The sequence below is a fragment of the Pieris rapae genome, chromosome 20 (assembly GCF_905147795.1).
Source record: "Pieris rapae chromosome 20, ilPieRapa1.1, whole genome shotgun sequence".
Lineage (NCBI taxonomy): Eukaryota > Metazoa > Arthropoda > Insecta > Lepidoptera > Pieridae > Pieris > Pieris rapae.
In genome coordinates this window covers 1,607,906-1,851,698 of record NC_059528.1, presented here as the reverse complement: position 1 = coordinate 1,851,698, position 243,793 = coordinate 1,607,906, and the positions used below count along the sequence as shown (strand labels likewise).

Below are 243,793 nucleotides of genomic sequence, written 5' to 3'. Positions count from 1 at the left end.
ATATATACCTTATACTACTATATAAATTTATTACTAGTCAATCAAAGTGTTGCCAAAGTAGTTTAAGTGATTCATACCAGACGTCCCGTTTTGAACTTTACTTTCCCTTTTTCCCTTTTGTCCCAAAAATGAACTAATGAATGGGGACGCAAAATTGTCCCGCTTTCAGAAACCGCGCGAAAATTTCAGCAACAGAATCAAAAAAACATGCCAAAAGCTTCATTAATATATGATATCGTCACCAGCTATAGGTATTAAAACTAAATTTGTTCGTCTAATAAACAATAAACAATTTGGGTACCTATATTTTGCGTAAGTCTAATGGGCAAGTATTTTTGACATTAACTTAATATTAAATTTTTGATAAGGTCACTTAAATAAAACATAACGACAGTTTTAATGAAATCCTACATAAATAATTATAGTTTAAAACTTGAAATATTATATAGTCAGAGTAAGAAATTTTGCATGCAAATCGTTCCAGCTAAAACTTACACATTTATAATTTTCGTAAATATTTGAATTTGAATATTGCGTCTAATAAAGAAGTAAAATATAAATATAAGCATACAGACATGTTTATGTTTTACAATTTTCATAACTTAACATTACTAAAATACATAAAGATCCATCGCCAACTCGATAATGTCACATCTCCAAATAAACCTCATTATTTAATTCGTTATAAAATAATAAACACAATTAGCTAGCAAACGTCGTTGTCAAAATAAGTTTCAATCATCGTTAGTCAATTATTTTAAATGTGGGAGTCTTTTCAATTGGATATTGAGTGCATCGTTTGTAATAAAACGTTGCAAAAGATTAATCACAAACTACCCAGTGATTACAAGATGAGAAAAATAAGCCGACGCTCGAGAACACCAAATTGGTCACCAGAAGAAAAACAGTATCTACTCGACTTAATTAAAGAGCGAAAAGAAATCGTCATTAATAAACCCAATGCACCAAACAATTACGAAGAAAAAGACGTCGCGTGGACTGAGATACTACAGGAATTAACCTCTAAATTCGGACCGAAATTTACCGAGTTCTCGATTAAAAAATTGAAAACTCAATGGCAGAATATGAAACGTGTCGCTCGGGAGGAGATATCTTTAAATGGGCCAACAGTTAATAACTTTACAAGACAATCAATTGAAGTATGTAATATTCTTGATTTAGTTAGAAATGGTGAAATAAAACAAGAAGAGAAAGCACAGTCCATTGAAACAATTTTAAAAACTGACATTGAAATTAAAACGGAATGTATTGATGAGTAAGTAATTAGTTTACTATACTGTTTTATGTTATATTTGAAGTTGACTGTTTAATAATTTTAAAATAAACCTTGAATCATGCTATTACGTAAAATCAAGACTTGAAAAAAGATTCAATAATTAATTTAAAAAATAATTCCTACATATAATTATATGTAGGAATTATTTTTTAAATTAATTATAATACATATAAATATTATTATTTTATTTTACGAGCAAAGTAAACGTAAACAATAATAATTAAGTATTGCAGAAAAAAAGTAACAGGCGTTACAATTAAATTTCAGTGATCTGAATGCACCAAGCTGTAAAACTCAGTCCAAAGTCGACACTATAATTATGGACTCATCATCATCCTTCTCGGAACCAATGGATTTAAGTGAGCCTACAATTGAGGTAGACTCTGGAAATCATAAAACTGCTGAAACTATGACAGATGCTTTCGTAGATGTAAACTTGTTCCCGAGAGTAGCAAATGACTTTTTGAGGTATTTTATTAAAACTTAGTACAATGAAAACAATACATAAAATTCGGTTATATTAAATTTAATTTTTTTTAGAAGTTTTAAATAAAAACATAAATACATTATTGTGGACTGTATCCACAAGCGGCAGTGTACCTACTCTGCTAGATTACTCAGTGGGTTCATTGCGTTCTCATTATTCTTATTATGTGTATGTCATAGGTTTTCCACAACTGAAAAAGAAATGAAAATGGAAGCGCATAAAGAAGAAATGCAAATAATACGATCAATGAGAGAAACAGCCGAGTTGAATAAAATCATAGCTGAACAAAAATTAAAACATGTCCTTTGGGTAAAGAAGCAAGAGATGGCGTAAGTATTTATTTTTATTATCAATTTCAAACGGAAATAACAGCAATGTCATTTTATAATAAACTCAGTATTTTTATACAAGATGTTGCTGTAAACCAAATTATAACTTATTGAGACTAGCCTTCAATTTAATGGAAACGTTGGAAATACATATTTTGGTTCTTAAGATATAACCAAGTATATCATATTAAATTTATTAATTTTGATTATATTCGTATAATCTGTGATCGAACCTTAACAATGAATATGAATTGTCTTCATGACTTAAACTTAACAATGTATTGACAGAATCACACATTGACATTATAACTTTAATGTCATAAGTCATTTTAGAACTTTCTAAACGACCGGCAACCGCGACGCAATCGTTATAATTTTTATAAGACATCAAGGGTTATTTTAAAATCTATTATGAATTCATTAATACGCAAAAGAGTGCTCGCCTTACGTGAACTTGCGAGTATAAGGTAAAGAAATAATTATATTTATCTTATTACGCAATCGTTCTAGATTATGTATCGCAAAAATGGGTATTCTATTTTTAAGCTTACTTATCAGGCCTCCCTGATTTCAAATTAATTTTAATCTGATAAATAATTTGATTTCAGTCCAATCTCAATCAATTGGTTCAATTTCAAGTTAAATTTAAACCAAAAATACATATTTTTTTATGATTTCTATAAAATCTAACACCGGATTTTAGAAATATCCGGGTAAATGTTTAATAATCAATATTTGTATATTGATAATAAGCTGCTTTTTAAAATGATATGATTCAAGAAGCACATTGTTCAATGTAATTTTAACATTGAGCCCATGACTCATCCTTATACAACATTTATATTATTTTATTAAATATTTTATCAAATATTTTTGATATATTTCTTCTCATAAGATTAAATAAAAAATGACATTAATACTTATAAATCTGTAATTTTTATTGTTGAAATTATAAGATTTTTGTAAAATTACTGGCTTTACCAATATTTTAACACCATATTTTGGCTATTATATCTTTGTGCATGCTTCAAAACTTTTGCTATGCTAAATGCATTTGAATTTTGAATGATATTTCAGGATGTATTCTGGTGAACCTGGATCAGGTGCTGGAAAAGGAGGTGGTGGTGGTGGAGCCATCCGTGAAGCTGGTGGTGCCTTTGGCAAGATGGAAGCCGCCAGAGAAGATGAATACTTTTATAAAAAGGTTTATTTTTCATTTATCATGTGATCTCAGCCTCTGTTGTAATAGTATAGTATAGTAGTTGTATAGGGGGCCAACTAGGGGGAAGCTCGTATTTGTAGCTCTGGCTTAGAGACATGAGCTTGTACTTGAGCCTGAACTGAATATGTTGTACTCTAAAAACCCAGCTGGTTGGAAGCAAGATTGGCTTTTCTTTCCAGATAACTGTGGAATCGGACTTCTTTTGATATGCTTAATCCAAGTATACTGAGGCTGTGTAAAGTAGAGCACCTTAAATTGAGTAGACAAGGCAAAAGATCTTTTGATTATTTGTATATTTTATGCATTTTTAAATGTTTTGTAGCAATTCTTTTCATTTGGCCAAAATCATACTGAATTCTTGGTAGAATAAATATGGCCTCATGAGAAAAAGGTTAACAAAAGTTCCTTCAAAATTTGCTCAAACTGTCACTGTTTCTTTTATAAATAAACTCAATAAAAGAATAAACTGACTAATGTATTATTAAGGTTTTGGCCTGTTTCTAATTTTTTTATTAACTCCAGAAGTTTATTTTTTCAGCAAAAAGAGCAACTATTAAACTTAAAAGGTCACATGGAAAAGGAGATTGCGTTCCATCAAGATCAAATCAAACGCCATGAAGATGCAATCAGACGCCACAAGCAAACTCTATCAACAGTTGGAGACCACAACTGAATTTCATTTAAATGTCTTATAAGTCCTGTCCTGCATATAAGGAAAGTTTTTAGTGCTTAAAAGGTATAATAACTTGAAAGAAATTTCTGTTACAATACTGGTTTTTGGCTTTTATTTTAATTAGTTTGTTGAAGGATACAAATATATAGCTTTGTATACAGGTACTTGAATTTGTTTTATTTTAATCCGGATTAAGTGCATGGAAGAGTTGTGACAATAATAATGTGAATTTGACTCGAGCAATATAATTTTAAATCAAATATTTTTTGTCATATGATTATCGTTTTTATTTCTGCCAAATAATGACTATCGTATGAATGGCCTAAGCATGAGCCAGCCAGTTTATTAAATATTGTAACAAACGCTACATCTGAGTGTCTTTCAGGCCATTTAGACGGCGCCATTTAGTTAAAAGTCTAGGCTGTTATTTGAACGGCGAATTATAGTTGGCTGCAACATAATATGTAACGAATTACGGTAAGTGGCATTTGCGCCATCTACTGAATATAATATGAACGTGGGAAACCTTGGGGCTTAGACTTTCCAAATACATGACATATTTCTTAATGATTGCACAGATGGCGTTATCAAATTAGTAATGTTTTTGAAAATGATAGGGTGCTTTTAATAGTAATATTAAGAGTTCAGTTTTAATTTACCATCTATCATTTATAGAGTCAAATTACAAACATATGTCGTAATATCATAAATAAAAGTTACAATAATAAGTTGGGAAGATTAAAAAAAACATAACACTTCACTTCCGATCTGTATAAATACAACTAATTTAAAGTAGGTATTATGAGACAATGAATATCAATTGTTACTAAAATTAAGTCTGTCTGCCCTTTAGGACGGTCGACGCCCTTTCCAAACATTTATTCTGTTTTATTTCTGGCCAGCCCTGTTCGAATTTAGATTCACTTCAAAGCTATGTAGCCACGCAAGAAGCATTGAAAATTAGCAGCAAAATGTTCATGTAAAAGATCTTTTTTCAGACGTACGAAGTAACTCGATTACCGCAGTGAGAGTGAATGTAATAAATTGGAATGCGTGACGCAAAATAGAGCTTCATCGACCATCGGGCGACGACCGAGCAAAGGGAAGGCCCATATCAATGAAGTTAGTCGTGAGTCCAATACGCTACGTCGCGAAGCCAGCTCCAAGCGGGCCTCAGTTTACGACAGACTTTTAACGAAGGTGCATGCCGCTTTTCGCCTTGTTGTGACCGAGTGCATGGTGTTGTGGGATAACATAACTAATAATTGTTTAGTGTCGTGTTTGTGTAGTGTAACGTTGGTGTAACCGGGGTTCCAAAAGTTATTGTGATGCAGTGGAGAATATACGCATGGCTGTCTTGTATAGCCCTGGTAGGATATGTTCGAGCGACAGAGGTAAGGGGATCGTCTTTAAACACGGCATTCCGGGTTTTTGTTAGTATGGCGAGGACCGGTATTGTCATTATTCTATGTAGAATCACGAGACATTCAACATACATAATTGTCTTGCATAACTTTCAATGTCAACGTGTGTGAACTCACGAGTTGAATGCGTATTTTGATTTATAAATATTGCACCTATGTTATCGTCTATATGTAAACGCGTTTTGTTAGTCGGGCAACGAGTATTATCATTACCTTGAACGTCTAATCGTCAGGTAAATAATCGTTATCTGGTCGTGTTTCCATCGATTCTTAGTTAATTTGTGGAACGTTCACTACTTGTAAGTTTTATCGTAGTAAAACAGGGTTATAGATGAATGAGAGCATAGAACCAGCCGTCTCGCCCACGTTTGAGAGAAAGCGTTCTTACTATCCTACCTAGTATCTACTTATATAAAGTAACTATAGGGCGTTAAGTAACGGTCGTTTATTTAAGCCACCCTAGTGAAATAAAAAGAAAGTTTAGGATGAAGGGAGACTGAATTTTCTGAATAGAATAAACACTTCTTTATTTATATATTCAAGGTCCGATTCGATCACTTTTAATTTGTACTATGGCTGGCTAGCTGGATACAATACTACGATAATTTCCAAGTCACTTAAACACGACTCTTATTTATTTATTTAATTATAAGTAATCTAACAGCTACTTAATACATATTATTATACAAAATACAAATACAATACACAAAGCCAAAACAGATTACACAGATTAAACAAAAAACAGAAAACAATCATTAAAAGACAAAGTTACATTTAAAAGAAAAACAAAAGAATAAAATTTAAAACTGTAAAATTAAAAAAACAACAACAAATAATACTAAGAATTTATTAATATCTACTACTTAAAAAAAATACTACTTAAAAAAATCGGAGTCTTCCCGCTTCTCCAAGTACTTCTTCACATCTCTCTTTTTCTTCTTAATAGATATAGTCATCGGAAACGTGTAACCCTTGCCCCGTTGAGGGTCATCAGTGCTCACTACTATAAAAAACCTGTAGTAATTTTATTAAACTAATTGCATAAGTGATAACGGTTATAATCTGAACAATCGTTCAAAGACTACATCATTGTATTCAGTCATCTGAATTATGTGCAGTCTATATTGTCGTTGTCTGAATTTAAGCAAATACAAACATGACAGTGACACATACACCTTTAAAAAAGGTTTTTTGAAGTAGGTACTGTTATGTTTGGTCTATAGTCTATACGTCTGCATAATTTTAACAAGGTATTTAAACTTAGAACTAATAGTAGTACTTTTAAAACGAAACTGACTCACTTTTCATTATCTTAATGCTCTATTAAGTGTAGTGGTATAAATCCCTAAGAAGATTTTAATAATTAAATGTATATTTAAAATTAAACAACCATCTTCCAAGCAAAATCTTTAAATAAAACCGTAAATTGCATTCTTATTTTAAATTGTATTAACTATTGTCTGTGGTCCTTTATTGTCTCTCAACTGCATATTACGTAATCTAGTGGGCTATTTACTTGCGTCGCCAACCGTGTGCATACGTTTAAGATGTTGTCTTGATTTATAGTGTTGAATCCTACTATTGTCGTGTTGTAATTTATGATAGCTGTTATTGAATATTATTACTGTAAAGAAACTGTGTCAAAGCACGTAACTAAAATTCTGGAATCGACTTATACTATTAATAAATATATTTTGTTGTATACGAGATCTGGAAGTATTTGGACCGTATAGAGACGTTTCAACACAATATAATGGTTCTTGTAAATCACATCTATTTAAAATGACGCCATACGGAAACTCATATTCACTTATGCCTTTGTCATTATACTATTGCGAAAGCTAATTTAGCAAAAATGTAGAACAAACATTTGAAATAAGAGCGAAATTATAATTGTTGTAAAATGACCTAGATAGTGGAATAATTTAATACAAAACCAACATCTCGTGCGATAACAAAATCCGCCTAGGCTAGGGGAAAAAGAAAGCTACGGGAATGCGAATAAAAGCTAGGAGTGCTTGATGCCATGAGGTTTTTTCGAGCCGGACGCGTAGTGGTATGTAGCTGGGTTTATTTCTCCTTTTTTTTTATAGAACAGGGGGCAAACGGGCAGGAGGCTCACCTGATGTTTAGTGATACCGCCGCCCATTTACACTCAATGCCAGAGTGCTCGCGCGTTGCCGGCCTTTTAAGAATTGGTACGCTCTTTTCTTAAAGGACCCTAAGTCGAATTGATTCGGAAATACTACAGTATTTTAGTCCTTTCTGTTTAATTTAACCTATACAATAAGCCAAGAACCGCCAGCAAAACAGAAATCATTTAACATACCTCATTCATGAACTCAAAAGCACTAGAAAATTCGTAGTCTATCAGGTGGTGAAAAGAGATTACTGTCCCTGGCAACATCCGTAAGTGTTGTTTTTTTTTCAATTTTATAAATCATATTTCAAAAGCCATCACCCAATAGGTAACCCGTAACGCCATAATATATGATATATTTATTCGCAGTTAGAACTGCCTTTTTTTCAAATTCCAATTTCAATATGTACTAAATTGCATTTGTTACTATGTGAAATGTCGGATGAAGTCTCTTCCCGGAACGACTGGTTGATCCTAGAGTGCCCTAAAGTATTTTCAGTCATATCTAGTACTTTATAACTTTTCAGTAGCTCATTGAAGTATTCCCGATTCAATTTGACTTTAGGTTCTTGAAGAAATACCTTACCCATTATTAAAAGCGACTGTTCTGCTTCCATGGGCTGCAGTATCGGTATCACTTTTATAATACTTTTGTAACGTCCTGATATAGTGCTGATATCGCAGTGATGGGATTCCACAGTACAACGCATCTGTAAGATTGGGATCGCCGTCGCTATTGGAAGTTGCAGAGCCCCCGCCCTGAATTTTAATTTATATTGTCTATTGTTTATGCAGTTACTATATAATTAAAAAAAATATTAGAAAACAAATAGAAAGTTTACAAAATAAAATATTAAGTACGTTAAAATTTTGTATCCCTAAATATTTTACAAAAGCACAAGGATTATTAACAAACATAATGCTGAAAAGAAATCGAATCGTAAAGTTAAAGATGTTATATTAAAATATATGTATTTCTATTACAGCTTGGTGTATAAAGATTTATCTTTGCGCTAGGTAACATTGAGAGCTTCTTACAGTGATGCCTCCCTCTGGGGCGACGTGTGGAAATAGGCAAGTTCTATTGTTACCACGCTTTTGTTTACTCTCTTGACCAGAGGAAGCAGGGACAAGCATGTCTAATTCTTTATTCATTAAGCCATTTTTTATGTAAAATCGCTGTACAGTAGATGGCTGGAGCATTCAGTTATTTCTGATACAAACAATACTGTTTTCTATATTTGAATTTTTATAGACCAGAAGGTAGCTCATCTGATGTTAAGTGATACGGCCGCTCATGGACACTTAATGCCTATGCTCACGAGTGCGTTGCCGGCCCTTTAAGAATTGGTGGTTCTTGAAGGACACCTTTAGTAAAGGCTAGGGTCCACAAAGGTGGTGCAACAAAATGAGTTTAGAGTCTAGCAACTTAGAGGTAAAGATGTTATTTGGCATTCTGCCCTAAAATCCGATAGTAGTAAGCACAGTCTTGTTTTATAAATGCGATTATGCCAAGAAAAGCTTTCTTGAAAAAAAGATTTATTTTAACATAACAATAATTACTATAACAACAAGTATGTACTACAGTACAAGTCCAAATTAATTAACAATTATGTATTGTAACGCTGAGTTCAGTTAACAAACATTTAAATTTGAGTAAATAATGTAATCCATTCACGTTTAATCGCTTAAAACATTTGTTGTGTTCCATTGTACTGTACATTTGTTTTAAAATATATTTTAATAATGTCCAGCACGGCTTATTAAATTGCTACGCATTTTATTGAAAAACTAGCGTTCAATTACTCAGATTATTTTAATCATTAATATAATTTTAGATGTTGGTGGCAATTTTGTTTCGTTGTGTAGTACTTTGCTGGTAAATAATAAATATAGGAATTTTATTGATTTTTTTACACCTTGGGTTTATCGTAGTTTGCATATTTTTCCTTTATATGTTTATCAGATATAGTATAGGTATATATAGCGAAATGCTGGTCCTGCTAGGACAATCATAGAGCCTTGACAAAATCAATTGGTTGCTGATCTAATTTTACATATTTTTTGTATTATAATAATTGTACTTACGCATTATTTTAAGTTAATCTCACATATTATTTTATTGTTTTTTTTTATGAATATTTAATGCTTAATATTCTATGATTTCGATATTTGTAAATAAGTGAGGAACATGCATAACAATACAATAATATACATGTAAAGTTATTTTATGCTGGTAGTGCATTGTCTTCACATATAATTATTTAAGTAATTAATGTATACAATTAATATTCTTTTTTAAAATAGTAATTGTGGAGTTTCTTGCCCATTATTCTCCACATGAAACTACCTTTTGTCAGGGGCAACTAGAATCATCTTTATATTTTATTTAACGTTCAAAAGTGCCATTGAAGTGGTGTAATTGGAATAAATGATTTGATATTTGGTATATTTTATTTGAATATTTCAAATTCCTGTAGTAGTAGCCATGTAACAATGTATGTAGTGTGGATGAAATAAACAATTATTTTTATTCGAAAAACCTTACACATTGTAAGTACGTAATTAATTCCATAACGCGACGCGGCAAGGGAGACTCGTAAAATGGAATGCTTATTGCCATTCGTAATATTGCACGTAATTCCGTACATTTCTTTCAGCTAAACGACAATTTCTCCGGTTGATATTTCTCTAATAAAGTCAAACGAACCGTATTTATGGAAAAGGCTTTTTTGAATTCATGTTAAATCATGTGAATAACTATGAAAATTTTCAGTGGCTCGAATGTGGCTTAACTGACTTCAGTTGTGTAACACACGCACATACGGTGGAGAAACCTTATGAACAAAGGTGCTTAGAGCTAAATCGGCGTGTGTCAGGTACAGATGGCTGATCACCTAATAACCTGTGAAAAATAATCAAGAAACACAGGTCAGGACTTTAGAGTTTGTAGTAACTCTCATAATAATAATAATAGTTCCATTGATTTTGAATTGAAAAAAAATACACTTTAACATTTAGTAATAATCATTGCTTGTAAGGTTTTGTCTACCGTTGGACATAGGCCTCCTCCATCCGGTTCCACTCGTATGTCGTGGGCCAGGCGCGGCCAGGTGACCACGGCGGGCGCCCCTGCGGCCGGGTTCCAGTATAGCACCATCGGTTGTCGCATTTTCTTGCTGTGTGCCCCGCCCAATGCCATTTTAGTAAATCTTAATCAACAAGATACCTACTTATAGAATACATCGTTTAAAACTCATTGTGACAGCTTGAATCATTATTCGAAAATTTAAAGACCGGCAACGCACACGCAACATAAGAGCCACCAACCTGATTGCCTGCTGTAAAAAAAATGTATTTAAAACAGCTAACGCGGTGTACACTGGAAATTCTTATGTCAACCCATACTTATAAAAACAGCTGTTAAACAGATGCTCAATTGTTAAAGTTGTATGGCATTGTTATGTTTGTCCCATAAATGCATTGTCAGTCTATTGTCGCGCTGTCTGCTTGTTAAAATGTAATTAATTTATTTTTACGTATTTTGTAAGTTAATTAATGTTTAACAATTAAAAACGTTGAAAAGTGTGAAATTACTGCATTTGTTACCTTTTTTTTATCTAATAGAAGGCAAACCGGCAGGAGGCTCATGTCGCATTAACTGATGTCGCCCATAGACAAGTTGGCAGAAGGCCTGCAAGTGCGTTGGCGGCCTTTCAAGAATTGGTACGCTCTTTTCTTGGTCCCTAAGTCGAATTGGTTCGTAAGTACTTCAGTAGCTGGTTCCATATAGTGATGGAACGCGGAAGAACTACTAGTTTTGTTGCATAGTATATTTTATTTATTATATCTCTCTCTTTTTTCATCACACGTAAACACAATTTGATAGAAAGAGATGCAAGAGTATTTAAATTAAACGAAGGCAATTTGCCAATTTATTATTTATAAGATTTATTTTGTGTGTCACAAATTTGTACGTTTTTACTAATTTTAATGCTATTTTATATAAATGTTATTTTATATTTAAACATTCCAAAAAAACTTAAATAAAACAGATGCGCATATATTTTCCTGATATTTACATTCTCTTACGTATTTTTGTACATAAAGTTTTTTTATTTGTACCTACAATTATTAATTTCCTATTATATTTAACTTAGATGCGAACAATCGAAAAGATACACCACAAAATAGACCTACGCCAAATATTTGAGAACATTGATGAAAAATAAATACACTCGGACGGCAAAGGAAGTCAACCGTTTAAATATAGAACAGTTTCAAATAATACTGTCTTGTGTTGGGAAGTCAGACTTCAATCTTAATTTAAAATATAGAAAACAGAAGGCTTAAACAAAATGGTTCGAAAATTAAATTATTACATTTGCATCCTTCATTGCATCTTTGAAGAAGTAGCCTTGGGTCTCGCAAGGAAACAGGTTCTGATATGTAGCTGCTTAATTCTCAATGAATTTAAGGAATCTTAAATAATAATTATCTTGTTAATTAACATATTAATACTAGATTTGGTGATAATGACACACCATCATCTAAGTTTTCAGTTTCTTAACATTTTCGTACGAGCTTGTTTATTGTGGATACATTGCAATAAAAATGTATTAATAAACATTTTACAGCCTTTGAGAAATATAATAACGTAGAAAACTTCATAAATTATAATTATGACATAACCATCGCGTCGTTGCCAGACAAAGGATGAAATGAAATTTGCTTTGATAACAGCAGCAGAGATGTCAGAAATTCATCTCATAGGTAAATTAACTCTGACAATATAGACTTGGAATACTATTAATGTGTTTTTTATTTACATTATAACTTGCTTTTCAGTTAGGACTAGAGTAAGTTCTGGCGTGTGGTTTTTAAGCCTTTATCCTAAGCGATTACAAATTCTCTAAGTAAGTCTACTCACGTTGTTTGAGTTTGGAGCTCGATTGTACAATTGTATACTTCTGGATTGATACTTGATTGATGCTCCTAAAATCAGACTCATCTTACTTGCCAAGAACAAGCTGAATAAATTTATGATTAATTGATAATTCATATTACATAAATCCGTTTGCGATTCTATAAAGCGCAAATTCGGCCCTTCATGAGGTACTGTTCTCACATCTGGGCGGGAGCTTCCCAGTACCAGCTCCTTTCGCTTTACCGAATTCAATGAAGAGCGATTCGAATTGTCGAAGATCAGTCACATCTCTGTGAAACCAGCTGCCCACTGAAGCATTCTCGAACCTATTCGACTTTAGGTCCTTCAAGAAAAGAGCGCACCAATTCTTCAAAGGCAACGTACTTGCGAGCCTTCTGACAATGTGAGTGTCCATGGGCGGCGGTATTAACAAACATACAAATACAAATAAATTAAATACAACACAAGTAACATCAGATGACCGTTTGGCTCCTATTACATAAAACAAAAACAAAAAATCCAGTTTTTGAGTACTTAGTATTGTCTTTTATTAACATAACTTTTACACATTTAAAGAAAAACACTTTTTTAACGGATTGAAGTCACCGTGACCACGCACGCTGTAAAGCACGCGAAACGTCGGTTAAATTTAAAATTATGTTTAAATAATTATAAGTTTACAATAATACATAACTTCAATCCGTTAAAAAAGTGTTTTTCTTTTGAGTACTTTTCAGGCAGCCGTGGTCAGACCAGACATCAAAAAGGAAGATTTATGATAAGCTTTTGTAATCATTAATTAATAAACGTTAATTGTAAGTTATAATATTTGCCGATTGCTCTATAACAATGTTTAGATGGTGTTGAAATCCGTTTGATTTATGTACATTGCGTAGGAGACAAAGAACCGTTGTTAAACTAATCGGTTATACGCCTTCATTGAGTGGGCTCTGCTATGAATCATAGTAATTGACTGGTTTTTGCTATATTAGTTGTTGATGAAAGGGAAAATGTTATAATTAAATCAGACTTGATAAAATATATTACTTATATCTTCTTCTGTTGCTTACCGTGCAATATATTAATTTATAGGTAGTAAAACTCTCTCGTTAAACTGTAAATTGAGTTGCAGAGCATGATTACTGCTCTAATCTGATTATGTCAGTAACTTTAAAAAAAATTATCTTCCGCCTTATTCTACGTTAGTAAAAAACGACACTAACTAAAAAAAATCCAATGTTAATTTTTTTGTGTTACCATTACTCCTAATAGAAATAGTTTACGACCTCTTATCTAGCCAATGAGAGAGAGATATAAACAAAAAAATCGGTCAACCCGTATCCAAGCAGTTTGGTTACAAACAAAGAATATTATATTTAAATAGATTTTAGAGACTCGTAAGCCCTTGATTTAGTTTTGATAAAAACAATTGTTTAGTGATAACGACTTGCTGAAAATGTACAAACGAATAAGATTAGATAAAATGTTAACTAGGTTTTTATGTTACCTTAGAATTAATCCAGATTCAACAAACACATCTCCATATCACTCCTCATCTACCTATGATAGGAGGTTGTTTCTTAATTAGTTTTAATTGTGTAAGTTTAATTTTGGATCAGTTTTCAGTCAGTCACTATCAGGATCGTGGGTATGAATCCGGTCTCGCAACATAGCATTCACACATGCACATCATCTTTCTTATAATGGAAAAAAAATATTAAGTAGGTGAAAATAAAATGTGGACAATAAAATTGCGCTTATTTCATTTTCATGTGTTTATTAAAATACCCCATATCAAATATAATACATTATAAGTACCTACATATATATGACGTTGTATTAAGTAATACATACAACTCAGACCTTTCATTTTGGTTAATATAACCGGTATGTTCTAAACAATGTCGTGAACGGTTTTGACTGTATATACTGATAACTAAAGAGAATAAAAAAGTCACAATCTATCTATTCTAAAAACATGACAATAACGATGAGCATAACATTACAGTAAATCATACTAAAAATAAAGAAGGAAATACTACAAATTTATAATTCACTGGAAGTTTTTCTGATTAAAGATATCGTCTGGGCATTTCTAAAGAGACCCGCACCAATTTTCCGTTCCCCAATAACATATCCGGAAAAGCAATTACTGTCTCAGGTTCAATTATAGTATGAAGTCCTTGTAAATGATCACGGATGTGACTAGTTAGGAGACGAATCAGCTTTATGGAACAATTTGCATCGACAACAGCACGACGTGATAAATAGATCGGGGGCCCGCGGTAGCTCACTCTAGGTTATATTAATACTAGTGTGTATTAGAAGGCTTCTCTGCAAGAAGATTGTTGACCTTGTGCCTTAAAGAAAACATCGTGAGGAAGCCAGCAAAGTTTAGTCTAAAAATGTTTGCGTGTACTAGTGTATACACGTAAGAAGTGAAACTTCTTTATGACCTTATTTTTCGAAAAATTATCTACTATGTAGTATGCAACTTTACAGAAATTGGTTAAGTAAATAAATTTAAATTAGATAGGGTTTAACAAAAGGCTTTTATTATAATTATAATAGAATTATTACTATTATTATTATCGTTATTATATATTTTTGTTATGAAAGGCTTCAAATCAACCGTGGTAGGAACAAGACAAACTAATACACGAGACATGACATTTAATTCAGGAATAGAAGCAATTAATATCGATAACAAAACATATGAATCACCGCATGAAATATGCAACTTTTTTAATGACTATTTTACCTCACTGCCTACTAAAAATAAAACAAACAATTTGCCAGAAGCTAAAATCCCTCTAAACCATAAAAGTATTTTTCTTTCCCCCATAAATAACACGGATATACTAAAAATTATTACATCGTTGAAAAATACAAAATCTACAGGATACGATAATTTAGATACCAAAACAATTAAATCATGCGCATTATACCTACTTGATCCACTGACATACATAATTAATCTATCGATAGTAGAAGGGATCTTTCCTGAAAAACTAAAAATATCAATTATCAAACCATTACATAAAAAAGGAGCAAAAACACAAATGACTAATTATAGACCAATAACTTTAATTCCCATATTATCTAAAATTTTCGAAAAAGTCATGTATAATTAAATAGAGAATTTCTTTTTATCATACGATATTCTAAAAAAAGAACAATTTGGCTTCAGGAAAAATCGTTCCACTACCCTTGCGTGCTTTACCCTAGTTAAACAAATTACTGAATGCTTAAATCATAAAATGCTTGTAGGTTGCATCTTTTTAGACACGACAAAGGCTTTTGACTTTGTATGCCATGAAAGACTTTTAAAAAAATTAGAATGCTACGGAATAAGAGGTAATGCCTATAACTGGGTGAAAAGTTACCTTGAAAATAGAATGCAATATGTGGAAATAACAAAGATTTGTAAACTAAAACAAAAAACCTATAGATCCAACTATAAGAAAAATGAGTACGGAACACCTCAGGGCAGTATTTTGGCCCCACTACTTTTTCTAACATACATAAATGACCTCCCAGATGCTATACACCAGAACTGTATACTATTTGCTGATGACACTACACTTATAATAAAAGGCAAAAACGACCAAGATTTAAAAAACAACTTAATTAAATCTCTAGACGACGCCATCAACTGGATGAATTCAAATAACCTACAAATAAACATGACCAAAACTAACATAATTCATTTTCAGACATATAACTCTAAAACACTAATAGACGTACAATATAAACACAATAAACTGGACATAATGAACGAGTGTGTATTTTTAGGTATAACGATAGATAAATTTTGTAATTGGAAATCACATATTGAAAAATTACAGAACAAAATAGACCGTTTTGTTTTTGTGTTAAAACGACTAAGAGAAACTGTTAACCATGCTGCGGTATTAGCTGCTTATCATGCATATATTGCATCTATAATTAGATATGGAATTATAATTTGGGGAAATTCAGTCGAAGTGAATAGGGTATTTAAGGCCCAAAAAAAATGTATTAGAGCAATTTGTGGAGCAAATTGCATCGATAGTTGCGTGCCTCTATTTAAGAGACTCAAAGTGTTATCTCTTCCATGTATTTATATATTAGAAATGTCCCTGTTCGTACACAGAAATATACATATTTTTAAATCGAATGTAGTAAGTAGTAGACATGGGGAGAAATTGGCTGTGCCAAAAATAAATTTAGAATTATTTCGGAAAAACGCCTTCTGTATGGCAATTAAAATTTACAATAGATTACCGAAAGAACTTAAAGATCTTCCGACAAGAATCTTTAAAAAGCGACTTAGTGCATTACTTTTAGAAAAAACGTACTACTCAATAAACGATTATTTGTGTGAGACATGGTAATTTATATAAATTTAATTATGTATAATAATTGACTTAATTGATATGAATCTGACTAATAATGTAAAATCTAAACTAAGATAAATTTGCGCGCCACTGTGTGTGGCAGAATATGCGAACGACTGACAATTGTACCACCTTGACATTTTATACCATATTCGTGCAATAAATAAATTATTATTATTATTAAGAAAAAGAAGACGCGTAACCGAAAAATGTGACGGTATTTTTTTTTCAACGCCGATAAAGAAGTTTCACTTCAATAATCGACGGTGTTTTTCAGAAACAGGATGCTGGCTAAGTCCTTCTCTCTCTTTCGTTATCATTTATTTTTTCAGACCAGAAGTAAAAATCTGCGGCTCAGAACCAAAAGATTGTAGCCACTGCCACTGATACTGATTTCATTCTACAAATATAATTTCTTTACGTAAACATTTCTCGTCCTTAAACACAGTAACAAGAAATTTCATTTATACAAAATGTAATTTTATCCTGTGACATCCTCGCATTCGTCAATGTCGAGCTGATGTAATGGAAATGTAGTGTCAACTGGACGAATTCGCCTTAATTATTGTCCGTTTTCATTAATTATTCTGAAAATAACCGATTTACTTCACGTTAATCGGTTACGGACGGATTAATCGTGTTTAAAAGTCAAACATTACAAATTAATTGAACTACATTGCAAATTATTTTGCTAAAGTAGATTCGCTAAATATTCTTCTTACAAAACAAGATGGCGCTGGTGTCTTTCGTAGAATATTAATTCTCTTTGAAATAAGTGTAATTTGTGAGTATTCTGGCTATGGGGTATTTGAAGTCGGATGAAATTTTGTAATTTTGTTGAAAATACTAGCAACAAATGTATGATTTCGCAAAATAAAGGCCATAATGTGAATTAACTACGCGTAAAATATAAGATGACGTCTGGAATGTCTGATAGCGTTAATTTATTGCCAGCGATGGGTAATTAAATCCGTGCACATAGTTCAAAATGCCCGCGTCACGGTGGTAATTATACGAGGGTTGCCATTAAATGGAAAACATCTGGTTTTACTATACAATCTATGGGATATCAACTACATTATCCAATTTTAAATATCATTCAAATTTAGGAACCTATGTTCAATCCAAGTTCTTTTTACACTTCAAAACATCCGAAGGAAGTTTATTTGTTACTTATAGATAGGTATATATAGTTCACTGGAATTTGAAAAAAACGAACCCTTTTGTGTGTTTTGTTTGTATTTGTCATTTTATCATAGAATATATGTAGGTTCTTATTCATGAAGACGGCACTGTTTATTATTTAATAATGTGCTTCGTAGTCTGTAGGTTCGTTTCAGTTTGTAGTTTGCATTGTTTCAAGCACATTAAACTACTGGATATTTTTTATATTTATTTATTTTACTACTTAAATAATATACTTAAATTATAATATGTTACATTAGAAAACCGCTGTAGTTTGTATAAATGTAAAACGTAACCATAGCAGTTTAAGAACGCGACAGATGCATATAAAAGTAGATTTTTAACTTACTTTTTATAATAACTTAAATTTTAACATTCGCTTGAAGTGTTAAGAAGAACATCGTATGAAAAATGACCAATGATTTTTTTTTAACTTACCTTATGAAATTAGCTTTTATTAAACATAATTTAGTTAGCTAAATACTATTTAAGTCTGGGACAAAAACATAACGAAATCTGTATAGAATTTTTCCTGAAAGTCAATAACTACGTTGCACATAATATAGTTTATATACATACTGTATTCAATCAAGTTGAGAGGAGAACGATTAATATTTCAGACTTCCGATCAATTCCGACTAATAAATTGATTATATAACCCCTGGAACTTCATATCCGTACCCTTGCAGGGGTAAGTTGCTGGGTAGCAACCCTTTTGTATATTTCCATAGAACAATTCTATTTTCCTATACATTATAAAGAATTTCCCCGAGTTTGAGAATAAAAATCGTTCTAATAATGGCCCAGCTACTATCGTATTTTAACTGCAAAAAATTGGCAATAATTTATGGTGTAGGTTCAAGCGTAGGTTCTCAATTGGACCGATGAGTTTAATGTATATATAAGAACAGGAACCGCTACATATAAATCTTATTTCGGTAAAGCAGAATTGTCTAACAAAATCGGGGAATATGTTGGCACAAATATCATAGACAAATATAATGATGACGCAAAACGCATCCAAGTCATGTATATATACGTGTTTCCGTATTTAACAGTCTGCATAAAATTTTGTCTATGTTTCGTTTAATACATTTGTCTTTAGAAAAAATATTGTTTTCAAGTATTTGTTTTACTTTTTGGAGTTCTGTATTATTAATTTCTAATAAAGATAGACACTTTCTAACTTCGACATATTCATGTTCGTACAAGATTTTTCACTTTTACCGGAATGGAATTCAATTAAAGCTATTGACAGGGCACGAAAATAAATTGATATACGAACAATTTGTTGGCTAGTCACGATCGACACGCAAACTGATGCTTCCTTGTTTTTGCTGCGCATTAAAAATATGCATTAAGTGGATAAATTTCGCCTTCCTACAACGATATGGCCGTCCCGAAACCAGCGCCCGTACTCTACAATTTCCAATAACCTCCGATGTTGTTTCCTCAGTGTTCGTACCACTGATGTCGGAACGTTAGGATCGCTACAAGAACGCAACAAATTCTGATCGCAATTGCTAACACCTGATCTTGTATCGATCTCGATATTGCGCGGTACTAAAACTCAAGATTTATGGTATAGCGACTTAAATATTGGGTTTTAGTATTAGGAGTTACAGAGTACGGGGTCTCTGTAAATTTCAGCGATACAGATCGATCGACAGAGCGATCTTTGATCCCAATAATTAATTGTTCCTTGGGATTCCAATCTTGCGACTTCAGCGCTCTACTACAAAACTAATGGAACTAAATCGGAGTCGTCATTGGATTAAAGAGTACGGGTGCAGAGGAGAAGGAACTTGGTAAGACTAAGAAGTTTTACTATGGAATTTACTGATTTATTCATGGAATTTTCCTTTGACCATGAAACATAAAATATAGTCAAATACATAAATCAATGCGCGTAAACACTACATAATTTATTAGGAATCACATCGGCATTAATTACATTTAATGAACAATGGAATATGTGTCGCGAATTGAAATTAGCAAATAGCTACATATAATGCAAACTAGTAATAATTATGTGTTGTGGTGTCCTTTCAAGCGTTTATACGTTGAGAAATTCCATGTATTACTTATTGAATTAAAATAATTGAAAAAAAAACACACCAGAAATTTATTATAAATACGGTGGTTTTACTTTTAGTTAAGTACTTATGTTTGATTTCTGGTTTAATTAGACAAATTGAGTAATGGCAGAATCGAAAGACTCCTTTCTTGTTTACGGTATTGATCAGATCTCTTACACATTTTAATGAAATTTTCGGGCTATTTTTGCCAGATTTATTAATATTAAGTTTAAACACCATTTTTTTAAAGTTCTGTGTCATCCGCTCGTTTGCCCCCTGTTCTATATAGAAAAAATAAATATATAATTACTTAAGTACCTACATTAAATTTCCTCTTATATTAAAAATAATTTACGACTACAATAGCTTTACAATTATAAAGCGAGTTATACAAGAGTTAGGTGAACCAATTGAACTGTATCAAAGTTGCAAACGACCGCTAAACGATTTATTGCCAACTAGGACAAACTAAATTAACAATTCCGACCACGATCTTCCATAATTTGTCAATTCAATACACCTGACAAGGCATTTGTTGATTCGTTCCTTCATTATTTCTATAGAACTGTAATTAATCTACTAAGATTCAAGCATCTTTTTAATTGTATCCTAACTCGGGAGCTTCTATGAAATAATTTATCAGTTCATGTTAATGTTCACATACAACCTTTTTACCTTACCAATGCATCTACGAGCCTTCTGGTGCACTAATACTCCCTGTTATATAAAAAAGGACCAGTTGTAAAAAAAAGAAATAGCACCTAAAGAGCCATCTGTCCCCTTTTATCATAGTCTAAATATAATTTAATAAAGACAGACGAAATAGTACCTTATTGTTAATTTACCATATTTATTATTGTTAATTTATAGAATATTTATTGAAGGTACAGTAATATAATGCAATTGACATAATAAATAAGTGCAACTGGATCTCTTCTAAGAAATAAATTAGATACGATAAGCACAAGAAGTGTAATAATAATACATAAGACATACAGTTATTTAGACAAAACTCATGGAACAAATGCAATCAAAACATATGTAAAGGAATAGGAACGGTGAAATCCATAGCCTCACTGAAGAAACCTTAGAGGATTCGCCAAGAAAGGAAGAGTTATGATATGGGATTTCAAGGATATAGTTTCCGAAAGAGCGTAAGTTATAGCTAGCTGGACTCCCAAACATTGGAAATCGTTTTTAAGATAGGAAGGAGTTTTAGGATTGAACATTATTCAATCCTTAGTTACTTAACACCCAATAATTAATCTACAATCTCAGATTGTTTTCAATTTGAGATTAGACCGTCACAGTCGATCGATCTCCTATCTGCGTACCAATAACGAAACCCCACGAAGACAATCCATTTTTGGCGACGGATAGAATGCAATCTCTTCGCTCTTTACACTCATATTTGATAATCAATATAAATCAAATAAAGTATATAAAACCATAAAAATAATAAAATATACATGTCTATGTTTAAAACATATCAAATAGTTTTTTACTTATTTTAAAAACTGGTGTAAGGTAAAATCATAAGATAGGATATTGGCACAGTTGAACTATTATTTTCATACACCGATCCGACCTACCATGGTTAGCTTGTATCGACAGATGACTATTACAATCCGTCGATTGGTTATCGGCACACTTTTATTAATATTTGGATTAAGCTGTCTATTTCAGATGGTCAAAAATGGATTGAGATAGGTTATTGGGTTTGGGCTAACAACACAACAACTAAACATACATAATATAGTAAGGTAGGCTCCTGTCTAAACAAACTGTGTTACGATTGGTTTACCCAACAAGCCACCAAAAATATATAACAATACCAAATTAAAGCGACATATGTAAGAAGACACAAACAACGAAAGAGGTAACTAAGTAATAAATGTCTCCATCTCCCTGTAATGTAAGCCTAATAACAAATAATTATATAAAATAATATTTCTTGAAGGACTTTTCTTTGATAACAACTTTTATGGTGCGTTAACCTCTTAAGGTAGAACTGAAGAAACGATAACAAAAACGACATAATGTTAATAATACAGTGTAAACTGTATATAACGACATTGAAGGGACTGCATTTTATGGCGTTAAATGGAGTGAAGAAAAAGTTTCAGACTAGTTATGTACATAAAAGATAATCTTATTTGAATTCTATTGCGTATAGTCTGTATATTTTGTCTAACGGCTTTTGCTGCACTAGTACTTTTATAGTATTTTTACTTATTTCAATAATATCTTGCAATGCTGAGGTATGTTGGTAATAAAGGAAGTATTTTTCCAATATTTTAGCTGCTACCAAACATACATACACCACTATGTGGAACCAGCTGCCCAATGAAGTATTTCCGAACCAATTAAAAGAGCTCTTTCAAAAAAAGAGCGTACCTACTAATTCCTAAAAGGCCGGCAGCTCGCTTGCGAGCCTCCTGCCCGTCTGCTTCCTGTAACATAATATATATATACTTATATAATTTTTAAGCCGACACTGCTCTTTTCAATTAGCTCAATTAAGTAATGAACTAAATATAAACGTGAAATTATTTAGATACCACGTTGTCTCGCGTTTATAATTTATTTATTAATGTTTATTAAGTTCTTAACGGAATAAGTTTACCGGAATGAAATACGAATTATACGAAAAACACAGCAACCATTTACGCATCTGTCAATGTCATTGCAAGGCAGACAATGACGTGTGTTCACTTGTTGGTCAAGGTTAAATTGCAGTTTATTTTTGTCATTGTTTAATCATTTCAGTGTCTCTTTTTGCCAAAAATAGACTTAAAGATTCCTCGTTGCTCTGTTATCCTTTTGTAGAATCGTCCTAGGTTTTAACTCTGCTATTCTATGTGAAAGTTAGCTAATAAATTTTCCCCTGAAATTGATTCCTTACAATTTTACTCACAGTTTCGCAGAGCTATCTTTTGCAAAATTTTGCGATAACTTATCTCTCGTTTTTTAAATAAATAGATAGAACATGCTGTGAATGCTCAGTACGTTTTTATTGTTACATTTGTGTGACCTTTTTTTAGTACATTTATAAATCAATATTTTAGACTGTCTTAGTTTCTAGTCTTAACACAAGTTACACTCAAGATGCTAATGTAACCATTGAGATGTTTCCTGAGTTAGTTTGTGATAAGCGGGTGTCGTCAATCTAATTAAGTTGAGTTATTTTGGAGATTTCTATATTTTAATAATCTTTACAAATTTAAATTGTCCATATTTTTTCTAATGCCAATGTTAATTTCCAGCGCAATTTAAATTGAAACCGTATGGTAGGTCCTGAGGTTGCAAGTTCATGCCCCATAAGAAACCTTTAATAAAAATGCAATTACTGCATTTTGCGTATTGATACCTATTTTTTACATAATATATTACCAAACATTCAAAGCTATTGTATTAAAAAATTAAGAAATTTGTCAAATGTCAGAATGGATTACTTTTTTCGCTCAACGCTTTTTGTCCTTCCGAGGCCCATTCTGATACAGAAGCTGTCCTATACTGATACAGAAAACATTCTTATTGTACAAAAATAGTGTAGATATAAATATATGTTATGTAGAATTAATTAAGCAATACTGTTTAGATGTGAAAAAGAAGAGAATGGCTGAATCCACAACACAGGGAATCCTAGTGTGGAGGCCAGTGCACTCTACTTTATCGAAAAATTCCTGTATATTGTGTCTAATAAATAAATGAAATAAATAAAAATAAAATAAATATTTAAAATAAGTATTCATTTTACAATCTACAAGTAAAATGCCTTAAAACTAAAAACAATATTTATTTGTTGCCTAATTTACTATCTACACACTAAAGATAATAATTATTGTTAATTAACAATGCAAGTTAGACAGATGTCATAAAAACGACAGATGACCAAAGAGTATTTAAATGCATTATTTATTCTCAAATCTTGACAATGACACTTCTAATGTGCAAATTTACATTAGTTCGCACTAGGCACTGGCCGTTTGTCTAAAGTCTAGACCAAAAAGGAAATTTTGGAACTATTCCAGCTCCATGGTATTTCAGGTTTACTAAAATGTCGGCAGAGCTTAGTATAAAATTATGTGTGGTTTTGTTGCTTAACTATGATAACTATGTAATATTAAATTGTTACTTCAAAAGTTATCTTTCGCAATTAACTTGGATAATATTTCAGTAAGTACCTATTGATAGGTTTAGTAAAGTTATATTGGTTCTCAAAATTCTCGAAACTTTAACTCATTGAGACGAACCTTATTTTCATTAATTATATATATTAATTTTGAGACCACTCTTGGCCTAGTGGCTTGAGTACGCGATTAAAGTAGTCTGTCTATGAATGGAATTTTCTTACTATGTGCACTTGCTCCTACTGTGAAGGCAAATAGTGAGGACGTCGGCACGTTTCAAATAAAAAAATGATATATGTCAGATACAGAAGGCTGAATATCTATTAAATAAAAATAATTGAAGAAATTGATGCAATGTAATTAATGCAAAACTACTGTAAATCTATACCAATAACAGTTGTAACACCACTGGAGTATTTATCATCATGTAACTTTAAAAACCGTACATGTTGCATCAAAGTCTATTTCTCTTTTTATAAGTGTCTTATTTTCATTGTCATCATAGGAAAAGAACACCAAGTGCACTATAATTATAAGGCTACGTAAAAATATTAAAATAAATTATAAAAATAGCATTATTTTAATTGTAAATGTGCCTTGATATAATATGTATATAATAAATGTTTCTTAATGAGCTGATATTTTCCTCAAAATGAATGAACATAATCTACATAATAATATTTAATTGCCCAATTAAACTATCATAAATATTAATTATATTTCAGATAATTACTTTGTTTTCGGTAAAATATATTGAGACTTTATTACTGAAATAAATGTTATATGTACGTATTCCGAGTTTAATTAATGATGATCCAATTAGTATAAGATACACTGCAACTACAGCACGATTAAGTCTCTGTCTTTCAAATTGTGTTTACGTTGTGATGAAAAGAGACAAATGAGTATTTTTTTATTTCAAAAGCAAAAAAAAAAGATTTACTGATGTACTTATTACAATTAAAAACTTATATTATTCAGTAGAACAAGAAACACCTTATTAAGTATAATATATTTTTGCAGGTAATGCACACACAATTGTTCCATTACTCTCACAAGACATGCGTATATGATCAGTATATCAGTTCAGTAGTAGTAGGGATTCACGGGTTCTGCCTCACTCGCTGCCTCAGTCAACCTAACCCCCCGTGCCGGGGACTGCCTCACTCGCTGCCTCAGTCAACCTAACCCCCCGTGTGTTTCTGGCTCAGCGGCAGTCCCCGCCTAAAAAAAAAAAAAAAAAAAAAAAAAAGTTTGGTCTCTTTCCCCACTAAACAGACCGTGCTGAGTCGATAGCACTCACTCCCGAAGCGATATTTCTCTCTGTTTCGAAGTTAGGTTTTGCTATACGTTGCAAATTAATCGATTTACTAATCACCTCATAATAAGAATGTAACGTCTCGTCCAAATCCTCATTTACTAATCACCGAGTCAGTTTCGTATCAATAATTAGCAAATTACCATGCGCATTTACCTGCAAATGCACCAGGACAGATGGGAAAAGGATTTACTGAACATTAAAAATATGATTTCCGTGTTTTATGTGTTTATTTGCATTATGTTACAATACAACTTTACTAGTGTCATGTCATTTCTTGGCGAGTCATACGAAAAATTTCTGAGGTAATCTTCCAAGCTGAAACCCCAGAACTTGTAGTACAAATATACTACACAATACTCCCCACAAAAGGCAGAATAGATGTCCTGAACGCTAGCTGTATTATAGCTCCATACCCGACAATTTCTTCTTAAAAAATCCGCTATTACTCTAATAGGTTTACGTCCAAATGAATCAAAATATTCTCCAACTTTTTCGTGGTTGATATGAATAGCTACCCAATGAGATCCTGGTTGTGAGTCAGGGTCGAGATTGCATATAATAAATGTGGGTAAGTGTACGTGCATTGGTAGGCGATTCGAGGGGTACACGCTATACTGGATGCTGGGATGTATTTTATGGAGACTCATTTGCAGGTTTAATGTATTCATTTTTACTCCAACGCGTTTGACCTTCTACTCTTTGTATTTAACAAAAACGGAAAGGACCCTTGAGAATCACGTTGTGCTTACTTAGCAATTTAATACTGTCTTCGAAAACTATCGGAAGTTTATCAGAGCGAATTCGCAAAAGCGACATTAAATCCATAACTGTTAAGATACTTGTATATTTAGAAATAAATAGATCTGCTTACGTTCAATATTTATTCATGATTTGACAAACTTACCATATTTAAAAAATTACACAAACACGGATAAAATCATTACATTACTTATTGTACATACGTTATATGACTGTTGTATTATTAACAAGTTTGGTATAAAAAATAAAAACATTTTGATTACAATATACTATGATAAGAAATAACAATTATTTTAGTATTCAGAGAAACTTATTTTATATCAAAACATGACTTAAAATGAGTAGACATACTTTTATGATTGCATTAATTATGACAGATTCACATAATACTTTCTCTTTTCATAAAATACAAAAGTAGAAAAGTTGCAACGGAATGTAACAAAAATGAGATTCTGTAGTTGAAATATTATTATATTATCCCATACATTTTGAGATAATGAATCAGTCATACATAATAAAAACTTACAAAATGTGATGTATCCTAACTTTAGTGACAAAAAATAGCATTTTTTCTTTTAAACATTATGTTTGGCGGTTAAATAGAAGCAACATTTACTAATAAAATGTATTAAAATAGACAGAAATTATAATAACATAGGGCAGGAGAAAGTAAATTAGATATTTAATTATAAACTATAAATTCTTGTTAAACAGTAAAAATATTAACAGGATTAATGAAGATCTAAAACAATAACAATACTTGTCTTTTTAGTAATAAAAAATCAAAATTGTTATACAATTATAAGAAGAAACTAAAAAAAATTAAATACTATTACCTATTTTAACACCAAAAATAAGATTTAAAATTTACATGTTGTCATTAATAAATATTTATCCTAACTATAATTTTTTCAGAACTTTACAATTACTTATTTTGCAATTTAAAGCTAGTCATTTGTCAGGTTATAATTTTTATGATACATTGAATTCCTAATTACCCTAAGACCATAACTTTGATTACACTACTTATTTATTAATATTATGATACATTTATATATGATACAATTATAAATCTTAAATAATCCATAATACTAGTATTGGAATCTGTAATTAATTATTAACCATAAATATATTTATGTTGTGTTGTATAGATCTCTCAAAATCCTATAAGTAATTAAAATGTCATAGAACATAGACAAATCGAAAAGTGTATGTAGATAAAACTCATGTGCGTATTCTAAAATATTTTATTAGAATTTTTTGGAGTTTAAATTATGTAGGTACTGATTTCGAATAAGCCTCTTAGACTTTTAATGTGAATAGTAGAAAAATAATAGCAATAGGTGAACAAACAGTCTACTAGTAATAAATAAGACGCAAATGTTGACGATTTCTTAACACAAAAATAATCACATAATCTGGAGTTCCTCTTAGAGTGGAATAATATAGTTTTATACACTTAATTAGTTCTTATAGTGTTTTAATGCCATCCACCAAATTAAAACTTACACAAACTACAAGGTACATACGCGAATGTAAATACAGATATTAGTTTTATAAACTGTTCTATTAAACTGGCATTATTACATGAGTTACGTTTAATTTTGATACAGTGACGTTAAATATAAGTGGGTTATTTGTTTTAGTCTTTCAACGTCACATATTAATTTTATTAAAAGTTATTTATTTTTTCACATAACTGGCCGATAATAACAATGGAACACAACGGTAGTTTACCAGGTCACGTAACAATAAATAAATAAAAAAATAAAAAAAACAAACAAATGATTGTGATATGTGCCAGATTCATAGGTTACTCACAATTCGTATACATTTTAAATTATAAATATGGATTCCTGGTGTGTGATTAAAAAATCGGTAAATGCGTTTATTGGTCCGATAGATTGTAATGAAACATTTTCCATCCCCGCGGCCATAGTAAATTGGGCCCGAAGACCACAGCTAAGTTGCTGCTTGTCATCTTATTTAGGCAGCTACGATCTTGTACCTATAAATATTATCTCTAGTAGGACATAAAACTTAACAATTTGAATCTAGGATTTATTTAACTATGAGAATGTGTGTATATGTTCATGGCATTTCATAAGTAGTTGTTCAGTGCTTTCCAAAACTTTTGCTGGAAGTATGTACAAAATTTGTCCATTTAATTTACTTTTTGAGGGATTCGTTATTTACTGATAAAATTTCTTCCAAATATTTAGAAGAAATCTTTGTATTGTAGGTAGTAAAAAAAACTTAATGTTTTGAAGCATATAAAAATAATACTAATTCTTTTGTGAAATCCTTCAGTGTATATATTTCAAATTATTTTAACTTTATTGAAAGGTGTATGTATTATATGTATAACAATCTAAAAATAATCAAAGAAATACAAACAATTATTTCATTTAGGTTTGAAGTGCCACAAGTTTTATTCATCATTTTTTTTAATATATAGCAAACGAGCCTGCGGAACGTCCAGTAAGGGACGACTCGATTTATTTTTATATGTTATAGTAAAATTAAAAAAAGACAAATACCTTCCACAAAAACTGCATAATATACTTTAAAATCTTGTAATTGTCTAGAGGTTGCTTTTCGAGAATCAATATTTTCACCTTTCTTGCTTCATAATACAAAAAACAAATTTTATTATTTCAGAAATAAATAACATAAAAAACCAATATTTATATTTAATAACCTTCATATTTGCTAACTACGTCATATAAATAATGGTTTTTTATGTTATTTATTTCTGAAATAATAAAATTTGTTTTTTGTATTATGAAGCAAGAAAGGTGAAAATATTGATTCTCGAAAAGCAACCTCTAGACAATTACAAGATTTTAAAGTATATTATGCAGTTTTTGTGGAAGGTATTTGTCTTTTTTTAATTTTACTATAACATATAAAAATAAATCGAGTCGTCCCTTACTGGACGTTCCGCAGGCTCGTTTGCTATATATTAAAAAAAATGATGAATAAAACTTGTGGCACTTCAAACCTAAATGAAATAATTGTTTGTATTTCTTTGATTATTTTTAGATTGTTATACATATAATACATACACCTTTCAATAAAGTTAAAATAATTTGAAATATATACACTGAAGGATTTCACAAAAGAATTAGTATTATTTTTATATGCTTCAAAACATTAAGTTTTTTTTACTACCTACAATACAAAGATTTCTTCTAAATATTTGGAAGAAATTTTATCAGTAAATAACGAATCCCTCAAAAAGTAAATTAAATGGACAAATTTTGTACATACTTCCAGCAAAAGTTTTGGAAAGCACTGAACAACTACTTATGAAATGCCATGAACATATACACACATTCTCATAGTTAAATAAATCCTAGATTCAAATTGTTAAGTTTTATGTCCTACTAGAGATAATATTTATAGGTACAAGATCGTAGCTGCCTAAATAAGATGACAAGCAGCAACTTAGCTGTGGTCTTCGGGCCCAATTTACTATGGCCGCGGGGATGGAAAATGTTTCATTACAATCTATCGGACCAATAAACGCATTTACCGATTTTTTAATCACACACCAGGAATCCATATTTATAATTTAAAATGTATACGAATTGTGAGTAACCTATGAATCTGGCACATATCACAATCATTTGTTTGTTTTTTTTATTTTTTTATTTATTTATTGTTACGTGACCTGGTAAACTACCGTTGTGTTCCATTGTTATTATCGGCCAGTTATGTGAAAAAATAAATAACTTTTAATAAAATTAATATGTGACGTTGAAAGACTAAAACAAATAACCCACTTATATTTAACGTCACTGTATCAAAATTAAACGTAACTCATGTAATAATGCCAGTTTAATAGAACAGTTTATAAAACTAATATCTGTATTTACATTCGCGTATGTACCTTGTAGTTTGTGTAAGTTTTAATTTGGTGGATGGCATTAAAACACTATAAGAACTAATTAAGTGTATAAAACTATATTATTCCACTCTAAGAGGAACTCCAGATTATGTGATTATTTTTGTGTTAAGAAATCGTCAACATTTGCGTCTTATTTATTACTAGTAGACTGTTTGTTCACCTATTGCTATTATTTTTCTACTATTCACATTAAAAGTCTAAGAGGCTTATTCGAAATCAGTACCTACATAATTTAAACTCCAAAAAATTCTAATAAAATATTTTAGAATACGCACATGAGTTTTATCTACATACACTTTTCGATTTGTCTATGTTCTATGACATTTTAATTACTTATAGGATTTTGAGAGATCTATACAACACAACATAAATATATTTATGGTTAATAATTAATTACAGATTCCAATACTAGTATTATGGATTATTTAAGATTTATAATTGTATCATATATAAATGTATCATAATATTAATAAATAAGTAGTGTAATCAAAGTTATGGTCTTAGGGTAATTAGGAATTCAATGTATCATAAAAATTATAACCTGACAAATGACTAGCTTTAAATTGCAAAATAAGTAATTGTAAAGTTCTGAAAAAATTATAGTTAGGATAAATATTTATTAATGACAACATGTAAATTTTAAATCTTATTTTTGGTGTTAAAATAGGTAATAGTATTTAATTTTTTTTAGTTTCTTCTTATAATTGTATAACAATTTTGATTTTTTATTACTAAAAAGACAAGTATTGTTATTGTTTTAGATCTTCATTAATCCTGTTAATATTTTTACTGTTTAACAAGAATTTATAGTTTATAATTAAATATCTAATTTACTTTCTCCTGCCCTATGTTATTATAATTTCTGTCTATTTTAATACATTTTATTAGTAAATGTTGCTTCTATTTAACCGCCAAACATAATGTTTAAAAGAAAAAATGCTATTTTTTGTCACTAAAGTTAGGATACATCACATTTTGTAAGTTTTTATTATGTATGACTGATTCATTATCTCAAAATGTATGGGATAATATAATAATATTTCAACTACAGAATCTCATTTTTGTTACATTCCGTTGCAACTTTTCTACTTTTGTATTTTATGAAAAGAGAAAGTATTATGTGAATCTGTCATAATTAATGCAATCATAAAAGTATGTCTACTCATTTTAAGTCATGTTTTGATATAAAATAAGTTTCTCTGAATACTAAAATAATTGTTATTTCTTATCATAGTATATTGTAATCAAAATGTTTTTATTTTTTATACCAAACTTGTTAATAATACAACAGTCATATAACGTATGTACAATAAGTAATGTAATGATTTTATCCGTGTTTGTGTAATTTTTTAAATATGGTAAGTTTGTCAAATCATGAATAAATATTGAACGTAAGCAGATCTATTTATTTCTAAATATACAAGTATCTTAACAGTTATGGATTTAATGTCGCTTTTGCGAATTCGCTCTGATAAACTTCCGATAGTTTTCGAAGACAGTATTAAATTGCTAAGTAAGCACAACGTGATTCTCAAGGGTCCTTTCCGTTTTTGTTAAATACAAAGAGTAGAAGGTCAAACGCGTTGGAGTAAAAATGAATACATTAAACCTGCAAATGAGTCTCCATAAAATACATCCCAGCATCCAGTATAGCGTGTACCCCTCGAATCGCCTACCAATGCACGTACACTTACCCACATTTATTATATGCAATCTCGACCCTGACTCACAACCAGGATCTCATTGGGTAGCTATTCATATCAACCACGAAAAAGTTGGAGAATATTTTGATTCATTTGGACGTAAACCTATTAGAGTAATAGCGGATTTTTTAAGAAGAAATTGTCGGGTATGGAGCTATAATACAGCTAGCGTTCAGGACATCTATTCTGCCTTTTGTGGGGAGTATTGTGTAGTATATTTGTACTACAAGTTCTGGGGTTTCAGCTTGGAAGATTACCTCAGAAATTTTTCGTATGACTCGCCAAGAAATGACATGACACTAGTAAAGTTGTATTGTAACATAATGCAAATAAACACATAAAACACGGAAATCATATTTTTAATGTTCAGTAAATCCTTTTCCCATCTGTCCTGGTGCATTTGCAGGTAAATGCGCATGGTAATTTGCTAATTATTGATACGAAACTGACTCGGTGATTAGTAAATGAGGATTTGGACGAGACGTTACATTCTTATTATGAGGTGATTAGTAAATCGATTAATTTGCAACGTATAGCAAAACCTAACTTCGAAACAGAGAGAAATATCGCTTCGGGAGTGAGTGCTATCGACTCAGCACGGTCTGTTTAGTGGGGAAAGAGACCAAACTTTTTTTTTTTTTTTTTTTTTTTTTAGGCGGGGACTGCCGCTGAGCCAGAAACACACGGGGGGTTAGGTTGACTGAGGCAGCGAGTGAGGCAGTCCCCGGCACGGGGGGTTAGGTTGACTGAGGCAGCGAGTGAGGCAGAACCCGTGAATCCCTACTACTTTCAGTGCTATCCTTATGTACTATACATAAAACTATGTACTATACCTTAACTTATTTAATTAGAAGAAAATCGGCACTTTCTAAAAACAATTTACATATGTTCACACATCTACAAAGATGTTTTTTTTAATAATAATAAAATACCTATTTCGGATACTTCAAATTTAAATACATTTATGTTTCTATCAGCCAATTGATGCCTAGGAATTTGTGTGTCCTTTGGCATTGCACCACCTTGGGGATTGAATCTTTGCCGTTTCTCAAATAAAGCTAAGAAAAAGTGATTCCTTTTTTGTACATATCACTATTACGTATTTATACTTTCAATTTCTGTTAGCTAAAGTGAATTTACTTATAACTAAGAATATTCAATCCAGAGTTGACCAAAATTAATATTTAAAAAAATATCAAAAGATCTTTATTTACAGATACAATTGTTTAATGATGAGATTTCATAAAAACAGGCTCCTATAAATATATATATTCTGTATGTCATAATCTTATTTTGGCCATACAATGCACAGAGGCGATGAGAACGTAGAAGAACTGATCGTAGTTGGTAACACGGAACTAAAAAGATCATGTGACCGAAAAAAATATCGATAAAGTGAAAGACTCAACGTCTTCCAAACTGTTATAACAGAGGCTGAATACGGAACCGTTGGAAACAGATATTCCGCTCCAGATCCTTCATTGTCAACCACGGCTCAGACAAGAGCTGCCGATGGAAGAGAGAGTGTCACTAAAAAAATTGTTTAACACATTCTCTATTTCATAATATCCAATTTAATTATATTCACATACGTTATGGCCAAATATGGCAAGATTTTCCACTGTACACTGTCACGCGATCGGTAATCAGATAAAAACTGGTTTAATTACAATAACATCACAATGTGATTGTGATTTTAATTATTCGTGTAACAATGCGATTATTCTATGGAGTTACGACTCCAGAGATATATATATTTAACTTCTATTTTTGAGCTTAGCTCGGCATGAATTAAACAATTAAAAAATTAAACATGGTTTCCTGTGACTCGCGCAAGAGCGTCTCCTGTGAGACTCAAACCTCGGCTTGGGTGGTCGCCTGAAGGGCTGGTACGAAACGGATCCTACAACCTTATACATTCAGGCCTAATATTCTAATAGGCAAAAGAACCTTCTTTACATGAGAAACGCCGTCTAGTTTGGGTCTTTGGCATGTCGGTTTCTTGACGATGCTTTCTAATATAAAAGTAAACTTTATTTACATAAATGTTAAATACATTCAAACGTAAATTTTTGGCTGTCTTAAACCTAGGTTTGGAGTTTTTGTATTCTTGTGTATGGCTACACTTTTAGAATAAGTGTTGTTTGAACAGCGTAATTTATTATGAATATAAAATCACGTCTATTGGTCAATTCAATATTTTTCAATAATTCGTTTCAAATCAACAGGTTTAGTTTTTAATATACATATATCAAGCAATAAAATAATTCATTGACATATAACGAAACAAGAGAAGCAAAACTTGTTCATTGTAAAACGCGTTAAACTGAACGTAATGCCAAACGTCAAGAAAGCCATTCGTTGATGAATTTTACTAGCACTAGTTTGTCAGACAAATTTCTCAATATATTTTGTAAGAAATTCAATTTTACATAATCGATTTCTATCACGCATCAATACCTATAGGCAGTAGCTTCCTTGTAACAGGAAGTGTTTGCGTTTCCGCTTTATATCGTGCCTTGTTTACATCTCATTAACATAGCATTCGGCAATAAAAATCAATTTGAAAAGTTATTTGTTGATGGATTAACTTAATATATATAAATTACGTGTCACATTTGTCCGCTATGGACTCCTAAACTACCGAACCGATATCGATCAAATTTGCACACCGTGTGCAGTTTGATCTATCATAAAAGATAGGATAGCTTATATTTCAATTTACACCCGCAATATTATTTTATTGCAAATATTTGTTTATTATTTGATATAATTCTAACAGATGGCGCTGTGTTTAAAGTACCAACGTTTCACATAAGTTCTACCGTTTCCCTGGAATAGTATACTACTATGTAATATAACCAATACCTTAGCCATAGCAACGCTTGGCCGAGTCTACTAGTATTGTATTTACTATGCGATATTGTATATAACGCAAATAATCTTTCTGCGAACTGATGAAAGAAACCGAAATTCCAGTTGCCAGCGATATCCGGTAATTAAATATTTACGTGTTTCGATTGCTGATATGTTTATTAATTAAAATATGTTTTATGAAATATAAGTTTTTTGATTCGATTATTAAGCCCGCTAGAGCTAGAGAATATTCGGGAACTGTATGTTCTTCCAGTGGAAGGACTACACTATCTTCTAGATCTAATTTCTTATCTCTATATCGTATTTTTTGTTCTTCTTTATCATGGTCTTTAGGTTAAACTAAACTATTAAAAATCTTCCTTACATTTTAAAAGAACACAGAGATATCGGAAAATAATACAAAACAGTCGAGTTCAATTACCAGAGCACTGTTTAAAGTGTTTAACTTTTCTGCCGAGTTTGAAAAGTTGCGGTGTGCATTTACACTCCCGTAAGTTGCAATAAATGATCGATTTGCTTGTCCACAATGACTTGTGAATGAGGGCTTTATTGCAGTAGCATGCGTTAAGCGCGCTTCAGCTGTCATAACTTGACGCCGCGGCCCTTTGTGTCATGTTTGACAATGGGATTGTAAAGTGGATTGCTACTGTCTGGTCCGCGTTCTGAATTTGAATATTTGAAATAGGAATCGCAAAAATGGCGGACTAGTTCAGAAATTATGTTTACGTTTCGTTTCAAACATTGTTAGCGCCTGGTATTATGTATAGATATCGTTTTGTGTATATTTGACACACCAGTCAAAGCCAATTCTTAATCATAAGTAAACAAACAAAATATGTGTATCTACTGAGCGTATCAGTAAATATGTCGCAGTAAAGTAGTTAAATCAGAGAGTAATTGAATCTATTAACAGTTAATTAAAGATCGATATGTCAAATTCAATCACACTACAAGTCACTAGAATCTTGATTTAAATAAAGTAACGTCGAAATCGTTTAAGTACCTATCTGACCGAAAGCCAGCGTGTTGATTAACGACAACAGCTTATTACATTAAGAATATCTTTAAGAATTTTTTGTTTCAAATTGTTTTTTTTGGTGAAATCATAGAAATGTTGTCAACTCCGCCGTGATTATTTCGTTGCAATCACGAATCACAAATAATCAAAGATTTCGATATTTAGATAATAGTTTACTCAATTACAGATGTATGCAATAATACAACATACGGTGATATATTTATGAACCCCAAGTTTGCTTAGATTGTTCTAAACTCATACGAACAATATTACGACAATACCCTTATTAAGACAGGGCAAATACTTAAGACAATTGCGCCCAAGTTTAATATAAAAGCTATTTTGGCGCCAGATGTTGCAAACGTCAGCTCTTCAGAATTTACATTTGTAATACGTAATGTATAGATTTAATAATCCAGTGGCTCTACAACCCTTTTATTCTGCTTTTTTCTTTGTATTTATATATAATTATCTGTGTACCAGACTCATTCGAAACGACTTGACCGAGTTTTATGATTTTTTGTCTTAGGTCTGAGTGTCAAAAGTATTTTAGTTTTTCCACCATTAATCACTATTTTTAATCGCGATATTAGTAGTATAACGTTTAATTTATACTAATTCGAAGCATTTATGTAATGTATATTTCTTTTTTTCACGTTCATAAGTGTACATTGTGTGGTATATGAATAAATGATTCTTGACTTTGACTTTTCATTTATTTATTAAGTATTGTTATAACATCTGTTACATTACTTAATTTAATAGTATTATTTATTACTTAATTAACAAGAATATGGTAAAATTATAGTATGGTGGTACAATATAAACTTCTATATTCTGCCACATACTGAAAACTTACATAAATAAAATATATATGTCTTACATGAGAAAAAGAATTTTACATAATCGTTACTGTATATTATTTTATTACATGACTCATATCATCATAGTCAATTCCAATATTATTGTATCACTACATCATCACATTATTAAAATATATTACTAATTACATTATCGAATTTATATTTTTTATAATGTTTTATATTAAAAGTTCGTTGGAACAACCACAAATACTATATGTGAAAAAAAATCTTAATATTGACTATACGCACACAACTAGTGTTAGCAGTCTCTTTGCCGACTTCCTATTTGAGTTAAGTAAATAATACATTCGAATTTACGATAAAAAAATTCGTGTTTAATAAATGCTTGCCAAGGCAAAATATTGCGGTGCTGATGCCAGTTTTATTGACACTTGTCGTCGAGGGCAGCTCGGCTTGCCTCATTAATTTAAATGGACTCCGTAAACATGACGCTCGTATATTGACCATTCATTAGTGATTTTCACCCGGTCTATCTGAAAATGATAAAGCAGTGGTGCTCCATCTCTTTACGCCTGACGTTGCATTCGTTTTTAAGAAGATGGATGTCGATATGCGAGACATTGCGAGAAGACATGTCTAAACCCCTTAATGTGAGCCACGGGTCACACTTAAATAAAAATAAATGGCAAAATATGCAAATCGCAACAGTCTAAGATCGGCTGTATCTATTCGAATTATTCTTTATTTATTTTAAAAAAAGAAATATTTTTATAGAATTTAATCTATTTAAAGAATATGACATTTTAAATTATTTTATGATTTAAACATTTTGAAATTTGCATGCGGAGCAAACATAGATTGTGCAGTTTTTTATAATTCATCAAACCACTTTTATGAATAAAGAATTAAGTAATTTTTATTTTATTATGCGGATATAAATAATACACATAATTTACGTTCTCTCTGATTTTAATATTTTTTTATATGTTATACATATACGAATGGGTGCATAAATATGGCTGAAGTGTGACAAGGACGACGAATGCGGCCGCGTTAAATAATATACAATTTGTCTAGATAACTACCGACAAGGCTGACTAACAAGAACTAATTTATATTTTACTTTTATTGATATTTGAATTATTTGTTACATACATAAATTAACACTAGGCTTTATTAAGTTACTTATATATTTTTTTTAAGAAATTGAGGGTAAAAAATTGGGATTGTTAAGTAAATCCATTATCAATTACATTTTTTATGGAAGTCAGACCTCAAGCATGACTTAAAACAGAAATGTTTATAGAATATAGAGATAAAAGACTTAGTGTAATGTGGACAGACACTTGCTGGGCTTCCAAGTCCAACTTCTAAAGTACCTTTTATTAAAGAATTAATTCCAACTACATCACCTAATACATAAAAATATATATCTAATAACTAACCTTAAAATTTAATAATTAAAAAATATTATTAAAAGGAGTCCCTTTAGGCAAGGTTCCGAAGATACTAGCAGCGTTCTCCCTTTGAATAGCTAGACTAATTAAAGAATTGTCGATTCTGTAATAATGTGGACTTAGATTGAAATTATTGTATTATTATTTTTTTCTTTTCAGGTAAAATACATGCATCAAATTACAGAGGATAGTGATAAAACTTTTGAAAAAACAGGACAATTTCAGGGAAATAGTTTAATTAATATAAGTAAATTGACTATAATATGTATTATATGTGATAATGTTTTTAAAGTAAAATTCTACCTTTTAATTATTCAAGAATATGCGGAATTAGATTGTACCTCATAAATATTTTTTTTACGATATTCTTGCTTCTTGATTTCAGACAACTTATGTCAAGAGCTTTAAAAATGATTAATTAATTAATTAAAAAAAATATAACATTAACATTGATTACAAAAGCATTGCAATAATTTGATTGGTGTTTGTAGCCTATACATTCACATAATATACAGTTCAATATACTAAGTTCTTCAGCTAAAACTGCTGTTTTATTTATATACTAGCGGATCCGACAGACGTTGTCCAGTCTACACGTCTTTAATTTCAAAATTGCAATTTTTAATAAGCCATTTTGATGAAAATTATTATTCAAATGTTATGACAATATCTAACGATCCAGCACATGGTCACATACGATATAACACAATGATAACAAAACTTTTTTTAAATTTCGGGACAGACTAAAATTAAAATTCGAATATTATTTAAAATTTGACACTGCGATGGTAGCGCCGTCTGTCGGATCCAATGTAAAACATTCCAAAATCAACAACAACTAATAAATTGAAAATTAATTAAAAAAACATTGTCCAGCGGACAAAATTGTGAATCTAAACCATTCCCAGATCCCCTTGAACACACACAAAAAATTTCGTCTAAATCGGTCCAGTCGTTTAGGAGGAGTTCAGTCACATACAGACGCACACAAGAAATATATATATTAAGATTATGTCAATTGATAAGCGAAAATAGTTTTGTTAGCAATAACAGTGAACAGTGAGTGACTGTTCCAATTATTATAGGGAAAAAGTTTTCCGTCCTGTTTTATGCAAATCGCTTAAGCTCTATAAACAAGCACTTTCTATGAAAGTGGGTTTTCTTAACGGAAGTCACTCGCAATGCCGTTGAGGACGCGACAAAGTGACGATTAATCACTCTACCTCTTAAGATCGTAAAACATTGCCTCTCAACGATTGAAAATATACGGAAGTTTATTTTTAAAACGCACGCTGCTTTTCAGTTTCTGCTGTGAATTGTTTTGGCAGCGGCTTTTGCGATTTTCTGGTATTATTTAAAGAGTTTGCTTGCTTGTGGCGTCCATGCCTCGGGATGTCTCGATATGGCGAGGGGGCAGATGGCCATGCGTCATACTCGTGAACGGGTGCTACTTATGGTGACTCTTCGTACTTGAATTCGTATATGCGGTGATACTAGTTGTTTCGTCTACGTATTTAAGTGTTGTTCTCACGAGAATGTTAGTGCGTGCTCCTTTTTCGCCATGCCTCCTGCTGATAGAGGACTAATCTTTTCTTAAATTAATTTTATTATTATTCATTACTTAAGATGTCATGTGGAACATGGTGCAGCTTACAAAAGTTGTGTCAAACAAAAAATGCCGCCTTTATTAAAATTAAGCCTGAAAATTCTACTTGTATTAATAGGTTGTTTTAAATTTATAAAAATCAGTTCTAAAATATCACATTGGATAATGTTCTGGTTTAAAGTATTAAAGTTAAGAGGCCTGTTCTGTTTATTACCTAACCTCATGTGAAAAAATAATTCTTCCTTCAAAATGCTTACCCATATGTTTTCATAGGGACACACGTCTAATCGATTATAGGACATCTCTTTTACTCTTCGGTGAAGCAATTGAGACAATACATCGCTATCGCTGCAATGGAAATGTTTCGAACACAAAATCTTCATACATACAATACTAGTTTCCTTCGAAAGGGGAAAGTTTAGAACTAAAACAATTCTGGTTTTCCCATATCAAAACGAAGGGTTTTATGGAATGGAATAACTATGTTTGTTTCATATGAGAATTAGGTTTGCAGTACATACTTCTTGTACTGGGTGATCGCGTAGCTATATTATAGGACATACTAAAGCTGTGAAATAATGGACATTCGTTTTGAGAGCTCTTTTGGTTGGGTTGAGGTTTTCCGTTTGGCTTCAATTACTTGTTCCAAATTAGTTTTCCAAACTGTTTATATACCATGTGTATGTTTACTTCAATCAGTGGCGCTACAACCTCTTTAGGTTTTGGCCTCAGATTTCTGAATCTGTTTCATGATCATTTTTAAATCTAATAGGCAAGTAGGTGATCAGCCTCCTGTGCCTGACACACGTCGTCGACTTTCTTGGGTCTAAGACATGTCAGTTTCCTCACGATGTTTTCCTTCACCGTTCGAGCAAATGTTAAATGCGCACATAGAAAGAAAGTCCACTGGTGCACAGCCGGGGATCGAACCTACGACCTCCGGTATGAGAGTCGCACGCTGAAGCCACTAGGCCAACACTGCTCATGTATGTTTACTTAGCAAGAGAAAAATTTCGTAGACGTATAATATTCGTATATTACGTGTACATAATGTATATTAAATTACATATAAGAGTTTTATAAAGCTTTTTGTCTTTGGTGTTTCTAATTTTAATCGATTCGATACTATTTTATATTTTGTTGCTGATCTGTTATTTTATTAAATGTATATATATTATGTAGGCATATCTGTTACAAAAATTTGACTGTTTTTTAAATATGTATTTTTATATTTAATAAACTTACAGACAGAAGTAAATTCAGTGAATACTGTTTTGTGTAGTTATAAGTTCATAAAAAAATCAAACTGGTTATCGTAGTATTTGAAGTAATACCCTGTCTTTTTCACCATAGCATGATTTGACGGATAGAGACGTATTCTTTAATTCTGTTTTTTTACCTTATGAAGACAAATAAAAATCAGATTTCGGTATCAAATATCGAAATTTGAACTTTACACATTCGTGAGGTGTGTGTGTGTGTTAGCTTATATTTAGGATAAATTCCAGAGATTTACTAACATTACACATGTTTCGCTCAATTTATATCCCCTAAAAGATGAAATCGATTAGCGAACTTAATGAAAATCCAAACACATAAGCACATCCTTCAACTTTAAGGATCATTGTTCGAGCTTTTTATTCCCCAATTTCAACAATGAAAGCTTCGGAAGCTCCCCCAATGCGAAGAACTTCGCAATAACAAACTCCACCTGTGTCGGGCCCAATTTCTAACGAACCCAAAGTTTTCCTTTGAAATCTAACGCTGGCCCTTAAACCAGTTTTCCAATTACATTATTCTGGGTAATTTCATTGATTTTAATTAGCACGTTAGTACGCACGATCTTTAAAAAGAACGAGTGGCTTCCTTAGCTTAACTCTAAGTGAGAATGTCGTTTGTCAAAAATTTTATTTTGACGAGAGTTAAACGTTTTTAAGGCACTTTTCTTTTCGGTCGAAGGGTTCATCACGAATTCTTTATCACCCTGCTAGTGATATTTCTCCACTTTGTTCGGTCTGTAGCTTACCTTAGCGCAGCTGTTTGAGATCCATGAGAATCGTGCAGCCGATAACCAGCTTCTCCAGGTTATCTGGTTCGCGATTTTTGACGTTCATAAGTGTACTTGTTTGCGTATATGAATAAATATATTTTTGTTTTGTTTGATTAGCAATATGACCAAAGTTGGTAAGAACTCTTCTACAGCAAATTGTTTAGACTCGAACAAATTCTAAGGCAATAGATTTTTATTAAAACGTTTGTACGATATTCTTCATATTCTTATCTATTATTTCCTTAGTATGTAGTAGATAAAAATATGAAGTTTACGTTCAATTTAGAAGTTATATTTCTTTTGGCGCGATGAAGAAAAAAGATTAGAGTGAATTATTACGATGCGCGCACACACCAACACCTAAATTCGACATCGTAAAGTTAGGTCTAGGTGGCATGGAAATCGATAACTGTCTTCAAGTTGTATATTCTAGTATTTTTATATTTAGAACACGTGTTTCGTAACAGTATACTTAATTAAACAGTGTGAATAAATAAATACTATTTTGGTGTTTTTAAATCTATTTCATATTCGACGGTGATAGTATATTAATATCTTTTTGATTAATTTTAATATTTATCGTTAATCACTACTGCATTTTAGTTATTTTTTTCCCTACGCCAAAGAAATATAACTCCATAAATGCATGGTACATTGTGTATTGGTAGGTACATTTTACTCCCTAGATGAAACTTTTAGTTCTTCTGAGAGTTAATTCTATTACATTACCGCGTATTACCATATTACTCGGAGATTCAATTCCTGGCTAAGTTGTTTTATATTAAGGCAAGCATAACTCAAAAATGTCCGTACACTAAGTAAATGTAATAATTTAGGTAACTAAAATGCAAGCAAATACCAGCATGCAATCAATTAAAAAATAGGCAATTTTGAGGCGACTCGCGTGACGATAAATTTGAAAATTCACTGATTTTCCACTGATTCAATAGCTAATTATACTGTTTAGTTACACGTGAAAGTGCGAATTATATGCGTCGTTGGCTTATAAGTGGATATTAATATGGATTAAGTATTTAAATTTTTTTGTTACATAGTTTTCTGTATGAATTAATTATAACAAATACTATCGAAATTCTAACTCTTGTTAGCTGAATTAATTTTTTTTTCGTTTATTAATTTACAATATTCTTTACCTATATATTTATTCTCATAATAATTATAACCAGCCATTGCCACCATCAACGTGCTAAGTCAACTTGAGCCGACTGCAATTGCAAGAGACGAGACAGTACAAGTTTGATTCCATGGAAGATGGCCGGGTACTGGTATGGAATGCAACCTCTTGGCCAGGTGCTGGTATGAAATGCAGACACGCTGGCACCTTTACATCTACTTGGAACCAACAACATAGCTGGTTAAGCTTGTGAAGCGGTTGAAAAAGCTTAAACTTGAAAAAACTGATATGATTTTGTCCCATTTGGTGTTAAGACCCTTGGTTACTCCAAAGGGAACCAATTCTTAATAGGCCGGCATTACACTCACTTAAAATCAGGTCAGCCTCCTGCCCGTTTGCCCCCTGTTCTATAAAAAAATATATATTTCATTTAAAAAATCTACTTTTTGTTCTTCCCAAACAAAACGGAGCAATTCCTAACCAAAGAGGATTTGAGGTCCAGTACCTACGGCAAAACGCTAATATCTTACGTAAGGACCTAATACTAATATTACCCAAAACCTTTGCCCTAATTTTATTAACGAAAGTTTAGTTAAAATTATTCAATAATGAATAAGATTAATGTTATTTTAAATTAATGAGCCTTATTTGTGGTCAGCAGCGCGTTGGCCGCATACATTTAATTGTTTAGTGGTTTTAGTCTTCTGGAATCTGTGGTGTCTATGGGATTAGTATAATCTGTAATATACCTATACCATCCAAAAAGTAATATATTACCGGGAGCGGCAGGGGCTGTAGCAGAATAGTATATTTCATTACAAGTGCGGAAAGCCTGTCATTGCAACGAGTCCGACGAATGTCTACCCGAGCCGAGGCGCAGCCGAAGGTGAGGGTTGACAGTCGGGACAAGTTGCAATGACGGTTCCGCACGTGTACTGAACGACTATTTTTAATACAGTTGCGAAAAAATTAAGCAATTTAATTAAACTATTTGCTTTTTTTCTATTCTCTCTACGGAATAAATTCGTTGCACGTAGATATGTTGCGACTTATATGTTTCCGGTAAATTGTTCTCCGAAGCATTTTATGCAATTATACTGCGTTCGGGTGGTATTCATTCAAATAAAATATCGTCGAAATTACTCATTTTGTGCAACAAATAACTCTACTCGAAAGAACATCTTTGGAAAATGGCGCCAACCGCAAAGAATATGAGCAAAGCTTGTTTTTTCTTTTCTTCACCCATTCTGGGTAAGCAAAGGGAACTTGGCCCATACAGCCAATTCTTCAGTAGACTATTTTTAGTGAAAGAAAACCAAATATAACTCATTGAGTCCAATCATTAAATCTGATATTGAAACAAATAGTAGCTTCTTTTTAAAATATTTGCATGAATCATAAAAATAAAAACTTCTGTGATTTTTTTTAGTAAAAACTTCATGGTTAGTTTTTTCTTTTTAATATTTTTTTTATTGATATGAAATAAAATAAACGTAACCTAACTTATTGAATCCAATTATTAGTAAACTTTTTAAAAATACGTATTTGCATATATTATAAAATTCTTTTTAATATTTTTTTAATTGATATGAAATGAAAAGAAACCTAACCGAACTTATTGAATCCAATTATTATAATATTTAGAAATCATATATCATAAAAACTTCTATGAATCTTTTGAATAAAACCTTCGTGGTTGGTTTTTTCTTTTTAATACACATTGTTTTGACAGTTGGCAAAGAAAACGCACGAGTGCGGGAATGGCAAAGAAAAAGCACGAGTGTGTAATACCCCTCTTTCCGAACGCTATACCTCCCTGCAATATGCCACTTTTTGAGCAACTGTATTAAAAATGTATTTACGTGTTATTTACTTGTTATTTCCTTTCCTAAGAGAAATGGCGTGTCTTGGCTCTGCGATCCAAAAGTGTATTGGCCTTCGAAATTTAAAACTTCCAGTGCTTGATGCTCCCGTGCCACTTCATGCCAATTCCTGTCTTTCAGCTGCAGCAGGTCCATCTCCATTCTGTCGATCCAGCATTACCTAAAAAGACGTATAGCCAATCTAATTATTTACTCTCGATACTATATTGCCTATGTATACTAATATATACTACAGATACCGGCAAACTTGAGCACTAAACATGGGAGTGAGTGGGAGAAATAACCCACAACGGAAAGAAATACTGAGAATCTCCTTACCGATGAGGTGAACTGACGAAATTGTCAAGAAATGCAAGGCAGTAGGAAGATGGAAAAGGCCTACGTCCACAATGTTGGAAGGTCGTGGATTCTATCTACGTATATGTGTCTACGACTGCATTTGAATTTGGAATTATGTTTTGTTTTACTTTTCATGTGCAGTGTCATTACTATAATGAATTATATGTTCTCATATACAAGTAAACATTATGTTTTCAAGTATTATTTACCTTTTAATTAATTGCTATAGCCGCAAGTCTACCCTTTCACAGAAATAGATAGATCTGATAATGAAAATAAAATATATGTCTAGTACATTAGTATATTTATAAGATATTATTGTGAAATTGAAATCAATGAAACACATCTACTTCAATAGACACAGTTGGAGATTTGTGTTAAATGAGACGTGAAACGTTTGGGCAAATAAGGCTTTGTTGATTTCTCTCACAGTTCACATATGACTTATTGATTTATTCGGGACTACACACATGTTATAAAGACTGGTATTATTCCGTCGCCTATAAAAACTTGTTGGTGTGTTGATAGTCTCGTAATCTTGCATTTACGGGCTTTTTAATCTCTATCAATCTAAATTTACGTATTTAACATTTGCTCGAACGGTGAAGGAAAACATCGCGAGGAAACCGACATGTCTTAGACCCAAAAAGTCGACGACGTGTGTCAGGCACTGGAGGCTGATCACCTACTTGCCTATTAGATTTAAAAATGATCTGGAAACTGATTCTGAAATCTGAGGCCAAGACCTAAAGAGGTTGTAGCGCCACTGATTTATTTTATTTTTATCTAACTTTGTTTCACAGTTAGATTCATACCGGACGCTTAGTTCCAACTATTACTTCAGTACGCCAAAATCGTAAATATATTATATCGCTGAAGGAAGAACAAAACTTGTAGCGTTTGAAAACAGAAACATATTACTAAAGAGATATATAAGAGAATACGCAAAGGTCTAGTACCTAACATATGGAAAGCAGCTTTCATTACTCCTGTTCATAAAAAGGGCAATAAATGTGATATTGAAAATTACCGACCAATTTCTAAACTATGTCTCATTGCCAAGATCTTTGAAAAAATTGTATATCAACAGGTGTATGCAGCTGTAAAGCCTCAGCTCACCAGTGAACAACACGGGTTTTTAAGGAATCGATCTACGGTCTCAAACCTTATTATTGCCAATGAATACATATCGAGTGGCATGGATAGGCGAGCGCAGGTCGATGTCATCTACACAGATTACAGCAAATGTTTTGATCGTATTGATCATGACATCTTGCTTACTAAGTTGGCTTCCATGGGTATACACGGCGACCTGTTTCGCTGGTTCAAGTCATACGTTGACAATCGTTCACAAGCGGTCGTTTTACAAGGATATACATCTAATTGGATGTCTATTCCTTCAGGTGTTCCACAGGGCTCCTTATTAGGACCCCTCTTATTTATACTATTTGTGAACGATATACTATCATGTTTTAAATATTCTAAAATATTACTATATGCGGACGACATGAAAATTATGAAGATAATAACAAACGCGCAGGATGCATTACAACTCCAGGAAGATTTAAATCGATTTGAGGATTATTGTTTTCGAAACAAGCTGGATTTGAATGTCTCGAAATGCTTTTGTATGACATTTACTAGGAAAAGTAATAAAATCAGTATAACATACAAACTTAAAAATTCTGCATTAGAGGCTGTCGATGTTATTAGGGATCTAGGAGTTCTGCATGATAATAAGCTAATATTTGATTTACATGTAGATAGTATTGTACGGAAAGCGAACAAAATGCTTGGCTTTATTTTAAGAACATCATCTAGTTTTACCCAAGTAAAGACATTGAAAATTCTATATTGTGCGTATGTTAGAAGCAACTTAGAGTATGCATCACAAGTTTGGAACCCTCAGTATGCTTTTTACAATAATAGAATTGAAAATATCCAAAAAAAATTTCTTAAGCACTTGCAATTTAAGGCCAAAATTTCGCTGCCTGATTACAGAGCCCGGTGTAAACATTTTCACATGTTACCATTGTCATTACGACGTGATATTGCGGACACTATCTACCTTATGAAAATTGCTACTGGCGAAGTCGATTGTACTGAGCTAGTGAGTAAAATAAGCCTTCGAACATATAACAAAACACTTAGAATTATGAACATATTGCACGTGCCGAGAGTAAACACAAATTATAGAGGGAGGAACTTTATGGTTAGGGCAGCAAACAAATTCAATAACTCAACGGTGGACATTGACATGTTCGCTTGGAGTGTGGAGGCAGCAAGGAGAGCTCTGGTACAAAATTATTTTAACCAGGATGAATGAAGTGTATTGACTTCATTTTCATTGTCAACAAATTAAATTCTGTTTTTCTGTTTATTGTTATTGTTTTGTTTAACACTAAAATTTTTTGAAATGTCTAGGTACCTTCTTGTTATATATATTCATTCAAATTAAACTATTTGTGAAGATTTATAATTGGCCCATGTTGTTATGTATATATTCATCTATTTTTTGTATTGTGCTGTGAATCTTCTTATGAATAAATAAAAAAAAATAAATAAAATATCCTTTTAAAATTAAGTGTAATCGCACTCTTTTGTCTCTTTCTGTCAAATTTACGTTTTGATCAAACGAGACAGATACGTTAGTTACGGTAACTGATTAATTTTGCTTAACGCCTATCATTAAGTATGATTTCAAAACAAATAAAATATGAAGAGGATTCTAGTTGCCCCTTCCAAAAGGTTGTTTTGTGTGGAGAAGAATGGGCAAAAAAATCCACACTCTTTTAATATATAATTTACAATATTTGTATGTACATCAGTTAAATAATTTTAAATAAAACCCCACCTATATAACCCCACCTTAAAATTTACTAATTAAAAAATATTATTAAAAGGAGTCCCTTTAGGCAAGGTTCCGAAGATACCGGCAGCGTTCCCCCTTTGAATAGCTAAATAATTATTTGTATGTGATAATCTACTCCTAGAATAAAACTACTGCATAGGTCTATTTTGTTCTGTCTATTTGTCCGTAAATTATTTAAAACGTCGATTCAACCTTAACTACGTTGTATTTATCGATCGAGTTACTTCCGTGTGTTCCTTCGTAATTAACTTCCAATGTACCGAGCGCCCGTGGCTTTAAGAAATAAGCGACAACAATTTTTCTTCTTAATTACACTGAAGACCATTTTAATGGAGGCCAGAGTTCAAGCAATTATTGCCCTTCTTGTTTGCCGACTATCATTATTTTACGTAATTTCTTCTTTAACGAGTTACGTAATTTGTTTAAGCGATAGCTCATTTGGGTTAAGAAGCTGATAAGAATTTATTAGATATTTACAATTTAAACAATACACGTGATTACATATTATAAAAAGGCATTTGTATGTGAGTAACGAATTAGCTCAAAAAACACTGGACCGATTTTAAAAAATATTTCTACATTTTAATTGCAAGATAACAAGGATTCTTCAGTGAAATATTTTCAAAAATTACTCGTGATGTCATTTATTCTCTTATCATTTTGTTTTCATCAAATCCTGTACACAAAGAGAACAAGCGATACACTATTGATAAATACATTATTATTTAGGTATGTCCGCATTTACTGTATACCAAAACGATTAAAAAATAAATAAGTACCCACCCGTGCGAAGCCGGGGCGGACCGCTAGTTATAAACGGTATAGGTAGGAATTATATTTCTTGCATTCTTCGGTAATAACGGAACAGAAGCAGGCATCTAAGGCCAAAACCCATAATAGGGTAGCGTTATTGAACAAATATAAGAACCGGTTATGCAACATAATCATTTATATATTTATAAGTAATATTTAACAACTAACTTTATATTAAAAAAAGGCTTTTAGTATATGTCGCAGTAAAGTGGTGAAATTAGAGAGTTCATTGAATGTCTAGACACTTAATTAAATATCGATATTCAATCAAGTCGCTAGCATTTTGATTTAAATAAGGCAGCGTCTACTACTATGACCTATTACCTTGAATCCGCGGGCTCTGAGACCGAAAGTATATCTTTGGCCTCCGAAAACACAAGTGACCTGCACAAATCTCAGACGCTTTTGACGTTTAAGAATGTTCAATAAGTACGATGAGTATCCATCACCAATTACGTGCAAATTACCAACAAAATTATTAAAGGATCCTAAAGAGCGTTAGATTTGGTCTTTATTTTGGCGACTATGAAAAACCAATAGCGTGAATTATTTTTAAACGAATTCGAAATAATGCAAGAGCTTTAGCCGATTTTCGTTAAGTTGGCCACGCTGATGAACTGACCAACTATTCTCCTGATTATTCTACGTTTATATATGAAACTCTTGTATTTGTTTTTTTCCACCATATTCAAGGAGAATAATAATTTATAGTGACATGGTAGGAGTCAAAGTGCGCATAAAGATAAACCCTGGCCACGGAAGCTTTTGATATCGTATGCATTTTGTGTCCGAGTGAAGCGAAAAGGCAACTTTAACAGCCAACATTGTTTTTTATTTTACGGTAAGCAAAACTACGTGTTAATTTTAAATCTACCTGCCGACTGCTTTATTTATGTTTTTAACTGTGAAAGCCATTTTCACAGCAGAGCCTTATTTGCATCCACCGTTAGTCATATAAAAAATTAACTTAGGTAATCTTGCAATTTCCCGGAATCTAAATAGATATTATAAGGCATTTATAAGTTCGAGGTTTTATTTCTCTGTTGTAGTGCTGTTATATACAATAGCAAGAATAAATCCCTTCAACTTATTTCTGTTCTTGTTTTTTTTAATAAATAAATTAGGCAAACTTTTGGTGCCAAATCATAAGTTTAAACCAGTCATCTGAACGTTTATTTGAGCTTTTTGAGCTTCTAGCGAATCAATAGAAAAAATCATTGCAAAGCAAAACGCATAAATTGCCTGAGGCTGATGACTGGAAATTAACATAAAAAAGGATGGCTGTAAATACATTCGTACTCACATTTCAAATAAATTTTGCCCGAAAAATATACGTCAAACAAACAATAAATTTAAATAGGTCAGCATAAACCCGAGCATTGTCAGGACGCTATTAACTGAATGGAAAATGACGGTATTTTCATTTTCCTACGATTTATATAGGGATGGACCGCTTTTCATTCGCAGGAAAATTTTAAAACTATGAGCTAGAAACTATTTGTATGTCGATGTGAAAAAACGTTTAAGGTCTGATTTATTTGGTTGATTATATCACATTGTAGGCATATATTCAATAAGCAATATTTTTTCAATTTTCTTAGAAAAGGTAAAGGTATACATATAAAAATATGCCACTTAAATTAAACGTGGTCAGCGACCCATACCACATTAAATTTATAAATATTTTCTTTAATTAATTAATTTAAAAATGTAAGGTAACTTTATCATAATGACATTGGTTCCAACACAGGGTCATCCCTGTATTGTGGGTGACCAGATACTAATCTATAAACATAGATCAATACAAAACATTGAATAGCTACAAGATAAAACAATATTTTAATAAAATCAAAAATTGAGTATAATAAATATGTTATGACTCTTTAAAATAATGTTGTATATGTTGTGTGATTTTGTGTTTGTGTGAAAGGCTTTATGTTATGTGATACTGTTTAAATCATTTAATATCCATAAAGCCTAGTTAAAATCTTAATTTAGCAACAGCTTTATTTGCGTCATCTGTGCAGTAATTTTGAATATTTTAGTGGGTTAAAAAAAACATATTTTCTGTCACGTTCACCATGACCATCATATATTTAGTTTTAAACTTATTGAAATACATACACAAAATTGGAATCATTTCGATACCCCATAACCTAGGACATGTTAAGCTGTAGCTCAATCGGACCATGGAACAATAATAATATTTCTTCAAACATAAAGCATGTAATCATTTCGTAAAATTTTACGACTAATGACAAAAAAAAAATTATCTTAGTAAGACAGAAAATACATTGGTGCAGTGTTCAGAGATTCTTAGAGTACCACCGTAGGCCAAAACTACTTACAAATATGTATGTACCTTTAGAATTTAGAATTAAATCACTAGCTATCACCCTGAGCCGTCTAAAGCGGCTTTTGCTCTCACCTCACCCTTTGTTCTCACAGTTATCTCCTTAAAAGGGTTGCCTTTTGGTTAATACGTTTTAATATGTTAATCCTTAACTTGTTTTTGAAGTTTGACTATTAAGTCCTTACAACTGAAGTTTTATATCCCCCATAGATGTCTCATAGACAATGATAAGTATATTTGTGCTCAGCATATTAATATATCGAGTGTTTCATATTTAAATAGATCCTTAAAGATTATTTATTAATTATGTAATTTAGTAATTTAACATTTTTCCTGTAAAATAATGAAATTGCATTTATCATATTCTGACCTATGAACACAGATATTTTTTATCACAAGACGGAACGTAACTTAAATTTTATTATGCTTATTGGATTAATAGCTATAATCAAACTAAAAATTCTAATTCCAGTATCTCAAGCCGACAATAAAAATTGAGAATTATTTGACTAGTTCATAATTATTAGTTTTGATTTAAAATCAACATTTTAAAAGTCATTGATGTTCTCAAATATCGTTATAAATTAGTATCTTAAAAAGGTCAAAACCAGGTCTCGAAATACTCTAACTCCTCTACGTAAACACTGCTCTTAATATATTTAATGTTTTTTTAGATTATAATGATGTAATTATGAAGTTTAAAGTATGACTTAAAACATTTTGTTCTATTCTCGTTCAAGTTATAAAAATTTCATGAAAATTAGATAAAAGCGTAATTTGTTAAGTAAATGAGTAAGTACGAAGAATAAAGCCACAGGATTTTAATGTGAAAATCAACGGGTTTATAATTACTGCAAGAAATTTTTTCCAATTTATTGCAAGAATTTGGTACAATTATCTGTAAGGTGGTATAATCGTAGGTTCGCATATTCTGCCACACACAATGGTGCGCAAATTTGTCTTTAAAGAAATTTAAATTTTACATGATTAGTCATATAATTTGGTCAATTCTTATATTATTTGTATTATACCTCTACAGTGTTATATTATATGATATATCAACTACTGTGTGTCACGCAAATAATCATTTAAGTATTTAATTATATTTTTTTCCAAAAGTAATACACGAAGTCGATTTTCTAAAACTAATCGGAAGTTCTTTTAATTCCTTTGGTAAATTATTGTATAAATTGATTACCATACAAAAGGATTGTCCTAAACAGTTCCAGAACCAATTTCTCCTCATATCTTTTGTCTGTCAAAGCTCTCCTGAGCCTCCTATATCTTCTATTATTCAGTGCTACATTTAAATAATAGTGGTACTAAAATAAATTTGCTTCGTACTGCATTTCATACATACCACATAATATCTAAATTAATATTAAATAAGTAAAATTGTGATGTTGTTCAGTAATGTGGATGATCTGATTTTAAAATTCTTTTACCAATATAAAGCCAAGTAAAATAAGACGTATTTGTGGCAGTAGGATTTGCAAAATTAAACGAAGAAAAAAAACAGTCCTTCACCTTATCTTTGACGACGTCTTGTTCGTCGGTTTCTAAACTATCGGTTTTTACGACCAAATATGAGTAGTCCCTTTGATGTCGTTTTAACAGATTTCGACTGTACGAGTACGTACTTCACTTGGTGCTTGGATAAAGTCGTGCGATCAAATGTGTTAAAAATGTTTCAATAGTATTTGTTTATATGTAACCGATTGTTATTTTCTAGGACGGGGTATACGTCTTAAGAACGCATGGCCCTAAAATGTCACCTAAAATGTTTGATTTCATAAAAAAAACATTCTAATTTTAAAAACTTTCGCGCTTATAAATTTGGCTTTAATCTGTGGACATAATTCCGTTCTCGCGATTCAAATTCCTTAGCTGGACGTCACTAAGCAGGTCTAATTAAATTAATATAAAACTTTGGCGTTCCTACGAAGTCTTTCAAAGTAGCTGCAGATAGGTCGACATGAAACTCTAGACTGCCTTTTGGAATTAAAATTATTAAGGTAGCAAAGTCCTACTTATTGATCCTCTTTATGTATGAAACGCAAGTGTACGTTTCACGATGCGAATTCTGTACCTCACTACAAATAGATTTACAGAATTCGCTAACCAATTTCATTGACGTTTAATGTATAGCGAAGCATATTCAGAACACACCTCAGTCTTTTGAAAGCTGAGAATACAGTTAAATTGTTACAAAGTTCGGTAAGATGCCGTTGAACTAAAAAGATTGAAAAGACACTTAAAACTAATTAAGCGCTGCCTGAAGAAAAATTAAATCGGAAAGAACTTTTCAATTGAGCATAATTTCTGTGACTCTTGCAATAATTGCTAATAAAATCTTCTTTTAAGAGCTTGAATGAAATTCGATAGGCAAATTCAATAAGGACCAATTTCCGATGGCAATTCCCACAAATGACGAAATCAGTATATAATTTCTATTAATGTGTGTTTACGCTATGACGAAAACGTGGAAATGTACCTTAGTCATAACGGTAATAATTGCTGGTATAGTTATAATATGGGTTAGTCAACAAATTATTTTGCTTGTTTTTGAACGAATATTTTTAATCAGTCTCATGGTGAACGAAAACATGGTAAGACACAAAAGGCTAATCACCTACTTGCCTATTTAACATATTTAAAATGAAGACCTTTGTTAACTTATGTACAGTGTACACGCGATAGAAGTTATACCTACTTTTTAGGTTTAACAAGATAAAAGTCTTTTCAAAAACTATACGACACTGACAATAGAAAAAAGTATTTAATACATTGGAATTTTTATTATAACGCATTATCTTGTTACATAAAGTTTATTTTAATATCACAATAACCTAAACTTGACTATAGCAACTTCAGGGTGTCGGCTTTTGTGACGGTGTGCGGGTGTCGGTTTTCTGTGACGATGTGCTCGGGTATCGTACAAATTTACTGTCATCATTTTTGACAATGATCGTCAAAAAAAGAAATATACATTAAATGCTTCTTTTTTACATTTACTGCCAGTTCTCAAATCAAGGGCGTAGCACGGAAGAGAAGAACTGGCCATAAACTCTCCGCCACTCTTTTTCATCGCCAAGTTTTTTCTTTTGCACAACGTTTGTGAGGAGCTGCAACCATTACACCATGTTCCATATGACATCTTGAGTAATTAAAATTAATAAAATAAATTTAAAAAAAAAGATTTGTCCTCTATCAGCAGGAGGCTTGGTGGAATAGGAGCATGCTCTTACTCGTGAGAACAACGCGCAAATACGTAGTAGAAACAACTAATATCGCCGCATACACGAATTTAAGTACGACCAGTCACCACAAGTAGCAAATTGTAAATACAATTGTTAAAATAGTTCTAATATAGTAACTAATGTTGAAATGAGTAAAGGCCTTATATATCCTTTTCCAAACCTCTCTATCCATGACTTTCTTCATTGGCTTCTTTATCTTCATCCACCTTTATAGAGTTAGCTGAAAAGAGCTACAGTTGTTTTTATAAACATAAGCTATAACTTAGAGTAGATATGGTGTGATTGTAGTTAAATAATAAATGGACATATGTCCCCATCCAAGGTCCGATCTATTTATATTGGATAATTCATCAAAATCACTTTAGATTGATTGAACATGTCCACGTCATGGACTACGTGGAGTAAGAACATATGTCCTATTTAAAGTTTTACATATTTTTTTAATGCAAGTAATTTTAACATATGAAAATATTCGATTCCAGATTATTTTTAGACTTAAATGATATACGTTTAAAATTTACACAGAAAGTATTGGAGAAACCTGACTGTTATTTGGGATATAACTGCCGAGAAATAGTATCCACATCTAACCATATAATATTAATATATTATAATAATATACGGAGCCAAATGTTACTACTAATGTACTTTTGTATAAAAACTTTGCAAATAAAAACAATGTCTCATTAAAAATATAATAATAATAAAAACTTTATGACAAAAGGGTTGTGACAAAATTCATATATCGCTAGCATCCTCTCTAGGGAGATTTCTGGGTATTATTAATATGATCTTTTTTCCGTGGTAATAAATAAATGTTTAAAACAGCTTTAAAAAGTGTTAAAACATATACGACATTAAATATGAGTACTTAAATGTGTGAGTGTGTGAATGGGTGTGTAATCAAATGTAGTTCAGGTGTAGCTGATTACTGATAGCAGTGTTTGAAAGTATTTTTTTATTTATTTATAAAAACACTCCTGCCCTAACTATGTAGTGAATAACATTTACAGACAAAGTAAAAAAAACAAACATTTGAAATTGAAAATAACATAATAAAAAATACAAGAAATTAACTACTATAAGCACTAACAAATATTAGAACTTTGCCGGTTCACTCAACGGACAATGTATGCTTTTGGTAACTCCATCGATTGAAGCTCTTTTACCATGAAGGTTGTTTTATACATTACATTTATGGTGAATAATCGAGACATAACCAGGTGGGAGTAGTGTTGCCCAAATGCAAGACCAAGACGAGACTTAGACCAGTCTTGGTATTGGTCTTGCGTCAATACACCTGGTCTTGATCTTGGTATTGGTATTGCGCTCTCAGTCTTGGTCTTGGTCTTGATCTTGCAGCAAGAGTCTCGCAAGTCTCGCAAGACTTGCAAATACCTATTAGCCTATTGCTATTTATTCGTCACTCATGTCAAATTGTAAACATTCACTTCGAAAGCAATAAGAATTTAGAATAAATCTTTGAAAGATTAAAAAACAGAAGTATCAGAATCAAAATCAAATAGGTTTTGTGCCTACGCAAAAATAAAGTGTAGATAATTATGCAAATAATATTGTTTATGATGTTCCTTTTTTATTGGAACTATACGTTGCCTGCTGTTTTTATGGAGGTTACTAGCTACTAGAGTAGATACGATAGAAGTTGATAAACCGACACTGCAAATCTCGATTTTTGGAAATGTGTGATTTTAAAACCAAATGCGTAAAGCAATATGACGTCGCTCATATTTGGAGTTTTTCCTCGTTTCAAATTTGTTTAAATCACCCACTATCGAGATAGCGTGTCAAATGCCTGTGATACACTTGTTGCAAACCGCGGCGTCTTTGTCGGTAAATTATCAAATATGTAGGTATATAATACACCGACCGACCAACAGTTTATTCGCAGAACGTCACATTTTCCCAATCAACCTTGAACCTTATTTCTCTAGTGATAAAGTTGAAAATTTAATAACGCCGAAATCTCAGTTTGTCCTAACTGCAAGACGCAAGAGTATTGCAGGCTTAAGTATTGTCTTGCTCAAGTCTTGCAGGCTTCAGTCTTGGTATTGGTCTTGCTACGATAAGGCGGTTTTGGTATTGGTATTGGTCTTGCAAAAATGCAAGAACAAGACCAAGACTGCAAGACCAAGACCGATTTTGGGCAACACTAGGTGGGAGATAAATCAAAAAGGTGTATCATGGTGAACAATTCCTATATGCTAAATCTATCTTTCGGTGCCTTTTGATATATATGATGGAAATACATACATAACGCCTAAGTCTTTATCAAAACCTCATTATCAATTAACAAAGAATTATAAAGATACTGATTTTTTCTTTTTTTTTACAGGTAAGCTGCAAATTTAATCAAATATCCCATCATTGTAAGTTAAGCAATGTCACAAGCAATGTCAAGAAGAGCTTCACGACATCCAAGAGTCTATCGGCCTCTGTTCTCTTCTTCTCCTCACCGCATTTCCTAAAAACCATTCGGTATTACCATACTCAAGTGAAGGACGAGGGGACTACAGCAGAGACTTGCAAACGGTCGTCCCTTCTTGTTGGCTTTACGCTTGTGCATACGATTTTATTTGGTTGTCTTCTCATACGGAGACATGGTAAGAGACGGAGGACTTGGTGGTGGTGTTTTTGGTATTCCTACGCCCCACTCCTCACTCGATTTGCTTTTCTGCCATCGCCGATGCATAGATTAACGTTTAAAGCTGAAGTTTTAAATGATACGTTTAAAAGAATTATTAGCTTTTAATGTAATCAACATTACTAATACGATGCGATAAAAACAACTTTAGCAAAAACTAAATTTTCGCTATATAATAAGAAAGATTCATGAATGAGGAATCCGTTTTAAATAATCATTAGCTCTTGATTCTCATTCAATGACCTACATTTTAATGATTACAAGGAACTATTACAAAAAAATGTCGGGCTCCCTTGATAAGGACGTCTTTAAAAGGCGTAAAAAATAACATTGGTGAAGCCAGGAAAAATTCAAACAAAAATATTGTAAAATGTATTTTATTAACCTGAGATAAGGTTTAAAATAGCTTCATAATGTTGCCCTCGCTCCGGGCTCAATGCCAAGTGAACGCCGGGGACGCACATTTTCGTCTGTTTTTCAGAGAAATGCACATTTCAATGGGCCGAGATTTTCCTACTCGTTATACCTTGAAAGCCTTTTGCTGGTAATTGTTCTAAATATCTCTCGTAATAAATTGGCTTGTTACATGTAATGACGTCAACTTTTGTAACAATGTACATAGAGAAATAAGGATAGAATTACCTTGGGGCTGTGTTCCTGAAATAAATTTATCTTTTTGGACTATAACTGCAAGGATATTCTATTAATAACATCAATATTTCCTATACATAACTGACTAAAATTGTAGATATGGGAGCTAACGTATATCGCTTAGGCGCAAACTATATTTTTATAACTTCATAAGAGACGTCTGTGTGTCTCCATCACTGTTGGTCGCCGCAGTAATCAGTCCACCGCCCTCTAACAAAAAAAACATAATATATATAGCATCGCTCAAAAAAAAAGATAGAGAACAGTGGATAGGGTTAGAGGAGGCCTTTGCCAAGAGGCACACCGAACTCCGAGATATACTGGAGTGAAAATATATTAAAGATCAAATATATCAAGTGACTGAGTTTTGGAATTAAAAGGCTATATTATAATTACATAAGAAACGTCTTTTATACGTAATATAAAGTGCAATAATGTATATTTTCTTTTGAAGTAACAGAAAGCATATCGAATATAGCAGTGCTATGACAAAGTTATCCCTCAGCGACTTTCAATACTGACTTGTACCACATGAACTGTTTCGACATAATTAATAGTGATTTTGAAATGCCTACATCGAGTACAAAAGCTTTATATGATCGCTTTCACTTACTTAGAACTCGCCAGATAGTGTTTCAAGTATTTGCAAAATATACAATATTTATAATTATCACTTTGCGAATATGGTTACAATGAGCGGCGTTATCCTTTCGAATGATCTTTACTAGGCAACTGTAGTAAGACAAAAAATATTAAAAACCTTATTATATTAGTTTCGTTTTATAAAGTCTATCTATGACGGTAACTAAGAAACCGACTCGAATTGTGAACTAATCGTGGACAACGTGATATAGATGTAATAAATGTAGAGTATTATGAAACTAATTTTAACAGGCTAAACTAACGATCTAGAAAACGACCGCTAATTATGGATATTTGGCCTCGTTCCAAACCAAATCATTTCACACCTAATATTTATTAATATTCGTTTGAAGACGTGTTTATTTGTATTCGAATATACAGAAATATAATGAGCAAAGATGTGGTATATAATGGGCTTATATTTTTTATTGATGACACGAATTTGAAAATATATATAGAATAATAGTTTGAGAGCGTTCAAGTATTTTGCAACAAATTTTTGTAGATTTTGACACTATGAATCACTCACAATTAAAGTGCCTGTATGTACGTACATCTGCAACAGGACAGACTTACAGGCTTACAACCTGATGCATATTTATTTAGCATTTTTTATGTTATGTAAAATCAAAATACATTATCATTGATTTTTACTATTTTCCAGTATGTCGTGAAAAAACTAGTAATGCTATTTTGCGAAGTGGGCTGGTCTCCCAGTCACGAACATTCGTCATTACCTGAAAAACCTTAGCAATACGTTGGAAATATTCCGTCCATTATCTAATAAATTCAAGAACACATTGAACACAATTGTCTGACGTCTAACGTATCATGACGTATCATACGAGGTTATTTAACAAGGATTTTGCGTCTCCAGAAACCAAAAATATAACAATTCAATAATAATAATAATTTATTTTAAATTTATTTCACATGAAAAACATATACCTATCTAAATTACGCTAGATATATAAACACAAATCGTCAGGTTTATCTGACTCTGAACTAGGTGTAAACCTATATTTCAGCATACTAACCCCTTAAATATGGCCAAATCACTCTCTACGCTGATGACACCTGCTTATTTTATTTCGGTATAAATATCCAGACTATGGTTGCTCGAGCTCAGTCAGACCTAAATTCTCTATATTCTTGGTTTCAACAAAATCTGCTAACCATAAATATCTCAAAAACATCTTATGTAATATTCAGAGCAAAAAATAAAATCATTCCTATGTTTCAACCGTTAAAAGTTCAAGACGTTGAAATCACTAACAAAAAATGGGAAAAATATCTGGGTCTTAGAATAGATACATATTTAAAGTGGAACTTTCATATATCACACATAATTACCAAACTAAAATCACTTATAGGCAGATTTTGGTCAATATCAAAATGTATTCCTCAATCCGTACGTCATTTAATTTATAATTGTTTAGTCAAGCCACATTTCATATATCTAATTGAAATATGGGGTACGGCATGTAAAAACATAATTTCTAACTTACAAACACTACAAAATAAATTAATAAAATCATTATTTAGATACAATTTTTTAACACCGACTAATAAAATCTACCAAGAAACCAAAATTATGACAATTAAACAACTGTATGTATATAGCACCTGTATTTTGATAAAAAAAATTTTAAATAACTCTATCCATAGTTGCTTGTCGTTTAAAAAAATCAAACACACAACGACACGCAATACTCGTCGAGCGAGTTTGCTTATCTTACCGAAGCCGCGTACAAATTATTTGAAGAAATCTATTAGGTATGAGGGTGTGCAATTATTTAACCAATTACCATCTCAAATTCGCAATATTGGAGTGTTTGACAAATTCAAAAAGGCATTAAAGATGCATGTTAGAATGAACATAGCTGACTAAAATTGTTACGGCTAATGGCGACGTGTATCTCGCTCGTATATAATATATACATATTAATATTAAGTTTCTCATGTAAATAAAATATTTCTGTTTTTGTAATGAGAAATAAAGTTCTTTAAACATTAAATATAAGACGCAAAATAATGTACCATCAATTACATAGCTCATTGAAAAAACTAAGATCTTAGAACAATCAATTTATATTATAATTTTCCGCTAAAAAAACACCCTTTGTCGCTACTCCTCTTTTCGAAAACACTCTCCTTAAAGCCACAGCCAGCATTGGAATACTTGGCGTTGACATATCGAACGACGTTCAGTTTCGCGGTCACTTGGAGGGAAAGGCAAAATTAGCCTCCAAAAAGCTCGGTGTACTCAGCAGGGCGAGACGGTACTTCACTCCGGGCCACCGCTTGCAACTATATAAAGCGCAAATTCGGCCCCACATGGAGTACTGTTCCCACCTTTGGGCGGGTGCTCCCCAGTACCAGCTTCTTCCACTTGACCGTATTCAACGAAGAGCGGTTCGAATCGTTGACGACCAAAATCTCTCCAAGCGGCTTGATCCTTTGGCGTTGCGTAGAGATGTGGGGTCTCTCTGCATCTTCTACCGCATTTACCATGGAGAGTGTTCAGAGGAGTTGTTCGGATTAATACCTGCAGCTGAGTTTCATCATCGGACGTCGAGGCAGAATACGAAATTCCACCCGTATCACCTCGACGTCCGCCGTTCCACAACTGCGCGTTTTTCCAGGCAGTTTTTGCCGCGCACCACCACTCTGTGGAACCAGCTGCCAACTGAAGTATTTCCGAACCAATTCGACTTAGGGTCCTTCAAGAAAAGAGCGTACCAATTCTTAAAAGGCCGGCAACGCACTCGCGAGCCCTCTGGCATTGAGGGTGTCCATGGGCGGCGGTATCACTTAACATCAGGTGAGCCTCCTGCCCGTTTGCCCCCTGTTCTATAAAAAAAAAAAAAAAAAAATAATTGCTATATATTAAGCAGCAATGGTTTAGTGGTGTAAGCAACACACAGTCTAAGATTCAAATCCCTGGACACGAAAGGATTTTTTGTGTTTATGTGAAGCTGACCAGTGAGAAGTGTTGGCCTAGTGGCTTCAGCGTGGGACTCTCATACCTGAGGTCGTAGGTTCGATCCCCGGCTGTGCACCAATGGAGTTTCTTTATATGTGCGAATTTAACATTTGCTCGAACGGTGAAGGAAAACATCGTGAGGAAACCAACATGTCTTAGGCCCAAAAAGTCGACGACGCGTGTCAGGCAATGGAGGCTGATCACCTACTTGCCTATTAGATTTAAAATATGATCATGAAACAGATTCAGACATTTGAAGCCAAGACCTAAAGAGGTTGTAGCGCCACTGATTTATTATTTTTTTTATGTGAAGGGGACCGACTTATCTTAGACTTTGAGAAACGTAATCTAAAAAACAGATGCAAACCATATTATTTCTTAAATGTTGACAAAAATGAATTTTTAAAATAAAGGCTATATATATATATTTTAGCTTTTATTTGTTAAATTATTGTTGATTAAATGGGCTTATTGATACATACATTTTAGTGTTATCGCTTAATTGAAATGTGGTTTGCGATGGCGTTGAGTTGTAGATATTGAAATATTCGGCTACACATGCATTTCAATTTATATTATTTCTAATGGAAAATATCGGAAATTGTCACATTTGATAGCGTAAATATTTAATAGAAAAGCTATGTTATCCGTGACAGTTTGAACTTATATGTGACACAAGTAATTACGTTTAGAAAAGTTTAAATTACTTTTATACATAGGAATTTCCAAATGCAGGCTGGAGTTTCACACGATTTTATATAATATCTATATAAAAAAAAACGTGCTAATTTTGTTAGTGTCAGAATGGTGGCGTTCCTGTCAGCCGCTATTATGTCACAGAGCTCATAAATTAACAACATCAAAGTTGAATTAGTACAAAACTGTTACAGTTAACCGTATATACTAGTGGTTTATTTGATTTGCCAATATTGCTAGATTTATAAACGACTATATTTTAATGTTCTATTGTAATAGTGGTTTCATAGTCGGTAAAAGTAACTTATTAGCACATTAAAAATTAAAAATGATGTGAGATGTATACTTATGAACGTCAATAAAGATAAAAGTATTACATTCTGAAAGCTTCCCTGTGACAGTTTTTTTAGTTACGTAGGAGGCCTCAAACTGAACTCTATGCATAATAGCTAAACAAATAAAGAATTTTAATGTTGAATCAAGAAATTCCGTAACGAAAATAAAAACCTAACACACGATGACATAATGCATGACATGCTGCGGCCAATACGCTAGAGCGGGACAGAAAGCATGCTTCGTCTCACAACTCTCTGACAAGATCGGTGATGTAGCGTAAGCGCGGCCGGTACGCGTTAGAGTGAGACAGACTATATAGGCGTGTTAGTCTGGTAAAGTGGTAGATTGATATCAAATAAAAACTTACTTAATGTCTAAGTACAAAAATACTGCATAAATAAAAAATAAATAATTATAAATACAGAAGTTGATTAAAATGCTATGCATTAAAATTACTGTGGTAGTCTCCGAGTGCCATACGTCTAATTTTTAAATGCTTCTAATTTTACATTTACTGCCAGTTTTCAAATCAAGGGCGTATAAGCAAAACTGGCTAAACTTTCCACCACTCTTTTTAATCGCCCAATCATTAAACCTTTGAAACTTAAAGACAATCAACGTGTCGTTGCTTCGTCCCTGTATAATATGTTCGGGTTTGATCGCACTACTACTCAAAATGTGGTGCTGTGATGCATACAGTACGATGCATAGTTCGATTAAGCGGTCAAATTTTATATGGATGGCGTTTTCTACACTATAATATTATAAAGAGGAAAACTTTGTTTGTTTGTTTGATTGTAATGAATAGGCTCATAAACTACTGGTCCGATTTTAAAATTTCTTTCACCTTTCGAAAGCTACATTATCCACGAGTAATATAGCCTATATTTAATTTTGAACAAAAATAGGGTTCCGTAAGATATTAGGGTTTTTCGGACACAAGGTGTAAAAAATCAACCAAAAAAATTACTTATTTTGCGTACCCTGCCTAAACTATTAAAGATAGAATAATAAAATGTTCTATGTAATTGTAGATCTTATAAATATCTACAAAAAAGTCCGCGACACACTATACCTATCTATGTCGAGTGAGGCACAATAACCATAAATGATATACATGGCAAAACGACGTTTGCCAGTTCAGCTAGTCTATACTAATATTATAAAGAGGAAAGGTTTGATTTTTTGTTTGTTTGTATGAATTGAATAGGCTCCGAAACTACTTGGCAGATTTGAAAAATTCTTTCACTGTTGGAAAGCTACATCATTCCTGAGTGACATAGGCTATATTTCATTTTCAAAAAAAATAGGCATCCTTACTAAAATTACGATAACATTAACATTTGTTTATTATTTGATACAATTCTAACAGATGGCGCTAAGTTAAAGGTAGTTTAGTTTAGGTCCGTGTCGTGGTACCAACGTTTCACATAAGTTCTCCTACGGTTTCCCTTGATTAATTTACTACTATGTAATATAACAAAAACTTTAGCCACAGCAACGCTTGGCCGAGTCTGCTAGTATTTAATATAGGTTCTGCTTTCTAGTCATTGTTCGGGTCCTCGTGCTGCCTTGTCAACAAAGGTTCCTGTCGCCATAATCTCTATACCATAATTTGGTAAAGGTCCTCGTTTCGCATTTATATGACTCCTTGTGTGTAATTTATATATATTAATGTGGTTCTATCTTATAAATGAATAAATTTTATCCCCTCGATTGAACTGTGAACTGGATAACCCTAAAGTGCTCAATATAAAGTCACAGCATAAAGTTTATCGTCAGTGCAGATATAAACAGAAACTCGGTTATTGCCTATAAAAGTGGAGTTAACCAGAACTAGTTAACGAAGTTAAACGGGTTACCCACTTCCATTCAACCTTAACCAATAGACATGATATTGTTTCTTTTAAGCTTTTCAGGCTTTAAAGGCTTTCATGCCAATTTCTCTTTAGATTCGCTTTTGATAGGATTTTAATTGAATTTATTAACTATATTACAAATATAATTTTATATTAAACTGTATTTTTATATCCAGATTCCATACACCCTATCACAAATACACTTACTGCTTTAAGAGTTTTGATCACTGCTCATAGAGTTATATATTTCCTACGTTGTTTATACATACTCAGATTCTGCTATAAAAATAAAAAAATAAAATATGTACGTTTATTTTGAAACATAAGATCATCAAGGTATCAATCACTTCTTCCACGTCATTAAATTCGAACCTGTTGGCATCCCTACTCATCGGCAAAGACATAGGGTGTAGGCCGAGAGGAAAAGCCGGCGTAAACAACTCTCGGTACTCTTTTTTATAGTATATTATTTAAATACTAAAAATTTGCGTCTAAGACTTTTCTTCCTTGGACATTGGAAATCACACTTGGCTTTTCAACATTTTTACTCAAATCAATCTAGGTACATAAAAATAAAACGCGTTAATCGCATATAATAATCTAATTAATAGTGGTGGCTTATACTTTCACATTTAGTTCAAAGTTTAATATGTAGAGCAAACACGTAGCGTTCGGTACACATACCCGTAGGTTCTGAATTAATTAGCTGTACTGTTTGCTAGCCGCCTTGAACCTATGAATATTGTCTAGTTAGGCACTGCAACAAATTATGCGTCCGGCTGTTAATATATATAGACTTGTGCAGGATAGCAGTTTCGAATTGGCTTTATGTTGGACGCCTTACCCTGCAGCTGCCTTGGCTCAATGACCCATTTAGGTTATGAAGGCTGAGTAGTTCATAGTAGAGCCTTGCTTCTCTTACTGGCAGAGAGGTCAGACTGGAGTCCCGTTAAGTTCGCTAGAATGGGCCTTGAGCATGATGGAGAATTGTCTATTGTAGGCTAATAATATTTTGATGCAAAAAAACTTGGTGTTTAAGCAATTTAAGAACGATTAGTGTATAGTGAACATTGTTGTTAGCTGTTAGATGTGTAAATGATATTTTTATTATTGAACAAATAAGTGATTATCTCTGCGTAAATAAATACATCGTTGAAGTACTGGTTTGTTTTTCAAAATTGTGTGTACGGTATGAAGACGATAATATAAACCTATATAGAAGAATAGGTTACCCAAGTATAGGATATGGAATACGGAGACATAATGTATATAAAGAAAAACTAATCGAAAGTATGCTAAGCGCAAAACTCGGAGATGGCTCCACCAATGCATTTTTTTGAAACAGAACAGAAAAATTTAAGTATGGAATATTAAACGGCACGGAAACTTCTAAAATCCTTGTATTAATTTTTTTATTTCTTTATTATTAATGTCTATGTATGTATGTATATTTGCATAACGGGTAATCGCTAACGAGTGAACTTTACTGGCAACCATACACTAATACAAAGAAGCGGAAATCGAATATGCATGTTAATATTTTTTATTTATTTTATTTAAGTATTCCTACAGCTAATCACTAAACAATATCCAAACTATTACATTACATAAAAGCCAAAACGAAATACACATTGAAACAGAAACATAAAGCACAGTTGTAAGATTGATTGATTGGTAGATTAAAATATATATTTAATATCAACGAAAAAACAACATTATTATTAAAAGATACCTGAGTTTTTTAATAATTTTTTTATATATATATAATACTTTTATATAGTCACATAAAATTTAATAAACAATTTACGGAACATATATTTTCCTATATATATACAATTGTACAACCTACGTAATCTATCCCGGTACAAAATGTCACTCATGCAACGTAACGTTGTTTGGCTCGTCATTAGTCTAAATCCTGCTATGCGTTAACCGATAAACATTAGCCGGAAATGCGCGTTTAACTTGCACGGTATTTCCGGTTCATTCGGCTTTTAATTCGGCTATTTTGAATTTCGAATGACGTTCAGACAGATCTAAAATAACGCTGTTATGGGATGACAACGCGTTAAACAGTTTTTAATTTTATAATCGGCTTCAGCCGTGCTAGTGATTGGACGTAAGTGAATATTATTTCTATGTATTTATAATGTATGTGTTAGGCAAATATATGCACTTTCTGACCATGGGCGCATTCAACAGTTGCTCGTACCGTGAAAATAAAAGTCCCAGACCTTAAAGGTTATAAGTGCCATTGGTTTTTTTAAACCTTATTCACGTGGTGCAAATACAGGGTCTAGGCTCAGAATATGATTTTGTCCTATTCGGTGTCGAGACCTTTGGTCCGTGGGGTCCTAGCGCTATAAGGCTTTTTAGGGAAATATCAAAAAGGTTAGTCGACATCACTGAAGACCGAAGAGCTGGCAGCTACCTCGGACAAAGAATTAGTCTAGCTATTCAAAGGGGGAACGCTGCCAGTATCTTCGGAACCTTGCCTAAAGGGACTCCTTTTACTAATATATTTCAGTTATTACATTTTAATGTTAGTTATTATATTAGAATTATAAAAAAAACAATAAAAGGAAGTGGGACCTTAAGGTAACTTTACCTTGGGAGTTTTCATTATTCGTGTTAGTAAACCTATGACTCTCAAATAACGTGGCTTTGATAAAATATTTTTTGAAGTATTTGATTTAATCCAGAAATTACGACACGTCCTCTGTATTATATTAGTATACATAATCGTTCCACCTGTTCCGTACCCTTTTTTCTTATAAGCAAGTCACAATAAAAAGAAACGTATATTTTCGCGATTCAATTTCATATATTTACGCCGCACTTGTCTTAAATACTACTGAAGGGTACTTATGCACGGCCACGCATTTCGCCACAAAACACGCCACCTGCTTGACCTGATTCCAGGATTATTTAGCTTGTAGTTAAAGTTTAGTTTGCGTATGATAAGCCTGACGTCATCAGAGTTTAACTCGTTTAAGCAGCCATATACTAAACATACATACAGATCGTTAGATAGCCTATCCAAAACAACAATTTTCATTTCCACTTCAGTCTTTTGCTATATCTAGTTGATAAAAGGGCCTGGGACTAGTGCTAGACAGGCTCCTTCTAATTAATTCGATATTTGTTTTAAAGTAATTGTTGTTTGATGATTTGCTTTTTTAAAAGAGTGCCGAGAGTTTTTTGCGCCGGCTTTTTCTATCGGCCTACATTCTCTGTCTTCTTTGCCGATTAGTAGGGATGGCTACAGATTCAAATTAAATGACGTGGAATAAGTGATACCTGTATATTATGTTCCATAATAAACATATTTTCATTTTATACATAAATGATACTGATTCAATATGTAAGTTAGAAACGCGTCTCTCAAACGCTGAACCATTTTAGTACGGAATATTGGTTTAAGTAGCAACACATTCACTTAATTAATTTAGCAAACATTGTAATCACATAAAATATACTTAAAATGTATCTACTAAATATAAATTAAAATGTGATCTTTGGGAAGAATGGAAACTTCTTAAAACTACTTATTTATTTATTAACACTTCGTTGCATTAAGTACATAAAAGAAAAAAAAAAATTAAACATAATTTAATGAAAAGCAACTGGCGGCCTTTTAGCTTTCAATCGATTTCATCCAGACAACCACTGTGAGTAAAGGGAAAAAAACATAGATTAAATTACTTACTTACTGTGTCTTAAAAAATATTTAAATACATCTTTAAAGAAGATAAAAGTAAAGATATAAAGTAATTTCGAGAAGAAAATTTTTAGTAGTGTTTTTAAGAATAGGGCAGGCACCTAATGTTGAGGCGATACCGTTGCCCATGGGCACCGATGTTGGAAACGAAATTGCGTGCCGGCTTTCTTGTTGCCCTAAGTGCAATAATAATACATATATCGCTTTAATATCCGTGAAAAATGTTTTTATTTATAAATTCAATACCCCATATATGGTTGTAGCGCCACTGGATATATATTTTTTAAATACATATTTGGAATTAACTATTTTTTCATACGCACGCACATTCAAGAATAAAATAACACGTTTTGTTAGAATGCCTTTAAAAGAAATTTCTTTGGAACATAAATATTTACGTATACATATTTCTATACCGTACAAAGTTGGGTCGGGTAATAGATAAAAGATATTAGTCATCTGTCAAAGTCAACAATTTCTTTAATAACCCATCACTCTTACGAGAACTAAGCTAGGTTTTTCCTATTCGAAAATAATTAACGGGATCACGACTAGTTCCTACTCAGCAGTCATCGTTAATTGGTATTAAAATAACTATGTATTGGAAATTAAAATCATATCGCATGCATTCATTAATAAATTTATTTAAGAACTGATTTAGAATTTGATTTTCAGTTCGACGAAATTGCTAATTGGGTCGGCCAATAAATCCAAGGAGGCTTGAAGTGGATTGTCAAAACGTCAATATCAAAGGAGTTGCGCCGAATTGAACGAATCGGCTACAGAATAATGACAACAGTGATATGTAATTAATCTACACTAATATTATAAAGAGGAAAACTTTGTTTGTTTGATTGTAATGAATAGGCTCATAAACTACTGGACCGATTTTAAAAATTCTTTCACCATTCGAAAGCTACATTATCCACGAGTAATATTTTATTTATTTTGAACAAAAATAGGTTTCCGTAAGATACTAGGGTTTTTCGGACACAAGGTGTAAAAAATCAACTAAAAAAGTTACTTATTTTGCGTACCCGGCCTAAACTATTAAAGATAGAACCATAAAATGTTCTAAGTAATGCTTGATCTTATAAATATCTACAAAAAAGTCGCGACACACTATACTTATCTATGTCGAGTGAGGCACAATAACCATAAATGATATATATGGCAAAACGACGTTTGCCAGTTCAGCTAGTATGTAATATGTAAGTAATAGCCGGAGGGATAAATTAGCATCCAAAAAGCTTGGAGTGCTCAGCAAGGCAACATGGTACTTCACCGCTTGTACATTACAATATTTTTCATATATCATATTTTTGGGGCCACGGCTTGCACCTGTAAAGCACAAATTAGATTAAAGAATACATTACGTACAAACGTTGAACAATTTAAATTTAACTAAATATACTTAAATAAACAAATGTTGAACTATTATATTAGAATTAATTATTAAAAATTAATTAATAATTGAGGGTCTCTGCTACAGGGACCAAATTTTTTATAGTATTATATAATTTTTTTGATTTAAGATTGTAAGCTTTCACATCAATCATTATAGGTACAAAAGTATATTATTTAGTATAACAATATTATTAAGCAACTTTTATTCTAAACTCCATGTAAATATATTGATTTAAAGAACTTAATAAATACTGAACAATAGTTGCTATTTTAAAAATAACAGATATACTGTTTAAGATATTCTGTGTCAGGTAACAAGACTTTTATGGGTCTCATTACCATTTACGTTCCGAACTCGGAACTTTCCACATTCTTTTGAAAATGAGAAATATTCAATAGTTTTATATTACCTGTACCACTGCGTAGAATTACGTAGAAACATTAGATGTTTTAAATAATAATATTCATGTGTGCACATAATGTCATATCATATATGATGGGTACATAATGCAGATGTGTTACAATCAGTATAGTCATGGGAAACAAAGATTGCGAGTTGTGCCGTACTAATTTGCTGAGAGATTCACCACGCCAAGAACTTAGCATCGATCTTTAATTATTATATCGTTTATGCAGTAATTATTGTTCATTCATTGACATTGGTTTAACAGGATATCTATCTATCTATCTATTTATTACACTCCCGAAGGGGTAGACAGACCATGGATCTCAGAGGTAAACACTCACGGATTTTTTTTTATTCACAACGCATGCTTGTGGTTAATTTAACCTAACTACTTATAAAAAGTATGTATAAGTACACTTGTCAGAAGTGAAACTTATTTGAACATTAATTATTAATAAGTTAAAAGCCCCAATAGATGATCATGTACCAGTATATGATCACTCCATGTATTTGTATTTGTATATTCACAGTTTTACACATATGCTAATAGATAATATACATAAATAAAAACATCTGCGTTTACTGGACAAGACATAACGTCTTGCAACAGAAGTAGCATTATATTAGAATATGTAAGTACTAAACGAATACATTAGCGTGTAAATTTGTCGGTCTCCCTTTCTCACTCTCTTTCAATCGGCCTCAATCGCTCTCTCCCTTTTTCTCGTAAACGCTGCACATGTTCGTGACGTTTCACTCATAAAAAATGTACCCTCATGCGCCTAAAGAAGTTTCACTTCAAAGAACTTTTATAAACTCGCCTACGCATTATTATGCGTTGAAAATAAAACCGATTATCCTTGTATGACGAATAGCGTGTACGCATGTGAAATTGGAAATCTTGTGTCACGAAAATCAATAACAACGATTTGAGAGGAAATGTTGTCGGTTTTACTCAAGATTTTCGGAGTTTTTTTAATGAATGTGGAACACTAAAAGCAGTGGAGCAAGAATCTTTTAAATTTTGTAATTCAGATTTGTATTCGTAATCATAAAACGATTACAAAAACTCGTTAAAACATAATCATAATATTATTTGTTTATTGCTAAAATATTTTAAAATGCCTGCGTGAAGCTGGGAAGGGTAGTATATCGTATTGTATGAATAAATTTAATAGCGTTTTTTATGATTACGATACCTAATGCAACGGTATTTCTATGCAATTTCGCAATATTCAGTCCAAAATATCTTTACTCGAGAGCGGAATTCACGATCTAGTTGATAATTTGCGGTTGCGGTATGGATAGAATTCAATATTGGTTATTCAAAATATCACAGGTATTTTGTATAGAGATATGTGTAGTTATATTAAAATTCTAATTAAATTATTTTTAAATACATGTGTGTAATAAAAATGCAAGACATTTAGCAAACATCTTTTCTGTTTCATTCTTTTTATTTGAATAGTATTGAGGTGACAATTACTGTTCGACCTGAATCGATCCGCAGGCCTTCGAGTTAACCATAATGTTTATAACTAATTCATAGTTAAACGAGCGGGGGCAGACGACTTGACTCACTAGTAACTGAGCTGTGTTAGATCCGCGAAAGACTATGACAGTTGGATTTGGATGACGTAAAATATAAAATAACAGTTTCTTTACAGGGGATATTTTTCCCACAGTTTCAGTTGTAGCCAAGCCGGAAAGTCAAAAAGCGTATCGTTTAATGCGATCTCTTCCAAGCTACCCTCATAAAAAAACAATAAAAAAGACTTATAGATTACGATAAGGAAATAGAAAGATCTTTAGAAGGCTTCTGCCAACGTTTAATGCGCATTAAAAACACGGAGAATTGTATAAGCGAATCTTACAGTACTTATATTTTAAACACAAACATTACATTTATAGAATGAGCTATAAGATAAAGGATAACATTTCGTGCTCGCCCGAAACTAGCAAACAAATAAGCCGAGGCCACGTTTTGACTACAAAGGATGCGTTAATATTAATTCTCTTTGTGGGACGTAAAACTGTGTCTGTTGACATAGGACAATGCCCTGAGGTTAGGCGCCAATGCCACGTTAAAGTTCATTATGGTTCCTATTTTGTACTGCTAGTGAATTTTTTATTTATCTAGCACAGAACATGATAGTAAATATAACTTATGAAAATTGTAATAACAAAATGGTATTTCAAATTCAAGAATAATTACAACGAATGTTGTCATGTCGGCTAAACCGCATAATTTAGGGTTAGGGCACTTTTAGATTGAACAATAGTAGAATATTAATAATTATATATATTTTACGATATTTGTGAATATGGTTGATTGCCGGTTGAGTACAGTTTAATTAAATTCTTGCCCGCTCTACGCACTTGCGAACTGGTACTAAATGAAAATTTACAATTAATTAATATTTTTGACGTTCATAAGTGTACTTGTTTACCTATTGTAAGAAAACAGGGTATTATAATATATCCAGTAATAGATGTTTGTGCAATACAGTGATTAACCAGTGAGGGTACATCATGGCGTCAGATGTGAATGTGATGAACAGTCTGATTGAAGATTTTGAGACTAGAAAGTATGACTCCATCGTGTCAAGAGATTAGATCGAATGTCTTGCCGACTAAAGACACAACCAGCTGTAATCTTTGCTTTTTTATGCTTTCGTCTCTGTTCATGTCGTTGACCAATTCACCTTCGAATATCGCGTGCTATTGTCAATGCCACTGGAAAAAAAGTGCATAATCGATTGTTATTAGTAATGCGCACACGCAATTACATAATGTGGCTCGCGACGGAATATTTTACACAATTTCATTTTTAACATTCAACAACAAACTACAAAGTAGGGAAAATAAATATTTTGAAAGTTAAACAACTATTTTCCTTCTTCCTAGAATTCCAATAAAGTTAATTGTTGTTACAGTTGTTAAAACATTTTTTTTTATTAAATAATTGATATGTTAACTATGAAGACAGGTAATGATTTGCCAATACGAGTCAAAATTCTCGTTCGCAGGCTCGCTGTCATAAACATAAGACATCTTGATGGTTTGAAACTCTAAACCCTGACTCGATCCCCCGCTGTCTACCATTCACTATATGCGCATTACTTGCTTATCCCATGACGAAATACAAGGTCAGAATATCCCCTAAAAATATATGACATATTATATTATTTTTTTTATTATAACCAACATTTATTCCACTATACTAATGGCGTTTCAATGATTGACGTTTTTATAACGTGAATAATTATTCTAGGCCGGTGTGTTTGTATGCGAAAATGTTATCCCTATTAATTGTAAACTACACAAAAACAAAAAAACAACAAAGTCAATCAGCTTAAATTATTAAAAGGTAAGCCATCGTAGCATTTGAGGCGTCATTTTATATATTTACAATTTTTTTGACATGTAAGTAAATTATCAAGATGATTTATTGTAACATAATTGTCAACATAAATCAAGGCGAGGTTATCATTCCGCAAAGACTTTAATAGCAAAAGACAATGGCTCATCTGACATTGACAACCTGACTAACATTCTTCCAAGGTCATTAATTACATTAATAATTGTTTTAGCAAGAGCATTTTACATAATATTCTTCGTGAATAATTACCAAGTCATAAGCCCAAGCGTTACTTAATTATCCAAAACATCTCTGGGGAGGTCGTTAAAATTATGGCATTATGTACATAAATAAACTGCGGACCTAACCTTTTAAATGGTAATTTCATTACAACACTCAAAGAACAATTTAGAGAGATGTTTTAACATACGTTTTCTCTATTACCAATCGTTCATCTCTTTCTTCCCTATGGAAAATGTAAGAGTACGCGAACCCGAGAATAGTCTCTCACATCTACCGTTTTTGTTATATAGCGACTGTTTGTAACTATTCTTTTGTAACGTTCGAATATCAAAACGAAATACGATGGCGCGTTTCTTTTGATTGTGATTGGTCTAGAGTGATTCTTGTCCAATCACAGATACGCGACACAATCCGAGAGTTCCGTTTGACCAATCACACAACGCCTCATCAATCGTCTTTCGTTTCATTACTCTCTAAACGTTTTTTGGCTTTACATTTCACATATCAAAAAAAATAAACGTCGAATTGCGGCTTTTTAAGTCGTTTAAATAAAATACCGTTTCAAATCAAATTACTATCTAAAATTCAATAGGCTGCTTACCAGTTAGCGGTGGAAAACAGTGAAGGGTTTGGCTTCTGAAAACCCCAGGTACGCAGACTTGGTGATTCTACTTAGACCTATTTTATTTATTTATTATTATTAACTTATCAACCCTTCGTGATATCAATAAAAATTGAACATAATGAAATGAAAAGTAGGGTAACTGGCGGACTTATCGCTTTCGAGCCATCTAGGCAACCACTGTGAGAAAAGAAAAAAATGTATCAAATAACATAAGGTTGGCAAGAAGTGCAAAAATACATATTACATGTAGTTATTAAGAAAATGTACTTACACATTAACCTGAATAAACATCTAATCACAAACAACTTAACCAATTTGTTAATGACACTGGAACGAACTGCGTTTAAGATACAGGCTGGGCCTAGTTTAAATGCTGCTCATAGAATATGTTAAATATGAATATTATGTTTTTATTTATTTGATATACATTCACATTACACTCACTTATGTCCCACGCGTGTTCAGGGTCGCAATTTGTTAAAAAAGAAATTGTTGTAAATATTAAAAAAAAATCTAATTGTATCTGAAAACTATTATATTATTAATGTTATAATGTTAACTACTTAGTCAGCTATGGATGACTTGAAATACTGACACACGTTTTTTATTTACACAAAAGTGATCCTAATATTACACATGTAAGTCGCACTATTATATGTTAAAGGGCCCTATTTTAAAATTTTTGGAAATACATACATAATATATGATGATAAAGAATTAAAAAAGGTCCAGTATGTTCCCAGTAGGTTCCCAAATTTACTGTTCAGAATTCTTTGTCTATTTCCCTTTCAAAGAACTATTCTCAATATTAAAATTCTCCTTCAAATAAAAAGCTCCTTTACCTATACCTGACTCAGCCTAACCTTCCTCACTTATTCATAAACGCGAGAGATCCTTCACGCTCGGTATAATACGATTTATTTGAGTAGGCCCCATAGACCCCATGCATGTTTCATGGAAATTGCTTCAGCACACATCCATTCCCGGAGGATTTTTCCCTTACAATGAAAAACTTAGCGTTAGCAAATTTTATCTGCATAAAAATATGGCGATTAATTATTAATAGAATAGGTCGAAGTGATTGAACGCGAGTGGCCGGCCTTGTAAGAATTAGTACGCTCTTTTGTTTCTTAGACAAAGACAACATTTCTTACTAACAAAATAACAATATTAAAAAAAAATGCAATATTTTTTTTTCTTTTAAAAATTATGTATATATAATCTTGAACCTCCTATAAATAAATCACAAGATCAGTGCCGGGAATGGAATATAACGCAGGAAAGAACGCGAGTGGCCGGCCTTGTAAGAATTAGTACGCTCTTTTGTTTCTTAGACAAAGACAACATTTCTTACTAACAAAATAACAATATTAAAAAAAAATGCAATATTTTTTTTTCTTTTAAAAATTATGTATATATAATCTTGAACCTCCTATTCATAAAACTGAATTCTTTCACTCCTTCACCATGCAAAGTATCCTCCTATTGAATTCAGTCTTTAAATTTATTTAAAAATCATTTTTTTTAATTTTTCTTCTTTCTCGTAATTAGCTAATACTTACATATATATTAATTGTGAGTAAATTACTTTTACAGAGCTTTTAATGTCTCTTTACACATATTATTTGTATTTTTTCTTTAGAACTTCTTTAATTATAGCTATAGTTGCATGTTATTTTGAGTTTATTTTTGTTTATTAATTATGCACTTCTTGTACTTTACCCTCTGTAGGTGTTTTTTATTGTTCCATATTAGGGTTGCCTGTAAAAAAAAATATATGTTTAATTATGTATAAATAAGTAAATAGGTCCGTTTTAAGTGTGTAATGCGTGTGTAAAACGAAGTCCAATTATTTAGGAATAAACTATATTAAACTGTGTCGTGTGATCACGATTATCTAGTAAAACTTCCGCTTAAATATTTCTCTAAATGCTTTTTGCTCTAATATCGTCGAAAATGTGTGTTCATACTCAACACTTTTTACGTGTACTATTGGCCGATTATCACAATGGCAGCCGCATGAGTAGTGAATTTATATTCTCAGACCATGTTCAACAAGATTAAGTGTCTATTAAGGTGTCATATGTATATGTATTTTAATACACATAAATAATTTAATTTATTTAGTTAATAAAGGAAGAAGCTACAAAATAATGTCCGAATAGTCAACGAATGGTTTAAGTATAGTAGTTTAAGTATAGTAGACCGATGAACGACCATATTTTAAATTATATAACGCGTATGATTATTAAATCAGCCGTTGTAGTTTTATAACATTTATGTCAAAATTATTTACTGAAAGGGAGCAGACATTGTGTTCATTTCGACACAAATTACACGCGTTTCAGCGCTAAATTCCCTCTAATATGTCCGAATGTATCATTCTCATCTGTAAAAGGGTTTACTTAGAACTATTTCTAGCGATTGCTGTAATTAACAAGAGTTGTTTCTCTAAATTACCAGGCTGTAAGTACGGCCGGCTACTTACAGGGGAACTCGCTGGCTCAATATTACACTTTGTTAATATATTAAACAAAAAATACAAAAAATTAAATGCGCTTGTGTTGTCTTTAATCAAGTGAAGCGATGCAAATATTATTCCAAACTTAAAAAAAAAATTTAACAATCGTTTTTTTTCTATTTCTCTACAAGCCTGTTTTGTTACTATTCTGTTTTCTATTTTGTTTATGCGTAGTCACGGCATAAATTATCATATTGCAAAAAAATCTTATTTAATATAAGTTTCGAGATTTTATCATTCGTGTTAATTTCGGTATATCACTGACATATACACAAATAATTTTCTCTAAGCCACAGGGCCTTAGATTGCACCAGTTTTTCTTCGATCTTTTGTTTATAAACAAGTATGATCAGCCTTCTATGTCAGACACAACACAACTCACAATGTGTGTTTTCACCACAGGAGTTGTTAATTGTGAAGGGATTCGAACCTTAGGGTTGAGAGTAGCACTCTTAAACCACTACACCAACAGCTCATCAGATTTAAATATATTTATGAGGGTCCGTCATGAATATGTTCTCTACGTGTTATTGTGACATGTACTAGTAATATAATTATGGTCAGTAGTATCAGCTTAGCCAGCGACATCTCTGCTGGCATCGAGCCAAATTGAAATTAGGCTTGCTCAGTAAAAACATGTAATAAGCTGGAACGGTTTAAGTGTGTTTTAAGCTTAAACAAAACAGAAACAAAAGCTAATCGATTAGCGAGTTAAGGTTTTTAGGGCAAACGGCTAGGAGGCAACCTCACCTCTTGTATCATGTATCTCTTATGTCAGTCCCTCAATTATTTTTGAAGTGCCTCAAAAATATCAAGTCATATTGACCTAGACACAATTTATTTAATTGACTTAAATATTTTTTTTATTAGGTTAGGATCAAAATATTGATATATAATATTTTCTCTGAATAATAAACTGTTTTCTCTTACAAAAAAATCCCTAGATTTCCGGTTAATAATATTTTGTAAACTTGTGTGTCAAGATAACCCAGCCTGGCCCACTTCCTTTCTGTATGTCAAAGTCACTTGATAAAATCATATCCTATTATCTCATTATTTCCTTATTAATAAATTATGCTAACTATTTTTAAAACAAATCTTAACATATAAGTATATATTTATATAATTAATTTATTAATTTTAAATTCGTATGGCTCGATTTTAACACCAATAAAAAATATATCTTCTAATAATGTTAAAAACAACATCAAAGTTGAAAACTAATTCTACATTGTTAAATTTAGTTAAATATAGAGAATACAGGATACAATTTGCAGATATTAAAAAAAGGTTGAATTAAAGCAAGATCAAATAACATTCGAAATAAAATATGTCGGCCAAAGCTAAGCTTTTACAAAGTATCCGATATTTGAAAGGTTTCTCTAAATTTATGTGAACCCTCCAGATGTCGCTTTCCCTTAGAAATGGCGTTTTTTGATATCCACGGTCCGCGAAATTGGTATAAATATTTAAGAGCTTTGTACTTTGATCTGATAGTGTTTCCAATCGTCACAAGTCATTCTGAAAAATGGTTGTCTTTTTGGGCTTTATGGGTATTAGATTTATCTCAAATAGCCTTTGAAATAACCAAACCTTATGTTTTATAGCCTTCTTATCATTATACCTTCTCTCTCTCTGAGTAGTCTTTGTATAGTCAAAGGCTGTCAAAAATGTATTACCGTATTCGGGAAAGTAATAAGAACTACGACCATGTATAATTTGATGCTTTTCAACCGATTAGATATATTTTTAGAAACAAAGCGTTAAACGCGCTTTTTCTAAACTCATCTCGCTGCATCTATTTGAATTCGTTTTACTTGAAGTCGTTAAGATGTGGCTATACAACATCTGTGTCCATTTAGTCAAACCTTTCAGCGTTTGTGGCTTTGATTTCGCGTACTCTCACGTTTTCCGTAGGCGAGAAAGAGATGAACGATTGGTAAGTCGGCATGCTAGCTTTTCTCACGTATCATAGGAGATCAAAATATGCTTCCTTATAAATTTATTCAAAGGATAATGCTTGCATATGTGAAAACGATGCTTGTTTGAAAACAAAGGAAATAAGAAAAGTTATTCCGCGCCCCATCCGAGTATAAAATGGTTTACATACGCGGTGTGCATACTTTACGGTTTTACGGGATAGTGTCATAAAGTTTCCAGGGCGAGAGCTTAGCAAAAACAGTCGGATATTTCGTATAAAATCGGGAAAGCGCGGTATTGCTTCGGTTTTATTTTATGTCTGGTTCTCTTTGGGGTTAGTTGAACTGGGAAAAGACAGCTGGTTTGACAGCTACGTGTGACACATTCAATTTTGAAACTCAACACTCGTAGATCTATACTTATGTACGTCAACATGGGTTTCAACTAATTTTAAGTATTTATATTAGACCATAACTAATTTTCAGACATTTTAATAATACCAAAATGAGTTCATAAGAACTTGGGACTTTTTCATTTCCGTAAACACAAATTTATGGTCCCCCTACAGTGGTAAGATGCAGCTGAGATAGTGTATGTACACTAGAGAAATGCCTGGCTTTCATCGCGTAAATGGCTATGAGCATACTTTCTCATTATTGTATACGATTCTCTAGAGATGTCCGGGAAATTACCAAATTTTACTCATGTTTATAATGTTGAAATTTATGTGAAGGCAAAAGAAAAGTTTTTATTCACAGTAATAAGATTTATTTTAATGATTATATATTACATTTTTATTTAAATAGTTTTATAGGCTTATAATAAACTTATTAACTACATCCTAAGTTTTAATTACTTTTATATTTCTATTACTATGTAAGTGGAGAATATCATATCATACAATAAAAATATTTAAATAAGTATTTAGTATCTGTTCCAGTGTACCTTAGCTGGCATTTCCACGTTGTATTGCGATACTTATATGTTAAGTAAATTATTATGTCGTTTACTATAAAATGTAACAAAATGTAATTTAGAAATTACGTATGAAAATACGGACCATAAACTTTAATATAATAGGTAAGTATTATGAACGGGATCGTTCATATCCAACAGTATAAAGTCGTTTCACATGGCTTTGTCCGTTATAGTTAAGCGCAATAGGGGTAAAGTTGCGACATAGTGAAATTAGTAACGACTCCAAACTTCACCGCTCTCCTGTTATGTACTCCTGGAAACTCGGAATCTACTTCGAATTATCTTTTATTGCTTTTATTGTATAACTTGACATTACTTGTACGTGTTATCAAACTTAAACGTGTATTATTAATATATTTTGCAAATATTTTAAAATATCTTGCAAATATAGCCGGGAAGAATGCACGCGAAGGATCGGAACTGTTAAGAATATGCATAGCGGAAAATCACACACATCATGAGCACACCCCACATACACACCATCACGTACAGACCCACACTTTTACACCATCACACAACAGCCAAATTAGGTACCACTTAGTTAAATGTATTTAATACTTTTTGGTTGTTTTTCCCTTTTGTTAAACTTTGAACTTTTTTGTAGTAAAATGTATGATATATTCCATCTCTGGCTATATTTTCAGTGTATTTGTTTGTTATTATATATACTTTATGTTAGCTGTAGGATTACGAAATAAATACAAAAAAAAAAAGTCTATCTAACTCTTTACAAAGTGCTACAGTAGGAACCTGTTACTAGCCGTGCCAAGTTTCGAGGTACCGGTCTCTTTAAAAGTTGACTTTATATTTGCAGTAGTTGTGTAAACAGTAGATAATAATAGCGAACATAACTTAAGGAAATAATGCCCCTGTACTCAGAAACGTCTGTAAGTAATATTAACTTAACTTTATTCTTACCAACGTGATGAAACATTTTACAAAAAACGCTTAGAATTGTAAATAGCACTACTACTGCTGCGTTCCAAAACATAAATTACAAATGCCTGTGCCTCTATTAAGAGTCAGTCACATGTAATTCGTAATATATCTGGCATTATTGCGTAAGTTTTACGTTTTAAATCTTATCTTCTACATCTAAATAAACTTGTAGGTAAAGTAATATGCTGTAACATTTAATATTGGGATTTTACGACAAACATAAAAGTTTTACTGATAATATTTACATTCCGTTTTGTTTTTATAGGATTAGGTCTCATTCTCTAACCTTCACATAAAACTAAAGGAGTTCTAACTAAAATACTCTTTTGCCCTTTTCTGACAAATTGTGTTAAAGCTGACTAAAAAAGACTGATTAGTTTGTTTCAAGATTGTTAGTCTGATTTAGATTTTTAATCTTTAAAATTAAACTTTAAGTTATTAGTGCCGTCTAAACTCTTGTTTCGTTTGGAATGGAACCTGGCGCAATCACTGAATGTGATCATTTTTATCTTTAATAATTACGCAATAAAAGTAGATGGTTGAAATTCTTTTGTTGAAAAATTACTGATTAAATTCTCTTTGTTCGCTCCATTTTCTTCTCATAAACGACCATATTATCATACTCGTAAAATAAAAATATCGAAACGATGTCTTTGTGAAGTAAACTGTGCGCTTTATGAACGACAGAATGTTTATTAGTTTGATTTTATATTTATCACGAAGAATTAACAACATATATTAAAGAAAGAAGCTGCAATTTCATATAATAATATAACAAAAGCAAGTATCGCTACTGTTATGATGTTTTAATAATAATAAAAAATTAACAAACAAGTAATAAGATTCTAAATACATTATAATAAAAGAGATTGTCATCTTTTACACCCTAATTGACTGAAATATTTTTATGCTATTATTCAGTTTCACTGTGATGAAAATTAATAGCTAAACTTAGCCCATTCTCAAGTAGGCAGCTTAACACTTTTGGAGGTGTTAAGCTCCGATGAAACTTAGCGCACTGTGCAGAATAAATAATTCAAATCGCGTATATCGAAATAGAATTTGTATTTATAGTATCTAGAACCGCCTGATCTGTCTGGAAAAGGTCGAAAATTACATTTCTTGGGCGATAGAGAAGAAAATTATAGGGGTAAATTCATCTCACCACTTTTGGCACTGGTTTGAGGGTTTTATTCAGAGTTAAGTACTATGTATGACTTGTGTATATGTTTAATATTGGATTTTCCTTTCTTAGTGCACAATTGATACTTGCCGGTATGGCATAACCCCTAAATCGGTAATTCTTGTAATTTTCAGTGTGTTAAAAACGTAGCTGATTAGCTTTTCTATTTGTGGGCGTCAACATTTGAAGATTCGAATACTATTCTACAATGATCAATAAATTTCTACAAATATATAAAATAATTATAATAAATGAAATTAACATATTAATGTTAAGGTGTGCTACAGACGTAGCATACCTCATGTTTAGTTCACATGTTACTGAAAATTCGTAGCTACGCCGTAGACGGTCGCAGTTAAGCTTAGCCACGCGTAATAAATTCTACATAACGCGTAGCTTTCTGAAACTTTAATGCCTTGTGGAAGCTAAATAATTGCGATTTTCATACAACCATAAAAATATTTGAATACTATTTTAAAATTAGAATTTTATCGTAGATCATAATACGATATAAAAATATGAAGAAAATATTTAACTTTCTACGTAAATTATATTATTTTTATTTCTATGTTATGGAGTCGTAAGAAAAATACGTTTAAAAAATGTTTTTAAAGATTAATTGCATATAGAACGTATTTCTAAACAAAAAGGTAAACTGTATTTAGTTAGTCTACTAAAATTACCTAATTTATTATAATTCCTTACGTAAAGGATACATATAAAACTATTTTTACTATTATCAGTGTACAGTGATAGCCTCAGTACGCCTTGAGGTAATTGATTCGCTGACATGATTCAACTCATATTCTTCGTACAGAAGGAAAACATAAACACACGGGCTTGTTTTAGATCTAAAAATAATTAAGACTGGTCTCTATCTACGTGAATATATAAATAAAAATGACGAGAACAAAGATTAAATAGACGGCTGCAATCCAAGCTATTCATATAATGTTCTAGCGCCGGTGAATATATATATAATAATAATATTCGTCCTATAACTATGAATTTATGTATTTTACTATATTTTTATTTAAATATTTTCTATATTGCTATATTAATAAAACTCAATGGATTTTGAAATGTTGCTTTATCGACTAGTCACTTAAATGAAAAATAAAATCCATTTAAATATTAATAATATAAAGTTGAACAAAGACAGACATTAATTTTAATATTAAAACAGTCTTGCCGTCTAGATAGAGTCCTAGGTCACGACCCTCTATGCAAATAATATTTGAATCATATACTTTTAGCCATAGTTGTATTCGCGTCTGCATTCTTTGTTTAAATACCACAGAGTCAAAGGCGAAGACAACATTCAGTAAACGAAAATTATCGTATTTTGAATTATTACAATTAAATATTTTCTAAATTAAATTAGGACTTGTTTAAAATTTGTTAATCTTACTGTACTACATGCAACGCCACTATATATAATATCAATACCATTAAACCTGAAATTTTGGTTGGTTTCCCTTAACGAAACAATATTAAGTTTCTTTCCATATAACGACCTCTCTTTAACGCCAGAAAATGTCCCTTCAGCGGAGTCATATAAAGTTTACATTGTATATGTATTTTATGTTAATTTTGCAATTTGTTGCTCATCCGAAAATGGCTGAATGTAAACCATATCGCATTTCAGAGATTAATTAAAGTAAATTCGTAAAGTAAATAGAAATTGAATACTTGATTAGTATGAATAAATTTACATTTATGATTCCTAAAGTTTTGATATTTCAATAAGTACAAAATCCCAGATATATATTTAAGATGTTTAGAAAATTTTAAATCCCCCAAATTTAGGCAAATATTTTTTTAAAGGTAATACAATTTCTAAAAATTAGGTGGTACAATTTCTTTAGTACGAAAAGGATTTTCAAGTAAGTGTATTCATTTTTTTTTTTATAGAACAGGGGGCAAACGGGCAGGAAGCTCACCTGATGTTAAGTGATACCGCCGCCCATGGACACTCTCAATGCCAGAGGGCTCGCGAGTGCGTTGCCGGCCTTTAAAATATATCTCATATATCAACACCTTTACCGGCCAAGGGATCCATGTGGGTAATTCGACTTATTCAGTGACAATTTTGTAGCCTCAGAAAGGAGCATCCACGGAGTTCTAAAGTCATAACTGATTAGTATTTTTTGTATGCATCAAGTTGCACAACAATATTCCTAATTGGTGTTTCTTTGACAATTAAAAAGTTCATAAAAAACAGTGGCACTACAACCTCTTTAGGTCTTGGCCTCAGATTTCAGAATCTGTTTTATGATCATTTTTTTTTAAATCTAATAGGCTAGTAGGCGATCAGCTTCCAATGCCTGATACACGTCGTCGACTTTTTCGGTCTAAGACATGTCGGTTTCCACACGATGTTTTCCTTCACCGTTCGAGCGACTGTTCAATGCGCACAAAGAAAGAAAGTCCATTGATGCATAGCCGGGTATCGAACCTACGACCTCATGTATGAGAGTCGCACGCTGGAGCCACTAGGCCAACACTGCAGTGTGAAAAGTTTAAAAAAAAGTTCATAATTGAAATGTTAATAAGAAATAGCATCCTGTCCAGTCCGAGAATATTTAATTGGAAGTAAAATAATAAAGATAACCTTTATTTCTTCTTACATATTCAAAACGAAATTACGCTAAATGAAAAAACTAATTTCGTAGTAGCCTCTACGGCGTAGGCCTATAAGCTATTCGAACAATTCACTTCAGGTATTTTAACATAAGTTGGTATTTCAACTGTTTATTTAGACTGGAAGGAAGATAAATTATAATTCAAGCTAATTCGTTATAGATAGTATAAACTTCTGACCTAGACCTCTGATGTTCCGATAATTCTCTATCATCCCATGTCAAGACCACTATGACGTTATCTTTGTTTTTCTTGTATTAAATATAATATTCAAACAAAACTTAAATCTTATTTGTACTATATCTGTAATTCGAACGATACAAAAATACTTTTGATTAGATTCTATAATAAGGATAAATCAGATTCTGATTATGGAATGCCAGAGAAATCGAGAAGATCCTTCGAAAATCTGTGTAAAATCCAAACAAATTAATCATTATTAATAATTGAACAGAAGTAAGCAAAAAGATCAGTGAACAACTTAGGAAAGAAAGAAAAACTAAAAGATCTAATACAATGAAAAGTTACATAGAAAAGACAGGAGGAATAAAAAAGGCATTGAAGGAGTTAAACTACAAAAAGGACTGGATACCAAGTATGAGAAAGAAAGATGGTAATAGTACAGGTAAAAGACTCGAAATATTAAAAATCGCTACAGAATTCTACCGAAACTTATACCGAAGTCAAAAAGAGAAAGACACTATAAAAGAAAACGACGAAATAACTAATGAAGAATATATACCGGAAATAATGAAGGAAGAAACCATAAAAGCAATAAATACACAAAAACTCGATAAAGCCCCTGGATCTGATCTTGTTACAAACGAACTTCTAAAAGCAACGTTACCAGTAATCGCTCCAAGACTTACAGATATATTTAATGAAATTATCAATACGGAAAACATTCCAGAGGATTGGACAAAATCTACAATTATACTACTACATAAAAAAGGTGACAAAGGAGATATAGCAAATTACAGACCAATCAGTTTAATGTCCAATATTTACAAAGTGTTTTCAAAAATAATATTATCTAGAATCACAAACACACTTGAAGAAAATCAACCCAAAGAACAAGCTGGATTCCGTAGACATTTTTCAACAATAGACCACATACACGCCCTTAGACAAATACTCCAGAAATTTAAATAATATAACAAAATTTACTACATAGGGTTCGTGGATTTCAACAAAGCATTCGACACACTTGAACATAGATTTATCTGGGACGCACTAAAAGATCAAGGCGTACATGCAAAATACATACGGATACTGAAAAACGTATACACAAAAAGCACCACACAAGTAAAATTAGAATCTATAGGCGAAGAATTTCCGGTTGAGAGAGGTGTACGCCAGGGAGACCCAATTTCACCAAAAATATTTGCAGCAGTTCTGGAAATGATATTCAGAAATCTGGATTGGACGAATAAAGGACTAAATATAAATGGCGAAAATCTGAGTCACCTACGCTTTGCAGACGACCTAATCTTATTTTCGGAAAACCCGAAAACCCTAAAGGAAATGTTGCAACAGTTAGCGGAAGAAAGTGAGAAGGCAGGCCTGTCAATGAACTTAACGAAAACAAAAGTAATGTCTAACTCCTCACAAACAGAGTCCATAACAGTAAATGATGAAGAAATAGAGTATGTAAAGGAGTATGTGTATTTGGGACAGTTAATATCTACTGAGGAATGTATGCAAAAAGAAATAGAAAGAAGAATAACTAATACTTGGAAGAGATATTGGTCACTCAGTGAAGTCATGAAGAACCAGGATATGTCTATGAGGAACAAGAGGAGAATATACAATATGTGTATCTTACCATGCTTACTATATGGGTGCCAAACATGGGCATTGACAGAAGAACAAGCAAGGAAAATAAAAGTTTGTCAGAATGGAATGGAGAGAAGCACAATAGGAATTAAAAGAAAAGACCGAGTTAAACTAAAATGTATCAAAAACAAAACAAAATTTAAGAATGCATACACAACATACAGGTGCTTAAAGTGGAGGTGGGCTGGGCATATGATAAGAGAGAAGAAGGAGAAATGGACGAGAATAATAACTGAATGGCAACCACGAGATAGTAAAAGAAACAGAGGCAGACAGACTAGAAGATGGGAGGACGACATCAAAAAAGTGGCGGGCCCAATATGGACGCGCATAGCGAAAAATAGAACAGAGTGGAAATCTTTAGAGGAGGCCTATGTCGAAAGACAAGCTGAAATGTAGAAACGACCGTTTACCGATACCTGATTTATGAAAAGAAAAGAAACTGTTAAAAGTTATAAACGTATTTGTAAGAAAAATTACTGTAAAAATAAGTTCAGCAATAAAGGCTATTTTATTTATTTATTTTATTTATTTAATAATTGAAAATGTGTTGGCCTTAATTTAGTAGGAAAATACTCGTATATGTTGTAATAATTAGTACTTTAATAATTGGATGATTAAGTGTCGGCATCAATATATAGTGACTATTGTCATCCCCTATAGTGAACGAAAACTAAGCAATCAAAGACACCAAAATCATAATATAAAATCTCGACGGATATTACAAAAAAAAAATACTATTAGTTTTAAATTGTTTAAGTTCATGAATCACAGTTAAACAAGTTTTGTATTCCTTACTTTTAGAACACTTAAATATTAACGCATAAAAGTTTCGTCATTGTTGAGAATGGGTCTAAAAGGGATCGGTAAGTTTTAGGACGTTTGCCCAGTTGTGGTCCGCAACCGAAGTTTGGCAACCACGAGGAACATTTTTGGCAAATCATCAAATGTAATAAAACTACAAACCGAAAATTGTAAGCGAAGTTTATTATCGGTATCTGATTTTATATATTTTGTTATTGATCTGGAGATATCTAGGCGTCTGAGTTGACAATTATAGGCCTTACCTGAAACAAGCCGATATGTCGAGGCAAATTCTGATATCAGCATTTTCTAAGACACAAATGCGGTTATAAAGAAATGACCTATGGACACTTGCGGCGCCAACAGGCGTTCGTATGCGTTGCCGGTAGTTTCGTTTACGCTCTATTCTGGAAGGCACCTTAGTCATATCCGTATATATCCCTACTGGCAACTGCTTCTACAAAGAAGTGGTGGGCGACAGAAAGAACCTTAAAAGAGATTTTTGCTCGACGATAGGACCATAATTCAGTTTCATTGGTTAATCAACATACTAATGCATCATATCTTTTAGGCTTAGTTAGATAAATTAAATAACAATCCGTCAAATGTATTAAATACTTTTTGTTTGTTGGTTCCCTTTTATAAATCTTTTTGTTGTAAAATGTATCATGTATTCCATCTTTGGCTATATTCTCAGTGTATTTGTTTTTAATAATATATAATTTATGTTAGCTGTATAAGTACTAAATAAATAAATATTGAAAAATATTATGTGAAGAATCGCTTTTTTAGCATAGATTGGCACAGAAGCTAAAAATATTTACCGTCTTAACCTACTTTAAATCAGACGTCAACTAATTAGACATTAAATTCTGTTCTTTGGTATTTATTAATCTACTTCATATTTTACTCGAACCACTCTGAGAGATTATAATTGTATTTTGACTTATAATCATATGAAAATTGGGAAACCTCTATATTTCTGAAATGTTTATTTTAGAGTATCATTCCCGGCTTCTGAAAGATATTTATTACAAGAAATAACTGTATTTCCATATTTCCTTCAGAATTAATTATAATCTTAATGTGACTTTTGCCCACGCAAAATATAATTTGTATGACATTTGAATATATCAGTAAGTGTTTGACTCGAAATTACAAATTCCCAATTATATTCTTGCGTCAATAGTACCTAATAAAAATGGGAAGTAAGTTTAAAAAAATGATAAAGACTTTTGCTAAGACGAAACGTTTGGTTGCTTACAATATTTTGTTGTATGATATCGACAATATTTCGGCTAGATTTAAAATTTCATTTATTAGTTCAATTTCTACGTCATTTGTTATTCATGCTCATTATTGACGGAAATTTGGGTCGCGGTATCCGGAATTATTTACATATTCATGCCAAGAATTACCGAATTGCGTCCATGCGTCTAAATTAACTTATTATTTTTGTAACCAAATTCGGGATTTTCATTTTGTATATAATAAACACAGCATTTATCACAAGTAGCTAGATGGAAACTAACTAATTTATCGTTTTATAATTTTGAATTATATGAATCTTATTTTTGTATATGAAGATTTATATTTTAGCTGTCTTAAGTAGAGTACGTCTTTAAAGAACGGTCGATTCGCTCGCAAACTCAAAATCAAAATTATTTTATCTTTCATATAGGTAAACAAGTATACGTATAAACGTCAACAGAAAATATGTTAAATTAATTCTAAAATTACATTGACTACCAGTATTTTAAGTCAAGGGGCATAGAGCAGACAAGAACTGGCAAGAAACTTTCCGCCACTATTTAATCGCTAAGTTTTGAGTCACACAAATCGTTTTAACTGAAAAAGCTGTATTGATTGACGAGAGCTTTGATTTTCCGTGACAATTCTGTAATTTCGCTTGGGAGTTTGTTGTACAAACAAATACATTTCCATATAAGGAGTGATTTATCTTCTGCAGCCTGGTTGTTGGTCGTTTTAATTAATTCTGTTAAAGTAAGTATCATATGCCTAATGTTGTGTGAAAAACTTCAAATTTGCTGCAAAAGCTACATTTTCTTTGTGATGTATATAAAACCTTAGTTCATATTTTTCATTGCCTTCTGAAACATTTTCCTCTATCAAGTATATTAGTTGCGAGGGTGGACATCGAATTTCACTCAAAACGTCATCAGCTGCCGACCGGACGTCCATGATTGATGCACAGTAAAATCTGTAACAGATGCTTTGGTCGTTTTATTATCTATATATTTAATAAAGGATTTCTCTTTGTTTATAGTTGTACTCTTTCTTTCTGTTTATACTATAGATAAGTCTGTAAGTCTTACAGTTAGGGTGATATTTACAAAAAAAAAATAGATTTTATATCACAGATACAGTTTAAGAGTAAATTAAAATAAAATACGTTTATTTTGGAACATAAGATCATCAAGGTATCACTTATTCCACGTCATTAAATTCGAACCTGTAGGCATCCCTACTCATCGACAAAGAAGACACAGGGTATGAGCCGAGAGATAAAGCCGGCATAAAAAAACTCTCGGTACTCTTTTAAAACAACAAATCATCAAACAATACTACAATATTTAAAACAAATATTGCAAATTAATTAGAAGTAGCCTGCCCAGTACAAGTCCCAGGCCCTTTTATCAACTAGATAATCGCTAACTTTAAAGTAAGCCTTTTTACACAAATTTTCTTTAAAACATTTCTTAAATTTATTAAAAGGCAGAGATAAAAGAGCCTCTGGGATTTTATCAAAGAAGAGTATTCCTTTTCCCAAAAAAGAATTACTTACTAACTTTACATAGCCTAGTACAGGGAAATTGCAGCCTGCGTTTGTTCCGAGTATTGACATTGTGCGTATGTTCTAATAACATAATCTCTACGACTACAACTGTTAAATGCGCTGGAAGGGTTTAGATAATTAATTCACGTTTATTTTTATTTAAATAACTTATATTTGCTAGAGGCAAAAAATTCAAAGTCGTCACTTCTAGTGATGTGCATTGTTTTGTACTTGACCATATCGTAAAGGAAACTTATGCTATAACATCAAAATTGATGACGTATACACTCAAAAGAATCAACACATCCTGTTAATATTGACATTTGGATCGCCATTGCCATGCCAGCTCATAGTTGTTTAGTTTGCTTTTCTTTGAACTTTTATTTCTACACCTTATATATATAGTATATTGTAAATTGTCGTTGCGTGTCTCCAATCGCAACGAAATATCCCACAGGAATTCTATATCTCCGGGATAAAATGAAGTTCGATGCGAGTGCATCAAGCGAATCCCCAGGGGAACTGAACTTATTTTTACATTTATTTTTGTTTTGCGAAATCATTTACTACAGGTATATATAACAAGCAATATGTCCTTCGCACGACATCTGTTCGAATATTTTCGAAGTAAATATAGTCGTTAATCAGGAATCATTTTTGCAATGGGTTAACATTACAGTAAATTTTGTAAAATTACACTTCTATTTAAGTAAAAGATTTAATTGTCGCTGTGCAGTAGATGATGCAATATTTACCAACTTTAAATGAACACAGAATAATGCAAAAGCATATTCTGTAACAAAATCCATATTAAACAAATTACTTACTTAAATATTTTTTTTACTAAGAAACATTAGTTACTTTGTAAAAAAAGGTTGATTTTCAATCAAAATCAGTTTATAGGTACACTATTCTTGTAAAAAATACTAAAACGACAATTGAATTTCAATAAAAAGGGTCCTAGCTGTCTATTATATAGTAGGTAATATTAGGTCCGATATCTTTTATGTTTAAAGAAATTTATTAAATTTTAATGATGACACACAAATAATTTTTTTTTTATTTCTGTAAAAATTCTTTTATTTGTGTCAAATAAAAGAATCTAATTACGCCGCGTGTTTCTTACAGAAATATTTTTATAAGACATTACATAAATGTAAAAAATTAATTTACCAGATGTTATTTCAGCACAGTCGATGAAACTTCGCGAATATTTAACTTGCCATAAAACTGGAATATGAAACGATTTCAACATCTACTTTGTAAAGCTTCGCAAGTATTTGTGGGAACTTTACGCTTATTTATATTGTCACTTTCGTTATTACAACTGAATTATATCTTATATATAAAATTCTCGTGTCGCGGTGTTTGTAGTTAAACTCCTCCGAAACGGCTTTCCCGATTCTCATGAAATTTTGTGTGCATATTGGGTAGGTCTGAGAATCGGACAACATCTATTTTTCAACCTCCTAAATGTTAATAGTAATCCACCCCTAAATTTTATTTTCCATTTCAGATATAAAAAAAAAATATGATACAGCATTAAAAAATACATACAACCCTAAATTTTCAACCCTCTACTATGTACCTTACCCTACTCTTAATTTTTATTTGTTAATTAAAACTTATGACTTGAACTCTGAGGTTTATATAGAGAAAAAAACACAGGAAAACCGAACAATCTCAGCATAGCAAAATGTTTAAAAAAAAGTAAAAAGTTCAAAAAGATATGTACTAAAAATGTAGGCTAATTAAATCACATCAAGGAGAAACGAAGTTCGCGGGGGCAGCTAGTATTATATAATTATGAGAGTACGATTTTTGACGCTCTTTTTTATTTAAAAAAAATCGGACCCGATCGCCTCATGCGTTGTGTCCAAGCCAAATAAAAAAATTGAGGTAGTCAGCACGCAAGGTTCTCTAAAACAATTTTATATTTTAAATAAAATTCAGGTAGCGTAGTTCTTTATAATGAAATGTCTAACATGCTACGTTACTCTAACTAAAGTTTAGAATCTCGTAACTTCTCAATAAACTGCGCGGAAGACACATTTCATACGAGTTTCTTTGATTTAAGGATTTCAAACTTTATTTTTCTGTTTATACTATTTTCATGTATTACTAACTCGTTATGGCTATTAACCCGAAATATTGTTCCCGTAGATTGCACCACCAGGCTATATGTAAGCTACATATACATTATATGTCTTTACCATATTTAGGTTTAGTTAACTGACGTACTAAGTTAGTTTTCTAAGTCGTCTGTAGACATAAACGTTTAGACTCTAAGACCTATAGAGACCTAATTATATAATTGTATGAAAATATTAAAACTAATAACTTTCTATGACCCGTCATATGGTAAATGGTTATAACACTGGAAAAAGGAATGCATATGCAACCTTTTAAATAAATTAGTTTATATTTGAGTCGAGTAAGAAATAAATAAACATATGCCTGTTCATTTCAATCGTCCAACACACATTAAAACATTGTCTGGGTGAATTCTAAATATGTCTACCGTCATAGAACCTCAATTTTATTCGTAAAATGTAGTTATATCCCCGATCAAGTTTCTACTCTATTTCCCGGCAATATAGGCAGCTGTGGTTGAAAAATGCTTCGTCCAAAATTCACGCGAGCGTACTATTGGACTGGATAGTAAATAATATATTTTGATCCTTTAAAAGGCTATACAACCGATGCCACACTTTCCGATGTATTTTTTAAATGGCGGTGCTTTTGCTTTTTCTATACGCGAACTTTGTTTTGGCCTCAAATGATTTTTTATTTAGCATTACCCTAATATGGAACATTTGTTATACCACCCAGTCTGTTCGCTTAGCCGAGATAAAAAACGTATTAAATAAAACTATTTTTTTAATGAAACTCCTCTAGGCGAATGAGGGTAAAATTTTTACGGTGCGTCACGAAGATGTGCAGCGTTTTTGTCGAAGAAAAGGGTTAGAGCGATTGAGACCGACTTAGAGTAAGAAGCGGAGATCAAGAAAACTTTAGATTTAAAGTTTTGTGCAATAAACGTAGATATTTGTTTATTTATATTATCATTAGCACGTATACAGTGGGGTAAAAAGTTTGAATATAGATATACAAATACACGTAGTGATAATATCCTGGTACATGATCATATATTATTTTACCTTAGTAATAATTAATTTACAAAGTAGTTTCACTTTTTACATGTGTACTTTGTACGCACGCCTTTTTTTTATTAGTAGTAGTATATTGGTTTGATTGAAAAATAACCAGCGCCAGAAAAATCTAAGGGAAATCAGACCTAGGAAATCTGATAACTGTTTCTGCCTTTGTACTTGAAAAATTTATTTATATTTTTTAAAGATTTTATAGATAATGAAGATATCCCTAACTAGTTATAAAACTTGTCTAGTCAATTCCAAAATATGAGGTTTTGGGGCTGAGTGATACTACTCCTAAAATTTGTTTCGGTTCTTTAAGTATTACACCTCGGACAATGTTAAGGAGCTGCAACCATATCATTTCGATCGTCTCTATTTACTTAAGTACATAATGACTATCGTATTCGGAGTAGATAAGCAAAATCTTAAAACATACGTTTCATCAAATTAACATACAAATACTGAAAAATGTCATTTAATACATGAATTTGTACACTTGCTTTGTTTATAAAAATTGTCATGAATATTTTACGAAAAATCCGTGTTGCCACAGCGTTATTACAACGAGAGTTCCATTTTGTGCATTGACAAACTTTACAATAGACTAGTTTTCACAAAAACCTTCCGCAGCTCTAGTTGTAAAGCAACTGCCCCCTGACACGAAACTGTTGGTGACTTTGCAATTCAATGCTTTTACGCTTGTTGGTCGAGCTTCTTGTCCACATTGCAGCCAACGAATAGAATATTGTTCAGTTACTGACGTTTCAAAATGTACTCTTATAGATTACTAGACTACTGTAATTCTGTCACAGTTCTGGGCCCTTTCTAACGGTCGTGATACCGACAGCAATCTAGATTCCAAGAATGAAGGACAGTTTTTCATCAGACTTGCATACAGTACGTGGAGTACGATTGGAAGTTATAGAGTACTGTCCTTGCCTTTGCAATACAAAATACAGCAAACTTGATATACTGTATACGATACAAAAAACTTAGCAAAATACCGCATAAATGACTATAGCAGGTGCTAAACTATATATTTTTTGTTAACAGAGCGCTGAGATTATTTTATAATTAAAATCATTAGTTAATACTAAGATTGTAATATTTTTGTTCATCTTACACGAAATATGTGTGACATTTTAATAAGACGTACATGATGAATTACATGATAACAAATTTTTGTTTGTACTCATAGTACTTAATGACATACGAATTGTGTAATATAGAAAGTACCTAACAATTTCCAAATTTACGTTCAAAATACAAAGCTTGTAAGCTGAAGACAATGAGTTTTAACAATGGCAACGTTTCGTACAAAATACCGTGTTCTAAGTTTTTAGGTAAAAATGCATATTATGGTACTTTAAATTATTTTAAAGCCAGCAGAGGTTGGATATTTGCGAGCACCGACAAAGTATTCTACCTGTTTGTCCATTTCCACAACAAATCATATAATTATTTAATTCATTCGTATTATTTAACGTTGATTATAACATGCAATGCATTATGCAATAAAGTATCTTCCTGATAGATTCAGGATACTTTATTGTTGTAACATGGAAGAATGTTATGAAATAGGTAATATTTTAGTTGAAGTTGTTAATTAATATTTATAATTTTATAAAAAAATTAATCTTCGCTTTTGACTTTGATTGTCGACACCTTTATAACCACCCGTGCTAGGACAGTGTTGACTCTTCGTACGGGAAATGAGATTCCTGTCACCAAGTAAGCAGACTCCCTAACTACTTATATGTGATAGTCTGATAGGTTTGATGGGACAATCGAGCCTACAGAAACGATAATCAAACCTGCGAGAGTACAGGCAATGTGATATTATGTAAAAAATATTTTAGACATATATATATATATTTGATATATATATTTCTAAGTTATAATCAGTTAAAACCGTACTATTTAAAACAGACGATTGTTCTCGGAATGCGTTATGTATCGATACATTAATTATTGATGAGAAATAATTAAACTGTACAATAAACATAATTGGTATATTGAAGTATTTCCTAACCAATTCGAATTAGGGTCCTTCAAGAAAAGAGAGTACCAATTCAAAAAGGCCGGCAACGCACTCGCGAGCTCTCTGGCATTGAGAGTGTCCATGGGCGGCGGTATCACTTAATATCAGGTGAGCCTCCTGCCCCTTTGCCCCCTGTTCTATTAAAAAAATATAAACGTCATGGTCAGATAACATGAAAGTTAAATTAATAATAAATAGAATTCACTTACGGACAGTCAATTATGCATTATTCATAAACTATTTATTATTCATAAAAATAAATAATAACTTTATAGCAAAATTCGTCATAAACTGAGTTTTTAGCTTAGCCATTATATTACGAAATACACAATTTTGCTAACTATTTTATTGCAGGCGCTATTAATTAGTACAATTATGTATAACCATTTTCATTTATAAATGTTTTTGAACGATACGTTTTAAGGGTTTATTTCACGAGCCTTAATTAAATAAAAACCTATACAATGCGTAATTTCACGTATTATTCATCATTTGCCAATGATCAATGACCTTCATAGAAATCTCTGTACGGTATAAAGGTATAAGGCTTCTGAGCCGATTATGACATTTGATACTGCCGCTTTGAATTCTATAACGTATAATTTGCTTTGATCTTATATCTCTTGTAATTTAATTACTCATTTTCGTAGGTTTTCGGACATTGATTTCGAAAGTAATTTTCTATACAAAATGCCTCATATGGTTTGTGGTTAATTTGTATTTAAGTACGCTAATGCATTTCATTTGTGTGGAAATAGGAGTGCGTACATTAAAACTTCGAAGGGAGCATAAAAGTTGAGGTGTGGGATCTCTCTGCATCTTCTAACGCATTTACCATAGACCGTGTTCAGAGTAGTTGTTCGTACTAATGGCTGAGTTTCATCATCAGACGTCAACGCAGACTACAAAATACCATCTGTATCACCGTGAGGTCCATCGTTCCACAACTGAGCGTTTTATAGGACAATATCTGCCGCGCACCAACACTATGTGGATCCAGCTGTCCACTGAAGTATTTCCGAACCAATTCGACTTAGGGTCCTTAGAAAAGAGCGTACCAAAATTTCAAAGGCCGGCAGCGCGCTTGCGAGCCTTTTAGCAGTGCTTGCATCACTTAACATCAGGTGAACCTGCCCGTCTGCCTCTGTAAAATAGACGAAAAGTCCGTTCGCAACAGTTTTAAAACCAGACGGTGGCGAGTGTTACACTATCAAGACGAGTAAAACTTTTAATTAAAACAAAACTTCATTCCCAAAGCACTTAAAACTTCGTATATACAAATCAATTATAAACTTATTGTAAACATAAAATTATAGGAACACTTTTGTTTTTCTTCGCAACTTTAAAACAAAGTGAAGTTTCGCGTGAGTAGTTCGCAAGTCTGCTAACTCACTTACAGCACGCGTTGATACTTTGTAAGCTAAGAAACGCCTTAATCGTGTTTTTATTTTAATACAATTTGTTCGCTGCGTTGCCAAATCTTTTGTTTAAACAAAACTTTTTTAACGCGATTCCATTCTAAGTTTCAAGTGCCTTTGAACAATCGTGGTCAGAGAGAGAACGCAACATCAAAAATGTTTTGTCTTGGTACTCGTAAGTAAATACAAAATTAATAAAAAGATTTGATAATATTTGAATTGATACAAAGCTCTGTCAGATTCCGACGCCTAAGTTACTGCTATATGGCTAACTTAGGTATAAAATGAATTGGTTATAACATTCAATGATGCGGTAAGCATGCGCGATTGGTGGTCGTTTGAATCCCGGTGATCCCAATGAAGAGTTATATATGAACACAACAACATAATATGCTAGTACGATGAAACCACCAAACGTTGACCACATTAACACCGGCGCATGTGCTTGCCATTAGACTAAGACTGCTTATTTGTTTCGTAATAAATATGATATACGATAATTCGTTAATAATGAATCTAAATTAATATTTGGTGCTAAAATTTAAGAGGCCTTCCAGTTTAGAAATACAGAAATATGTTTTAAATGTGAGATATTGTAACGGAAAAAGGAACAGCTTCCGCCCTTTCCCTTCCAGGATGCTATACCTAAATAGGAAGGAGGTTGGCCGTTAACCTCTTGAAAGGGCCTATTATAAATAAAGGTTACATAGGTCTTAATCATAAGGCTGTGATCCGTGACCCCTATACGGGGTATGCGGTTTTGCGGCTGATTCATTGATCATCTCTGCTTATGGGTATATACGTACATATATACGTAGACACCGCAAAAAAATCTGCCGTGATGGTAAGATAATTAAGTAAATGCGTTCATGATACTGGCGTTCTATCCACTATCTTACTTAACCTTCTTTCTTAAAAAAAAAACAATTTTGTTATTAATAAAAAAAAGAAAAAATTGGCTTATTCTTGGAATTAATACAACATACTTATTTAAGTTGGAGTTGGGATAACAACCATTTGTAAACATTAAACTAAAAGTCAGCTATAATTAATATATGCTAAAAGATTATTGATAGATATAGATTATATGAAAAGATAGATATAGATTATATGAAAAAAGCTCCATCAACTTAGTCGAACTAAATTCGGACATTTTAAAAATTTCAACTTTTGAACGAACTTTAAAAAAGCTACTCGCTAATTTTAAAAACAAATATTTCAATATATATGTAGCTTATAATCTGATGTTTAAAATATTTTCAGCTGAACCTCATCTAAACTTTAATATGGAAAGCTAAGCGCCTTTTGATGATTCAAAGCGAGCTTGCACCGTGATTGATTTTCAGTTAATTTCAAATTTACGGTAGAGCGAGTCTCGCTAAAATTTAAATTACAGCTTCAGAGCCCATCATTAATGCATATTTATGAGTGGGGAAAAATCTCGACATACAGTCATTAGTAAGGCATTACTTGTTGTTTGGTGTAAGTCACAAGCTAATCATACACTTTGCTATTACTTACAGAACAGGTGGAAACATATCACGGTCTTGGACCATGAAGGGGTTTCAATGACCGACGAAAGACAGGGTTTTTTCGGTAACGTTTAAATCGTCCAGATAATTCACTATTTTTTACTTTAGCACTGAATTTTCTTACTCAGAAAAACAAATGAGTAGAGTAACAAATATGGCTATATTGAACATTGTTTTATTATACGCGTATATATATTCTACTAACTAACTACAACTTACTAACTAAAATAAACTATATAGTTTAGATTACATCTCTAAAGTAATGTTTTCGTCTTTTATACATTTAGTAATCAACAAAATGTACATGGACAATGAACTTACACACACACATCAACAATCAAATTATAGATACTACTAATCCATAAAAAAATAATACAATGTTATTATTAGTACATTATTGTTGTCATTGTATAAGTATTGTAAAAGTTATTTGATCTAGTTCTTAGGATAGGCAAATTAATCACTCCAATGATGACTTGATTCACTATAATTCACTTCACTAATTTTACGTAAACTTAAACAAAGGAATTGCCCGTGCGCATGTATTACAACCTCTTTCATAATCTATTCTCTACTCCGATCCGATCATCCCACTTCGGGCAGTTGTTTGAGTCAATTCGTAAACAACCGAACGAGACAAATGAGTAACTATTGCACATGCGTACTTTTAGGAAAATTTCTTAATTTCTTTCTCTTCTTATTCTTAAAAATATGCTTCATAAAAAATGTTTAGAATTTAATTATTAAATATTAAAAGCTAACAGTATAATTAGTCGTATGTATGGTTACATCCGTATTGGCTATTTGAAATTTGAATACAGAACGATGTATTGTCTTTAAAAAGAAAACAATAAACTGTTAAAATACACAATACATTTACAAAACCGTAACGTAACCACACCGCACATTCCTCTACCCTCTTTGACCTGTCTTATAAACAATGGTATTTTAAATACGATAAGCGCCACAAAGCTATTAGCTCGCACCACAATCTTGGCGTAATAGCTGCTTCTGACGGCCGCGCCCCGCTTCGTAAATGTATTGGATATTGTATTAAGCGTGTCTGAGTCATTTGTCGATCGTTTAATGGTGCTTCCTAATTAGGCTATGTTTTGTTTTGTTTTAAAGATCAATTGGTACAATTATATTCTAACGGGGACTCGATTTGCAGTTTAATTTCGATAAATGGATGTCAATAAACATAAATGTAAGAAAAGTAAGGACGGCTAAGTAATCTTTGGACGTAGGTATTTCAATTTATTCCGATTCTTAGAAGGCCGGCAACGCACTCGCGACCCCTCTGGGAGTGTCCATGGGCGGTGGTATCACTTAACATCGGGTGAGCATTGAGAGAAAAAAAATGACCAGAACTAAGTTTTTTACACCGAGTTACGCTTTACGTATACAATAATTTATGTTCATTACAAAATGTATGACTATGTACTTTATTATAAGTATTGGATTATTTTATAAATACAAACCTATACGTAGTGAAGAAATTTTCTTGGGTATAATTAAAAACTTTGTAATTACTCTTGAATTACCATCACCAATTTACCGAGGATTTATAAATGTTTTTTGGATAGTAATATAATTTTTTTGCCTTCAGGTATGTTCCAGTTATCTATCATTATCGTAAGTACTATAAAGCTACGTGAAAATTAAACACAAAGGAAAGCTAATAACGACCAGGAACCCATACATAAAACTAGTTTAAAATATATGATTTTATAAAACAAAAACAATATTTTTTCTGTCTATGAGATTTGACTTCAATTACATTATGGCTTTTGATAGATAATCACTATAGAAACCATTTGTATAAACTGGTTCTATGGATAATTTCATACCCTTCCTTTCTTTCGTATATGGAAATTAAGTCATTGTGATGAAAGCCGAAGGAATAAGGCTATATGTAAGACTGTTGGATATAAGCGTCGATGAGCCGTCTTTATCGTAATTCCGTTTCGGCGCACCTACCAAACACTTTGCACAGGTGATTAGGGTTGCCAACTAGAAATGTAATTTTTTTTTCTGTGCTTATGGGGTCATTTTACATTATTAATATAATATAGCAGTTAGCTTCATGTGTCAGCGATGTGTGTCAAATTGAATTATTTTTCCGTACTTCACGTTTTAAATAAGTTATTATAAAGAATAAAACTGGATTATCGTAGACTACATTTTCCAGCGTTCATCTTTTTTTGGTAACACTACGTTATATGGTAAATTATTTAATACATAAGAATTACACAGTATAATACCGAGCTTATATTTTACTAACGAATATATTTGTTTGATAAATATTTGTGGAAACCCTACGTTATGTTTCAGTTAAGATATATACCGCCGCTCCGAGGGTTGTATTTTGAGGAAATTCGACTATTACTTGGCAACTTCGATTTGTCACCCGCCCCCGTGAACCTAAGTACTTAGTATCTCAATATATCGTTATACGTTATGTTATATTCCGTGGTTTTTGCTGCTAAGTAATCGCATTTCTTATTGCAGGTTTTCCCACTATATCAATAGATATACATTATATATTTGTATGTTTGTTATGATAAAGAGCGATCATGAATTTTCTCTGAGACTTTTTTTTGTGACACCTTTTAAACTCAGAAATTCTTAAGTAAGCCGATTTTGTGAATATTTTATATTAAAGTTTTAAAATTATACAACTAAGATGCAATTTGTAAAGCTATCTCTGTTAACGTATAAAACAATATAAAACCACAGACTGGCATGGTTTTTATGTAACAATATATATTAACTATTCGTTCCCTTGAAACATGCAGGGTCAATAACTGTATTAAAAGGACACATTTGCCACATTTTGCTGAGATCGAAGCCAATTTATACGTATCGCTTTCATAAAGTATTTATTGCGATCTGATACGCACCTCACGTTCTGCCATCGACACTGCGGTTCCAAAAAATGTGTGATCTATTTACAGGTTATGCTCGCCTGGTACTTTATTTTTTTAGATATGATTTCGTAAGGTACTTTTCGCCCTACAAACAAACATAGGTACTAAACAACTGGCAATGCTAACTACGTATTATTTATACGAGTTATTTTGTCACATAAACGTCGCACTATGAAGTTGTTGTGAGGATAACTTCTTCTGGATGGTTCTCTGTCCGCACATTCATAAAAGTAACGAAAATACTTGTTATACGAGTATGGTTAAAGTCATCTTTAATTTCAATTAGGCCTATTAAAAAGGTACTTTTGAAAATCGAAATTACAAGTTAAAATATTGTAAGACTAGTTGACCCTTCTAAAAGGTATGGATGTATGGAATGGAATAGATGAAAGAATGGACGAGAAACTGAAATACTCAGTCTTTTAAAATAGTTTTTCAATAAATATAATGTTGTGATAATTATATGAAGACCATGTTATATTAAAAAAAAACTACTATACTAAAATAAAGGGCGCATGGTGATATAAAAAACAATGTTGTAGATAACTATTATTTTGTAGATTCGTCGTACTCACATATTTACAAATATTGCAACTGATTTTACATTTTTCTATATAAAAAAGAAATAATGAACGTACTGTTTGTTGTGTGTGAGTGTGTGAGCTACGTTAAAGTTGTTTATGTCTTCTAGACTAATAAGAACCCACTCAGCCTTATCAGGACAAATCTGGTAATTAAAGATATAAAGGTATATTTTGATGAAAATTATTTAATTTAGAAACAATTTAAAGTTAACAAGGCAAGGCAATTAACTTCAGGCTTTCCAAACTAAGACAGTCAGAAACGACATTATAAAATTGAGAAGAATTAATATTTCTCATGAATCTGTTTTATGTGAGAAAGACAATACGAGTATTAATATTAATTTGACATACAATGACTATTTAAGCATTGACTTGTTTAGGCTATCGCGGAATGTGGTTAAAAAGTGTATTAAGAATATCCATAGCGCAAAATCACCTGCATCATGAGCACACCCCTCTTACACACCATCACGTACATACCCTCATTTTTACACCATCACACAACACAGCCAAATTAGGCTTAGTTTAATAAATTTAATCACACTTAAATGTGTTGAATACTTTTTGTTTGTTTGTTCCCTTTTGCAAACCCTTTTTGTAGTAAAATGTATGATGTATTCCATATATACAAACAAATACACTGAAAATATACAGTGTATTTGTTTGTATATATAATTTATGTTAGCCGTAGATTTACGAATTAAATAAATATCTAAATACATATTTAATCCATATTAAATATTTTATGCGTATATGAATAAGCTTGAAGATTCCGGAATTGTAGTATCTATTCGTCTCACGTAGTGGCATCGATATTGGGGTCTGGATGCGAATATATGGCGTTATAGGAAGCGTAGATAACATCTTCTCTGATGTCGTGTTATCCTGGTACATTTATATCACTTGGGGATCTCAGATACTTCTAATGTTAGAAGTGTTTTTAGATATATATTTTTGCTTATAGGTTAATGGGATATTTATTTGACTGTATAAAAAACAAAGTGTTATTGAAAGTATTTTTTTATTTGATCAAGATGGCAATAAAAATGCATCGCAAATTGTGTTTGCTAAGCGTTGCTCGAAGACGGCTGGATTAATTCGAGTCATTAAAAATTAATTCTTTAAACTCTGAGGAAGGTTTTTATGGAGAGAAAATCCTAAAAACCACCTTTCTGGTTTCTAGGGGGAAGGGTCGCTTGTTATTAATAAAATTCGATATTTAAAGTATGATTGATTTTTTTAGCGAGCCGAGCCGCCTTGTGAGTCACAAGACACAAGGAAGGTTGCAGTATTTCTTCCAGGCAACCAATAACAAACAACAGCAAAACAATGTGTGTAAAAACTTACACACATTGTTTTTTTCTTTATTTATTAAATAAAAAGGCCATGCTTTCCAAAATTTTATAATATATTAATTTTTCAAAAAGAAAGAAATGACCAGAAAGTTCGAAGTTTCCAGTAAGAATATTTTAACAGAACTGCAGGTGATTTTTAACGGGATAGTGTATTCTTAAAAATCAGATCTGAACTGTCTGTATTGTCAGACGAAACGGACGCACGTGCCTAGTATACAGACTAGAACTACAGTTTATAGAACTGAGAATTAAATTGTAAGATAAATTCAATCTACTATGAAACATTCTGGGTCTTTTAATAAATACTTTATTTTGTGATTATTTAAACAAGTATATTTTTAATAACACATTACAACATAATCTACCAAGTTAGGAATAAATATATAACGAATATTACGCCGAGCAACGACAGTTTTTCCCACGCTAGTATGTGGAAATACGCCACTGAAGTATTTCCGAACCAATTTGACTAAGGGTCTTTCTTAAAAGAGGGTGCCAATTCTTAAATAGCACTCGCGTATTTAGTGTCTTTTGGTAGCGGTAGCTCTTTACATTTAAAGAATCGCGTTTGCCTTTGCCCCTGGCCTTAAAAAAATGATACTGTATTACCCAAAATATTTCCATTTCTACAGAATTCCATAATTTCCGTGACATAACAATTTCAGTAACCAAAATTCCCGTTTTACAATCTGTAAGTTCATCCACTGTGGTACACACCGTGACTAGAATACCGGACGAAAGCTTGGACAATTTGTTAAATAAATGAATTTGCCACTTTATTTTAAATACGAATATTCGTTTACTGAATTTATCGAGTTGGTTACAGCCACAGTTTAATAATTTGCTCAGCATTTACAATTTATTTATTTATAAAAGCTTGTTGGCCAACTTTATACATTGGTACAAGAAAATTCTATTAAAATTTATAACATGACAAGCACTGAATAGGCAAACATACAAAGAGATAATATATAAACTAAACGAAAATACATTTCAAATTGTGAGGGGAGTGATCTGATGTAGACATAATACCATATAAAAATTATTTATTAATTTAGTATAATATGTATTATTAAAAAATAAACATTCTCATACTTGTTATTATCAGTGGCTCTTAAATGATTATTTGTGTGAGACATTGTAATTTGTACAAATTTAATAAAGTATGATATACAGATAATATAAGAATTGACTCTAACTAATAATTTAAAATGTAAATTAAAATAAATTTGCGCGCCACTGTTTGTCGCAGAACATGCGAACGACTTACGATTGTACAACCTTAACATTTTGTACCATATTCTTGCAATAAATAAATTAATATTATTATTATTGTCTTTTATTAACATAACTTTTACACATTTAAAGAAAAACACTTTTTTACGGATTATAGTTATGTATTATTGTATTTAAACTTATAATTATTAGGACATAATTCACCTTTTTTTTTTTTGACATTGGTCACCGTGACCACGCACGCTGTAAAGCACGCGAAACGTCGGTTTAAATTTAAAATTATGTCCAAATAATTATAAGTTTAAATACAATAATACATAACTATAATCCGTAAAAAAGTGTTTTTCTTTAATATTATTATTATAAACCTTTTTTAAGTATGGGCCAGAATTCTGTATATCTATTTCATGATCATTTGTCAATGTAATGTTTTGGTCGTCGAGGTTTCTTCATGATGGTTTCTTTTATCGTTTGCGAATGTTAAATGTGATAGAAATATGGTCCATTAGGGCACAGCCGGAAATTGAACGCTGAAGTCGACATTGCTTCATATTCTTTCAATTTAATTTTATAAAAAAAATATCGACACGCACGCAACCACAAAAACTGATCCTATTCGTTCTACGTATGTGTGCGTGCACACATACGTAGAACGCTTGTGGGTGGCCCTACCCGTAATTCTATGTATATATTGTGGAATTGTTAAAGCATCAATAATTTAATAATTATTCAAACTGTGGTTACTTTTTATATCCCATTTACTGCCTCTTAAATTAAATATGGCTGTAAGTCTAGAGTAATTTAGTTTTTTAACTAAATCTGTACACTAGAGTAGTTCGAACATTTTTCATTCACACATTTCATTTCATTGAATAATTTATAATACGACGGGAATTAAAAGGCGTTTGGTTCAGTAATATTATCATTAACAATTCAATTGCGCGTTTCGTTTGATTGCGATTTGTCAAACGAAAAGAAAGATGTACAAGGATCGTGTGTGATTTGACTGGAGGCTCTATTTTCTAATCAGAGAAAACAAAGGAAGGCGAGTTTATACACTTATGTTTATTTTAATAGTTTTTGAGTTTACAAATTACATGATTTTAGTGTCAATTAGATGGTTAGAAAGTTTGTTTAAAAAGTCTACGGATAAAATTAATTGCAAGAGCTAAAGTCGAAAAGGTGGATACATTCGAGATGTTTTAATTTATGCCTTGAACTCCCGAGGATTGTTTTTATGCAGAGAAAAGTAAAAAAAAAAATTTTTACTCGGAAAAGTGAAAAAGTCAATATGTTGGAATTTAGCTATTCAAAATAGATAAATAAAATAAATTTAAGCTAAAAGAATTCGCAGAGCAGAAATATATTCCAATTCCTATAAAAAGTCCATTACCGGAACTTTCCGGAAGCATTTCCGTTTTTGAAAGACTGAGGGTCTGTTTCACAATGTCCGGATGAGTTCCAAATAAGCTATTTATTACTTATTGGTAGGATAAACACTACTGTTGCGTTTCACGACTGTCAGATAGCGCTATTCGTCATGAAACGCGAAGTTTCTTATTCGGAACTTTTATCTTCTGATTAATTTATGTGTTGCATAGCTATTGGGTACTTTATCCATACATTGTGAAACAGACCCTTAGGAAACAGAAATCCTTTAATAAAATCTGTCTCAAATGTACCAGGCACTCATAAACCAGTGAGAGATTTTCATAATAAGCCCGTATTGACAACTATGCATTGAGAGTAACCGGATAGATCCTCATACATTCGGAATAAGCGTGCGAAATTTCCATTTGAAAGAGGCTACTTACTTCGGAGATTTAATGCCTCACATTGAATGCAGGAATTGATTTTTTAGTTCCCAGGAAAGAGTTGAATTTTTACTATACTTTTTTCAGTATATTTTTTAAATTTTATTAACACTTTTAAAGTGTAGGTTTTGGAATAGACTAAAGCAGTATTGGCCTAATCATCTAGTGGCTTGAGCGTGTGATTCTCGTCTTTTAGGTCATAGCATCGAAGACGGCTTCGCCCCAGAGTATTTCTTCAGTGCAGTGCGTACGTGGCAGAAAAGGCGTCGGTGTGTACCTGCCGTAGAACATAGCGTCACAATTTTAATACTTGTGTAATTGTTTGTGCGAATTGAAATACATTGGAAAGAAATTTAGGTCATATTTTTTGAAGTGAAACTTCTTTAGGCGCTTGAGGGTATTTTTTTACGGATGAAACGCAATAATAATAATATAAGCGTCACGAAGATGTGCAGCGTTTTTGTCGAAGAAAAGGGAGACAACGATTGAGAAAGAGTGAGAAGGGCGAATTAGAATTTTTTTTAATTAAAATTTCGTAAATGGGGTTTATTAAATATGTATTAGTATTTTATATTTTACGCAAATAATTTATTGAAATCTCAAATGACCAATTAAAATGCCACGTGTATTTAAGTATTATCGAAGAAATAAAAAGTATGTAATTTGTATTAATTTTCGACACTTTTAATATTCACTAAATTCCTTTTATATATATAGAAAATAATAACATATCTTTCTTTTCCCCTTCCTCAAGTCTCGGAAATGTATAACTTACATGCTTAAATGCATACTAACATGACTTAAAAATTTGTGAGCCAAAGACATTTCACTTGTGACATGTGTACTACGTATAAAAATTAATACATGCGTATTAAAAATATATGAATCACGTGGCACTTGCAGCGACTACATTTCCGTTCACCATCAACACGAGGAATCAGCTGCCCACTAAAGGTTTTCTGAACCAATTCGATTAAGGGTCCGTCATAAATTAATCGTACCAATTGTTAAAAACCTGGCAATAACCTTGTCTGCGTGCCCATGGGCGGAGCAGGTATCACTTAACATCACGTGAGCTTGGTAGTTGTGAGTTGTATGGTAACTGTTATAATCAGTGGACTAGGAGCTTATAAGGTATATGCATGGGTTTTGTTATGTTCAATTCATTTAACATCGGTCAGCTTAACAATTTGAAATTCGATATTCAAAAGGCCCAATTCACACATTTAAATATAGAAAAGGGACTTTCGAATAAATCATGTTTCAAATAAATCACAGGTTCTGTCAAGCGTACAACTGTCAAATTGAATTAACGAATTGACTCGAACATGATCAATGGCCAAGTAAATTTAGTTTATGGTTTGCTTGTTAATTTAAAATGCATAGGCGTAGGCAACACTATAGCTATTAGATATGGCTTGCAGACGTAGATAGGTATATATTATATAGGTAAGGTATTCCTATTCACATGTGTTTTTTGTCAAAATCAAGTAGAATGATGTGATCAGGCTTAAAGTATGTATGTATATATTAATGATGAAACAATTTTTTTTTTTAATTTTGTTTATTCACAACCTTAAAACTACATATATGTACAGCCCGTTTTAAAAATAACTAATTTTATTAACAATTAATATAATTCTTCAACTCCATATACTGAGATTATTTATTTTAATTTGCCTATTATACAATTTTGCTAATTTTTATACCAGTGTGATACAACGCAGTATGAAACATAAGCGAGAATCGTAAAATACGCAGGCGTCATTTTTCGGCGGAAAAACTTCTAACTTACCTTAAATTACACTTATATTACGAAACTTAACAGTTTAAAGCAGTAAGGCTATTCTGCAACATCAACAGCAAATCCATATTTGAATCAATTAGTTAACTATAACTATCATTGGTATTCAACATACAATTACCTATTTTAGCTAAGTTGAAATCGTACGAAATCGCTATTGAAGTTACGTGGTAATCTTACTGGAACTCGCATTGTAGAAAAATGCAATCCGATCACAAAAGTATTTAAAAGTACTGCTATTATCATGTATACTTCCATTATCGACTTTTCAAGTCGCTTATAATATAATCTGTGACCAAAGGTTTGACGAATGACGATTGAACAAAGTCATAATGCGAAAAGTTGTCTTTGGGTACTTTACGCGCTTTGGCATTCGGTAGGTCATTTACCATAGCTAAAACATCCCGTTCGTCTAACAATGTATCAGCGATCGTGTAATGCATTGTTATATCTACGTTGACTCTTCTTAAATTGTATTCAGGTGGAGTTAGCGAGCCGTAGTGAAAGAAGTTCTCCAGTAACGAATAATCCCATCTTCTGAAGGTTTTGTCTCTTATGTTCTGCCCGAAGTGTGACAGTTGTTTAAGCGATGCTGAAGTTCCTAAGTCTCGCAATGATACTCTGTACTCCTGAAAATATGAAACATTTAAAACAGCTTTGTTAAAACTTCATAAATTTAATTCAAATTTAGAATTATCGTCTTATTTGTCGAAAGGTAATTTTAAATTTAGAACAAATTGTCAAACCGTTTTTTAATGCTTTGTTACCTGATGCTTTGATACCTAAAATGTTTAGTAAATATTATCTTTAACGACAATTTAAATATAGTCTAAGATGTTCTTTTCTAAACCGAAAAGATTTAATATTTTAATATTTTGATTTTAATATTATGATACATCAATGTTCATCATTAACAAGACAGTGTGGAAAACAACTGCCAGCGTTAAAGGTAGATTAATTAATTATTAAACATTTCACGAAATATCACGTTTATTACGTAACGCGTTGCTTACCGATATAATCAAGAAGGTAGAGTACAAGCTAACTAATGAGAACTAATTAAAATATGTTAAACTTACTCCAACTTCTGCTGGTTTGTCGTTATCGGATGCTATCCATTCGTGTTTGATCTCATGAAGACCTAAAGTTCTCACAAAGTCCTGAAATTATATAATTAGTGTTGCTTATTAGTTTATTAAGGTAACCTAATCAAGGGAACAGTTAACGTATTTAATAATCTAAATGTTCGGATTTTTGGAAATGTTTAAAAATTTACTTACATACAACACATTGGTGTAAGAAGCAAAACGGCTTAGTCTATGATTTGGAAAATTACGTTTATATCCGACGCCAGCTATCAAATGAGCCGATTCTATTTTCTCATTATATTCAGGCCTCATGGAATTCAAGACCAAAAATATGGCTCCGCCTTGAGAGTGACCAATGTAGTGAAGCTTTTCCTGTCCAGATGTTTTCAAAGCGAAATCGAATAGAAGAGGCAGGTCGTATAGGGCGATTTCTTCCCAGGAGAAGTTGAAGAATTCAGCCTTTTGCCTGTCGTTTTCCGGGTCCAGGGTGATGTGACGTCGAGAATTGCAAACGCCCCGTGCATTACCCAACCATATGTCGAAGCCGGCATCAGCTAAATTAAATGCTGAAAATATATAAATACAAATTAAAATACTTCATTTTAAGAAAATTATAATATATACCTATGTATCGATAGACACTACTTTATCTAATCTACAAAATTGATATGAAAGGTATACTTGCACTAAACGCGCAATAGAAGGTCAATATTAAGAAACGTAATAAACGCACCAAACCAGAAAAGCTTTGCAATAGATAAATGAATTTGTAATATGTTGTAGGCAAGTGTTTCCCAACGCCCATCCCATAGAGGGGCTAAAATTTATTAACATTATTTGAAATTAGAATTTAAGTGTTTCATTATATGTTTTACTTCCTGTGTTCCTTAACAATTTTCTAGTATTTTTTCCTTATTATTAAAAATATGATAGGTATTTTTTAAATTTAACGATATATTTTTAATGTATGTTGAATATGCATAAGAGTTTTAGTAATGCTAAGGTTGGGTATGTTACATAAAAGGAACCACTAGACTAAACCTAGCGAAGAGTACTACTTAACTTGGAGTAAACCTGCACCCGCTTTACGGCTTAAATACTCGTGTTACTATGTGAATAGTATTAGTTGACATAAGTAGCTTTGATTTTTATATGCCATCAAATCTCCCTTTGCGATCGCGTACGAAATGAATTTGTGAAAACACCGTCGTAAGCGACGTACTGAGGGCTGTCGTAACATCTGATTGGCGGTGGACCTACCACAGCACGCATGGACAGGAACTAATAGACCTGCAGGCACCGACTGCCCAACGACTAGGTAGACTGACTAGGTAGAATGACATCGTTAGGGAGGTTGGCTCCCAGAGAGGCAAGTGCAGAGCGTACTGGAGGAATGGAGGAGGTCTAAGTCCAAATGTACCAAATAAAGAGGCTGATGATTATGATAGGTTAGCTCCCAGTTTAAATAGAAATATCGGTATAGGGTGTACTGGATGAAAATAAAGACGGCCTACATCCAGAAATGTTGATGATTATGTCATTAAACAAATTAGTTGTTGATGATAACAGTAAACAAGTTAGAGGTTTGTATTTCATATGCTTGTAACTTCGCTTTTTGTTATCCTGTGAGTGAAAAAAAAGTCTTACCCATAGCATAGTCCGGTCCTAATTCAACGAACGAACTAGCAGAAGAAAGTAGTCCATGCATCATAAATACCACTGGTCTGTGCCCCTGGGTTTCATTTTTACCATGTGGTATCCTGTAAACCTCCAAGATGTACCCATCCTCGGTAACCAAGTCATATTTCTCAAATGGATACCCAGCTTTTAAAACCTTAGAGTTCTGAAAAAGATACCGTAAAACATTGAAATTTCGCAATTTTATTATTCTTGAAAAAAACAAATGACTATTCCTATCTTTCCTGTGATGTTATGATCATCTAGGATGAAAGAGTTTTTGGATATAATAACTACAGTATGTTTGAAAGGCCTAAATTACCTAAAAACTAAGATAAAAATATCGGTTATGTAAATGGCTCAATTGATTTGACCGTGAACCTTGAATACTCATTGCCTTTAGGCTCGCAAGCGCGTTGCCGGCCTTTCAAGAATTATTAAGCTCTTGCCTTGAAGGAACTTAGTCATATTTAAATAAGAAATTAGAAAATTAATTTTATTCGTTTACAAAAACTTAAAAAAATACTTACAATGTCGCAAACATTGTTCGCTTCAACAGAAATTAGCACTAGGATAACAAGAAATGTTTTTAACCACATTTTTGCAATTATAACAATTATCTTTAATTTCAAAATTCAGTCTATATGTATTTAGGAAGCGAATAACCTTATATATGCGATAATCTGTCATTTTCAGTAGATTTAGATAATTTTAGAATACGCATTTAGATAATGAGTTTACTAATCATGTTATATAACTGTTTTATTATCAAACACAGCGATATCGGCTTCGCTTGTTAAGAGTTGTTTTAACAGGGGGCCAACAGGAAGTCCGATGTTAAGTAATACCGCCGCTTGTGCGAGCCTTTTAAGAACAGTTTTACCCCTTCTAATCTATGGCCAATCGGTTCGGAAGTACTTCGAAAGGTAGCTTCACATGGCTTCATTCAGCGTCCGAAAATAAAAAAATCATAATCATCATCATTCGACTTAGGATCCTTCAAAAAAGAGTATAAGAATTCTTAAAAGGCCGGCAGGGCGCTTGCGAGCACTTACAGCGTGGGTGTCTATGGCGGTATGTAACTTAAAAAAGTGATCAACTCCTTCGTTATAAAGTCTAGTGAATTTTGTTCGCTTCAGAGCTGTAGTTTTTTAAGAGGTTTTTGTAGTTTAAACTTATATTGAATATTTCAAGTTGTCGTAATGGTAGTAGTTTAGTTTTTATTTATTTAAAAATGTAAACCAAAAATTTGGCGATTAAAGCATTGCTTCTGGCGAGAACAGGCGTGTTCTACTCCCTTGATATTGGAATCGATAGTAAATTATTCTTTATATAACTAAATAAAGATCAGAAAATCAGATAAAATACGTCATACTAAGATAAGAAAGGTAACCAAAGCAACAGACGTTTTAAGCTACACAAAAAAATTGAAATGGAAGTGGGCAGATAGATGGACTAAAATAGTAACTTTCTGGAAAGGCCCACTAGGCAAAAGAACAAAAGGTAGACCTATTACACGATGGGAAGACGACATTAAAGCGATAGCTGGTCAAAATTGGAGTAAAATAGCTGAAGACAGAGATAAATGGGCGTAACTGGAGGAGGCCTACACCCAACTTGGGGTTCCAGACGAGAGTTAAATACTGGAAATAAATGGCTTTTTTATTTTATTTATATAACTAAATACAATAAGATTTTTTTGAATTTGTTACTAAAATACTTCGAAAGATAAAATAACTCAAGAATTCTGCATAAAAAAGCATTCAATATTACAATATTTTATTTTCATATTGCTGTTTGTTATTTAATATACATTTTTTTATAATATAATACGTCTTGACAATAATTTTATTCGTCTCTTTTTGACAAATTGTACGTACACTTATGCCTAAGCATTCAGCGGTACTTTTTTATAAAGCATAATTAATAACTACAATTTTATTAGCGTCCCTCGTAAACATGACACACATGGACACAAAGGTATCTCTTCCCTACCATACAGGACATAATTAATCATCAACAAATTACATGTTATAGTATACATTTTATTAGCTATCGCCTCTTTAAATCAGCTATAACGTAATCAGTAACCAATTGTTTAACTAAGGAAGAACCAACAAAGTCCACATGGCTGAAGTTATCTTTCGCAACCTTCCGTGCTTTGGCTCTTGGCAAATCGGCAACCATAGATAAAACATCCCTCTCATCAAGTATTTCATCCCCAAGAGCGTAGTGCATGATAACATCGACGTCCACCTTTTTGAGGTCATATTTGGGCGGGTTTAGGGACCCATACATTAAAAGATTGATAGAGGGTGTATAGTAAAATCTCCTGAAAATTTTATCGTTTATGTTTTGACCGTAGTGAGCGAACTGCTTAACAGATGAACCAGCCATCAGGTCAGCGCCGTCTACTATCTCTTCCTGGAAGTAGAATATTTCTTCATTTTAAATTTAGTTATTTTTTAAGAAATTCTTTTTGCTAGTCTCTAACAGCAAGTTTTACACGTGTTACAATTTATCATATTCAAATTCTATATCTATACATAAGAGGAATAACTATTAAGATAAGTAGAAAGGACACAGTAAGCCAATTCTAATAGCTTTTGAAATTTCGTCTGTACGGATGTGTATTTTATATTAATTCTTTATATACACTTCTTTGCATTTATAGAAAACAAATAACACAATACGTAGAAATGATGAGGGACGCAACGGGCGGCCTTGTAGTAATGGAAACACAAAAAATAAATATGACTGAAAAAGTGCAAAGGTGTCTTATACTACCACCAGTGTACTTTTTTTCGTGTTTTCTCATATTGTTGATATAAATATATCTACGATTTAATATGTTTCTCGTATTTATAACGCATATGTTGCTTTAGGATTTATAAATAAATCTTGTAACTACTGACTTTTAACATTAACTCGAACAATGAAGGAAAACAGCGTAAAGGAACTGACTTGTCTGTTAATCAAATAGTCGATGGCTTGTGTCAGGCATAAGCTGATGATCACGTATTTGCCTATTAGAAATGACCAGGAAACAGAAATCTGAGTCCTCCTACCTTACAAAGTTGTTTTACCAGTAGTTTTTTTATCATTAAATAACTTACAATAATATCCTCTACTTCGGATGACCTAGCGCATGCTCCATTAGCACATCCACTTTTGGCAATTGCATTTTTAGAGTTCCAGTCAGGGCCCAATATTTCATATATCCCACTAGTTTTAGCTAGATTCTGAAATATATTCAAGAATTATTTTTATCAAAAAGTCTTGCTTATTTTAGTGATGTTTGGTGAATATTTATTATTAACGGCTTTTCTTTCTTTTTAAATTGGTCCTGTCACTGTCAACAATTTTCTAAATTTAAAATTGTACTGTAATTCTAAATTTAAAATTGTACTGTTTTTCTAAATTTAAATTTGTACTGTTTTTCTAAATTTAAAATGTACTGTTTTTTCTAAATTTAAAATTGTACTGTGCGTAGGCTGGAGACTACTTAATAAGCATTGTATATAACTGACATGAATGGTGGTCGTAAACCTCGCTGCAGTTTTCAACAGGCTGTGTGGGAAGTTCTTTTGGTATCCAACACCCGCCAAAAGATGAGCTGAGATGAACTTTTTGTTGTATTCCCTTTTCATGGAATTCAAAACTAAGAACACAGTTCCACCCTGCGAATGACCAATGTAGTGAAGTTTGTCTTGGCCAGTTGTTTTAAGAGCAAAATCTATCATAGCTGGTAAATCGTAGAGAGCAATTTCTTCCCAAGAAAAATCGAAGAATTTAGACTTCTGTCGATTATTGTCCGGATTTAGAGTTTTGTGTCGACGAGAGTTTCCCACTCCTCTAGCGTTTCCCAACCAGACGTCAAATCCAGAATCAGCTAAGTTGAAACCTGAGGAAAGATTAAGTCAGTAAAGAAACTAAATAATTCCTCTGTCATAAGGTAGAAAAAGCTGAATTGCTAATTCTATAGGCAAATTGGCCGTTCCATTTTTAAATTCGTATAACCCATAATCGCCCTTAGTAAGCTAAGGTTTTGCAATGAAATAGGGGGTGCTTGAAGAATTAAATAACCTACAAAGGAGGGAAGTAACCATTAATTAGGTCTTGAATGATTTTACCCATAGCGTACTGTGGTCCCAATTCCACGTAGCAGTTAGAGCAACCAGTGAGACCGTGCATCATGAAAACCACGGGTCGTTTCGAAGACCAGGATGACCCTTTGCCGCGAGGAATTCTGTTCACCTCCAGAATGTAGCCATCTTCTGTCACCACGTCGTATCTTTCAGCTGTATATCCAGCTTTAACGATTTTGTCATGCTGAAACATATTTTAACTAAATAACTGTATAAAGTTGTGAATTTTTTTCATCACTAACCCATTCACTCACATGTACCTACACATTCACACATGCACTCACACTTGTTGAAAACAGTTAAAATAAAATAAATGATGTAAATAAACTATATAATATATACATTTTTAAGTAATTTATAATTAAGTTTCGTAAGTAAGTAAGCTGAGAACCCTGACACAGGCATTTTTTTTATTTAAAAGGGTTGCCACATCTTACTCATTGTATATATACTTATAATGAATAAATACAATTTTATTTAAAAATGGAACTTGATGATAAATAATGAATATGAAGATGATATCATTCTTAATCGCAAGTATTATTCATATACTTTATAACTTTAAAGGGATGACCAAAACGTATGATGTTTAATTATAGGTCACTGACGTCGTCATTAAAATCCCGGCTGTGCTCAAAAATCGAGAGATCTTTATATTTATAGAATATTATAAATGGCTATTGGCTTATTATATTAATATATACGCAGTTGATTTGAATTTACTTACAGTTTGACATGAATCTTTGTTCCCATAACTGGGTATTATTATCACAGTGCAATATATGCACAGTGCAAGTATTGATGGAAACCACATCTTGATGTATGATAACTTTGATATGAAAAACCTTTATATATGACACTACTATCTTAATCCATTTATTGACTCCAATGGCTTAATGTAAACATCGTACGATTCAGATCATTACCAACAGTTTTAGGGATGTACGAAAATCACTCCATATTAAATTAAACAGTAAAATTCATAAATTGATTTAACACATAAAGTGCATACGTGTACTTGGACTTGAAACTGTCTTTCAAACATCTGTAATGTTTTGTATACATATTATACTTCGTGTCGTTAAATAAAATAAACAATTTATTTTATTTGTCAGCAAAACAGATACAGATATCTAAGGCCCAGTCTATGAGTTATAGCGTTACCGGTCCTCATCATCAATAGAAAATCACCTGTTTTAAATATGATTATCGGGTTTCATTACATTCAACCGGTGGATTAAGGAAAATAAATAAATTTATTGTTCAACATATTTATAGCAGATAATTTATGGTTCAAGATATATGCTGGTTGCTTGCAGGTGATCGATATGCTTATCTGTTTTTACACTATTTTATGGTGCTAATAAAAGTTTATGAGCGAACTATGTTTATCTGTCGTAGCTTAGGTCACGCATTTGTACGAGACAAATAATTAATGCCAATACAACTTATCAGCATTTAATTTAATATTAGCTTTTATCTTTTGAATAATTCGCTTCGTGTGGGTTTAGCGGCACATCCCGGCTTCGCACGGGTAGGTATTAGTTTTTTAAACATTTTGGCATAAACATACACTAAATTCGGACATACATAAATAATAATGCAATAGTGAACGGGATTTGATGAAAACAAAATGATATCACAATAAATTATATCTTCGGGTAATTTTAAAAAACATTTCACTGAGTTTTAGAATCTTCATCTTTATTTTTTCTTGCAATTAAAACAGCCTACAATAATCATTGATAATGTAGCATTTAAATGTTGAAATTATTTTTAAAATCGGTCCAGTACTTTTTGAGCCAATTGGTTACAGATATGCTTACTATAGATTTTCTTTAGTTATTTTTAACTTTATATTACGAATTGACTAAAGAAACATGCATTTTTATTTCACAGTGTTGTAAGTTTGTACAATATATATTGCATTAATCTTTAAAGTCTGCTACTAATTATTTTGAAACAATTTTAAAATTACCTAGGAATCTAAATCTAAATGTCCATAATAATCCTCTGTGACCTTATCATCGTCAAGTTCATAAATTTTGATAAAATTAAATTAGTTTCACTTTTCCGGCAATAATTGATGTATTATCTTGATTAGAAATTTATATTTGCGAAATGTTGTTCCAAAAAATATGGTTCGATGTTTGATGATATTCGAGGAAAAAACAACAGAGGATTTAACATCGCTGATTATCGTATTATAAGCTTATAATAACTTAATGAATAGTAATAAATTATATACTAGTTTTATTTATTTAACTTAGTTATGTTACTGATACTACTATATAGATTATAGTGGTTTGATTATGCGCCAAATAACACTTGCTCGTCCGGCTAAGGATGCGGACGAAACAAAACACACTAACTTGTCTTGTACACCCAACAGTACAAACTGCATATTATAATGTATAGTGTTGCAATTATAAATTTATTACTACCGATATTAAATCTAAGCAAAAATAAAATTACAATTACTCACTTTCAAACCACTTCAGCCAATTATATAAGTACATCATCACTGATTCCAAAAAACTTTGTTTTAGCATCTTAGTATCATTGAGAAGGAAGTTATTTTTATAGATAGTATAATTTCCATGGGGTTTAATTGTCAACCTGCCTTGAATGAGCCATCTCATAAAGATTCCAGAGTGAGTGAGGGACTCAATCAGCTCGCTGAAGAGAAACTTCCACCTCCCCCTTTTTCATTTCCCACTGCTTGATGGCGGCTACAACTGCTGATGCACCAAGTGCTTCTCCACTCTGTTGATATAGCTATATATACGCTACTATCGTCTACCTGGGCTTAAATGCTCAGTAGCTATGTTGAATCCACCTTGAGTACATGAGCCATGGGCAGCAAAGGAAAGATTCCTCTGGTAACATGAACTTCATAATGACACATTTTAAATCCTAGAGATGTAATCTCTTTCTATTTTTGAAAGGTTTTTTTTTAAATTATTATATGCATATTATTTAAAAAAGTATTCTTATAGTCAATAAATGTTTATGAACTGTATAATACTTAAAGTAATACGAAACAATGACGGAAATCCCAATCCAAGGCTGTACTTATAACTTTTCGCCAGAATTTTATTGCACTCTATGCAGTATAATTAACCTACAAACAAAATTAGGTCTTATTTTGTTAGTATCAAATAACGAATTGCATTACGTAGTTTCAAGTTTATGATACTTCTTTATGACATAATAATAATGGTTTATTATAACCTATTTAGATTTGATACTATCATATATGAATCGGCACGCAATTTTATTATATCCTTACGCATTTAATAAAGTTTGTATCATTACTAAACTTTGTCACTGACCTTCCTAAATATCTCTTATTCCTAATTAAATTCCTAAACATCAACACTAACTATGCAAAAAAAATCTATCTAGCTAGTCTAGTCTGTCTATAAAGTCTAGTCTATCTATAAGGTCTAGTCTATCTATAAACCTATCGCGGAATATGGGTAAAAGGAGTATGAGAATGATTATCATAAGCATACCTCACATACACATACTTATCCTGACTTTTACACTATCACACAAATTAGGTACTACTTCGTGAAACGGATTAAATATTTTTTGCTGTTTGTTTTCTTTTATACATTTTTGAACCTTTTTGTGGTTAAATATTACATATTTCATCCCTGGCTATATTATCAGTATAATTGTATGTTATCATGTATGTTTTTTGTAAGTTGTAGGATTAGGAAATAAATAAATTAAACATTAGAGCGGTTTGCTAAGTAGAAAATATTAAAATAGCTGTAATCCAGGTCCAATCACAAGGTATAAAACATTTATCACTGCCTTATTACATACCTACAATTTAGTCCAAGATTTTATATGGCAGTGTTATAATAAGTTTCGGCTTGTGATGCTGCTAAAAAAACTAAAGCCTGCAAATACAGGGGTACTGATTTCAAAAAGATTGTAGACCTTCAGCTACGTCTGTGTAGCTCTGCGTAGACCAGCTACGCAAACTCTACGCGCGTACTTAGCTCAAAGCAATCCACGTATTTTAATGACCAAGTTTTGGGTTCAGAAATATTTGATATCCTCCTTAATTAGTATTATTTCAGATTTATACAATTTCAATTATAAGGGAATAATTGTGAAGACAACTTTGCGCTATACAATTAAGATAGACGCAAGTAGGTTAAATCGAACCATGAATATTTTGATTCTAAATAAACTTGACTTAGGAGAAAGTTAAAATAAAGGGATGGAACACCCTCGTGTACTGAAGTTTCATACAAGTTTTGTTTGTTCTCGTTTGACTCAAAGTTTTGGATAGCTATTAAAAGTTTACCGTTTAAACATGCTAAGTAATATTTATTTATTTAACGAATATAACATTTCGTTATATGATTTTTAAATGTCAGAATACATTTTGTATGATTCATGTACGGTAGTCATTTTGAAGGAAGAGGCCGAACATATAAGAGGCATAGCTGAATAAGCTGTTTGATATATAACATTTCTATCCATATAGAAAGCAATGTTGGTTAAGTAGCTTCAGCGTGCTACTCTCATCCATGAGGTAGTAGTTTAGATCCCCGGCTGTGCGCCAGCAGACTTTGTGTCTTTTTGCACATTTAAGATTCGGTCAAACGGTGAAGGAAAACATCGTGAGGGAATCGGCTTGCCCTAGAACCAAACAGACGATGGCATCTGTCAGGCACAGGAGGCTGATCATCTACTTGCCTATTAAATTGATAAATGAGCAAGAAACAAATACATAAATGCCACTGATAAAAATAATAATAAACGTCTATAATAATATTATATAATGTACGTCGGCGTTAATTTTTTATTTTTCAAAATATTATTCCGGGTCTTATGATTCAATAAACTAACATGGCTGCACAAATTTGTAGATATGGCATGGCATGTTTTTTAGATAAATAAATTATCATAAAGATAATTTACTGTGTTAAATAAACATTCATGAGTTATTTTAGGCTCCGCACGTGCAATCGGATAAAACATATACATATTATAATTCTTAATGAATTGTACTTTACTTAAGAATATTTTATTTATTTATTAATATAATCGGTAACTCTGACTTTTAAGATAGGCTGATCTCTCTCTCTTAATAGTCGACAATTCATGTCTGAGCGTGGTCAGCAACGAAGCATCTAGAGCGGACTATCTGCTTCCATCGGATCCGGTCCAGCGCTTACGACACTGTATAGCTTTGAAGACAATGAGTCTTTCACTTGATGGCCATCTGGTTGGAGAAAGGCCACGTGATCTTTTGCCTTCTGTGTTACCAACCACGATCAGTTTCTCCAAGTTCTCATCGCCTTTGCGCATATAAGATAGACTGATAAATTACCTATAAATTAAACTGATAAATGAAAAAAAACACGTATAATGGTGTTTACATATAAATTCTTTGTTATTTTAAGGAGACTCAACAGTACAAATATTGCTATATGTAAGATGGACTTGTATAAGGTTCCATTTGCTAGGCTTCAACCAATATATAACTAAGCCTATTGACTCGTAAGAACCACGAGTCAGGCTTCGATTGAATGTCTTGTGCAATATTTCTGTTTCCATCTCACTAGAGGCTTATTTCTATTTCATCTTCCTCAATACTATTTTCAATTTTTAAGAAATAACATCGTCTTTGTACTGTGTACGGCAATAGGTGCGTTATTTACTATATTATATTTTACGACCATACACATATTGTTTAAATAAATTGTAAATCATATAATATTAACTTTTTTTTTTATTACAGGTAATGGATCATCCTATTGAAATTAAGTATCCGTTATACAGATAAGTGGTAAAAAATGATGGTTTATGTACGAGTGTAACACATTTCTTTGTACAACCATTGAAATGGCAAATTTGGAACTAAAATTATGAAATTTTACGTAAAGTAAAGCTTAAGATTCGTCAGCAAAATGTCGAGATATTTGAATTTTCCTATAAAATAATTCGCCAATTTCCCTATATTCTTGCTTTAGACAAATAAAGTTTAATATATTCCAACCGGCGTCGGTTTTAAACGTGCAATGAACCGTATAGAACACTTTTTACGCCGAAAACACATTGTAAACACACACGTCTTTCATATTTTGTGATATTCTTGATTATCATTTTATCGTGATTTATTGCTTACAATAATTTTATTTTACTATTCTCCATTATTCTTACCGTCACAAATCAAGTGCTAACGAATTGCTTGTCCGATACAAGGACTTTATTGTAACTCGTATCACGTTTAATTCGGGCCAAACTACTCCAAAGGGAATCTTGAGTTAACGCGTTTCTCAAAGTAACCAATATTTCACTGGTCGTTGCGTGATAGGCCTAGATATTGCCTCCAATGGTATTGATTGCAACTTCGTACTGCGTAAGCTTTATTAATCTTATGTAACGGCATATATGTTCTCTCATATAAATCGCCTGTTTGTGTTCTACTGATGTTTGTATACGGTATTTTTCGCACATTCGTTACTAAGTGATTATAGTAGTCAGTCATTGTATGCGATATTTATGTTTTAATTGCTTGGCTCTGGATGGAAGAGCCATTAGTTTAGTTTTGGTAACTTTATATGTTATGTAGTTTTGCACTAATTGCGCTCATCTATTTAAATAATATTTCTCACACTAGTTGCCTTAATTCACAGTTTCTCAAGAGATCGCTCGAAAGGGATAATGCCACCAGTTCCCCTCTTTTAATGTTTAAATCTTTTTGTTATAACTGCAGCGAAGTGTTAATATTTTCTATTGAATTTTATGTTTCCATTACTAAATATGACAAATACTAGAATTAGCAATTATTCAAATAATATATAACATCTCATATTTAACGAGTTACTAGCGTAAACAGTCGCACGTGTGAGTCGTACGCAGCAGTGAGTTGCACAAATTTCACCAGCCACTGCTTTCAATTAATTAAAATAGTTTGCGCTGCGAATGTGCAGTTTGCAAATTGATAACTCAACTGGCAATACTGATTTATGATGCCCATCTTGATTTTTCGTGCGTAAATTTCTTGTATGGTTTGATAAAAATAGTTAATGTTTAAATAAGAAAAAACGCATTCTATAAATTCTCTTAAATAAAAAAGAGTCAATTTCGTTGTAGATAATTTCTTTTCTCGAAGGCAAAACTATACAGTTTGTAAAAAAGGTGCAACTTTTAAAGATGCCCACTGAAGTATTTCCGAACCATTTCGGCTTAGGGTCCTACAAGAAAAAAGGCCATCAACACACTCGCGAGCCCTCTAGAATCTAGTGTCCATGGGCGGCGGTATCACTTAACATCAGGTGAGCCTCCTGCCCGTTTGCTTTGTAACTAAATACATATTTTTAAACTATTTGTGTGGAAATGGTGTAATACGAAGCGTGAACCAGTATCCCAAAATAATTCGTTACGATTCATTGGGTCTAATGCAAATGATTTTTGGTTTGATTTTGAACATTTAAAATGTGGATTCGCCTATAAATCAATCTCAGACACTCAATCATTCGACTAATTTTCCATAATCACTAATAATAAAAGGGGGGGTCCCCTTAGCCTCCTATTCTATAAAAGAATAATTACCTAATACAGCAAGTCTGATTTTACTAATGTAGTGTAATAAAACAAAAATTTCTTCAAAATAACATTTATTTGAAATCGGCAATTTTCTTAACAATAAAGTCTACTACTAATTCTTTAGCATCGTCTGCGGTTACAAAATCTGTGTGTGTGAACGTATCTCTGGCGATTTTTCTCACAGTCACTTTGGGCATAACTTTAGCCATATTTAAGACATCTCGTTCACTTAGCAGATTGTCGTTGACTGTGTAGTGCATTGTCACATCAGCAGTAATCTTTCTTAGGTCATATTCTGGCGGAGATAGTTGTCCGTACCTACGCAAATTCTGAATTCCATAGTTCCATTGTCTGAATTTCCTATCACGGATATTTTGTCCATAATGGGCATATTGTTTCAAGGATGCACCAGGCAATAGTTTATCGGCGTTTATGATGTCATCCTGAAATTCAATTAAATAAAAACATTGTGGGTACTTATAATCTCTCGCTTTAAACCATGAACACTCACCAGAATATCCCCAACAGATGATCTCGAATCAACACCCAAGCTTAGAGTCTGTTGATTTTCAATTTCGGCAATTTGGTCTCCCCAATTTGGCCCTATCAGCTCGATAAGCCCGCTTCTAATAGCGAAGTTCTGAAATAACGTTTATATAATTAACATTCTCTGAGATTATAGCATAGCATATAGTCAAGAAGTTGTAAGTCAAAAGAAATTTCAGAAATTGAAATGAATAATCAAAATTAGTTTATTCAGTTTAGATACGTCTTATGGAATTATTATAAATGTTAAAAACGTTTAAAAAAATTCGCGAACGAGAAAGACTACGCCATCCATTCGCAAAACTACCAGGAGGCCTTGTTCTGAGAATAATACTTAACTACAATCCGTTAAAAAAGTGTTTTTCTTTTAAATATTTATCTTGTGTAATTTCAGAAGTTTATTTAATACTTACGTAGATCATGTCAACGCTCAAAGCTGTTGCACGTAGGGCTGCATTAGGGAAATAATTCTGATAACCAACTCCTGCCAGCAGATGAGCTGAAATGAACTTGTCGTTGTACTCCGGTTTCATCGAGTTGAGAACCAGGAAAACGGTACCACCCTGAGAATGTCCCACGTAGTGAAGCTTCTTTTGACCAGTTTCTTTTAATACGTAGTCTATGAGCGCTGGAAGATCGATTGTTCCGATTTCGTGGAAGGTAAAATCGAAGAAGTCCTTTTTCTGTTTATCGTTGTCTGGGTCCAGGGTAACGTGGCGACGAGAGTTGGCAACGCCCCTCGCGTTTGCTAACCAGACATCAGCACCTTCGTCGACTAAATTGTATGCTGTAAAAATAATTATATTTGCCTTATAACTAGCATTACAGTTAGCACTTATTATTTCAACTATATAGAAAAACACTGAATTATACTACCTTATGTTAGAAAAAAATTGCTTTAAAAAATAATCTTAAATGTGATTACTTTGCGCCTAACCAAATAAGGATATAAAAATAATTTATATTTCCTAATTTTAACATAATATCTGAGAGGTGATCTTTCAACACAAAGTGTGTTATCAAGATAACGAAGTATCAAAGTATTCTGTAAAAAACAAGTTTCGTAACAAAACGAAACATTAAAAACCATATCATAATAGTTAGTATAAGTATCAACTCTTACCAAGACTTTTTTTCGGACCCAGACTAATATAGGTGCCACCGTAGTCCGATAGACCGTGCATCATGAGAACTGGTGGTCGGACTTTGCCATTATCATTTTTGCCACGAGGTATCCTTACCAGCTCCAGAATGTAACCATCTTCGGTTATAACATCGTGAGTTTCTACGGGATATCCAGCTTCGGCAATAGTTTCATGCTAAAAGATTTACTTGCATAATAAAAATAAAGAGCATTTATGGAATAAATGCTCAACTGAGCGCACCGCTTAATGAAACAAGCTGCCGATAGAAATATTTCCCAACTAATTCAACTTAGACTTCAAGAAAAAAGCGTAACAGCGTAGCATTTTTTGAAAGGCCGACCGTATATTTGCAAGCACTCTGGCAGTATGAGTGTATCCATGGGTGGCGTTCTCACTTACCATTAGATATGTTTCAGGTCCATGTTCAGTAAAAAAATGGCGTGCGAACAAAATACACATATCAGAAGTGAAACTTCTATGTAAATTAATTATAACTAAGATCATGATTGTGTCTAATAAAGTTATTTCTTTCTTTCTTTCTTTCTTTTTTTCTTTCATCACTCCGTGTATTTGTATATCTAGACTCACACTATTTACACACTGCATACCTGCTAATGAACAAATAAAAAATATGCGTTTATTGCACAAGCCGTTATGTGACAGAATTGCCATCTAAAGTTCTAAAATGTAACAAATAAACGAATGCTAAAAACCAATAGTGTGTAAGTTTTCTCGATCTCCCTTTCTCACTCTCTCTCAATCGGTCTTAATCGCTCTCTCCCTTTTCATCAACAAAAACGCTGTACATCTTGGTGACAGAAAAAATTTTACCCTCATGCACCTAAAGAAGTTTCACTTCTAACATGCTTAATGTAATATTTTCTGTCTTAAAATCTGGTTTAACTATAACACCCTGTTTGTTCTGACATTCTTTATTTATTGGGGCTCTGTATCGATGAAAGATCAGTGCTTTGATAAAGCCAACTAGTTTTGGAAAACGGTCAAATACAAATCAAATTAAAATAACGTAAAAAAAATTGTTTCACATATCTAAAAAACCCCTGCATCTTGAACAAATCTTGTAAATTCCATAGATAGTAAAAGCCTCTTATCAAGAATCACAGAGTCTACGACCCTACTTGACCTTAGATTGCTATGTTTCTTGAATATTTCTATCGTAAAAGGGAATAAGGTCTAAGCCATAGGATACGATGTTAGACGAAACGTAAGCTTGTTACATATTTTACTATCACAGGTATATCTTTGAAATGTAATACTTACAGTTTTGTAGTATTTTTTATGGGCTGAGCCAACATTGGGCGACGCTAAGCTGCCAGCCACGAAAATCACCAATGAAAGTAACCTCAACATTGTCATTTCTCGAATGGTACATGTGTATTGTCTTAAATCCTTTTTATAATATTTACCCGTATTCATTTCCTGATAATAGTCTAATCTAAATTATGGCTGTTACTGGTACTCATGGTTCCGTATTTAATTTATACGGAAATCTCAAACTTATAAAACACTTATATATCGTATATATAAATAAAAATAAATCGTTGCAAAGCGCAAAACTTGACTGGACCAATTCGAGTAGGTTTCGAAGGTTTTTATGCAGAGAAAAATTGCACGAAAATACCTTAACTGTTTTTATTCCGGTAAAACGTGAAGGCTTTCTGGGGTAGCAGAGCAATATATTTCATATGTTGGTATATAGTTACCAAAAAGGTACGGTAATTAAAAAAAATAAGCCGAAACGTACGTAAAAACTACGATCCGTAACAGTAACGTTTAATTTATATATTGAAACCATATAAGTATAAAATAACTTTTATTCACCACACAACACATATATTATCTTGTAAATTCATTATAAGAACCAAATTTAGTCATATAATAGTTAATAGAATAAAACATACATACATAGTACACATTTACTATATAATTTTTTACTAAGAAAGAAAATCATATTTTAATGTAAATTTGTATTATAACCTTATAATTTATATTAAAACCTATATATTAAGAGAAATACTGCTGTAAGTAATATAAATACTAGCATCCACTTCCGACTGGATATTTTTTAAAATTAAATGTATATTTAACAATTATTTGTTAGCATGGTATTGTGGACTCTTGTAAATATTTTCTTCTGCAAAACTTTCGTATGATACTTCGATCTATTGCTAATAGTGTTCAAGTCGTATCTACATTAAAAATATTGGTAAAAGCCCCAAGTTATGTTGTATTTTATTCACATCTTGAGTTATATTAGCAAAGTTTACAATTCCTTAAGTTTATGAAAATTCTGTAACCTATGTGCCAGTGGGATAATGTAAGATAGAGAGAGAATTTTTGAAATCGGCAAGTGGTTCTGGAGCCACATGTTATAGTACCTCGTAAAAACTTTTTATATTATCTTTCCTCCTTTGATGTCTTTTTTTATTTTAGAATAAAAACATTAAGTAAAGTAATTGTTAAACACTATTTAAATGCGCTAGAGACTTTTCAGTTTTCTTGATACGCAATTTCCTTTTTATAATATTAGTATAAATGAAGTTAGTTTCTTTGTTATCCTTATAGTGCTTTATTTATCTTATCCCTGAGAGTGCTTTTCCTGTAAACAAGAAATAGAAATAACGAAATTTTAAAAGCTTTCACTGCGGGCTTTTGAAAGGTTGTTCATATTATTTTGCTTATATTTTTATATATAAATACCAGAATGCCTTAGAAAAAGTCGAAGACGTGTGCCAGCCACGGAAATCTGATCACCTACTTATCAATTGGAAAAAGCACATAATCACGAAATGTATATATAAATCTAACGCCCACACTAAAAAGGTTTTAATGTTGCTGGTTGTTTTAATGCATGATCCATTAATAAGACGTGTCAATCCCTTATATCCTTTATAAGTAAAACATCATCTATCTCTTTTCATCACATCATAAACATAATTTGGAAGACACGATAGGTAAGAGTGCTGACTGACTTACTTTCATGAATTTGCGTGATTATCTATGTGCTTATGTACAAACAACTCTTGAAGACCCCTAACAAGAAGACTACAACTTGAAGACTATATATTTACAACTAATATTTTTCATAATAAAACAGTTGAATGGTCAATCATCAATGTTTCTTAACGGTTGGCAAAATGTATGTAATGTGTATGTACATGAAACCATGAATAGAAATCGTAATTCATCAGGTTTCTTAAGACGGTTTTATTTAGAGGTTTAATACGATCATGAACCCTTTGATTATTATTTACTAGGATAACATCTGAGGAATGTTAGATTCAATGTCTTAGATACAGTTCATTTTATACTGAATGAGAGTAGTGCTGGCTTGGACGTGTGACTTTCATCCCTGTTGAGTCTATCAATCTACAATCAACGCATTTAACAATCGCCCTTGCGGTGAGGAAACTCGCGTCGCATTATTAGCCACAAGCAAAGTCTTCCTTGACCAAAACTACAAGTCATTCTTATTGTGAACTTGATATTAAATACATACCCTATAATAATAAAGATGATCGTAAAATTAAATTTGCATGCCATAAATTGCTATAGAAAAACAATACGTAAGCAAGATTAATTTATATTAGTTTAGATATAGGTTGTTAGCTACTGTTTGCGCAATTTCTAATCTAGATAAAAGTTTATGGCGACGATATTGATTAGTTTTCTGTAGCAAGTACTTGCAAAATGCTATGCCCATAAATCGGTCACAAACTACGAATTATCTTTTCTAATCTATGTTTTATTTTCTTATAATAAAAATCTAAGGGTTTTATGTGAAGGCAACTGATTTTTTTATGCATCGTAATGCATATGTTAGTAATGTCTCCCTGTCACCGCTTCTTTTTTTCTATGGATAATTTTCAGGAAGAAGAGTCTTCGTCTTGTTCTCGTTGGCGAACGTCCACGCAATCTTTTGCCTTATATATGTTTCTCCGGTGAACTTCTTTAGCTACTCGCCTCCCGTTCGCACGTTGTAATGTTTTGTGGTATAAGTTATTTCACACATAATAAAAAATAAATAGATTTTAAACGTCTATTTAAATATTAATTAAAAAATAAGGAAATTGATTTATTTATTATTTATGTCATATATAGATTTCCATATGACACGATTACTGAGGAGATTCCTGAGAACGGCTTATGTGTGAATTAAAATTGTTGGAACCAAGTACCTTATCGCGCGTTGCGAAACGGGGCTAGACGGAAAAAATTAACACCTCGTGATGTTGTCTGATGACCTTTCGTAGGGATAAGAAATGAAAACCATTTTTGGAATCACTTAACTAAATTACTGTTGTTTTTGTTTCGAGAGATCAAACGTTCCCCAGTGTCCCTGTATAATAATTCCGGGGTCCTTGCAAAATACAGCTACATCATCAGCCTTTGAAAAATTCATTATAATATATAAAGAAATAATGTTTCAGGAAAATCTCATAAAATTCCGCGAATTCAACATTATATACTTAAACAGCTTATACAAGGAGATTAACAAAATGAGACTGAAATAAAACATCTCAACCACTAAATACGAAATATTCTTATGAATTGTGCCACTTAATTTATATTTAGGTTATTTTACTATTTAATCACTGCGTAGCATGACATCATCCTTCTTCCTCTTTGAAATTTTTGGTCTCTTAAAACTTTATTACTCGATTAAATATAATATTGGTGTCGAGAAAATCTATCATACTGTTATGATATCAATTAAAATACAAATTAATCGAAAGGACCTTCGTTCCATTCGGGTGTACCTTGACAACTCTCAAGTTTTAAATGTTAATTTATTTAATTATATAATTATTAATGAAGAGGTCGCGAAATACAACTTATAAATATATACATGTATATCCATTATGGATTAGAAATTTATTAAATTCGCGTTTGTTTAAAATATTTTAATGATACAAAGCTCAAATTTAATTTTGGTCGTAGTCATAAGTCGTAAGTCGTAACTATTCTAATCGGCACGCTAAAACTCGCTTTAAATAAATAATAAAACTGCTTATTAATTATTACATAAAACCCTTTAATAACATCACAACAAATAGCAGATCCAACAAAGACAAATTTTATACTTATGATGATTTATTCAATTCATACAATTATTTTCGCCGTTTTAAATCGTCGATGACGTATTCGTAAACCAATTCCTTGGAGTCTCTAGCCCTAACGAAATCGGTATGTGAGAAATCTTCACGCGCGACTCTTCGGACTTTGCAGTTCGGTATAGCCTCTGCCATCGCTAAGACGTCTTGCTCATCAAGAAGAATGTCTCCAAGAGTGTAATGCATCGTCATATCAACTGTGATCTTACTTAGGTCGTACTCTGGGGGTGTGATACTGCCGTATCTGATAAGGTTTTGCAGAACGCCGTGGTCATAACTTCTGAACGATTTATCGCGAATGTTCTGTCCGTAATGGGCGTATTGCTTGACAGCAGCGCCGTTTATACCGGCTTTTGCGCGAGACATCTCGTCCTGTAAGAATAATATACTTTAAATAATAGATATTATTTAAAAGCTAAAGTTTAGCGTTCCATCTGTTGTTCTTCTCTATGTATATGCATAATTATGTCTGCTTGTTCCATGAAGGAAATATAGTGACGAAACCTTAAAATTGCATGCGTATGTCAAACACTGTCTAAAGGATTTTAGGCCTGTTTAACATAATGTGTAAATTAGCCTGGCAGAAGGCTAATTACATACTTATCTATATCAAAATCAAAGGGCAAGTGACAGCTACCCGTATTAATTGTCTCGTTTCGTTATTTATTTGTAAAGAGCGTAGGCCTTACATGAATTGCTTTACTTAAGTAAATCTTTTGTTTTTATTTAAACGGCTTTGCTTCGCGCATTATTCGAACATTTAACTGATTTATACAGGCGATCTTTATCTAATTGATGGCGGTATAAAATGTAAGATAAAACGTACCATAGCTTGTTTGATAATTGATATCAAGTCCCACAAAGCATTTTTGGGCTGAATGTCACTGTTAGCCACCGCGTTGACTAATTCACCAAGATTTGATTTCCCATCGTCGGACGGGCCTAAGATTTCCACGTATCCTAACAAATAAGTTAGACCCTGAAAAGAAAATAATAATGTAAAACTATATCGTAGTAAACATTTTTTTTTTCATTTTTTCAATTTCGTCTTCTGGACTCTTTATATACTCATTTCTACATTCGCTTTTCGATCCTTCAAATTAGGAATTACCTCATTTCCCATTTAGCGTTCCCGTCTATTTCAACTTGCCTTCAACCAAATACAGTAGTAGTATTAGTAGTAGTTTGGTTACCTCAGAAAGATATATCATTAGAAAGACCATACATTAACTTACTCGAATCACGTCAGTTCTGGCAGCAGCTTGAGCAATTAGCCAGCTCGGGAAATGATCCTGATATCCAACTCCTGCGAGCAAGTGTGCCGATATGAATTTTTTATTATATTCCGGTTTCCTTGAGTTCAAAATTAAGAAGGTAGTTCCTCCTTGCGAATGCCCAACATAGTGGAGTTTGTCTTGTCCGGTGTGGGATAAAGCAAAGTCTATCATACGTGGAAGATCAATTAGGGCGATTTCTTCAAATGTAAAATCCCAGAATTGGCGTTTCGTAGTTTCATCTACGGGGTCCAAAAAGAGATGGCGACGCGAGTTCTCTACACCTCTGGAATTTCCCAACCAGACATCGAAACCACGGTCAGCGAGGTTGTAAGCTGGAATAGAGACGGCATTTATTAATTGTCATTAAGTGTATCGGATATGATTAATAACATTTTTGTTTGGTGCACTTAATATTATTCTAATTAAAATAAAGTTGCTGTATATTTTCATATTTTTATCACATCAGCGAATTCTTTTATAAACATTTTGTTCCTGGATTTGGTACAGGAATGTATGTATGAGGCCTACCCAAGTAGGCCTAATTTATCCGTTCAAGATGGTTGTTAAACCTTAACCTTTCTGTTTTTGGGTGGCTTAAAGGGTTTTTTAAATATTGCTACAATATAGTTACTATATAGGCTTTGCCAGCTCACGATTTGAAAGTGTCAGTGAAATTAACACACAATAAAAATGTATACATACCAAGACTGGTATCAACATCAATTCCAAGGAAGGCGTTTGCAGAACTTTGCAATCCATGTTGGAGGAAGACTATGGGACGACGGCGGAAGTCAAAGAAATCTCTCCTTCCCCGGGGTATTCTGTTTACTTGAAGAATGTAACCATCTGATGTGATCAGATCAAAGTATTGTGATGGGTAACCATCTGCGCGTATTCTTTCATGCTGAAATTATTATTATATTAGTTACAAATGTTTTAGTACGCACAATAATCTGGAATAATGGTCTAAATTATTTGTTAACTTATTCCCACACATATCGAATTATGTCTCTTTGATATTACCAAACCAAACCATATAATAAAAAAACAAATGTTAGTTTTAAAAATTGTATAAGTTTCACCCCAATTATATTTTCTTACCTTGAAGATAATGACTATATTAGTTTTAATTAGTGTCACAATAGTCTTATAATTCTAATAAGTAATTACATACTTACAGTTGAAAGTTTTCTCCTATTTTCATTCAACGTTGAACAAGTGTGTACACACACTAGAAAAATCACCAAAGACAGTTCCCGTATCATTGTGTACTTAATTTTAAAGTATTCTTCTAATCCGACGTATTTTTATAAAATTTCTTATCATAATTAATTTAATTTATCTATTTTGAACTAATCTTTCAGTTCGTGTTAGTCATGTTTAGTACTTATACTAAATCAAATATTTTTTTTGAGATTTTCTAAAAAAATATTTTTCATTGTGTTTTCAAGTAGAATTTTTACAAAATTTAGCATCATAACTAATTTAATTTATCTACTTGCTCAGTTGGCGTTAGTCATGATCAGAACTTATAAATCAAACCGCTTTTCACGATTTTCTCAAAAAATACTTTTATGTTGTTTTCATGTAGTATTTTTATAAAGTTTCTTATCATAATTAATATAATTTATCCATTCCGAACTAATCTTCAATTGGCATCAGTCATGATCAGTACTTATACTAAATGAATCGTTTTTCGAGATTTCCTCAGAAAATACTTTCACGTTGTTTTGATGTAGTACTTTTACAAATTGTCTTATCATAATTAATTTAATTTAATGAATTTGTTTTTTTTTGTTATTTGTTTTTTCTTCAGTAGCGATGATCGTGTTGGTGTTTGTCTGTCTTTGAAAAGACTCAGCACCTGTGTATTACTAAGACCTGTTGGAACCTTGGTTGGTCCAGCGATAAGGGGATCACACTCGGTGCCTCGTTATATTTTTTGGTATTTTAAATCTATCGAATAAAAACGTCTTCTATATGCGGCTACTTAACAATTATTGCTATCCAGGCAGGATATATCCTGTCTATGGATCTATAGGTCCATGGAAGTTTTGGGATACATTACGTTAGATTTAACGTCGCTATAGCTAGTTAAATCGCTGTGAATTCTATTATTTTCATTGACCAAAAATCAAATATGTTTCGCTTCCTTCTAAAAATAAAACAGACTAATTGCTTCGTAATAACAGAAGTACTTAACATACATTGACAGAAAGAAGATACTACTTTAGTAAAGAGACCCCAACTAGACAGAAGACAGATCAGTCATTTACTTTCTTTCACAAAATAAGACTATGTATTTATGTTAGTGTGTGTTTTGTGTTACACATAAATTATTTCATGGACTGGGACTGGTGGTACAACTAAAAAACACTTTATATAAAACAATTTATTATAAAATCCGTTATTGGCATAACGTTCACAGATCTGATTTATAAACACTGCAACGGGCTTATTAATTTATTTTCGTCGTTTTAAATCATCAATCAGGTAATCGAAAACTAATTCTCTCGTGTCTCTGGCTAGGAGGAAATCGGTGTGGGAGAAATCTTTACGGGCGACTTTCCTAACCTTGCAGTTAGGTATAGTCTCGGCCATTTCTAAGACGTCTTGCTCATCAAGAAGAATGTCACCAAGAGTGTAATGCATTGTCATGTTTACTTTAATATTCTGTAAGTCGTATTCTGGAGGTGTGTATCTCCCATACTTCAACAGGTTACCAAGGAGGCCATGATCGAAACTCCTGAAGGATTTATCGCGAATGTTTTGACCATAATGGGCGTATTGCTTGATTGCCGCTCCACTTAAACTTTCCTTTGCACGAGAAATCTCTTCCTGCAATGCATTTAGTTAAATTAAATAAGAGATTAGATTGACTTGTGTTTATATCTTAAAAAAGTGGCCTAGTTCAGAAAATTGTTAAGTTCTTAAACAAACTTATTTTTTTTTTATAGAACAAACGGGCAGGAGGCTCACCTGATGTTAAGTGATATCGCCGCCCATGGACACTCTCAATCAAATCAAATCAAAAATCATTTATTCATATAGGTAACATAATGTACACTTATAAACTTCAAAAAAAAAAATCATTAAAATCAAGGGCGTAGAACGGAAGAGAAGAAATCTCCGCCACTCTTTTTAAATGCCAAAGGGTTCGCGAGTACGTTGCCGGCCTTTCTTTTGAAGGACCCTAAGTCGAATTGGTTTGGTAATACTACAGTGGGCAGCTGGTTCATGTACGATTAGTAGACAACCAACTATACTTGATGTAAATTTCAAAACAGCGTGTTAACAACGGATGGAAAAACGAAATTTATTTTATTTACGTTTAAATAAATATTTATACGGTGAATTATAAGACAGTTTAAAATATTGTGATAAAATACATAAGAATAACTTACTATAGTCTTCATTATTAAATATATTAACTCGAAAAGGTCGTTTTTGTTCGTAGCTACTTCCATACTATTTACTGATTCAATTAATTCCCCAAGATTTGGCCTTTCATTTTTTGGTGGTGCTAAGATTTCTACGAAACCAAACATCTTTGCCAGGGCCTGAAAAAGGGTTATATGTGATTATAGAGTTATAAGTCACTGAAAAGAGCAAAAATAATGAAAAATCTAACGAATAAAGAACCTATTGACATTATAAATTCAAATATTCTATTGAGAATAGAATAGAATATTGTTATTCTTCTGTTTTGCGTCTGTTTTAAAGTACTCAGTAGCAGGATCAGTCCTTTTATATCCACCAATCCAAAGCAATTATTGTTTTCAAGGTGTCTTTTTCCTTAATCAGTATCTTAAATATTTTGATTCGAATTCTTGCTCGTACACTTGGATAACAGAAATAGATTATATATTTTTTTTCTTTTAACTTTTACACATTACTTTTAAGATAAGTAATGAAAGAAAGAATTAGTCTAGCTATTCAAAGGGGAAACGCTGCTAGTATCTTCGGAACCTTGCCTAAAGGGACTCCTTTTAGTAATATTTTTTAATAATTAAATTTTAAGGTTAGTTATTAGATATATTTTTATGTATTATAACTAGTATACTTCATACGTTATTACAATAAACCTATGAGTAATATAGAACATACCAGAATATCATCAGTTCTGGCCGCAGCTTGAGAAAGAACCCAGTTAGGAAAGTTGTTCTGGTATCCAACTCCGGCTAGCAAGTGTGCAGATGCAATCTTGTTATTATATTCGGGTTTCCTTGAGTTTAAGATTAAAAAGACAGTGCCTCCCTGCGAATGACCGATGTAATGGAGTTTCTTCTGTCGTGTGCGAGACAGTGCAAAGTCTATCATATGGGGCAGATCAATTAAGGCTATTTCTTCGAAAGAGAAATCCCAAAACCGGTGTTTGGTGTCGTCGTTGTCAGGGCTCAGGAAGAGATGACGACGGGAGTTTTTCACACCCCGTGCATTTCCTATCCAGACATCGAATCCACTATCGGCAAGGTAATACGCTGAAAAAACAAATTATATGTTAATCTATTTATTTATTTAATTATAAGTAATCTAACAGCTTATACTTATACATATTATAATACAAAATACTAAGACAATACAGTAAGCCAAAACAGATTACATAGATAAACAATTTATGTATAAAAAACAGAAAACAAGCAAGCGCATTGAAAGACAAAGATACATTTTAAAAAAACAATAGAATAAAATTAAAAAACTCAAATTTGACATTTAAAAGTAACAAATAATACTAAGAATTTAAAACTACTACTTAAAAAAATCAGAGTCTTCCCGCTTCGCCAAGTACTTCTTGACATCTCTCTTTTTTAGGTGGAAAAGATCAATGGTTGTCATAGTTCGATAAAACCCGATACATTAGCGAATTATGCAAGTAATTCGACTTCGTACGAGGCACACTGTCCTCTACACATTATATATAGTAATATATTTATTTTTGCATAAATAAAATGTTTGATATTGTTTCCCGATTTTTGTTGTCTCTATCTATTTATATAAACATCGTTGAAGTCCGTTACTTAGTTGAAGAAATTCAAGCGAACAGGCTTCCTAGAACTTTAACGATTCCTAGAAAATTATGAGGCAATTCAATAAATCATATTGACTGAACTTTAACAGGGTTATTTATTTGCAGTACAAAATGGCAAATTCATTATCTATCTTGTAAACATTCTTGCTCTCTTTCTTTCTTACCTAGACTGGAGTTAACGTCAATCCCTAGGAAAGAGGTAGCAGAGCTTTGCAGTCCATGTTGGAGGAAAACAACTGGCCTTTGACGGAAGAAATCTAAGTAATCATTCTTGCCTCGAGGAATTCTGTTGATTTGGAGAATATAGCCATCTGATGTTATCAGATCATATTTCTCTGATGGGTATCCATCTTTTCGGATTCTGTCGTACTGAAATTGATTGAATATTACAAAATTTTATTAAATATTTATTTCAGATCGTTTACGACTAAAATACAGTTTTAAACATCTTTAAATCAATCAAAATAATTATTTAAAAGTTTGCTATCTAAATCCTAATAATTTCTTTATTAATATTTAAATAAGACTGTTAAGGAAATAGTTATCGTTTATCGATTTTTATCTTTACAGATTGCGATATAACAATAATATGTATATAAAGTATCTATATATTATATACCTCCAAATTCGGGCTCTATTGAAAATGTGCGTTTTTAAGTGCCCCGATTTCCATACACAGGAAGGATACAAAACAATCAAAATATCGTTTCTCAAATGTAACAAACTCACTTAACATTCAGTGTTGTTGGTTACTAGTAAAATCACGTCATTTAAGCTGCCATTTTTCATGGGAAAAATATGTCATTATTTATATTGTCAGCTGTCAATAATGTTTGCGTTACTTATTTTAGAATACTATCATTAAAAATTACAACAATTTGCTATTAATAAAATTGTATTAAGACACCATTTTGTATTATATATTGTATATTCTAGCCGCGTTCCCCGCGAACTTCGTTTCTCCTTGATTTGATTTTACTAAGCCTTTTTAGTACTAAAAATGCATGCCAACATTTTACTATGGTTTCATTTTTTTTAGGTTGTACTGTAATTTTTTTCTATAAAAACCTCAGAATTCAATTCATAATTATCAAATAAAACATAGGGGTTTATCGTACAGGGGTGAAAATTAAGGGAAGGGAAGTTTTGTATGCAGTATCATAAAAAAATAAAAACATAAAAAATAATTTATTGGCCTGGGTAACCCATATCGCATAGGGATTCGAAAGATAGATAGCAGGCGATTCTCAGACGTACTGAATATGCATAATAAATTTCATAAGAATCCGTCGAGCTGTTTCGGAGTATGAGAACTAGCATTGTGATAATTTTATGTATATTTATATGTAATCTATGGATTTAGGCAGCAAACATGTTACACTTTTTGTAACAATTACGATTAGTTTGATAAATCTACGGAAATGGTAATAAAATTATCGCGGTTTAGAATTTAGTGTGATCACATAATATATCGTAAAACTTTTATCTGTAATAGATAATAGTATATGGGAAATGACACGATATATGGCGCGATTATTATAATCTATACGATCGAGTGTTTGTTAATTTAAATTCAATATTTTTACTAAATAAATATATGACTGTATGGTTTCTTTGAATCAATCAAATCAACCGCTCTGTTTTTTTTAGTTTCGCAGAAACTGAATTCTAAATCACGGGCTTAATGCATTGATTCCCAAATGATCTTTACCAAATTCTCTCTGGTGTGGGTATATTTCTCTATAACATGTGTTATGTTTGTCTTGTCAAACTCACGAGTAAGAGCGCGTCCACACGATACGATAACTGTGCGCTGCGTCGCCGGAGCGGTGCCGCAACGCCTACATACAAATTACTATACCATGTCACACTACGCACCACAAGCGCGCCGGACTTGTGACGGCGGGGAGGGAAAAACTATATTGCTAAACCGCAATGTTTGTGTGGCACCCCGTAGCTGGAAATAATTGCGGTGCAGCAATGCATCGGACGCAACTTGCGCAAGTTAGCAACTAACCAACCAAGGCTAGTCAATCGCTCTTCCCCATTCCTTCTACGACAGATCATCGCAAAGTTACAAAAGTTACAGTTGGAAGCTCTCCGTCATCCACCGTACTCTACTTTTTTTTCAATCTAGGCAATTTTAACTGGGAATAACTTCAACACCCTATAGGAAGATTTGTACAGTAAAGTGGTAAACTAACCGCCATGTTAATGACTTTTTTTTTATTTTAAACTTTTCTTACAAATGTCCAATTACATAGGTAAAGACGTATTGTTGTAAACTCATAATATTTTCATTGAGATACTTAGAATTTATTTTTTTAAACGTCAACATTGATATTTTACCTAATATACTTCAGACTTGAATGTGCTCGGTACTTTTAGAAGAGTAGCGAGAGTTTTTTACGCAGGCTTTTTTTCTCGGCCTACACCCTCTGTCGTCTTTACTGATGAGTAGGAATACCTTAAGGTTCAAATTTAATCACGTGGGATAAGTGATACCTGTCTATCTTATGTTCCACAATAAGTGTATTATATATTTTTTTTATTTTAGACACCTTAGAATAATTGTATACTTACAGTTGACAGTTTACTCCTTGTATCGCCAATGGAGGAGCAAATACAGATAATGAAAATCACAAATGACAGAACATGTGCCATTGTTTACACAATTTTGATGCTTTCTTTCTCAGTCATACCTTTATAAATCCTTATCATAATCCTATGTAGATAAATCAAAAGATGCTATCATTCGATGATAAGTACTTACTGCGACTTAATCCATGTGAAACCGGTGCATTTAATATGTGTTTAATGATTTTAAAGTTGTAAATATATACATGATAATATCAAGCAATCATTTGATTATGATTAGATAATATACAATTTAAATTATTATGTTATTGTGTTTTAAAAAATGAGAGTTACTTTGTCAAATCGAATTGACATCTGAAAAAAAAGAAAAGAGCTTACCAATTCTTAAAAGGCCGGCAATGCACTCGCGAGCCCTCTGGCATTGAGAGTGTCTATGGGCGCCGGTATCACTTAACATCAGGTGAGCCTCCTGCCCGTTTGCCCCCTGTTCTATAAAGAAATTACTCGAATCGACACTCTCGTACTAAGTGCATATTTCAAGAAGTCGTCTACAGAGTTACCGACTCAATTAGATGACGTACGTAATATGGTCGCAGTGTTAGTTCCTGCTTTAGAACTCTCTAATGTCCTTTGATTATTTACCTGATATTCAATAGCATTAACTCACATTAAAATGGTTTTTCTCCGATTTATGTTATGATTTATTTCTTTGTTATAATTAGCATTTATTTGAATACTTTTCAACTAAGTAGTAGTTAGTTAGTTGAGGGTGTGCAATTATTTAATCAATTACCATCTCAAATTCGGAATATTAGAGTGTTTGACAAATTCAAAAAGGCAGTAAAAATGCATATTAGAATGAACACAGTTGACTAAAATTAAGGCGGCTTATGGTGACGTGTATCTCGCTCGTATATATATATATATACATGTATATTAATATTAAGTTTCTAAATAAAATATTTTTTTTGTAATGAGAAATTTATTTATTTATTGGGAAACCAAACAGATACATCCTTATAATAAAAACAAAGTCAAAAATAAAACACAATACAAACACATTGGATGCATCCACAACAGGTTACACTTATACAATCAAGTTATTTAAACATTAGTTAGTTTTGTCTTCATGTGAAATATGTTCATTTTTCATTTTAAATTTCTTTAAATAACGTACATGTAATAAAAACCCTATTTTTTATTTAATCGCTATGTTTCTTAATAATCCGATTTAATGGCTAAGATATGTCACCGTAAAACCGTAAATACCGTTAGGTTGTAATCTATCTCACGAGATTGTGAACTGTCGAAAGATTGTGAACCTGAACATACTGCTTAGAATTTAACCTATTATTTTTCGGGAGACTGTAATCTGGTAAGATAATCACTTATATGATATGATCTGAAGATGTGAAGGGTACAATGGGTGCGTGTGTGTTACAAAACAAAATTATCTTTCAACCTCATTCTGTCTCGTTCTAGAAACAAATAGTAAGATAATAGTTGTATGGTAGGTTGAAGTAAAAAGTTCCACCTCATAAGAAATCATGTTCATCGCTTCAACTCTCTCAAAAGTGTCATTGCGGATTGGCTTTCTGCATTGAATATGGCGATATGGAAATTTTGCTAAATCATATAGAATAAGTAAATATTAAATTGTAGTAAATTTATATTAATTTGTCTTGACATAAATTAATTTAATTTTTTTATTTATTTTTATTAGTATAATTATTGCTATGCATTACAATATATGCAACTGTAAGGTCATAAGCGCCTAATCCTTTAAGTATAGATAAAACTGAAATGATTGGGAAATATTTTTGATTTAAAAATTCACTGCACCCCCGAATCATACATATAACTTGAATGTATACTTTACGTATATATTTTATTTATAATTGACGGTTTAATTCCTATTATAAATTCATTATCTTGTTGCGTTGTTATTATTAATATTAACTAAATATAGTTACAACATTTTTTCTAATAACATTATGTTTTTATCTTTCAGGTAATTAAAACCAATCGAGAAAAGATGGGCACATCAAATAGGTATAAGTAAAAAACTGACAGTTTTACACGCAAATAAACTAGAATTCAGAATTCATATGTGGGTCACATTCACCTGAAAAATTATTAAATACAGGTATGATTCTGGAGATATCTTTTCTCTTTTAATTAAAAATTTTTCCTTCCATTTATTTGTATGTTTAGTTTCTCTTTGAACCGGACGAAAATAATGAGTTTGTCCATTTCAAGAACAGGTATGTTTTAAGTGTGCAATGCAAGTTTTTTATAACTGCGACGAAAATATAATTTTAGTTGAAGATTTTTTAACAGGGATAGTATTACAAAATTTGGTCGCGCTATATTCTAAATTCTCACGAAATGAAGCCATCCGATGCTGGGGAATGGCGAGCTCCTGAGTAAAACTCCTAACTTTTTTCTTGTTGACATTACTACGCCAGAGAAGCTTTTTGTAAAAATATTGGTTGTTTAGTATATACAACATAGAATATCAAACAAGCCATATACAATTTATTCTTCTCTATACGATGCATGCCTTTTTTATAAAGGGGCAAACGAGCCTACGGGACGCCCAAAAAGGGCAGTCTGCCCATGGAAATCCATTTTTTGTGGGTTGCCGGCCGCGTGCGTTGCCGGGTTGAGGGAAGAGTACACTCTAACTTGGAATAATTGGAGGTCGTATGTCTCTCATGGACAAACGGAAGACGATTCCACAGTTAGCGAGTTCGCATAAGAATTTGTCTTGTGAAACGGACTGTGGGACTGTTGTTTTGCTTTGAATTCTTAAACCAATAGAAAAATACTTTCTTCCTAAGTATGTTGATGACATATTTGATTGTAAGCTGCGTAGCTATTTGAAATTTCTTCGTAAATAATGGCGTTGGATGTTTATACCAATTTGTTGGCAACGTTATTGATTTTTAAATGATATCGCTATCGTGTCTTTGTGATACTGAAGTGCAAAGCCAAGGCCAACGACCGGGATTATCTTAATTACATACTTGTCAACTTAAAAATAGCCAATTCTTCACTTATAAGGATTTCAAATTAATTTAATTATATTCTAGACATTTGGAGTAGGAGCTTCTTTGTCTTTAAAATATTTATTTAAATACATAAATACTTAGGCTTAGTTTTTAGTTTATTTAATTATTTTTTGTGTATTATTTTAGATAAGGGTTAGTTATTTTATAATGCTTGTTTTTAAGATTTGTATATTATGCACTTCTTGCACTTCACCCATGATATTTATTTTTTAGTTTTTTTCCTTACTATGGTTTCCTGGAAGAGATCGTTTGTTCGAGATATGGCCGCCCATTGCATCTCTTTATTTTTGATGTTATTTGTTTATCTTTAAATGTGTGTGTGACGTTTCAATAAATAAAATATCTGTCACTTTAGTTTAATTATAATTCAACGATTAAATAAATACATTTTATTTACAGAGTAAGGTAAAGCAGAGGTTTTGCGTTTAGTATGGCTTCCCTATGCCAATACTAATATGTTTTTGTCAATTTTTAAAATCAACAAATTAAATAAATACTTCAATTACGACTTGGGATAATTTAAGAATAAGTTAAAATTATTAATGTCTTTTTTATTATAGCTACTCGTTTATTTGTCGTTCTCGTAATTTATAAATTTTGTGCTGTCATGTTTTATTTTGCTTTGTGTTATGTTTCTTATCAGTGAAACTTTTTGTGGATATGTCTAATGTCTTTATTTTATGTTTTACTATTTTTTACTGTGTATATGATGTAGATGTATATGTTTAGTCTCTTAATAATAAATGAATTAATCGTTTGTAACCATCTCATCGACCTGACGACAAATTCTGTTATATTACAAATAATACAGTAAAATAAAAAAATATTTGCATTTAAAAACGTGATATTATTTTCACATATCAGCCTCTCAAATGCCTTTGCATTCGCGATCTGCGATAAACTTAAAAATGTACATAATAATCGTTATTATTTCGAAATAGAAAACAAATATTAATTTCAATTATAATTAAATGAATCAAGGACTCGCGTCCTATATCTCAAAATACTCTCGAAGCGAACTCAAAACTGTGTCACGCACTCATTTCAATAATGTAGGCTTTGTCACAATTCTCGTTACGATAGTGATTTACTCAACACGTCGCGTTACATTGCAAATGTAAAATCTCGGTATTTTCATTCAAATAAGGAACGAGCCAGAATCAAACTAGGGACATTCCTTTTTTAAATAGCGTGTTGTGATTGGCTGTCTTTCTTTTTCGATGTCAGGGTCAGTGGTGGAAAAGCTCGCGTGCTGCAAAGGAAAAGGTTTCTCAAGACAACGTTTTCTCGCTTATAAGATAATTAAATATAATAATTATAAACGCTGTAAAAGAAAAGTGTTAACTGTGTATTGTTTGCAATTACCATATCTATGTGCATGTTTATCACGCAAGAAAGTTTTGTACAAATTCACGTTTTTCAAATACTTACCAGCTGAAAGATTAGTACAAATGCTTATCTTGAAAATTAAGCAAGTGTATAAGTAAAAGGATTATCTACAACTAAATTATAATTATAAAAGTATTAAATTATATTATCTGTTTAATATATGAACCCATATGCAAAATATAATTTTTGTAGGATTCTTAGGTGAGGTTTCGATATTATACTTTTTTGGCGAGTTAGCTAAAAATGATAAGAGTACATTTTTACGATGTCACACAATCGCACAAAACCGACAGTCTGAAGTTAGCTATAGTTAACATTTTAAGTTTGTCTATTGTTAGTGTCGTTTTTTCTACAAACGTAGAATAAGGTGAAAGATAATATTTTTAAGAAAAAAAATATCTTGTTACGCCAAAGAAGTATAATTTCTAACGCGTTTTTTTTTATTCCTGTAGAATTAATAGTTTTGTCATTAATTTTCATAACTGGTGCACATTGAAGTGATAAAATAAAACATTTCCATTATTATCTTTACTCTATGTGTACCTAATGTATTTGAGTGTTAGTTTTTAAAGTTATACTTCTTTAGGCGCGTTATGAAAAATTGATGAGAGTGAAATTTTACGATGCGCGCGCACCATGACAGAAATTAACAGAATGAAGTTAGGTCTAGGTGGCATAATAGTATTTACTACTAAAACCTTTTTGATTAATTTTATTATTTATTAACTTAATCACTACTGCATTTTATTTATTTTTTATCGATACGCCAAATAAGTATAACTTCTAACGCATGTACATAAGTCCACACACTCTATTTTTTATGTACGTTGGTCAAAAAGAACACCCAAAGTTAGCGAGCCATACATCGTCTTTACTTTTATCGTATCCTAAAATCATCTTAGCAAGGTGTTTGCTCAAACGAGCTGTGACCACATTATCAAATGAACACATTATATGACATAAATTGGAGCGGAGACAGGTTAATGTATATCTTGATAAATGTCCCGTCAACTCAGTAAAATACTTCGCAATCCTGACAGATTAAGTATCTCATAACCATAGTGAGAACACGTTAGAGCAATATGTAATATATTTTATTTAAGAAATCACATCGTTTCTAGGTAGGCCTCACTACACACTATTTATTTATTTATTTTAAAAGCACACCAACGAAATACATACTAACACTTTCAGAGAACACACGATATAAAAAAATATATTCAAGTGCATCAATGACAAGTGTGCACAACATAATAAAGAAAATATATAACTAATACATGAAAAATTAAGACAAGAACAGTGTCATTAAATCGATCTACTTTGCATGTAGTGGTAACCTGTGAATGTTTTTCTACTATATTATTACTTCCAAGCACACAAACGTATTTGAAATGTATTGTAATTAATGTAGTTTTTATGTTTATGTTTATAAAAACATATTTTTAAACACAATTATAACCTGCGCTTCTATGTAAATGTGAATTTCTTTATCATAAATTTACATTACTGATTAGTAAAGTAATTATTATATTCTTACTAATAACAAGAAGATCTCTAAAATTTATTTCAGCAGAAATTACAAATATGAACTTTAGTTAAAAAAGAAATTAATAATACATAAATGAATTGATATAAATATATAGTACCTACTCATAGACTCTTGTTAATTATTCCTTATGTTGGCAACCCCGAACTCGTCCGTCAAACGGTTGTGTCATATCAAAACGAAATCATTAAAAAAATGTCGATAATAATTGAAGAATCCGAGGAAATACCATGCTACAGTTGCGTGCAAATGCGTAAAATATTTCTACTGGTGGCCGTATCATCTTTGCTACCAATGATTTTGTTTATGGCTTTGCTGCTACTACTATCAGCGAGAAAACCACAATTAGAAGACTCTACAAGTACCATTGTAGAATTTGTGTTTGGGTTGTTGTATTTACATCTTTTTGTAGCGACATTCATGATGCTGGGGAGTTATCTGAAGAGGCGTAGCCCAGTGAGATACCAATGCTTTTACCTTCTCTTTCACGCTGTGTGTATGCTGCTATTCTTTATATCCTCTTTATTATTGACTATTATCAATCAGTCATATGCTCTTGCTATATGTTTGGTAGTTCTATGTGCTGTATATGTGTGTTTCTTATGTTATTTTCTGAAAATTAATAACATTGCTTTGTTTGCAATCAGTAGAGCATTTTAATATTAAATTCGTTATTGTGAAGTAAGTAAACCGAAATGTAAATATGGGTTTTATTTATCCTGAAACGCTTTTCTAGAATTACTCGTTTGAAGCAATAATTTTGTAACAATATTCCTAATGTCCGCTATAAATTTCATTATGCTTGAGACACAATCTAATAAATTGCTCGGATATTTGACATTTCTAGCAGTGTTGGCATAGTGGCTTCAGCGTGCGACTGTCATACCTGAGGTCGTAGGTTCGATCCCCGGCTGTGCACCAATGGAGTTTCTTTCTATGTGCACATTTAACATTTGCTCAAACGGTGAAGGAAAACATCGAGAGGAAACCGACATGTCTTAGACACAAAAAGTTGACGACGTGTGTCAGGCACTGGAGGCTGATCACCTTCTTGCCTATATTAGATTTTAAAAAATGATCATGAAACAGATTAAGAAATCTAAGGCCAAGACCTAAAGAGGTTGTAGCACCACTGGTTTATTTTATTTGCCATTTCATCTGTGGTCATAGATCAGACAATGATAAGTACATTATTGCTCAGTAACTTATTCATATATCAATGGTTTCATATTTAAAGATTTCTTAATAATTTAATTGCTTTTTCTGTAAACTAATGATAATTTATTTATCATATTCTGACCTGTGGCCACAGTCACATTATGTCACATAATCTATACAAATGTTTATATTTATTAAGTCTTAAGAAATTCAAATTAAACATTCATTATTTTTAAAACCCGCCAAAACGCTTCCCAATACACGGTAAAGTCAGTTATTACACTAAGTTTTTACGTGTTAATCATAAATCATAAATTATACGAACACATAGATTTCGATCAAAGTCAGTCTCCGACGCAATTAAACTCCAAGACTGAATTAGAAATACATTTATTATCATGACACGTCAGCTCCTATGCCACTAATCTGTTAGCGTTGTTTTGTGACTGATGTATGAATATCATTCATCATGAATTAATGATTATTATCAATTCAACACTTGTATAGACCTCATCCTAGTCCTATTTTAAAATCGTAATTTCGGTTCAAGTTCCGTTCGAGCATTTTATATATACATACAGTTTTAAGGTCATCAAAAATATCATTTAGGTTTATTTTTAAGTTTTACTCGTCATTAAATCCAACTCCAATAACTGAAATCTAAAAGTGATAAAACAATTGAAATTACTATGTAAATATTTTAATTAAATTTTCATCGTAATAAAGTTTGGGACCAATTTCGTAGGTGAGCGAAGGCAGGTCTAATCGTCTTACTGCAAAACTTTCCGAATACCTGTAACGCAAAGTTCTTCAATTATATTTGCATTCTTTGGAGAAATCGTGAAGAACTTTAGAAGATTATTTATGAACTTTGTAACACAGCAAACGCGTATGCTGACTGGTGTGTGATACTTGATACGCTATCAGCGATGGATAAAATATTAAATTTGACACAACATTACTTGATTCTCCATAAGAGGTAGAAGAAGAATGCCCATGCGCAAATGCACAGTTTTATATTATATTTCGTACTCCGACTCCACCATCCATCTTCGGATGTTAATTAGTAAATACGTCAATTCCTAATGAATTATTAAATTTATTAAAATAGTGAGATATTGATTAAGATGTTTATATATCATTATTTTGATAAATATATTTTGGTTCTATCAAGAGTCTAATTTGTGAAATGCACTGTACACTTATAAAATATCGAATTATTTTGTATTTACGAACATAATACACATGAAATCTGTCGTATCTACCTATAAATAGCTTATCTTTTAATCTGCTTTGACGTATTCTTTATACCGAGGAAAAATGGGACAATAATTTTTAATTGTATTAAATTCCCGTGACACGAGCCAACCGACCGTTATAACAAGTATACCTTGTTAAAGCAATTATTGCGAGCGAAAATTTACGCGGTACTCTACGTACGCGTATAACTGAGTTTTTACTCGTAACAGCTAGTATTTTTGACGTTTGCAACTTTCCTTACAGGCTTATTACAAATAAACTACCTATAATACCATTCAGTAACACCTATGATAGACCATACTAGTACTACTTTTAGTAGACTTCTCAATGTCGTGATGAAATGACGCAAATCTACTTGAATAATAATGATGTATCGTCCTTTACCAAATCTTATAGATTATCAATTTGATTACAAAATTAATCGAATAGAAACATTAAGTTACTTTTAAATAGATTTAACCAGTAACAATAGTTCTTTGAGTGAATACGCTGTAATTTTAGAAATTATGGCCTCCGTTATTACTTTGTCAAATATGATAAATCATTATACCAATGCATTACAATGTGTAAGATATTGGAACCCTTTTTAGCAAAAAACGCCTGTTCTCAGCTCTTCCATAACATTTTTTTTAACTGGTAACATTATTTCCCATTTTTCTTTAAAAAGGATTACGTGACGCGTAAGACGCATGAGTAAATGAGTGAGTGTATGGGTGCAAGTGACCAAATGAGCGAGTGTAGTATTTGTAATAAACAATACGTATATAACAGGTATTGTGATACTTGTACGCTGTTACTGTTCACATATACTCCTGTGACTGTTGCAAGGTGAAAAATTCGATGCATGAATATTCATTATCATTGATTTTCATCGGCATGTAAAAGTGATTACACTGTAGCAGCGACGCCGGATTACGCTTGTCTCGTATGGGTATTACAATAACTAGATATATACTGTTAACAAAACCAAATATTAATGATTTTATTTTGCTTTTGAAGCGTTTAATGGTGTCCCTGAAACATGTACCCTCTTCCTTTGGGATATTAAGGACAGCAGTAAGAGTCTGAAGAGCTGGGCATATCCACGTCGTGAGTGTGATCGTCGTTACCCAAACCACTGCATCTCCTAGTCTCACCAATGGATTTTTCTATCGTTATTTATCTCTCTTTTTATCTTGAAGTATTAGTACAATCAATATATATGTATGTAATATTTAATCTTTATAAATATGATAAAACTGTAATAATTTAATATTAAAATACGAATGTCAAGATTAAGGTTAGATATGTACACCACATGTATACGATTTTCGAAGTTGATAGATATATTTTGTTCATTTATATGAACATTGACATCCTGTGTCAGCCAGCATTTTTAAACCCAATCAAGTAGAGAGAGATTAAGCAAACGCGAGATGTGTGTGTGTCGTTGGTGTGCCGATGCTCTGTATTTCTCAAACTCTCAGAAATTACGTGTCAAGTCAGCTAATATCACTTTTAGCTATGTATTGGCATAGATGGCGCAATTAGCATAAGAAATACATTTTTTTTATAACATACTCACTCTGCGACCCAAAAAGTGTCTTGGTCTCCGAATTATCCTGACCCACTTCCCGCAAATGGACCTGGACGCCTTAAATGGGCTACCAACTCTTCTACTTCAGATTTTTCGGACTCTCCATGATCGTCCTCTCTCCTAGTCGGTCCCAGGATTTAACGGAATATTTTGCGTAAAATAACTCAAACTGACTTTCCATAAAATACTGTTATCTATTGACAATGAATATTATCGCATTTCACCGTCTTAATTATAATTCCTTAGTTCCAGTTTCCAATCCAGTTATTAAGTTAAATTACGATGATATATGCTTAGCTTAGGTAACTTTTAACATTGTTATTAGAACCTCGGACTTTGGTGGCATCGAATAATGCCAAAATTAACTGTTTGTAAAATTGTTGGTTTCATTATTGTGAATGAACCCCTGCCGGCTAAAATGTTGAGGAAAAGCTGGGTATCCATTACTTAAGGGGTGGAGAATTGTCACACTCAATCATGTATAACATGTCAATCTCCTTGTTTTGTTTCTTTTATAAAAGTATACACACGAATGTGTAAAATGTAGTTCCAGAGATAGGCACTCCATCATCTCTATGGCGATTATGAGGCACTGGTTGTATAAGCATGACTGCTTAAGATATCTTTATATCTCTATATAGATAGGTTCTCGTTCTGTGCAGATAATATCCTATATAACCAAACATAGTATGAAGATAGCAAATAGGTTTAAACAATTATGACATGCCCTACATTCAGGCAGACGACCGCAAGCGATAGTATTACTTACATAGTAGCTCACATATCTAATCCGTTAAGCTGGTTACGCGTTAACTGAATTAATGGAATAACTAAATGGAATTTTTAGGTAAATAATTTAATTTAGCAAATACAATAAACTTGGCCGATGTTCGATTCATATGGAAAGAGTGTAATTGATAGGAATTCGGCAGATATATAAAAAATATTGGAATATTAACATGCTATTATTAATTATGTTTTTCATGTGGTCTGCAAGATCCTGGTGATAGTGTAAGGTACTTTGTAGCTGGGTACTAAATCATATTTGATTAAATATTGTCTTTTTATAACATAACTTTTACACATTTAAAGAAAAACACTTTTTTAACGGATTGACGTCTTGTCTATGCTTGAAAACGACATGCATTTTCGAGGATTATACGAGAACTAAAACTTAAGAAATGTCAAGGGACACCAGGTCGATCGAAATTCCTTTATATTTTATTGATATCATAACAGTATCATAGATTTTATCGACACCAATACTATATTTCATCGTCTATTAAAGTACACTCCATTATATGATCACTCCATGTATTTGTATACAATTATATTCACACTCTTTACACATACGTAATGATAATACAAATAAATAAAAATCTACGTTTACTGCAGAAGACGTTAGCGTGTATTTTTTCTAGATATCCCTTTCTCACTCTCTCTCAGTCGGTTTCAATCGCTCTCTCCCTTCAACAAAAACGCTGCACAATTTCGTGACGTTTCATTCGTAAAAACATTACCCTTCATGCGCCTATTGAACTTTCAATTCAAAAAGCTACTTTCCATACGCCGAACAGTTTTTAAAAATGCATGGCAAAGTAATCAGTATCCAATATCTAATTACTACATTCAAAATTCAAATTCATTCTAGGAATCAAACGAATACGAAACAACTCCAAACTTCTAACAAGCCCGTGCGATCAAAACACGATATTGCCTCGAAACTTGACCTATATCGTGTGAATATAACTGTTTTCGAAGCTATTGAAGCTATTGAATTGCCCGGTCAAAGTCAAAGGCTGTTTTGTTTCCGAAATCTCGTTACATAACTGAATCCGGATACGTGGTTTTCTAGCAAACCGTAGTACCGCGGAAAACCCAATACTTTCATTCGATTTACAACGATTTTTCACTATTCAAACCGAGTTTTTCATTGCTGATACGTACATCTGTAGATTCCTTCATATGTTTTGGTAGGTGTCGGGCTCTTTTTACAAGGTAAAACTAAAATTTACTTCAAGGCAGAAATTTAGTTTTTTTAGAACCCAGAACACTCCACACACACACACACTCCTTGTAAGCTAATCATGCCGTAGAAGATTTATATAAATACTGAAATCCTAATCTAATTTTATTTAGAATTTAATATTATTACTACTCTCTACATTTATCTAAATCACATTTGCACATCCGTTATCAATTTAGAAACCTTTTGAAATTACGCAAAAATGCGGGTAGATTTTTTTACCACTACCTAAAAGTACCCTCTTTAATATAAAATTTTATACAAAGGAATCTTTGTTTGTTAAAAACCTTTTCTATAGTGATGCAATTGAGGCCAATATCAGTGATGATGAAACCCTGAGGATACCACTTGATTGCAATTGGAAACTTAATTCGCGCTACAATCCCGCATTGGTCAACGAATGTAATTGTGGTAATCCTAATGGGCTTCCGTTGTTGAACGCAGCTCAATTGTTTGTGATCTCGATTATATCTCGTATTTATGGTTGAATAAAAAGACTATTGTTCAAAGGTACAAGATAAAAAGATAGTCTAAATGAAGGTATGTTATGACTATTTCCAAAGTTAGTCACAAGTACGGATACTCAGGTTCGTGTTGGAATTATTTCAAGGGCAAGTGGAATGTGGGCTTTTGAAAGCCTTAAGGAAAATATACTGCGGCAATAGCTCGCTTATAAAGGTCCAATCACCTCAGTATATAGGAAGATATATGGCATAATATTATTGACTTCAACAACAACAATAACAAAATATCTTCATTCGTATAGGTAAACAAGTACACTTATGAACGTCAAAAAAAATTAAATTACTTAATTGTAAATTTACATTTACTACCAGTTCGCAAGTCAAGGGCATAGAGCGGGCGATAAGAACTGGCAAGAAACTTTCCGCCACTCTTTTCAATCGCCAAGTTTTTAATACAACTTGTTTGAACTGGAGCAAATCAATCCCAAGGATTTGGATCATTTAAGTATTCGTCACATTTGTAAAAAGGTTTATTAATTAATTTTCTTTTAACGAGGGCTTTGAATTTATTTAGTGATAATTCTCTAATTTTCTAATTTTCTTCTGTTTCCAAAACCATTCTCAAATTAAAGTTTTATTTATTCTACATATTATATAAACGTAATTTATATTTTAATAAATATTTTTACCTTACATACTTATAGAAAATAGACCGTACTGATACCCAGTAACAGTAAGATTGTCAAGATTAACTTGCTGCAAAAGTCAAATTTATACAATGTTCGTATAACGCTGCCTCAGAATTCGTATTATCAGGATAATCAAGATTTAATTGTCTCGACAAAGAAAGAACTATGGGAATTAAGGTCACTCAGTCAGAGTGTTCGGTCAGAGATTAGTCCCTTCTTATCGCATTAAAGATATATTTGTACATTTTCTTTTACCGTTTCTGCAAGAAAAAGAATTTTCTAGATAATTTTTATCCTAATCTGATTTTGATTTTGCTTTCTGGTTTTAATTTGCCAATGTCCCTGCTAATAGCCAAAAAAACAGTTATCTGAAAGTGTGGCTAATCAATGGACTGCCCAGTGTGCGCTTTTGACAAGACTGCCATGTTTATATTACTACAATTATAAATTAATTAATTAGATATTAGATAACAGATAGAAGACTTAGACGGACATACAATCAATGCATAAAATGTATTCCATTAATTCTGAATAAAAATAATAATTTACCAAAATTACTTATAATAACAAATATTATAAGTAATTTTAATAATAAATATTTATATATTTATTTATATAAATTTTAAGTATTGTAGTATTGTTTGATGATTTGCTATTTTTAAAAGAGTACCGAAAGTTTTTTTACGCCGGCTTTTTCTCTCGGCCTACACCCTCTGTCTTCTTTGCCGATGAGTAGGGATGCCTACAGGTTAAACTTTAATGACGTGAAATAAGTGATACCTTGATGATCTTATGTTCCAAAATAAATGTATTTTATTTTTATTCTCCAATGTTATTATAATAATTTATTGAAACATCACTATTTACAAAATATATACTATAAAGGCGGTGAATATATACTATAAACCGGTGAAAACCGGTTAAAAACAGTATTTTTTTCTGCTTACACATCTCCACAAACATATATATCTTGACTATGTTTATCAGACCACCGTGAAAGAGACAGAGCTCTCCTCCCTTTCCCTTTTGGGCCTTACTCTATTACTCTACTTCATATACCGATGCTCATGCGAATGGTGTGGCCCCCATTTCCACTCAGGTTCTAAAAAAAACTTTGACTTTTCTTTTAAGTCATGCAGGTTTACCTCATGATTTTTCCTTCACTGTACGAGTGAGTATTAATACTCACATAGAAAGTTTTTGTTGCACTGCCGGAATTCGAACTTATGACCTCAGCGAAGATAGTCGCAAGTTGAAGGCAAATCGATTGCATTGGGATACTATATAAATTTTTGTTACCTTTAATAGTCTGTACACATTGAATACAATTTCGGAGGCAACAGTAGGTGAACAGAGTGTTACAGCTAATAGTTAATTTATGAAATCAACACATAATATTATGTGAACTAATCCGTTCACAAATTGCAATTTTGATTAAATCTATGATTTGATGATTTGTGTTGCGGAATTATTACACGAGTGAATTAAGTTCCTCATTAAAATTACAAAGGTTTTGTTGATATTATTTAATACAGACGCCCTTTGTGATAGATATCTTTGTTTTAAAATTTATGAAAAATACTAGACATAATCATGTATTATTATCGCTTGTTGATAAGATTTTTACTCAGTAGGTTTCCATTCCATTATCTTATTATTAAGTATCCATGGGTTTATAAAAAACTGATCTATTTCTTTTACCGAGTCTTATCTTTGATATGGTAAAATTGTGATTTCTGTAATTTTCGTACTCTTTCTGTCATATTGTAAGTTGATATAAATAAGCTGTTTTTGCAAACTAAACGAAATTATTAAAATAGTTCTGAACTCAATCTTAATTTATTCATTAAGTTAAAGAAAGTTGAAAGAAGAAGTTAAACTATTCCTGCTAGTAATATGTATAATGTAAAGTATATGAACGTCAACAGAAAATATGTTAAATTTATTCTATTATTATTTATTCTATATTATTAAAAATAGATTTAACTACAATAAAATCAAAATTCGTCTATTCAGTCAGTATATGTAGTCTTAGGGCATGCTTATGAATGTCAAAAACGTTTACAAAATTCGCTAAAGAGAAAAACTACGCCTTTTTCTGAGAAGAACGGGAAACTCCGCAAGTTTTACCCTCCCTCTATATTAAAAAAATTAAAGTAATAATAATTCAATAAGTTGTTAGCAATGCTTGATTTTGTAAGATGAACTGGTATTGGCAAATCCATTAGACCATTAAAATTCCCCAAAATTGTGAAGGTGAATTTACATGGATGTAAATCGGATGGCAATCAAAAAGTTTTTGCATCGATTCCGGCAAGAACCTTCCTAATTCAAATATTTTTTGTGAGCGACGCTTAATCGAAGTTAAATTGTTGGGGATGGATTTCGATTACCCAGTTGCGCGAGAAACAATTTCGTTCAGTTAAATCTATTATTTAAACTATGCATATAACATACATATTGACAACCATTATTTTTTTTTATCACAAATGAGTAGGCTCATTTGACGTTGTGTAAAAGAAAAAACTTAATTAGCGATTAAAAAGAGTGGCGGAGAGTACATTGCCAGTTCATCTCTTCCGTTCAACGCCCTTTATTTGAGAACTGGCAGTAAATTTAAAATTAGAAACATTTAATGTTTTTTTTTGAGGTTCATAAGTGGACATCCTGTTACATACATGAAATGATTTTTTTTGTTGTTGTTGACGTAAAGTGATACAACTGGCACTCACATTGCCCGAAGGCAAATGCGTTAAATAATTTGATTTATTTTCTCGTCTAAATCAAACATATATATACAATATTTATCAGCGATTCTATACTTCCAGGGGGCGAACGGCCCCTGCACACGGCGCCCAAACAATTTACTATTGCTTTTTGCTTTGGATCGATTCCCTACGTTTTTCGAGTTAATTGCTCGAAGTCTCGCCGTCAATGCGACAGTTACGTGTGTGGGATACTAATAGTTAGGCATTTATTGCATCCGGGATATGGGAGAAATATTTCAAGTATTCGATAAAGGACGCGTATAGAAATTTCTATATCAGTCACTCAGTGGGAAAATAGTTCGGATATCTTCCAAACTATTATCGCAAAAAGTTTAATTAAATGTACTGTACATTATTTACTTACATGACAAAGTATTCTTTATATGAGATCTTGCATCAATAACTTCGGAGGCTTTGCAGGCTTTGTAGGGTCCAAGAATAGGGACCAATTTTCTATTTAGGTCTGTCGAACATCGTCTTATCTTTTCTTTACGACGTATCACAGTCCAATCCCTAATTTCGTTCAAATCCAGGCTAGCTTTTGTTTTAGCTTTTAAGGATAAGTAACGGGCAGGGCTCATCTGATGTTCATTGATGCCGCCCATGGATGTTCACAATACCAGAAGGTATTAAGGTATTAAGAAGGATGGTATAACTCCATGTTTGCGATTGCATCGCCAGCCCTTTATTATTTTGCATACATAATTAACAAAAAGGAACACAAAATAACAAGTAACACATACTATAAATGAATTAATAATAATATAAGCTAATATTATTTAAGTTATAATAAACATGTAGTATTGAAAAAATTCACTTAAATATAATTGATTATTTACATTCCCTCTTGTCTGTTTGCCTTTTTTTGGCAAAGGCCTCCATCAAGTGCCACCATAAATTTCTGACCTGGGCTGTTCGGGTCTATGTGCCCGGCTGGTCGCACATGTCTGGTGGATTTATATACAAAAATTTAAGAGCTAATCCAAGGGTTTAAGTCTCAATTAATATATATAAGTAGCTAATTACGATTTTTAAATGAATTTATTTACGTGGAAATTTTTAATATAAGTTATACTGAGCTCGTCTGATATCAGTTGGAACGTAATTCCGAATATTAAAATAATATAATATAAAAAATATAAAATTATGAATATTCTTCTAGGCTGAGAATACCTGTTTAAGTGAATTTCATGAAGTCACATAACTATTAATTTTTTACTTCATGCCTTCCAAAGAGATAAAGTATAATTAATGTTTTCTTAATTATTCTTTAAAAAAATTAACTTAAAACGATTGCTAGAACAGTAAAGTCAGCCTAACATACGATGCAAATCCCCGTTCAATATTTTCTTCATCTGCCGCTGACAAGTCATTCAACACGACATTCTCTTCAGTGGACTATAAATTCTCGCAGTCCGTAATAAAGCTGGTAGCAATTCAATTTTTGTGCAATAAATCCAGCCGAGTCGAGACAGTGTAACCGCGGCCGATGTATCGATTTTCATTCGATTCGGCTATTTTTATTTTAAACTATTATTTAAACGTCATTGACAGAATTAGCGATTTGAGTAATAATAAAGAAAATAAATACAGACGACTCTCGTTAATTCGAACCTATCTTTAATTCAAAGTTATCACGAGTCTCTTTATATTGTGAAATAAATTACATTTTTATACACTCGATAATCTGAACGAAAAAATAATTGCTACACGACGCGTTAATCCGAACTTATCGGCGGCCAACACTGGACAATTCAAATTTGCAGACAGAAATGTGCGGAAAGATTATAGGTAAGTACATTTTGCGACAAGTTGAAACTTGTATCAACGTAGGTAGGCCTTTGATTTTGTTATGATTGAAATGAGAATGATACATCAGAACCTTTGGCATATGTGTCAGTTAAGGAAGCAAGATCCTCATTCTAACTCTAACAAAGCTTCTGTTTACGAAACGAAAGTGATGAAAAAGCATTTCAGCCACTTTTTCTTTTCAAAAAGTTAAGAGATGTACCTTTAAACTTTTACATGTTATATAACAGTTCATTATTATTATTAAAGCTTTATTCATCCATACAACAATTGGTTAATTTACATTCCATTTAGTTAAGTTAGTATAACTTTTAAACAAAATTTGAGTTAGATTTATTTTTACAATATTAAAAGCCTCCTCCATATCCTCTTTGTCTTGAGCAACATAGTAGAATACCATTTCATAAATATTACTTTTATAATATTACTATTATATTCTTAATAAGTTTTTTTTAATATTTTTACAAATTTTGAACCATTAGATATTTCAAACACTCAATAATTCGTAATATTTTTAGTTTCTTGAGTTTCGAATAAACGAGTGTCGATTTTATATATATACATGTGAGTGATATAGCAGTTACTATAAAAATTTCAGTTTCTTGCTGGCCGCGATTACTGGAACCTTTAAATAATAAATGATATATTATTACGTATTTATGTCTGTTTTGAAATATGAAAGGTTATTCTGAGAATTAAACCTCTTAACGAGCAATTTTCATTTCGAAACAGCTTTGTGAAATTCGTGGAAAACGGAATACGTGTTTTAGTACTAAACTTCACACATTACCACCATCCCTTCCTGTAATTGTTTCTGACGTGTGTAAGATAAATGGTTTTGTGTATGACAGCTGCTTACAAGTACATACTCAAATTAAAAGCATTACCTTTGTTAATATAAAATATTAGATTGGGATAAAAACATGGGATACTTCGAAAATCAACTGTACATTAAATGATTCTAATTTTACATTTACGGCCAGTTCTCAAATCAAGGGCATATAACGGAAGAGAAAAACAATATGGCAATAAACTCTCCACCACTCTTTTTAATCGCCAAGTTTTTTTCTAGTAGCCAAATAGTAATTCCTATTAGTAGTTATATAAATACATCAAAGAATGAATACCACTTAGTTAAAAAAAGAGCTTATAGTTTTCCAAAAGGCCGGCGACGCATGTGTGAGGCTTTTGGCAGTGCGATTGCCAATGGGCGGCGATCACTTAACGTCAAATAAGCCTCTTGCCTATTTGACTCCGGTCTAAAAATGTATATTTGAACTAAATTTTAAGATTCTATTTCCTGTCAACTGATAAATATGTAAAATGCGTTAGAATATTTATTTTCCCGTTTGAAAAACTCGTGAAAATATATTCCCTCTACAAAACTAAATGGACCAGTGCGGGAAAACTATTTTATTCAAATTTTGTGCAGTTGAATGCTAGTTGACTTTTTTGTAGAAATTCATTTAGCAACAATTATAATTCTGTTCTGGAATATTCGTTATACAATTTATATATTAACTACTAAATCATTATGTTTATTAATAAATTGTTGTATTGTTACAGGTATGTACGGGTAATACTACCCATCATCGGGCAAGACAAATACGGCATAATTCAATTTCAAAGCCTTCATATCTAACTACAAGGGAATCTCCAAAGGAATACGACGTAATACGCTTTTATTAATTACTTAAAGAAAAAGACACGCTTTATCTTCATCGTTTAGCCTCAGCTGGTATCAGATTTCTTAATCTATTTCGTAAGCAATTTTTTAGGTAAGTCTTCTCGACACGCTGTGGATATCAGACGTACTGATTTTCCACTATGTTTTACTTTATCTTATAGTACCGTTTCTATTGCGTAGCATCGGTGGCGCTACAACCTCATTAGATCTTGGCCTCAGATTTCTGAAACAGTTTCATGATCATTTTTAAATTTAATAGGCCAAGGCCAATTATTATTTTTAAATGTAATAAGTAGGTGATCAGCCTCCAGTACCTGACACACGTCGCCGATTTTTTAGGTCTAAGACATGTCGGTTTCCTCACGATGTTTTCCTTTACCGTTTGAGCAAATGTTAAATACGCACATAGAAATTAAGTCCATTGGTACACAGCCCGGGATCGAACCTACGACCTCAGGTATGAGATTCGCACGCTGAAGCCACTAGGCCAACACTGTTCACTATGTTTAACTTTATCTTATAGTTAAAAATATTTGCGAATTGAACCTTAGTACAGTGTCAACGTTCTAGATTTGAAAATCGAATTTCAAATACTAAAATCAAATATCAGCGATGCAATCTTCCGATAAGGTGTGAGAGTCCTGGATCCCATACAACTGATTCCTTTACTGTAGCAATTTCATTAATGGACTTTTATCAGGTCGAATCGCGCGAGCTGATTAGGCACGTCTGCCAACATTAACGAAAAGCACTTAGGTGAGGCGTCTTGGAAAAATATTTTCCGACTTTTCCCACAGAGGAAATAGCTTTTAACTTAATTTCTTATGTTACGTATAAGTTTATCAATAATTATGTTCTAATTATATATAAACGGTAATTTAATGCTCTTACAGCATAAATGCGACTATTTCATTGTAAAATTATTTTTTTTTTGTATATAATTTAAAAGAATAATTACTGATATAGTCACTGAGATGTATATACGTTTTATATGGTTATTGCCTTGATATAAGTTTAAATTATTAAACTAAAAATAAAATAATGGAGAACGCGAAACAAAAATAATTTTCTAAGTCGAATCAGTAGTTATATTGATACGTTAAAAAAAACAAAATCTTCCACCTCATAAATTATGTATTTATTAAAAACAACCAGTCATATTTCTTAATATTACAGATAAGTAAACTTAAATTGCATATCAAACCATTAAATTATTCATTAAAGTACTTTCTAGTTAAGTAAGTTTTTTTTCTTGTAACTGCCAATTAAGTTTACAAAAATGCATAATTACAAGTTCAAAAAAATGTTTAATTAAGTTTATTCATATCAATTACCAACAATTACCGCTTAAATTTACACTGATTTATTATTTATACAGTTACAACGCGCAAAAATTCAAAATGATATCGCTGCCTATGAAAAAACAATTCGCGAGTGCGTTTTGCCTTTTAACATTTTCAACGCCCTTTACTTATAGGATGCGATAAATTGGTTTGGTAATACTTCCATATGTAGCTGGTTCCAGTGGGCTCTTATTTTCTGTACAAAATACAGCTAAGCCGATTCCGTTGGACAAAGTTAATCTCAAGGCTTTTACGAACGTGCCACAGTGTTGGCACAACGGCTATACAACTTTCGTTCCTCGTTTGCATAGTCTCTCGTTGTTTAAATCTTTAGGCTGGTTTTGCTTTCTATTAGCTTTCTCTGCTCTATATATACATGGGCACGTTTCAATAATATATGTTAAATAAGTAAAATTAAATTTTTGAATATTAATGACGCTAGAAGTTCACATAAATTATTTTATTTATGGTACTTGATATAAATGCCATTACATTATTAACTACATTATTGTGTAGTAATAAAAGCAGTATTGGCCTCGTGGCTTCAGCGTACGACTCTCATACCTGAGGTCGTAGGTTCGATCCCCGGCTGTGCTCCAATGGAGTTTTTTTCTATGTGCGTATTTCACATTTGCTCGAACGGTGAAGGAAAACATCGTGAGGAAATCGGTCAGGCACTGGAGGCTGATCATCTACTTGCCTATTAGATTTAAAAATGATCATGAAACAGATTCAGAAATCTGAGGTCAAGACCTTAAGAGGTTGTAGCGGCACTGATTTTTATAGTAATGAAAGTCCAAGTTTTAATTTCCAGTATTAAGGGAGATATCATTTTTCTATGGAAATTATAATAGATTTGACTTTCAGTATACCTATTCTATCTTCCAATGCAATTTTGATTTATCTCACAAATCAAAATTGCATTGGAAAACTAATTATCGTACATACGTTTGTAATCAAATAGAAATCAATTCGAACTTGAATTAGATTCGCTTGTGATAAGTTTAATTGGATTGAAAGTACAATTTATCATTTGGTTCCTTTGTGTTGTAATTGTATAACTTCGTATGTTCAGGTTAATATTCCCATTGTTCTGGGGTTTGAAAGCATTTTCTATTTGTTTTATCTTCACGTTATTTATTATAAGCTATTATCAAAAGAGCTTAATTTAATAATTTCGATATCAATTCAAATGCCTGTTTAATTTAAATCACTGTAATCTAATTAGTGCATTATTAAACTTTTATACATGAAATATTTTCCTAAAAGGGCAGATATTTTCATAGACAATGTTGAATTTGTTTCTATTAAATGACAGTACAGTGAAAAAGTTTGGTTTTGTAAGGACAACTACAATAAAACGAATCTAATCCAAATTCACGTGACAAGCTATCGCTTATGATATAATGTAATATATACATTTTTAATTAAAATAATTTAAATACATTTAAAAGTAATTTTAATATGAAAATCATTGGTAGCTGTCATTAAACGACTGTGCTTTAACAGGGAAAGAGCACTCGAACATTTCAACAGTTCTCACTGAGCGCTAAGTATTGTCGACTAGTTGTCATGGCAGTTGAATTTATCTCTAGCTGAAATAAAAAATGAAATTTAAATTAATATTCATTAAGCTGAAAAAAAAAGTCCATTGGTGCACAGTCGGGGATCGAACCTACGACCTCAGGTATGAGAGTCCCACGCTAAAGCCACTAGGCCAACACATTTATATGCCTCACTAATAATTAAATAATTAAAATGATTTAATTATTAGAGAGGCATTTAAAGCTGGCAAAATTTAGAAGACGACAGCAGAAGAATGTTGAAAAAGGCTTGGCTATCTCCCGCATCTTTTTCTTTACTGTTATGTAAATTGCTTTGATTTCCTATTTTAAAAGAGTACCAAGAGATTTTGCGCCGGCTTTTTCTCTCGGCCCTCTGTCTTCTTTGCCGATGAGTAGGGATGCCCATTCAAATTCAATGACGTGGATTAACTGATCATTATCTTATATTCCATATTAAACATATTTTTAAATAAGATCTGAAGAATTATTATAATGAATTTTTAGGGTTCAGTTTATGACTTTATAAAGTAAATACATTTGTTGTGATATGTTAATAGACGAAGCAGCAAAATAACCCAGCTTTCGAAGTTACTCTAGTGTTCTAAAACAACTTTAATAATTTATATTAAATATATCAATATTCACATCAAAGTCAAAATTCATTTATTCGTGTAAGTGTAACATAATGTACACTTTGGATAAATAAAAGTGGATTTGTTGGGAATCGGTGAATTGCTTCAAATCGCCGACATTAGATAATATGTAACGAAAATATTTGAAACTGTCATGTCAGTACTGCAGGCTACAAAGGCTTTTAGTGGTACAAGCTTTCAATATTGTGCACACAAAAATATCTCGTCTCTTCTACGCCTTACGAGACGAGTCTGGGTATTTATAAATACAGTACTTAATTATATCTATTTTATGCTTCAATTGTTAATTATGCAGCGATGATCTTATTCATGGGCTTCTTGCTATTCTCCTGTATTTAGATTGTATACAAGATGTACTACGGGGGTGAGGTAATATTATAATTATTTTCTGAATTCATTCATTTGACTACTGTCTCATACTACTCAGGGTTGGGCTTACTAGGCTACTGCCTAGCTAGCTAGCAGGTTGCGACTCTAATCCCTGAAGTCGTAGGTACAACGACAAAGGACTTGGTATCTCTCTTGGTGGTCTGTCTATGTCCGCATTAAACACTCGCTCCTACGGTATTGGAAAACATTGTAAGGAAACTGATGAAATAATGTTTGAAACCCAACAAAGTCGACGTCGTGTGTCAGTCACAATAGACTGATAACCTACTTACCTATTAGAAAAAACAAATGACCACGAAAAATACAAACTCAAACTCAAAAATATCTTTATTCATATAGGTTACAAAAGAACAAATTAAATTAACTGTAAATTTACATTTACAACCAGTTCGCAAGTCAAGGGAGTAGAAAAAGTAGGAGTCCAAACCTAAATTGGTGCAGCCGCACCGGTTTTATTGTATTTTACACACATTCGATCTGCTTACCTTAAAACGTTTAACAAATTTCTATTTAATGATTATTATTGTATTGGAATTAAAAATAACGGTACCTCCTAACAGGTGTATATGTATTACAGAATCAGTTTTATATTTATTTATTCTGTGTTACGTTCGCATACTGACAGAGGGAATATATGAATAGTACAATTACCGTAGACGCGTTCATTACGCCACTTTCATAACTTTCTGAATTCCTGGCAATGTATCTCGACTTTCTAGAAATTTTGTTCCTATTTCCATATGTATGAAAGTCATGTTACGAAAATTTGTGTTCTTTAAATTAAGTCAAAGTTAAAAAGCGCTTAAAAAATGTGTTACGCGTATACTTACTAGTTTTTCGTCAAATCATATGCAATTTTACAGAAATTGTTTAAATAAAGTTTAACAAAATATTTCAATTATTTCATTTTTCCGTATTACTACCAAGATTATTACAGGATTTCATTAATTATTACTATCATTGTTGTTGTTGTTATTATCGTTATTACATATTTTTGTTATTAATGGCTTCGAATCGACCGTGGTAGGGACAAGAAAAAGAAGCCGCGTAACGGAAAAATGTGACGATAACTTTTTTCCAACGCCGGTACAGAAGTTTTAGTTCAAAAACATTTTCATGCACTAATTATTTTTATATAAATATTAAAAATATAATAATTGATAGTTAAGAATTAGATTACAATTTGTTTTGAATAATCTCAGTATGATAAAGGCGATATTAAAATCCAGAATCGACTTAAAATTATTAAAACAAAATAGTTTTTCTTTCTAGTGTTTTCTCTACAATAGATAAGGGACTTATAAAAAAACTAATAAGTAACCATAAAATAATTAACCTATAGCAACAGACTTGCGTTGGCGTAAACAATTTCACACTACGAACAAAACACATACTCTCAATGCACACAGATGCGCGCGGCTTCTAAAGCCTATATTCACTCTGATTAGTGCGAGTGCAAGTGATTAGTAATTGAGGATGATTAGTGCAGGTGTGCAGTGCAAGTTGATTCCAATTCTCGTTAAGTGGCTCTGTTAAGTAAATTCAGTAGTCGATAGCTGTCAATCAGCAAGTATAGACAAACATCAGGAAGTGCATGAAATGACATGTTTTGACAGGCACGCTGCGAGGTTACTCGTTGTTAACTCGCAAAGAAATAGAACACGCTTCTAATCACGTTACTACGCAGACAACTAATCACCTGCACTAATCAGTTGCAGTCCACACTTGTTTGATCCTCATAGTGAGTAGATGCTAACAACCACCAAGCTCGTGGCATGTCTACAAGTACGACAGCCCTCTGGGTCGTAGATCTTTAGTAGCTTTTCTGGACCGACGCCCCGCGTCCTCCTTACGGTACAATATTAGGTTACTCATATTATATGTATCTACTGTAATATAATCAATATTGTGTCAAGGAGAACAATAAATTACTTTCTAAGGACGCCCTTACAAACACAATTTTTCTTAAACTAAATCAATATATAATTAAATGACAACACTGTGTAAATATAAATAAATATATATTAAACGTTGCTAATCGGCCTTTACGCTTTGTTCAATAACCATTAACTGAAATTCAAGAAACGCTTGCAAGTTAAGCCTTTGAAAACGCGAGATCGCAAATGGCTAAAGTTTTAAGTAAGTTATTGTTGCTTACGAATAACCTTTACCCGTAATACTCGACTAGCTTCTGATGTTTGTTCCCTAACATTTATTACAACTACTTGAAATGAGGATTATCGGCTAGAAATAATTTCATACTGCTTAGAACACTCATGGGTTTACTGAATTATTGTAAGTGCACGTAAGTCATAATTAAAAAAATCTAACACAACAGCAGATTGTATGTGTTGATGTCTGTTTGTGAGTGTTATGTGATACTTTCTTATCTATACAAACACAAGAGGAAACATTTGTGTTTTTGAAGTTATATTTCTTTAGGCGCCGTGACACAAAATTAACAGAATGAAGTTAGTGGCGCATGTTCGCACGTTCGCCGCCTCTGTTCACTGTGTATTTATATTTATAATATTTATCCACGTGCTTTGATTTGTATAGAGAAAACACGTGTTTTCATTATACAAGTGCGAATTTTATTGTATGTATTTTTGTAAATAACACAAAAACAACTGGACCGATTTCAAATGTTCTGATAGATAAGCTATATAACATTTAAATAAAGTAATCCCTTATATAACCCAATGTGTGAAAAAATTATCCATAAAAATTATGTCATCGCGTGCCCTGTGGAAACTATTGACGATAGAACAAAAAAAAATAGTACAGTATTATGGAATGTATCAATACCTACAAAAATAATGTTTTAGCCATGGGCACTTGTATGTTGGTAATCCGAGCCGCAACAAAGAAATAAGGAAGTCAAAAAGATATGAAACAAAGTATAAACATATTGTTACGAGCTAGGGGATCGGATAGAAAACGCCGTCGAATTATTCAAGGGTTTATTTCAATAAAATCTACGAGGAATTCGTTAACACTAATATCTGGAAATTACGCACAGAAAAGCACTAATAACACACACAATGAAACACTGTCACTAATCACTTAAAACACTCAGTACTTTATCACTGGTTCGCACTTATTCGCACTTTTTCTCTTCGGTGTTTATCGCTTGGAATCGCATTCAAAACTGAACTGAACTGAGTGATCGCGTTTTGGCTCGCTTATATATCCCTGGGAAGAATCTCGAACGATGTTTCCGATGTTTACGAGAACTTTCTAGGAGGGAGCGCTACTGAGTAGCGATCGCCTAATCCTAGAACGCGCGTACTTGCTATCTCTTTCGCACATTGCTACGTGCTTGTCGTACGACGTTCTAGAGTTCTCGGTCTAGCTTCGAGAAGGTTCTTATCTTTTCTCTCTTTCGCGTATCAAACAGTGCTTGTCCCACACCTAGAAAATTCGTTCTAGAATATTCCTTCATCAAAGGGTTATAACCAGGCCTGAAAACGCCTGAAAACGGGTCTGCTGAAAAGTGTATCATTCATCTATACGTGTTCTGAAACCGACTGAAAAAATGTTTCAGCCTCCTGAAAACTACGGCAACATTATGTAAATTTTGATTTTCTAATATGTGATTGACCCTCTCCTGAAACGGTCATAAATCATATTTCAGCCTGCTGAAAAGTTCTCTAAGTAGTGGAAAAATCTAAAAACATTGCAGTTGACCCGTCTTCGTAACACTACCCTCTCCTTAGACATGCTCGTCCCGAGCATCATCACTTCCTTTCATCAGTATCCTTTTCCATCGTGACCGAGTCTGCGAATCCCTATCGCCTGCACAAGCTTTACATTTCTTGATCCAGTCTTCTACATCTTCACGATAATTAATCCAGTAAAATATTTCTTTAACCTTCCTAAGAGTCCCTTTTAATCCTAAATGCCCACTAGACAACTCAACATGACACATTTCTAATATGTCGCGAACCTTGGATCTTGGCACCACTAACTGCAAATGATCGCCTTGAGCATTTTTCAATTTGCGACATAACACTCCATTGTGTAGAACTAAACTGTCCCATTCAGCCCAGTAACTCTTAGTAGTGTTACTTGTCGATGCAACTTTACTCCATTGTGGCTTGACAGCTGAAGATTTCATCCAATCCAGAATTGGTTTAATGTCACAATCCTCTTGCTGTGCTATCTGCATCAATCTCCCACCGAAATCTGAATGAATGATAGCTGTTCTAAGCATCCTCACGTTACCATCCCTTCCGTCCTGTTTGGTGACTTTTTCACTTGGCCTTTGAGACGCATCATCTGAACACCTTCTTAGCTCTCTTTCATGGGTCGATAACAAATCAGAAAATTTCTTTAATTGCTCCTCTGCCTTTGCTAGATGTGTTGATAAGGCTTCCTCATAGTTATCCGGAAATGTTCGAACTGCGTTCAATTCTTGTTGTTTACTGGCCTGTCCGTCCACATCGATTACTCTACAGATGCCATAACCATAATTTGAAGAATTGCCTTTTAAGGAGACTTCCTGTTCTCCACACTTGAAGATCCCTTTTTCCAGATCTATTTTACATTTGTAAAACTTCATAAAGTCTAACCCGATTATACAGTCATCTACTATGTCAGCAAGAACTACCTTGTGTCTGTAAAAACGTTCACCAATCTTGAAGGTCGCGATACCTTCTCCCCGATCGGCTATGCGTTGACCCGTAGCTGTAACAAGCTGTGCAATTCCTCTAGAAGGGTTTCTAGAAAATGTCTTCAGAAGTTGGTGTCTGATTACTGTTCGTGAAGCTCCAGTATCAAGTGTCACATTACACTTAGTTCCATTGACTTCTCCGTCGATGACTAAGGTATTTCCACGTCTAGCCTTTACATCACCTCGGAAGTCTTTCTTAGGGCACGAAAACCTCATGTGCCCTACTTCCCCACAGATGTAACAGGTTGGCCCACGTTGACCAGTAGCTCTTTCCGTGACAGCCCTAATGCGGTAAGGTTGAGGATCTTTCTGAATCGCCTCTACCTCCAACGCATGGGCTAGAGCGTCCTTCAGGTTCTTGTGGTGACCAAGGTTCACTCTCAGCCTGACTTCACGATCTCTTATTCCATCTATGAAGGTTTGCACTAATATCTTGTCTGCTACATCTGGTAAGGATGCGTAAGCTTTCCTTAGCAGCTTCTCTATTTCCAGAGCCCATTCTTGCAAACTCTCACTTGGTCGCTGCATTCTCTCCCGTAATTGAGCCCTGTAAACTGGCTCTAAATGTGAGTCTCCATAACGTGACTCCAAAGCATCCAGCAGTCGCGTCAGCGTCACATCTCCTGTCATAACTTCCAACACGTCCAGGGCTTCACCTCGCAGTCCCAACATAAGGGCAGCCACAGCCTGATTATCTTTCCAACCGTTTATCTTGCATAAAGCCTCAAACTGTACCTTGTAGGCGTCCCAAGAAGAAGAACCATTAAAAGTAGGTGCTTCCAGCGTTCCAGATGATTCCACAAATCCAAACATCTTAAGGCACTGAACCTCCTTTTCTAACTCAAGCAATCGTTTCTCCTGTTCAGAGAACCTACGGTCCAGGTTTTCAAACTTTGAATTTAACGTCTCCGTTTTCTTTGCCTGCATCTCCGCATCTGCTGCAGACACTGTCACGAACTCCTCTTGATTCTCCCTTGGAGTAACTGGCATTTTTCTATCCCACTTCTGACACCAAAATGTTACGAGCTAGGGGATCGGATAGAAAACGCCGTCGAATTATTCAAGGGTTTATTTCAATAAAATCTACGAGGAATTCGTTAACACTAATATCTGGAAATTACGCACAGAAAAGCACTAATAACACACACAATGAAACACTGTCACTAATCACTTAAAACACTCAGTACTTTATCACTGGTTCGCACTTATTCGCACTTTTTCTCTTCGGTGTTTATCGCTTGGAATCGCATTCAAAACTGAACTGAACTGAGTGATCGCGTTTTGGCTCGCTTATATATCCCTGGGAAGAATCTCGAACGATGTTTCCGATGTTTACGAGAACTTTCTAGGAGGGAGCGCTACTGAGTAGCGATCGCCTAATCCTAGAACGCGCGTACTTGCTATCTCTTTCGCACATTGCTACGTGCTTGTCGTACGACGTTCTAGAGTTCTCGGTCTAGCTTCGAGAAGGTTCTTATCTTTTCTCTCTTTCGCGTATCAAACAGTGCTTGTCCCACACCTAGAAAATTCGTTCTAGAATATTCCTTCATCAAAGGGTTATAACCAGGCCTGAAAACGCCTGAAAACGGGTCTGCTGAAAAGTGTATCATTCATCTATACGTGTTCTGAAACCGACTGAAAAAATGTTTCAGCCTCCTGAAAACTACGGCAACATTATGTAAATTTTGATTTTCTAATATGTGATTGACCCTCTCCTGAAACGGTCATAAATCATATTTCAGCCTGCTGAAAAGTTCTCTAAGTAGTGGAAAAATCTAAAAACATTGCAGTTGACCCGTCTTCGTAACAATATGTTTCTTCTTTAACCAAAGTTATATGTACCTGTCCAATAAAACAATCCAATATAAGTCTTGAATGTCATTAGGTAAATATAAAAAAAACATCGTATACTATCCATATTTTGTCAGAGTGTCAGATAGTTGAAAGATTTATAACGGCATTTAAAAATAAATCTTTCCCTGCGTCATTTAACATTAAAAGTTTTTATATTTTTACTAGGTTTTATTTTTATTTTATGTGCATTGTTTATTCGTATTTGTAAAAAGAAATCACTTGTTACACTTTCTATAAAAGTCGTATTAGATTTTCTATAGAATACATACATAGTTTAAAAAAATATAAAATTTGATTTGAATTATTAATTTTCTAATTTCAAACTATGAGCAATTCTAGTTTTTGAGGCATTAACTCAGCAAAACTAATTTTAAAAAATTTTAACACACACATAAAAAATAATTTTAATACATTTTTTTTGGTTGTTATAGTCTTGTTTAACTCAATTATTAGTTCTAATACGCTTTACCGTTAACTTTAGTTACATGCTTACAAAAAAGCAATGTCTATTTCTTCATAATAACTACTACTATTATTGCTTCGAAGAAGACAAACACAGAATAATTTATTACGATACAATATCAAATGTCTATCACGAAGTTTGTATTATTTTTTGCTAGGAAGAAATATCTTTCTGTTCATATTGTTGTTCATTGTGTGTTTGTTTTCATAGCCTATACACGATTTGAGATGAGAGACGACTGTACTTGAGTTTTAAGACCGTATTTGTCAATTTTATTTCTATGAATAATGTTTACTCCTAATAAATGTAATTTACTATTCACATCTTCTTCAAGATGGAAAAGGTGCTTAACAATTTCTGGGGATACATGGTTGGAAAAAGTAATTAACAGATCCAAATGGCAAGCTTAGGAATCGTTTACCCGAGAGGGGTTACAGATTACCTTACCTTTACAGATTACCTAACGCTGCCTACCTTATACTGCAAAACACGAAAAAAAAATCAAAATAATTTTTTATACCAAAACTAACAATTGATTTGGAAATTCTATTGAAATTTATTATTATTACTCCTCAAAGTATGAAAGTAATAGTTAATTTTGGAGGTGAATAATGAAATATGTAGTCAATTTATGTACAAAGTCTTAATTGACTTCCTTGTAACTGGATTAAATCAAAGAGAAGTGCGTTCGGCATCTGAATTTCAATTGCCATGAAACTTAGTTTTCCTATGAAACGTTGCGGCACATGGAACTTATTTTTCTCAAACGCCTCGTTGTAAGGCGAAACGATATTAATTGTATTTGGTTCTGTGAATAATTTAAAAATCTAAACATTTAAATTTTCTATGATAAATAAATTAATGCTCATCTATCTTTATTTATAATTCAATTTGATATACGTGTTGGCTTAATAGATAGGACTTTAATTACGAAAATTTAGTTATATTATTATTACAAGAAAATCGTTTATTAAGTGACACGAGAGAGAAAACATCAGAGAAAATAATTAATATTTGTTATATGTTTATAAATATAGTAAATATAGCAGTAGTAACAACCCTAACCAAGAACAAATAAAAACAAATGTTAAGTAAAAATAAGTAAAGAAATACTGTTCCAAAGTGAAGAATCGCAAAATAAATGAACAATTTTTTATTGCATACTTTTATTTTTGTTTCTCCAGCTGAGATCCAAAGTGTTTGGAAAGACGTCGTAAAACAATGTTGAATTCAGTAAATACATTCAAAATGGTTCTGTGTTGTAAACATTATTTATTTCAGGTCAACTTTGAAGAATATGAAATTCTACAAATACATTTATGCGATCTGTGTAGATTATAAAATATCTCTGTTTAATTCAATATTTTAACACAGGTAAAGCTAGGTTTTGCATAATCTAACAGGTCACTGTCGTTAAGGATTTATTAATGGCTTATGAATCCCCTTACACAGTGTTGGAGATGCTTCTGAGGCCTAACACATTTATCTCTCATTCATTCTCTCACTCACTCATTCACTAACTTGCACCCACACACTCACTCAGTACAGTTGAAAAAACAAAAAAATTGAAGCAAAAAAGGGTGTAATTTAATGATTTATATTTTATAATGGAATATACTATAAGTTAGTTATGGATGAGCTGGGAACCCTGCCACAGGTATTTTTTAATTAAAAGGTATGCCAAATATTATACAGTACCTGGATGACCGAGACATTTGCTCTGTATTTTTTTTATTTTTAGAAATTGTGTTTTTTGGAAGTTATATTTAAGTACATACTACTAAAAACATACTAATGAAATGATGAAATATGATATTTTTCGATCTTACCGACAGAATAATAAAAAAAACATTATCATTCCTAGCTAGATCGATTTATCGCCCCCGAAACCCCCCGTATACTAAATTTTAAGAAAATCTTTGGAGCCGATTCCGAGATTCCAATTATATTATAATATATAAAATCAAGAATTGCTCGTTTAAAGATATAAGATTATATAATGAATTGTTGCCAAATAATCAAAAATATTTTATTTAGATTTTTTGTAAATCAACATAGATTCCTTAAGATGTTTGTCTTAAGGAATCAGCCAGCGTGTTTGCGAGCTTCTTAGAGCGATGGCTTTTGAAGAAACTGATGCATCACGATGTCGAGCTAATTGCAAATACTACACGAAAGCGGATTACAGACGAGATCATCTGCTATATCCAATTAATGTAAACTTATAACAATTAATTATTAGATGCATTAAATAATTGCTGATTAAGTATCAGAGTCCTCGAACGGGTTAAATTAAACAGTGCTTGAGTCTCCAATTGTGTCGGGTTCATTAAAACTTAGCGCACTCTGACCACAACCTTAATTGGTTCAAGGTTTTAGCAATATAACCCTACAATATTCAGCAACCGAATTTAACACTATGAATACGTTATTCTTATGTCTGATCGTAATCAGCTATTTAGATGTATTTTAATTTTGTAGTATACGAAGAAACAACAATGGTTTCTTAAAATATTAATAAAAAATCGCAGTAATATTTATGGATTTGTGACGGAAAAGTAAATGTTAAAACTATAATAATAAAACAAAATATGTATAACTCTTTTTTAAGATACTTCTTGTATTAACCAAAAGTTTAAGTTCCTATTTTTCTTGTAATGCAACAAAGTATAAATAAAGATGTTCAAAGTGATTTTGATCTACGCCGTAGCATATTGCTACAAAGTCGCACCTACAACGTGCTACGACCGTTGGTTGTTATCGGAACAAGGCTTTATGAAACATTGCAAGTTTTAATTGCTGCCTGACATTAACAATAAATAAACTCTATTTCACCTGATTTAGATTACTAACCTCAACACCTGAAGTATTCCCAAACCAATTCGACTAAGGGCCGTTCAAGAAAAGAGCGTACCAATGCTTAAAAGGCCTGAAACGCACTCGCGAGTTTTCTTCCATTGAGTGTCCATGGGCGGTGGTATTACATGAGGTGAGCGTCCTGCCTGTTTTCCTCCTATTCCATAAAACAAATTTGAAACAAAACTCAATAAAGTACAAAATTGTTACCGTTGTTCAATAAAGAGGGAAAATTATGAGACGGACGGCTGTTTCCCTCTGTATATTACGTATATTTTGGGAAAGTCATTATTGAAAAAAAAAATTTAGCTCAACCTGTAAAGTTGTAAAAGAATGAACGTGTTTAAGGTTATAACCACATCAAGTATTAAAATGTATTAATTTATAACGGATCTTACAATGTTACAGACGTGCCGATAAAATCGATGTAGGGTTGCGAGATTATAAAAAGATAGCCAAGACTTTTTTTGCGTATACGTTTCCAGGTCGCCTCGATACTGGAAAAATAGATTACTTTTAGATATTCCTGTGACCTTTTATTTATTGAATAAAGCTAGAACCTTTCTTTAAGTCGTAATTGAAAAATTGTGTACGCTGTTGTATCTTTCGAATTTTATATAAATTGAATTAACGAATTCTTTAATATTGTTACGAAGACGGGTTGACTGCAATGTTTCTAGATTTATCTACTGGTTAAAAAACTTTTCAACGGGCTGATATGTGATTTCTGAAGGGATAAAGTGCGAATAAAATGAAGACAAGTGATAAAGTACTGTGTAAGTGCGCGTAATTAAAGTAATTTGTGACAGTATCTTGTGTTTGTGTACTTAGTGCATTTCTGTCCGTGATTTCCGAATTTTCAGTGTGAACAAATTCTTCACTGATTTATTTAGAAATAAACCCATGAAGAGGTATGTTCTATCCGATAGTCTAGCTCATAACAATTTGCTCTGAATCAGCTCATAGGATGCTTGCCTTTTTTAAATTAGCTGCTACTAGTTCGGGGTATTTGTGTAGATGCGCTCGCTTTATAGAATCCAACATTTTTAATGGAACCAGTTTTATTAATCAAATAACTCCTCAGCTTTAAAATATTAATATCGTAATCGTATGACGAATAATCGGAGCTACAAATAACATGTCTATAAAATTCGTAATCAAAACTATTTCATTATATAAAAGCCGTTTATGTCAGTACATTTCGGTTCAAAGATACTTTATTTCCCAAAAATTAAATTCACTTGTACATGTACATCGTGTTATGAATTTATTTGAAAGCAATTTATTATACTGTTATCCATGTCTGTTATTTCCTTGGTATCTTTGTGTCCTTTAGCAAAGGACTCACCTCAATCCGTCAATTTCTGTCTGCTCAGTGCCACTCTTCATGTGTCTCATGCCTCCCACGGTTAATCTGGTTTATCTATCTTCTACAATTTCTACCTCTCTTCATTTTATTGTACTTTTACTCTTTCTCCTACCATGTGTCTCGCCCAATTTAACTCAGATACAACAAAGAGTTAAACAATATGAACAAAAGTGAAAATAAAAATTGATGACGTTTTGTACTTGCTTATATTTATTTAAGGCATTTCTATTATTATCTTAGATCTAAAAATAAAATAAGATTTCTAAGAAAGAAAACATCACTGGGCATAATTAAAATCTTGCAAACAATTAAGGCGCCGGAGTCAACTCAAAACAAAGAGTTGCAAGTGATACTTCTATGTTTAATTTATTCGAGAGACACGTCACTCGTGTCGGAGGAATTGCATTTCTGACTTGTGTTCAAATTTTTGTCTATGCGCTACTGAATATGTATTTTAAAATATTGTAACAGTATCATATGTGTTGTAGAAGTGTACGTACGCTTTGTGCATATTGTATTTTATTAACATAACTTTTACACATTTAAAGACAACACTTTTTTAACGGATTAAAGCTATGTATTATTGTAAACTTATTTTTATTGTTTAATAATTATAAGTTTACAATAATACATAGGTTCAATCCGTTAAAAAGGGTTTTCTTTATTTGTGCATATTGTTAACTGGCTGTCATAAAACCAACATGGTTCTATGGGATACAGTTCTGGGGTTCACTCTCGAAATCGTAGTCGCACAGCGGTTTCAAAACAAAACACTGCGAAATGTGATCGGTGCGCCGTGGTTGACACGAAATGTTGTCCATAAATATTAGTAATTACCACGGAGATCAACAGCACAATACTACAGGAGACTTCAGCAACACGTCAAAGAGCTTCGGGCCTCTTGGAAACGGAGAATTGCGTATTTCGGCTGCGAAGACTTCCCGAATAGTTTGTAGGTTACGGAGGGAAAACAGATGATTGGATTTGAATTGCCTATTTGCCTCAATATCATATGACACAAACTTATAAAAACTAAGAGGCTGATTGCAGATGTTTAAAATAAAGAAAAAATGTTAACCCAATAGGACAGATTACTCAAAGTCGATGTCATAATTAATTTCGTGAGTTTTACTAGGAATGTAATTAAAAATTAATACTTACAGTTACAACATATTAATTAAACTTTTATCATTTTAAGTTAGTAAAAGGTGTCCTAAAGATATAAAAAACATCTTTAACTGATATATTCCGATTAAAACTGCTATTAGACCCGTACAATACTCAGCGTTTTTCAAGGCTCACAGCTGCCCACTGAAGTTTTCCCGAACCAATTCTTAGGGTCATTCAAGAAAAGAGCGTACCAAGTCTTAAAAGGCTGGCAACGCACACGCCCTTAGGCAGTAAGAGTGTCCATGAGCGGTGGTATCACTTATCATCAGGTGAACGTCCTACCAAACGACCCGATGTTCTATAAAACATAATAATAATAATTAATATCTATTATAATAGCGGACTTAAAAATCGCAAGACAGTTCTCAATCATACTTGACTTTTAGTATCAAAACCACTTAGGATCAGGTGGATCTTAGCAAACCTTTAAGTTATTTATGAAGCCTCACCCGCCTGTCCAAACTTCGCTGTGTTAAAATTTTCAATTGCCTTCAGTTTCATTATTTTGAAAGCGTTGTCTGCTTCCATTTATCGAGAGATAAATAAGACGCCAGCGTTTCATATTTCTTAATATCTCTTGATATTAAGAAATTTTATAAAATACGTTGTTCTGCATGATACTTCAAGCGGTTAGAATATTATGATTTGTGAATCTAAACTATGCAGGGCTAAACTCAATCGCGTACAAAAAATTTAGAGAGTTCATTAACACGTACAGTAGAATATTATATATATATATATATATTCATGTAAACTATATCTTTCAATAGCGGACAAACAACGTGACGCATAACTTATATAAAGAAATGGCCAAGTCTAGTTTGAGAAAGGTAGATCGTGCCGAGCGTGTTGCGCATCACTTAACTTGTTTTGACAATGCTCTACCGTACCACCAGGAAACAAAAGAAAGAAAGGAAGATCTCAGATCATTGCATCATCAGTACCGCTTTTGGAAGTTACACAGTTAACGTAATACTTCAACGTATGTGAAACAGGGTCATATGTATAATACCTACATTATTTCAACATGACTAAATATTCAATAAAAACTGAAATATTTTATTCGGTCATTCTAAATTTATGACGCGTGCGGAGTGCGATTCGAATAATAACAATAAATATGTAACATATATCAAATACTATTATTTAGACTAAACGAACTCAATAATTTTATTTCGTATGTACTGCTATAAAATTGTAATTGTATGCCCATATTGTTTTAAATTGTATATTGTATTGTCGATAACCCACTGCATATGAATTGATAAATGTTGTCTTTGGTGCCGTGTGAAAAAAGCGCCAGTAGTGTACTAGGTGGCGTCATGAGGTGAGCCTCCTGCACGTTTGCCCCCAAGACCCGCGTCACGTCTTGGGACATTCTTCTTTCCAAGATATAGAATAGTTCTGTGGCAGAACTTTACCAGCTTTTTTTTTTAATAGAACAGGGGGCAAACGGGCAGGAGGCTCACCTAATGTTAAGTGATACCGCCGCCCATGGACACTCTCAATGCCAGAAGGCTCCCGAGTGCGTTGCCGGCCTTTTAAGAATTGGTACGCTCTTTTCCCTGCGATCTGTGCTGGAGCAGATGGCATTCTGAAAGAAGGATGTCGTACAAAAGAACGATCTTCGACCGGTCTAACCCACTGACTGGCCCTGGCTGATGTATATAATCCTTGGCGGTCAGAATCTTGCCTATGATATCAGGTCGCGCTACAGAATGTAACTCAGAAGATAACTAAGAATCTTGCCTCACCTAAGTGTCATTATCGCCAAATCGTTGATTTGTTCATGTAGTATATTAAAATAATATTGCCTTTTTATCATTATAAAAATGTTCCTTACTATTGAATGAAAATGATTACATGTTAATCTGTAATATATACAGGATTTCTAAATGTTTGGGTATACCGCTATTACTAACTTTAAACTATGTTTTTAAAACATAGTCCATAAAAATTAATAGTTGAAGTGTCTTGACTAGACTTTTTAACACCGCTGGATCTCCATCAAATTGCTGTAACATTCGATTTTATACAATGTTTTGATGTAATTCTCTTCATCGTAAACTTGTACGTGGTAAAAAAACTCATAGACGGTATCTCTATGTAACAGGAATGCCTTACGTGAAAAATAAAATGAATACTATAGGATACGTAGAATCGGCGCTCAATTAGGGAACGCCAGTTATTGAGTCAATCGATATCCTTTAACAGAATATAACTCTAATTTTATTCATTCCAATTTTAGAATTCGTCCACTCGGCTTATTAGCACGTCTGCCTATACTTTGACCACTTACACTAGTAGGTTTCATAATTACAATAAATCTTGAATAAATAAGCATACCTTTTTTATTTTAGATTATAATCACACAGGTTGTGTTGTTGTCGCACTCTCAATCTCTGATTGTCAGCTTTTAGTGTCAGCGTTAATAATGTAACCTTTGGCTATTTTTTATATATGCGCATTTATACTTGCTTGTACGGTGTGAAATGTAGCAAGTTTATCCAAAAATCGCATGTCACGCGCGTAAAAAAATGTAGTTGCGTACAAGCAAGTATCAAAACAAAATGCAAACTGTGACCAAGATACATACAGGGTAGATTCACTGAATTATGGTATGTAAAAATTCTGATGTTTCCAATTAGTAACAATCTTTCTGTTTCTCGCACAACAATTTAACGAATGCCGTATATCGGAAACAGTTAACAATAAAAAATTTAAGCCTGTTTTCAATTTCCGTTCGGAATTAGTTGTTCTGTATGAAATGGATGCGAGGGATTAATTAATGTGAATATGATATCATACTGAAGGTTTAATTTTTAAAATAATATTCATTCTCCAGAAAAAAAAATAGATTTTTATGTAGATTTGGCAAAAAGAAAAACAAATTTATAATCAAGGCAACTACTGGTTTCAGGTAGCTTAATCACGAGAGACTAATGATAGAGGAAGCCTTTAACTTAAAAAGGGTTTGTCATACTAATTGAAAATAATGTATAAACTTATTTATTAAAAAGAATGGTGGAGAGTTTTTTGCCAGTTCTTCACTTCCGTTCTACGCCCTTGATTTGAGAACTGGCAGTAAATGTAAAATTAGAAGCATTCAATGTATATTTCTTTTTTGACGTTCATAAGTGTACATTATGTTACCTACATGAATAAACGATTTTTTAATTTGAATTAATGTATAATTTCATAATCTGTGCACTTGATATATACTTTAAAAACGTATTAATTTTTTTTCATAGGTTGGGGAAAAAGATTTTTCGCATTTTTTAAGAAAATTCATCACATTTTTTAATATAGTTTATTTACATTTAACTAAAGTACCCAAACAAATTTGATTACAAGTTCATATATACTTGATTTTGACGGTACGAAAAGCGAATAAAAATCACACATTTTCCTTATTTGAATTCGGAATTATGTAATGATACCAAAACCAGCCAGATACAAATTGTATAGCCAAAGAGATTTGATTACAAGTTCATATATACTATAATGGGAAAAGATTTTTTCCCCAACCTAATATGTTATATTTTGAGGCACACAATTTCTATATATTTATATATATGTAATGTTACGTATAATCAAGAATCCCGGAAATACTCGTTGAAGAAATTTTATTTAAACCTAACATTTGAATTGTGTAAAGTTCAACATTAAGTTATTTGAGGGTAGGGTATAAAATATAATAAACCCAAAAATGTGATCTAATCTGAAATAGAGTAGGTAGTTACTGGGTACTTGCGTTAATTTTAAGAGCATAGAAAATTCTGCCAACTCCAGAAAGTTACTGAGAAGCCTTTATATTTCCCACAACCTTTTAATTAAATTAATGAGAAATCCCGAATTCACAGATTTATGTCAAATACGCTGCCCTCAAAAAGTGGCCTACATTTTTAATTAGCTGACTACAAAACATTTTAATTATTTAATTAAACGCAAACAAGAGATATAATTTTTTAACAATTGTGGCAGCACTCGTAGGTTTTATGTTAATAAAATATAATTTTAATACATTAAATTATGTTTGTTTATTTGGTAACGTTCCATTTTATTGTGTTATATTAATATATACATCGTGTTCTTGTGGATGTAGATAAACTCCTCCGGCTGCACCGGTTTTGATGAAATTTTGGGTGTACATATGAATTCGAGAATGGTTTTTATTTTTTATTTAAATTAATTATGCACTTCTTGTACTTTACCTTCTGTATGTTTCTTGTTTTATTGTTCCATATTTAGGGTTGCCTGAAAGAAATCACTTGTTAGCGATAAGGCTGTCCGTTGCCCAATAACTTGCCTATTTTTAGTTTTTTTTTTATATGTATACTTATGTATATTATGGTAACGAAGTGTAAATACATAAAAATAATGTGTGAAGGTACTGCGTTAGGTAGGTAATGCGTTATCATATTTTTGTAGAACAACGGCAAACAGGCAGGAGGCTGATAAACCTTATTTAGGGGCTCGCGAGTGCGTTGGCGGGCTTATTACGCTATTATAACCAAACTCCTCATGCTTAAAAATGATTTGGTCAAAATGTAAAACAAACATATAAAAAATTTAATAGATAGTAACCAGTATCCGGTCCGGGCACTATAATTATTTTATTTAATATGTATTAGACATATAGTTTAGTTTTATAGTATGTATATTACTTTGCTCTCTTGTTAATAGTTCCACGATTTCGGGGCTAATTTTTATACTAATGATGGTGATAGAACTTTTTGTACCGGTCTACATCGGTTGAAGCCAATTCAATATTAATACGGAAACTATAATACAATATTACATAATTATAATCTTGGTATATTGTTGACTACTATCCACACATACTTTATGCGGTTAAAATGTAGGTACAATTATTATATGACATATTAACTAGCATAATATTTTTTTCAATATTAAAACTACCAAAACAATTCATCCATGTATTATGAATAATTTCAACATTATTTCAAAAGCGCAATTAACGGAAACTACGTCAACAGTAATCTGATTGAAACGAAATAACGAGTCAATAAACAAACATTAATGAGTTTAATTATTCTTACAGCGGCTTCCGCTTCCGCTTTCCATGAGTGAAATTTTCCATTTTTAAAAACGTCCCGGATGTTTTTATTAACAAAATAATTCACAATGGTTATATAACTTAAATAAGCAGGTTTTTGTATAGGATAAAGAGTAATTGCTGCTCATAAACACCTGCAATACTAGAAGACTTATCGTGTTAATACCTTGAAAAATTGACTTACTATAAAGTCACGGAATAATACGTTACTTATTATAAAAATAAAATGCTGCCTGTCTAAATTGTATGTAAATTTATTTGGTCGGTAAATTCATTTTAGCCTAAAGGATAATTAATTAAATCGTTGGATATTGCAGCCGCTGTTATTATGGGCAAAGTTTCGGAATTTACAATTCCTAATTCAAATGTATTGTTTTCAGCTATTCGCCTGATTTAATTAAGTATTTATTTTTGTATAAAATGTATTGCAATTATTTTTATGAAAAATATTTAAAAAATTGTTTCCGCCCGGGATCGAACCGGGGGCCTTCTGCGTGTTAGGCAGATGTGATAACCGCTACACCACGGAAACTTATTTCTAGTGTACAAAATAACAGTATGTATATTCGAGGTTTACTATGAACTCACATGTCAACTCTCATGCAAGTATTCTTCTCAAAATATGTGAATTTTACAAATACATTTATAGTTATTATTATATAAAAAACCAAAATCTTTTTCCACACATATAAAAGACAGCTAATTCGGAAGGAAGATATTATTAGCAGAGAACTTATAATAACGTTTAAAAATGCAACTCTCGACTGCCATAGCACCACTTTTTTAAAACTAAATATACTTACTTACTTTAGGTATAAAAGGCATTGAATAATTATATTTACCAAAAACAATAGCTTTAATCGGCAAATTATTTAAATTAATTTAACATTAAATTTGTTATCATAGAATTATCTTTTGATGCAAGTTTTACAGTTTAATTTGCAAAACAGACAAGACACAACAGTTTAAGTAAATATACTGTAAAATAAATGTTCCGTCAAATTATTTTGTAAAAGACATATTTTCACGACATTCTCTTGAACAATCTACATGGAATCCAAACTAAATTAAGCATCAAAACATATAACATATTTCAATCAGAATTATTTAGAACGAATGCTATTTGTATTACCAATTTATACCGAATATAAAATCTTTCCTAATCTCCTCAAATTACTTTCCCGAATTCTTAGCATCTGCAAGACGCCATAAATTTTTAATTTTCCCCTTCAGTGATTTTTATCGAAGTATCCTTCGGATCCTTTAAGATTACATTTATATATTTAAATGATTTTATCGTTGAGGGTATGGGACTATTATGTATGTTTATGCGTCGGCTGATCTTAATTTTGATACCGTAGTCATCAATTGCCCGACTCAATTTTTTTTAAATTTCAATCATTTTATTATTATTTATTTTATAGAACAGGGGGCAATCGATGGAGGCTCACCCGATGTTACGTGATACCGCCGCCCATGGACACTCTCAATGCTGGAAGGCTCGCGAGTGCGTTGCCGGCCTTTTAAGAATCAATTTGAGAGTAACACAATTTAAACTTACAAGTAGTTAAATAATTAGTTATGGCATGTGTATATGTTAATTATTTAAGTATGTTGGACGTGTGGACAGACCATACCAACTTCTTTTCTATTTATTATGTAAATAAATAAATATTTTAGTAGAATTTCATATACACCATCCCTTTTTTGGCAAACGCTTTCCATGGATCCTTCAATTTTACTGTCGCTGTTTTCTGTATCTTTCCAATTTTTTTGTTTTTAATCTCTTTTTGTCTTTAATCACTTTATTATTTACCATCGATCGCTTCTATCATCTGTTATATATTATGTTTCAGCATACCCAAGTTTAAGTTACCAGTATAAGTATACCTAAATACCGATTTATTCCAGCCTCACTCGGGATGATAATAGCTTCAGAATTCCCATACAGTTTAAATGGTTATCTGCAATCCTGAAATTAAATTAAGTGAGCTCGCCAGCGTCTCGGTGGACCGGCGTTTGTTTCAAATGCGATTTAAACACCCGTTTGAGACGTGCGCTTATTCATTAATTAAATTCATTTATTTAATTCATTTTCTTTACGAGGTTCTTTTATATAATAATTCAGTCTAATTGCACTAAGGCTGTCTCATATGTCTCTTTTCATCAGGTTTGTTAAAGCTTTATGTTGTATGTATGGTCTTAGGCACAAAATAAAGAAAAATGACCAGCGTCTTGCCCACTTTCAAATAGTCTTGGAGGAGGTGGATGAGCGACCTGTGCACTTTACATAAAATGGCAAATGGCTCACTAGACAGCTGTTGTTTACATAAACTTGACATCATGGTACCGACGCGTTCTATGCGTATCCCCCAACTATTTATGATACCCACAAGTAACAACAATGTATCCTAGAATGTGCAAGTATTATAATTCTGTGTATTCTCATGTTGATATTTTTCATATGTATATGTGTGGCGTCCATGCGTCGGGTTGTCTCTCTCCCTAAAATATGGCGAGGGGGCCGATGGCTGGCCATGCGTTATACTCGTGAACGGATGCTACTTGTGGTGACCGGTCGTACTTGAATTCGTGTATGCGGTGATATTAGTTGTTTATACTACGTATTTGCGTGTTGTTCTCACGAGGATGTAAGTGCGTGCTCCTATTTCACCATGCGTCCTGCTGATGAGGACAAATCTTTGTTTTTTTTTATTATTCTCTATTACTCAAGATGTCATATGGAACATGGTGGTTGCAGCTCCTTACAAACATTGTGTATAAAAAAACTTGGCGATTAAAAAGAGTGGCGGAGAGTTTATTGCCATTGTTCCCTTCCGTTCTACGCCCTTGATTCGAGACTGACAGTAAATGTCAAATTAGAATCATTTAATGAATATGTCTTTTTTTGACGTACATAAGTGTACATTATGTTACATATATGAATAAATGATTTTTGTTTGTTTGTTTGTTTATATCTTTATTTAACTGGTTCATTATACATCGACGGTACAATTTACAAACAAGCGAGGTCTAAAGCTAGTTAGGTGTAAAGTAATTTCGTGTTGCGCTTTTGAACGACTATGTTAACTTCGGAGCGACAATTAGCTAGTATAAGTTTTAACTATGCCACCCAGTTTGCGTTTGATATTTATGACATTTTAATTAACTTGTCATTTTCCACGGATTGAGAATGACATTTTATTATGTTTTGCTTGGCAGAAGAGGACATTTATTGAAAAAAATATATATAAAAATTTTATTAATGACAAATAGGTTGACTAGGCAGTCTTTGTGTTTTAGGTAACTGGATAACAACTATTGCATTGTATATGTTACAATGTTCAATTGTTTTTAGTGTTACATATAATCAGACACAAGTCTTCATATAACATAACACATGAAGTATGAGTGAATGTATGATGTATATTAGTATTCATTTGAGAGTGTAGCTGAATGTTTGTCTATGTCTATGTGCCTGATATAAAAATAATAACCTTTTATTTAGAGATACCTTTACGCTTAAACACATTATAATCATATGAAGAATATAGGGTAGTTATGCTGCTGATGAACACAGTTGACTAAAATTGAGACGGCTAATGACGACGTGTATCTCTCTTGTACATATACATATTAATATTAAGTTTCTCATGTAAATAATCATTTTTTTTGTAATGAGAAATAAAGTTCTTTAAACATTAAACATTACTATTGTTAGTAAAGTAAGTGTATCAAGAAGTTAGTTAAATAGTATATAATTAAGGAACTCATCTAAGTACCAACGGCACGTATTTATTCGTGTAGTAGTTCAAGTAGTACTCTGAGGAGGGGGCTCTTTGATTTTCTTCAACAGTAATTATTTACGTTTTGACACATATTGCCAACACATTGTCTATGCTTGAAAACGTAATGCATTTTCGTGGATTCCAACAAAAAATTAATACGTTCATATATTACTATCTTTGCTTTTAACTTCGCTGGCAAAAAATCGTCACCATAAAATGCAATTATTTGATTGTGACAATTAATTATGTGTGCTTTTATAAGTATACTACAATACTACAAGTTAAGACATGTATTCGTAAAATTGTTTGTAAAAAGTGTTTTTTTTTTTCAAATATCTATTTGTGTACCTACTAAACTTTCTCGCTCAGATATCGACATAATAAATAAAAACAGAAATGGTATAAAACTGAATTAATGAATTCCAAAATATATTTTGACCTCCGCAACCACTGGAATAACGAGCCTGCAATAAAACTTCATACAAAGCAATATTTTGTTTGAGTGGCAACATGACAAATGAAATGGAATAAACAAAATAAATAATAAGAGTTTAATATTTCATCGCAATTGGAAAATGGCACCGTTTTATGAAAAGATAAAGCTTTTGCTATCGACTGTGTAAACAGATGGCGGTAAATGTCGATAAAGCGGTTGACCACAACGGTCGGCAAAGTGATCTTAGGAGAGGCAATCTTAAGTTGTCTTTAGACGTGAGCTGTTAAATATTGAAAGAAACCTTATATATCTCGTGATGGTTCAGAGAATATAACTTCATTTATACTTTAGTTTACAATTTTTTTTTAAAACTACTTGACGAACAAATTTTGAACAAAGATTACAAATCTCTTTTTTTCTTTATTGCACCACAAAAGTAGTCACTGATACATGCATAATGCATGTTACACACAAGCCAAGTGCTATCCCAATTATAGGCGCGTACAACATTCTAATTATTATGAAGCTTATACACTAAAAAATAAGTAAATTAAGATAAAATAAAAATAGAAACATTACAAAATGAATTGAATATCCCTGATAAAATCCAAATTACTAATCACTTGAGCCGCTAACTTTTTCAGAATTCGTGAGGAGTTTGAAAAAATATCTATTTGAGGGAATTTATGACCTCCCCACTGCGATCCAATACCACCATCGTTATGAATTGAATTATAACTCCTTAAAGATCTATTTTATTGTAAATATTTATCCAAAATTTAAAATGAATTTGTGCGTTATAAATTCTGTATGCTCGTTTTTGTTGATTCTTCATTTTAAACTTTAGCTCAGCTTTTCAACACGAAACAGTGTATGAAGCTTGCAGCTTGATTGTGTGAAATATCACTTTTTGCGAGTCCAAATTACAATTTCCTTCTACCAAGTTGGATGCGCACAAAGGGCCGGCTATAACAAGCTTAATTGCTCTGAGGCCCCGGCTCTTATTATCAAGAATGAACTTGTTCAAGCCCCTATAAACGCTTAAAAATATATGATGAATCTAATAATTACCCTTATTGTAATATACCTACATTTTCGAATTTTATTATAATCTTGTCTCACATTTATGTGATATATGAAAAAAAAACTTGTCTTGAACACTGGCTCATATTTTAAAGCTGGATATTGCTTGATATTACATGAAGCTAGGTTTGATTTGATAAACCTTTCCTGTAATGCGACCATAGTCAAACATTAAAAGCAAATCAAATCAAAATTCATTTATTCAGTTTAGATGCGTCTTAGGGCATGCTTACGAATGTCAGAAACGTTTACAAAATTCGCGAAAGAGCAAGACTACGCCATCCGTTCAAAAACGAGGTGGCCTTGTTCTGAGAAGAATGGGCAAGAAACTCAGCAAAAACCGCTGTTTACCGCCGCCCAAGCAACACCAAAATGTGTACACAAATACAAAAGTGCAGTTAAACTTGGCTTATATATTCCCAATTACTTTATCTATACATCTAAACATGAATGTTTCTTTGTTTCTTGTTACGGATGAAATTACGGGGTTCAACAAATTATGATTGTAATAGGGTGCAATAAACGCCAATTATGATTGTAATAGGGTACAATAAACGCAATACAACGCAACGCAACGAAGGAGCCCCTGATGTCTGAATCTAGCCCTGTCTCTGGTGCATTCTAGTGGATCTGAGTAATTGAATCAGCGTACATGCTCGTTGGTGAGCGTTGAAATAGTAAATTTTCGCCTTGAGATTTTTTGACTCAATTTACACTGGAATTTTTTTATCTAGTTTCACTTCCGGTGTAGTGTTTTTCACATTCTTACACTTCTATGTATTTTATATGTTTAATAGGAATGTTGAACCTGTTGCTTTAAATTCTTAATTGGAGACACATTATAGCTGTGCTACTGCAAATGTATGTGTCACCAATTAATTTATGTCTGTATATAGACATTTAGAAAGTGTTTGTAAATAATTATGTTACAATAATTCCATCGATAAACAACAGTCAGTGAAACGGTAAAAAAATCTTAACAAAATATTAACCTTTTAAAAATTGTCTTTATCGTCGCTAGTGTCGGAATAACTTAAAAATACTTTAAAAGCAAACAGTGTCAGCTGGGGCGTAGTTTTAATATAAAAATGAATACGTAGTAAAGAGCGAGCTTTGTCTCGAAGCTTTCATAGTTTGCGCTAGTCGCGACCATCAAAAACTCATTAAGAATAAAAACTTTGGAGAAGCCAGCCAGTAAACTCACTCGTTTGCTTTGATTTATTAATATGATATTACTTATATACCTTTGCAAAATATATTCTTTACCTTGACTTCATTTAACAGCTAAAGTATATAGCCCACAATGTTTGGTATTAAGATAACTTTTATCGCAAAACGTCTGAGTACACTGACAACTTTTCTACGAATAGTAAGAAAATCATATTACTCGCACGCGAAACGACGGTTAAATTTAAAATTATGTCTAAATAATTATAAGTTTAAATACAATAATACATAAAACTATAATCCGTAAAAAAGTGTTTTTCTTTAAATCATATTAATGTTAAAACTTATCACAAAAATATTGTCCGGTCAAAAACAGAAAACAATTAGGCGTAACATTCTGCAAATAAAGACACATACGCTTATAAAGGAAATGCTTCGTATCCAATATAGAGGAAAGGCAACAAAGAGTATTTTATCAAGAAAACTCCATGCGACGCGGTCTAGCCGGTCTCCGTAACGTGATTAGCGGCGATCGCCTGCGCCAATGGGCTGTGAAATCCGATAGAGCGCCCCGCAAAATATTTGTTTCAGTGTTAGCTGGAAAACCTGCACTTTTCAAATATATTGGAAACTACGAACTTGAATTGGTAGTGACAAAAGTATATTCTTTGTGACTGTGTTTAATACGTGTATATTTTGTTTGTAATTTAATGAATCACTTTAATCAAATCAATATCCTTTATTAAGGTTCAATGTACGCTTATGAAGGTCAAATAGAAATACATATTAAATTCTAAATGCTTCTAATAAATTCAAACCCTCGTTAAACGAAAATTAATCAATAAAGCTTTTTATACATTTGACGAATACTTAAATGATCCTTGGGATTGATTTGCTCCAGTTCAAAGAATTTACTAATTACAGTATGACTCGAAACTGTCGATTATTAAGAGTGGCTGAAAGTTTCTTGCCAGTTCTTCTTGCCCGCTCTACGCCCTTGACTTGCGAACTGGTAGTAAATGTAAATTTTCAATTAATTTAACTTCCTTTTGACGTTCATAATTGTACTTGTTTACCCATATGAATAAAGATATTTTGAGTTTGAGTTTAATTTACTACCAACTCTCAAAGCAAGGGCAGAGAACGGTCGAGAAGAACTGCCAATAATCTCTCCACATTTTTTTTAGAAATGCATCTACTCTTCTTTAGTTAAAATTGCCAGTTAATCTGTTTATTATTCTCCGTTTTTGTTTATAAAATCTTAGCTTTTGGTACATTTATTAATGTTTTTTTTTTTTGTTACAGGTATGAATTTACTATAAATTAGCTGCTAAGTGGTATGCAGTTAGACCTCATCCATATATATGATATATATGAACTTATATAATTTTATAAAAATATATAAGTTGTTTGAGCCAATTAAGTATGGAAAAATTCAGGTACATCACTATCCATAGTTTTATACTATCCTAAATTGTATTACCTAGCAAAGTAAAGTATCCTATCTTAATCTAAACAGTTAATTATTTTGACAGAAATTAACTTACACCAGTTTTTAAAATAATTAAAAAGCTATTTGATGTTTTAAACATAGATATGTATATTTTAATATTATTTGTACGGTTTTATTTACTTTCTTGGTTTATATTGATTATCAAATATGAGTGTAACGAGCGAAAAGATTGCATTCTATCCGTCGGCAAAAATGGATTGTCTTCGTAGGGTTTGGTTATTGGGATGCTGATAGGAGACCGATCAACTGTCACCCTCTGATCTCAGATTGTTTTTTATCTGAGATTGTGGATTAATTATTGGGTACGGGCGTAACACTACACTGTATTTAGACGTCCAATCTCAAAATTAAATTAATTCAATCTGAAGACAAATGGCTCACAGAGACGAACAAACAGTATTGTTTACAATATACCCGCATATAATCGCTTCCTTGGCAAACTGTTGAGACTATACCACATCTATGTATAAGCTTTCCTTTGTTTATAAACGTTTTCATAGTGGTGTCAAGGGTCTGCCAGAGTTCATTACTAGGTCAAAATTATTACAAAAACTATAAACTTTTCGAAAGATTTAAAGAACCTAGTCTAATTAATATATAGACAATGCCAATATTAACTTTTCAAATTCAATTATTTTTTTATATGTTTTGTAAAGTTTCTCTTGTATTAGTTGAATTAAAAGGCTTTGTATATTAACTTACTTTTGGAAAATTAAACAACAAATCATCATGACTTCTTATTAAATTTTAGTACGAAAAAAGTGAGTTCTTTTATATTTTGGTCTGTCCATAACACAAGTAGATTTTAAATACAACCCTGTGTGTTAAGTCTGCGGCCTATTTAAAAGCACGCCTATCTGATGTTTGAAAGAGTTATATTCCCTGGAGAAAATTGGTTTTGAGGTTGAAGTTTCAGTTTTTCGCTGTTTTATCAAGTAATGTGACACATCGTATAGACTGTATTAAGCATAAAAACCTTTCTTCTAGATTATGTATTCATAAACCACATGAAAGTACATAAAATACATACGGCAATTTTTATTCATATTTCTTTCGTATATATAGAAATAGCCTCTATTATAATGTCGTCAAATTACAAGAGGATTGTTAGGGTGTCACTTAACATCAGGAATGACAATTATTGTATATGTTTTGGTGAGAAATAAAATAAATATATTATTATTATTATTATCAGGTGAGCCTCCTGCCCGTCTGCCTCCTGTAACATAAAAAAATCAAGCTGGTCCGTATATACCATTTATACATTGATACATTTGTTACATCAATACCATTCGGTATAGTTCACTACACGAATAATATTTGAACAATGTACGTGCTTTCGGTTAATTCCACACGAGCAGAGCTTTAGTATTCTATACAAAAATATTATCATTAACTATTTGTTGTGGAAATTCGTATGAATATTTTATAATAGGACTTGTGTAGTGTTCAGCATTTACGTTTAAACTACATAGACATTACGGTTCCTGGGTCATTGAATGCTTGAAATAATAGAAGATTTTTGTCTTACTTTATATTCACCACTTACGTAAAACTAGAATATGAGGAAAATAATAGAATAATAATTGCTATACAATTAAACAGTCGAAGAGAGTGCTTACGTCTGGCTATACTTTCGGGGTGTGACTCCGACCATTTGGGAAATAGTCCTGCTTATAAGTGATCCAAGTGTACAACCAGGGGCACGTACATACAGAGTAAATCATCACGTTTGTAAATGAGTTAAATGTGTATACCTTGGCACGTATTTACATAGGGAATAATCACGCTTATACTAAGAAAGCCTGAGAGAGCAGAATGTGGCTCGTACAGTATATTAATAACCAAAATATAATTATTAAATAGAAAATTAAAACAAATTTAAAAAGTATTATGGCAGTGTACCTGTAACGTTGGTATTTTTTCGCTATTTTGCTATACCTAATCGTTTAGCGAGAAACCAGCTCTGTATTGAACCCCCATAAGTCTATGCCAAGGGATCAAGTCGAGGTAATAACAATAATAACTCTTTTCATTCAATATATGGCACGTTTAACAAATTCAAAAAGGCATTAAAGATGTATGTTAGAGTGAACATAGTAGACTAAAATTGGGACGGCTAATGGCGACGTGTATCTTGCACGTATATACATATAAAGTTTCTCATATAAATAAAATACACTTTAGTAATGAGAAATAAAGTTCTTTAAACATAATGCATTCTCTATTATATACATAAAATCAATTACAACTATGCTACGGAAGGCTTTAATAAAGAAAATTTCATATCAAAATTTACGAATGTGTGTTGACAGATTTGAAAACCAGGAAATAAATTTGATAATCAATTTTGATAACACCATGACAGTGAATTAAGAAAGAATAATAACCATACGTCTTCGTGATTTATCGTAACCGTTGAAATAGCTTTTCTTTCATTTTCCTTCGCTTTTTTAATCTTGCAGCTGTTTCCCTGAATTTAGGGGAGTATTGTATTGAGGGAGCCCTTGTTATATGTAACAAAAGATTTTGTATGAATATTAATCTGTACGGAAATATGATCATTATATCGTCATAATGCAATGTAATCTATAAAATAATATTGATAAAAATTAATTAATAGAAAGAAGTAAATTAAAATGATTATGTTATATAAAACTTTTTTTTTTTTTTATTTTTTTTTTTTTATAGAACAGGGGGCAAACGGGCAGGAGGCTCACCTGATGTTAAGTGATACCGCCGCCCATGGACACCCTCAATACCAGAGGGCTCGCGAGTGCGTTGCCGGCCTTTTAAGAATTGGTACGCTCTTTTCTTGAAGGACCCTAAGTCGAATTGGTTCGGAAATACTTCAGTTGGCAGCTGGTTCCACAGAGTGGTGGTGCGCGGCAAAAACTGCCTGGAAAAACGCGCAGTTGTGGAACGGCGGACGTCGAGGTGATACGGGTGGAATTTCGTATTCTGCCTCGACGTCCGATGATGAAACTCAGCTGCAGGTATTAATCCGAACAACTCCTCTGAACACTCTCCATGGTAAATGCGGTAGAAGATGCAGAGAGACCCCACATCTCTACGCAACGCCAAAGGATCAAGCCGCTTGGAGAGATTTTGGTCGTCAACGATTCGAACCGCTCTTCGTTGAATACGGTCAAGTGGAAGAAGCCGGTACTGGGGAGCACCCGCCCAAAGGTGGGAACAGTACTCCATGTGGGGCCGAATTTGAGCTTTATATAGTTGCAAGCGGTGGCCCGGAGTGAAGTACCGTCTCGCCCTGCTGAGCACACCGAGCTTTTTGGAGGCTAATTTTGCCTTTCCCTCCAAGTGACCGCGAAACTGAACGTCGTTCGATATGTCAACGCCAAGTATTCCAATGCTGGCTGTGGCTTTAAGGAGAGTGTTTTCGAAAAGAGGAGTAGCGACAAAGGGTGTTTTTTTAGCGGAAAACGCGCAAACTTGTGTCTTTTTGGGGTTAAATTGGACTAGGTTTAGTCTGCCCCAGTCAGAGACTCCACGTAGTAGGGTTTCTACTTCAGACACAAGTTTGTTCCGGTACTCATCGACATCTGCCCGAGAAATACTTGCCCGGCCAGTGTAAAGAGTGTCCCCAGTGCTGTCATCCGCATAGCAGTGAATGTTGCTAAGTTGCAACATATCATTGATATGCAGAAGAAACAGGGTCGGGGATAAAACACAGCCTTGTGGGACCCCAGCGTTCACGGGTTTAAGGTCGGAACATGCTCCGTCGATGATGACCTTGATGCTCCGATCGGCCAGAAAGCTGGAGATCCAATCGCATAATTTCTCGGGAAGCCCATAGGCTGGAAGCTTCGAGAGCAGTGCTCTGTGCCACACCCGATCGAAGGCTTTCGCTATGTCCAAACTAACCGCTAGAGCCTCCCCCTTGGACTCAATTGCCTCCGCCCATCTATGCGTAAGGTATACAAGAAGGTCACCAGCCGAACGACCACGACGAAAGCCGTACTGAGAGTCACTTATCAGCTGGTGGCCCTCCAGATACTCCAGGAGCTGGCAATTAATAATGGATTCCATTATTTTGGAGAACAAGGAGGTTATCGCTATTGGGCGATAGTTGGACGGATCGGAGCGATCGCCTTTTTTAGGGATCGGATGTATCGATGCGATCTTCCAGCACTCCGGGACAGTGCCAAGCGAGTACAGGTACCGGAAAAGGCGCGTTAAGACCGGAGCCAACTCAGGAGCACAAGTACGCAGCACAATTGGAGGAATACCATCCGGCCCGCTCGACTTATGTATGTCCAAGGAAGATAATGCTTTACGGACAGCACGTTGCCGGAATGTAACTTCCGGCATCGAAGAATCACACCGTGAAATGCTCGGTGGTGATCTCCCTCGGTCATCCAAAGTCGAGTTGGACGCGAAGAGACAGCCTAAAAGGTCGGCCTTCTCCTTCGCAGTGTGGGCCAGCGAGTCATCCTCCCTGTGCAATGGTGGAATGGAGGGCTGACAAAAATTCCCTTGGACAGCTTTGGCTAGAGACCAGAAGGCTCGAGTCCCCGAAGGGAGTTGGGCCAATCTCTCGCCAAATCTGGCAATGTGCTCTGACTTTGCTTTAGTGATTTCCCGTTTGAAGGACCTGGAGGCTGAGTTATATGCTTTTTTGAGTTCGCTGGTATTAGCATCACGAGATTTCGCCGCTTCTGCCCATGCCTTAAAGCATTCTCGCTTTCGACGCGAGGCTGTCTTGCAAGAACGCTTAAACCAGGGCTGAGACTTGCCACCGATCGGCACCGCAGAAAAAGGAATAAAGAGTTCCATTCCCTGCAGAACCACTTCGGCGACAGAGGCAGCGACGGAATCTGGAGCTTCAGACGAAAAGCAAATAGGCCCCCAAGGGTAGGACGCAAAGAAAGACCGCATCCCGTCCCAATCTGCTGACTTGTAATGCCAAATACGGCGAAAACCCAAAAAGCGCGACCGCGAAGGGCGCGTAGATGGCACAGTACTCCGGACCACACAATGATCCGATGAACCCAATGGCGGGTCAACGGAGACTTGATAGTTCTCCGGATGCGAAGTCAGCAGAAGGTCCAACAAAGAGGGTTTATGACCGTCCACATCTGGTATTCGCGTAATCGCAGGGACCATTTGTGTCAGGTCGTAGGCTAAAGCAAAGTCGTGAAAGGATCTTCCCGCGTGATCGGTGGTTTCAGAGCCGAGCCAATCGGCATGGTGGGCGTTAAAATCGCCAAGTATCACGATTTCGGCGGTAGGAACCCTTTCAAGCAGGGAATCTGTAGCCATTTGGATGTGCTCGATGAGTCGGTCAGTTTCGTCATTTCCGCTATGGGACCTATACAGGCACGCATAGAATCGCGGATGGTCATCGCAGTCTATGCGGAGCCAGAGGTTAGATAGGTCCCTTCCTTCAAGCGTCCCAAGGCGACGAGAACAGATATCCTCTCTGACGTACACGCAAACTCCCGCCCGCGGCACAAATGAATGTTCCAATTTGTACCCCGGGTAGGAGAGGTAAGAAGTATCAGCCGGGGAGGATATCTGAGTCTCAGTGAGGAAGAATAAGGCCGGCTTCGCAGATTCAAGGTGAAAGTGAACCGCGTTTAGGTTTGAGTTGAGCCCCCTAACATTGGTGAAGTCCACTGTGAGCGTGGAAGGGGTTGCCTTCGGCGAATTCTTCCGTTTGCCCCGAGATCGAAACCTAGAACTGGATGTTTTGTTTAGAGCGCAGTTTTTGCCCACCCCAGAATACGAAGGGCAGCCTGTGCATCCACCACCGGATACTGATTGTTCCGATGATGGACGCCCAGAGGGGGATTCTCCACGTGTGGTACCCCCCTGGGGTAATCTTTCTTTAAACTGCACCGTCATACTCTGGGGAAGGGGGGGGGGATGGGCTCCGGGAGTCTCACTCACCGAACGAAACGCGAGTACAATAAGATAAACCTATTGCATCACTTCACGCCGGTTTTCTGTGAGACAGTGGTACTGCCCCGGTCGTGCCTGCCCATTTGGCTGAAGCCCGAAAGCAACAGCATGGCACTCCCACTAGGAAGGGGGTTGACTGATTGCACTGGTGAAATAACCTCTTTCACAGGTTATTTCACCAGTGGGCGATGGGGTCGTCAGGTCCCTACGCCGAAAAACTTAATAAATATTAATTTAAATACTGCATTAGTTGACTTCAATTGACAAGGCGGTTGTCTATGTATAATTTATAAAGAGTTAAGAATATTTATATACAAAATAGCCTTACGCCCAAACCCAATAACCTATCTCAATCCGTTTTTGACCATCTGAGATAGACATCTTAATCCAAATGTTGTAAAAAGAGTGCCTATAACCAATCGACGGATTATAATAGCCAGCGAATATTATTATTAATATAATATACATATTATTATATGGATTGAGAGTAATCTATCATAAAATTAAACAAACTTCATTTAAAGTTAGAAATGAACAATTTTCATATTATCTTTCCATACGGATATTTCTGTAATCCGGTTAAAGCGCCTCGAAAGTCCGGGTATCCGGATAAAAGCACAAAGGCGATTGTTGAGCACCTTTTGTGCTAGAACAATGATCGGTTCTGTGTCGACTTTAATTCCTATTGGAAAAATCTCAAAGACGTATCGCTTTACATAGCCATCTTGAATATATAAGCCCCTCCAACAGCCACCTGTAGCGGATAACCCTTGAATATGACTACCAAAGACTTCCAACAGCCACCTGTAGCGGATAACCCTTGAATATGACTACCAAAGACTTCCAACAGAGATTAACACGAATCTATTATTTTACTGGAGGATGGTATCCGACGAAGACGTACATACCTACATATAAAATCAGCTGTACGTTACTTAACAAACAAACAAAAATCATTTATTCATATAGGTACACTTATGAACGTCAAAAAATAAAAGAAATATACATTAAATGATTCTAATTTTACATATTTCTCAAATCTCAAATAACAATTTGTTTCCCAACAAATTGTTATTTTTATAGCCGCAATAAGGACTTTCAGTAAATTAATAAGGCGTAGCGGACTTCGGCAGTTTATTAAGAGACATTATGACAGAGAACTTACTCAAAGTAAAACTTCCTTTGAAATAAAAGTTACTAACTAGTGCTTTTATTAAGTTATTTACTTTATATTTTGAATTTGGAACAACAGGATTTTTACTACGATACTGTTGCATTGTAATGGTGAATTTTTTTAAATCTCTTCAATACGAATTTCTTCTCTACTAAAAGTCATCCTCTACCTAATACTAGATAAGTTTCAAAAGGTATTGCACATGTTGCTTATACTTCCTATGTTATGATTTTATTAATAAATTATTATCTTTAAATGTTTAAGTTAAGTCTAATTTACGAAACTCGGTTGTGTATCGTATACCTATAGATTACAACATAAATTACCAGCAAATCGAGCAAATTTTATTTGATAACATTGAATATATATTTTATGTGACAAAAAAAATCTTAAAAAAATATTTAAAAAACTCGGGTATCTTTTACTAATAATGGGTTTGTGTGTTCCTTTATATTAAATACATATTTTAATCTACCATTCAATCAATCTTAACTGTGCTTTGTAAAACTGTGCTTTATGTTTCTGTTTCAATGTGTATTCCGTTTTGGCTTTTGTGTGTAATGTAATTGTTTGAATATTGTTTAGTGATTAGCTGTAGGAACACTTGAATAAAATAAATAAAAAAATAACATATAAAGTGTGTGTGGTCACAGTAACTTGCAGTGCGTACAAATTTAGTCAGAAAAGCGTATCATTCGCATCCTGAATATTATTGCATGTGAGACGGATATAGTTTTCACAGCTCACAAGAATTGCATTATTTACAATTTAGCTATAAAATGGTACATGCGTTTTCTATTGTAGTAGTATTAAGTTACTGTATAATTAGGAAACAATAAATTAATGTTTCCTAATTGATTTAACCTATATTAAAATAAATAAACCTCTATAAGAATACACATTATATAACGTATAAGAACGTGGTAATAAGGGTTTTAGTAATAAACCAGTTATATAATAACAATGTTCGCTATTTTTACTGCCCCCAACCTTTGTGTCAAAAACTATTTTTGAAATATCAACAGAGGTAAAGGTGGGGTTCCACTCAAGAAGACGTCTCGAGAGGCACACAACACTGTCTTGTCAAGTGTTGGTGAACACTCTCTAGAGAATATAGCTCCGTTTGAAATACGGGAGATTTTTTTCTAATAATTACAATTTATACTTTATTCATTAAACTAATTGTTTTGTTACATTGTTTTACAAACACCGGTCGCCACAATAGGACTATGTTGTGAGAGACTGTACAAAATTCATAATTATATAGAAATATTAAATATGTTTTTTTATTAAGAAAAATTTGCCTGTATTACTTAGTTTGACGTAAAATTGTGAAGATTAAAGGTTATATGTATTTGTAATGCTAAATCATGAAAAATATTATTCATTTTTTTGGGATGGGCCCATACATGTCACATAGGTTCATAAACTTACCTTTCTACTTGACATACGAAACTATAGTTATATGTATAGTTATTTAACTATATATACAAATAAAGTTAAGTTAATTTAGTTATATTTATTTAAATAAACCGTATTTTGCTTACTAATAAAGCGTACAACCGAGGTTTGAGTTCACATTTTGACATTTCGTAAACGATTTCTTTAGACCAAACTTTTAAAATGGTTTAAAAAACGTCAATTCTTAATACACACCGTAGAACGGTTTATAACTAAATAAAAGTAAGAAATTGTTCTCTCATAGCAGTTAAGTAAATAGAGAAACAAAATTAAATATTAATTAGCGTAGTTCTTTAGGCGGCATCTCTTTAAAAATGCAATTAATTAAATATTCCATTACCGCAAGGCACTTTTTAGCCTGGAGCCTAAAGTGGTACCTACAGTAGTTTAGTACTAGGCTATTTGAGTTATATTATTAAGTCGGTGTTATTCACCAGTATAGTTTATTATTGTTTAAATTTTAATTAATTTAATAAATTACTTTGAACAGTACTAATAAACTTTACTTATTAAATACAAAATTCAAGATTGGCCTGTACGTTTGTTATATAAACAGACCGACAGACATTGTCTTGTATGATATTTCAAGCGATCAGGATATGAACCAATGTATGAATGTACCGACTGCAGCGCCATCTGCCGGGCTGATTTGTGAATCTAAACTATCCAGGGTTCCCCCTGAACGTATGCAAAAAATTCAAATCGGTCCAACATTTTAAGAGTTCAGTTTCATAGACAAGTATAGTAGAATTATATATATGAAAGCATACGAAAGAAATACACTAAAGAAAGTTTGTCATAGACACTAAACTACTACTAACGTAAGAATAATGATAATATACTTTATATTAATAAAGTAATGTATGCATTTAATTTGACTAGAAGAGGCTAAATAAGTTTAATTAGGTCATTCCATAGTTCAAATAAATGGGACTTTAAAAGGTATCTTCCGGGCCGAGTTCCTTCACAGACAAAAGCGGCCTCCGACGATAGTCAGCCTTAAAAGCTGTTTTGTTAATATAGGTTTTTGTTTTTCCTGGACTGGAGGTTTGAAAGAAACAACAAAATTCTTATATCGGAATGCCAACTCATTCGGAAAATATGCTGAAAAGTTTCTCCACGGTCTGTTCCTCTGACCATAAATGCTAATAATAATTGTAGTATATACATAGAATTTTAGATACTAATATATTACAATATAATTTTAGATACGAATAGAACAAAATCTTCTATAAGTTTCTAAAAAGGGCCTAACTTAGATAAGTATTAGGTCTAAACAAGGAAATTGCAGTGAGAACTCGATAGCAATCAAATATTTACTTGTAAAAAAATAAAAATTTCTTATTATCTTTCGATGTTATTGAAAGTAGGTTTTTATTTTCCGAGTTCATTTGTACGAGTATTGAACAGTTTGCAATATTCCTGAAATTGGGTGTATCTTCAGTTCCGTTTAAACTCATAGCTTGCGTATAAACGTATTGTGATCTTCGATATTAATTTCATCGAGAATATAAGAATAGCAGCTTCGCTCTTTAAGAAATTCGAAGAAAGTAAATTCAAAATAGTTACCCATTTTTTTTTAATTTGAGTGAATTTTTTGTAATGTGCTGCAATAGGAGCACGCACTTACATTCTTGTGGGAAACAACACGCAAGTACATAGTCGAAATAACTAACATCACCGCATACACAAATTCAAGTCCGACCAATTACCACAAGTAGCACCCGTTTACGAGTATTAGTATGTACTAACCTATTAGAACAAAAACAATCATGACAGATACAAAAGTCTCAGACTCAGCTGTAGATTCTACCATTTTCTATAGTGATTGTAATAAATATAAAATAATAATCCGAACCTATTACTAGTTAGTCAGTGAAGCAATGTGAAAATTCAATCATTAGTATTGCGAATTGTACGGGAAGTCTATAATTGCATCGATACTATTTTGTATTTCCAATTCACAATAAGGCACAGTCATAAACATTTTCAAAATAATATTTATGTTTCAATACTGGATAAATTCAGATAGACTTCGAATAGATTCAAAAATTTTGAAGCGGAAGTTTATAAAACTTTTGAGATGACATATGGGTCAGAAATACGTTTACATGTAATAGTCTAGTGGGGAGAAAAAAGAAAGGACGCAAAGCAGAAACCAAATGACATAAAAGCGATAGGAATATATATAATATATTATGATATGCGACGGTCTCTGCCACCATCAGTGGAAGGAGTAATTTATAAAAGCTAATTTCTTTACACTAAGTTTCTCAAGAAAGCTCAGAATTAATAATAACTTTAAATACTTAATCTCAGAAATATTTCGCTGGAATAACTGAGCAATTTACCTTTCACTTCACCTGTTTTTCTTCGAGTTAATTATCTCAGCCTTTTTAATATAATTTAATTTCTTTATATAGGTCAGACGTGTTTTTCCAGTGGACTGTGGAATTTTGAGGAAAACGGAAAATTGCTCAACTGTTAAATATTATAAAAGATACTTATATAAATAATAACAGTTAAAATCTTAGGAATTTTTCCGATGAATATTCAAAATCTTATTCATCAATTTACTTAATTAATTTTCAAAACAACTTTTTATTTAAATTTTCACACCGTCTCCGCCGTGTTCGATTCCCGCGAAACAATAATTGTTTCTTGTTGGTTAAATAGAATAGACTTCATGTTTAATTAAATCATTTTGTATTTAGCAATTACTTTAACAAACTTCTGGAATTAATACCAAGATTTTTGTAATACCATCATCGCAACAATAAAACTAATAAATACGTGGTCTCCCGTTATCTGGGCCATGAAAGAAATTGACGACAGACAAATTGTAGATATTAATTCTCATGTGCTGTGTGGTACAAGTTATTTAGTCACATTAAAGTCAAAGTCAAAAATCATTTATTCATATAGGTAACATAATGCACACTTATGAACGTCAAAAAAAATAAATACATTAAATGAATCTAATTTTACATTTACTGCCAGTTCTCAAGTCAAGGGCGTAGAACGGAAGTGAAGAACTGGCAATAAACTCTCCGCCAATCTTTTTTATTTATTTATTTAATTATAATTAATCTAACAGCTTATACTTATACATATTATAATATAAAATACTAAGACAATACAGAAAGCCAAAATAGATTACATAGATAAAATCTCATCTTTTTAATCGCCAAGTTTTTTTATATATTATGAAAACTTTAACTGCTTCTTGATACGTCTTCTCAGTATGGTATGATTACTTCTCAAGCTCTACGAAGACAATTACTAAGACAATTAACATTCAGTCTCCGATGTATATTTAAACCTAGTAGTGAAATTTCACTATGGATTTAGTTAACGCGTTGATAATTCGAATGGGTTCTCACACCTCACTAGGGGCGGAGAATAAATATCAATTTTTAATTATTAATTAATTGCCCGGGAACCTAATCGTTCTTGTCTAAAAGGTCAACATTCCCTATGCATTTTGACATTGGTGTGATGCACAAAAATTTTAAATAGTGTTACAATAGTCTGATGTTCTTCCGCATAATAGTGTGAGAGAAAATCTTGGACCACAAGTTAAAGGCGCTAGACGGTAATTAGTGGCAGCGATGCGCACCTGTGTACAAATAGACAGGGAGACACCCGATAATTAATTACACAGAGATCGCAAATTACAAATGACAAATTTTAAATTGAAAATACATATTTTTAAACTGTGATCAATCTTTTAAAATGTTATAGAATATATTATGGTTATAAAGAAGCGCAACCCCAGCAGCAATACACTGAATATGAAGTATTAAGAGAGTTCAGTCTGAAATCATGTTCGCCTATTAAACTCCAAAATTTGTAAAAGTGACTTAGTATTAGTGATATGATTATATTTAATGACTCTTTTCAGGTTTTGGCCTCAGATTTCTGTATCTGTTATCAGTTATGTGATATTTTCTTCTAAAAGTTGATTATTTAATAGTGATCTTGTCAAGATTGGTCTTTTGTGCCTGAGTCTTGTGGGTGTAATACGAGCGAGGGATGCGCACATAACAGAATATCGACATATAATAATGAAAATATTATGTATGTACACAAAAATAGTGCTTAATAGAATAGAACAAACGCAGGCTGCAATTACCCCGTACTAGACTTTCTTAAATTAATTCTTTTTTTAGGAGTAGGGATACTCTTCTTCAATAAAATCCCAGAGGCTCTTTTATCTCTGCCTTTTAATAAATTTTAGAAATGTATTAAAGAAAAGCTGTGTAAAAAGCCTTACTATAAAGTTAACTAGTTGATAAAAGGGCTGGGACTGGTGCTAGACAGGCTACTACTTCTAATTAATTTGCGATATTTGTTTTAAAATAAGTGTTGTTTGATGATTGGCTCATTTAAAGAGTACCGAGATTTTTTTACGCCGCCTTTTCCTCTGGGCCTACACCCTCTGTCTTCTTTGCCATTGAGTAGGGATTTTGTGACAAATTAAATGGCGTGGAATAAATGATCCTTATCTTATGATCCATAATAAACGTATTTTATTTTTTATCTATTGCTGTATAGCCGGGGTTCAGGGGGCAATCCCCTGATGAAAGCTGTTCGCTAAAGCCACTACGTCAACGCTGCACCAATACCACAGGTGTTACTAAAATACCAATAATAAATGCAGAACAAAGTTCTCCAGAACATAATTTTCCTTGATTTTTTTTATAGGACAGGGGCAAACGGGCAGGAGGCTCACCTGATGTTAAGTGATACCGCCGACCATGGACACTCGACGCTAGAAGGCTCGCGAGTGCGTTGCCGGCCTTTTAAGAATTTGTACGCTCTTTTCTTGAAGTACTCTAAGTTATTATATACTATATTACTATAAACAGTTAAGCGAGTCGCTCCATACATTTTAATATCATATATACTTCTGTAGAGGTTCTACTTTCTGAACCATTAAAAAAAACGATTATGGTAAAGTTAATTAGTTTTTATTCTCCTTATAGGGCTAACAAGATAAAACTTTATACTCCAAGCACGCAAATGTAAAACATATGTCCAAATTTTAATAAGGATTCTATTAAGATTTCCATAAAAGCCTTTAGACCCACGTATTCGATTTGAATAATACAAATAGTTCCCGAATCTGAACGGCATGAAGTGAATGCTAAGGGAACCTCTTCACCCTTTATATTATCGCCTTCGATTCATTCATAACATGAATCTAATGTCGGTATAAAATACTGGATTTATTGGCTGTGTTTAGAGATGGGCGGTCTTTTCGAGTACATTTGAGTTTTACATTTTTTTAACATTACAAATATACTTTTTAATCCGGTGGTCAAGCATTCATGGTGAAGATAATGAAGAGGTTTGTCAGGACGTAGCAAGTCTCACCCCTGGGTAGTAGTAGGTGTCTAAGCCCTTGGTTTGCGAACTGCGTAAATGTTTTCTGAAAAATTCAACTTCTTTTTTGACGTTCATAAGTGTACTTGTTTACCTATACGTATAAAGTTATTTTGACATTGACTTTGTATAGATATATATATCCATCCATCTATTGATACATAGCACACACATATGTAACATCTGTAATTTCTTTCGTGTTTTCCAAAAACTACCTGCTAAACCTTTCAAAGACACTAAAAATAAATATCTACCTTTTACTTCAAAGCAATTTGTAAAACGAACCAACATTAGTTCAAACTTAACTCGAACACTAAGGTACCATAACCGTTTATAGCTACAATTACTGTGCAATATATCAAGTGGGTCTAAATTAAAATCTAGAGATATGGTTGCAGTTTGTCGCGCACGTGAGTCCAGGTTATTTAAGCCGTTACGTGACTTGTGTGGCGTTCTTTAGAAATTCCTCTAGTTTTATTGGTTTACTATTGAAAGAATTTTGCGGATCGGTTGCTGTTTGAATTGGAAGAATTGAGTATACATGATTTTAAATAGAAAAGAAGTTGGTGTCGTGGAAACAATGTGTCCAAATTGTTTTTCTGTCCACCTATTAAAAATTATTAACATTTAACGTATATACTAAGGTCGGTTTTAGAAAAAGCATTGTTAGATGCCTTTCTCGAACCAAATTCGCTGTTTTGCTGATGTTTTTTTTCTCTGCTTTAAGTACAAAAATTCTCGGTAATTTTATTTTAATGTGTATTTGTCTTATCTTGTTTATGTTTTTAATTGTATTTTTTTAAATTCCTATTTTTGCAAAACTTATGTTTACATATATTGTCGTACATATTAGATAGAAGATTTTAAAAAAATATCAGTAGATTTCGTAATATGTATGATGTTGTAGACTTAATAATCTTTTATCATTTTGAGTTTATTTAGGAAAGTATCGTTTTATTTACTTCGTTATTTCATCACGTAGTTGGTAGATCATTTCAGATTGGAGTTGAGAGTCGTACGAAGACTCACCGATCAACTGGTTTTATAGTATTGAATTAAAAACTTATCACACTTTGTTGTAATAAAGTACCGTTGTCTACTCTTTCCTGAGCAAGTCTGCTGAATTCGTGATTCGGGCGACTTCAGATTTTTTTTTTTACTTAAAGTTCTCTGGAAAATTTTCCAGAACTTTCACATTCTTTTATTGAATTTTCAAGTTTTCGTTTCTTGATAAATATAGAGTGTTTAAAGATTTCACCTAGTAGAGAATCAAATGGAAAATACTTTTTTTACATTTTAGTATTCATAACTTAAGGTTGTTACAAAACGTTGGTCGCATTCAAATGTAATTAGATTAGTTTTACCTAATTGTGGGGGTTGAAAGACCATGAATTTCTTTATATGATTATTTAGTTACAGCATCCAAAAAACTTGTATATAAAAATAAATACAATACAAAAAAATACATACTGAGAAATCACGATAGTTCAAGTGACTTGTATTTCAAATTCGTTTTAAATTAGAACAAAATTTATTTTATCATATTTATATATTTATGAACGTCAATATTTGAAAAAATTGATGTATATTTTTATTTAGGTAACCAACAGCTATTATAAAGCCACATAACCGAATGTTAAACCATTAACGAAGAATTGCCATGAACGATGATAAAATATAATACACGTGTTGGTGTGTGAGAGAGAATTTGTGACTATGTACTTAATCTTAATATATATATTTCTTGTGTGCGTGTGTATGTGACTGAACTCCTCCTAAACGACTGGACCGATTTAGACGAAATTTTTTGTGTGTGTTCAAGGGGATCTGGGAATGGTTTAGATTTACAATTTTGTCCGCTGGACAATGTTTTTTTAATTAATTTTCAATTTATTAGTTGTTGTTGATTTTGGAATGTTTTACATTGGATCCGACAGACGGCGCTACCATCGCAGTGTCAAATTTTAAATAATATTCGAATTTTAATTTTAGTCTGTCCCGAAATTTAAAAAAAGTTTTGTTATCATTGTGTTATTGTAGACCATGTGCTGGATCGTTAGATATTGTCATAACATTTGAATAATAATTTTCATCAAAATGGCTTATTAAAAATTGAAATTTTGAAATTAAAGACGTGTAGACAGGACAACGTCTGTCGGATCCGCTAGTATTATATACATATAATTTCTTAGGAGCCATTTGTTTTATTAAAAACGTCAATATGTGGACGGACTATATGGCTGACAACAAATAATTTATGTTTACTATCAATTCACAAATTGAGGGCGTAGACCGGAAGAAAATAACTGGCAAGAAACTCCACGCCCCTCTTTTTTATCGCCAAGTTGTGAATTACAACTAAAATAATAGTTATTATGTTTTTTATTATTTTTTGTATTTACTGGAAAAAAAATATTCCCTGTATTTCATAGTCTCTCAAGCACTGTAAATCAACTGAAAGAACGAATGTACTGAAGAATAAATGTTTCTATATCGGGACAATATTGTGAAACTAAAGCCATTAAGACAATCCTAAGAGCAATAAGAAAACCTTGCATAACTGCTAACAAACTTTTTGATCTGTATTTGAATACTGAGCGCTGCGCCGCACTGCTAGGTGCTAGGGGTTAAGTAGTAGTCGCTGAATGAACAACCTAGCGTTTTAACTAAACGGCGCCGTTTACCCAGCGGCCTGAAAGATATTCAGCCGAAGCGTTTGTTACAACATTTAATAAACTGGCTGGTTATGCTTAGGCCATTCCTACGATAGTCATTATTCGGCAGAAATATGAGATAAAACATCTGACATAAAAATATTTCTTTAAAAATGAAATTGCTTGAGTCAGTCACAGCAAAAACCACATTTAACACCATCAAAGTTGTGGTTTGTCGACGCCAAATTAACAGTTTGAAGAGTTTCATTTCGAGCTTGAGACTGGCATAAAGTGGAATTAAATTTAATGTAACAGTCAACAGGCAAGGCAAGTAATTAAACGCTACCAATCCAAGTCATTTGCCTAGCTATTTGATCAACTCGCTGAACATATTTCAGGCCGCTAGTTAAACGGCGAAGCTGTTATTTGAACGGCTACTTAAGCTAATTGGCTGCGATATCTACACTCTAGCTCTATTTTACAATTTAGTTAAATTTACATAGTTAGTAAATATACCTTGAATCTGTAACTTAATTTGTATGCTAATAAATATGTCTTAAATCTATTTCACTAAGCCTTTAAAAATTATTCATAGAAGATTTTCATTAAAATAGCTTCGATTTACACAAGTTACAGGTTTTAATTAATGTTAAGTCTAAAAAGCGGTCCGGGGCACCGAAATTATCACATCAAAGCCTGTTTTTAGGGCCATGATTTACATATCAAAAGAAGCCTTAAGCTTCACATCGCCGAATGCGGAGCTTACTTAGACTTTCAGAATTATTTAATTTATTATTTAAATATTTGTGTTACACATTTAGAACAAAAAGAATCATTAATTAACAGATATAATTTGTGTACAGAAATAAAAAAAAGAAATAGTGCATGGAGTCCCTTCACGCGGAAGAAGGGAAACTTTATAATGTGGAAATGAAAATAGAAAGGGAAGCGGTCACTCTCGCTCTGTCCTTTTCTATTCTCTCTCGTCGCTAAACGTGTAACGCAACCTTGTTAAATGTTGCGTGGAAATTTCACTTCAAAAATATCACCTGCTCAGCCCGAACTTTTAACACAAAGTTCATAACTAACCAGTAATGTAACGATTACAAAACGATGCACTGAACAAGTTCTTTATAAAAATAGCTCTAACGCCATCTAGTGACTGAAACTTTTTGTAGTCTAAAAAAAATGTGTTTATATTTTTGTAATGCATAAATACATAGAAAGGCTTTTAACAGCCTTTCATTTTGTGGTTTTGCTACGATTTTTATGGCAGGCGCTTTGATGCAATTTAAAACATTTTAAAAAACCCCCTAACTTTTAGATTATACTAGAGTAGACTTGCACTTTTTATTACTACTAGAAATGCTATCTGGAATCGATAACCTGTCTCTGTTATACTAATTAAACCCTAAACCTACTAAAAATAAAAAGGATTATCCCATAATAAAGTTTCAATGCGACTATAGTCAGTTCGCCTTTCTCTCGATATGGGTCCCGGAACTATTATTTTATTCAAATTCTATTTTATCCTGAAAGGGATGACTGACAAGAAGAAACCCATTTACCTCACTCCATACGATAATAGATTTTAGGACCTTAGATAAAAGTAATGATAATACAATTCCGTCCGGAAATCTATTGTTTTTTAATAGTTATTAAATTTTATTAAAGTCTCAAATTCTGTCTAACTTAACTAACTGTATCTCGTTCTTTTAAATGTATTTACGCTGTGATGAAGAGAGGGTCTTTTACGCACATTTCACTGGAAATCGAACCCGTGATTCATAACCTAAAAAGTTGCGCCCAAAGAAGCGCCAATAAATTGGATTGTATGCAAAAATATGTTCATTGAACTTTCCAATAATGTTGTTTGATAAAGGACAATTATTATGCAATATTACCGTTTGGATATAATATTTAACTGGGCATTTTCTCTTCGTAATTACTAAAACTACGAATTCTAGCTTAGTATTTGTTCGCTCCCTAACCGTTACAATCATAATTCATATGACGTCATTATTCAATTATAAATAATATCCCGGAAAATAATAATAAGAAATATATTGTGATATTTTGTAAACACGTTGCAATGGTGACAATTGTTAACTGCAAGCGAATGTTTCAAACATCCATGGAAATATTGGCTTAAACATTCAGAAATGTTATAAAACAGTTTTGACAGCGATAGTACAGTGTATAGTTCCGCGGAAAAGCGACGCAAACAATAAAGATCTGTCAAAACTTTCAGAGACAATCCCGAAGCGAATATATCTGAAAAGTTTTATTGTCTGTAGAGTAAACACTTTTATTAGGTCGTCGTTAAAAGTTAATCTTTTTTTGTTTTATATTAATATACAGGGTGGTCACGGATCAAACGCAACTAGGGGTTAGTTAGGGTCAGCAGCTGCAAAAAAATTGTTCTACAGGAGGTCCTTCAGCTCCACCCTGCAGAGTTATAATTTACTGTACGATTTTATAAGAAAATTGACTTTTTGAAAAAAATTCGAAAAAAATTTACATCTTGTATCTTTTTCACTAAATTGGTACTGATGAGACATTGCGTTAGATATGCCTTTGTGGTTGTTTATTGGGTGTATTGAAAATAATATTAAGTTTTACGAAATAATAATTATTGCTCATTCCACCTCGATGTCTGTCGTTCCAAAACGGAGCGTTTTTCAAAATATTTCTCGTCGCGCACCAAGACTATGCTGCTTGAAATATTTCCGAAATGCCGGAAACGCACTTACGATCCTTCTGGTATTGAGTATCCATGGACAACGGTATCGTCAGCTGAGCCACCGTGCTTTTAAAACATAGGTTAAGCGTCCTTTTTACTATTGGTTGACGTGGCCTGAAATTAAGTTCGTGACCCAAGATAGAATACGATGGTGCATTCTGTCCCCACCTATGGGTACCTTCTACCATAAGTCAGATTAGAGAATAATGAACTGAATTATTCAAAACCCTTCCTCTTGTCAGCAAAAGTAAGCAAAGTTATCAAAAAAAATATTAAATAAACGTATTATTTTTTTAAGGAATTCTCGAAAATGCGTTTTTCAAATATAGACAATGTTTGGGTAATACAGGGTGGCCCAGAGAGAAATGCACTTTTGAAAATTCAAGGAAAAAAAAACTGTATACCTTAGTACAAATGTGTTTATTATAATTCAAAGTAAATTAAATGAAATTTAATTTTTAAAAACTACGTTGTCCAAATGACGTCCTTGACGGTTACAGCATTCTTCCAATCTGGCATCAAAATTTTGGAAAACTTTCGTTAGAGTTTCCCTCGAAATGGATTCCATTTCTTGCCGAATGTTCAGCTTCAATTGCTGCAGAGTTGTTGGATTATTAGAGTATACTCTACTCTTAAGGTAGCCCCACAAAAAGAAGTCTGCTGGAGTGAGATCGGGGCTTCTTGGGGGCCAGGAGATGTCACCCCTTCTTGAAATTAATTTTTGTGGGAACATTTCTCTTACCACCTCAATGCTCACATTAGAAGTGTGACACGTAGCCCCATCTTGCTGGAACCAAGTATTCCTGGTATAGCCTCTCGATTCTTGCAGCTTTGGAATCAAAAAACTTTTCAACATAGCGGTATAGCGTTCGGAATTGACGGTTACCGCTTGGCCACGGTTGTTCTCAAAGAAAAATGGTCCGATGATTCCCCATTTCGCAATGGCGGCCCAAACTGTAACCTTTGGTGAGTGTAGCGGCTTCTGATGTTTCAACCGAGGATTTTCTGCTGCCCAATACCTACAGTTCTGTTTATTTACAAATCCATTCAGGTAAAAATGGGCTTCATCAGAGAACAGGATGTTGTTAAAATTGTTGAACTCATCCCGTATTTCATTTGCAAATTTCAATCTTGATTCGCAGTCTGTTGCCTTTAGTTCTTGCACTAGCTGTATCTTATACGGATGAAATTTTAAATCAAGCTGCAAAATTCGCTGCAATGTCGATCTAGAGATTCCCAACGTCGACGAACGTTTGCGCTCCGACATTCGTGGATTCGCGCGTACAGACTCCCGAACTCGCTGAATGTTTTCATCGGTCCGTGAAACTCTTTGGCGACCGCGAGGCCGCATTTTTTGTGTCGATCCTGTTTTTTCAAATCTTTGGATCCATTGTTTAATTAAATTAGTGCTTGGACACTCACTGATGCGCCGCAATTCGAATTTAGCACGATAAAGCCGCCGAACAGTCACATAAGATTGAGCATTCTCATAAAATGCACGGACACAAAACGCGCGCTGCTCTCCCGTGTAATGATTCATGGCGACTAAAATTACAAAGTTCGGGCTACGCATTGCTACCCCTCCAGCGCCCCTCTCTCATGTGGTTTAGAAATGCGCGCGAAATCAAAAGTGCATTTCTCTCTGGGCCACCCTGTATGTGTAAAAAATTAAATTATTACTGTTGACGTAACCACGAAATAAGGAAATCGAAGTCCTATAGTGCTTACAGCTAACGTAACGTAACGTAAATACTTCGACGGCCCTGTAGCCTTAAGTAAAGCTTAGCTCAAAATTATTGATTCGCCTACAAACCGACATGACACACTGATGAAACTTCAGCCTTAAACCAGAAGTAAATATATGTACGTTAGGTTTAGTTAGCGCAACTCCAATTTTAAATTACCTGTGTAGCTTAGCATAAAAAATGTATAACAACTACAACATAAATAAATTCCTTTCCTATCAGCCAGTATTGAGATTCCAATGTGAGGAATTTATGCCAGTAGGTCAACCACGTAATAATATGTAGGTTTTGTATTGTATGAAGCATTTTTTGTATTAAATCCACTGCTTACGTATATAGGAATATTATTGAAGTTACTTGAATCCTGTTGGAAAAATAACACTGTTACAAATAATATCATTTTGTGGTAATTTTTTGTAATATTTCTGAGAGAAACTGCTAATGTGGTCCAAATTACATGTTAAACTGCGGAACTCTGGTCTTGGTTTCAAATCCTGTGGACGTAAAAATGTAATTTAAGATAGTATATCACTTAGAGACATGGGTACATAAATGAAAACGGTGGAATTTTACATACAGATATGGTTTTGTACATACCGAGGGCTCCTTTGATGCGGTGATTTTGGAATATCCGCCGGTCTGTATGAAACTGATAAATCTTTGGATTTAAATAAAAAAACGAAAAGTAAAAAGAAGACAGTTTCTATAGATACATATTGATTTAAAGAAACACAGTTACCCATGAGGCCTCGGATTTCTATATGTTCTATCAGATTCCATCCAATTCTTAAAGTTCTCGGTAATTCCATTCCATAATGTGTGCGGGACCTGAACAAACCTTAAGAGTCGCAGAATGAACAAGGCATAAGCTTTCAAAAGCGGTTTAATGTGATTCTTTTCGATTCGTCAGTCCTTAGCGTATCAAGCATGATTTCGTCATCGGAGGTCGTTCCACATCTCAGTGGTATTTATTTATTTATTCACACTTCGTTGCAAAGAAACACAATACATAAAAATTACAAGGGGTGCAACGGGCGGCCTTATCGCTAACAAGCGGTCTCACCCAGGCAGTTTTTGCCGCGTACCACCACTATGTGAAATCAGCTATCGGTAAGCTAGGCTAGCTAGGTAATTAAGGCTAACCGTAAGCGATATCATGTCAGATCTAGTGAGCCCGATTTCCCCTGGTCCCGGCAGCGCCACTGATTGTTATAGTTTTGGCTGCCATCTCTGATGATCACCAGCTTCGTGAATACTTTTAAAATGCCTATTCATACATGCATCTTATGATTAAATATGAATAATTCTTATTCGATTCTGTCAGTTTTTCACGCTTTCCGTTAAACTTTGTTTGATTTAGGTTTGACTGACAGTCCCCTGTGATGACCGCCGGTTATCGAATTTTTGATGAAAATATTTTGGAAACACGAACAAAGGCTAGATAGTTTGTCAGTTTCGATTTATTGTGAAAATCATTTGTAATTTAGTTTTTGTACAATACTGTAGTATACTTAACTCGATTTGATTCATAAGACAATATAAATCGCTAAGGATTACTTTTAATGACGCTTTATCCCATTAGTAAGACCATTTGTGTTCGTGAGACTCCTTATCGGAAGCTTAGGAATTTAAATAGTCCTTAGGCAATTTTTCTAGATAACAATTATTGGGAAATCTGAGTAATTAATTCATAGTAAACGACTTAAATAACGGTTAACGATTACGGAATGTCTCTGATTACCACTTATTCTTCCTCAGATTTTAAATTTCTCAATAAAACTATGTTTAATGTGTAATTTAATGTAATATAACGATTTTTCCTTAATTTAACAATAAACCCCAAAATTTTCCCAATTAATTAATTAATAATTATCGGCTCTACATTCACCTGCCATGTTCGCAGTTTTCAATTAACAACAGCTATATACTTTAAATATTTTCATACGTTAAATTCAATAATTTTTGCCACTGGCTAATGTTATTAAAATTGTAGTAGGTACACGGAATCATAAATGAGTTAACGCAATTTCATTTTTGAATTACTCAGAACTGTCAACCCGTAAACTGTCATATGACATATACAACGAGATATTTAATGACACTTTGTAAACTGTCACTAAGTAAACCTAAACCTAAAATTCTAATTACTTTTTATAATTTATTTTCAATACTCTAGAAATATTTAGCTCCAAGCTATATACAAAACATTTGAAAAAGTATAAACCTTGTTAAAAAAAACAACAAACAGGTAACACTTATATTGTTGGATACACAAGGTGACAGATGAATCTATAAACCTGACAAATTTTTGAATATAAACAATAAGTGACTATCTTATTAATAAGTCCATGTTAAGAAGTCACCCAAGAAGCCTTGGTTTTATATATCTGTTTTTTCAATCAGTTTCCAATTTTTCAATTTCTCTGCAATTCTGCCAGTTTCCTCACGATTTACCTTACAAGCTTATGTTAATTATGCGGGACCTGAACTAACCTTAGGGTTCAGAGTCGCAAAATGAACAAGTCAACACAGCATTCAAAAGCATCATGTAATTCTTTTTGGTTAACAAGTTACATACAGAATTTTACGAAGCTCGCATTCGAAATTTGAATAAAAGATAAAAATTGCGAGATTAAACAAATTTCCCAGGACGGAAAAACAGGAACAATAATGGTGTCGGATTTTGTGAGAATCTGTAGCACTTGTGTTGTCTGTGATAAATTTCACTTTTTTGTTAATGGATCTCTTAAATCTCTTTGTGAGATTAAAACGCCACGATTGTTGTGACGAAGCATTTTTACCGTGAAATACATTGAATTGTTACCGCGATTAGATTCGTTTGTTAACAAAAAAACAATAAAAAATATTATTTCTTGAAAAAAATATTCCTTTTTATTTAAATCACATTAAGAACTGTAAGTGTAAGATTCAGAAACCAGACTAAGCGTTAAACTGTATTGTCGTCAAAAAAGTATTGGTTTTTGACTTATCATAAGTCTCGTAATGTCGTCTAGTGAATTACATTTTTGATCAGTCATGATATATAAACATAGTACACTAGCTGCTCCTAGTATTATATACTGAAATAATATGATTTAATCAATAACACAAGCTACATTAAAAAAACCTTTTTAATACATTTTTAAAGTATAAATTAATTAATAGATATATTATATCTAGAGTTTCTAGGTGTGTTAATAACTTTTTTAGTAGTTTATCTCCAACTTATTGAGATGATGATATATTCGGTAGTGGGCTGATGAATGCTAAAAGTAATTTACATAAGTAGGTACTTGATTTATAAAAACAAAAAAATACTTACAGGTCTTCTTCTATTTTATGTTCACTGTAATTGTAATTTATTTTAGTATAGATTGATTGAAATTTATATACCGTAGAAAAAAAATTAAATATAATGCTGTGTATAAATAAATGACTTAAATATTATGTAGTATAAATTAAATAGTAGGATTGCAAATCTTACAAGAAAATATTTAGTATTAAATGTCGTTGGTGAAACGTACACTTTCCCCATACTGTTTTCCATAACAAAAAGGCATTTCACGTATTTGTCCAAACAGGAAAATTCCTTATAAGCCTAGTAAGAAAACATAACATTATGAATGCGAGCATCACAGCGGAAATGTATAGACATCCGGAAATAAGGAAAAGCCTTTTTTTCGTGTAATACATGTCAATAAAGTACTTTATGTATAAGGAAAAAATTTATATATCAGTGAGTTTTGGTGCGAAGTAGTAATATTAAATAAGTGCTAAAGTGTAATGGAACAGAGACATTTCTTTATATATATTTCACATATCATGCTTTTGTTCTTGGAACGGTGTAATAAAAAATACTTTTAATTAATAATTTTTAATGACACGGACTTGCTGCATAAATAAATTTATGACATAGATAAACATGTCTCCTTCGTATTTTGTTCACCAATATTTAATTATTCTTGTTCCCCTAAGAATCGCAACTGAAATGAATATGAACGCAACAGAAGGGACATTATCAACAATGAAAAATTCTTTAATTAACTATTTTCGTTTAATATAAGAAAATAATAATTATATTCTTTTTGTTTCAGGTAATACTTATATTGACGACTGTAGAATCTTTGAAGGATTTTTGGTATCGTAACAAATGTTTTATAGTATAGTATAGTGATAATACCTTCTGCTTTAAATACATATTCCTTCCTTTATTAAATTAGTGTATTTTATGAAGAACGCATTAATTCACAAATAAATTACACATATATATTCCATAATTAGTGAAAAATACTGTCTCTAGGCGCCTGTATCAATAATCATCAGGTGAGCCTCCTGCTCGTATGCAATTTTTTTTTTATAAACTGTCATATCAAATAGATTATACCTTATATAGAAGGTTGATATCACGGTGAAACAATAATTATTGGTTAAAAATACCTACTTACTTAGTAACTGATTAAACTTAAGCAGTAGTATAATGCTTTAATTCTTATATTATTATTTTTGAGAACTCCCAGAATTTTTCTAACAAAACCATTACTCATAGTTCATGGAGGACGCGAACACGGAATCACTAATGATGCTTTGCTAAATTAGGTCAATAGTTATCTAAGTAAATCGATAGCATTGGAATGATCGATCATGATTGATGCCCAACTAGTTGTGTTGCGTTAATTAAGTGAGGGCATTAAAACATCCGGAGCTTACACACATTTCATGTAGGACCATCTAGAAGTATCTTCTAGGGGGTATTCAGTGTAACTCTCTACATAGGAGACTTTCTAGAGCATACACGAAAATAGCCTAAAATTCTTATGATATGTAACATACACAATTTTTAATATATGTGAGTTGTTCAGTTAAATAATTTAAATTTATTAGGCAGAAATCACTAGGAATTTGTTAACGAAACACAGTAAGTAAATTTTCAAAACATTTTGAAAGCCTTCAAGTTCATTTTCGAATTCCCTTACCCCCTTACGTTGGAAAACACTTCTAGAAGTGTATTCAATAAAACCCCGTCATATGAGAACCTTATAGAGATATCTTTTTAGGGGCAAATTTTGTAAACCCCATTTCATAGGGGGACCTTCAGTAGAACCTTCGTCTCTTTATGAGGGAAGAAAGTTAGGCGGTCTAAGGCCGCATATTCAGTATAAAATTATTATTTTCAGTAAAATCCCTTGTTGTAAAAAACAATGGGATTACACTGTTTTAACTGAAGTCTGTCACCATTACAACGTTTACACAAAATCGGTAATTTGATGAGTCTGTCATGTTATAAAAAAATATAAAACCTGATAATTAGTAACACAAACAAAATGGAAATTTTCATTTAAAATGTAGAACATTTTCAATACAGTATTTATAAATGGGTCATTTTCAAGGGGAATATAAAATAATAACCCTTGGGACGTCACAGTGATACAATTGTCAGTTTAAATCGGTGTAAAAAAAGGCCTAAAACTACGCTATCGTTCCATAACTATGATTTATGAAATTAGTATGTTTGGGTATAAGAAAATCATTTGTAGTTGCAGTAGTGAATCAACCATTATGGATAGCGTTAGAATATTTTAACCTTAAATTTATTAATAACCTACCGGCAAATCAGTTACTTGGGGAATCCCCTTAACAACTTTGAAAATAGAACAATTATTACTAATAGAACATCTTGAAGATACTTGAGCGCCGAAACTCTGAATCTTCCAATATAGATTGCGATTCCAACGATTTAATTTGCAATTACAATATAGCTCTCTCAATATAGTCTCAATGAGTCTTTCATTTGATCCATGGGTGGTGAACGGCTACGCCATCTTCGTGTTACCAACCATAACTTGTCCTCACTTCTCATCGCCTCTACGCATAATAAATAAATATATAAATATTATATATAACTTTTTTTTATAGTAGAGGGAGCAAACGGGCAGCAGGCTCACCTGATGTTAAGTGATACCGCCGCCCATGGACTCTCTCAATGCCAGAGGGCTCGCGAGTGCGTTGCCGGCTTTTAAAAGTTTGTACGCTCTCTTCTTGAAGGACTCTAAGTCAAATTGGTTCGGAAATACTTCAATGGGCAGCAGGTTCCAGAAAGTGGTAGTGCAGAGCAAAATATATATCTACTTAACCATTTAAATCTATCTTTCATTGATCGCTTTGAGACTCGACTTTTTTTGCGTTTTTATTTTGCGAGTTTATTACTAACGATTTAATACTGTGCCAGGGAAAATAATTTATTCCGGTCTCTGAAGACTGGGGAAATTAAAACCAAGATCCTCCTGTTATCATTGCAATGATAACGTTCAACCTACTTTCTAAATTGCTTTTATTTCAATTCTCATTCAATGAATTAAATTGTTGGGACATTTAATATTTGAAAAGTCGCTTATTAAACTTTAGTTAAAATTTATAATCTTGATCGGCATATATCGTAATTTTAAATAAATCGTTCACTAAATAGGGCATTAAATGCCGTGGCAGATATACAGTACAATTGAAATTGTGTAAAAAGGACTGGCGAACTTATCGCTTTCGAGCGATCTCTTCCAGGCAACCACTGTGAAGAAAAAACACTGATAGATTTGTTGAGCGCAAGAAGTGTGACACTACATATTACATATAGTAGTTATTAAGAAAAATATAAGTAAAGAATTTTTAACATCGGCTCAATAGATCCAGAAATTAACATGATGAACATAGCAAACTGTTCTCTCAATTTCGTAAAAAATTCTTTAACAAACAAAATCAATTCGAGCCTACATGAATTCGGCGAACCAAATAAACCATCGTCAAATTTAAAATATTAATAGTTTAATATTAATAATATTTGTGCTTATAATATAATGATTATAAGCACAACTTCATTATTATTATGTTACATATTAAATATTCATGCCTATTCATAATAAACTTAGCTACAAAATAAACTAATTGATTTATAGCCCTCTTATTAATGAAAAAGGATGCCTTTACCCGGGAAGGGATTCCGGTACTGAAGATAGCTATGATAAGTCTTATATAAGATAACAAGATAATTAAAATAATGTATAAAATGTAAAAAATCAATGTTGTATATTATAATTTTTGTCTTGATTGGAAATTATACAGGCCTTATTATTATTAATAATGAAAATATATTAGTCTAATTGCACCGTTAACTAAAACATTCATTTGTCTCTTTTCCTCACAGTGTAAGCGAAATTCGACTAAAAAATACGACTTATGCTAAAAAAGTGCAGCTAATTTTAACAACGGAGTTTCACCAGCAATTAATCTGAAAATTAGGTCAGAGATCTAATAAAAATATATTAGAATTCGAAGCAATACAAAACTTTTTTTAAAAATAGACTACGATAGTATTTTGTAAGGGAATTCAATGAATCCGCCCAATATTATTGACTAATTAAATTCTTGTGAGCAGTTTTCGTAATTCCACCGACTCATCGTTAGGAAACCGGCATGCATTTGACCCAAAAAGTCGACGGCGTGTGTCAGACAATGCTAATCACCTACTTGCCTATTAGAAAAAAAATGAAACCTATATTTTTGGTGCAATTGTAAATAGTTCGGATTGTTACAACCCTATATAGATGCTGAGATTACAGACATTTCTTTGATCATATATAGACGAGAAGGTGGTCATCTTTTTTGGATTTACGGAATTCCGGATTCCTCACGATGTGCCCCTTAATATTGATAATTACATTAATTTCATGTTTTACATAAGTATTGGTTATTAAGGGCCGGCGCGCCTCAGTGCCCTCCATTACGGACCGCAGTTACACCCCAAGATACAACAATTCGTGCTGGGATGGGGCCTTTTACGCTTAAATATGAGAAAAAAAAATTGACATACAAACATGGAATCCGAAATAATTTTATTTCCATCCAAGCCAAGCCTTGTGAATTGTTCACAAAACAAACGAAAATCTCTTCATTTTTCTAAATTTTTGGAACATTAGGGGCGGGGTTGTGATTTATGACCTGATCTTTAAATCATAAATCAAGTACCCCGGCCCTATAAAACATTACGTCAGTAGCAATCGTATTTCATACTGTTCCATATCGGGTGTTATTAAGGCTTTATTATGTTATTTTGTAAACAAAAAATAAAACTCTAAAATGCATCAATATACTCGGAACAAACGCAGGCTGCATTTTCCCCGTACTGAACTATCTAAAGTTGTAGTAATTCTCTTTTTGGGAAAAGGGATACTCGTCTTTAATAAAATCCTTTTAATAAATTTAAAAAATGTATTAAAGAAAAGCTGTGCAAAAAGGCTTACTATAAAGTTAGCGATTACCTAGTTGATAAAAGGGCCTGGGACTAGTGCTAGGCAGGCTGCTTCTTATTAATTTGCTATATTTGTTTTAAAAAAAGTATTGTTTGATGATTTGCTTTTTTAAAAGAGTACCGAGATTGTTTTATGCCGGCTTTTTCTCTCGGCCTACACCCTCTGTCTTCTTTGCCGATGAGTCGGGATGCCTATAGGTTCAAATTTCATGACGTGGAATAAGTGATACCTGTCTATCTTATGTTCCATAATAAACATATTTTATTTTATACAATAAGTATAAATGTAATGTTTCGTATGTATATAATACATTTTATAAGGCAATTAAAATTAAATCTTAGGCTCTGCAGTCATATTAGTTAAAAGCAAAATCAAAGAGTTCCTATGGGTAGTGGGGCCAGTTTATAGAGGAACTGGCATGAATCCAAGATTTGTATTAAGTGTTGATTAATTTATTATCTCCGGTACAAGGACATAAAGATAATATTGGGAAAACGGATGCAACATTAGTCCTATTTAGTTTAATTTCCTTTAGTAATTCAGTCTGAATTTTATTTGATTTACTTAAAATATAAGTAAAAGTATTTTTGGTCTGTGAGTAGAGACTTTTGGGCCGTGAGGATTTTTAAGTGACCCCAGATCTATTTCTTACCTCGCTCGACGAATAACTATCGCAATACAGTGAGGAAACAGCATTAAAAGTACACTATCGCAGGGACCAATCATTAAAAATTTGTTTTAAACTTATACTGATATTTTCTTAATGATTACCATTATTACTATGAAGGTTAATAATTGTTAAATACTGTGCGTATATATTTACAGGTTGGAATTAATTTTATATGACTTAGGAAAATAAACAATACATATATATGTATATGCGAAAACGCAAAATGTACTCGTATTTTTTTTCTTAGCGCCATCTATGTGGCTTCACTAGTTCAGTACTATACAACAAAAATATTTTGTGCTTGCCCTCATACGAATTGAATGTCTATTAATTTTGCAACAGAATAGAAAGATTTTTAAAATGGATGGTTCTAGAAGTGCTGACCAGAAAGATTCTATTAATTCTGACATCCTCTGAATGGAAGTTACAGAGTGAACCTTTAGGAATAATACTCGATTCAAACAAAAGACATTACAACAAAATATCTCTTTTTAACTCTTAAACGACTTTTTACAAATCTTCCTTATAAAAGTAAGTAGCCATTTTGCATAAACGTGAACAATTCTTTTGGCTCGAAATACATAAACCACAGCGAAAACTTTCTGCATACTGCCTTGAGTTCACACAGGGGCGGATTAACAAATTTATTACAATTATATCTAGTCCATGTAGGTATTTAAGATTATATATATCCCTTATCGAGGACTGGCTATCATCGGCTATAGTCGCAATTTATGCTATTCTTAATTACTGATTCTGTAATATTCTCTCGTCTGTGATATTCTCTCGCAAGTTTAGTTTAGTTCTTTCTGTTGTATATATTACAACTTAATAGTTGCACAGTAAAATTATTATTGTGAAACAACATTGTGAAGCTATACACTTATTATACGGGAAAATTAAACTACTGCCAACTACGTTGCCAAATTTAATGACCGAGGTCTGTTTTATAATTTCCTGAATTTCGCTAATTTTATGTATAATATAGTGGTAAAACATGGATCTATGTAGAGTATCAATTGCTTAATTGTTAGTAATAAATGGCTACTACTATCTAACACTCATGAAAAAGATTTATGAATAGCAAACGGGTTTCGGGTTTATTAAAATTATTAGGTTAATATAAAAAATATGTTATTGAAAAAAAATTAACAAAATCCGTCCCTGGCTCGAACGAATGATGCCAACAAATCAGAAGAGTTTCATGATTTAAAAGAAAACGATTTCGTGCATAGCTTTACGATCGTAACAAATATGCTTTGAATTTCTTAAACTTTAAATACAATTATTCAAAACAGAGCAATAAAGTTGGGAATCAACAGTCTTTACTGTTTAAAGAAAAATAATACATCAACAAAAGTAAGTAATTAAATAATAGTAATAGTGGTAATAAAAATTATCCAGTACAACAAACTGTCTTTTATTATGTCACAGAGCAGAGAGAGAGATGTTACTAAGAGTCATAGAAAGGCGCGTTTACAATAGCATATACAGAATAAATGATAGACAACTTTTATTATAACAATTTTACTTGTTTCAACAAAAATAAATTGTTGCTCGACGTGCCGTTGAAGGTTTCTTAGAGTTTTTATTTAATGTTTACTTTGAAGACTTGTAGGCCTAACCAGTGTAGCCATTCTCCTAACATCCAACAACAGAATTCCATTAAACTTTGCGTTTTAAACTGCCTTTGAGCCCTCTTAAATTCATCGCATATTTAAAGGTTTCAAAGAGCTTTGTATAAGTTTTGGTCTCTTCCTCAAAACTTTCTATCGTTACTCAAAATTAATATGTAGTATTTTTTAAGTATACCCCTTTATTTTAAGTCATCTTTCGTGTCTTTCTGTCAAATTGTGTTTATGCTGTGATGATTTGAGTATTTTATGGTATACTTAAACAGAATTAGTTTTTAGATGTAAATTATTAAACTCCGATAAACTCATGTCATCATGGCGATCATAAATACATAGATCAAACTTTAATAAACCCTGGCTGATTTAGTTTTTTTTTATGTACAAAGGGTATTCAAGGTATATGGGTTTAAATCCCTCGTTGGTCACAAAGACTGACTTAATTAGCTCATCAAATAGAGTATTATTAATATAAATCTGTAACAGATTAAAAAGCGTTGCTAAGTAAAATAAATATCATTAAAAACTCCGTCAACCACATGACATTAACGATAACGTAGCGTAGTAAATAATGTCTGAAATGACAATTGACAGTTAACGCACTCAAATTTTGACGTTTGTACATTGTAAAGATTGATGCAATGCAATTTTTAAAGCCAAATAATAATTATTATTTTATTTATTTAATTAAAAACTAATGCATTGTTTCGTTATTAAAAACTTATCAAAATAGCCCTTTTTTATTACTTATACCTGTATAAAATATTTTAAAAGAACATTTAAAACATAATGATTTCCCATATAACATTGTTTATAGTTTGTTTTATCGTCAGCAAAACTTTAATATTAACGTGCTTAATCCCGATGTGGGAAAACGCTTGCTCTATATATTTTACAATGTTAAACATGATTTAATAAGCGAACGTTCGCGCACATAAATCCCCTGCAGGTGGCCATTGTTAGCTACTTATAGAAGCTTATAATAATCTATACTATAATATTCTAAAGAGGAAAGATTTGTATGCAATGTTTGTAATTGGCTCAAAAAGTACTGGACCGATTTAAAAAATCTTTCACAATTTGAATGCATTAGCACTGATTAATATATAATACTACCAGACTCGGCGAAGCGTTGCTGTGGCTAAGGTTTTGTTATATTACAACTATTTAAGGAAAACGGTAGGAGAACTTATGTGAATGTTAGATATCTTATGTGAAACCTTGGTACTTTTAACACAGCGCCATCTGTTGGAGTTGTGTCAAATTATAAACAAATAATTTGCAATAAATTAAAATTGCGACTATAATTTGAGATTTAAACTATTCTATCTCTCAAGTTGGATCGAACTGCACATGGTGTGCGAATTTTATTAATATCGGTTAAGTGGTTAAGGAGTCCATTGAGGGCAAACATTGTGACAGGAGATTTATATATATGAAGATTAAAGAACATATCAATAATTGTTTTAAAAATACATGTCCACCCGTGCCAAGCCGGGACGGGCCGCTAGTACTTAATAAAGATTGGGCTTTTGTATTGACAATTACTTGTTCCGAATGAAATGTTACTTAAAGCTCATCTGTTGCATAATAATCCAGTAATGTCCTATACAGCTCTCGATAATTAAATTGTTTTATTTAATAGACTCGGCTTTCTGTGCCAGATACTCGTCGAAGTTAGGCTCTTTTCTTAAGATCAGGTGGCTCTTCATCATTTGTTTTTTGTAATATGGCGTGTCAGTTTATCATTACGTTATCCTTGACAAGAGACTGTTCAATCCGTACAAATACTGAAATCTTTATTGGTGCCCAACCGGGATTTTAGACTATAATCTCAGGATGAGTATCCTTTGGTTTGTAAATCGTACGCTTAGCCAGTAAGATAATACTGCTTTTAAGTAAAAGTTCGCAGTTTAAATTATCCTAACCGCACCTATCTGAACCCTAAAGCGAATAGGTTAAAAATGACACAGGTAAGGCGTTAATAAACCCACCCTCATTTCCGGTGCGTTGTCTAGTGAAGGGCTTAACATGTCGATATAAAATATAATTATCTACTCACCATTGGCCGGCAGTCACGTATTTTCGTCAGGTAGATTCGATTTTCATGCATGTATTCATTTTTTATAAAAATTTGTATAAGTACTATTGGACATCAATTTTAACGAGCTCATGTGTAGCTCTTGATCAAAGTCAAAAGTCATTTATATTATATTATATATTGGTAACAAGATGTACACTTATAAACGTCAATAATAAATATATATGTAATGCTTCTCATTTTACAATTACCAGTTCTCAAATCAAGGGCGTAGAACGTAAGAGAAGAACTGGCAATTAACTCTCCGCCGCTCTTTTTCACCGCCAAGTTTTTTGTTTTACACAACGTTTGTAAGGAGCTGCAACCATTACACCGTTCATGAGCGTGATAGTCTGATTCTTAGCGATACTTAGCGCTTATATGACTGCGGTGTATAGAAACTCTAACCTAACCAATGTCAAAACCTAAAATATATAAGGTTTTTGACACACGGCAGAAAACCTCAGAGGCTAACTTAGCTTACCATACCGTGGTCTCCTGTATGGCAAAATCCATAAGGATTATATATTTATATAATTTATTGTTTGCGTCGTTGTAAATGTGTCGGAATCTTTATCGCATCGTATTTTAAAACAAAAATTATACATACATACATCACTAGATGCCATAAATTATATTTTCTCATTACCAAGCGCTGTGCGTTGCAATAAATTTCAGTAATCACAGTTAAACCAAGCTTAACTAAGATTAAACGATGTTTTGTTAGTTTTACCTGTTAACGAATATTTCAATGACTTTAAATATTATAATTATATTGCTTCGTCGCACTTCTGGGACTTTTGGAACTTCTTTCTTAACGGCGTTTACTTTCAGTTTCAGTTAGAGAAATTGTTAAAATGCGCACACAGAGAGACTTATATGTAAAATCAGAAGCATTTAATGTAAATTTATTTTTTTGCCGTTCATTGTGTACGGTGTGTTACCTAGATGAATAAATGATTTTGGACCTTTTTGAGATAGATTTTTTTTAATAAACAAAAACTTGTAATCTTGATAAATTTCAACCACCGCCCTCTTACGACGAGTCTTTGAAACTTGCTCCCATAAAGCCTCTATCCCGGCATCTATGGACAGCCTTCGGGATCTCTCCCCCTCCCCTCACCACACCCACCACTATCGATTTTTCGCCCTCACTGTACAACTTGGCTAACCAAATGAAGCACTGCCCGAGTTTGGTAACAAACAATCAGGCCTAATATTCATACAATTTATATTATAAGTGCCTAAGTACAGGTGAGTACAGTGTCTTAATATAGATTTGAAAATTGTATACCCTGTTATTGATTGTACACGAACATTGTTTGTTTGCCTGTTTTGTGGTCACCACGTCATCGGTCATAGATATAATAACATATTAGAACATTATTCGTTCGTTTTTAATAAAAATGGGTAGATTTGTGAACATACAAGAAGTAGGTCGCGTCTATAGATTATGTGCATTTGTACGCATCCTGCTGCAATTAAGAATCATGGCTGCGGCGTAATGAGGTTCTAGTTCTTTTTACTGCGTTATTTTCAGAATTATTCTCACTATGCTAAAGTCTAAATCAATACTGTATGACCTACTAAAATTATTTCAACTTACTCATAAGCGATATTACATTGTCTTTGTTTCAACAGTACCTACGCCATAAGTAATAACTAATAACTAATTAATTTTCGTATCATAGAAACCTATAAGATTCTACAACATCGTAAATCAAGTCTGATATTGCTTATTTCATTTTTTTCAGAATTAACAGATTTTTTGAATTTACCAGGTTTAACTATTTGGAACTTATCCCGACATTGTGAAACAGACCCTTAGTATATTTTAGCACTGAAACTAGACTTTAATTGCATTATAATGAAAACGATTTCACTCTTTATTATACTATATTTAAAACTGTGATGTCTTAAGGGATGTTTAAAACCAGTTGTATCATATTAGCCAATAACACGCATGTCTCAATTCCAGGACGGTGCCGCCGGCGTGCAGCCGACGGAGACACTCCACATTCAGCACGACGGTCCTCTCGCCTCCGACAAGGATCTCTTCATCGACGATGACGGCTCGGGCGTAGAGATCGACGAGAGCTCGGGCTCCGGTTACGGTCCAGGCCCTGGCCCCGACGACGAAGACAGCCGCGGCTCAGGTGACGTCCCGGACGCGCCCGAGGATGACGAAGACTACACACGAACCACGGAGGCTCCGATACCCACAATATTCCATACGAATCCGTCCAATCCGGACGAATCAGAGCCTCTGACCCCACCTTTAGTGCAGCCCATCGATGTATTTAGTCGTGAGTAGAGGCCGTGCATGCCGGTTTTGTTGCGTTTTTTCTTTTATTTGGCGGATCTTGAGCGTTGGGACCCGTTCTGTATTATTTATGAGGATAAATAATACAAAACGGGAAGTGCCTTATTGATAAGAACTAGTTCTTTCTTCAAGCGAACTCTTCCTTGTAAGTGTAAATCATAATGACATTTTCCATCATTCGGATAATCTCTGGGTCAAAGAGGACTATCTGATCTGTTATACTAGTTTGGTTGACGTCATATTGTTTTTGAACTAATACTAGACTGGACTACATATGGGTACAATTCAATATTTTTTATGTAAATTTATTCAAGTGATAGCTATCAACGCTTAGGATCCGTGCTAATGTGATATCATTTTTTGTGCTCACTGGAATTGAACTAATTAGTTAGAGTAATTATAAGTAGTAACTTTAAATTGTGAATTAAAGTATAGATATACTGAGATAAAAATTACTACTTTGTTAATTACTTGAGCTAAAACCTAACTTGAGACAAGACCGCCTTGACCAGAAAATACCACGCGATACAACTTTGTAATAAAACTTTAAAATGATTTCACTTTACCTAGTTTATCATAGATAAATAGATCAGAATATCCATCTAAACCTGTATATGTCAAGAGTTTTATATTTATAAAATTAATTTTAGTAACTTGTAATTTAGCCTTGAGTCACAGTTTTCATAAGCCCCTGTTATCACGGATAATACCCGCCAGTTTCCTCTTAACTGTTGACTTTACAGGACGTATTTGTTGTACCTATATAACTTTTTATCCATACTCTGTACTATCTTAAGGATTTTGGTAAGTTTCGATATTTCGAGCATGTATTCACTCGTTTTTAAAAATCAATCATTACATTAAAATTTCGCATGTTTATCTTCACCTTAGATCCATCTGTTGCTTAAATTGGCATACCCTTCGAGTCTTCGTCATCGAATGCTTTGAATGTTTACCAAATGAATCCCCAAAAACATACTTATTATAAACATAAATATTTTAACATTTCAATCGTATGCTCCTACATTTTGGGTCAACGGAAATGGATTACAAAATTGAAGTTTTGATAGCTTACTAGGGCTGTGACAAATAATAATTAATGTGATTTCAGCGAGGATATTGTCAAGTAACCCGAGCGAACAAGAACCGCGCGGCGCGGGGGAGGATCAGCCCTCGCGCCCGGATATCTCTGGAGACATCAACTTGTCTGGAGAAACCGTAAGTGGATTAGTTATAGCCTCTAGTAAATGTTTAATGACATTACTTAAATGTCCTTAATTCTCTTTATCGGCGGCGATCTTTCGTATGGATGAGGAATAAATTAGGGTTTGCAAATTATACAAGCTGAAATTGTGATGTGGTTTTAGCAATATACAAGTAAAGGAATAGCTAAATTTATTTAATTAAAATTAACTATACTTACTTTGTATTGTCTATTATTAAAATACACAGAATATAAATTAAATTATGATTGTCCTCATTATTAAATCTGCAGATTGTTATATTGTTATTATTATCGCGGACTCAGTAATGTGGTAACTGGTAACCCAGGTTTTCGTGCTAAAGATCTGTTTTTAAGTTTATTCTCACAAATTTTCAGGATATAATAAGCCAAGCGGGATCAAACCTAGAGCCAGAGACGCGGCCGGCGGACAGCGGTGTGTTAATCATGGACACGCCCCACGAGGACCGCGCAACCAGCTTCTTCGCACAACCGGGCATACTAGCTGGTGAGTATAGTATTCATTCGTGTGGGATAATATCAAGACAACTATGCTGTTGATTTGAAGAGATTACATTTCGTTCAAACAATTCCATATATTGTGTACAAGCCAAGGCTGTACATTTTGCTCAGTCAGGCTTTCTTAGTTACGCGCGGTGATTTTCTAAATCATCGGAGTTCCGCCCCGGGAACTAGAATAAAGTATCTTATGGTCTATCTTACTTGATTGTTAGATAATTTTAAATTTAAATACAAAATTTCATGCCTGTTCTTAGATAAAAGATAAACCTAGTATTTACTAATGAAATTCTATCGTTTTCAGCCGTAATCGGTGGAGCCGTAGTAGGACTTCTATGCGCGATTCTGGTAGTAATGTTCATAGTATATAGAATGAGGAAGAAGGATGAAGGTTCATATGCTTTGGACGAGCCTAAGAGAAGCCCGGCAGCAGCATCGTATGGGAAAGGTCACAACAATCGAGAATTTTATGCGTGAGACGACACAGAACATCCTATGCCACCAATTTTTTAACTAACAGATAAACAAGATGGCCGCACGCTGTTTTGACGTTTTTAAATTTTGACATGACTGATAATTTTCCTTACACATTATCCTGTGGCTAAATGTTCTGTGGTCGGTGTTCTTACTAAAAATTTCAACATCTGTACTGATTGTACTGATCTGTACAAATCATGTACATTTAAAATGTTGTTTAAAAATCGAATTATGCAAATTGCATATAAATTATATCAATTAAGACCAAATATTAAACTATCGTTAAGATAGTCTCGATATTACAATGTCTTCATATTTCGAGACCAATAAGTGTTTGGAGTGTAACTAATTTTGTATTTGAATGGAGATCTTGTAAGTTTCTGTATAAAATGAATGTGCCATTCGCTTCTTTTTAATTGTACATTTGCCAATATTGTGTCGTAGTGTTTTTCATAGACTATATATAGTCTATGGTATCGTCCATATCTTGTTTGTTCTGTAATCTATAATGAATCTAATATCCTGTATTAAGGGCCAATTGATTTATATCCAGATAATATTAATAACTATCTCAAAATCTTATGAATTGTCTTATGTATTAAATTACAAACTTATCAAATATTAAATATTAGGGCTTTTGATAAATGACTAACTAAAAGATATATATGGCTACCTATTTATTATTTTCAATTGTTATTACATAGAATAAAAGTAATAATAGTTATCGTAAATCCTTTTTAATATTAAAATTATATATAATATCACTTTTAATATATACGATTTTGATATATGCTTGTATCATGTTCTGCCGTAAAATAAAATACAGTTACTCTTTTTTATATGTTCCTTTAGATAAGTAAAATAAATTTCTTAACTATATGTAAAAAATATGACAATTCAGATTTTTTATTTTTTATTCTTATTTTCTATATTGAATCTGTATGTTATATAATTTTTAAACCAGGTTGTGCAAGCCAGTCTACTTTTTATGATACTTTTGTGACTTGTGCCATTTTTATTCTATTAACTATGTATGCTACTATACTGTAATCATTTTACATAATTTTATTGATCATCTCAGTCATAGATATACCAAATATTTTGACATTTAACGCGATTTTTTATTAATTATGGTATAATCACAAATAAATAAAAGAGCCAGATCATCAGTTGCAAGTAAGAAAGAAAGAAATAGAGAATAAAGTAGGAACAATTAATATTTATAGATTCTGTGGCAAGCAACCTGTTTGGTTTCTATATTTTATGTTATGTCTATGACTTAGATAAGTACATTAAAAATAAATTAAATTATGATAACCGTATTTTAATTTCTTGTGTATTGGACTTGAACATAATTTACACTTTTAATTTAAAATTTTACTATAGTTTCTGGCAATTAATTTATTGTTTTACTATAAGGGGCATTGTTAAGTGATTGCTTATATAAAACTGTAATATATTAACAATTATTATTAAGCACTAATACACTGTAATGAACAAAAATTAGAATTGGTTGCAACTAAAAGCTTACATTCCCACAATAGCATGGATTACGCTCACATAGTGTAAATGTAAATTGTAATTGTATATTGTTATAGGGGATAATATAAGTTATAAATAGTTGAAATCTGTCACCAAATAACTCTTGTTTAAAACTTGACATTTACTATAAAGTTCCCATGAACTGGAATTATATTCTCATTCATCAAATTTATATGGAAGTAAACCTCAGATCGACAGAGTATAAGCGGAAAGAGAACCGGCGTGGCAGTTATGCGAATTTTACTCGTCTTTGATTTATTCGTATTAGGTATGTCATATCAGACGATTTATGTCGAACTATAATGTCGTAACTGAGTTGTCAACATGACAAAAGCATACTGCAGCAAACCCACGTTCTGTTTACGCACAATGTGACCGTAAAGGCCTTACGTGACACGGACCAGAATTCCACTAATTTGTCTGACCTATATAAATTATAATTAATTCCTACTGTATTTCTTCTTTGACATTATAATTTAATAACATTTTTTTTGTCATTGTTAATGTTAGGATCAATAATTAACCTTACAGTGTGGTTAAAGTAATTAAAAAAGTTATTCTTTGTTTTCTTTAGGGTTTAGAAAGTTAAGTCGGCTCATGCCTTGTTAAATGTCGTAAGATTCGACTGCTGTCAAGTACTGGCAAGAGCTAGCACCCGGATATTTGCTTAATAATAAATCTGATTCTTTATAAATTAAGGTCTGACAAAATAGTGGCAAAAATAGGCCTTTTTACTGTATATTGTTAAATATGCTGTATAGGAAATAAAACTTCATCACACTTGCATTACCTATAATCAAGGCCTATACAAAATCTTTGATCTATGAATCTATGATCTATATTGTATTCCTAGAAAATATTAGAAGCTTTGACGTGAATACCTTTAGTAATAATTTATTAGAATTGGCAGCTGTTTGATTTCATATTGTAATTATTTCAATGCCTTTTTATTTTATAGCCGAGCAGGTACAGTTAACAAAAAAGTTTTTAATCATCATGATATTGAATCATGTAAAAGTACCTATTCTCACATAGTTTTTTACAAGTGGTCTGTATCATATGGATAAACTGATGTATTAAAATTACCTTCATACAAATGTCGAAGAGTGCAATTTTAGTGGTTTTGCTCATGGCTTCAATAACATATATATATACTAAGGTATAATTTTAAACTTATTAAATAGTATGTGTACTGTACCCAATATCAAGTAAGACGTTTTGTATTGTACAATTCTGTCTTTAATGGAATGTATTAACAATAATTTGTTACTAAAAAGGCAATGGAATGAAAAGAAGCAATTTTATCTTTAAACTAATGTGTAAGTTAAGGTAGGGTAAACACGGATGTCCACCTTGTAAATACGCTCCTTTACACTTAGGTAAATATACAGGTCAATAAGAAAGGCTTTGTTTAATTGATACCTTGACACTAGATACAAGAGTTTATTAAATCAATTTCAAGACAACACATGGGGCGTTAAATTTCTTAATAAATAAAAAAAATATAAAATAATAAATAAATATGCAGGAAGCAGATTTGTGAAAATATGTGATTTTTATCCCTGTGTGTATAGGTTCAATTCCTGGCTAAGCACTAATTTATTTGTAATTCTATATGCAAGCTGTGGAATTTGAATGAAAAGATTGAATACAGTATAAACTCAATATATGAATACTAATGGCACAGGGGATTGCACATTTTCAGGTTTTATAATTGCCATTATATAGAAAAAGTCATCATGAAAAGGAAGCTATCAATATATAAGGTATATATATATCTTGAAGCATTGTTTTAATCTAATCTAAACTGCTTTGACTCATAGCTTTTCCTGTCCTAAGAAAAATTTTTTTTCTTATGTATTAAAATACTCCTCTATGTACTGGTTTCTGTGTATATCATTCCCATCATCAACAAATAAATTTGGTTCTTCAACTATAGCAGTCTCACTTTTCATTAGACCTGCAAATAAATTAAGGAAGAAGCATTTTATTTTATTAGTCAAATCACACTTCTGAGGTGTTGGGGTCTCCGGCTAGCCAATCTCCTAACAATATTTTCCATCATGGTATAAGTTAATTGTGCATATAGAAGTCTATTGGTGCACATATTATAAGATTCTGTTGATGTCTGACAATGACCACAATGTTGAGAGACACAAGCCCAAACCTCACCCTCTCATGTGGTGCAAGAATTGATTCATTACTTATGTTTATATGAAATATTAAAAGAATTAAAACAACTGCAAACCTGTGTCTTTGAGAATTGGTTCATTTAATTGCATTGCTATATTATGTAGTACTGCACAAGCAACTACAGTTGTTTTGGCTGTGTTTAATGAGCCCCTAATGACATCTTGTAAAATTCGAAATCTTTCCTTCCAAACACTCATGCATTGTTGGACAACATTATGAGTTTCAAAGAAACTTTGATTATATCTTTCTTCTGCTTGAGTTATAGGTCTGAGAACTGGTGTGAGAAGATGTGGGGTACAGGGATATGCACAATCACCAATTAGTTTTCCAACAAATTCATTTTCTTCAAAACGCCTCTTAATTGAGCTATCATTATATATCTTTGCATCGTCGGTACTGCCTCGCCAGCGACATACAATATCTCGTATTTTCAGATTGGCATCACAGATAATCTAGAAAAGAAACGACTTGCTTTTAGAAATGGAAAATTAAAAGTTAAATATGATGTGAGACGTTTTTAACTTTTTAACATACTTGTGTATTAATTGAGTACTGTCCCTGACTGTTCATAAAAGATTGACCATTATTATCACTTATTTTTTGGATCTTGATGTGGGTACAATCTAAGACACCAGTTATGTTTTTCATGCCACTTATTTCCTCAAATTGATGCATAATGGTTGATTCCTCTGTAAAATTTTCTGGCATTTTAATATACTGCGAACTTTTACAACATAATGCGATAGAAACTTTTTGAGCTAAGCGCGACAACGTTTGCTGACTTATTCCGTGGATGTCAGCACAGTTCTCTTGAATCTGCAATAAATGGAATTTTTTACTATTTTTATAACATAGCAATATATTCCACCTCGTTTATAATATTTATTCACTACGTTTAACCAACCCCATGACGAGCCCAATATCTAATAACTGCCATCACTTGCAGTTCAACTGGAACTCCACCCCCACGCAAATCCACTTCTAGATCATTTCGTAGTAAATCAACAATTTTCAGCATGTTCTGCTTAGTAAATCTATAGTATAGTCTGAAAGTATCGTCCGGCATGTTTAGAGGATTGAACCTCATTTTATATTTTTTCCTAGCTCGCAGTGTCTTTCTTCTACACTGTCTTATTTCTTGAATATCGCGTTTGAAGTCCGTGAAAAACTCATCAATATTCATTTTTCATTCATTCAAGGCTTTGACTGATTTAGGACTTTATAGTTTATCAATAATAAAAAAGGTAAACAAACAAATGCTAACAAATGTCAGGGGTCGCAATGACTGACAGTGTTGTTATTTGTCATACTTTATTGTCAATTTGACCGAAAGTATCTTTTATCGATTTCATTGTAAGTGTATAATTTCGATTCGAATTAATCTCATTTTAAATAGCTGTTACAAAAAGTATTAATAAATCAACAATATTAGTGAATCAACTTCGACTAGTTTTTGGGTCGATGAAAAATATAGCTCCTATAAATATAATAAATTTCTTTATGTAAGGACTGTTCAAATAATATAACAGTAAAAGGTCAAAAGCGAAATTGAAGAACTCATGAAAAAGTCTGTCGTTGTAACACTGTCACACAAAAGTAGCCCGAAATCTTGATGAAGACTAATTGATAAATTTGTAAACTCTTTTGTTAAAATATTATTAAATTATCATTTATTGATACTGTTTTAAAAAGCATCAATGAACCCTATCGAACAATATCAGAATAAAATATATAAAAACAAGCAACAGCCCCATAAGCAACTTTAATCGCTTTTTAATTTATAAAACCGAAAAGGTTGTGTACTATGTACCGCCAAGTACCGCACTTGAAACGTGAAAAAAATTTAATTAGACATTTAAGCTGATTTTAAAAATTAAAGTCAAAAGAATTTGACAGCGGTGGGATTCGAACCCACGCCCTTTCGGACTGGTGCCTAAAACCAGCGCCTTAGACCACTCGGCCACGCTGCCTACAATGAGCTGGTGCGAAATAGTGAAACATTTATATCAGGAGTATATTTATATATTTTCAAAAGGTTATTTTATTATTATTAAAAAGTAAACTATTTTCGAATAAATGCATCAGTATAATAAAAACGTCATAAGTAAAACCACTTATAAATGATCTTTGATTAATCTCTGGCGATTTTGGGTGATCTTTCCTTAATTTCTGAAATTAAAAAAACCCTTCATTAAACCTTTGATTACTTAAGTATATTTTTAAATTCTAGCAATTCAACTTAACTCGAAGAGTAAAATAGCGATAGCGTGTCTTGTCTACGAATGGAATTATTTATAGTAGTGAACGTAAGACATTTTAGTTTGAAATTGAATGCACTGACTGAGACTAAACATTATTATATCAGTTCCTTTTACTTAAGTGAAGTCGTATTGCTGCTGAATTACGAGTCTTGTCAATAGCTTCATTATTACCGCGTGATAAGGTTTCTCTTACAATACCGTCTTGAGCTGATCGTTGGGTAGAGTATTTGTAATATCAAAAACAATTAAAGTCACATTTTTTTTTATAGAACCGGGGGCAAACGGGCAGGAGGCTTAACATTGTTTACTTTAATTCTCTTTACAGTATTTGTCGTATAAATCAAATATGGTATCCATGGAACATATAATAAATATATTTCTAATTTGTTTTATGATTATATTCGCGAGGAAGCGATGAATACAATTTTTTATTCAAACATACAACAATATTATGTTCGAGAGTCTAAATATGAAAAGGCGCAATTTAGTTATAAAACTAAGGGCCGATTTCGGAATTTGTTTGTTCATTGTTACTTAGTTTAATTAAATGTAGTTTTTGGGGGTTGGTCGCCCAAAACACAGGTATAATCTGGAGATTGAAACTAACTAAATAACAAGGCAACAATTTAATAGGTTTAATTACTTAATAATGTTTTGCATATTATGTTGTATTATTTACGAGGACCTTAAATGTCAGAAATTCAGAGTATCTATGGTTCCAAGTATCGTGACCTGACCTGACGGGGCATGATGCATTAACAGTAGGTACTGTATGTAAAAAGTACTGTTGAGGCATTTTGAATAAGGCCATAGCTGTTTTACTTCCTAGTGAACCTCCCTCATTTTCCCAATCGTTTTCGCCACACTAACGTCACACGAACTATGACTCCCGTAATTCAAAATTCAATAGATGTCACTTTTCATGGGAATAGACCTTTTGTCTATTCGCTTCTACATTAAAATTATTTACTATAATTGTACCCTGTATTCGCATAACACTAACCCTAATAAAGTGCCACGACCACTTTCGAAAAAGAAAATAAAAAATAACAGGTAAGTAGGCAAATCTAGTTTCGCATTACGCTCATCGATCAACCGCGTGTATAATTAATAGTTGCCATCGCAAATAAATTGCAAACGGTTTTGACAATTTGCATATATTATAGATCACAAAAGTTCAGAGATCACTGCGAATAAAATACCATTCATATAAAATAATTTGGTACTTTGGATTTGGCAGATTTTTTGATAACTGAATAAAAAAGTTTATTTTGGACTATAAAGAAATAACGATTCAGTCGAAATGCGATAATTACGCACGTGCTTACAATTTTGTATGTAACTTGGAAACATGTACACCACCAGATACAATAAGGTATTCTAATTCAATTTTTTTAGATATTTGTATTGTTATAGTAACTAACCTTACTATAAATATAGGCAAAAACCGCACTCGCGAACCCTCTGTCATTGAGAGTGTCCATAGGCGGTATCACTTAAAGCCAACAACAACTCCTACCCGTTTGCCCCTGTTCTATAAAAAAAATATTACTTCAACTGGCAGATAAGAAATATCAAATATAAACTTATTCCGACTTTCTATTGTTCATTACTCTATGTTATTGTACATACATAATTAAGTACCTACTTAGATTTGCTACGTAGGTACATTGTAAAATGTCAATGTCAACTATATTTATAATATGATGACAGTGAAAGTTAAATGAAATTGAAATTTTATTGTGAGATAAAAAGCGATGAAAGATAAAAGCTAAACTGAATATTTTTTCATCACCAAGCGATGTAATTTAGTCCTTTACATTTTAGTTACATTCCACTATAAAAGTTGTAATATTTGCAGAGAAAAGAACTATGTCCCATTTAACACAGCTGTAATTTATATTAGGAACTTCATTAAAATTAATTGTGATTTCAAATAAACCTATTAAAGTAGGTTTTTATTATTACTATATCTAATAATTAAATAGCTAATGTCGTGTTATTAAGCTTATTTTAAGCCAGGATCGCTTTAAAATACTAAGCCAAATGGGCTGCATCTGTTTCGTCAAAAACTGTAGGCAAGTGCGCCAACTTGAATAATCTTTGCATCACCAGGAACAATAACGTTCAGTTAGGTATTTAGTAAATATTTATTACTTTGCCTTTGCTTTGACTCAAAGTTTTGGTTTCAAGAACTTTTCACTTACTTGCATTGAAATTATCATTGAAACTAATGGTTTGACCCTTTATTGATTAAGATCTTGTGACACCCAAGTTAGATGGTTCTGGTTACTTACAGGCATTAACACCCATAAGGGTATTTTTGGTTCATTTTTTTATTAAGATATTTAAGAAATAATATAAATGTATGTTTAATTTTATAATTTTGTTATGATTGTGATTGATTTTACTCCATAATATTTGTATATAGTACAAGAGACGAAGGACGTAGACACGGCTATGTGCTTTATACAGCTTTATACTGTCGAGGGCCGAGAGCGTGTTTCCAGCCCATTTAACATAAATATGTTGCTTTTATAGTGACAAGTATTCAATCTAAAACCAATAAACCAAAAAAAAACACACACGATACTTACAAATAGAAATATGTAACAACAACATTTACAGTAAAAAATTAAACTATTTTTATAAATGATTGTAATTAAAACTTATAACATAATTAAATATTGACAAATGGTTTTTTTTGTGACAGGGCAAGAGGCTCACTGATCTAAGGTGATACTTCCACCCATGTAGCGTCCAAGTGCCAGAAGGCTCGCGAATGCGTTGCCAGCCTTTTAAGAATTATTACGCTCTTTAGCGTAGTAGACCTTTTCAGTCAATACATTTAATTATCAATGTTTGTGTGTTAACTTTATGTTACTTCTGAAAAGGGTATAATAAATTAATTAATATATTCTCGTTTATAATTATTCGCTATATCCCCGGTCATTGCACCGCGCCCTCGATCTTGCATTTAAACGTCAACCTGTCATAATCATTGGCTAAAATCTCGATTGAACTAGCTCATTAATCTACCGTAACATATCGCCGAAATTTACGATCAAGGAAACATTTCTAGGTGAAGTTCGAGTTCAGTTGTTAGGCGAATGCGCGAGAGTGGTGGATGCTTTCTTTGTATATAAACGCGGAGAAATGCTCTCTCTACATCCACTCGACATCTGCTTCCGATCAAGTACACCATGGCAGCAAAGTTCCTCCTAGCTCTGGCTTGTGTCACATTGGCTCAATGTAGCCCTGCCCTTATAAACGGTGAGTTTATTAGTTTTTTGAATATCTGTATAGTTTTTAATCTTTTAACGTGTATTAATTCCTAATAAAACATTGGCTTAGAGGGTACAACGTCTCTCATCTGTGAGGATGTGTGAATCAACACTGTTAATCAACTACTGACTTATAAACAATTTTTTATATAAATTTATGTTTGGTTACAGGTTACTTATACCGTGATGGACGAGGGTTTTCAGTGGGACAAGCCTTTGCGAACGGCTATGGTGGGCGTGCAACGGGGTCCGCTACCGCTGATGGCGGCGTCCTCCAGGCCTATGGTACTGCTTCATCGGCTGATAATCAATTTGCAAGAAATGGCTTTGGTGAAGTTATTCCTGGACAGGCTGTAGCAAATGCTGAGGTCTTTGACGGTCCAGAGGCTCCTCAATATGGAGTAGCCAAAGCTGTGGCTGAAGCTCAAAATGCACCAACATTTTATTACGAAATCCCTCAACCAGCTGCCATTATGTACGAACAAAACTTTGAACTGCCCGCGCAGATGAGATATCAATTACCTGCAGGACAAATTAAAGCTGAATCTTCTGCTATCATCAACGGAGATTCAGAATCTTCAATCTCAACAGTGAGCAATGACGGTGCTGGTTCAGCTCAGTCTTCCGCCCAGACCCGTGGAGTAGGTAATTATGGCGTAACCACCTCAAATGCTAACATTTACGGAGGACAAGGATCAGCATCCGCAAATGCTAACAACGGCCTTGGCAACACCATCACCTCTGCCAGAACTCAGGGATTCGGTGCGGCAAACACAAGGTCTCAGGGAGGGCTCGGTTTGACCTCTGCTCAATCGCAGACCAACGGCGGATATGGCTCAGCTTCGTCTACTGTTAACAATGCCTACGAATCAGCTGTTGCCACCGCGAACACTCAAGGCTTCGGATCAGCAAACTCAAACGCAGATATCAACAACGCCGTTGCTTCCGCTAAAGCCGCTGAGCAAAAAGGCATCTCGTGGCGTTTTGGAACCCTCTACGGTACCCCCTCCATGGTGGCTCCCTCCATTCTCGGCCAAGCCCAAGCATCCAGCCAAACAAACGGTGGCCTAGCTAAGTCTACCGCACACACAAACACTGCTGGCTATGGAAACGCGCAATCATCCGCTGATACTCTTGGTCAAGGCTCTGCCAACGCAAATGCTAACATTAACGGCGGTTACGTCAACTCTGCAGCGAAAACATACGGTTATGATGCAGGTGTAGCTAAAACTGTAGCTAACACTCAGGGCTTTGGAACTGCCAACTCTGAAGCCAACACTGGTCTTGGATCTGTCAAATCTACCGTCAACACCAATGGATTTGGTTTTGGTAACGCTAATGCTGATATCAGCGGAACAGGCCTGAAGTCATCTGCGAACACAAACGGATTTGGATCAGCTTCTTCTTCTGCTAACAACAGAGGCTCCATGGGTTCATGGAGAACAAACGTTTACAACCCTTACGGTGGTTCTCGCACTGTAGCTAACGCTCAAACGTCTGGCCAGGGTTCCGCCTCCTCGTCAGCTAACACCCAAGGAATACACGCTGGATATAGAGTGGTGAACTCTTCAGCCAACACATCAGGACATGGCTCAGCTCAAGCCAATGCCCAATCCATTTAAGCTAGTAAATTAAAGCAACGACATTAAGACGACTTACAAAACTTGTCTTCATGTATTTGCAATGTCAACATCTATTTATTAATTTATGTAACTTATTAATTTAATATTTATTTAGAATAAATGGTTTCTTACGAAAATATTTCTTTTACTTCTATTTATCTACTTTAAAAACAAGATATCGTGTATACCTACTCTCTGTTTTCATATCACAAAAATGTATCTATTTGAATTATACAAATAGAAATAAAAAAATCGGTCGTAACTGATTATCAAGGTTGCAATTTAAACATCAGATACTAATAATTATATTATATTAATTAAATTAAATCTCATCTTTTAATAGATCCGGTACAATATTGTGAGTAAAAAACTTCACATGATATGCTAAAAAAATCAAGGTCAACCACAACCAAAAAGTGAAGGTTAAAAACACAATATCTCGGCTTCAATGGTAAAAACGCTCTTATAATTTTCAACCTAAACTTGACGTGATCAAACACTTATACTATGATTTTATTGAACATATACCTTAATACTCTTCAGTATTATGCGACTCTCAGTATGCTCGCATAAATGAACAAAACGCTAATGTAGTGGCGGATTTACGAGCAGGCTGAGTAGGCTGAAGCCTAGGGCGATACATTTTTGGAGGGGCAAATTTGAGAATAGATTATATTTGCCACACCTTAAAGCAAAAATATTTCTGCATGACAGTTTTCTAAAGTTTTTCAGATAAAAGTTAAAAAACAAATTCTGCTGATGACTTTCGATCATCACGACATTCGACGATTCCCTCCACTTGTCAATATACATTCGGTGTAGCAACGTTCCATATTCTTGATTAAAACAACTACATAGTTCGCCTTCTTCAAACCAGTAATGGACCTCTGCGCCCTGAACGTTCTGCGCAAGCGAAGAAATGTCAGCAAATTTATTTTTACCCTATTCTCCCTTTCGACACAAACATGTCAGTTCTACTATTATAGATGTTGAGAACTGGATGGTGTATAATTTAACCCAAACATTATTTTACGTGCATTTTCATGAAATTGTTGGATTTGACAATATCCTAGGATATGAGGATTGCAGAGGCAAGGGTGGCTTAAACTTCATAGCCAATTAATATCACATTTGTACTGAGTTCTTCAACAATTAAATTCTGGCACACGGAATATTGACCATTGTTATTATTCGTCACGCTATCTTCGTTACTAACCAATCTATGGCGTTTCATTTTAATTTCTAAAAATATTCAATTTGTACAAATAGAAGTTCATCAAAACTATTCATTCAACAAATGAGGCACAGTTCTACCTTATAGTAGGGGTAGCCCACGATACTAAATGAGGATTAACTCGATTGTCGTAGTGTTATCCACCTTATCATCGTTGGGGGGAGCGGCTATGGATTTTCAATAATGTAAAAAAAACTGTGCCATGGACAAAGTCGAGCGCGTAAGATATTAATAGCATCAATGTCCTACGTATTGTCGCTCTGTATATTAATCTGTAGTAATCCCCGCTTGGGCAGGGCTTCATTTACCCTTAGGCTGCAGCCTAGAGCGGGACCAACTAAGGAGGAGGCGGAGGGAATCGTGTGTTCGCTAGATGCTATCATCCCCTGCATATTTCAAAACTATGAACGGGATGTGCAAGATGGCAAATGTTCTTATCCAAATTAGATGAAGAATCGACGTTACTAAAAAGAAAGTAACTTTTTAGAAACCGTTAAATTTGAAAAAAAAAATAAGGGGGCGCATCCTGATAAATAGCCTAGAGCGGTCAGAATTCTCGATCAGGTCGATCGCTTGGGCTAAGTGCCAAACTACTTTTTGAACATTCACCAACGTCACCATATCCGTTTTACCAATAAATTTTATCAGCTGTTAGATCTGTTTATGACCGAATATTGACCCGGTCAACCGCTAACTGTACCGAACCCGACCTTATCTTTAGGTCAATGTTATATCCGTTCATTAGGTGCCGCTTTGTTCGCGTCTCTGGTGAGCGTTGTCCAAATTCACTACTTACTCCACACATATACAATGTATTTAGGATAATATACCAGGGCTTTATTACCTGTCTTGAAGATAAAATAACAGTACAAACTTAAAGCCTTCACGAATACTAGTTAATTATTTTTGTTTGTATTTTTTTGTGAAGAAAATTAAAACTCGTCAATTATAAAATTTTAACTAATAATAGATGCCAGACCTCCACCAGATTTGGATTTTGACATACAGTATGTATGACGTGCTCACTCTCGACTATGAACATTACCGATAGTATATAGGGGACGAAATCTCCTTTTCACAATGTAAAGCCAAAGCTAGTTTATCAAATAAATAATGTATCTAGTAAGAATAAAAATATGTGAATATAATTATGTTAATTATATGAATATAATTAAATATGGTGAAGCATGCCCTCTCACAACATTGCTGTGTGCATTCTTATTGAATAAAAAATTATTATTCATTATTAATTCTCATTAAATTATAACGTGTCACGTGTAAAATATTAACATTAGGAATTTGATAAAGATTTGAATTTAAAAATAATTGAATGATTTTAAATAAAGTAAGTAATGTAATTTTTCAGCTTGAATAGGTGAAAATTTGAATAAAAAACGACAGTATAAAATATGATGAATATATAATATAAATGAAGGTTATTAATATTTTAATAATTAAAAATACTAGAATTCAAACTTTATTTGAAAAAAAAAATAGAATTAAACTATTGTCTAGTCAAGTTACGTGTAATTTTTTTTTTAATAATAAAAATTACAATAGTTGAACTACTTGTATATGCCAAAATAGGGAAAGACCGAAGAAGTTTCTAGAACAGATTTTATTTATGACTTAACTATTTTTAAAATAGATTTTTATTTAATTCATTTGCATGATATAAATAATCTATGTCAACCAAAATTGCTAATTTATACCATAATATCACCATGTGGGCGGAAGTCGACAAAATTAATGTTTTTATTTAAAAAATGTATCCAATTTCTTTTAATTTTATTCTGTACCTCTAATTTTAGCATAACAGTAATAAATTGAATTAAAACCAGATAAAGAAAGTACCAGATTAAATTGTGAGTGATTGTCAATTGTCAAAATAAAAAAGAGTCGACTTCTCTCTGACCTCTGATTCCTTTTATCTCTACCACGGTTTGTGCCAGCCAGCGTCAAATGACCTCTTATTACTGAAGACGCGTAATCTATCGCCAGATCCAAAAATAATTCAAGTAATTACTCAAATGATTGAGATTGACAGAATATTGCCTAGTAAATGTGTTCAAAAAATGAAATTTGATGACACTTCAAATAAATGAATGTTTCATACATTTGTACAGAATTGTACTTATGCTTCCACAAAGTGCTTCAAATTTTGCAAACAAATTGTGTGATTAATTAATTTTACAAATTGTTAATTAAAAGTCGAACCTAATTTTTGACAACTGCGAGTCAAATGTTAAATGTTATCAAAATCCATTACGTTGAAATGTTTAAAATAACTCCTTAAATAAATATAAATATTCAAAAACAGTAGTTTAAATTTCTTGTATTTTATTACTGCGATTATTAAGAAATAAAAAGTTTATTTTCTCTACAAATGTTTTCTAATCAATTAATACGAGAGCTCATAAATTATCAACATTATATTAGCTTATTCATTAAGAGATCGACACATAAATAAGGATTACGCTAATAAAATACTTGTTTGTGAATCAAGTTTATTTATTTCATACGAGCTAATATTGTATACCTACGACACTTCGTCAGAAACTAAGTCGCGATTCAGACCTTATCGCACGTTCAACAATCTCAATTTCAGAAATAGTTATAGTAAAATCATATTTTTTTGTACCTTTTGTATGCATTATATTACTGAATATGTTATATGAATACACGGCTGTGACCACATAGCCTGAACTAACTAACAAAGTTATACCTAACCCAATGGAGTCTTCAGCCCGGCCGGACGCCAAGCACTAGGATCGTTTAAATATGCATTTGTATATTAATAGGCCTTAGCAAGTAGCTTTACTTTAACGTACGATTTAAATTTCTTTTTTACACCACTACCACTACCACCGTGTCTCAGGATTTTGTTGAAAAAACGTTTACAATTGAAATAATTACTGGTTTTATGCAGCCTTGTGGTTGGTGCGCTAATTTTGTCTTTATTACGAGTATTATAATTATGGAAGCTACTTTTTTTAAAGATATATCTATATTTTCCCGCTTATACAAAATATTGACTTGACAAAGTCAAAATATGTATTTAATTCTTTAATCTTCTCTCTAAAAAGCATTGTTGGGTGCCTTTCTCAAACCTGTAGGTACGCTAATGATTTTTCTTTTTCTCTATTTTAAGTTCCAACATTCTTTGTAATTTTATTTTATTTTATTGTGTAATTATCTTATCTTGTTTATGGTTTTAATAGTATTTTTTTTAATTCCTATTTTTAACATAACTTATGTTTACATATATTGTCGTACATATTAGATATAAGATTTTATAAAATTATCAGTAGATTTAGTAATATGTATGATGTTGTAGACTTAATATATAAATAAACTAGCAGACTCGGCCAAGCGTTGCTGTGGCTAAGGTTTTTGTTATATTACATAGTAGTAAATTAATCAAGGGAAACCGTAGGAGAACTTATGTGAAACGTTGGTACCACGACACGGACCTAAACTTAACTACCTTTAACTCAGCGCCATCTGTTAGAATTGTATCAAATAATAAACAAATGTTAATGTTATCGTAATTTTAGTAAGGATGCCTATTTTTTTTGAAAATGAAATATAGCCTATGTCACTCAGGAATGATGTAGCTTTCCAACAGTGAAAGAATTTTTCAAATCTGCCAAGTAGTTTCGGAGCCTATTCAATTCATACAAACAAACAAAAAATCAAACCTTTCCTCTTTATAATATTAGTATAGATAAATCTTGCTTTGGACTGACGTCATCGCGTGGGGATTATCCGCAGAACGCGCTTATAGCCCGCAATACAAATATGGAATTAATGTCAGCGACCACCCCACATAATACACTATATGACATGATACTATGAAAATAGTTGAAATAAACGAGCTTTGCTGTAGTCTCGTTAGTAAGATCGGGTATCTTTTCCACTGCGAAGGCTGCAGAACTTAGCCTATTCGAAAGACCGTCTGTGAAAGCCATTGTAGGTCCCACTGGAGTTTACTATCTAAAGTAATTCCCAAGACCACGGAATACTGCTGACAATAATCAACAAAGTCTATTTTCTTATATTACATAATACATTTGTAGTTACAAGTTTAATAAAGAAGATTTTCGTTTGGCATAAGATTATTAAGAGTAAAATATAAAACTTCCAAAAATATCTATTTACGAATCAAAGGAACAAATATATCAGAAATCAGCTCTAAATTATGACCAATAAATTAAACGGACTTAAAATTTATAGGATGAATAATGAACTTGGAGCAATAAAATATCATGTTTTATTGATTAATTTAAACTGGATCAATTGAACGGTTAATTTTTATGTTATTTAAAATCTAATCGTAATGTTAGGTTATTGAACCAGAAAAATAATTAGTACAACAAAAGTTCCTATCTCCTATTTCAGAAAGGAGATAAATACTGTTTTTTCCACCTTCTGGTTCATTTAAAAAAATATTTTCTTTGGATTTCAAACAGAAAAGGTATATGTAGTAATTAAGCTATTGTTTTACAACTATAAATCATCATTAGAGTTACTTACTGCTGTCTTATCTATTACTCGCTTTCTATCAAAGTGGCGAAGACTCCTTCAAGCTCTTAAGTATCGTGGTGACCCTGCCCGATAGCTTTGAGATTATGCCACCACCCTGAACTTCTGATCCTACCCGTAGGGCTCCGACTGTTTCTTCAGGTCTATTGGTGCAGACATCCCGTACTTATTTATATATACTATTCATGTGTGTACATATCTAGGGCTTAGGGAGTCGTAGATTTAGGTTCTTAGGTCTTTTCATATTATATATTCAGTAATCTAGTGATGTTAGATACACTACAAATATACCATGACCAAACGTCCCGTATTAAGCGGAATTGTCCCTTTTTTAAACGGTTTTATTTAGCTCACCCCCTTTGTTTTATTATTTATTATTCTTGGGTCAAATTTAGTAATTCACACATAATTTGTAGACAATTGACGTGCCCCACGGTTTTATTTTAGTCTAGTCTATGCATATGTTTATAATTCCCACGACTGTATCTATTTTATTATTTTTTGGTTTTTAGTACATTTATCTTAAACATTGAAATGTATGTTTAACATAAAACCGTTTAACTTAAAAAGTTTTTTTACCTATTTTTTCAATTACGAGTCCCCGAAATTAACTGTGGGAGGCAAAATTGTCCTGTTTAGTAGAATATAATAAAAAAAAATGCCAAAAGTTCCATTCTTATTTGTATTCGTCACCAATAATAATAAAACAAGTTTGTGCTTCTGATATATATAAATATAACTAAACGTTTTGCGTAATTAAAGCTTAATTATATAAAAACTTACTTTTTCTAATTAAATAATATTAAAAAAGGGTTTTTTTTCTTTGACTTTTTTTTATTTGACCTAAATTAAACCAATGTCCCGTTTTGAGTCAATAAATAAAAGGTTACTTTATACATATACTTTATACATAGATACTCCTGACATTTATTACATATAAATTTAAACATACATTTTATAGTCCACTGGCTGGCAAGCTGTGCAAATAATATAGTACAATATAAAATTAAATTCATTGATACAGTATAAAAAACACACAATATAAAAATAAAAAAGATATATTAATTTAGTACAATTTGTTTATGTCTGTACAATATTTATTGTTGTCTACAAGTAATTTTCGATTAAAATATTTTAATAAATTTTCTAGCACATTAATTTTGTCGAGTATCCGTAAAAGTTCACTATATCTTTCCTTTCATCAAAGGTTTCATATATTTATGGAAACTTTGATTCACAGGTTCAGCATTAAGTGGACTCTTCATTGCTTCTGCCATCAAATGCTCATAGGCGAAGCCGTCATATGAGCCTAGCGTTGAATGTAATACCTGTTTAAAAATAAAACAGTATTATTTAATTTTATATAATTTAAGGATATTATATTCTCAACTTTTAATATATTTTGAGGTGTATATTATAAATGCTATAAGTAAAATACAAACTTCATCTCTGTAGTCGAATGCGTCAACCAATCCTACGGCATTTGGGCGTATCTTCTCCAGTAAGCCTTCATATCTTCTTTGAATAGCCTTTACATCTTTCTCCGACAGTTGAGTGTACTGAAAACATATGTATGACAATAATGGACTACATATACTAATAATAACTAAAGAAAATCTGAAAGTCTATACCTATATCATAAATTTAAAAAAATATTTATATCAATCTAAAATTGTTATTTTATATATTTTATGTCTGTATAAGTTTGCATATATAAAAGTATACGTCTAAAAGAGTCAAAACGATGAATTTTTTTGAGATAGCGCATATATCCTATTAGTAAATGTTTTTGTTAATATGAGTAAATTTTTGTACAGTTATATTATGTTTTGTGTGCTTATATTGTATTAAGTAACAAACATATGCAATATAAAGACATTCCTACATAAGAAAATAGCGTATTATTTGAGGCAAACAGCTGACTTGTAACTATGGACTATTATTTGCATTGCTTGACATTTTTTGTCAGGCGAAAATATATTCGATTATACCACATATAGTATGATGATAGATAGTAATAGTTAATTTGTTATTATTCAAATATATTGATTGCGGTAATTATTCTTTTTATATAAATTGAGAAAACGTTTTTATTACGTTTCTAACAAAAACAAAAATATTTAGCGACTGCATATTAATAACTATAAAAATGTACATACATCAAATAGTATGTACAACATAAG

General features: G+C 32.6%; 11 protein-coding genes and 2 non-coding genes across 15 annotated transcripts in view; 4 read left to right on the top strand and 9 right to left on the bottom strand.

Moving 5' to 3' along the window:
* The first annotated feature begins 778 nt into the window (after window positions 1-778).
* Window positions 779-2,117, top strand: LOC111000814. Its single transcript, XM_022270400.2, has 3 exons — window positions 779-1,276; window positions 1,565-1,765; window positions 1,964-2,117. Exons 1-3 carry the CDS (start codon window positions 852-854, stop codon window positions 2,115-2,117), a joined length of 780 nt encoding a protein of 259 aa, XP_022126092.2. The 5' UTR covers window positions 779-851.
* A 308-nt stretch (window positions 2,118-2,425) lies between these two features.
* LOC111000822 (ATPase inhibitor mai-2, mitochondrial) lies at window positions 2,426-4,172 on the top strand. Its single transcript, XM_022270408.2, has 3 exons — window positions 2,426-2,580; window positions 3,191-3,317; window positions 3,874-4,172. The coding sequence occupies exons 1-3, from the start codon at window positions 2,525-2,527 to the stop codon at window positions 4,006-4,008; spliced, it is 318 nt and encodes a 105-aa protein (XP_022126100.2). The 5' UTR covers window positions 2,426-2,524; the 3' UTR covers window positions 4,009-4,172.
* A 967-nt stretch (window positions 4,173-5,139) lies between these two features.
* LOC111000793 (syndecan) lies at window positions 5,140-227,874 on the top strand. Of its 3 annotated transcripts, none has more exons than XM_022270372.2 (5): window positions 5,140-5,402; window positions 222,367-222,544; window positions 223,823-223,929; window positions 224,312-224,441; window positions 224,757-227,874. In XM_022270372.2, exons 1-5 carry the CDS (start codon window positions 5,337-5,339, stop codon window positions 224,927-224,929), a joined length of 654 nt encoding a protein of 217 aa, XP_022126064.2. In that variant the 5' UTR covers window positions 5,140-5,336; the 3' UTR covers window positions 224,930-227,874. The 3 variants fall into 3 exon arrangements, with proteins under 3 accessions (XP_022126064.2, XP_022126063.2, XP_022126065.1); XM_022270371.2 differs by having other exon boundaries at window positions 5,142-5,402; window positions 222,367-222,694; XM_022270373.2 differs by lacking the exons at window positions 5,140-5,402; window positions 222,367-222,544 and adding an exon at window positions 223,402-223,515.
* LOC111000791 (lipase 3) lies at window positions 107,358-110,960 on the bottom strand. The gene is made up of 5 exons (XM_022270368.2): window positions 110,841-110,960; window positions 110,281-110,476; window positions 108,826-109,199; window positions 108,625-108,705; window positions 107,358-108,174 (listed from the first exon to the last, which is right to left on the bottom strand). Exons 1-5 carry the CDS (start codon window positions 110,907-110,909, stop codon window positions 107,803-107,805), a joined length of 1,092 nt encoding a protein of 363 aa, XP_022126060.2. The 5' UTR covers window positions 110,910-110,960; the 3' UTR covers window positions 107,358-107,802.
* On the bottom strand, window positions 112,303-115,303 carry LOC111000790 (lipase 3). Its single transcript, XM_022270367.2, has 5 exons — window positions 115,186-115,303; window positions 114,444-114,642; window positions 113,841-114,214; window positions 113,427-113,552; window positions 112,303-112,734 (listed from the first exon to the last, which is right to left on the bottom strand). Exons 1-5 carry the CDS (start codon window positions 115,270-115,272, stop codon window positions 112,363-112,365), a joined length of 1,158 nt encoding a protein of 385 aa, XP_022126059.2. The 5' UTR covers window positions 115,273-115,303; the 3' UTR covers window positions 112,303-112,362.
* Window positions 122,094-125,125, bottom strand: LOC111000788 (lipase 3). Its single transcript, XM_022270364.2, has 5 exons — window positions 125,012-125,125; window positions 123,709-123,904; window positions 122,999-123,372; window positions 122,551-122,679; window positions 122,094-122,482 (listed from the first exon to the last, which is right to left on the bottom strand). Exons 1-5 carry the CDS (start codon window positions 125,105-125,107, stop codon window positions 122,111-122,113), a joined length of 1,167 nt encoding a protein of 388 aa, XP_022126056.2. The 5' UTR covers window positions 125,108-125,125; the 3' UTR covers window positions 122,094-122,110.
* LOC111000789 (lipase 3) lies at window positions 128,766-131,479 on the bottom strand. Its single transcript, XM_022270365.2, has 5 exons — window positions 131,321-131,479; window positions 130,845-131,046; window positions 130,101-130,474; window positions 129,692-129,844; window positions 128,766-129,237 (listed from the first exon to the last, which is right to left on the bottom strand). The coding sequence occupies exons 1-5, from the start codon at window positions 131,405-131,407 to the stop codon at window positions 128,863-128,865; spliced, it is 1,191 nt and encodes a 396-aa protein (XP_022126057.2). The 5' UTR covers window positions 131,408-131,479; the 3' UTR covers window positions 128,766-128,862.
* LOC123689103 (lipase 3-like) lies at window positions 132,520-137,882 on the bottom strand. The gene is made up of 5 exons (XM_022270366.2): window positions 137,755-137,882; window positions 135,336-135,540; window positions 134,250-134,623; window positions 133,547-133,702; window positions 132,520-132,980 (listed from the first exon to the last, which is right to left on the bottom strand). The coding sequence occupies exons 1-5, from the start codon at window positions 137,833-137,835 to the stop codon at window positions 132,606-132,608; spliced, it is 1,191 nt and encodes a 396-aa protein (XP_022126058.2). The 5' UTR covers window positions 137,836-137,882; the 3' UTR covers window positions 132,520-132,605.
* Window positions 179,093-179,165, bottom strand: Trnav-aac. The gene has a single exon. It is a non-coding gene; the product is annotated as a tRNA-Val (tRNA).
* LOC111000792 (putative nuclease HARBI1) lies at window positions 227,652-229,902 on the bottom strand. Its single transcript, XM_022270370.2, has 4 exons — window positions 229,569-229,902; window positions 229,199-229,480; window positions 228,720-229,116; window positions 227,652-228,431 (listed from the first exon to the last, which is right to left on the bottom strand). Exons 1-4 carry the CDS (start codon window positions 229,845-229,847, stop codon window positions 228,325-228,327), a joined length of 1,065 nt encoding a protein of 354 aa, XP_022126062.2. The 5' UTR covers window positions 229,848-229,902; the 3' UTR covers window positions 227,652-228,324.
* A 652-nt stretch (window positions 229,903-230,554) lies between these two features.
* Trnal-uag lies at window positions 230,555-230,634 on the bottom strand. Its single transcript has one exon. It is a non-coding gene; the product is annotated as a tRNA-Leu (tRNA).
* A 3,439-nt stretch (window positions 230,635-234,073) lies between these two features.
* LOC111000803 (pneumococcal serine-rich repeat protein-like) lies at window positions 234,074-235,968 on the top strand. Its single transcript, XM_022270388.2, has 2 exons — window positions 234,074-234,198; window positions 234,381-235,968. Exons 1-2 carry the CDS (start codon window positions 234,129-234,131, stop codon window positions 235,829-235,831), a joined length of 1,521 nt encoding a protein of 506 aa, XP_022126080.2. The 5' UTR covers window positions 234,074-234,128; the 3' UTR covers window positions 235,832-235,968.
* Window positions 235,969-242,493: 6,525 nt separating this feature from the next.
* LOC111000787 (probable peroxisomal acyl-coenzyme A oxidase 1) overlaps window positions 242,494-243,793 on the bottom strand; it is a 10,896-nt gene continuing 9,596 nt past the window's right edge. The window contains exons 12-13 of the mRNA XM_022270363.2: window positions 243,053-243,169; window positions 242,494-242,938 (exon numbers count right to left, since the gene is read on the bottom strand). Of these exons, the coding sequence (XP_022126055.2) occupies window positions 242,795-242,938; window positions 243,053-243,169 (261 nt within the window). The 3' untranslated portion in view covers window positions 242,494-242,794. The remainder of the gene's footprint in view (window positions 242,939-243,052; window positions 243,170-243,793) is intronic.

What these genes read in the sequence shown, in the direction of transcription:
- LOC111000792 (XM_022270370.2), bottom strand. Translation starts at nt 229,847, where the DNA reads ATGAATATTGATGAGTTTTTCACGGACTTCAAACGCGATATTCAAGAA. An exon ending in AGTACTCAATTAATACACAA is followed by an intron (nt 229,117 to 229,198) that starts GTATGTTAAAAA and finishes TTTCTTTTCTAG; the next exon opens with ATTATCTGTGATGCCAATCT. An exon ending in ACCAATTCTCAAAGACACAG is followed by an intron (nt 228,432 to 228,719) that starts GTTTGCAGTTGT and finishes ATTTATTTGCAG; the next exon opens with GTCTAATGAAAAGTGAGACT.
- LOC123689103 (XM_022270366.2), bottom strand. Translation starts at nt 137,835, where the DNA reads ATGGCACATGTTCTGTCATTTGTGATTTTCATTATCTGTATTTGCTCC. An exon ending in CAAGGAGTAAACTGTCAACT is followed by an intron (nt 135,541 to 137,754) that starts GTAAGTATACAA and finishes AATCAATTTCAG; the next exon opens with TACGACAGAATCCGAAAAGA. An exon ending in CCAGAACTGATGATATTCTG is followed by an intron (nt 133,703 to 134,249) that starts GTATGTTCTATA and finishes ACCCTTTTTCAG; the next exon opens with GCCCTGGCAAAGATGTTTGG.
- LOC111000822 (XM_022270408.2), top strand. Translation starts at nt 2,525, where the DNA reads ATGAATTCATTAATACGCAAAAGAGTGCTCGCCTTACGTGAACTTGCG. An exon ending in CGTGAACTTGCGAGTATAAG is followed by an intron (nt 2,581 to 3,190) that starts GTAAAGAAATAA and finishes ATGATATTTCAG; the next exon opens with GATGTATTCTGGTGAACCTG. An exon ending in ATGAATACTTTTATAAAAAG is followed by an intron (nt 3,318 to 3,873) that starts GTTTATTTTTCA and finishes TTATTTTTTCAG; the next exon opens with CAAAAAGAGCAACTATTAAA.
- LOC111000814 (XM_022270400.2), top strand. Translation starts at nt 852, where the DNA reads ATGAGAAAAATAAGCCGACGCTCGAGAACACCAAATTGGTCACCAGAA. An exon ending in AAAACGGAATGTATTGATGA is followed by an intron (nt 1,277 to 1,564) that starts GTAAGTAATTAG and finishes ATTAAATTTCAG; the next exon opens with TGATCTGAATGCACCAAGCT. An exon ending in GTAGCAAATGACTTTTTGAG is followed by an intron (nt 1,766 to 1,963) that starts GTATTTTATTAA and finishes TGTATGTCATAG; the next exon opens with GTTTTCCACAACTGAAAAAG.
- LOC111000803 (XM_022270388.2), top strand. Translation starts at nt 234,129, where the DNA reads ATGGCAGCAAAGTTCCTCCTAGCTCTGGCTTGTGTCACATTGGCTCAA. An exon ending in TAGCCCTGCCCTTATAAACG is followed by an intron (nt 234,199 to 234,380) that starts GTGAGTTTATTA and finishes GTTTGGTTACAG; the next exon opens with GTTACTTATACCGTGATGGA.
- LOC111000790 (XM_022270367.2), bottom strand. Translation starts at nt 115,272, where the DNA reads ATGTGGTTTCCATCAATACTTGCACTGTGCATATATTGCACTGTGATA. An exon ending in ACAAAGATTCATGTCAAACT is followed by an intron (nt 114,643 to 115,185) that starts GTAAGTAAATTC and finishes AATATGTTTCAG; the next exon opens with CATGACAAAATCGTTAAAGC. An exon ending in GGGACCACAGTACGCTATGG is followed by an intron (nt 114,215 to 114,443) that starts GTAAAATCATTC and finishes ATCTTTCCTCAG; the next exon opens with GTTTCAACTTAGCTGATTCT.
- LOC111000793 (XM_022270371.2), top strand. Translation starts at nt 5,337, where the DNA reads ATGCAGTGGAGAATATACGCATGGCTGTCTTGTATAGCCCTGGTAGGA. An exon ending in TCAACTTGTCTGGAGAAACC is followed by an intron (nt 223,930 to 224,311) that starts GTAAGTGGATTA and finishes ACAAATTTTCAG; the next exon opens with GATATAATAAGCCAAGCGGG. An exon ending in ACAACCGGGCATACTAGCTG is followed by an intron (nt 224,442 to 224,756) that starts GTGAGTATAGTA and finishes TATCGTTTTCAG; the next exon opens with CCGTAATCGGTGGAGCCGTA.
- LOC111000789 (XM_022270365.2), bottom strand. Translation starts at nt 131,407, where the DNA reads ATGATACGGGAACTGTCTTTGGTGATTTTTCTAGTGTGTGTACACACT. An exon ending in ATAGGAGAAAACTTTCAACT is followed by an intron (nt 131,047 to 131,320) that starts GTAAGTATGTAA and finishes TAATAATTTCAG; the next exon opens with CATGAAAGAATACGCGCAGA. An exon ending in CCAGAACTGACGTGATTCGA is followed by an intron (nt 129,845 to 130,100) that starts GTAAGTTAATGT and finishes TTTTCTTTTCAG; the next exon opens with GGTCTAACTTATTTGTTAGG.
- LOC111000788 (XM_022270364.2), bottom strand. Translation starts at nt 125,107, where the DNA reads ATGACAATGTTGAGGTTACTTTCATTGGTGATTTTCGTGGCTGGCAGC. An exon ending in ATAAAAAATACTACAAAACT is followed by an intron (nt 123,905 to 125,011) that starts GTAAGTATTACA and finishes TAAATCTTTTAG; the next exon opens with CATGAAACTATTGCCGAAGC. An exon ending in CATCTGTTGGGGATATTCTG is followed by an intron (nt 122,483 to 122,550) that starts GTGAGTGTTCAT and finishes ATTGAATTTCAG; the next exon opens with GATGACATCATAAACGCCGA.
- LOC111000791 (XM_022270368.2), bottom strand. Translation starts at nt 110,909, where the DNA reads ATGTGGTTAAAAACATTTCTTGTTATCCTAGTGCTAATTTCTGTTGAA. An exon ending in CGAACAATGTTTGCGACATT is followed by an intron (nt 110,477 to 110,840) that starts GTAAGTATTTTT and finishes TATCTTTTTCAG; the next exon opens with AACTCTAAGGTTTTAAAAGC. An exon ending in AGGACCGGACTATGCTATGG is followed by an intron (nt 109,200 to 110,280) that starts GTAAGACTTTTT and finishes ATATATTTTCAG; the next exon opens with CATTTAATTTAGCTGATGCC.